The sequence below is a fragment of the Giraffa tippelskirchi genome, chromosome 10, assembly GCF_054371585.1.
Source record: "Giraffa tippelskirchi isolate mGirTip1 chromosome 10, T2T-mGirTip1v1.2.pri, whole genome shotgun sequence".
NCBI classification, from domain to species: Eukaryota; Metazoa; Chordata; class Mammalia; order Artiodactyla; family Giraffidae; genus Giraffa; species Giraffa tippelskirchi.
This window is the reverse complement of record NC_137284.1, coordinates 146,384,285-146,630,704: the sequence shown is the minus strand read 5'-3', so window position 1 is coordinate 146,630,704 and position 246,420 is coordinate 146,384,285. Positions and strand designations below refer to the sequence as shown.

At 46.8% G+C, this 246,420-nt stretch overlaps 1 protein-coding gene and 4 long non-coding RNA genes across 9 annotated transcripts; 2 read left to right on the top strand and 3 right to left on the bottom strand.

Moving 5' to 3' along the window:
- Nucleotides 1–9,433: 9,433 nt before the first annotated feature.
- On the bottom strand, nucleotides 9,434–35,081 carry LOC145523240 (uncharacterized). The gene is made up of 4 exons (XR_014066446.1): nucleotides 35,001–35,081; nucleotides 34,569–34,601; nucleotides 23,114–23,230; nucleotides 9,434–9,731 (listed from the first exon to the last, which is right to left on the bottom strand). It is a non-coding gene; the product is annotated as an uncharacterized LOC145523240 (long non-coding RNA).
- An 8,720-nt stretch (nucleotides 35,082–43,801) lies between these two features.
- Nucleotides 43,802–243,667, top strand: HIPK2 (homeodomain interacting protein kinase 2). Of its 4 annotated transcripts, none has more exons than XM_081533201.1 (15): nucleotides 43,802–44,201; nucleotides 108,087–109,170; nucleotides 184,814–184,937; nucleotides 185,328–185,447; nucleotides 187,511–187,597; nucleotides 189,554–189,738; nucleotides 196,049–196,211; nucleotides 199,806–199,932; nucleotides 201,019–201,140; nucleotides 209,931–210,070; nucleotides 213,211–213,390; nucleotides 217,020–217,301; nucleotides 232,572–232,816; nucleotides 238,434–238,594; nucleotides 239,664–243,667. In XM_081533201.1, the coding sequence occupies exons 1-15, from the start codon at nucleotides 44,183–44,185 to the stop codon at nucleotides 240,132–240,134; spliced, it is 3,510 nt and encodes a 1,169-aa protein (XP_081389327.1). In that variant the 5' UTR covers nucleotides 43,802–44,182; the 3' UTR covers nucleotides 240,135–243,667. The 4 variants fall into 4 exon arrangements, with proteins under 4 accessions (XP_081389327.1, XP_081389326.1, XP_081389325.1 ...); XM_081533200.1 differs by having other exon boundaries at nucleotides 209,928–210,070; XM_081533199.1 differs by having other exon boundaries at nucleotides 199,725–199,932.
- Nucleotides 120,868–127,311, bottom strand: LOC145523235 (uncharacterized). The gene is made up of 2 exons (XR_014066443.1): nucleotides 126,288–127,311; nucleotides 120,868–123,130 (listed from the first exon to the last, which is right to left on the bottom strand). It is a non-coding gene; the product is annotated as an uncharacterized LOC145523235 (long non-coding RNA).
- LOC145523236 (uncharacterized) lies at nucleotides 154,969–162,588 on the top strand. The gene is made up of 2 exons (XR_014066444.1): nucleotides 154,969–155,384; nucleotides 158,643–162,588. It is a non-coding gene; the product is annotated as an uncharacterized LOC145523236 (long non-coding RNA).
- LOC145523234 (uncharacterized) lies at nucleotides 169,046–213,272 on the bottom strand. 2 transcript variants are annotated; one of them, XR_014066442.1, is made up of 6 exons: nucleotides 212,999–213,262; nucleotides 212,081–212,210; nucleotides 210,497–210,688; nucleotides 198,655–198,779; nucleotides 169,414–169,535; nucleotides 169,046–169,310 (listed from the first exon to the last, which is right to left on the bottom strand). It is a non-coding gene; the product is annotated as an uncharacterized LOC145523234 (long non-coding RNA). The 2 variants fall into 2 exon arrangements; XR_014066441.1 differs by lacking the exons at nucleotides 169,046–169,310; nucleotides 169,414–169,535; nucleotides 198,655–198,779 and having other exon boundaries at nucleotides 208,436–210,688; nucleotides 212,999–213,272.
- Nucleotides 243,668–246,420: the final 2,753 nt, after the last annotated feature.

The following is a 246,420-nucleotide window of genomic DNA, read 5'->3' as shown; positions in this document are numbered from 1 at the left end:
AGAACAGGTAGAGTGCTAAGAAGTGGGCCATGGGAAGAACACTCACAAGAGCAACCTTGCAGGGGAAGGAGCAGAGAGGGGCCTGAAAAGAAGAGGGGGAAGGTTGGTACCAGAGGGAGCAATGGAAGTGCCCAAGGGACACTTTCTTCCTAGTGTTTAAAGCATTGCTTTTTGTTTTCAAGTCCTGGATTCAATCAAACCCAACCCCTTCAGCTCTCTAGCTTGGATGTTCTAGGAAGGCTACTTAATCTCTTGATACTCTTTCTCATCTGTAAAGTGGGGATACCCATGCATACTGCCCAGGGCTCTTGTGAGGAAGACGAGGTGCCCGTGGATCATGCTCAGCGGAGCTCTGACATGTGGGAAGCACCTGTACACATGGTCTGCGATCGTTCCCACCAAAGCCTCAGGGGGACAGTTTTAAGAAGCCGGAAAAGGCCAAGGGTGTGAATGTTACCGAAAAACCAGGTGAGGCGGTTCCTGAAGCATCCTTATTTGGATTCAGCAATTTGATCATTGCTGCCACCCCCAGAATGGCTTTGGTGGAATGGTGGGTAGAGAGAGAGAGAGAACAAGAGAAAAGGCAATTTGGAAAGAACTGATTCAGACTTTTCTGTCCATCTCTCTGGCCCTGTGGCTGAGATGTGGGGGAACACACAGGTCTGGATCAGCTAGCGTAGAATTTCCAGGTGCCACTTTTTGAGGAACCCACGTGAAACCAGAATGTCTCCTGTGTTAAGACACGGCCGCCATCTGTGTGTCTTTCCCTCCTGAGATAAGGATAGAACTGTCTCTTCTCCTCCAGGTTGCTATGGAGACAGGAATGAGTTTGTAAACAGTTTAAAGGTCTGTGTCAAATCTTGATTTTGTATTGGTTATGAGGGCAGGGACCATATTTTATATATCATCATACAGCCATGTTGCCTGTCACATTGCAATCTTAAATGCTAGCTTGGCTTTAATTAACACCCACAGGCTGATCACTCTTCAGTCTGTTCTCTCCCCACCAGTTCTCATTCCTGAGTTCAGATTAATGTATCTAGCTGCCCACTGGACCTCTTCTCAGATCCCCTACAGATGTTACAGACTCCAAATGTCTAAAACCTAGACTCATCAGCACAGCCTCCTTCCTCCATTAACCTCTCCCTCATCCCATGTCCCTCACCTCCATGAATCATACCTCCTTCCCCTCAGCTCCCAAGTCAAGAATTTGGGCTCATCCTTGCCTCTTCCTTCTCTCCTAGCCCCCCACCCCTGCACCTCGCTAATAACCAAAACCTATTGCTTCTCCCGACTGAGTCTCTCCCGTTTCTGGCTCCCTTTAGTCATTCATTCTTTCATTCATTCCACTTCATCTCACTTGCTCAGTAAATGTATTGGCCTCTACTCCGTGTTAGCTACTGTTCTAGGCAACGGGAATCCACTGGGGCAGCAAACATGCTAAGTTTCTGATCTCAGAGAGCTTGTATCTAGGGACTTCCCTGGTGGTGTAGTGGTTAAGAATCTGCCTTCCGGTGCAGGGGATGTGGGTTTGATCCCTGGTCAGGGAACTAAGATCCCACACGCATCAGGGCAACTAAACCCGCATGGCACAAAGAAGACCCAGCACAGCCAATATTAAAAAAAGAGAAAGAGAGTGCTTGTATAATATCTAGACTGAGACCCAAATTGCAGCACTACAGTTTCCGTCTCCTAACAGCCTCCCTGTTTCTCATCCATTCATCAACATTTATTTGCTGAGTTTGTGCTTGGTACCTGGGGGGACCTGAAGAACGCAGAGAAGGCCAGTGTGCCTGGGAAACAGTGACCAAGGGAAACATGAGAGTGGATGGTGGAGGAGGAAAAGTGAGGGTCAGAACACCTAAGACCTGGTGTGTGGTGGGTAAAATGTACTCTTTCCTTCCCAGAGGAAAGGGGAACCACTGAAGAAAGCCCTTTAAGCAGGAGAGTGATGTGAGTCTATGTAGGTCAACTGTTTCTTCTCTGGCTTCATTATTAAAATGAGTATGGGGCCCCTCAGATTACAGTCTAACCTCTGCATGTCAACGTTGTGCAAATCCCCAGGCACACAGCGGGGACGCTGAAGCAGTGCCACCGACCAGACCTTGACTGTATCATCACTGGAAGTCGTTGACTACAAGCTGCTCTTTTTTAAAATATGTATTTATTTGGCTAATCGGGATCTTAGCTGTGGCTTGTGGGATCTGGTTCCCCCACCAGGGGTTGAACTGAGTCCCCCTGCATTGGGAGCACAGAGTCTTAGCCACAGGACCACCAGGAAAATCCCAAGCTGCTCTTGATATTACTAATCAGACGTACTGGTTGTTTAGTCACTAAGTCATGTTGAACTTTTGTGACCCCCATGGACTGTCTCCCACCAGGCTCCTCTGTTCATGGGATTTGTCAGGCAAGAATGCTATGGCCCGTCCCATTTCCTTCACATCTCAGCCTGTCAATGTACATCACCCATGATCTCAGCTTGTTAGAGGTTCATACTTTCTAAGTTGTTGTCGAGTCTCTCCTGGCTCTTCTCATGGCGGAGTGTGGTCACGTGTGGACAATCGAGCATCCTTCTGCTTATGAATGGAGGGTCAGCAGACAGCTTGACTGCCTTAAAGCAAGTCTTGGAGCTTTCTAGCAAGTGAATGTCTGGAACAGCCATTTTTCACCTCTTAGCCACAGAAGGTGGGGCAGGCATGGTGGAGACACACCCAGAAAGAATCCAGCATCTACAGAGTTTGATAGCAGATCGCAATGCTATTCCAGGCAACGAGTTGGCACCACCAACTCCCGGCATAGAGGAAAGAGGGCACTATGACATATGCACAGGCCCCCAAATGAGGAGTCCCCCAAACAGAAGATAATTAGAAATTTCAGCAGGAGCTGCCTTCAAGGAAATACGCCCATCAACAGATAGTAGGACCCCTCCCCCCCAGACCCCAGAATAGCAATATAGAAAGAATTGGTTCCTTGAGGGGAGGAATGGATAGAATAAGTGTTGAATAAGGAGATCTCATGGAGAAGGACATGGCAACCCACTCCAGTACTCTTGCCTGGAAAATTCTGTGGACAGAGGAGCCTGGTAGGCTATAGTCCATGGGGGCGCAAAGAGTCAGACGCGACTGAGCGACTTCACTTTCTTTCTATAGTTCCTTTTGGAGAAGAAAATGGCAACCCACTCCTGTGTTCCTGCCTGGAGAATCCCATGGACGGAGGGGCCTGGTGGGCTACAGTCTATGGGGTTGCAAAGAGTAGGACATGACTAAGCAACTAACACATACACACACACACACACACACACACACACACACGGAGATCTCAAGGGCTTGAACTGTAGAAGTCTACTTCTCGCTCACCTTAAGCAATCTGAAAGTGGGCATTTGGTGTCCAACCTTACAGGCAGGGACTCTGGAATGCAGGCTCTTCTGATCTTGTGACCCTACCCCACCCCCACCTACTAACCCTCAGATGCTGGATCATCTACAACCAGCTGACAGATGGGAAAAAGGAAAAAGATGGGAGGAAGGTCTTCATAGGTCAGACTCCAAAGTGGCATTAACACGCCCACCTTTATTTTCTTGGACAGAATTCAGACACGGGCCATACCTGCCTGTGAAAAAGGCTGAGAAATGCAGCAGACCCGGGAGGAGAAAAAAACAAGGCTGGCGAACACATAGTATTCCTGCCACAGATAGATCCCATCCTGGGCCTTTTCTCCATCCAACAACCCCTACATAGGAAACAGGCTGCCAGAACAGGGTGAGAAATGGTAACTGAGGCCCCCCTAAAAGCCAAGGGCCTCCCTGGTGGCTCAGATGGTAAAGAATCTGTTTGGGATGCAGGAGATGTGAGTTCGATCCCTGGGTTGGAAAGATCCCCTGGAGAAGGGGATGGCAACCCACTCCAGTATCCTTGCCTGGAGAATCCCATAGACAGAGGAGCCTGGCGAGCTACAGTATAGTCGATGGGGTCAAAAGAGTCAGACACAACTTAAGAGGCTAACACTTACACTAAAAGTCAAAGCTTGTAGTCAGTTCAGGGATCAGAAAGAAGGTGGGCCTGGCCTCCACAAAGATGGAGTGCTGACGTCTGATCAAGTTTTTGCACCTCTCTCCAGGAGACTGAGCCTACCACCCAAGCCCCAGCTGCTAGCTAGGTTTCTGCTCTAATTCACTGCCAGGAACCTGTCTGCAGCTCCTTGAGTCCACTAGTGCCATCCCCCTACATGTGATGCTCGTCTAGATTCAAATAGACAAGACTAATCTGCCCAACTAGACCCTCCCAGACTCCAGTGCTGCTTGAGTCAAGCCTCAGTTCTCCACGCCCCAGTGGACACTGTGAATCAAAACCATTTGCTCTGCCTGGAGAAGCCAACCTTGTACCTTGAACACTTTGTCAAGTTCCTGCCTTTACTTGTCCCAGCTCCCTCTGGTCTGCACTGGTCTGTGTACTGAAGTCCCAGCCCGCCTTGTACCTGTGCCCACCTGAGTTATGGCAAGCCCTGTGACATCTTGTATTCTCACCCTCCTCTAACAGGCCAGACTCCTTCCTGTGCATTTTAAAGACATTTGGGCTAGACTCCATCTCATCAAGGAAGTCCTCCAGGACCACCCATGATGATGTGTTCTGTGTCCTACCGCAGGTCCCCAAGCTTTCTGCACGGAAGTTGCCTGACTAATTGCATGTCTACCCTCTAGATGTAAATGTTTTGGGAACAAAGACCTTTTCTGATTCAACAGTGTATTCTCAGAGGCCAGGAGAAAGCCTGTCTGTCACTCAACAGGTATTCATGGAATGTTTGTCGAATGAATGAATGCGCTTCTGCCTGTGTTTCAGGTAGCAACCACCAGATGGCAATAGTGCTCTTTGGGTCATGAAGGTAGGCGGTCCTGTTCTTTCTGCAAGAACACTGAAATCAACTGAGATTTGCTCCCATAATCCAAGTACTTGATTAATTTTCTATAAAATATATTGTTTGTTGAAAAACAACCACAAAACCGTTTCTCAAGCTAGACTTTCTAAGAAAGATATAACAAAAGAAAGGAAGAGGTACAGAGAAAGCACCATTGCGTGAGTCCCTTTCCACTCAAGTGAGTACCATTCTCCACTTGATCTAAGTGTGGGATGGTTTATTAAAGAGTATCCATCTGGACTCCTAAGTATTTCAAGTTTCTGCAGCTGTACCACCCAGACACCTTTGTGGCTGCCTGTACCTGTTGCGGGTTCACTGGCTCTAATTTGACTAGCTTATCTTATCAGGGTTTACCAGTAGACCAGTTTGGCTGGATCAGAGGGTTCATGTAGAAGGCTAGGAGATAATGTGGGAGCAGTCAGGAGTGGCTGGCAGGAAGAGGCCTCTGGATACCAGGATGAGCATGAACTTTACCCCACAGGCAAGAGTTACTGGCAGAGATTCCTGTGTTGTGCACACATGTGCCTGCATGTGAGGGTGGGCATGAACATGTGTGTGCATGCGTGAAAGGGCAGTGGAATGGGGAGGGAGGGACATGTATGAGATGGTGTTGAGAAGGATGGTGGTGGTGGGTGGATTCAGGAGACACTCCGTAGGTAGAACCCCTGGAGGATTCGATGACAGACTTGGAAGAAGAGAGAGTGAAGAGAGCCTGGGATGGAACCCTACCATGGGACTAAACCCTGACTTTGTACAACTTAGAAATAAGGCATGCCTTCCCCAGGACACTTTCGCCTGCTGGACAATTTGTCTTGTCTAGCAAGTTCCCGGGTGACCAGCACCCCTCGACTCAGTTATTCCGTGCTGCCCCCCTCCACAGCAGCCTTGTGGGGCACACTCCAAGGTCCCCAGCCTGGATGAGAGACAGGGGTGGTGATTCTAGAGAGATGAGGAAGATAGAGGGAGAGCCATTTTTAAGTGCAGGAGCATCCCCGGGTGTCTATGTCGCTAGCACAGTGATTTTCAAACAAGATGGGACGTCAGATACACATGCGAGGGCTTTTAAAACACAGACTTCTGGGCACCCCTCACCCCTGCTTCAGTTTCTGATTCTGTAGGGCTGGGCCTGAGAACCTGCATGTCTATCAAATTCCCAGGTGACTCTGATGCTGCAGGTCTGGCCTGCCCTTAGAGAACAGAGCTTCCTTCTGGCCCCTGAAAGTGAAAGTCAATCAGTCTTGTCCAACTCTTTGTCACCCCATGGACTGTATGGAATTCTCCAGGCCAGAATACTGAAGGGGGTAGCCTTTCCCTTCTCCAGGAGATCTTCTAACCCAGGGATAGAACCCAGGCCTCCTGCATTGCAGGCTGATTGTTTACCAGCTGAGCCACAAGAGAAGGGAAGCCCTTGTATTATAAGCACTGCAGGAGATTTTTTTTTTTATGCTTAAATCAGAAAAGTGAAACTGAAAGTTTAGTAGCTCAGTTGTGTCTGACTCTTTATGACCCCATGGACTGTAGCCTACCAGGCTCCTCTGTCCACGGGATTTTTCAGGGAAGAGTACTGGAGTGGGTTGCCATTTCCTTCTCCAGGGAATCTTCCCAACCCAGGGATCGAACCTGGGTCTCCCACATTGTAGGCAGACGATTTACCATCTGAGTCACCAGGGAAGTCCTACTCAAACCACCAGAATCTGATCTGGCTGAAAAGACTCTCCCAGAGGGATTTCCTCCACCTACACAGTGGCTTCGAAGACAGCACCTCTGGGTGCTGAAGCTCTGAAGATGCTGCTGGGTTTGAGCGGCAGTGCATCAGCAATTCTTTGATTTCTGTTTATGAGTTTTCCCCTATTTTGTCTCTCACGCCCTTCTCTTTGCCTCGGGAAAGATCTCAGCTCCCCCTCTTTCCCTGACAGTTGTACTCAACTGGCCAGAATTCTCTAGTCCTCCCTAACGATCAATATGAAGTATTTCAAACTAGGTTGTTTCACAATAGGCACTTGTCACTTTGCTTTTCTAGCTCTTGTTCCCAGAAATTCTATTCAGCATTTCCCCTAGGTGGATCCTGCCTGCTCTGGGCAGGCCAGCTCACCTGCTGAGCATGTGTGCCTCCCTACCCCCCCACTCCAGTCACCACTTCCTGCCACAGCCCTGGTTTCACCCCACTCTTTGGATGACATCTGTCTTCTCTCCCAATAGGACTATTTGAGGTTCTGCAGGAGCTGAGACAAGATGTATGTCCTTTCTCTCAATATGGTGGTAGGAAGATGAAGGAACAGAAGGTGTGTGGGGGAGAGAAGTAAATATGGGTCTGAAATTCCACATAATTACATAATAGAGAGGTATTGCCAAGGTAAATTAATAAGAAAACAGTTGGATGATGTTTACCAACAAAATCAGCTGGGGTGTGTCAGTCGCTGCTTTTGCTTTGTTGAGTGAGCACAGATTAGCTGCATACACAGGGAAAGAGGCACCCTCTTCATGGAATTGGCCACATTATTCTGTCTGCTTGGTCAGGCTACCTGGAAGCTAGGAAAATTGCCAGCGGAAGCATGGGAGCTGCAAGGTAATCTCTATGCCCATGGATTGATTCACTGAACATCTTCCCGTCTGTCTATCTGTCTCTTTTTCATGTCTGTCCTCCCATCCATCCTGCTCCCTATGCCACTTCCACAGCCGTAGTACAGCAAGGCCAGGTGCTCATCTCAGACCAGCCAGGCTTAAGGTCTGCCTCAAATTCACATCCCCTTACATAAAACACTTGGATGGCAATGCTGAGATTCAAATCATGCTGTCAGTATTATGCAAGCCCTCCTTCTCCCAACAAGTTTTGTAAACTGACCAAGCCAGTTTGAATTTGAAACAGGACTTGGGCTCCAAGCTGAGGTCAGAGGAGCCAAGCATGGCATCGTCCTTTAGCAAACACTCTGGACCACCTTAGAGGTGAGGGACTCAGGGTCATGGGATGGGAGAGGAAGACGGATGAGAAAGGTCCCAAGGACGGAGCTCGCCATGGGGTGACCCAGGACATCAGACCCCAGTCAAGACCACAGGAGATGGTGTCTACATGAGGACTCCGGATCAGCCCTCTTTCAGTCACAAATCACCATCTTCGGGAAAGTCTGGAAAATCATAATCGTTGGAAAACCAAGCAGAGACTCCAGGCACCTCATCTAGCCTTCCACCTTCAGAGCATTCCTGGAAGCTAGTCTGCGGGGTCTCTGCTTGAATTCCCCCAGTTTTGGGGAGCTCAGTTTGTTAAAGCTGCCTTCTCATGTTATACAGTTTCAGAACCTGCATCTAATTCCCCACCTGTACTCAGACTCCTAAGGCTTCCCTGGTGGCTCAGACAGTAAAGAATTTGCCTGCAATACAGGAGACCAGAGTTCAATCCCTAGATTGGGAAGATCCCCTGGAGAAGGGAATGACTACCCACTCCAGTATTCTTGCCTGGAGAACCCCATAGACCTGGTGGGCTACATACAGTCCATGCGGTCACAAAGAGTCAGACACGACTAAAACAACTGAGCATGCAGTGACAACCACCCTCAGGTTTAGGCAGGGCCAGAGAGTGCCTGCTTGACCAAGCAGTTATGCTCCAGCTCGGTCAGGTTCAGTGAACTTTGACAAAGACAAGACTAGAACTCAGATTGCTCACTCGCTGACCCGACAGCACTTTCATCACGTGCTGCATCGTGCTGAGAGCGGTCAGAGTCCAGCTTCCTGAATCTGACGTGGACCCACCAGCCAACCTCCCCAGTGAGCCTGCGTGACAGTGTGAGGGCTGGGACCCTGGGCTCCAGGATTTCCTGGAAGAAGATTTCCATGAAGACCAAAGATCCCGTGTGCAGAACGTATAAACAAGTATTAAACAAACAAATATTAAAAAGAAAGAATATTAATGATAATAAATATTAAAAAGAGAGAAGCACCAACAGACAGGCAGTGAAGACTTCGCTCCTGGAGAGTAGAGAGAGTGAGCGTAGGACTTGGAAGCTCCCTTTCTACCCTCCCCTCATGCATCCCAGCTACTTTGGAGACAGGGTTCCAAAGGTCATAACTCCAATTTACACCTGCTTTTGGCAGAAAAAAAGAAGTACATTCTATGTCTGTCATCATTGAGCCTAGTATTTGCTAACATTTAGCACAGTTATTCCCTGGGCTGGGAAGATGCCCCTGGAGAAGGAAATGGCAACTCACTCCAGTATTCTTGCCTGGAAAATCCCATGGACAGAGGAGCCTGGTAGGCTACAGTCTATGGGGTCAGAAAAGAGTCGGACATGACTTAGCAACTAAACAACACAGTTATAAAGAAGATCTGGAAAAATCCATAGAGTTTGAGTTCTAGGGTTCCTGACACTGGTAAGATGGCTTTGGCTTCAATTTACATAATTAGAGAGAAATAGTTATGATGGGATCTGGCGACTCAATCCAGGGTCTGGGGACATAGTTCATAAGTCTGTAATGGTGTTATTATTCAAAAGAAGAAGGATGCAAAATAGCTAAACATTTGGACAAACCTAAGGAACGCTGACATTCTTTTATCTCGAACACTTTTCCAGAAGCTATAAACAGCCCAGTGGGTAGTAAGTTTTCCTCAGCCCCTTCACTAGCAGTGTTTTTTCTGGGCAGCCAGTCCTGAGGTGGCATGAAATGACTTACACTAGAGGGGGAAAATAAGATGCCTCCAAGGTGGGCGAAAGGACATCATTGGCCCAATGTTGGGAGATGTCTGAACATCATGTCCTGGCCTTCGAGTTTTCATGGGAAGCTGGTCGAGTGCCGCGTTATTCGTGCAGGAACATTGAAGATCTCCATCCTTTCCTCCAAGAAAGGAAACAGAAATGTGGAGAAATGTTATATTCTACCTCCGCTCCTCCTTTCCTGACCCTCCTACTCATTTTGAAATCCATCTCTAGGAATAGTTCTGTCTTTCTTGAGACCCAATCCACAAAATGCAAGACAGGGCAAAAGACATGTTTTGGCAAAGAGAAAGCAAGGGAAATTTTCTTCCTTACGTTCGTCTGGAGTTCTTAAAAAATCTAGCTGGGATATGTATTACTTTTGTAATGGAAAAGAAAAACTTCAGGGAAAACTTTTGACTTGGGCTGCATAAGTTCATGGGAGAAGGTGTTAGTTCCATCTGAGTCTCTCTGAGAAGTTCACGCCGACCATGTGGGGTCAATATCACCTCCCTGCGCTCATGCATTATTTGCTCAGTAGGAATTCAGCCTTGGCCACAGAGTGTAGAACATTTCAACCTACTTTATCTTTGCTTTGGAAAGAGGTTCCATCTAACCTTTTATGGTGTAATGGAAAAAGAAAGCTCTTTTAACATTTCTATACACAACAGCTTTTCAAGGATGATGATCAGAAATATACATAAGATGCTGAATTTCCACCTGTGTGAGACTGCCCTATGGCAGGAATTCCAGTTGTGCCAAGGCCAGTGTTTGAGAGCCTTGATTTGGGGGGCTAGAAGCCCTTGAGTGCCAGATTTATGACCGTTTCCATGTCTCAACACCTGCTCCAGGCACATTCCTCTTAATTTATGAAACGCAATTGCTCTAAAGGGTACAGGCCTGGGAATGCAGGATTGAAATATTCCACCTGGCCAGACACTGTTGTATGGACTAATTTAAGGCTTTGCTCATTTTAAAGGGGATATTTCTCATCCGCGATAAGGGAACTTTCCATGACTTGTGAAGTATTATAAAGCAGTCAATCCTGCTTGAAATGCTCAGAGAATATCCCTCACCAAAGGTCATTTGCTATTTCCATCTTCAGGGTTAACTACTACTCCTGAGGTTCTTGTCAGAGTGAAAAAGTCCTTTTCCTTTTTTCTTCCTTCCCTTATTTTTTTCTTCTAACAGTTAGTTCTTGAGTCTGCAGACCAAGTCTAGATCTTTCTCCTAGAAGTGAGTGCCATAGCATCCCTTTTTAAGAGCCTCAGTCATGCCAGGGAATCATTTCTAGTCTAGAATCATCTGGATCAGAGAGATTCAATCCTCCAAAGATATCGATCTTTCTAAAGACAAGCAAAACAGCCCACCCATGCCATTCTGTCTGCTTCCAATGAACTCACTTGGCTGCCAGATGAACTGTGGGCACAGCTCTTTTGATACATCCAGCTGGAAGAGGCACCACTGTCACCCACAACACACCTTTGCTCATGAACCTTAGACTCTTGGGAACTATCTGTTCAGCACAGAGGGGACCCATTATCCAAGGTGACAAAGAATGACTGTATGTGCAGAGTATATATAGATTTGTGCCCCTCATAGGTAAGATATAATGTCCCCTATAAAAGGAGATATTGTTGTTCAGTCGCTAAGTTGAGTCCAACTCTTTTTGACCCCATGAACTGCAGCATGCCAGGCTTCCCCATCCTTCACTATCTCCTGGAGTTTGCTCAAATTCATGTCCACGTGAATGCCATTTAACCATCTCATCCTCTGTCACCCCCTTCTCCTCCTGCCCTCAATCTTTCCCTGCCCTCAATCTTTCCCTGCCCTCAATCTTTTCCAACGAGTAGGCTCTTTGAATCAGGTGGCGAAAGTACTGGAGCTTCAGCATCAGTCCTTCCAATGAATATTCAGGGTTGATAAAAGGCGATATCAAGACACATCAATTGTTTGCTGCTGCTGCTGCTGCTAAGTCACTTCAGTCGTGTCCGACTCTGTGTGACCCCATAGACAGCAGCCCACCAGGCTCCCCCGTTCCTGGGATTCTCCAGGCAAGAACACTGGAGTGGGTTGCCATTTCCTTCTCCAATGCATGAAAGTGAAAAGTGAAAGTGAAGTTGCTCAGTCGTGTCCAACTCTTAGCAACCCCATGGACTGCAGCCTACCAGGCTCCTCCATCCATGGGAGTTTCCAGGCAAGAGTACTGGAGTGGGGTGCCATTGCCTTTTCCCATCAATTGTTTAGGCTGAATCAAATCAAAAAAGCAAGTTCTTTCAAATTCTGCTTACTTGAATGAGTTAAAGCAGAGCAACCTCAGTCTTCTGATTTTGCTTTTCAGACATGTATGTGTGCGTGTGTGTGTGTGTGTCTAGATAGAGCCATAAAGACACATAAACTTTTCTTTCAGCTGACAGTGAAATCGACGTAGGTTTCAAAAACACCTAATTCCTAGGAGAAGTGGACCCAGACTAACTGGCGTAGTTTGGGTATGTGTGATAATGTTGGTTGTCACTCTGTTATGATTTGCTTTTAAATATTTATTTGTGAAATATAAATCTTGCTAAGATTGAAATCTGTGAGAGAGAAGTGACTCTTGCTTTTGCTGCTGCTTAATGGAACAGTTGAATCTTCTTGGAAAACAGAAAGATTCCTTGTATAAACACATCATCCTAGTGAAGTATGAAATAACAATTCTAGAAAATGCACTCCTACCCCTTCACATCTACAGATATGTCACTCTAGATCATAGTCTATCTGGTTCACCAGCTACAAAAAATGTGAGTGACTCTGAAAATGCTGAAAAATTAGAGTCTATGTGATTAAAATGACAAGCATTCAGTTGAAGAACTGAAAAAACATCACAGGACATTTCCAGATTCCTTTTCCATTGATCCATCCCCGTGGCTAATACAGTATTTGTTATGCAAAAATGCTCAGTCACTGTTCTGTCTTCCCGGTGGACTGGTCTGATTTCCTTTTTTTTTGAAATTTTATTTATTTATTTTTTGGCTGTGCTGGATCTTCACTGCTGCAAGGGCTTTTCTCTAGCTGCGGCAAGTGGTGGCTACTCTAATTGCAGTGCTTGGGCTTCTCATTGCAGTGGCTTCTCTTATTGCAGAGCACAGGCTCTAGGGTATGTGGGCTTCAGTAGTTGTGGCACATGGGTTCCATAGTTGTGGCTCCCAGGCTCTAGAGCATAGGCTCAAGAGTTGTGGCATATGGGCTTAATTGCTCCACAACTCTGGGATCTTCCCTGATCTGGGATTGAACCCCTGTTTCCTGCATTGGCAGGCAGATTCGTTACTATTGAGCCAGCAGGGGAGCCCTGTGGTCTGTTTTTTTTTTTTTATCAGTCAGAATGATGCTTTAGAATGTCAATTTTCATTCCATAAAAAAGACTAGGTCTGAGCTTCAAAGGCTGCAGGACATTAAATGTGTACAAGTGCTTTGAATGGCCACTTTCCCACGAATGATGAATTTGCATCCTATAGTCATGAGCTGTGATAGGCATGGGAGCCCCATGTCTGGAGACTTGTTAGGAGAGTACATCCTTTCCTACCTCTAATGTATGTGGGTAAACTATTCTCACCTGTAAATGTTCTAGTCTACTTGGTCAGTTAATCCAATCAGCAAGCATTGTTTTCATTGAGAGCCAGAACACTGTACCATCGTGTAGCCAAAGGCCCTTCCTGTAGTGGATGGGAAGGGATATGGATGAGGAAAGGATGGTACCAACAGGGAAGGCATCATCCATTCTTTGAACAACAGTTTACTGAGTGTCCACTTTGTACCAGGCATTGTACTAGGATTACAAAGGCACAGCCTCTGCCTTCAAGAAGCTCGTGGAATAGGAGGAGAGATAGGTGTATAAATAGACTCAACGTGGTAAGAACAATGGTTGAGACAAATTAGACTCAGGTTTCCCTCCCTAAGCAGCACTGACCCCTAAAAGAACACGTATTGACCGGATGTCAGTGGGGAGGAGGGAACTCTGGGGAAGGGGTCAGTGGTGCCCTGGAGCTGGTTCAAATCAGTTCACTAGGAATGATCATTAAATATTTAGGAATCTTGCAAGCTGGTTGTAAAACATGGTCATTATTAACAATTGAATTGTATTCATTTACAATTAGATAATATGAAAAGCAAAGATAACAAATACTGAAAATGTATTACTTCCTAATTACTGCATTACATTTTACTATTATCTATGCCTCGAGGGTTTTTAGGGCTATTGTATTAATATGTGTGTGATGGAAATATTGTCTAATGGTGGCTACTCTTCCCAGTTCCACATTCACTCACATCAGGTTCATCTGAAATTGGCTATGATGGCCATGTTTATACCAGAAAAGACACAAGGGCTACAGATCAGGGATTATTTCCTCCCCAGAAGGTCATTTAACAGTGGGTGAGGACAAGACCACAGAAAATAAAAGTGGGCCTCCAGGCTGTGCGGAGAGCTGGGGAGAGAACCCAGCGGCAGCAAGGCATAGGAGGCCAGACCCCGTGTGAACTTGCAGCCGCCTTGAGGAGCTGGGGCCTGAGACTTCAAGGAGGTTTAGGAGGGGTGATCTTCCTCACAGAAGCGGGGAGCATCACCTGCCTGGAGAGTGGCCGAACTAGAGGTCAGGGACACCTGCCAGGCTAGATGGACTCGCTCACTGTGGGGAAGGCATATTCTGTGAGCCCAGGGCACTGAATTTTTGGTGTTTGGTCCATGAGTACCGGGAGAGACTATCCAGCAGACAACTGGCTGCTTAAAGGAAGCTGCAAAGGCAGCTGGGCTGGGGACCTGGGCTGGACACCATCTGTGTAGGGACAGTAGTGAAAACTTTAGGGCATGTGAGGCTGCCAAGGGGAGTGTCTAGAGTGGAAAGAACAGTGGGCGGAGGAAGGAGCAAAGGGGAGAAGCAAGGTGCTTCTTCAGAGACTCACATTCAGAGACTCTCTTTTGAGAAGGAAGCAAGAGAGAAGGTCAAGAAGAGGGTTTCAAGAGGAAGGAGAGAGAGAGAAAAGGAAGAAGGAGGGAGAGACCTGGCGTGAATGTTAAGTCAAGACAGATCTTTCTTCACTCAGAACAAATGAAGAGGAAAATAAAAAAAACACGTGACCTGTGAAATAATCCTGTATCATGAAGATAAACACAACACTCAAGAAATGTTAAAATTACATATTAAAAGAAAAAAACTACCATAGAAAACAGAAGTAAATTTAAGCTACATTTGTTAGAAGGCAAAATAAAAATTACAGGCTCCATGAAATAAATGGTAAAAAATGAGATGAGTCAACATTGTGATATAAGGAAGTTGTCAGAATTAAGAAAATAATGAAAGAAAGCACTTAATGACAGTGGAATTTTGAAGGAATTTAGCATAAACTATGATTAGAACTGACACAAAATAAAATTCAAGCCATGAAAAGAAAGACTAGCTTGGGGCTTTATTTCACATAGAGAAAAGGACAAACAGGTCAAAATTATCTGAAACCAGGTCTGAAAGTAGAAGATAAACAACAGAAGTCTAGTTTTTTAATAATATTATAAGGATAATATATGATAATATAAGGCTATTAGAAAAGAAAATCTTTTTAAGTTGAAGCAAGACCTACAATCATTGATCAAAGCTCATTATGTGTCAGGCAAAATTAATAAGAAGAGTCCAAGATTAGACATACTCTATTGAAACTGTTGAATATTGACGGGAAATTTAGCAATAATATGAAAGGACCAACACAAAGAAAACATCATTTAATTTAAAAATACATGAATGGAAAAATGTATTGGGTCCTTGATTAGAAGGAATTCCATATTACAGAGATATTAATTCCCCTCAAACTAACAAAGCTAACTAAAGTTAATGTGATCCTAAGTAAAATGCCAGTGGGATTATTTTCAAAATTTTCTAAAAAGTGCTTCTGAAATTAATTTGAAGTAATTAAAAACTGTGGAAAATTCTGAAAGAGATGGGAATACCAGACCACCTGACCTGCCTCTTGAGAAACCTGTATGCAGGTCAGGAAGCAACAGTTAGAACTGGACATGGAACAACAGACTGGTTCCAAATAGGTAAAGGAGTGCGTCACGGCTATATATTGTCACCCTGCTTATTTAACTTATATGCAGAGTACATCATGAGAAACGCTAGGCTGGATGAAGCACAAGCTGGAATCAAGATTGCCGGGAGAAATATCAACAACCTCAGATATGCAGATGACACCACCCTTGTGGCAGAAAGTGAAGAAGAACTAAAGAGCCTCTTGATGAAAGTGAAAGAGGAGAGTGAAAAAGTTGGCTTACAGCTCAACATTCAGAACACTAAGATCATGGCATCCAGTCCCATCATTTCATGGCAAATAGATGGGGAAACAGTGGAAACGGTGGCTGACTTTATTTTTGGGGGCTCCAAAATCACTGCAGATGGTGATTGCAGCCATGAAATTAAAAGACACTTACTCCTTGGAAGGAAAGTTATGACCAACCTAGACAGCATATTAAAAATCAGAGACATTACTTTGTCAACAAAGGTTCGTCTAGTCAAGGCAATGGTTTTTCCAGTAGTCATATATGGATGTGAGAGTTGGACTGTGGACTCCGGGAGTTGGTGATGGACAGGGAGGCCTGGCGTGCTGCAGTTCATGGGGTTGCAAAGAGTCGGACACAACTGAGTGACTGAACTGAACTGAATTAAAAACACTTGATAGGAAGATGCTGAATACAGGGAAGAAATAAATGAGAGTGAGGAAATAGAGTTGGGTATAGACTATTCCTGGGCTTCCCAGGTGGTGCTAGTGATAAAGTACTGGCCTGCTAACACAGGACGCTGAGAGACATGGGTTTGCTCCCTGAGGCAGGAAGATCCCCTGGAGGAGGGCATGGCTACCCACTCCAGTATTCTTGCCTGGAGAATTCCCTGGGCACAGAAGCCTGGCAGGTTATAGTCTATAGGGTTGCAAAGAGCTGGACATGACTGAAGCGACTTAGCATGCATGCATAGTCTATTCCTATTCAGGTTTGTATAAAAAGAAGAAGAAAGGTGTGATTGAGTCATATGAGAGTTTTTTAAGGTGAAACACAAAGTTAAACAGTCGATGGGAAAAGACTGAAAATTTAGGATAGTAAGAATGCCCATGGGAGAATGTACCAGAGGAGACAAGGAGAGGTAGAAAAAGGCACAGACATCTCTAACTAGAAGAGAGGATATTCCATCCACAAAGTCTGGAATTGTGAAGAAACATAAGTAAAAATTTAATAATAAGAATACATAATAATATACAAATTCATAATAACATAAACAGTGAAATAGTATTACAACAGCTAGTGTATTAAATTGATGCAAACCTAATATGTTGAGCATTGTGCTGAAGCTGAGGAAATGATGGTCAACAAGACAGACATGGTCTAGACCCTCTTGGAACTTATAGAGTCCAGAGGGCAGACAGACAACATGCAAATAAACAAAATAACTGCAAATTAGGATGAAACATTTGGAGGAAATGAATAATGGCAATAAGAGTAATGGTGGAAAGGAGGAATGACAGTCCTTAGGGAGGCCCCAAAAGTCTTCCCTGAAGATGTGATATTGAAGCCAAGAGCCCAGAGGGGAGAGGGCACCTGCCGTTCAAGCAGAGAGAGGGGTGGTCCAAATGAGCAGTGGGCGGAGACCCTGGGTGAGGTGGGACAGCGCGGTGAGGCCAGTGTGATCAGGCGACGTGAGGTCTGGGGGAAGGAGGCAGGGAGGCAGTCATGCAGGACCTTGGAGGTGACAGCAGGGTTTTGAATTTTTATCTGAAGTGCAGTGAGAAGGCACGGGTGAGCTAGTACCGCCAGACTGGCACATTTATCTCCAGGCAAGAATACTGGAGTGGGTTACTATTTCCTTCTCCAGGCAACCTTCCCCACCCAGGGAGCAAACCTGCGTCTCCTGCATTGCAGGTGGACTCTTTACTGCTGAGCCACCAGAGAAGCCCACAGAACTTGGTGGTGGATAATCAAAAGAGAGGGAGGAGTACAGGATGATCTGCAAGTTTCTGGTGTGAAAACTTGCTCCCCACTAGAAGAGATGTGGTTGGAGAGTGCCCAGAAATGAACAGATAAGACTTGATAATAAGTCAGGCAGGGCAGGCTAAGGCTGGCTGCCAGGGCAATGCGGAGACCTTCCGGGCTCTGAGATCGGATCCGGATGAAAGCAATGTTGAGAAAGTTGTTCTAGGATGAGCGTGTCATGAATAAAAAGAGTGGCGAGGCAGGCCAGTAAGTAAGGAAAATGAAATCGAAAGTCACTCCATCGTGTCCCACTCTTTGTGACCCCATATCCCCTGGAGAAGGAAATGGCAACCCACTCCAGTATTCTTAGCTGGAGAATCCCATGGACAGAGGAGCCAGGTGGGCTACAGTCCAAGAGTCGGACACAACTGAGTGACTAACACTTTCACTTTCCACTCTATACAGTCCATGGGATTCTCCAGGCCAGAAATACTGGAGTAGGTAGCCTCCCTCCTCCAGGGGATCTTCCCAACCCAGGGATCGAACCCAGGTCTCCCACATTGCAAGCAGATTCTTTACCAGCTGAGCTACCAGGGAAGTCCAAGAATACTGGAGTGGGTAGTCTATCCTTTCTTCAGGGGATCTTCCTGAGCCAGGAGTTGAACCGGAGTCTCCTGCATTGCATGCAGATTCTTTACCAGCTGAGCTACCAGGGAAGCCCACCGGGGCATAATTCAGGGCAGTGAGGATGTTGAGGAGGGACTGAGAAATTTGGAAGAAATAGTTGGCAGCCCTTGGAGATAAAGAAAAGAGAATCAAAGGTGAGATGAAAGATGAATGATGCCAATGTTCCAGAAAAAGACAGGTGGAGAGATGAGGCAATTTCCAATAATGTTTTAAAATGATGACAGGGCTCCCAGACGGAAATGTCCATCAGCCAATAAATACAGTTAACGGCATCAGATGTGATGTCCAAACTGGTTGCCAGATGGACTGCATGCTAGGTAACTGAGGGTGATTTTCTCTCTCACATGTGGATTCACAATCTTCCAAAAATGTGAAAACACCAACATTCACCTAACATTCAATCTGCATTTGCTAGTCAAACCATGCTCAACATAGCTAATCTCTGAAAATTCGGAAGTTTCCTTTAGGTGCTTACCATGCTTCGGGGGCACCATTAAGAACATGAGTTATGGTTGATTTGAAACTTTGAGATAGAACTAACATGGTTTGGGAAAATGTCCTCTTTGAACCTCGATGAAATGTACAAAGACACTGATCTCCCCCTTAGAGGGCTCCTGTCCTCTCCCTTCTCAAAATTTACACATTCTTTTTCAGTATTAGCACAACTGACTAACATTTTATTTTCTGTCTTTGCTTTCCCCACCTATCTCAGAAGCCATATGGCAGGCAGCTAATAATGTGGTTTGCAGAGCAATATACCTGGCTGCCTCTGCTCACAGCACAGCAAACACTTGCTCCACCCACTCAGTCTCCCCTGTCTCCCCTGCTGACAATCCCCTTCTCCCCTCCTAGCTTCCGTGTCTTATCTTCCTTCCCTTAAATGCCTTTTTCTCTTCCTGCTTCAACAACTTCTTTCTTTCCCTCCGGCTCACTTGTCTTCTGTCTCAGTTCGCCTGCTCACCCAACTTCTCCCCTACAGAGCTCAGAGATTCAGAACAACACTTGTCTGAGCAATGACTGCCCTCCCTGACTTCTGTCTGTTAAAAAAAGAAAGAAAGAAAAATCCTTGTCATCCAAGCTTCATGACTGCCTGGATTCCAGATAAATTAAGATTTATTATGTGTATACAATGGCGACCCCCAGGCTCTGCACCTTGAATGCGTATCACGAATCATTGGGGAGAAGAGTCGAAGCAAGCAGTGTCTTTGTTTTATCTGGAAAACATTATTTTTATAATTATTGAAGAAGATAATAAACAGAATCAAATTAATACTTTGCATGGCCAGAACAGTGGTTGAGGTCAAAAGTCACTGAGAGGGCAGCGTGGCTCTCCTTGGGAAGCTTGAATATTGCATCCACTGTGTCCTGTGTGAGTGGACTCGGGACAGCAGAGTGACCCACAGACCATCTGGGAACCTTCATTTGCTGATCCTTTACTTAATGCTTCTCTCTTTTCCTCTCTTCACCCCAAAGCCAAAAAGCAAACAGGAAGGTAAAAGAGTTGGGAGATTTGTTTGGGATAGAAAAGGATGGTTGAGTAGAGGGAAAGCTTTCCTTTTTTCTCGTCTCATAATGGATGGCTTTCCACCCAACCAGCTGAATCACTGCATAATTAGCTTTACTTGTTAAGATGAACCGAATACTAGGACTTTGGAATGGTCACTCCATCAATTCAGGCTTTTAAAAAACAAAACAAGATGATATTATGTAAGCATCAGTGTGGGGCAAATGGCTAATACTGTGGCCAAAATCCTTGGCTGACCTCAGAGTAATCAATTCAGGCATAAATAACCTCGGGGTAGAAGTTTCCTGGGTCAGTCACCTCTAACTATGTTCCTTCAAAGTTGAGAACAAGACTCTGAATTGGCCCTTTACTCACTAAACTGATATTCTGTGGCCCCAAATACTCATTTTATTCCAGAGAGATATGGCTTTTCCTCAAAGCTTCTGTTAGGAATATAGACACAAACCAAAAAGAACTCTTTTAAGTAACTACCATGTCTTGGTACGCCTTCTCTCCGTTTGTGTCTGACTCACTAATTACATGCTAATGGGATTTTTCACGTTGAAATGTGTATTAAATGTTGAATCATTGCACTTCCTTGGCAATCCAGTGGTTAAGATTCTCCACTCCAGTATTTTTGTCTGGCAAATTGCATGGACAGAGCAACCTGGCAGGCTATAGTTCCCGGAGGTCACAAAAGAGCTGGACACAACTTAGTGACTGAAGAACAACTACAAACCTTAGTATAGTACATTTGTACAATTGATAAGCCAATATTGATATGTTATTGCCTAAAGTCCACAGTTCACACTGGAGTTCACTCTTGGTGTTCTATATTCTGTGGGCTTGACAAATGTGCAGTGACATATACCCACCATTACAGGGTCAGAGAGAATAGTTTCATTGTCCCCCAGATCCCCTGTGATTTTCTTTGTTGTTCTGCCTTCCCCGTGGGATCTCTGGAAACCAATGATCTTTTTAACGTCTCCACGGGCTTGCCTACTCAAGAATGTCATAGTCGGTATTACATAGCATGTGGCCTTTTCAGACTGGCTTCTTTCATTTGGCAATACGCATTTAAAGTTCTTGCACATCTTTCTGTGGTTTCATAGCTCATTTGTTTTCATCACTGAATGATATTCCATTGTACGGATGTACCACAGTTTGTTTATTCATTCTTTTTTTCTATTATTATATACCTCCCATGTACTCTATATTCTACTTAATTCTAAGAAGGCTACCAAAAATTCTAAAATTGCTTTATTTTCAGGGTTAGTTCTAATTATGACATTAAAATATATGTTAGACAAAATAATATAGAAGTATATTTGAAAGCATTGAAGTATACAGTTTGCACCAAAGAAATGTGTGCTATGAGAGTGAAGTTCTCAAGGAAACATGAGTCTCTTGAAGTTAGACACATTTTTTTTGCATATATGTGTCCAGGGTCCAAAGCATTCATCAGAGTTTCAAAAGGATATGTTACACCTCCACCTAATAGTAAGAACCATCGCAGAGATGAGGAGGGTGCAAACAATCACTATGACACAAACAGATGGAGAGGAGCTAGTGACAGTGGTAGGGCTTGACCTGAAAACTGAAGGGTGATGGTAGGGTCTGGTTTGGTGGAGCAAGCAGCACATAGCAAGAGTAGAAGGGGGAAAGTCAGGTGGGGCTGTGAAATAGGGAGGAAGAATAGATCTGAACTGGGAAGGGATGAGAAGCAAGGTTGGCTAAGAAAGAGAAGTCCTTCAAGGTCCAGCAGTCACTTAATTTGAAATTATAAGCTGCAAAATGTCTTATTCATCCCAAATACAGTGCCCCATGCCAACTGTTAGTTTGCGTTGTATGAACTACACACACACACACACACACGCACACTCATGAGTGATACCCAGAAGAATATAGCTTCCTGGTTCCCTTTGCCATGTCTGTGGGGAGAAATTCTCCTGTAGAAGAGCTCTAGATTAGCAAGTCCGTGTGAAACCATGAACCCTGACCTGGAAGGAAGGGTGGAGGAGAAAGGAGGGATGGTTCCCTTCTGTTAAGTCAGCTTCATCTCAGCTCTTGGCTCTGAAACACTTTGCTCATTTTCCACTCTATAGCATGGATGAGAAAATGCTCTGCAAACTGGAGAGCACTTTGTAAATGTTCCTGCTATTATGCTGCCCCAACTCACGTGAAATATGTTTCCTTTTCTTCTCTGCTTTTCTAAATCAAATCCATCCCTAAATGTCTGGCTCAAAATTTAAGCTTTTCTTGACTATTTCAGCAGACTGTGATCTTTCCATCCCCTAAAAGTCAATAGAATTTATAATATGCATCTTTCATTTGGCCAGTATCACATACTGCCTGGATATTATTTGTTTGTTCGTTTCTTCTGGGTTTCTCTTCTGCCTAGCACTACAAGATTGTGAGAGGTGTTCACTGATGGATGCCATCTGCTAAAACAATGTCTGGCACATAGTAGACATTCAATAAATACTTTTAAAATGTACCTGTGACAAATGGGATACCTGCAGAGATGTTTTACACTATTTTTCTTCCTCATGAAGTTTTATGCCATTCACCTGATAGATAACCATTCGATTGCATGTGTAGAGCTGGTGATCCTAGTTAGCCATGAATTTGGCAGGCTATAGACAAATAGCCCACATTACTCTTCTTGGTGTAGGTCAGATGATGTCACATCAAACACACATCACTCCTCTCTTCCATTGCCATTTTGCCTTGTTTCCTACTAATGGTCTCTTATCTGAACTTCATGCGTGTGTGCTAAGTCGCTTTAGTCATGTCCGACTCTATGACCCTGTGGACTGTAGCCCGCCAGCCTCCTCTGTCCATGGGATTCTCCGGGCAAGAATACTGGAGTGGGTTGCCTTGCCCTCCTCCAGGGGAGCTACCTGACCCAGGGATTGAAACTGCATCTCTTACATCTCCTGAATTGGCAGGCAGGTTCTTTACCACTAGCACCACCTGGGAAGCCCCTGTCTGAACCTCAAATAATACCAAGTGGTGCTTATAACTTAAAAAGTGCATTTTTCAAGACATCTCTTTTGGAGGAAAGGAGTGAGAGTAATCCTTTCTCTCCTCCCTCATTCATCCTTCACAGCAGACTTGACCTAGTAGACAAAGGCCTGGCTCAGAGCAAGCTCAGCTCCTACGACTGTCTGAGTAGACAAGGTGCCTGACCCTTCTCACTGTTCCACATCCCAGCTAACCAACTTTGCTTCGTGGAATTCCTGAAGCACAACCACCTACATGGCTATGAATGTTTTAATTTGAATACTGGAGTGAGTTGCGATGCCCTCCTCCAGGGGATCTTCCCAATCCAGGGATCAAACCTGTGTCTCTTGAGTCTTTTACATCGGCAGGTGCGTTCTTCACCACTAGTACATCCTGGGAAGCCCAAAGTTTTCTAGCAAATTGACCTAAAAGACAGCATCTTCAACCTCTGGGAACTGCAGAGAGAATAAAGACAAGAGAGTGGGTGATAAAACAGGCCAGAAGACAACCACCAAACAGATCATGAGTCAGGCTGATTGGCTCTTTGCCTCAGAGCGATTGCGTCTCCACCAAATCTTGCAGGGCCGGGGTCCAGATCTCAGCCTTGTGGTTTTGATAAGTCTATTTTTGTTTGTTCTCATTTTACCCAAGAGTCATCAGGATCTGATGAGTTGATTCACTCTAACCAAACCACAGACTGGCTTTGTTTTTTCCCCCAAATCACAGCACCAGTATATGAGAGCGAGGGATCTACAGGCCAAGTATTTGGTCCTATTCCCTTCTGCCCTGGGCTTCCCAGATAGCTCAGTGGGTAAAGAATCCACCTGCAATGAAGGAGACGCCGGTTCTATCCCTGGGTCAGGAAGATACCCTGGAGAAGGGATAGGCTACCCCCTCCAGTATTCTTGGGCTTCCCTCGTGGCTCAGCTGGTAAAGAATCCACCTGCAATGCAGGAGACCTGGGTTCGATCCCTGGGTTGGGAAGATCCCCTGGAGAAGGGAAAGGCCACCCACTCCAGTATTCTGGCCTGGAGAATTCCATGGACTGTGTAGTCCATGGGGTCACAGAGAGTCGGACGTGATTGAGCAGCTTTCATTTTCACTTCTGATAGACACAAAACTGATAAACTGCGTTTCTAAAGGGGAAAGAGCTTGCCAGGCATGGAGGCAGAGTCTCCAGGGCACTTACTGTGGGGAACAGCATAACCTGATACACACACAAGTCCTGCTTTGGAAAGTGCTTTCCCAGGGGATAGAATGTTACAGCGTGGAGACACAGAGACACATTCTTCCTCGTCACTTTTTTCTAGATTTCATGAAAACTACCACCCGTTTACATGTCATCATAAAATGCATCTTTGGGGGCTTCTCTGGTGGTCTAGTGGTTGAGAATTTGCCTGCCAACGCAGGGGACACAGGTTCTATCCTGGGTCCAGAAAGATCCCACATGCCAAGGAGCAACAAAGCCTCCATGCCACAAGTCCTGAGCCCACACTCTAGACCCCAACTGCTGACCCCATGTGCCGCAATGACTGAAACCGTCGAGCCTAGAGCCTATGCTCTGCAATAAGAAAGGCCACTGCAACTAGAAGCCCTGCAACAAAGAGAAGCCTTGGCTCACTGTAACTAGAGAAAGCGCATGTGCAGCAACGAAGACCCAGCGCAGCCAAAAATGAATAAATAAATTTTTTTAGAAAAGAAAAAAAAATGCATCTTTGTTTATGTTTAGTATCTTTATCCCCCCTCACACTTGAAAGGGGCTTCCCTGGTGGCTCAGATGGTAAAAAATTCGCCTGCAATGCAGGAGACCGGGGTTCCATCCCTGGGTCAGGAAGATCCCCTGTAGGAGAGAATGGCAACCCACTCCAGTCTTCTTGTCTGGAGAATTCCAAGGACAGAAGAGCCTGGCAAACCCCAGTCTATGGGCTGGCAAAGAGTCGGACACGTCTGAGCGACTAACACTTTCACTTTTATTTTCCCCTTTAAAATTGGAGTATAGGTGCCTTGCAATGTTGTGTCAGTTTCTGCTGTACAGTGAAGTGAATCAGCTATATGTATACATATATCCCATCTCTCTTGAGCCTCCCTCCCAACCCCAACCTCATCCCACCCATCTAGGTCACCACAGAGCACTGAGCTGAGCTCCCTGCGCTGTACAGCAGGTTGCCACGAGCTATCTATTTTACACACGGTGGTGTATATACGTCAATCGCAGTCTCCCGATTCATCCTTCCCTCCCTTCCCCCACTGTGTCCACATGTCCATTCTCGACTGCTGCATCTCTATTCCTGCCCTGCAAATAGGTTCATCTGTATCATTTTTCTAGTATCTTTAAATCATACTTAAAATTCTTTTAATTCCAAAGTATGCAATCATTGGCTCAGTGGTAAAGAATCTGCCTGCCAATGCAGGAGACACAAGAGACCCAGGTACCATCCCTGGGTTGAGGAAGATCTCCTGGAGGAGGAAATGGCATCCCACTCCAGTGTTCTTGCCTGGAGAATTCCATGGACAGAGGTGGATGGCGGGCTACCTTCCATGGGATCAAAAAGAGTCAGACAAAACCAAGAAACCGAGCATGCACACATGCATGCAATCATTTCGAGAAAAGGAAAAAAGGGAAAAACAAAACAAACTCCAAAGATGTGCAAAGGAAAAGTTAATCTTCTTACATCTCCAGGCCTGACCCTTGTCCTGACAGAAGTAGAATGACTGGGGTAAGCAGCTTTCGGCACCCTTTGCCAGGATCACACAAAGACACACACAGCACAGTCGGGAGTTTTCAAGTTCTTTTTACAAATGTGGGCTGACATGAGGCAACTTACTCTGAAACTTACTTAATTCACCAATGAATATAATTCAAATCCATTATTTTTAGCTACATCATGTCTCCTGCTTTGGGTAGATAATGCCCAGGGTCCTTCTTCAGATCAAAGTCTAGTCTTTGACCATGACAAGAACAATAAAGTATTCAGCAATAAGGTTTCAAACACTCCAGTGCCTATATTGTTACATATTCATATTTTCACCTGTAGAAACTGGATTCCCCAAAGTGAATGCCTTTTTTAAAGAAATGGTAGCTTCTGTTTTTCATAAATTGCAGTGAATTTTGTTGACCATTTCTTAATGACACAAAGATAAGGACCTTATTTTTTATCAGAAAAATCTGTCTCCTCATTACACAAAAAGCTGATAAAACCTATGGGGTGTGAATTCTCATTCACCATGGGACAAAGTCCCTGATTTAAGCATTTTGCCCTTTTCATAGTGTCTGAGGATGTTTGAGCTGGCCTAGCCCAGTGGGCACTTAAATAAATATTCGTTGAGTGTTGAATACATGAAAGTCATCTTGTTCAAGTTTTTCATTTCACACATGGGGAAATTGAAGCTCAGAGGGTTAAGTGAGGCACAGCTAGGGTGAAAGGGAGGAAAAAGTCCAAGCAATCTAAGCTGCAAAGAGATTTAGGAGCTTGGAGTAGGGAGGTGAGGACTTTGGGTTGTGGCCATGAGTACGGGACACACACAAATGTCGAGAGAAGAAGACTTACAGAGTTTGTGCATTAAGAATACGATTCTTTTTTGATGTTTTCTTGAGTGGCAGCAGCCAGGGTTTAAATTTAACTTTTTTATTGTGATTATTTCTTGAAACTGACCTCTATTTCTTTGAACATGACCTGGTGCAGAACCAGACCTTTGGTGGTTCAAGGACTGTGAGGTTTCCTATAATCTGCATTCCTGCTCCTGGACACTCCCACAGACCCATGTTTCCTAGTCCCCATGTGGTTAGAGGAAGCCACAAGACTGAGTTGCATCTCTTGGAGTGAGGACAGAAGAGAGGAACATCACGCCTAGGCCTCACCCATGGAAACCTCCCACTGGGAACCCCCATTCTCTCTTGTTTCTCAGCTGGAAGCCAAGGACCCCAAGGTCCCACACACCAGTGGAGGAAGCCTGAGTCCCTGCATCACTGCTCGGAAGGCCACCCGCTAAACACTGACTCTGGACTGCTATGAGAAGTCAGCTGCCATCGTGTTAGGCTGTTATAGCTTTTGATCTGTTACATCAGCCGTGTTACATAACTGGGGCCATGGCTTCCACTGTATCTGTTAGGGTTTCTTTTTGTTTGTTTGATTTATGAATAAGCAGACATAAAATCTAGAACCTGTATCAATCAACAGTGCCATCATGATTACACCCACTAAGTCATACAAAGTTCATGTGGAGACCTAAACCTCCTACCTTAATTACCATAAGACTGAATACATAGGAGCAAGGGAGAAAATGGTCTGACATTAACATTTTTCCTTACTACCATGTAACTTAATTTAGTTTGATCCCAGTGCAAACTTGATTTCTTTCCTCCAGGAGTTTAAGGAATCATTTCTCTTTTCAAGCATTGTTTTCTTGCCAATTGCTCTTGCCTGATCGCTCATGCGGTATAGGTTTTGTTGTCTTGACAGGAGGGGAGATTTACCAAATAATTGTTTCAGTTTTTCTTGCTTTAAAGGTAGGATAAAAGGTGAATAGAAAACAGTTGTGGAGGAAAAAGAAAAGAGGATGAAAGGAAACTAGCAGGACTTGAGCTGTTCCTGGGCTTCCCAGGTGGCGGTTGTGGTAAAGAAACCACAAGATACAAGAGATGCAGGTTTGATCCCTGGGTCAGGTAGCTCTCCTGGAGGAGGGCATGGCAACCCACTCCAGCATTCTTGCCTGGAGAATCCCATGGACAGAGGAGGCTGGTGGGTTACAGTCCATAGGATCACAAAGAGTTGAACATGACTGAAGCAACTTAGCACGCACACAGGCACAAGCTGTTCCCATTGTCAAAAAATCATACTGTTAAAGGTAGTGGTTGAAATAAGGGACATTTGAATACTCCTTTCAAGCATGAAACCCAAAGGATGCTTTTGGCCCCTGCATTTTAAACTAGAGCTCCACTGGCTCTATAGCTAAGACAAATTATTTAGAAAGCCTGAGATCCTGATGCAGCCTTTTGGGCTAGAATGATTGCCACGTGGCCACAGGTATGTGAGATAAAGGGCCGTTATTGTAGAGAGGTGGGTACATTTGATGATGAGGAAGAGATGATGGAACATATAAACAGATGCTTTGGCATTTTACCCATGGGCCTAACTAACTGTATTGTTCAGATGACAAAGTCAAAGTCGCTCAGTTGCATCTTTGCAACCCCATGGACTATACAGTCCATGGAATTCTTCAGGCCAGAATACTGGAGTGGGTAGCCTATCCCTTCTTCAGTAGATCTTCCCAACCCAGGAATCAAACCAGGGTCAACTGCATTGCAGGCGGATTCTTTACCAACTGAGCTATCAGGGAAGTCCTCAGATGACAAAGCAGCAAGGGGGTTGAAGGAAGAATTGACCTAGAACTAGACCTCAAAATACTCTAGAAGAAAATTCTCTCTCAGGATACAATGATCTGAGACCATTGTAAAAAGATCACGGGGTTGTAAATTTTATTAATAAAGAGATACTAAATGTATAGCTGTAGCCTCCTTGGTGGCTCAGTGGTAAAGAGTCAGCCTGCCAAGCAGGAGACAAGGGTTCAATCCCTGGATCAGGAAGATCCTCTGGAGAAGGAAATGACAACCCACTCCTGTATTCTTGCCTGGGAAATCCCATGAACAGAGGAGCCTGGCAGGCTACAGTCCATGGGGTCACAAAAGTCAGACCTGACTTAGTGACTAAAGAGCAGCAGCAGCAAATGTATAGGCATCTTCTGTAACTTCTCCAATTATTACAAAACAGACCAAAAAGTGAACAGGTATATCTTGGAGTGAGGGTATGTGCTAAACCCGGTTGAAATGATACACCATCACACCAAGGATGTGATTCAGCAAATAGGCGGGTGTCATGCATACAGAGCTGGGAGAGGGATTAAGTCTTCTTTTGGCTATAGTTTACAAAGTGGGATTGATCTGAACTCAAAACCTTATAGCTTTTGTTTCCAACTTCCCTTTCCATTTTTCACTCCCTACCAGCTTGGACTCTTGCTCAAAAATATTCAGGGCTTCTCCCTTGCTGATAAAAATACAGAGTTGAACATCCTTGCTTGGTACTAAAGGCCGTCCGCAGTATAGGTCCAATCTAGCTGTCTACAAGTATTTTGCATTCATTCTCACTGAACCTCTGTCCTCTGTTGAGCTGGGCAGTCTCCATTCAACACGCAACTTTCATCCCTCCATTCCCAGTCCTGAGCCTTTCCTCTCTGCCTCCCCTCGTCCCTCCAGTCAGATCCTGTGATTTTCTGGGCACAGTTCAGCATTCTAATGCCTCCCTGTTGGTCTAGCTCCCCCCTCCCAAGGGCAGGTACACAGGATAGTGTGCTTGACCTGATGCTCTTCTGACAGTCTGGAAATTCTCAATAATTTCTGGACCAGAGGCTCACATTTTCAACATGCACTGGGCTCCATGAATTATGTCACCAGGCCTGTGGGTGGGAACTATTTATGTGGACAACTCCAACACACCGCTTTGTGTTTTTATTTAATTAAAAATAAAGACAAAGTTTTTAACACTCCCAGAGCACTTTCTGTGTACAAAGCAATTTTACACACACCACTGCATCTAAGGGCTTCCCTGGTGGCTCAGCGGCAAAGAATCCCCCTGCCAATGCAGGAGACATGGGTTCAATCCCTGGGTCAGGAAGATCCTCTGGAGAAGGAAATGGCAACCCACTCAAGCATTCTTGCCTAGGGAATCCCATGGACAGAGGAGCCTGGCGGGCTACAGTCCACACAGGGTCGCGAAGAGTCAGATATGACTGAGCAACAACAAACCACATCTAAACCACCAGACAAACCCATGGAGTGAGGAGGCTGAATTTCAGCAGCAGCTGTGGGTCTCCAGGCATTTCTGAATCCATATGAAGCCTTTGAGCATTTCCCTTTTAGTCTGTGTTCACATTTTCCAGCACCTCTTGCTCTGTAATTGTTATAAAATCGAAGTTCAGAGTAGCATATGTTCACCACTCTGGCCTCTAGTATTCATTTCCTTTAGCTGGTATAATCAAGCACCACACACTCCGTGGCTTAAACACCAGAAATGTATTGTCTCACAGTTCTTGAGGCACAAAGTCTGACATCAGTGTCTACAGGCCATGCTCCCTCTGAAACCTGGAGGGAGATCCACCCTCGCCCCTTCCAAGGATGCTCCGGCAGCCCTTGGCACTCCTTGGCTCGTGGGTGCATCCCTCCAACTTGCCATCTTCACAGGGCTTCCTCCCAGTGTCTCTGCCTTCACATGGCTGTCTTCTCATAAGAACATCAGTTCTTTTGGAGTAGCACTCACACTGCTGCACCACCACCTCATCTTGATTTAACTAATTACATCTGTAATGGCCCAGCTTCCAAGTAAGGTCCCATTCTGAGGTGTTGAGGGCTAGGACTTCAACATGTCTGTTTTTGGTGGGAGACACAATTTAACAGGTAATATTCCCTCCACCCCCACCCCATATGCTGCTAGTCATTAAGGTCTATAGATTCCAACTTTGGAATGTCTCTCTCTTTTTCTAAAAAAAAAAAAAAAAGAAATTATTTTGCTGTGCTGGGTCTTAGTTGAGGCTTGTGGGATCTTTAGTTGCAGCCTGTGGAATCTAGCTCCCTGACCAGGGATCAGACCCAGGCCCCTGCATTGGGAGTGCAGAATCTTAGCCACTAGACTACTAGGGAAATCCCTGGAATGTCTCTTGAAGCCAGTCATTTCTGCTGTCACCACCACCATGGCCCAGGTCTCACTCATCCTCTGCCTCCTAATCTTATGGCCTCTGATCTATTCCCACTCTGCAGTCAATAAGGACTTTTAAAAACCCTGATCTTGTCACCCTCTAACTTTCTGTTATCTCTTGATACATCCCAATGCTTTGATGAGGTTTATAAGGCCATGCATGACTTGGCCCACTGCCCCCTCCCATCTCCCTCCATTCCACCTTCCCCATCACCCTTCCTCTTGCCAGCCTCTTATTCATCCTCTATGCTCCAGGCAGAGTGAATTCCCCCAGTTAAGGGCCATGAGCTCTCATTCCCCAGACCCCCACACTACCAGGAACTCTGCCCTGCTCTCTTCATTCTTCAGTATTTGGCTTACATATCACTTCCCTGGGATGTTTGGGCAAAATTAGCCCTAAGGGGGGCATCCACAACCCTCTCTTTTTTGTTATCTATAAAAGAGACTGCAAGGAGATCCAACCAGTCCATCCTAAAGGAAATCAGTCCTGAATATGCATTGGAAGGATTGATGCTGAAGCTGAAATTCCAATACTTTGGCAACCTGATGTGAAGAACCGACTCATTGGAAAAGACCCTGATGCTGAGAAAGATTGAAGGTGGGAGGAGAAGGGGGTGACAGAGGATGAGATGGTTGGATGGCATCACTGATGCAATGGACGTGTAGTAGGCTCCGGGAGTTGGTGATGGACAGGGAGGCCTGGAGTCCACGGAGTCGCAAAGAGCTGAACACAACTGAGTGACTGAACTGAAATGAGCTGAACCAAAGAGAATCCTGAAATTGACAGCCATGTAATTTCTGCCTGGCTTCTTCCTTCAACCCCAAAAGGAAGGCAAAGGTTTAAGTCCATCCACACAACAAAATCCTGAGGTGCTTGGGGGAAGAAAAATCTGAGGGTAAATTAAAAGGAGATTTAATTATTCTTGTCAAGCACTGTGAGTTTGAATCCACCTTAGTGTTGTTCCAGAAATGCAATATATATATATATCTCACTTGGAGTCACTGGTTCATCCTTGACTATGGCTCTAAGACTAAATTTCATGGGCCTCAGAATTTCATGAGTTACTCTCCTACACATGGGCCCTTTGTCCATCAGAGCATTAATCACATTATACTGTTGTGTGTATACTCATCTCTCTCCCCACTAGACAGCAAATACCCAGTACAGGACCAGGTGCATGGTGGGTAAGCCCTCTAATGATTGACTGATGAATGAATAAATGATGGAAAAGAAACAAAGTCACAGACAGATGAAGAGATTTGCCCAAGGTTGGACCACAGGTAGGATGTAGAGGCAGACATTGAACTTGGACTAGCCTAAAAGCCACATCCTTGGGCTTCCCTGATGACTCAGTGGTAAAGAATCTGCCTAAAATTCAGGAGATGCCAGTTCTTTCCCTGGGTTGGGAAGGTCCCCTGGTAGAGGGAATGGCAACCCACTCTAGTATTCTGGCCTGGAGAATCCCATGGACAGAGGAGCCTGGCGGGCTACAGTCCATGATGGGGTCACAGAATCAGACATGACTGAACACACACACACACAAGGCCACATCCTTAGCCAGAAGCGATGAGCTCTAGGAGCCCAATGCCTGGGTCTGCCTTGTCACAGTTGCATTGTCAGTATGGTCATCCTTCCGTTTCCATGGTAGGGGTGGGATTCAGGATCTCCCATGTATACGAAAGTCTGGGGAGCCTCAAGTGATAGATTGATAGTAGAGTCTTCTCCTTAGAAATTACTAACTGAGGTTGGTCAAATCTGAGAATGAAGAACCCTGGATATGGAGGGCGACCGTACATACCTGTTCAATGAGAGAGAAATAAAAAGAGGCTAATAAAAGAGAAAGGAAAGGAGAGAGAGACTGTAAAGATAAAGAAAGAGGATAGAAAATGGAGAAGGAGAGGAGGAAGGGAAGTCAGAGAGAAGTCAAGAGAAGTCCATGCTTCCTACCTAGACTGAGTTAGTATCTCTGGCCTCTCTCACTCCCCTAGTATTTACGGTTCTCTAGGATGTTCCAGACACTGTTCTAGATTTTCACGACACATCAGCAAACAAAAGAGACAAAGACTCCAGACTTTGTGGAGCTTACATTTTAATAAGGGGAATCAGATGATCAAAAATGAACTTAAAAATAAGTAAGTAATATGTTAGGAAATAATAAGTACTATGCAGAAAGATAGTAGAATAGAATAAGGGCAGGGATTCTTATCCTGGAGTTCTGTATCCATGAAGGATTCATGGATAGAATTCAGGAGATCTGTGAACTTACAAGGGAAAAAGAAATGACTTCTTTATTTTCATGAACCTTGAATCTTCAAATCTGACTAAAGGCAGCTAACCACAGGAGTAACTGCAGAACCTGTGATATGTTACCAATGGAAGTCACAGGTATTGTTATATTGTATTGACAGTTGCTATGGGTATCTTGAATTATTTTTCATATTCATTAAATTTTGTAACTATTGGGCCTGCAGTTAGATTTTGTTATTCAATGTCTTTAATCAATAAAGAAACATACATTTGGTAAGTATCTCAATGTGATTAGATTTTTTTGTAACCTTATGTATCTTTCTAAATGCATCTTAAAGCATTTCTCTAAGAAGCCTGTCCCTAGGCTCCACCAGACTGTCCAGGGAGTTCATGGAAGGAAAAAGGTTAAGAATGTGGGGGAAGGGAAACGGGGTGCAGCAGAGGACAACGGGGGTGAGTAGACAGGGTGGGCAGAGTCAGTCTCACGCCTAATGTCCTCTTGAGCCGATGTAGTCCGTGATCTCCTGGGCTGTCCCCAGGCATGGCCTTGGCTTTGCTCAAAGTTCAGACTCAGGTGACTCGTGATGTACCTTGTTATTCACCAATGTGCTTTCCGGAGGAAAGAACTCTGACCTCTCCCTGCCGCCCACCACCTTCCCCTCTCAGTGGTTATTTACAACAGGATATAACACCTGGGCTTTCCAGGTGGCGCTAGTGGTAAAGAACCTGCCTGAGAGGGTGTGGAGAAAAGGGAACCCTCTTACACCGTTGGTGGGAATGCAAACTAGTACAGCCACTATGGAGAACAGTGTGGAGATTCCTTAAAAAACTGGAAATAGAACTGCCATATGACCCAGCAATCCCACTGCTGGGCATACACACCGAGGAAACCAAAATTGAAAGAGACACGTGTACCCCAATGTTCATCGCAGCACTGTTTACAATAGCCAGGACATGGAAGCAACCTAGATGTCCATCAGCAGACGAATGGATAAGAAAGCTGTGGTACATATACACAATGGAATATTACTCAGCCATTAAAAAGAATACATTTGAATCAGTTCTAATGAGGTGGATGAAACTGGAGCCCATCATACAGAGTGAAGTGAGCCAGAAAGAAAAACATCAATACAGTATACTAATGCATATATACGGAATTTGAAAGATGGTAACAATAACCCTATATGCGAGACAGAAAAAGAGACACAGATGCATAGAACGGTCTTTTGGACTCTGTGGGAGAAGGTGAGGGTGGGACGGTCTGAGAGAATAGCACTGAAACATGTATATTATCATATGTGAAACAGAACACCATTCCAGGTTCGATGCATGAGACAACTGCTCAGGGCTGGTGCAATGGGATGACCCAGAGGGATAGGATGGGAAGGGAGGTGGGAGGGGGGTTCAGGATGGGGAACACATGTAAACCCGTGGCTGATTCATATCAATGTATGGCAAAAACCACTACAGTATTGTAAAGTAATTAGCCTCCAACTAAAATAAATAAATTAAAAAAAAAAAAAGAACCTGCCTGCCAATGAAGGAGACATAAGAGATGCAGGTTTGATCTCTGGGTCAAGAAGATCCCCTGGAGGAGGACATGGCAAGCCACTCCAGTATCCTTGCCTAAGAAATCCCATGGACAGAGGAGCCTTGTGGACTAAGGTTACAGTTCATGGGGTGGCAAATAGTCGGCAAGACTGAAGTGACTTAGCACACATAACATTCAGGAGTTTAGAATCAACAAAACAGGGTCGAAAGAACACAAGGAAATTCAAGAATATTAAAAATAAATCTTACTTTTTGTTGTTGTTCTGCCTTCTATTGAAACATCTAAATCAACCAGACAAATTAGTCAGGCAGTATATGTCTCCTCAAGAAAAGATAAGCAAATCGGCAATTTCTGAGTGTTGATGAAGTGTATCATCTATAGCGAATGGGATGTGAGCTGAAGATACTGCCATGTTTCAAAAGGAATTCTTTAAAAATTCAAATTTATCTCACATGTACAGTGAAAGTCCTCAGGCTTTTGTGACAAAAGATCCTTTTTTAAAAACAAAAAATTACACTTTGAGGCTGCTGAAGAGTTTTTAAAAATCTACAAATAGACTAAAAAATAAAACTATCTGGAAATTACAAAATTAAATTCTTCCTTATACAAACGAAGATGCTGTGAGCTATAAGTTGCGGGCTTCCCTGGTGGCTCAGCAGTAAAAAAGAAAAAAACTCCACCTGCAATGTAGGAGATGAGGGTTTGATCTCTGGGTCAGGAAGAATGACAACCCACTCCAGTATTCTCACTCAGAAAATCCCATGGACAGAGGAGTCTGATGGGCTACAGTCCATAGGATCACAAAAGAGTGGGACACAATTGAATGACTCAGCACACACACATGAGCTGTAAGTTATGAGAGCCCCAGCTGAAGGAGGCTTATGACCTCACTCCTCTGACTTAACAAGAAGCTTGGAAATTAGTGATTCATGTCCAAGATGTCAAGGCTCTGGGTTGACACCTAACACAGCCTCTTCTCAGACCAGTGGCTGCCCCAGACCAGTGGCTGTTGAACTTCCCTTCTGTAACTGTGTCCCTTAGTGAGTGAATTTAAGATGCAGATTCCCAGGCACTACCCCAGAGATTATCAGTAGGCTTGAGGTTCCCCCTGAGGAATCTGTATTTTTAGAAAACCCCTCTGGAGTTTTGAAGCAGGTGACCCAAGGAACTCACTTTGAGAAACACCTTGTATCACCTCTCCCTGTGTGATCTCCCCACTCCTAGGGATTAGTCACCCATTTATACTGATGACTCAAAATGCTATCGCCCAGCTCCCTACACCCACTTGGCAACTGAGCATCCCTATCTGAATATTTCATAGGAATCTTAAACTCAACAGTTCAAAATTGAACTCATTTTCTCCCCACACCTGGCATATATAGAATAAAGCCCAAATTCTTTGACTTGGCATCCAAGACCCTGCCTCTGTCTTCAGCCCCATCCCTGACCACTGCCTGGGCCTTTTTCTCCATGTTTAGCAACATTCTGACTTCTTGCAGATCCTGGACACACATGTCTTTCTATATATTGTCCCCTGGGCAGAATTCATGCTGCTGGACTCAGACACCAATCTTCCCCTACCTATAAACATACTCCTTGCTATTTGTCCCTCTGTGCCATCTTTTGACCACGTGCACCCTTTAATTGCTGTACTCACTATACTGTATTATACTCTTTACCTGGCAGTTTTGAACTTGAGCTCCTTGATAGCAGGGAAGGGGGCTCTGTGCCTTATTCTTTTTTTACTCTCACCTCTTACATAGAGTCTAACACATAGTAAGCAATCACCGAACATTTGATGAACTGAATTTCTTGGTGAAAAAGAAAGGAAGGAAGGAAGAGAGAAACAAAGGAAGAGAGAAAGAAATGAAGAGAGAAAGAGAGAGAAAGGAAGAGAGAAGCTTGACCTGGAAAGTTGAAGGGAAATTCTAGAAGTGCTTTGTTATGAAAAGGGAGGGGATTGATTCAAGTAGGATGAAGGGATTAACAGCGTCTAACTAATGTTTGTCTAGAGATCAACCAGGGGAGGGGTTGAAAAGGGGCACTCGATTTGGCACCCAGGAATTCACAGCAGAGTCGGCCCTGCCAGCCCTCGGCCATGGTCAGTCTCCCTCTGGGGGTTGCCACAGAGGGGCAGTCTTACTTTCATGCCGGGGGAGGAGACTTCATGACACAATTTTTGCACAGCACAAAAATGCTCAATCCCACTGATTAATCACGGAGCTAGGTTTAACTTGGCTTAACAGGACCCTTGGCTTTTTAAAAGAGCTCTCCTGTGTCCACTCTCTTTTCTACATCCACTCCTGAGCTAGTGGCTTCTCTCTGTGCCCTGTCTTCTTAGTTTGTCCAAGTTCAGCCTGGACTGCATGTCAGGCAAACCAAGCTATTACCCATCTCCCCTCATCACAAACATTTCCCTGTGGAGCTGGATTGCTTCTTTTTCTCCTCAGATCTGCCCTAACCTACCATGCCTGAAACCCCCAACACAAATACCCTGTCTTCTGTGTGTCTACATCACACCTTCTTTTACATTCATAGGCTGATTATGGTTTGGGGTGTTTTTTGTTTGTTGTTAGTTTTCTTCTCTTTTCTGCTGAATGTTGTTCCCTCTCTCTGCCTTTCCTGAATCCCTGTTCAGGTGTCTGATCATTTTTCTTCTAGGAGCAGAAGTGGAAAATGAATGATGTTTCCCTATTCCTCTGATCTTGTAATTCCTTCAAGGCTGCCATTTCCACAATCAGATTCCCTTCACCCTGCCAAGCCTCACTTTACCCTTTGCCCTTAAAGCCACAGCTCCTGTTTTTCCTGGTTTGAGTGCAGAGTCCAGGCTTTCACATCCTCTGTGGTATATCACCCTGCCTCTGAAGGTTTTGTTTCAGCAAAACATCAGTTCTGTGCAAAATGTCTCATTTAAGACAATCAAACATTTTAAAGCAGAAATATGAAGTAATTTCTTTAAAAAAAATTATTTATATATTTTATTTTTGGCTGTGCTGGGTCTTCGTTGCTGCCTGAGGCTTTTCTCTAATTCCGGTGCTCAGGTTTCTCACTGCAGTGGCTTCTCTTGTGGAGCACAGGCTCCAGGGCTCTGGCTTCAGCAGTTGCAGCATATGGGCTCAGCAGTTGTGACTCCCGGGCTCTAGAGCAGAGACTCAATAGTTGTAGCACAGGGGCTTAGTTGCTCCTTGGCACTGGGATCTCCCCAGATCAGGGATCAGATCCATGGTCTCCTGCATTGGCAGGTGGATTCTTTACCACTGAGTCACCAGGGAAGCCCAGTAATGTCTTAAGAATAACTAAAGCAAATATAGGCTTGTATTGGGACTTGTTAAGGAACATAGTCATAAAAAAGAGGAAAAGAGAGAAGAAATCATGTGTAGAAGAGGTAGAAAGATGCGGAGAAAAAGAAGATGAGACAGATACACCGCCAAAGAGGCAGAGGGAAACACACAAAGAACCAGAGGCCAAAAGAGAGGCGTGATCTGAAAAGAATACGGAAAAGTGAATCGCTTCCCTCCCACGCAGGGGCCACATCCTCAAAGACAAAGCCACAGGCTCCCACCCAGAAATAAGGACCAGGAAGGAAAACGGGAGTAACACAGCAAGTCTGAATGAGGGACAGCCGGCACAAGCATCGGACAGCGAACACCCTGAAAAGAAGAACAGGATGTGCACACCTGAATACACACACCTCAAAGAGAAATGTCTCCATCTTGTGGCCTCGAGGATAGTGTGATGCTGTGCATTTTCACAACTACAGGCACAAACAAAGAAAAGACCTTTTGTCACTGGTTCTGTGAGCAAGATGAACTTGAAATGAGGTCCAAGCTTACTAACCCCTGAGAAAGATCGTGCCATTTTGTAGAAAGGCAAATGAAGAGAGAACTGCTGTAGAGGATTACTATGTCCTTTCCAGTTCTCTTGCCTTTGCTTATGCTTCTCAAGTGTACCGAAGTTAAGTGGTCTTTCGGCAAACTAGAGTTCTCTGTAGTGTAAAATATTGGATTTGTTAAAGGAGCTAATATTTGTTAACTTCTTAGGTGGCTCAAATGGTAAAGAATTTGCCTGCAATGCAGGAGACCTGGGTTCGATCCTTGGGTTAGGAAGATCCCCTGGAGAAGGGAATGGTTATCCACTCCAGTGTGCTTGCCTGGGAAATCCCCGGAGGAGCCTGGTAGGCTACAGCCCATGGAGTCGCAAAGGATCAGACAGGACTGAGTAACTAACACTAGAACACTGTTGAGGGGCTCATGTGTTTATTAAATAAGCAAAATACAATGCCTACTGTCTCTAAACCAATCATGCTAGCTCCTGGCCCTATCTCAGGTCTCACCCCAGAACTTGGGTCTTGCTCTGGGTCTGGAATGCTATCTAGTACCCTCTCCTGGCATCTCCCTGACACTTCTGCCCTCGTCCCGTCTCCACCTATCAAACATTGCACATTCTTTTCAGCTGAATTAAGAACCCTACATTTGCCCCATAATTAGTCTCACGAAAGGCACTCATGTCACTCTTGTTGTTCAGTCCTTTGGACTCCCCCCACCTGCGTCTCGTGTGACCTCCGATTAGCACGGCTGACCTCACCTCCCTTTGCAGTGGTTTCTGCCCTGGGATGTCAAGGGACTGTGCATCAAGGTTGTCCTGCTTCTTCCCTGCTCTCTCCTGCTCTTTCCTCTCTTCGTCTTTCAAATGCTGGTGCCCTGTAGGCCTCCGTCTCATACTCTCTCCCTTCCAGATCTCATGCTGCCCCTCAGTGGCATTTCACTGTGTGGTTTATATCCCACTCTCACCTGATTGCAGTCACTGGAGAGAAGAGAAACAGGTAAGTGGGCTCAACTTGCCAGTTCATGAAAACATACCTGCTGCTGCTGCTAACTCACTTCAGTCGTGTCCGACTCTGTGCGACCCCATAGATGGCAGCCCACCAGGCTCCGCCATCCCTGGGATTCTCCAGGCAAGAATACTGGAGTGGGCTGCCATTTCCTTCTCCAGTGCATGAAAGGGAAAAGTGAAAGTGAAGTCACTCAGTCGTGTCCAACTCTTAGCGACCCCATGGACTGTAGCCTACCAGGCTCCTCCATCCATGGGATTTCCCAGGCAAGAGTACTGGAGTGGGGTGCCATTGCCGTCTCCGAAAACATACCTAAGTCCATTCAAAGAACATCTCCCCACCTACGCGATGCCAAGTATGCTGGCTCAGCTGACCATCTTCTGCTGAAGTTGTGTATCATGTGGTTCAGCTTTGGTCACAGTGACTGAAAAGCAGGTAGGGGTGGGAGCGGGCCTTGTCTATTTGGCTCCATCTTCTTCTCCTTTTATGGAACTCCAGTTCCACCCTCATTTCCTCCCTCCTGTGGGAAGGAAGCTGCCCTCAAGATGTTTCTACTGGGCACAAGTGATCTTTCTTCACTTTAATTCACCTCCTAGGGGGTGTATATTAGCTTGCTTGGACTGCTACACTGCAGGCAGCTTTAACAATGGAAATTAATTTTCTCACAGTTCTGGAGGCTCTGAGATCAAAGCGTTGAACAGGGTTGGTTTCTTCTAAGACCCCTCTTCTTGGCTTGCAGAGGGCCTCCTTTTCCGTGTCTTCAAGTGATCTTTCCTCTATATGTCTCTGTCCTAATTCCCTTTTTAGAAGGACCCCAGTTATACTGGATTAGGGTCCACCCACATGACCTTCCTTTAACTCAGTTACTTCTTTAAAGACCCCTCCATCTCCAAATATAGTCACCATCTGAGGCACTCGGTTGTTAGGATTTTAACATATGAATTTTGGGAGGACAGAGGAGGCATTCCAGAGAGTGAGACTGCCTAGAGTCACTCGTGGCTAGACAGCAGCTGGGACGAAGTTAGAAGCAACTACTAAACATGGATCAGTGCAAGCTCTGAGCCGAGGGACATGCAAACAAGTGTGTCATGGACCTTGCCCCAGGATGCTGCCAATCCAGTTGTGGGGACAGGGTGCTGATACAGAAAAGAAGAGTCAGCCATGTAGACTGGAGTGTGCAGAGCACAACAGAGTGTGTGTAACAGGCAGGAACTGTGCTTCCTGGAAGAAGAAGAGATAAACATCAGCTGGATTGGTCACAGGGAGGTTTTCATGATACTAATAACCACCTTTTATGGAACTCTGCTATCTATCAGCCCTTTGTACACATTTTATCTCTAATCTAATCCCACCCCAGGGGCCTTGGGGAGGACTGTACAAAATAAGTTACACCAAGTTCTTGGCATTGTGCTTGGCATAAGGGAGCATGCAATAAATGACAGCTAATAATTCATCGAACAAATATTTGTGCAGTACCTGCCATGTGTCAGGCAATGTGCTCATTGCTGGGGATAGAACGTCAGCCAAGATGGTCTCTGACCCGTTGAGCTTACGGTTTACGTGCATTATCCAGTATGGTAGCCACTAGCCATATGTTGGCTATTAAAATTAACTAAAATGAAAAATTCAGTTCTTCAGTCACACCAGCCATATTTCATGCACTCCGCAGCCACCAAGGGTTATATTTCCATTCCTGCAGAAAGTTCTATTAGGTAATACTGAAAAGGGATGAGAGATAAAACCTGTATGGTAAAGGTCATGATAGAGACTTATAGGTAGCATGGAGGAACATTATAATTATTACTATTTGTGTTATAATCAAGATGTGGAAACTGAAGCTCCGAGAGGATAAACTATTTGATCAAATTAACACAGCTACTAAGTGGAAAAGCTGGGATTGGAACCCAGGCCTGTCTTAATCTCATGCTCCCCCAGGGTGTTTTGTGGAGGAAATGATTCAGGCACAGGTAGAGTCTGATTAAAGACAGAAGATGGAGAAGCCATCCTTGGTGGGGAAGTAGCAGCTTGGACAAAGGCACAGATGGGCAAGGCTGGCAGAGGACCAGGTGGAAACCAGTCTGGCTGGAGAGGCAGTGACTTGCTGAACTCAACTCATGTGCTTAGAAAAGTAAGTCAGAGCCTGCCTGCCTTGATTAAGAGCCAAGAAGCAAGGAAATTCAGCCCTGAGCAGAGGTTGACTCTTTGAAGGATGTTAGCAGGAGCATGACGTGGTCAGAGCTGTGTATTTTGAAGGCGGAAGTACTTAGGGTAAACTGGGCTGTGACCTATAGATGACAGGGGGATAGAAGGAAGGGATGAATGATGGTATGAAGCAAAAAACCCAAGAGTGGGAACCAAGAGCTTAACCCCAAGACTGATTGATTAATTGATTGATTTTACTTTCTCCCTTTTTTAAAATTTTAATTTTATTGGAGTATAGTTAATTTACAATGTGTTAGTTTCAGGTGTACAGCAAAATAATTCAGTTATATATATATATATATATATATACACACACATATTCATTCTTTTTCAGATTCTTTTCTCATATAGGTTATCACAGATTATTGGGTAGAGTTCCCTGTGTTATACAGTACGTCCTTGTTGGTTATCTTATATATAGTTGTGTGTATATGTCCATTTCAAGCTCCTGACTTATCCCTCCCCTCCACTCCCCCACTACCTTTCCCCTTTGGTAATCATAAGTTTCTTTTCAATATCTGTAAGTCTGTTTCTTTCTTTGTAAATAACTTCATCTATATCATTTAAAAAATTAGATTCCACATGAGTGATATCATGTGATATTTGTCCTTCTCTCTCTGACTTACTTCACTTAGTATGATAATGTCTAGATCCATCCATGTTGCTGCAAATGGCATTATTTCATTCTTTTTTATGGCTGAGTAATATTCCATTGTATATATGTACCACATCTTTATCCATTCTTCCGTTGAGGGACATTTAGGTTGATTCTGCATCTTCGCTATTATGAATAGTGCTGCAATGAACACTGTGGTGCATGTATTTTTTCCAATTATGGTTTTCTCTGGATATACACCCGTGAGTGGGATTGCTGGATCATACGGTAGTTCTATTTTTTAGTTTTTAAAGGAATCTTCATACTGAACCCCAAGATTTAACACTGTATAACACTGGACAATATACTTCATTTCCCTGGGCCTCATTCTTTCAGTTCTAAAGGGGCATGGCTGGCCCAGATGATTTCTGAGAGCCCCTTCAGCAATGGTAGCCTAGGATTCTGCGATCAGAATGACATTAGGCTCAGAGAAGCAGAGCAAAGTGTAGCATTGAATATGGGGGCAAGGAAGACAGCAGAGTCAAAGGTTATCTGTGGCAAAGGGGGAATGATGTGCTACTAACAAAACAAGGTGAGTGTATAAAGGGGCTTGTCTTTGGGGGTTTTTTTGGAGGGGGTTTGTCACAGGGCATGGAGACGGGGAAGGATAAGTAAGAGGTGGTAGGAAAATAATGGTTTGTTCATTATTTTACATCCCCCAAATACAGACTTTAAACATTTTTTTTTTTTTGACCCATGACCCACAGCAGGAAATACAACTTGTATCCTGGTCCAGTACAGTTGTCCAGTATATATAACTGAAACAAAGAGTTTATGAAAAAAATAATTACTCTTTCTAAGGGCAATGGCGTCTAATACTTTCTATTCTAGTACATTTCATTATTTTAAAAAGTTGGTTGCCGTCCATTATGATCAATTACTGTGTCACGACCCACAGTTTTAAAAACACTGCCTAAGAGGAAGATGAAGTCTTCTTAAGTTGGGGGCGACGGCAGGCATCCCATCAAAGACTAGCATCCCAAGACTAGCTGCAGGAGTGAACTGGCGAGCCTCGGGGCTGGGGAGTCTGGAGCGCGTCTGAAGCTCTGTGCGGCATGAGTGTTGAGGAAGGCAGAGGCCTGCGAACCAATCGGTGGCAACCACTCGTCTGGGTGATAGGGGTTAGGGGATAAACCCTCAAGACCTCGTAGACCTGAGGATGGGGACGGAAACCAGATTCCCGCAGGAACCCAGCGACCACCCGAAGGCTGCATTCCTTAAGCGTGCGCGGAATGGCTCCCACATCTCTGACTTCATTTGGGTTTCCAAAGCTCCTCCACTCACTCAAGCGTCCGGGGACGACCGCGTGCGCCCACTCCTCCATTCATTCATTCATTTCAAACCCATCTCGCGGAGCGCCAACCAGGTGGGAGAAAGGGCGAGCCGCCGGCGGCCAAGGCTCCCCTTCCAGTCGGTTCCCCTCCCGCCCAGCTCGCGCGCACACAAAGTTCTAGCTGCCACCCCCGCGGACCAGCTCCCCCTTGCCAATCAGAACCGAAGCGCGTGCACCGCCGCTCGGCGGAGCAGCCCAACCTCCCCGGCTTCCCTGGATCCGCCCCCCCGCCCCCTCCCCGCACCGGCCCGGCCGCTCCTGCCCTGCGCTCGGCCTTCCCCGCCTCGCATCCGTGCCATCGGCGCTCGATTGCGCGCGGACTCCGCGCTCCGGGCTCGCTAGTCGCTCGCGCTCGGCCGCCGCTCCCGCCCCCGCCCCCCGCCCCCCGCCCCTCCCCCGGCTCCTCCCGCCCCTCCCCCGCCTCCCGTGCAACTTTTGCCGGAGCCCCCCCCTCCCCAACACACACAGCCATGCTGAGCTGAGCCCCGGCCGGGGACTGGCCGCGCGCTGCCCGCCCCGGCTCCCGCCCCACCGCGGACCCGCTCGGGGGCCGCGGCCGCTCGGCCCTCGGCCTCGGCCGCTGCGCCTGCCCGGCCGCCCCCCGGAGCCCCCGGGAGCCCCGCGCAGGGCCCGGGCCGCGGCGGCGGCGGCGGCGGCGGCGCCCGGCCCCCTCCCCCGGCGCCGGCCAAGTGAGGCGGTGATGCGGGCGCTGGCGGCCCCGGCTGCGCCGAGAGCGGAGACACAGGCTCAAGATGGCAGATTCCGACTGAGGCTGGGGGGGCCGAGCTCGCGCGCCGCGATCCCTTCTCCGTTGCCATGAATCGCGGACACCCCGGCCCCGATGGCCCCCGTGTACGAAGGTAAGCGGCGCCGGCCCGCCGACTCCTCCGACCCCCGCCCGCCCGGCCGCCCGGCCCCTGGAGCTTTGTTCTGCCCGCGGCCCCGCGCCGGGCAGCAGCCCCCCACCCCCGACCCGCAGCCCCCCGGCGCCCGGCCCCCGCGCCCCACCCCCGGGGCTCGAACCGGTCGCCCGCCCCCCTCCCCGCCACCCCCTCCGTCGCCCGGCGATCGGCCGGGATCCGGAATCAAACAGATCTTATTTCCAGGGTGGAGAAAGAGGCGGGGGGTGGGGTGGGGGGGTGTGCGAGGGTGGGCTACTGGCCGAAGAAAAGAAATTGGGTGGGAGGGGGCGCCAGGAAAAAGACAGACCCGTGACGGTGCTTTTTATTTATTTGTAAGAAATAAAGGTGATGCGGTGTAGCTTTCCATCTCCACCCCCCCCCTAAAGAAAATTACCTTTAGGGTGATCTGTTTCCACTCTCCGTCCTCCCAGCTCCCTTCCCTTTTCCCTCCACTCCTCCCCCCACCCCCCAACACACACACACACACTCCTTTATTCTTCGCCAGCCTCCGATTTTGGGGGGCTGTCGGATCGGAATGTGAGGGGCTAGGTGATAAGAGGGGGGCAGAGAGGAAAAGTCCATTTCGGAGCCAGGCAGAACAATGAAATAGGCGAAAATCTCCCCGCATTAGCGTATGTATGGGAAAATGTAGTTTAGGTTTTCCAGTCGGGGAGGCTGCCAAGACGCTGGTCTCGGTCGGTCGGGGTAAACCTGCGCGGTGCGCCTTCACCTGGCGCTGGGTCCTTTTTCTCGTCTGTCTTTAGGAAGAAAGACAGGAACGGAAGGCAAAAATACTCCGTTTCCCCTGCAGTCCCTCTCTCTTTCGTTTCTCTTCAGTCAGTTCTGTCAGTTTCCAGCCAGAAATCAAGCCGGAATCAACTAAGTTTTTACACTTAGATGTGTTTTTGTGTGTGTGTGTGTGTGTGTGTGCTTGTAGTAGGAGGGATTTTGAACCAAAGGGTGTCTGATTTTTTTTTTTCAGTCATTTTCCTCGTGAAAATGTCTTTCTCATGAAATCATTGAAGTAACAGCCTTTACATACTTTGAGCGTCAGTCCATCTGGCTTTCTTTCGGTTTTGTTCAGATATCCTGTGGATGAAATAGCAAATGAGAAGAGGCAAGGGTTTGTGCGGAATGGAGAGGAGGGGCGAGGTTTTAATCCTCTATAAATCCGGAGAACAGTCATGGCCAGTGAGACAGGGAACGCGTTAATAGTTTTATCTCTGTTATAAAGGCAGATTAAAAAAAAAAAACTTATCTGAAAAGAAAATCTGTTATTAGTTCCAGAGCTCCAAATGAATTAGGTTTCTGGATGGAATAAAGTTACCAGTCAGGCCCTGGGTAACGAGGCTGTAAATAACCTATGGACTGTAAATATTTTTTTTCAGACTCTCTTAGAAACAAAGGGGCCTGTTTAGAAGGCAACAGAGAGATGTTATTCCAGGGGCTTTCCTCTTTGATTCTGAAGAACACAAGGTCCATTTAAACCATTCAACAAAACAAAACAAAATTTCTGATCACTCCACCACACAGAATGGAGCGAGCCCGGTGGCTCTGTGAACATACTAGGAGCACCCAGTCCGGCATTCATTGTTTCTCTGAGTCTCTGGGAGGGGGCTACAGTCAATGCTCCCACTGTCTATGGAGTGTTAAAATGAAACAATTTTCTCTTTATTAAGTACCTCTTTGAGACTCCCTCTGCTGGACACTCCGGGTGAGCATTGGAGAAGGAACTTGGCATTGAATTCAGAACTATAGTAAAACAGGCTGCTTTCCCTTTCTCAAGGGGCTGGGTTATGTGGGTTGGGATGTATTTTGTCAACTTTGTAGAAAGCCACCCTGGGAACTGTGCCGTTCCCCTCCTGTTCTTTTCATTCTAAATCCATACAGAATGTAGGCCATCCCCCTGCAGCGAAGACTTGGCACTCTGGTTCTTCCTACAGTGCTCTTTTAGCACATGACACCAGATAAAGACCTGTGGGTGTGTAAGACGTTGTGGTTTAAGCATAATCTCAGATCTCAAAGGTCTCGCGCGCACGTTTTTTATTTGCAAGCCGGCCTTCTGTGTCCCAGCTGACCTACGTGGTCACTTCTGCCACCCCCGGGCCCCTCAGTCTTGTGTGCGTGCTCTCTTGATCATGCCTGTGCATTGTGCCCTTTGATTCTGCGAGAGTTTCTTCGAATCTTTGTGATTCTTCTCTTCCTCCTCACCCCTTGTGAACCAGTCCAGCATCACCACCCGAGCTCAGGCCTGGGTCTTTTTTGAAAGCAACTGTTGGTCATGCTCTAAAGCAGACAGGTGACCCCTCTAATCAGGCGTTGCATTGTGGAACCCACGTTCACTTCCTGCGATGAGTGCCTCTTAGACTTAAGTGACCTCCTCTTTCCCTCCTTTGGCAACGCCCCCTGGATTTAGCGAATCTGATTTTTACCACATCCCAGTCGGAGCACATGGACTCCTTGTGTGTATCCCAGAGGAGCAGGGCTTTTCCTGTGGAATTCTTCAAGAGCAATTTCTGATAGTTTTCACCCTACTAAAAGATTGAACTCTGGATTCTTTTCAGGAGAAGGATAATGACAGGTGAGGCATTTCAGCCAGAATTCAGGGGTATGCTCATTTATTTAAATAGGTTACAATTGCCCCAGGCTAGGATTTGATGTAAAGGCCTGAGTGCATTAGTGGAGCATGCTGTTCTGAGCTGCCAGGTATTTAGAGAGAAGTGATCTGTTTGAAACAGGGTATGTTTGATAATACAAATTAACGGGTAGGAAAGTGTGATCAGCCTCCCACAACCTGCTTTTAAGGATAGATTTCCAAATAGCATATTAGTTTTCAATGGCTTGGTACTGATCAAGTTAAACTTCTTTAAAAAGGTTTATTTTCTTTAGAAGGTTAAACATTCTCCTTGCAGTTATGTTTACTCCATCAACTTGCTTAGCAAGGCTTTTTCCAACATGTAGTGCAGAGGCCAACCACAAAGGTTTCCAGTGCCACAGGTGCTAAATTAGAGGACCCTAAATTGTGTTCTACTCTCCCTGGGCTGTGCCTTGTCCACTAGTGTTGGCTCATACAGTCAGACTTCCCCAAACTGTAACATCGAAGTCTGTCATCAGATGGGCCTGAAGACACCTACCAAGAAATGGATTCTGAATCATCTTCCATTAAAAGAATTTGATGACACATGTTCAGAAATATCTTTTCCTGTGTTTATGTTTTATATTTTTAAAAATGAGTAAGTATAAATATTGTTTTCATTCTTACCACATTTGAGAAGTGAATCAAGGCTCAATAATTAATTTTAATCCCTGATCCTGGACAGTGTGGTACAATACTCAAATCAGAGAAACCTGGGCTTTGACTCTAGCTGTATGGCTTTGGACATGTTACTTAACTTCTCTGAGCTTTTTTTTTTCTTCTTCTTTTCAAAGCCTTATTTGATTGTTCCAGGGCTCCATTAGAAACAAGTATATGTAAAGCGTCGGGCTGTAGTAGGCTTTTTCTCAGAACATGTTAAATCCCTCTATCTTTTGAGCTGCTTACAGGCATGATGACTCCAGGGAAAGAGTAAGCCACAAATAATTTAGAAAACCAATAATAGCAACATTTCAATTATTAATCTCCTGCCATTCCTTTTCCAGTTTGGGCACCAGCAACAATAAGCCCCCTATGGCCAGGGAAGAAAGAGCCTCTTTTGACCCTCTCTGTGACGTTTCCAGAGTCTTTATTCCCACTGAGCTTCTGCTGGTTTCAGGTAGAGGATTTCTCTTCTCCCATGGCACATTCTCTGCCACTCTAAAAATGAAGCAACAAACCATTCGAACTGAGTTTCAGGGGCTGCAGCTGTGCCTCTGGGAAAATATCCCAAAGTGTGAAAGATAATCTTTGCCCTTTATCAGGATCCATTGGTAACCCAGACGGCCAGCCAGGAAAGGGAGCACCCCGAGGTGGCTTACTTACCAAGGGCCTCCTCAGAGGGGAGACAACCACCCGACCGCAAGCCAGGGACTAGATCCATGCATCTAACGTGATTTGCCTACAGAAAATTTTTTTGGTGCTTTCTGCAAGTTGCAGCTGCTCCTATTCTTCATATTTTATTTTTTGTTTCTTTATTTCTTCCTTCCTTCCGTAGAGACTGATCTTGAAGGAACCACCTTTGAGTGGAACAAAGTAGCGACGCTCAAAAGGGTGTGATACGTGAACATTTTTTATTGTTCTCTGAACATGTCATTTGCCAGTGCTTTCTGGTGGTCTTACGATGACAATTCAAGCTCTTCAGGTTGCTGTCAAAAGCGAGTTTCAGAATAATGCCAGCAGATGTTATATAACATCCAATGAAGCATGAACTTAAAAGGCCCCAAATCATAATAGTTCCATTTCGTGTGGCAGTATTGCATTGGGAGGGGTGAGGATTGGAGGCAGAGAAAGAAAATGGAAAACCTGGAATATAGTAAGGTTTTTATTTTTCCTCTAAAAGAAGCCACGATGCCTGAAGTTCATGGTAATAATTGTGGCTTAGTTTGTGGCATACCCTCTACCTACATTGACCCACTTGTCCTCCTCACAGACCCACAAAGTAGCTACCTTCACCCTCACTTTATAGACAGGGCACATCTTTAGAACATCCATTTCACAGACATTTGTATGGGGTTCCTGTCCTTGAGTTAGGGGGGATGGGAAGTGAAAATCAAAACTAAGCAAGAGCTGAACCGTGGTCTGACTCAAGACAGAATACCTTTATGTGTGTGCCTTCAAGAACTTTAACCGGTTCTTAATTCTTACATGCTCATGTTTCTCAAGGCATAAAAGGAAGACCCCCCCCCATTTCTTTATTTTCTCTTGAAAGATTGTCTTTCTTTGGAATCAAAAAATTATTTCTGAATGCAGAAAATACCTATTACAAATCTCCTTAGAAATTTCCTTGGAAATTACCATCTCTAATTTGCAGAAGATTTCATCTTCCTCTTTCATTGCTTACATTTTATACCTTTGTAAATGCACCACATTTCTGGTTTGCACATGCCGCTTGGAGACTTTCTGTTTCTGGCATTTGGCGTCCCCAGCTCTATTACCAGTGGACCTATTCATCTTATGTGGCTGTCGGAGAATGAATTCCTGACTTTGCTGCCTGGCTGAGATCCTTAATTCCAGGTAGCTTTGTGATACTTATTGGTGGGGATATAGATAGGGTGGTCACTCTGTAGATCTCTCAGGGAAGGAAGTTGTGGAAGAAGAAGACCAACTCCGCCTCGCGGGAACATGGAGCTCAGAACAGGAGAGGACCTCGGGAGAAATGAGTTCACTCTCTTGCATTCAGGAAGGTGAATGGCCGTGACTCGGAATTGTCTGTTCACCCGCAAAATTTTTTTTCCAGGAAAAGGCCACCCTAGGAACTCCCTCAGTGACCAATTCCATTATTCTGTTAATATGATCGTCAAGAAACTCTTGGGTCGGCCTGTGATCGTGCCTTCTGTCATTCAAACCTGTTCTTTTACTCAGTTCCTTTTTCTGAAACCTTTCATGTACTTGCAGGCAATAACTGAGTTACTGTTGCTTTTTGCTCACAGAGCCTGTTTGGGGTCCTCTCCCTCTGAAAGCGCTCATTTCTCCACAAAACCAGAAAAAATGGTGGTGATCAAAGCTGGACACAGTTCTGTAATAAGGGTCCCCTTACTTCAGGGTTTTTGCCTCCTGGAGAGCCCCTGGAGGGCAAGAAGCAGGTCTGAGTCTTCGTTGTATCCCCTGTAGTAGACATGCAGTCACTAAACCTAGTAGGTGCTTCATAAATACTTGTTGAATTGACACTTCCCTTTAATATATCTAAGTAATAACTTACATCACCCCAGCCCTGGACTGGTTAATTAGCTTGCTCTCCCCTCGGTTCTGAGTTTATTTTTCTTGTATGTACTTGTGCCTAAGTATCCCTCACCCCAACAAGGCCATCTTCTGCTTGACCCTTTGAATTTCACCCTTCTGTTTTTAGCTCTCTAGAACCTTACTTAACAGATCCTACATATAGAATGCAACTGACATAAGTCATTAAAAAAAAAAAATAAAGTTGAACTACTCTCGAAATAAGAGGAGAGAGGGCTCAGAAGAATCTTGACAATTTGGTGCAATATTGGTTCATTCAGGTTTAGAAAGGACACTTGTCAGATTCTTTAGAGATTCTGAGTCAGCCAAAGCCATACCTGTTTTTCCAGGTTCTCTACAACAAGTCAGTGAGGTGTTCATGACACTGGCTACAAGTCAGACTTGTAGCCCGTATCCCTCCATCTTTGGTCTAGGGCCAATGGAAAAGACAAAAAATGTGATGGGCAGCGTCATTCAATTTGCGATTTTCTGATGGGTGACTTTACCATTAGAAAGTAAGCTACTGAAATAATTGCCAATTTTTAAAAAAGCAGCAGGCTTTTAAAACTGCAAAATAATAGTGTGGTTTTCCAGCCACTTATTTCTAAACACAGCGTTGAAGAGATTTGTAGTATTTTTGAAAGTGGTCTGTTTTAGCAATTCTTGCCTAACTTCTTTTGCTCTAGTAGGTTCTTATTAATTAAATGCCACTGTGCTTAAGCAGAATTAAGATTGATTGACTCTTGCATGTGCTAATTCTGTAAACTTCATAAAACCTTCATTGTCACAGAAAGAATGTGGTTTAATATGTGAGTGGACAAGGGATTTTCTCCCCAGGTTGTGCTGTCTGTCCTCAGTGAAAGATCGTTTTGGAACCTGCCATAACATTGGGTTATGGCACTTTGGATTTACGTAGTTACAGACTGCATCCTGATGCTGCAGTAAGTTTTTTTCCCCCCTATATTTGTACCATTTTCCTCTATATCAATATTACTCTTTGATTCAACCTATGGAGTTGAATATAAAGGGCTGATTTTCCAAGGACTTACATAATAAAAGTGATCCATCATGTCAGTTCTATAGAGAACTTCTAGTTTCATAGCATCAAAGAAGCAGAGTTTAATGATACGTGTGTCTGGAGTCCTTTCAAAAGTCACATGGTAAAACAATTGGGAAAACTCTGGTTTGTTGGTAGTTGTGGAATTTTGATTTTTTTTTTCCTCTAATGAAGAATTAATAGAGCTCTGACCCAAATAAAGCAGTGTGTAAGTTCTTGAAATTTTGCAGAAATTGTAGAAAGGCAGCAAGTTACACCCTCCAGAGTTCTGTGTCCACTACACACTAGAATCCAGGCTGATAGAAGGAGTTTCTGCAGGAAAGTGAATTTCAAGGAAATTTGTAATGGTAGGTGGGGCTGGTGGGAGCTTACACGGCTGAAACAGGTACATTTTCAGCTCCAGCACACCTGTGATCACCATTACTCATTAATGAGTATGACCTGCACTGTCAGGAAGAGGTTCATCCATGATCGTTATGTTCTGTTAAGTGAGACTGGGAATGTCTCTAATGTGTTACAGAAATGTTTCCATTAGAAAATAGTTATAAAAAAAGAAACTCTTTCATTTAATTGTTCCATGACTTATTCCCGCAAAAGGATTTAAGGCCTCTTAAAGGGTTAAGTTCCTGGAAGAGGGGAAATTAATTCATATAGATCAGTTCTGTGGCTCGACCTTATTTCCAAAGATGTCAGATAAGTGAGGTTGTCCTACCCGGAGTGACAGCGGAAGCCGTCAGATCCCTTGTGCTGGCGTAACCAGGTGAACAAGCAGAGGGCCTAATGGAATTCATTTGCGAAGTCATTTTTGCTTGGCTAGAGTGGTAAGCACAAAATAGACCAGCACACGAGATCGGTAAGTGTTTGGGATCAGTTGTCCAAAGGCTTTTTAAAACGGGTGCTAATTCGAGAGGCACTTTATGGTGCAGAGAAGGGGACTAATATAATCGAAATGATTCTTGAACAAGGTAATTTTTCCTGGCCTGGGTATAAACAGAGGGGGTGAGGCAGCCGGAGGGTGAGCCATGTGGTGCGGGGGAAGGTGTGTGCACGGTGGTGATGGACCTGGGTTGCTGTCGGGGTCACACAGGAGAGCGAGGTAGAGCACCAAGCAGCATGCCTGACCTGAGGCTTCAGTGAATATTTATTCCTTTCCACGTTCCTCCCCAGCCCATATGGTGGTGATCTGGGACCAGGGAAGCTTGCTGGTGTTAGCAGTACCGTGATATTTACAGTCTGCCCACTATATCCACAGCTTGTACATCCATGGAGTCAACCAACCACGGATTGGACATATTTGGGAAAAAAAATTGCGGAAAGTTCCAAAAAGCAAAGCTTGAGTTTGTTGTGCTCCTAGCCACTATCTCCATAACAGTTACGTTGTATTAGATGTTGTAAGTAATCTAGAGCTGACTTATAGCACACAAGCGGATGAATGTAATTTATGTGCAAATGCTACATATTTTTACATAAAGGACTGGCGCGTCCAAGGAGTTTGGTATCCACAGGGCTCCTGGAACCAATATTCCTCAGATGCCATGGGGTGACTTTATTCTGTCTTTCTAAAGAATCTCTTCTTTTTATAGGCTCTCTCACAGTCTACACTGGCATCACAGTATTTCAGAATCTTACTGGGTCACAGTATAACCCCAGGGAAGTCTTCACACACTTGTATCCACTTTAGATACTTGAGGAAACTGAGCAGTGAGAAGAGGCTGCCTCGGCATCGTCTCGGCAGAGCGAGGCGCCCCCTCACCGCGCTCCCCCGGCCGTGGGCACAGGAACTCCAGGATATCGGCCACTGAGTGAGGCTTCGCTGGGCTGCACAGCCCATGGGAGCTCCACGGGGATGGTTCCCACAGGGCTGTCAGAACCACGAACCTTCTCCCCAAATCCAGAGGGGGGGTCCTGGGCTCCAGTCCCCCTGGGTGCCCTGCCCCCCACAGTGCCTCCCTGAGCCCATCCCAGAGGGCTGTTCCCCACTGTCCCAGGAAAGCAAGGCCATGTGCCTTCAGCACCAGTGTGTAAAGTGCCTTCTGTCAGGAAGTCATTCCTTCTGTTTCCCTGAGCAAGTTCTCAGCTTGACACCTCGAGCTACTTATTAACAAAAACACACACACACACAAAATCACAGAAGAGAAACCAATACAATTGTGATAGGTTTCACAGAACCTCAGAGCACTTTTCGGTCATGAAGTGGCTTAAAAAAAAATAAATATTGGGGATTCCCCTGGGGTCCAATGGTTAGGACTCTGGACTTTTGCTGCTGAGGGCCTGGGTCTGATCCCTGCTTAAGGAACTAAGATCCCTCAAGCTGTGCCACATGCAGAATAAAATTTTAAAAATTAATTGATTTTAAAAATTACTGGTTTCCTAAGATAGAGCTTCAAGTCATCCTTTCCCTTTGGCCTGATCAAAACTTGACCCCTGTCCCTGTTGTCAGGCATGCCATTCTCACCCCAGACTGAATCCTGTTGGGGTGGCCTTCTGTCTTGTGCTGCTCCCCACCTCTCTTGGAGCTCTTCCATCCTGACGAGTAACCCTTTGTAGTATTTGAACACAGACTTTCACACAGAGGGTCGGCTTGACTTGACATTGGTGAATCTTGGGGTGATGGTGCAGGGTGGCCTGCAGCCCACCAGTTCCTGGGTTGTGTGTCCAGCCTACGACCACCTCCACCTCCCCTTGGACCTCGGGGTGCTTCCTGGCCACCTGCTTGGTCCCCTGCCTGGGGAAGGGACCTTCCCTGGGAAGGCCTGCAAGTAGGCACGAGGCCTTTTGGGCAGGGGTTACCAGAGACCCAAAGCATGGTCTGGGAGTGCACCCGGGGAACCTGGGGACACCCCTGTCCTTGGGGAGAGGTGTGGCTGAGGCCTGCAGAGTATAGGGTTCAGGGCTTGAGCCCCGGCTGCCCTGTTGTGAGAGCCATGCTTATTGGGCAACAAAGGCGACTCGACAATGTTTCCTGTTTATACAGAGTCCTGGCTGCCAATTATTTCACTGGATGCCCTGCTCCTTTCATTCCCTCCTCCACCTTGATCTTCTACTTAGGATTGCTCCATAAAGCAGGGTTGATGAAACTGCCCATTTCCTGTTCTTGGCTGTGGAAAGTCCGTTCCTACCACAGTGAAACTCACCAGAGAGCCCAGTGCGTCCTGCAGCTCTTATGTCTTGTCCGTCTCTGCCACTGACACACGCAGCCGCTCCTCCTTCTGTCCTCCCCTTTGATGTCATCTCACCCCTTTGCTGCCACCTGCTTATTATTTTCCACTCACCTGCCCACAGCCGGCTGGGCTCCTCCCATCCCTGACTCACCTGCCCTCAGCCAGCTGGGCTCCTTCCCTCCCTGACTCTGTGTATCTTGGCCGAGTGTCCACCTCGTTACACTCCTGCAGGTGTCAGGGTCCAAGAGCAGGACAGTGGGCCTCTCTCTGGGGAGCATTTGTGTCGGGGAGCTGTTTGGGAGAAGTGCTCCTCCAGCTTTGGAACATGTCAGTCACCTGGAGGGCCTGTTAAAACAGATCACGGGGCCCCACCCTCACAGTTTCTGTTTCAGCAGGTCTGGGGTGGGGCTCGGGAATTTGCATTTCTAATTGAGAACCCCAATTTTAGAGGAATGCACTCAGAATGAGAAATCAGTGTGTATTTAAAGTCAGATGGTAGTTGCTTTGATGGAGACTTGGCTTGGGTGGGTGGGAGTCAGAGAGACCTGACAGGGCATTACTGCAGCTCTGATGCCCTTCCTAGCTGAGACAGCCTCCAGCCTCCAGCCTTCCTGCCTCAACTCCAGGAGGGATGAGGCTCCATCTTCTCCAGGACCCGTCTGTACACGCAGGGGCTACTTTCTCTTCTCTCCCCAGAGCTGGCCAATCTGTAGTTCTTCTAGTTTAGTGCTGGGACCCCAGAATTGAATGGGCAGGTATGTCTCCCAGTAACAATATATTATTATTAATCGACATAAACAGCACTATGATTTTTTTCTCCATTTACAGAAGAGGAAATTGAGGCTTAGAGAGACTAACTAACCTGTCCAGGATCTCATAAGCCAGGGCGGGAGCCCTTCTGACACTGGAGTGTGTTCTTGGCTTGACCGGCCAGCCACCCAGTTCCACATGAGGCAGATGGGGGGCTGCAGCATACAGCAGGGAGCTCCACACTTAACCCCCAACAGGAAGGATCTGGGATCCTTCTTGGAGCAGGGACGGCCACGGTGGGGGCTGATGGTGCTAGAGCATTGAAGTCACAAACACTTGTTCCCGACACCCATCCCCTCTCTGCTGTCCCATTCGCCTCCTCTCCATCCATTAGGAGCAAATGTGATGGTGAGTGTCAAGCTCTTAGTCCGGTAGCTGCCGTGGAGGAGGGTATAGTTCGGGGCAGCCAAGCCATGAGCCCATTTGAGCAGCTAAAACAGAGATATAAGGTTAATCTCACTGAGACCTCTAAGAAAAAAAGTTATGGAAAGATGATGACAGCTAATACTTACAGAGCCCTTGGAAGTTCCAGTTCTGTTCGCAGGCTTCAGTTCTATTAAATCGTTGTTTCCTTGTGGTAATGCAGCAGGGTAGGTTTGTCCCCGCTATGTTATATTCCAGAGGTACTGGAAGGTTCAGCCGCTCCCAGGTGGCTGAGCTGAGGTTACCCCCGTCCCCGGCTCCTCCTGCCCCTGCCCACTAGGCTCTAGCTGCAAAGCAGAAAGTCCTTCCAACCCCTTCCTTGATGAGAGAAATTTGTAAATATGTTGGTTCTGCCCCCACATATAAATTTTCTTTGTTTCAATCAGAACCTGAATAAATGTTTTAAAATTGGAAACACTGATTCCTTTTGGTCTTCTTGAAAGAGAGGGTGGCAGGCGTAGAATAGTCAGGTCTGAAAGATAAGAGCAGTGGAAGGACCAGCTCTGCCATGTCTTAGGCCAAACCATAAAGCTTCAGATTTGGCACGAAACTTGACAGGCCCATCAGCGGGCAGAATAGGTGCTCCAGATTTAAGGCCCTGTTGTCCGGGAGCATTTAATAGATGACGAAGGAGTTTCCACTAAGCAGTCGGGAAAAGGAAACCTGATTTAGCGAATGGGGACGGGACCACGTGATAGCAGTTTGAAAAGTCTCAACGGATGTTATCACCTCACATCATTATACCAACATAAATTCTGTGTGATTAAAATGTTAAATTCAACAAAAGTCTGTCAAGCGCATTCAGGAAGCCAGGGATTGCTCTGGGTGTGAGGCATGAAGCAATGAGTGAAACAGATGCGCGCCCCTACCCTGAAGCAACCTGCGTGTTCGTGGAGAAAGGTAAAATTTATCAATGGGTTAAAAAAAAGTACATTTTTAAAGAAAGCTGGGAGGAAACAGAAGTAGTATTTATTAAACCTCCAGAGGGGTTGACATTTCTAAGTTTAGAATCTGTCAAAGAAATCACAGAGGAAAATATTGGTAGTTTTGGTAGTGTAACATTCCCCAGACGTTAAAGCTGTTTCTGGTTCTTCTATCCTGAATCACTTCTCAGTGTCACTCAGGGTAACACTAAGGGGTGTCTAGGTTTTAGGATCGGTTCTTCAAAGAAGCGTTATTAGGTCTTGGGGTATGACCATTTATCTGGTTCTAGATATAGACCACACTTTCCTGGTGGCTCAGTGGTAAAGAATTTGCCTGCAGTGCAGGAGACGCAGGTTCGATTCCTGGGTGAGGAATATCCCCCTGGAGGATGAAATGGCAACCCACTCCAGTATTCTTGCCTGGAAAAGGCCATGGACAGAGGAGCCTGGCAGGCTACAGTCCATGAGGTCACAAAGAGTGGAACACGATTTAGCAGCTAAACAACAACAACAAAGATACAGACCACCAGGTTAACCTAATTTCCTCCCCTAAGTGTTTTTATATTAAACAAATCAAACCACCTTGATAAAGATGTAAGTTCACCTGCCGGCTAATTCAGGAAGGCACAGAGTTCCTCCTGCTCTTGGGGGACATAACCATCCCCAAGGGCTTTCACACACCATCTCTGTGTCTCAGTGACTACCAGAGTTGCATCTTTACCTAGACTTCTTTTTTGAGCTCCAAAGACACAAAGCGAACAATCTACACGACATCTCTATTTGGATGTCTCACAAGCATCTCAGACTTAACGTGTAAAAGAGAAAAATCTTGATCAACCACCCGAAGTGTGTACTTTGCCCAGAAATCTTTATTTCCATAAACAGCATCTCCTTCTACCCAGTAGTTCGGGTCAGAAACCGGAGAGTCATCCTCCACTTTATTTTACTTTATATTTAATCCATCACTGAATTGTATTGATTTTTGCCTCCCCAGTACAGCCATTCTTGTTTTTCACTGTGGTTACATTCTATGCAGTCACTGCAGGTGCCACGTTAGGGGTCAATGAACCACTGCCCCTAGGATTGGCTTCCTGTGAGCCTCTGGTCATATTTTCATCAGCTGATCACTACAGAACCTTGTGTTTTACGTGTGTTTTTGTTTAATGACACCTTCTTTAATACATACTGTTGATTGATTAGCGTTGAACTTGCAGCCTGCAACACTATAATCCATGCTGGAATGAAGCTTACCTAACGCGTGTATTTTTCTGTAAGACACATCTCAGCCTGCTCACACTTAGAAACACTAGACACGCATTCATCATGATGCCTGGGGGTCTTTTAAAAATCCCGAACAAAAAATATCCCCAAATGTGAAAAACATGATACTACATAGACCATGGAAAGTAAACTCGCTTATAGTATTGATGTAAGAGTTGAAACAAGAAGTCAGAGATTGACCTCATTTGACCTCAACTGGGAACAGAGGCATCAGGCATCACGCAGCCCAGATTTTTCCTGGCAATGTGTGTGTGCCTGGGGTGACTGTGAAAGCACCTGCCGAGGATTGATTTTGAAGTTTCAAATAAATATTAGCGAGATTATGGAATCTGCAAATAGTGACCATCAGTTTTATATAGTGAACTTTGTCTTTCTCCACTGCCACCCACTAGTCCATTGGTCAGCAGGCTTTCTCTAAAGGGCCGCATAGCAGATATTTTAGGCCAAATGGCTTCTGTCACAGCTACTCGGCTCTGCCCTGATAATGAAAGCTGTTGTAGACCATACGTAAATGAGCAGGCAGGGTGGTGTTTCAATAAAGCTCTGTTTACACAAACTGGCTTTGAGCTGAATTCTGCCTTCAGGCTATAGTTTGGACCCCTGTAGCCTCATCCAGCTTCCCAGGTGGCTCAGAGTGTAAAGAATCCGCCTGCATCACAGGAGACATGGGTTCCATCCCTGGGTCGGGAACATCCCCTGGAGGAGGGCACAGTGACCCACTTCACTATTCTTGCCTGGAGAATCCCATGGACAGAGGAGCCTGGCGGGCTACAGTCCTTGGCATCACAAAGAGTCAGACACGACTGAAGCGACTGAGCACGTCTAACCCAGCTTCGCATGTTCTCTGCACTGCCTTCCCGACCTGTCCCACACCCTCCACCCCCATTCATTCTTGAGCTTCCAACCAATCTCCACATTGATTTTAAGTGTAATTCAGATGTGACCACTGTCCCATTTGGGATGGCCAGCAGCTTCCCCTGACACTTGGAGTAAAATCCCAAGTCCTGAGTCACATGGCTACCGCACAGCCCTTGTGGATTTCTGCAGCCTCACTTTAAGTCAGTCTTCCCTTTGCCCCTGGGTGACCATCCTTTGCTCCTTCCTGCTTCAGCACCTTTGCTCACAGTCTGGCGTGGAAGGCCCGCCCACCCTCTGCCTGGCCAGCTCCCGCTCACTCTGCAGTCACAACTGAAATGTCCCTTCCTCCTGTAAAGTACATGCCCTCTTTCTGATCTCAGGACACCCTGCTCTTTTTCTTCGTGGCGCTTGGCGGGTTCAGGCATCCGTGTGTTTGGGTGTGTGTGTTTTCCATCTGCCTTCCCCATCGGACCACACACTCGAGGAAGAGAGAGCCTCAGCCGTTGTTTCTGTCTTCTCTGCTTGAGTTGCCTTCCTTTCACACGCGTTGTAGACACTTTCCCAGACTTGTTAAAGCAGCACACAGGACTGTACAGCATACTTTTGTTTGTACAGATCTTTGTATGAGGATCTTTCTTTGTATAGAAACCTGAAAAAGTCACCCTTCTAGAGCCTCTAGTGTATCTTCTCAATCTGAGAGTGATGATTAAAGAAAGTCATTCTGATAGCGAGTCTGTCAGTGGGTATGAAGGTGGGTCTGTCTTGTCAGAGGGTGACTCTGCCATCACGTACACCTAATCCAGGGCTTTCTCTGTGGGACTCGAGTGCTGTGTTCAGTCCTGCTGGTCTCCCTTTTCTCCGAAAGATTTTTTTGAACTTTGCTGGTAACGTTTTCACACGAGGGAAGTGAAAGTGAAGTGTGCTTGACAAGGCATTTGCGGTACCCCTTTTGAACACTGACTTTAATTTCTTCTCTAAAAGCATCACCCTATCCCTCTCAGACCTTACGTGGTATTAGTTTTTTTTCCTACAGCTTTGCTATAGTCTGGGGAAGAAATCTTGGATTTCCCAGAGAATCGTCTAAGCAGCAAAGTTCCAAATTGAGGGGCATCCCAAGAACTCTGCCCGCTCTCGATGGACAGACCACTTAGCATATTTTAGGAAGATCGTACATCGTCTTAGATGGTCTTTCATAGATTAGCAGTGATGAAATTTAAAACCTTATTTAAAGCCTTCAAGAGATGTACTATAGAATCACCACTTATGCATCATAAAAAGTTAGAAAAGAAAAAGGCAAGCAAAGGGCTTCCCTGGTGGTCCAGTGGTTAAGGCTGCACGCTGCCAGTCAGGAGGTGTAGGTTCAAACCCTGCTCAGGGAACTAGGATCCCACGTGCAGTGTAGTGCGGCCAAGAGATTCAAAAAAGTAAAGAAAGGCAAGCAAACACACACCCTCTTTCTCTTTCCTTTCTCCAGAGATTACCGCTGTTATCCTTGTATGTCTTTTTCTGTGCATATATATGTACATATACTCTTTTCTTTTACACCAAAATGATGTAGTGAAAGATCTGCTTTTGTAACTGGCTTTTTTTTTTCAATGAACAGTTTCCAACCTTTATTTCAGCACACTTCTTTCCCTTTAGTTCCTTGTCCATATTCATCTTTCCATTATTGATTCCCAAATGTCCTTTGAAGCCAGTTGGTTGAAATCAGTATCTAATCAAGGACCACGCACTGCATCTGGTTGTAACTTTATTTTCATCTCCCCGCCTGGCACACATTCTCTCTCTCTCTCTCTCTTTCTCTGAAGAAATGGGCCAGTTGCCCATAGAAGCTGTCACCTTCTAGATGAGCAGGGTTTCTTCCTTGGGTGGTGCTGAGTTTGATTCTTCATCTCCTGTATCCTGTATGTAGGGGCTCGATGAATTCAGGTTCATCATTTGGGACTAGAATATCCCAGCGCTGATTCTGGGCACCAGCTTCAGTGTCCAGGGACCCACTCTTAGTAATGCTCATATTAACGTCTGGATGAGGGTTATGACAGCCTGGACCCTCCCCTGTCCAGTCCCATTTTCCCCCAGGAGACCAAAAAGTGATCTGTGAGGTGTAGCTTTGGCATATAGACCATTTACTGAGGGGTTTTAGCACCAAATGATAATTCTTGGCCTCTTGAACTCATACATTTCATTAAGTTTTGTAAAATGATGTTTTCCTAATTCTTTCATATCCTATGTAAAGTGAAGCTTTTCCTCTTGCATTGGGGCCGTCTTATTACCCTGAAATAATAGTTCCCACGGGGAAGAGAGGATCTTTGCTAATATTCACCCTTTCATCAGGCTTCCCAAGTGGTGCTAGTGGTAAAAAAAAAAAAAAAAACCCACCTGCAATGCAGGAGACATACGAGAGGGCCTGGCAACCCATTCCGATATTCCTGCCTGGAGAATCCCATGGACAGAGGAGCCTGGCGGGCTGTGGTCCATACGGTTGCAAAGATTCGGAATCGACTGAAGTGACTGAGCACACACATGCAGGCACCCTTTAATCATTAATTGTTCAAGTAAGGAGTTGCATAAAAGCCATTTAAAATAGTGAGAAATGAGGTTTTTTCCTGCCTTTTTTAATCATGTAGTCACAGATTTTTATTGATTTGGCATGTTTTAATCATGAGTCTTCTTGTTACAGCTCTAGGCAGTGAGACCCCTTCAGCTAGCTCATGTGACCTCTTGACAGGACCTCTGCAGTCTTGAAAAGCTTTCCTGCCAAATGGCACAAATGCCCCAGACTCATCTTGGACTTCGCAGTGGTATTGGACAGTGGTGTTAGACACCACAGTTTGGACGTTAGGAGTGATTATTGCTACCGAGATGACTTTTTTCTAGAGAATTTCAGTGGACAGAACTGAAAAGTACATGTTGTTAAAAATTAAGAGTTTAGATACATATTTAGTTTAGTTTTAATTACCCTGTGCTTTCACTTATTTTCCTCAATTTTATCATTGTAACTTCTTTCTCTTCTCTAAGAAAATCTTTATTCTAGAAAATTTTTATTTCTTCTTCTAAATATAAGAATTAAGTTTCAGAATACTAATATTTATATTATTATAAATGCTAAAACTACGAAAGAAGGTTTAACACATCTTTGTAATTTTTCTCTTTTCTTTAGCATGCATCCAACTATGGATATACAGTTGACCCTTGAACAACACAGGGCTTAGGGACACCAACCCCCACCCCTATCTTCCTCAAAGTCAGAATTTTCTGTATAACTTTTGACTTCCTCAGAACTTACTGCTGATAGCCTGCTGTTGACTGGAAGCCTTATCACCAACATAAACAGTGGATTAACTCACATTTTGTACGTTTACGTGTGTGTGTTAGTCACTCAGTCGTTTCTGACTCTTTACGACCCCATGGACTGTAGCCCGCCAGGCTCCTCTGCCCATGGAATTCTCCAGGCAAGAATACAGGAGTGGGTTGCCATGCCCTCTTCATGTTACATGTATATCTATATGTATTTTATGCATTCATGACATAACCTAACTTTTTCTTGATTTTTTTGATATTTCTAGGGCTACACAGTTCATTTGTAAGTTTTTTCTAATTGTTACAAATCTACAAAAAAAAAAATGTAAATATGTTTACTGAAAAATAGCAGTGTATAAGTGGACCCATGCAGGTCAAACCCATGTTGTTCCAGGGTCAATTGTGTAATTAAAACTGTGTTCTGAAATCTCTAAAAGTAAATTTTTCATCAAGGTGACTGTGTCCCAGTTTAGCATCTAGTTAGGTTCGTAGGTTTCGGCTTTGAAATTTTAATTAAGAAATATTATAATTTAACTTTTTTGAGAGAGGTAATGCGTTTTCATAACCAAAAGGTCAAAAGTATACCAATATTAAATGTAGGTGACAGGTCTGTGGTAATTTAATAAGTTATTCTTTCTACATTTTTTTTGTTTGAAAATTAAAATAATTAAATTTAAACTATATAGAAAGAATGAACTATATATGCACAATGAAGTTTTTACTTTGTTCTCTTGGGATAGCCATTTTTATTAGTGTCTTGCTTGACTCTTTGAGTCTTTTGTTTTGCAAATTCAAATTGTGTGAGAGTGTGTGTGTTTGTGTACACTCTTATTCATTTATACAGAAGGTAACATATATATTATTCTACATCTTAACTTTTCTGTTAAGAATATCTTCTGGAACTCTCTATATTAGTACGTAGAGATTATCCTCAGTCATTTTTATGGCCACAAAGTACCTATTTTGTTGACGTATCAGGTTAATGGAATATTAACATATTCTTGAATTGTATCCAGTCCTCTGCTGTTAGCAAACCATGTGTAGTGTGTCACCTTATAAACATTGTCATTGCGTACTCATGCAGGTGCATCTGTAGGACAGAATCCTGTAAGTGGGATTGTATAGTCAGAGGGTAAGTGCATCTGTAACTTTTAAAAGACATTGACAAATTCCTTCAGTTAGAATTTGTATCTTGTTTCACTAGAACAAGCCATATATGAATGTGCCTGATTCCCTAGAATGTTTTCCGTAGACTCTGTTGTCACACTTTTAGATTTTTGCTGGTGGGTGAGAAATGGTATTTCACTGTAGTTTTAATTTATATTTCTTTTATTATAAGTGAGGTTGAGCATCTTTCCATTTGTTTAAATGCCATTTGGTATTTATTTATATGCAAACTGTTTTCCCACTGTTGGTGATCTTTTTCTCCTTTATTGCTAAGAGTTCTTTACATATTGTTTGTGATATGAGTTGCAAATATTTTTTTTGGTTGGTTATATATGTTTTGATTCACTGATGGTGGTGTCTTTTGCCCTTTAAAAATCTTTTTAATTTTATGTAATCACTTTTACCTTTTTGTTTATAGCCTCTGCATTTTGAGTCAGAGTTAGAAAGACATTACCTATTTCAGGTTTTAAGTTCCCTCTGGTACTTCTGTGATTGTGTTTTTCCATTTATATCTTTGTTCGTTTGGTGTTTATACAGGGTATGCTCTGAGATTTGGTGCCAACCTTATATTTTTCCAATATACAATTGTCCAAACACCATTTATTTAAAAGTTTATATTTTTTCCACAGTATCTTTATGTCTACTTTATTGTATATTTAATTCCTGTAGGCTCAGGGATCTATTTCCAGACTCTGTATTTTTCTTTTGGTCTGTCTGTTGCTAATTATTGAGATATATATTGTCTTTTAATATATGAAAGAACTAGTTTTCTCTCATTGCTCTTTTTCAGAGTTTTCCTGGCTGTTCCCCTTGTTTGTTTTTCCATATGAACTTTGGAATCAACATCTCTTGATTTTAGAAGAAATCTGTTGGTATTTCCATTGGGATCATATTAAGTTTATGAATTGCTCAGAGGGAATTAACATCTTTACAAGACGTTGAGTCTTATCTGAATTCATGTGTTCTTTCCAATGTGTTCTCTTTTTGTGTACTTTAGTAATGTTTAAAGTTTACTTAAGGCTTATGTAGTTTATATCTTAAGTTTATGCTTGTAAATAGTCTTTCATTGTATTCTAATTGGTTGATGTTTGTATGTATGAAGACTGTTGATTTCCATATGTATTTTTAGCAGCTTTACTGAGATGTAATTCACCATTTAAAGCGTACAGTTCAGTGGTTTTTAAGATACACGCAGAATTGTGCAGTCATTACCCCTATCTAATTTTATAATGTTTCCCTCACCCCGAAAGAAACTCTATGACCCTTAGTAGTTATTCCCTGGTCCCATTCTCCCCTTATTCCCTGGAGACCACTAATCTACTTTCTGTTATACAATTTCATATAAATGAAGTCATACAACACATGATCTTTTTTGTACCTGGTTTCTTTCATTTAGTGTAATGTTTTCAAGTTCTTCCATCTTGTAGCTCATGTCTTTTTCTTTTTTTTTAATCATAGCCATCCTTGTGGTTGTGAAGCGGTGTCTCATTGTGGCTTTGATTTGCGAATTGCTGTGTGTATTTAGTTTCTTTTTGTCACCCACTCTGGTGAGACTTCATGAGAACAGGAGTGGGCTTTCAGTTCTAAACCCCCAATGCCTAAATAGTCCCCAGCAGCCTGGCAAATATTTGGTGTTACTAGATGCTTCTTGAATGAATGATTGGATCTATTATATGTCTAGACCACCTCTACTTCTAAAAATTACTGTGTGGTTTAGCACACATAAATTAATTATTTTACCCTAGGCAGAATATAATTCGAGGATGGATTTTTTTTTTTCTCTAGGAAAGAAAGTCATGTGTTATATCCAACAGCCCTGTAAAAACAATTTTGTGTGATATATGGTTTGTGATGGCTAATGCTACCTTCTCTTACATTACCATGAATGACTGAGAGTTGCTGAAACTTATGTCTAGGAGACTCATTATCTTTGCAGGAGGATGATTTATGCCCTAGATTCTATTGTTGAAGACTGCTTCATAAGATACATAAGATAAACATGAGAAATGAGGTAAAGGTGTTCTGGTCCTGGGAAGGGAGTTTTGAATGAGATAGATCAGCTCAGGAATGTTTAAGAAGTTGTAGATTTACTAGGGGCTGTGTTCCAGAATTTCTTTTATAAAGTGGTTGTGTGGACACAGATCACATTTAACAATAGAAAAAAGTGGTACGTTTAAGATCAAGGTCTCAAGCTAGCCTGAAAGAGCATCGGAAAGCACATGGCTGATGAGTGAGTGTGGGTGCGGGGTGCGGTGCATGGGAAACCTCTGTGCCTCCTGCTCAGTTTTGCTGTGAACCTAAAATTGCTGTTAAAAAAAAATCAAAGTATAATAAAAATTTTGAAAAAATAGCATAACTTAAAAATTTATTTTATAGGAAAAGGGAAATAATTTAATGTCAGAAAAATAAGATTGAATACAAATTATTTCTCTTCAATATCAATGTATGAAGAAAGATACTTTATAAAAATAGGTAAGATTGTGTGTGTGTTTACAGGAGACCTTTGATCATTTCCAAGGGTTTTGAGATTGACAATACTGGATTTTTATATTGCCTCAATTTTGTTCAAAAGATGTGACTTTCAACAAGCTTACCCTTATATTATTAGGCATATATGGGCTGAGGGTGGGAGAAAGAGACAGATTGATTAATTCACCAATTCCTTCATTTAGGTAGATTTCCTTAAAGCACCTGAGAAACAGGAACAGTAGGATAGAATATGGTCCTAAAGCATCTGAATCAGCTACAAGAAAACATTCGTCTGAAAGGCGCTAATTGAGAATTGAACGGTGCGAGACGGAAGCAGTATCTGAAGGGCAGGTGGGTCAAAACAGTAGCTGTGGACCCACCTGGAATCAGTGATCTGAGGAGCCACAGGGGGCACATTTAATCAGACCTTCAGGAGGAACATTTTCATGCTGAACTCTGTCTACACGTGGACAGCCCTGGGGATCAGAGACTCCTTTCCTACTGGAGGTGCTGGAAATGAGCACCTTCTGGTGGGACCACTGGAGAAGTTGAGCTTGGTGAACTTCAGAATTCCTTCTGAGAGAGAAGGTACTAAGTCCTGGTGTGTCTGACGAGTGAGGGTCCAGCTCTGCTCGTGACCGCCACTCAGAGGTGCTGATACATCGGTTCTCTTCTCCACCAGCTCAGATGAAACTTCAGCTGGGTGTTTCCTTGACCCCAAACTAGGTGACCGCAGAGAGTAGCCTCCCATTCACGCTCCTTCTGTCATTGTGAGAGACTTGGATAAAGTCACTGAAGCGCTTCACATGGTTCTGAAATGAAAGGACAGGGCGCCCAGTGTGCCATGTCCTCTCCCCAGCCCTGCGGTTCAGGCCTGACCCACAGCTTTCACCCACTTTCTAAGGGTGTAGACCCAGGGATCACCTGGATACAATCCTGGACCGGAGCAGGGAGCCTGGCTCCCAGCGGTTCCCCTCTGCCCTCCACGCCGCTGAAAAGTCAGATTGAGCAGCCCAGCTGCTGCCCTCCTGCTCCTCGGTTATTCAGTGCAACCTTTGGTCTAGGAAAGGTGCCAGTCTTCGCTTCCAAGAATCATATCTCCCTAAATGGGGCAATCTGCTTCAAATGCTTTCTCGCCTGGCGCCTTCCCCGTCCCACGATTGGCACAATTAAAGCAACAGTTTCACCTTTTTAACTGCATGTGTGTATGAGTGTGTGTGTTCTCATACCTGCCCATGCGTGCCTGCCCATAAGCACCAGCACACCACGCTTCCACCATCAGTGGTCATTTTAAGTGTGGAGTCATAGATTAAGATTTATTTTTGTGTTTCTCTTATTGTGCTCAACCTAAAAAATTTTTAAAGCAGTCTGGCTACTATGATGCATGAGGTTTTTTGCATGCGTGCTGGACTGAGAGATACTTGTCTCTCTGCGTGGTCCCAATTTGGGATTTTTGCTCCATCACTCATAACACTGGCTATCTTTCTCCAGTCATTTCTCCCCTTTCTCTTCCTGCACTCAACCATTCTCTATCTGAGAGAGAGAGAGTTGGGGCTGGCCTCAGCAGGACGTGGAGAAGCCTCCCATGTTTGCTCATCCTCTCTGATTTCAGTTCAGCTGATAAGCCAGCCCCTTCATCTGAGCTCCTTTGGGCTCTGGGTTTTCATTACCTGCCACTTGGCTTACACCAGTGGCTTCTCTTCAGGGCGTGCCGGTGACAGCTTGCTGCCCGCTCCTATGATCAGGCAGCCAGTTATTGTAAGCACTTTACTCTCAGCAGCCAACCTTTCAGCAGCAGTTGAGGCCCACTGGGTGTAGAGCCCTGCGTTAAGTGGTTCAGCCAGAAACAGAAGAGAAGACACCTAAAGATACCGAAGAACTTTGGGGCAGACGGCCACCCATGCTCTCCCAGCTTAGATGGACATGGAGTTGGCGTTGACTTCCTGCTCACAAGAACAAACCTGTACTCACTTCTGCCTCGTCTGTCACCTGGCTCCCCTTGTGATTAAATCAGATGTGCAGACGTTCAGCCCTTAGCAGTGGCGTTGGACTGACATTGTAAGTTAAGAAATTTTTGACCTGACACACAAAGCCCCTTACTTTTCAGCGGAGCAGATGCGGCCAGTACCCCAACGTGCTTTGGCAGAGTTTTATCATTGTGTTTCGTTTCTGCTGTGAGGAAGTACCAACTAGTGAGAAGCAGAGTTTGCTTTACAGAAGATGACTTTGGAGAATCATTCCCTCCTAAGCAAAAGCCTAAAGGCATGAGGGGCTATTGGGTATCGTGGTCCTGACCCCAGGGAGTTAGCTTTGGGTGCCTTCAGAAAGATGTTTGGCTTCTCTGTGGTCCGAAAGGGAGATGGCTGTGGCTTAGTGCAGAAGGGAGAGGGTGAGTGAGTGTGGAAGTGAGACGGTCACCAGCAGGCACCAGGGGAGGGCAGGGAGGTCTGGCGGTGGGGTTCCTGGATGGCACAGGAGCCTGACTCCGTTTTGCTGTGCGCAAGGCCATGTGGCAGCGCAAAGAGCTCTGTGATGTGCCATCTCTCAGGCGTCTCCAGGACAACAGTACAGTGTCGTGGGGACCACAAGAGGCGCAAAGACTCAGAGTGGGAGCGACTGACCCCTGAGGTCAGAGGATGGGGGCGGTGGAGAGGAAGGAGACAGCCCCCGCCTGGCCAAAAGGAAGGCAGATCAGCGTGTGGGAAGGGGCGGAGGTGCGGGTGGAGTGGAGTGCATTAAAAATATCATGCTTGTTTCTGAGCATGCATGTCGATGTGGAAAAGATAGAAAAGACAGCGTTGTCAATGACCTGAAGAGCAGTTCATTTAAACCTGGAGGGCAGTCCTACCTGGTCCAGAGAAAGCCCAGAGTGTGCTGCCCGGTGGAGTACAAAGCTCCCCTGGCCTTCCGGATCCTTGTCCTCTGCATTCTGTCGTAGAAGGGCAAGAGCCCTTCATCTGTTAGTGGGCAGCAGGGTAGGGGGGGGATTTGGTGCTTGTGTAGAGTTTCTGAAAGCACTGATCAGACGACCCTGGAGGCCTCCTGAGGTTCCAGGGAGAATCTGGAGGGCCACGTTTGGAGCAGTGTTCTCAGGAGGGGTGCAGTTCTTAGGGTGTCTGCCTCCTCCAGCTCTTCGTCCTTTCTCACTTATCTCTGTGTCTTCTAACGGGTGCGTTTAGTGTCCGGCACTTAATGATGATAAAAATTATTGTGTTGGCCCAGCGGAAAACCACATGTGTTCATCCATCCGCCAGTCCATCCATCCATCTGTGGTTCCATCCATCCAGGTAAACACTCACCAAACAAGGAGCCTTCCTCATGGCCCTCAGCCGTTCCCCTCTGCCTTCTTACAGGTAGACCCGGGTACCCGCCCTGCCCAGATCAGTGACTCCCAGCTCAGGAAGCCGTCAGCTTAGGCTCATCAGGATTGGGTTCTGAGTCCCGAGGGGGAAGGTGGGAGGTGGTGATGGAAGGGAGAGAGGGTGATGTGTGAACCAAATCCAGGCTCTGCCAGAGGAGAAAGTGGAGATGGCTGTGAGGAAGGCAACTTAGAGTGTCTGCTGCAACATGTTAGTTTTCTTAATGTTTTGTTCTGATTGTGTCTTTTTTTTTTTTTTTAAACTAAAGCAGTTTCTAAATTTGGCTCTGTTTACTATGATAATTATTTCATTTGGGTTCTATTCAATTAATTATTTATACCTCATCTTGTTCTACAAATTATGATCGGTTTTATAGTATAAACACATAGACTATAATAACCCATACAATACAAAAAGGAATTTAAGAGCAGAACTGGGAAAAACACAAATCGATATAGAAATTCAAAGCCAGGAGGAAAAAGGAATCTCAGATATGCCAACAGTGAGACCCCTGCGTTGGCTTCAGCTGGGCCTCACATCGTTTCTGAGCTTCACAGGATCAAAGAGCAGTGGTTACTTCAGTAATTCTTGCTGCCAGAGAAGGAAGACGTCCCACATCCTCAAGAGAAGCAAAGAGTTTTTTTTGTTCTTTGAAACTCAATTTTGCGTGTGGACTTTTATCTAGGAAGAACTGAGAGGTATCACGACCTGGGTGTTCAGCATCCCCACGGCAGACGAACAGCTGGGCTCTTATAGCTGTTTCTCACATCAGCCCTCATCGGAAGCGCCAGGCATAACATCAGAACGCAGCTCAGTCAGTGGAATTCTGGCCGCCTGCTGGTGTGGTGTGATGCGATGCCCAAAATACCCAGTGGAAATGCTGGTCTCTGTGTCCATCAGACAGTCTTTACAGCCATCACTTCCTTTAACAAAGATATGTGTGTGTGTGTGTGTGTGTGTGTGAACAGGTATGTGTGTATATGTGCAAAGTGAAGTGAAAGTCGCTCAGTCGTGTCCAACTCTTTGTAACCCCATGGACCATACAGTCCATGGAATTCTCCAGGCCAGGAAACTGGAGTGGGTAGCCGTTCCTTTCTCCGGGGGATCTTCCCAACTCAGGGATCGAACGTGGGTCTTCCACATTGCAGGCGGATTCTTTACCAGCTGAGGCACCAGGGAAGCCCGTATATGTGTGTATACATATATTAATATGAGATGCTGTGTGTGTGTGTATACATACATGTATATATTATAGGGCTTCCCCAGTGGCTCAGCAGTAAAGAATCCACCTGCAGTGCAGGAGCCACAGGAGATGCAGGTTTGAGCCCTGGGTCGGGAAGATCCCCTGGAGGAGGTCATGACAACTCACTCTAGTATTCTTGCCTGGAGAATCCCGTGGACAGAGGAGCCTGGTGGGCTACAGTCCATAGGGTTACAAAGAGTTGGACATGACTGAAGCAACTTAGCACTCATGCACGTGTGTGTGTGTGTGTGTGTGTGTGTGTGTGTGTGTGTGTGTGTGTAGAGAGAGAGAGAGAGAGAGAGGAAGGGAGTTCACACACACACAGAGATATATACATATACAAAGAGATGGTTTGAGGTTATATTCCATTGCCTACCATGTTGTATTCTAGTTCACTGAGACTTTGGAAATCGACCTGGTAAAGTTGACATCTTCTGTAGAAATTAAGGACTCTATTTGAAACACTCACAGAGGAGAGTTCTATTTTTGTAAATAGGATAATTGGGTGGAAAACTGTGCTAATATCTATCTTTATTTAACCACTCCCAAGGACGAAGCCTAACAGTTAAAACCATGAGGTTATAACCAAAAAACCACCATTCACCCAAGGACAGTATCATCTGTATACAGGCTAAATAGTTAAAAAGAGTGGGGACTTCAAAAGCCAGACCATCCAGTCCCATCCCATCATCTCAAGTGTGTGAATGGAGGGTGGGAATGAACAGGAAGACCAGGGTAGGACCTGCGGAGGAGGGATGAGTGGGCAGAGATGCCACCCCTAATTGCCAGGAATGTTCTGCGGCGAGTAAGAGTTTATTGGGGAGGAAGGGTTGAGGAGGGGCTTCCCAGGTGGCCCTAGTGATAAAGAACCCACCTGCCCATGCAGGAGACCTAAGAGATGCGGGTTCAATCCCTGTGTCAGGAAGATCCCATGGAGGAGGGCATGGCAACCCACTCCAATATTCTTACCTGGAGAATCCCATGGACAGAGGAGCCTGGCGGGCTACAGTCCATGGGGTTGCAAAGAGTCAGACACAACTGAAGTGACTTAGCACGCTCTCACAGGGTTTGGGGAAGTGTCAAATGAGGCAGTGATTGTGTCCTGACAGAGGTGATGTTTATTCTACGTGATGTTCGATGACCTTTTCACCCTTGTGCAGATGTGAGCAGTGATGGGTGGCAGCATGGCATGGGTTGTTATACAGTGTGTTCAATACTGCAGAAGAGAGTAGGGGTGGAATACAGAGGGAAAGAGCATTTATAGAGCTCCCACTGTATATCAGGCCTATCACAAAATGGTTAGGGGTGTGGCTTTGCCATCAGAGGAACCTAAGCTCTAAGCCTAAGTGTGTGCATTCAAAAATGGGCATAATGGTGGCACCCTACCCCATGAATACATCATCAGTGCTCAGTAAACATCATTATAAGATTGATGACCATCAGTAGGTGTTTCTCAACATAATGTGAGTTGAGTCTCATTCTCCCCATATTGTTTGTGCTAAGTTGCTTCACTTGTGTCCGATTCTTTGCGACCCTACAGACCATAGCCCACCAAGCTCCTCTGTCCATGGGACTCTCCAGGCAAGAATACTGGAATGGGTTGCCATTGCTCTCCTCCAGGGTATCTTCCCAATCCAGAGATCGAATCTGTGTCTCTTTCATCTCCTGCATTGGCAGGCAGGTTCTTTACCACTAGTGCCACCTGGGAAGCCCGCTCCCCATTTTACAGATAGGTAAACCGAGGCTTGAGAGGGTTAATTACTTTCTCCAAGCTCTTTCATCAGTGTTGAAGCTGGGAGTCAACACAGGTTTTCTAGCACTGAAGCCTATTGTTTTTCTCTGCTCCATGCTGCCCAGATTTGTAGATAACTCTTGCAAAGAGTTGGACATGACTGAGCGACTAAACTGAACTGAACTCCTGTATCTTGCAACTCAGATGTGTAGGCTGTAAACCAAAGCACCTTTCTGGGGCCCTGGGCTGGTGGATGACTTTTTGTCCTTGATGACCACAGTTGATAAGCTTGGGCAGTGACTTGTATGATGACTAGAAAGCAGCACTGTGATAAGGAGTCTGGGTGAGGAGAGCCTTTTTCCCCATCTGTTTGTCATGCTACCTGGAGATCATACCTGTACAGTGAGATGGTTTGATTAGATGAATGTGGAGGAACTTCCCAGCACTGATTTGGGGACCGTGACAACTGTGACAGTTTTCCTTTGGCACTTCTGTTAAAGTCTAGGTTTTGGTTTTTGGTTTTGGACCTTGTTAAATCTAGTATCGGGAGCTTGAATTGCCCTGATGGATAATGGAAACAGCATTATGTGGAATAAGCTTCCGTCTGGGTCACCACCTGCTCCCACAAACCTCAGTAGCTTCTTACGAATCTTCTCATATTAATAGAAGAATGGAAAACAGATGGTGTGCCAAGAGGGGTGCTTTTTCTTGGAGGCTTGAGGGCCCATTATGGGTTGAATTGCGTCCCCCTCCAGATTCCAACAGTGAAGTCTGAGTCCCCAGAACATGATTTCATTTGGATATAGAATTGCAACAGATGTAATTAGTTAAGATGAGTTCATACTGAAATGAGGGGACCCTAATCCTGTATGGCTCCTGGTGGTTGTTTAGTCGCTAGGTCATGTCCAACTCGTTGCAACCCCATGGACTGTAGCCCACCAGACTCCTCTCTCCATGGGAATTCTCCAGGCAATAATACTGGAGTGGGTTGCCATGCCCTCCTCCAGGGGATCTTCCCAGACCAGGGATTGAACCCAGATCTCCTTCATTGGCAAGCAGATTCTTTACCACTAAGCCACTAGGGAAGCCCCTAATATGACTGGTATCCTTGTTGAAAGGGGGAAATGTGGACATAGGCATGTACCTTGATAGAACATATATGAACAGAAAGGCAGACAAAGTCACTGAAAGACTTCAGGTGATGCATTTTCAATCCAGGGAGCACGAAAGGTTTCCAGAAGCCAGCAGAAGCTTGGAGAGGGGCGTGGAACACATCCTTCCTCAAAGCCTCAGAAGAAGCCAGCCCCGCTGACTCCTTGACCTTGAACCTGTCATCTAGATCATCAGTCAGTTTCTGTTGTTGTAAGTCACCCAGTTTCTGGTCCTGGGTCCCGGTAGCTCTGGCAAGCTCAAACAGAGCCTGTGGAGAAACAGCAATGTGAAAACCCAGGAGAGGACCGAGAGTCAGTCATACACTTGGGTTACTTTTTCCAGTGGTGCAGGAGTTGGATGCAGGGCTGAGGGCTCAGGACATAGGAAGAAGAGAAGCACAGACAAGCAGACTGCCTTCTGAAGAACATGAATGCTTGTTGTGTAAGGGCCATTGCTCTGAGGTAGCCTTTTGCCTTGCTGGATTTTTTTTTTTTAAGGAAAGCAATTTGTCCATTAGGGTTGGAAATATATTTTCTTCAGGACATGGTGGTGGTTTAGTCGCTAAGTCGTGTCTGACCCTTGGGACCCCATAGACTGTAGCCTCCCAGGCTCCTCTGTCTGTGGGATTCCCCAGGCAAAAATACTGGAGTGGGTTTCCATTTCCTTCTCCAGGGGATCTTCCCAACCCAGGGATCAAACCCAGGTCTCCTGCATTGCAGGCAGATTCTTTACCCACTGAACTACAAGGGAAGCCCTTGAAGACTTAAGGTGATGGTTTAAAAACAAATTGGCCCCCTCTAAGTTTAAATTTCACCGTGCAGAAATGCTTTGTCCAATAGAACTTTCTTACTGATTAAAATGTTCCAGATCCACGCCCTCCAGCCTGGTAGCCACATGCTGCCTGTGTGGCTGTGTGGTACTTGAAATGTGGCCAGTGTGGCTGAGGAACTAAATTTTTAAAATTTTAGTTTCTACCTGTGGCTAATGGCACCATGTTGGGCATTGTGGATCCAGAACATAAGAGTAACAGTGGGAAAGGACCCAGAGGTGAAGACTGAGGTGTTGGGTCTTTACTGAGGTTCAGCGGAAGGTTGGGTTAACTGGTCACCCTGGGTGGCCTTGTCCTCACCTAATGGGGCTCTGAAAGTGTGAAAGTGTTAGCCTCTCAGTCATGTCCAACTCTTTGCCACCCCGTGGAGTGTAGCTTCTGTCCATGGGATTCTCCAAGCAAGAATACCGGAGGTGGGTTGCCATTCCCTTCTCCAGGGGATCTTCCCAACCCAGAGATCGAACCTGAGTCTCCCGAATTGCAGGCAGATTCTTTACTATCTGAGCCACCAGGGAAGCCAGTGGGGCTCCGGTGGGAGTCAAAGAGAGGTAAATACAAGCAGATGTCTCTAGATGCTTTGCTAAAAAGATGCTTGATACAGGGCTTTTTCTCAGAGTCAGATCACCTTAGATGGTGCCATACTCAGTAGAGAGATGGGGCAGGTGAATGAGCGGGAGTGGAAGGGGTGGGGAAGCTGGGTCTGTGGGTCCAGGTGGACCTCAAAGTCTCTTTCAGGTTGTGTGTACTTGCCCCGACGTGCCCGGAGGGACACACAGACCCAGCGTTGGGAAGTCGATGATGCCCAGGTTAGAACACCTTCTCTGAAGGCAGGAGGATCACGCCTGGAGTGTTCTGTACTGGATTTGCTGTGTGCAGATGCTCAGTAAAAGTTAGAGCTCAGCACCCCTGCACACCCCGCTGCATTGACAGCCGCTGGGTGGAATGTGCGACCGGGGGATGCTAGTTTGGAGAGAGTGCACGTGTGGGGTTTCAGACCCTAAAATGGAACCACAGCCGGGCGCTCTCAGATGCAGTTTCGTATGGAACAAGAACAGGTCCCCGTGACTGTGCGACCAGCTCTGGACAAATGACTGTTGCCATTGTCTCACCACTGGCTTTGGCTCAGGGCCCCATACCATTTAAAAATTGCTCCTTTTTCCAACTCTAACTTAGCTATCATTTTGACTTCACAGAGAAGCAAATCATCAAGTCTTGTGATTTTTCTAAACCCCAAGTCAAAGGAGGGGTGTCACGCGGAGATGCTTTATGTGAGGATACTGCCTGTCTCTGTCCTGCCCCCCCTCTGCTCCAGCAGACTGGACCTAAGTGTGTGGGGGTGGTGTGGGGGGGTTGTCGCAGAAGGAAGGGGCGGATTCTCCTGACCGAGCTGGGAGCTGGTGGATGTTCAGCCAGAATTGTCTAGGTCTTAGAGGGCTGCTGCTGCTGCTGCTAAGTTGCTTCAGTCGTGTCCAACTCTGCGACCCCATAGATGGCAGCCCACCAGGCTCCTCTGTCCCTGGGATTCTCCAGGCAAGAATACTGGAGTGGGTTGCCATTTCCTTCTCCAGTGCATGCATGCATGCTAAGTCACTTCAGTAGTGTTCGACTCTGTGTGACCCCATGGACAGCAGTGCACCAGGCTCCTCTGTCCACAGGATTCTCCAGGCAAGAATACTGGAGTGGGTTGCCATTTCCTTCTGCGGCCTTAGAGGGCAGTTTCATTTGAGAGAGGTTATGGAGAGAAACGGGATTGAAGGAAAACTGCTTGTCAGCACACTCGGTAGCTTGTTCTCATGCCTGGGGGCTTGGAGACCTCAGTAAGTAATGATCCTTCATCATGGCTCACACTCACACAGACAACGTGATGGTGTCTCAGCCCAGCGAAGCACAGGCTCCCTCTTCTCCAAGAACTCATGAGCTCGTTGCAGACAATATTAAACAAACAACACAGAGACCAAGGGATGTGAGGTAAGATATGACGAGCACCGTCAGAGTGACACAAAGAAAAAACTCTGAGGTCCCAAACAGCCGGGGATGTTTGATTTGATCTGGTCTTCGAAGGATGGGCTTGGTTCAGATGGTGTCCAGGGAGCCCGAGGCTCCTCCAGGTGGTGGTCCCCGAGTCTCAGCTGGCAACAGTGAGTGACTAACTTGGTCCGATCAGTGCAAGTTACAGGTCACGGGGTTTTCCATTTGAATGCAACGATTTGACTGTAGTAGCTGTCAGCAGATGGAGAGTTCAGAGGGACTACACTGAAATAATTAGTAATTTGCAGGTGCAGCCGGTGGCCCCAGTGTCTCCGTGTGCCATTCTGTTCCAGCAGAATCCATGCTCACAGCCCCATCTGCTCCAATCTTCCCGGCTCTGTCTTTTATTTAATATTCTCTCTGTGACCTATTCATGTGAGGTCACCCACCTCCTCTTCTCTTTTCCTGTGTCTCGGTAGTCTTGGCCGCCACTTACTGTGAAGGACTTTACTTGTTGTAGGTGGCAGTGACCTTTTGAGTCAGTGAACATGTCTTGAGTCTGGGATGCTCAACATGTATTGAGTCTGGGACGCTGCACGCTTGGGCCCAGTGAAGGGGGGCTTAAGAGTCGTGGAGTATAGGTGCCGCCCCAGGGATGTGTGGAAGGCAAGCCGGAAGATTGGTGATGATGGTATAGTCATGGGAGAAAGGAAAGACAGGAGGAGGAGGCTTGTGGGATGGAGGTTATGAGATTGAGTTGGGACTTTTTGAAAACTTTACTTACTTTTGGCCCTGCTGGGTCTTTGTCGCTGCACAAGCTTTCTCTAGTTGCAACGAGCGGGGTCTACTCTCTGACAGTGTTGTGCAGGTTTCTCATTGCGGTGGCTTCTCTTGCTGTGGAGCACGGGCTCTAGGGCAAGGGCTCAGTAGTTGTGGCACACGGGCTTAGTTGCTCTGAGACATGTAGGATTTTCCCTGACCAGAGATCAAACCCTTGTCCCCTCAATTGGCAAGTGGATTCTTAATCACTGATCTGTGACATTTTAAGTCTGAGACAGGACACCTCCGTGGAGCCAGTGAGCAGGTATTAGAGTATTCAAGACCCCACGCTGTAGCGGGAATGCCTTCGATTTCAGCTCCCTGGTGACACAGGTGGTAAAGAATCTGCCTGTGATGCAGGAGACCTGGGTTCAATTCCTGGGTTGGGAAGATCCCGAGGAGAAGGGAATGGCAACCCACTCCAGTATTCTTGCCTGGAGAATTCCATGGACAGAGAGGAGCCTGGCTGACTACAGTCCATGGGGTCGCAGAAGAGTTGGACACAGTTGAGCGAGTAGCACTTTCACTTTTCCTTCCCTGTCCTTCTCAAGTGGTTCCCCGAAGAGTCAGTTCAGATTACGGGGGATGACGTTCCTTAAGTCCCCCAGGGCTTCATCCTCACACTCAGATGCTAACTCCTGAACTCCCCACTCCCGCTAAGTAGTTCAAAAGCTCCGAGGGATCCTTGGAACAGTCGCACCCTGGTGGGACTTTTCAGAGCCCTCCCAGGGTCGGGAGAGAAATTGCAGGGTAACTGCAAAATAGCATGAGCTCTAACCAGCTTGAGTGATCTCCTGGCTGGATTGCGGGGTCAGCCAGCACGTTTGAAGGTTGCTGAATACCTGTTGACCCACATGCCCCAACTGGGTGAACTCCGTCTGCCTTTTCGTTCCTGACTAATTGCAGCAAACAATACACCCGCTCGTCTTCTGTAAAAGGAGAGGGGTGAGCATTCCCACCAGCCTTGCCGCCTTGGTGGGGCAGGTCAGTTGACTGCCTTGAAGCTCTACTTATTCATCTGGAAAATGAAGGGACTTGGCGAGATGCCCTGCAATGTGACTTCCAACACTAGCATTTTTATGTCGGGCAGTGATCCTTTGTCCGGGGCGTGCTATTTTTTCCATAGGAGCCGTTCTGCTGCTGTTGCCAGGTAGCTTGTCATCTTGGCAAGAAGCAGCACGATGAGGTGGCCAGAATATAACCTTTGGAGTCAGTGACCCGAGTCAAAACCGTCACCCCATCCTACAGCCAGCCGGGCACCTCTCGCCAGTTCAGCTGTTCCCTGCCAGCCCACAAGTCTCCTCACCTGCAAAAAGGGAGTGATGACACACCCAGCAGCTTCATTGGGTGTTAATATGTATTGAGCATCTACCCTTGTGGCTCTTTTTCAGTTTTATTGAGATACAATTCATATACCAGAAGAGTTATCCTTTTGAAGTACAACTTAATTTTTACTACATTCACAGAGTTGTGCATTGATTACTATACATCTGACTCCAGAACATTTTTCTCACCCCCCAAAGAAATCCCACACCTGTTAGCAGTCACTCCCCGTCCTCCCTTCCCCCTCGTCCTTAGAAATTCTCATCTGCTTTCTGTCTCAGTGGGTCTGCCCAGCCTGGACATTTCATATAAATGGAATTCTAGAATGTGGGCTGTTGCGTCTGCCTCTTTTGCTGAGTGTAACGTTTTCACATTTCGTTCACGTTGTAGTGTGTATCAGCACTTCAGTCCATTTCATTGCCAGGCAATGTTCATTGTATGGATGCACCATACATACAACGCCTGGTGGGCGTTGGGCTGTTTCCACTTTCTGGCTGTTATGAGTAATTCTGTGAACACTGATGTACGAGTTTTCATGTGGACCTGTTTTCTCCCCTCTCTTGGTGTCTTGTGATTTTGATTTGCATTTCTCTATTGACTAGTGTTGATGAGCATTGTTCATGAGCTTATTAGCCATTTGTGCATCTCCTTTGGAAAAATGTCTACTCAGATTCTTTGCTCATTAAAAAAATTGGGTTATTTGTCTTTTTTATTGTTGAGTTGTAAGGCTTCTTAATTTATTCTAGATACTGTGCCTGCCTTTAAAATCGGCATACAGTCGATGTTAATTGCTCTTACCAGGTTTCTCAGAAATCTGTAACCTTTTAGGTGACATCTAGAACTAACTGCCCAGACATTGAATGCCCAGTATCCTGAGTCTTTTTTTATATATATATTTATTTATTGGGTCTTAGTTGCATCACACGGGATCTTCATTGTGCATGCAAGACCTTTAGGTTGCAATGTGCGGGTTCAGTTGCTCTGCAGCATGTCAGATCTAGTTCCCTGACCAAGGATCGAACTCATACCCCCTGCATTGGAAGGCAGATTCCTAACCACTGGACCATCCGGGCAGTCCCTGAGGTTTTTTTTCTCTTTTGGTCTCCATTGCTGGGCAAGGCTTTCTCTCATTGCGGTGAGTGGGGATTACTCTTCCTTGCAGTGCACAGTCTTCTCATTGTGGTGGCTTCTCCTGTTGTGGAGCACAGGCTCTGGGCACAGGCTCAGCAGTTTTGTAGCACAGGGGCTTTAGTTGCCCACGGCATGTGAAATCTTCCCAGACCAGGGATCGAACCCATATCCCCTGCATTGGCAGACAGATTCTTATCCACTGTACCACCACAGAAATCCAGTATCCTGAGTCTTAAATCCTATCCTTCTGTCTCTTGTAAAGCTCTTAGCACAGAGCCCTCAGCCTTTTTGATCCTAGAGCCCAAATTTGGAACCTAGAACATCAGGGGTAGTGATTGAGGGTCTAGAAAGGAGCTCTGGTGGGACCTGTGGAGAAGTGGCTATTTCTAAGTCTTGTTTTTTTCCTGGATGGAGAATGTAGCAGGGGGTGATTGTACAGCTTTCTTAGCTGCTGCTGCTCTAGGGTATCCTTCATCCTGTGCCAGGGACACCTGGGTGTTGGGGCTGAAGACCATGTGGAGGTACATCTGAGAAAATCATCTTCTTTCCATAGTGCCACTGCCATGGTGAGTCACATGTTTCCCAAGAGCTATTTGGCAATTTCAAGTCATATATAAAAATATCCCAAGGAAAGTCATGGGTCTGTTTTAAAGAGAAGGGAGTTTTATAGGAAACCCTTGGAGCTACTGAGAGGACCTGGAAATGATTCTATGTCCTGAGACCCATACTCAGCATCTGAGACATGTCCTGTCCCTGCTGCCCCTATGTCTTTGCAGCCATTGTCCTCTTTCTCCGTTCCCCCAGCCTGGCATGGATAACCATAATTCAAATCAGATCACCCCTCAAGGCCCAGCAAGGTCTCCTGCCCCTCCCAGAAGCCTCTTGGGGCCTCTAAAGTTAGGGTTCCCTTCTCTCCACACACCAGGGGAAGGGAGCCTCCCAGAGAAGCAGAGGCCTTTGACTGTCCAGCCTGGACCAACCCCTCGGGAGTGAGCACCACCAGTTTTCGAAACTGTCAAGTCACACATCTGCCCTGGAGACATGGCCTTACCTGGGATGTGGATTTCAAGGGTTTTGGACAGATATCATTGATTCCTCCCCTTAAGTCAGTTAGGACAGTTTCAGACCACTTTAATGCCCTGGAAATTCCCCTTAGAGGACAAAGCCAGTCCAGTGGCATTTGGATGATGGCTCCTTACTTTTAAAGGGTAGGAGGTCCCTCCAGATACGCAAGTCCACTGTCACGCAGCTTGTCTCTGTCTCCTTCCTGCTTCCCTGCACATGTGGACCTGCTGCTACCTGGTTGCCACCTTCTTGATTTCTCGGAAAAGCCTACTCTACCCTCAGAAAGTGTGTCACCTACTTGGAAGGGTGAGATAAATCAGAAAATTGTTCACTGTTGACTTTCCCTTTTCACTTTCATGCATTGGAGAAGGAAATGGCAACCTACTCCAGTGTTCTTGCCTGGAGAATCCCAGGGACGGAGAGCCTGGTGGGCTGCCGTCTATGGGGTCACACCGAGTCGGACACGACTGAAGTGACTTAGCAGCAGCAGCAGCAGAGCCAAAGCATTCCTTGGAGATTATCCAGTCTAATATTTTCCAATCTCCTATGCTGACCGAAAACCACTAAATGCTTTATGTGGAAAAGAAAAGGTTTCCTTTGATAAATAACTCTGGGCTATGGGGCATGTTGTGCGGCCCTCTTGGAGACTCGCAGTGTGCAGTGGTGTGTTGAAGGCTCTGAGAAGTCCTGCAACAAAAACAACAGCTTAATTTGATTTAACCTGGCCTTCCTTAAACCATTTTGATCTCATGTTTTGTTCTTTTTCCATAACAGATACTTATAGCTCCCAGGTCACTAGGCACACTTTGAGACCCGTTACCTCATTCACTGACGAGGAAACCTGTGTTCAGAAATACTAAGTGACTTGCTTAACGTGAACACAAAGCCAGACTTGAAACCAGATTTTCCAACTCCCAATCTATTGTTCTTTTTACAAATAATAACCATATCATGCTTGAAAGAAGGTGTATGGTGTTTGAAACATTGTTGTTCACATTACCTATGAAAACCACACAGGCTTAGAATAATAGTGACCTGTACATGAACCCTGGTCCTGACCTTCAGCAGCTAAGCCTTTTAGTCTCTCTGTGTCTCTTTCTTTTGTAAGGAGAAGGTGACAGTTACAGCCTCACAGGGTTGGTGTGAGGAGGAAGTGAGATGGTACATGTACAGCTTGAGTCTGTGTTCATATCTTTGATTCCTCAGACTTTTCTCCTCAGTCCAGGTGCTGGGCCCCCTTCTCTATGGTTTTAAAAGGCTTACGCATATTACACCGAGAAATCAACAGCGGTGATCATAGTGGATGATGCTGACTTACAGGATGAAGGCACGTGGGATAGCAGCAATTACCTATGGAAATGCAGAGCTGCATTGAGCTGCTAAATATTCATGGAATTAAATTAAGGGGGCGCTGATGGAGGGATGGGCTAGAATGTATGAGGGGCCCGGTGGGCAGCCTCTGTCCAAAGTAGAAGCCATTCAGATCTCAAGCCCCCCGCCTTCCATTTCTCCATCCCCGCAACAGGGAAACGTGGTGGAGGTTCCTTGTAAAACACATAGCAGTTTGCTTTGGGAATACAATTTATTTTAAAACATTTGGCAACAAAGTTTGTCCCATGCGGGAGAAGTAAACCTGCAGGTGACAGGTTGCGGGAGATTGGGGCACTGCAGGGCCCAGGGTTCAGGATGGCAGGAGGGGCTCCCAGGGCTGTGACGGAGCCCAGGTTTCCCCAGGGCGGGAATCATCCTCACCTCCTCAGCCCATCACCCCAACCACAAAACTTGCCCATGTGACTTTTGCACTTTTGCAGAGGAATTCAGTATCTGTGGTTTCCGGTCAAGATGGGAGATTGGAAAAGATTGAATAGTCTCCAAGGAAACTTTTAGCTCTAACAGTGGACAATTTTCTGATTTATCTCACCCTTCCAAGTAGATGACACACTTTCTGAGGGTAGAATGGGCTTTTCTGTGAAGTCAGGAAGGTGGCAGCCGGGTAGCAGCAGGTCTACATGTGCAGAGAAGTGGGAAGGAGACAGAGACAAGCTGCATGACAGTGGACTTGCTCAGACATTTGTCTACCACCAGCTTGGAGGGACCGCAAACGAGCCTGCTGCCGGGTCGCCAGTTGCATTGATGAGGGCGGCTTTCCTGGAATCAGTCCCAGCCCTTGGCCTGGAGTGTATTAGGACTAACAGGCGACAGGCCCTGAAGGCCCTGACTCTTTCACACCCCCTCGCATCCCCACCCCCCGCCACCGTCCGATTGCTCCCTGGATCCCCCGTGGTCCTCACCTCTTTCTCTCTGCCAGTTTCTTGGCAGGCAGTTTTGGGAGCAGTCTGCGGTTGACAGTAAATCACCCTCCCTGGGCTTTGCCGTGGCGACGGGACCAGCGGAGAGGGTGCCGGCTTGCGTCGTGCTGCAGCTGCCCTGGGCACACAGAGCCCTTCACCTGGCACCCGCGTGCGACGTGCCAGCCCCGCCTGCCCTGCCAGGTGCTGGGACGGTGTGAGGCTGGCCCTGCTGCTGGCACCCAGCACATCACAGCTTCCCTAATTTATTTACCTCGAATCAAACAAACCCCGGCTCCCGCTTTGAATGGCGACTGTGCAGTTTCACAGGGTGACTGAGGGGCAGCTGTGTCTACGGAGCTGCCTTCTGTGGGCTTTAGCTGAGACCGCTGTCTGGCATGGCTCTTGGGAACTTCAGAGGCCACTCTGGAAAACAGCGTGGCAGTTCCTCAAAAGGTTAAACCCGGAGTTATCACACGACTCAGCAGGTCCACTCCGGAGTCTCCACCCAAGAGACCTGCAAACGTCTGTCCACACGGACTCCTGTACATGAGTTCTCAGCAGTGTTGTCCAGAAATATAGCCAGAAACTAGAAATGACCCAGATGTCCATCAGCTGACGAATGCGTCAGCGAATGTGCTGTATCCAGTCCCTGGGACATTTGGTAGTAAAAAGGAATGAAATGCTGATACATGCTGCGACATGGATGAACTTTTAAAAATGAGGTTAAGTGGAAGAAACCAGACACAAAAGGCCACATGTTATCTGATGTAATTTATATGAATTGTCCAGAATAGGTAAATCCATGGAGACAGAAAGCAGATTAGCTGTTGCCAGGGGCTGGGGGAAAGGGAACAGGACTGCTAATGGGTGTGGCATTTCTGTTGAGGGGAGTCAGAATGTTTGGAATTATTTAATACATGGTGATGATGATCGCCCAACTCTGAATAGACTAACCAGCCACTGAACTGTGTTTTAAAAGAAGGACTTTTATGGTATGTGATTGTAGGTCAATAAAGCTTTACTTAGAAAATTGCTCTGAACTTGCCGTCGCAGTCCTGTCCTCTGTGGACGTAGACGTATAGGCTAGGAAACAAGTGAAAAGAGGGGAGAAGAGAAGCACCAGGTAGCAGGTTTGGGTGAGACATGCTTTGAGGGGACATCGAGTGTCCTCTGAAATCCACGACGTCTGTTCAAGTTTTGGGGGTACCCTGAACTTCCTAGTTCCAACCCCCATGTGCAAATAAGTTCCAGTTGGACCCAGAGTTCAGTGATTAATAAGTAAGTGTTCACCTCATCTACTGAAAACACATTTTATTTGGAAATAATTTTAAACTCAACAAAAATAAAAATAATGCGAAGAATAGCCCCATTTCTTCACCAGGTTCCCTGGTCATCATTTTGCACCTTTTGCTTTTATCATTTGCATTCACTCACACGCCTCCTCTTTCTCACTTCTACTCTGTTGTCACACGTGTGTGTACATACATATTTATATATATGTAAATGCTACTTGCTCTGAATGATTTGAGGGTGAGTTATAAATATCATGGCTCCTGATTTCTGCACCATCTAATACAGTAGCCACTAGCCACAGAGGGCTATTTAAATTAAAAGTAAGTAAAATGTGGGACTTCCCTGGGGGCTAACTGGTTAAAAATCCAGCTCGCAATGCACGGGACTCGGGTTCAGTCCCTGGTTGGGGAAATAAGTTCCCACATGCCGCAACTAAGACCTGACACAGCCAAATACATAAATATTTTTAAAATATTTTTTAACAAAGTAAGTAAAATGTAAAAAAGTTCCTGGGTCGCACCAGCCACACTATCAAGTGTTCGGTAGCCACGTGTGGTTAGTGGTGACTGTGTGGGTCAGAAGAAGTTTCAGGCAGAGCTCGAGTGGCCGGCCCCGCCTCCCCCACGCTCCTTGTGTATGTTCTGTGTCCTGAGGACAGCGTGCCATGCTGTTCCCAACTCAGGAGTACTTAGCCCTGATTCAGAGCTCCCGTCTCAGCCATGGTTCATACTCCAGTTTTGTCAGTAGACCCAGTGATGTTCTCATTCCTTTCGAAATGAGGTCTGCAGTGTTGTCTGTGGCCCAGATCAGTCTGGTCCGTGTTCAAGGGTAGGGGGTGAGCGTATGAACTACATAGAGACGGTTCAGCTTTGTGTTGGGGGTTCCTTCCCTGTGGCTCTTCTTTTCACATACTTGAATCCTTTCTCTAACTCATGTGCTGGGTCCAGCTTGCATTTCCTTAGCTCAAAAGTGACTTTGCAGGAAACTTCCCTGGCAGTCCAGTGGTTAAGACTTCACCTTCTAATTCAGGGGTTGCTGGTTTGATCCCTCATCAGGATCCCACGTGCCTTGGGGCCAGAAAACCAAAACATAAAACAGAAGCAATATTGTAACAAATTCAGTGAAGACTTTAAAAATGGCCCATATTAAAAATCACTTGATATCTTTGTCACGGGCTGGACAACCCCCTTCCCTGTTCTACACTGATGTTGGGTGTCTGAGCAGGTGAAGAAGCTCTGCTTTTAAAGCAGCAGGAAAGATTTCCTGTGAGAAGAAGACAGCTGGCCTCCCCAGCAACTGCACTCCTTTGCTTTATTCTGATAACTTTCCACATTTCAGCCTGCAGTCAAAGAAAGCCTCATCTTGTTGCACGTTTGTTTTCTGTTTTGTGGCTGAGTCGTGATTCCGGGGCTCTACATCGCTTCGCAGGGTGGCTGGGGCTCCATGGAGCCTCCTGCCTGAACCCATCGTGGAGTAGAGGCCTGGGGGTCCCCGCCTGGGGGTGCCCTGCCCACTTGCCCAGGTGCTTCCAACCTTGGCCCATCTTCAGCCCACTTCACCCCCATCCAGGGAAAAGTAGACTCTGGTGATCTTTCAACCATACTTTGGATGAGATGTGGGGGAAACAAGCAAATTGCAGAGCGGTCTCTACTGGTATTAGCTTACCTTCAAGGGGTCCTGGTGACTTCATGGAATTTTATGGCAGGAGTAAGAATAGAAAACAGATTCCTGGGTTGCTGACTTCACTTGCACAGGGGACCATCCCCATGACTTAGCGTGTGGAGAACATGAAAGCTGGGAAACAAGAAATCTACAGGCTTATTCATTCACCTTTCTTATATTTCCATTTGCCCCTTAGAACATATGCTCAGACCTTCTCCCACCTTGTATTTTGATTCAGCATTTCTTAGAAAAAAGTTCAGCAGAAAAAAGATAAGAGTCACTGAAGAACTCAGTGGGGATCTTATATGAACCATATAGCTTGAGCCAAGAAAGAAAGGAGAAATGGAGTCATGCAGAGAGAGTGGAAACGGAGCTGATAGCTTCATTTTCCAACTGAAAAACGATGCAAAGGGCTTGGCTGGCAGGGTCAAGTCCTTGAGACAGGGCAACAGGCGCAGTGGAATTTCTGCCCTTGTCGCCTTCTGAAAACTGACACAGGAAGGACTTGCAGTACTAGGTCCCCTCCCCATTTGGAGAAGTAAACTGAGTGCATTTGATGCTAGTGAAAGAATCGGAGCACTGGTACTGCCTCCAGCCGTCAGAGGAGAACATAAGTCCGATGCTTTGCATTCATATCTTTTGTATAACAAGCTGTACCCTAAGGACTTCCCTGGTAGTCCAGAGGTTATGACTGTGCATCCAACACAGGGATTGCAGGTTCAGGCCCTGGTCAGAAACGATCCCAGATGCCTGGTGGGGCAGCAAAAATATTTTTAAAAAGAAGTACCTAATTGGCCAAATTGTTCTGATTGATCCGTGTGTTTCGTAATGGTTTCTGTGTGTCTTCCCTCGGGGTTGTAGGTCTTCGAGTTTAAGGACTAAGGTTCCGTGTTCTCTGAGAGCATCCCAGCTTCAGCTGAGGCCAGCGTCACAGGACAGGGACGCATAGGCTCAGGCTGAGCGCTGGTTCGTTTCAGGCCTTGGAGATAACCCACACTGAGTATTGGGCAGGCTAGGGGCTGGGCAGGAGGGCGGGGGTGGGGGGGGTTCCTTTGCCAACGAGTGCCCCCTGCTTTTTGCTGTCTGGGTTTCCTCAGGGAAACACTGCAGCCACCCTGTCCCTGGTGTGTCCGAGCTCTTTCTGGCAGCAGAGTCCCCATTCCCTGGGAGCCCCTGTGTTCCCAGGGCCCACTGCCCAGCCGGCCTGGCCATGCCCACCAGGCCGTGCCTCCCTCGGCCGCGCCAAGAAAGGGACCAGCCTTTCCCTGGGCTGTCACCGTGATGCAACATTATTGTGGACGCCTCTCCTGGCTTCTGCCTTCCCCGCCGGTTGCCAAGGTCTTTAACTGTCCCTTGGTCTCTTGTCTGTGACTTTGCTTTAGTTCCACATGATGCCACGGTTCCTCCAGGATCTTACCTCCCAGATGAACCTCCGAGGTGAGCAGGTTGCCTTCAGGCTTCTGCCGCAAGTCCATTTTCCATCCCACAGCCTTGCTAGTCCTTTCCTCCCCACCTCTCCCCGCAAGCACCTCTGCAACCCCTCAGCCTCTCCCCACAGCACCTCTGCAACCCCTCAGCCTCTCCCGGATACAGGCGAAGTCTGGCGCAAAGGCCCTCCGCATCTAACTCCAGTCTCTCCAGGTTCATTTGCACTCTCCCTGCAGGAGCCCTCCCTGCAGTCAGACCCTTCTTCCTTGTGTTCCCTCTAGGCGGCTTCTGCCCTGCTTTTGTCTTAAGTAATCTTATTTTTACATTGTACCTGCAAACTACCCCAGGTTCTGTGGGCTTATAAAACTTAACACCAGCTCTCATCTTGGTCCCCAAGCCCGATGTGTGTCCCCTGGCCTCTGTGCTCCATTGGCCCCCTTCTTCCTCTTGGGGTGTTCTCCTGCACCTCCACCCTCTGACCCCTCTAGCATTCGGTCAGTAACAGTTATGCCTGCCTTCTGCGGTCAGTTATCTTGTCTCATTATCACTCATCTCGTCGGTCTCTTGAAAAGCAGTAGTGTTGTTTTGCACGCTGCCTGTAGCCTTGCTTCAGCACTCCAGGCGGTGCCTGGATACAGCAGGCGCTTAGTCGCTATTTCTGGATGCCCACCAAGGCCTCTAGAATCCTCAGCTTGGCAGATCTGGAAATCTGACTTCGTAAACTCATCAAGCATTCTGAGGTTCAGCAGGACCGATTCTTGCTAACCAATCTTAGAGAAGACTGATTCATCTGAATCATTTTAAGAGAGACCTACTCCTCAGCGTGCATCTACAGGAGCATTCCCTGAGTCACAAGGTCCTTTCCGGATTCCCAGTTGGAAATCAGAGACTGCTTACTGGGCACAGGATTTGAGGCATTCTGTGCTTTTCCAGATCCCTCTAAATTATGAAAACATTCTCTGTTCCAGGGATATTTCTCTCTCAAGAACCAGTATCTGGCATCTAGATGCAAATGCCTTCTTCCCGCCCCTCTCCCCCAAAACAATGAAAAATCTCAAGCTCTTTTATTTCTGGACTTCATTGGGACAACGTCGCTTATTGTCACATCAGCCCTCTTTATTTTGGGATGTTCTGCACATTATAGTTCCCAGATTTATAGATATTCTGGTTACTTATATTTTAGGCTTATCATTTTTGAGTCACAGATAAGATGACATCTTACCTCCTGGTTTGTAATTGTTGGGGATTCTTTTAGGATCTGCAGATCTCTATTTATGAAATAGTGCAGCGTAACCCACCTATTAGGGGAGTCACAGATGCTGTCGCACAAGTGTAGGCGTCTCAATCCCAAATCCCATATAAGTCAGGAGTCCAGAGTAGTGTTTGTTTGGCCATTAATGAATCAGTGGTACCCTGGACATGTGAGCAGTGCTATTTTTAAACCCATTGCTGACCTCAGTGATAAAGAGGGTACAGACTGTGCCTTGCCAGGCTTGTGAGCTTACCATGAGTAATACCCATGGTTATTATGATGTCAGAACTTGAATATTCTTTACCAAGAACATAACCATTGCATCATGCAGCCGGGGGCAGGGCGTGAAAAGTCAATTTTCCCCGGAGAACGCAATAGCATAAGCTGGTTCTCCCACAAGGGCGGGGAAGCCTGAATTCTGCCAGTGCCAGACTCCTGCTTGGATTTGGAGAACAGCTTCCCATTTTTGTCACCGGGAAGTTATTTGCCTCAAAGTTTCCAAATGAGAGGCATTTGTGATGGGTGATCCTCTACCTCCTGCTTGCTCAGGAAGGTACCAGGTGGGGATGGGTGGGTGCACACCTGAAGTCACTAATCGCTGTGAGGGTCAGAGCTGTCCCATCACTGGACACATTGATCTCAGGAAGCATTTTCTTTCTTTTTTTTAAACTAATTTTTATTTTCACGTGTAAATTCTTGTGGTTTTTTTTTTTAATCGGAGGAAAATTGCTTTACAGTATTGTGTTGGTTTCTGCTGTACAACAATGCAAGTCAGTCGTAATTATACATATATTCCCTCCCTGGGGAGCCTCCCTCTCCTCCCTGCCTCCCACCCCTCTAGGTCATCCCGAGCAGCAGGCGGGGCTGCCTGTGTTATACAGCAGCTTCTCACCGACTGTCTGTTTTACACGTGATAGTGTACACACATCAATGCTACTCTTCTCCATTCGTCCCACTCGCTCCTTCCTCCTCTCAGGACACATTTTCACAAAGCACAGAAGCGATGCCAAACTATGGAAACTAAGGCTTGAACTATTTAGAATTTTTTAAGTCGTCTCTAGACATGTGTGCTCTGATTTTGATGGGTGAGGATGCTGAGCATCCAAATGTGATTACATTCAACCTCATTAGTCCAGACTCATTAGGGAGCACAGCATTAAGGAAAAGCACAGTGGCTAGTTAGGATGGACTAAGTTATACCGCGGCAGCAGACACCTCCCAGCGTCTCAGGGACTTAAAATAACAAAGGTTTGCTCCATCATCTTGCTGCGGGTCCCCCTTGGGTCAGCGGGGGTCTTAGCCCCTTCTCATCCTCATTCACTTCCTACCCCCACCCCGAATCATCACTGGTTACCTTAGCAAGGGATGGAGGGATCAAAATAGGCCAATTGCACACTGGCTGTGAGAAACTTCTGCCCAGAAGTGGCACTTATCACTTGGCCACTCTCTACTGGCCGAGTTTAATCGTATGGCCAAGACGAATTGTAAGTTACTTGGCTTTAGCTACTTGAGGTATAACAGGAATTTTCAGAGTGAAGAGCTCAGGACAGTTTATTGGGATAGAGAAGAAAAGATCAAGGGCTTCCCAGGTGGCGCTGGTGGTAAAGAACCTGCTTGCCAATGCAGGAGACAGAAGAGACACAGATTCGATCCCCGGGTCAGGAGGATCCCTGGGAGGAGGGCATGGGAGCCCCAGTATCCTTGCCTGGAGAATCCCATGGACAGAGGAGCCTGGTGGGCTGCAGTCCATGGGGTCGCAAAGAGTTGGACATGACTGAAGCAACTTAGCACGCACGCACAGAAGAAAACATTAGACTATGTATATTTAATTTCATCCTTTTAAATATTCTGTTTTTGTGTTTTTAATAAACATAATAGTAAAATAGAAATATATAATTCATTAAAAATAAATATCACATGTGTTAGGAGTGTTCAGTTTTTTTTTGTTTTTTTTGTTTTTACTGATTGTCAATCAGAAACACTTAGGTCATAGTTTATATGGTAGATACAAATGTGCAATGAGTATGTTGTACGTAGAAACTGACTTCCATTTATGACCTGGAGCAGTGCTTTTTTAAAAAAAATTTTTTTTCAAATCGAAGTAGAGTTGATTTACAGTGTTTTGGGTGTACAGCAAAGTGATACAGTTATACATATATATTCTTTTTCAAATTCTTTTCCATTATAGGTTATTATAAGATATTGAATATAGTTCCCTGTGCTATACAGTAGGTCCTTGTTGTTTATTTTATATATAGTAGTGTGTACGAATAGTGCCTTTCATTCAAATGTTACATGGAAAAGAAATGCAATACATTTTTAAGGTTAAGTAGGTAAAAATACAGGCTTCCCAGGTGGCGCTAGTGACAAAGAACCCACCTGCCAGTGCAGGAGACGTAAGAGACACAGGTTTGATCCCTGGGTCATGAAGATCCCCTGGAGGAGGGCATGGCAACCCACTCCAGGATTCTTGCCTGGAGAATCCCATGGACAGAGGAGCCTGGCGGGCTACAGCCCATAGGGTCACAGAGTCAGACATGACTGAAGTGACTTAGGATGCATGAGCAGGTAAAAATATAGAGTTTTTATCTGAATCTTCTGAATCCATCCAGGTTTCCTCTGTGTCTTCCTCAGAATCCTTGGAAGTTGCTTTTTTCCTAACCAGCCCTCCCTTTCTGTGGGGAACAGCATTTGAGACAAGTGACAAATGAGCTCTTGTCCCATTTCATCATCTGTTTGCCTTGTCCAGTCATTCAGAAATAGCGTACCGAGTCCTTGTCCAGCCAGGCATGGTGCTGATGGGGCCTCTGGTACCAAGTGAGCTCCGTCCATCACAGCCAGCCGTGCATCAGCCGGGATGCATGTTCCTGGGCCTCAGCGGGCCGGCTGACCTCTCTCTTCTCCTCTGTCACCAACGCAGAGCTCACCCTGGGCCAGACTATGCTGTGAGCACATGACACTGACGCCTCCCCTTCACACCAGGACCCTAAGAGGCACCCATTTCAGAGATGAGAAAACTGAGGCTCAGAGAGGCTGCATCACTTGCTGAGACCTTGCAGCCAGCAAGCAGCAGAGCCTGCATCTGACACAGTGGCCAGGAACTCAGAAACGACCTGAAATTAGCCCTCGGAACACAAACCCTGTTGAGTTAGGACCAGCTATGTCACCAGCTGCCATCCTCTGGGCCCTGGAGCAGGACACATGAGAGCTTTCTGACGTCCTCGCTGTACTCCGGGGGGAATGGAGCAAGACCTGGTATCACCGGAGTGGGCACTTCCCCTCCGGCCGTGTGCCAATGGCCAGCACTGTGGGGTTGCTGGGTCATAACACCAGGACTGGTTTGATGACAGTGACTCACAGCATAAAAATGTCCTTGCAGCAGCCCAAAGAACCCGCTACCATCTACACAGTGTAGAATGGGCTATTGGTTGCCTGGCCAAGGGATCCCTGTACCAGCTGATTTTTACATCTGCATGATCCGTATACAAATATTGTAAATAATATTGTGCAGCATTTTTATTGTGCTTTATAGTTTTACAAAGCACATCTCAGTGTTGCTTTATTATTCCACCTATGCTCACAATACTATTTCACTGCAGTCTGTTTTCTCACTTTTTTTCCCCATCTTTCATTTCTTTTTCCTTTTCCTCTTCCCCAACCTTCCTCCCTTCCAGCATCCCAGCCTGCTTTCCCCGCCATTCCTCTGGTTTTTCTTCCCTTTGCACTGTCAGGTAATGCTTCTTCTATCTTTCCCAAATTGATCGCTAGTTGAGTTTCATCAGATGTCACTTTTAAAGGCAACTGAGAGTAATGAAAAAATTCTCCAAGGAGCAAGGGAGCTGTAACCTAGAGTTACTGCTGTAAACAGCGGTCACCATTTAAATCAAGTAAGAAGGATTATATTAAGGGGCTTTTAAGAGGAGGAAGGAAGGAATTTGGTCTCTGAAGAGAACCCAGGGTAAAGAGTTCTATGCACTTGGCCTTATGGGCATGGCTGGGCCTGGATGTGGTGGTTGATGGTGGTTTAGTCGCTAAGTCATGTCCAACTCTTGGCAGCCCCATGGACTGCCGCCTGCCAGGCTCCTCTGTCCATGGGATTTTCCAAGCAAGAATACTGAAGTGGGTTACCATTTCCTTCACCAGGATCTTCCCGACCCAGGGATCGAACCCTGGTCTCCTGCACTGTAGGTGGATTCTTTACACACTGGACTACCACGGGGTCTGGATGACATCTTCACAAAGTTTTCTTTGCAGGTGGGTGGCAGTCTTATGAGAGAAGTGTTCAAAGAAATCCAGAAATCCGAGTGCAAGAGGCAGCGAGCGACAGGTGTTGCACTGAGCGTGGGATGGCGGCCCTTTGTCCTGGTTGTTCTGAACAACAGCAAGAAGCTGAGGTTTCTTGAGAGGGCAGGTGTGAGGAAGTGCGGCGGGGACTCCTTAACTGTCACTTAGCTGGTGAGGACAGACTGAATTTTTCTCTGCCTTCCGGAGAAGTCATGTGGTTGTGAAGTCACACGTCCGACACAAAGAACAAGTATATTTGTACAAAGAGAGGGGGTGTTTAGCACCACCCCCACCCTAGGACCTCAGTTCCGAAACTGAGATGGGGGTTTAGACTGGGGATGCTTCTACTGTCTTTCAACCGGGAGGCGGCAAAGACAGGCTGTCAGGGCAAACTGCCGTTCGGCCAGCGTGACTCTGCAATTGTTATAAACACTTTATCGCAGCTTGAGCACAAACGTGTTTTCAATGAAATGCATCTTGAATTCTATTCCAGAGGGTATGTGTTTCTGAGGACTGCTGTAACAAAGTGCCACAAACTGGGTGACCTAAACCAACAGACACTTATTCTCTCAGTTCTGGAGCCTGCAGGTTGGAAACCAAAGTGTCAGCAGGGCCAGGCTCCAGCCGAGAATCTAGGCAGAAGCCTTCCTTGCCTCTTCCCAGCTTCCTGTGCACCCCCCAGCCAGCCTCAGCATCCCTTGGCTGGCAGCTGCATCCCTCCAGGCTCTGCCTCTGTCTTTATAGGGCATTCTCTGTGTGTGTGTGTCTTCTCTCCTTTTCGTATAAGGACACCAGTCATATTGGATGAGAACTCACCTTAACACCTTGATTGTACCTGCAAAGAGCCTGTTTCTAGATAAGGTCATGTTCACAGGTAGTGGGGGTTAGGACTCCAACATATCTTTTGAGGGGACACTTACTAATATAATTTACCTAGCGTAACAAAGTAGTATAGAATAATATGTGTGTGTGCACACTCAGTCATATCCGACTCTTTGCGACCCCATGGACTGTAGCCCGCCAGGCTCCTCTGTCCATGGAATTTCCCAAGGCAAGAATACTGGAGTGGGCTGCCATTTTCTTCTCCAAATATAGAGTAACAGATTTACATAATTTGTTGGGTACAAAAGAGTAGGCAGCAGCACTGTAATAAGAACAGCAAAATGAAAAAGAGTAAAGTAGATTTTCAGTTTTGATCCTGAGTGCGCCAACATTTCTGAAGTGGAGGCTAGGTTCACAAGACAAGTTTGTTGTGGGCTGGGTATGGGATGGGTAAGGTTAAGTAAAATGCATAATTGGGTAAGAGGTATTTAAGAATAACTACTATTTTTGGCTTGAAAGAGGGAAAAAAATCAAAAGCCTACCAGATTTTTAGTCTTGATTTGGACTTGCTAAAAACCATTTCTGAAGGACAAACAGATTCAATTGAAGGCTTCCCTGAGCATCACCAGACATAGAGGTGGCCCTGAAGAACAGAAGTGCCTCATCCTCACCTAGCCTGCGACTAATTTATCTCTTGAGTGTACTCAGGTCTCCTTCAGAAATGTTTGCACACCCAGAACCAGAGCTAGAGGGACATCCCTGGTGGTCCAGTGGCTAACACTCCACGCTCCCAGAGCAGTAGGCCCAGGTTCAATCCCTGGTTGGGGAACTACATCCCGCATCACAGCTAAGAGTTCTCATGCAGCAACTAAAGGTCCTGCATGCCACAACGAAAATTGAAGATGCTCTGTGCCAGCTAGCCAAATAAATAAAAATAAATGTTTTTTAAAAAAGAAACGAGAAACTTCGTTTACTCTCCCATTTTGGTGTTTTTAATCTGTGACGTTCAGTTCTCTTTTATACCAGAATGACTGCCATTATTCCTTGATATACATTGCAGAGATATACCTGAATGACTCTTTTTGGAAGCACTGCATAAGTCACCTAAACTTATGCAGAATTTAATTTAATCACTTAGCTTTTGTTTGTATAATATTTAATTAACTGACATCCCCTCCGGGGTCCTTTGAGGCAAGATGTAGGGAAGTCACAGCATGGACGGTCTTGCCTCCAAGGAGGGAGAAACAAAGAGAGTTCTTAGAATATAATGACAATATGTCCTGAGAAAGTTACGCTATAGCAAAATGCTTTTGGTTGCCTTAAACCTACCATTAAGTGTTGAATTGTCTCCCCACCTGAAAAAACTCCTGTGTTTAATACCTAACCCCTGGACCTCAGAAGGTGACTTCAGTTAAGGGAGGGTCTTCACAGAGGCGGTCAAGTTACAGATTGTTGAACCTGGGCCCTCGGCAATGAGAACACCAAGTCCTAAGCACTGGATCTCCAGGGAGTTCCCTTGAAAACAGAGTTTTTGAGTTTTGAGTGTATATGTGTGTGTGTGTGTGTGTGTGTGTGTGTAAAATTTGTTTTCCTCTCATTGATTCTCCAGTTTCCTAAAACAAGCACGCATGTTTTATCATATCTTTCTTTCCTTCACCAGAATTCTCTTGGATTGGCAATTTTCAGATTGCTTATGAACTCTTGGTAACATGGCCTCTAGCTAATCAATTTGTAGCCAGCTTGTACTTACCCACAACAGTGAAAGGCTGGTGCATCCACAGTGACTTATGGCTTAGTCCCAGGCAATGAGGCAGAGACATAGAAAGGGGAATTTGGGAGGCATGAAGCTTTCAGAGGTGAAGTTGGTGACTTTCGGAAAGAGAAAGTCAATCTGAACATGGAGAAGGGCTGATTTGGATGAATAATGAGCCAGTAGGTAGATAGGTATGTGGAGAATTTGCAAATGGTAGGAAGAGGATACTTTCTCAACTGAAGAAACACAGCTTATGGTAGAATTTGCAGATTCAACGAAGATGACATAAAGGATTTTGAAGTCTAAGAGAATCCTATTTCTTGGGAAAACAAAGAGCATAACATGGTGCATTTGGTTCTTTTCCCAGGGGAGCACCCCTTCTTTCTCTCCTCCTGACCCTGTGGGGGAAAAAATGGGCTGGTGGCTTATTCTCAGCCAGGCCTTGTAGCCCTTTTTCTGTTCCCTTAATTGTTTTTTCCCATCGTTTTATCCTTGACGTCTCCGTGTGACTCATAGTGTTTGACAACGTCTGTGCCCCCAAGGATTACTTTATTTGCCATCTGCTCTACTTTCTACACCATTTCTCCTGGGGAGCAGCTTTTCCCACGTGGATTCCTTGTTCATAGAGGTGTTGGGGACAGCCCTCAGGTCAGTGACCCCTTGCCCATTCTCCTCTCCTCATTTTTCTCCTGGTACCTATAGAACGTCTCCGCTCTGTCATTACTAATCCTACAGTGAAATCTCTCCCAAACCAAGCTCTCCCTACTGGACTCTGCTCTCCTCTTTGGCAACACCAGTTCCGGTCATGGAACATGAACCTTTGATTTCAGTCTTTTTCCCTTTCCATATTTTTGTCACTCTGACCTGCTCATCTTTGTTGAGCCATATTTTAGGCTCCACCTCTTTGCCCTTGGGCTTGTGCATGGACTGGTTCAGGGTCACCTTGCCCTCTTCCCCCTCTAATTCATGCTGTACAGGCTGAGCCCATCTTATTGATTTCCATTCTCTTTCCAAATGGTTTATCTTCATTTGAGATTCAGCTCAGCAAATGGGAAGTAGATGCTTGATCGTCAGTGACCAGCAGCTCCTGACACTGTGACTTTGGTAAATTCAGCACTTCCTTGTCTCAGAGTTTCAGTATGAAAGGTTGAATGCTGAATATTTCAACTTGGATCTTCTCCCAGTGTTTATCATTCAACTTGTTTGAAAACCCTTTTCATTATCCCATCCCCTAAGAGAAACAACACTTTCAGACCACCTCCCGTCTTCAGTGTCACCATCCGTGGAAACCCCACTCCTTTCAGCCCCCAGACATTAATATTTGATTGCTCCCTCGCCTTTGCCCTTTTGTCCCTTCCATCAGTGTGTCTTGCCTCTCTTCTCTGCACAGTCTTACATTTCTGCTGCTTTCTTTCTGTTCTTTCAGGCAGTTCTTTAGTTCAGGTCCTCACTGCTGGGAAAGCCCAGGTCAGCTCACCCAAGACCAGTGTTCTGTCTATTATGCCACTATGCATCAGAGAAGTGAAGTTTACCTCTTTCAGGAGGTAAATTTATGTGAGTAGTTTTGAAGGGTTGTATTTCTCCAGTGTCATCCTAACCAGAGGATAGAGAAATGCCAGTGACTTGGGGCCACTGTTGTGGGGTGCATTGATTTCCCAGGGGGTGGGCAGTCAGTCTACTCCCTACTTTAGATCAGTCCCCTCTCACACATCAGCTTTCATTTTTTTCTTGGCTATTATGGTACCTCTCGCTTTAGTTGGTGCTTTGACTCCAAGACCCTAAAGCATGAAGAAGAAGAAAGGGTTAACAGCACAGATTTGTGAGTCAGGCAGACCTCAGTTCAGATCCCAGCCCTGCTGGTAGTGGTAGAGTGAGCTTGGACAAGCTAAATTATCTCCCTAAATTCAACCTGGACTACCATAGTGGCTCAAATGGCAAAGAATCTGCCTGCAATGCAGGGGGCCTGGGTTCAATCCCTGGGTCAGAAAGATCCCCTGGAGAAGGGAATAGTAACCCACTCCAGTATGCTTGCCTGAAGAATCCCCATGGACAGAGGAGCCTAGTGGGCTACATACCATGGGATCACAAAGAATCAGACACAACTGAGCAACTAACATTCACACTCAACTTACCTGTCTTTAAAATGGAAAATGCACCTGACCTTACAGTTGTGGGGTGTGCACACCTGGAGTCTGACACAGAGCAAACCCAGTCACAACAGTTGCTCTACAACATGTTAATTGCATGTTCAGTTCAGTTCAATCGCTCAGTCATGTCTGACTCTTTGCGACCCCATGAATCGCAGCACGCCAGGCCTCCCTGTCCATCACCAACTCCTGGAGTTCACCCAAACCCATGTCCATCGAGTCAGTGATGCCATCCAACCATCTCATCCTCTGTCGTCCCCCTCTCCTGCCCCCAATCCTTCCCAGCATTAGGGTCTTTCCCAATGAGTCAACTCTTCGCATGAGGTGGCCAAAGTATTGGAGTTTCAGCTTCAACATCAGTCCTTCCAATGAACACCCAGGACTGATCTCCTTTAGGATGGAGTGATTGGATCTCCTTGCAGTCCAAGGGGCTCTTAAGAGTCTTCTCCAGCACCACAGTTCAAAAGCATCAATTCTTTGGCACTCAGCTTTCTTCACCGTCCAACTCTCACATCCATACATGACCACTGGAAAAACCATAGCCTTGACTAGATGGACCTTTGTTGACAAAGTAATGTCTCTGCTTTTAAATATGCTATCTAGGTTGGTCATAACCTTCCTTCCAAGGAGTAAGCGTCTTTTAATTTCATGGCTGCAATCACCATCAGCAGTGATTTTGGAGCCCCAAAAAATAAAGTCTGACACTGTTTCCACTGTTTCCCCATCTATTTCCCATGAAGTGATGGGACCAGATGCCATGATCTTAGTTTTCTGAACGTTAAGCTTTAAGCCAACTTTTTCATTCTCCTCTTTCATTTTCATCAAGAGGCTCTTTAGTTCTTCTTCACTTTCTGCCATAAGGGTGGTGTCATCTGCATATCTGAGGTTATTGATATTTCTCCCAGCAATCTTGATTTCAGCTTGTGTTTCTTCCAACCCAGCATTTCTCATGATGTATTCTGCATATAAGTTAAATAAGCAGGGTGACAATATATAGCCTTGACGTACTCCTTTTCCCATTTGGAACCAGTCTGTTGTTCTGTGTCCAGTTCTAACTGTTGCTTCCTGACCTGCATACAGGTTTCTCAAGAGACAGGTCAGATGGTCTGGTATTCCCATCTCTTTCAGAATTTTCCACAGTTTATTGTGATCCACACAGTCAAAGGCTTTGGCATAGTCAATAAAGCAGAAACAGATGTTTTTTCTGGAACTCTCTTGCTTTTTCGATGATCTAGCGGATGTTGGCAATTTGATCTCTGGTTCCTCTGCCTTTTCTAAAACCAGCTTGAACATCTGGAAGTTCACGGTTCATGTATTGCTGAAGCCTGGCTTGGAGAATTTTGAGCATTACTTTACTAGTGTGTGAGATAAGTGCAATTGTGCGGTAGTTTGAGCATTCTCTGGCATTGCCTTTCTTTGGGATTGGAATGAAAACTGACCTTCTCCAGTCCTGTTGCCACTGCTGAGTTTTCCAGATTTGCTGGCATATCGAGTACAGCACTTTCACAGCATCATCTTTGAGGATTTGCATATTAGATGATAGTAAAGTGAGTGTCTAGTGGTAGGGCTTCACACCAGCTTTTTAAGTATTTAAAAATTACTTCTAGAAGGTTGAAGTTATCAGAAGATGACAATTCTGGATAAGTAGACTGTTGGGGCACCAGTGTAGACTAGTAGTTATGTTGGGAACAAGCATTTGTTAATGTATGACTATTAGTAAAAATCCTAAGTTGCTGCTTCCAAGCAAAGCTTCATCTTCCTGAGGGCAGGGGCCATAGTGCTGGCTGCAACCTCCCAATGCCCAGTCAGCAGGAACTGGAACACTGCCCTTCAAAAGACATAACATCTTTCTAACTGCAGCTCAACTCTTACTTTACCTCCCCTGTAAACCCTTGCCTAACTGTAGCCCATGGTGATTCCCGCCTCTGAACTCCTGTTGTGTTTATTTTGGCAAGTTGCTTATGTTGCCCAGAATTGCCAGATGTCCTTTTTACTTTGCATTGACCTTGGCAACCCCATGAGATTTTAAGCTCCTTTAGCACAGAGCCAGTGTCTTAGATATCTTATGCTTCCTTTTGTACCCAATTCCAGCCTTTTTGTAGCGAGAACCCTTAATGGAATCAGTAGTGTTGTGATTGTCCTTATTGACAAAGAATTCCATAGAGCTTGTGGTTGATTCTAAACTGAGTTCTGGTGGAATAGACTATACATTTAACGTTAACAACTAGCAGATAATTAGACTTTAATGGAAAACTATATACAAGTTCCACGGACATTTAGTATACATTGTTTTGGAAATGTATCATTTAGAAATGGGCTAACCTGAAATTATCTTTGTACTTGTGAAATAGAAACTTGACAGGCATGATTACTGTCATTAAAATTTTATGAATATTGTTATATGTCAATGAAGAAGTTTTTTCTGTTACTTTTCAACCCCCAGAGGCATCAAATTGTGGTAATCAAGGATTATACTGATTAACTCTTTTCTAAGCGATTTTAAATGTCCATTCAGATGCAATTTTCTAACATTCATATATTTTTTATATTTTTTGAAATATTCTGTGATTATATTATATCTTATGTGCTTAATGTGATTCGTAAGAGAGATATAGCAGTCAGCTAGGTATGGAAATTAATCCATCCTTTGAGTTCTGGATTCCAAAAAAAAAGAAAAAGTCTGTAGCTTCTATTGAATGCTATTTGGTAGGAGTGTGTGTCCGAAGGACTATAAAAGTGGTGAAGCTGGCACCTTTTAAACTAAGGTGTTCTCTTTTTTTTCCCTAAGTTTTTGTTGTTGTTGTTACACCATGTGGCTTGCAGGATCTTCGTTTCCCTGACCAGGGATCGAACCTCTGCCCTCTGTAACGGAAGTGTGGACTCTCAAGCACTGGACTACCAGCAAATTCCCAGACTAAGATGTTTGTGATTCCATTCTCTTTAATAATGTAACTGGATTCTGGGTGGTGATCTGCAACACCAAAATTAAGCTTTACATCCTGATAAAAATGGTGCCACTGTTTGGCTTGTAATTCCTTCCCTTGAGCTTTGAGAGATTCCAGTGCAATTGAATTCAGTTTAATTTTTTTTAATCATAATTGAACCCTCACTTATCCCTGTAGTTTCACCAGAGTCTGATCTTCCAGTAGATAATTTTGGGGTGGTGAAACGAAAAGGAAATGTACTCAGATGTGAAGCAACTCTTCAGTTCATCTAATTGTGAAATATAAAGTTATGAAGAAACTAAGCAAATAAGCGGGAAAAAATGAACTAAATGAGCCAATCCTTTAACAAATGACTTTTTAAAAATGCTTGTGACTTAAGAGCCCGGAAAGATCATGAAAAAATTTTAAACTATCCTTTTTTTTTAAGGTGTAAAAAAATTATTCTTAACCCTAGAAAAATAAATTTCTCATTGAACTATTAAGATGAAGAAGGCACATAGAATTACCCAGGTTTGAACTTCTGGGGTCAGGGTCTGTTTTTTCCACTTTATTATAGGTGCCTAAACCCATCACTTGACTTCCTAGTTTTCAAACTAGGACCTTTGTAAGAATGAAAGTAGGGCGGGTACCCTCATTAATCTAATTGTTGTAACAGGGGTAATTCCAGATTGTCCCAAAGTCAGACATATGTTTACTCTGTTCATGAAACATCTGGCCCGGAGCCTGGTACACACTAGGTGCTCAAGATTTTAACTTCTGGAGAATCATGAGACTCCTAAGTAATAGGGTTTGAAGTCAAGTGTGATCACATCTATGGACATAAATGGCCTCTAACTTCCCTGGTGGCTCAGGTGGTAAAGATCCGCTTGCAATGCAGGAGACCTGGGTTTGATCCCTGACACAGTGGTAAAGAACCTGCCAGTGCAGGAGACACAAGAGACAGTTTCGATCCCTGGTTCAGGAAGATCCCCTAGAGTAGGAAATGGCAACGCACTCCAGTATCCTTGCCTGGAAAATTCCATGGACAGAGGAACCTGGTTGTCTCTAGTCCATGGGGTTGCAAAGAGTCGGACATGACTGAGTGACTGAGCAGACACATTTAAAAATAGTATTTTGAAGTGCAGACTTATATGCATGCTTTTAAAAATATATATATTTATTTATTTGACTGTGCTGTGTCTTAGTTACAGCGTGTGAAATCTAGTTCCCCAGCCAGGGATCGAACCTGGGCCCCCTGCATTGGAAACAGAGTTTTAGCCACTGGACCACAAGGGAAGTTCCACATGATTTTTTTAAAATGCAAAATGAGGATGTGAATAAAGTGACCAAAAGACAGCCCAGTGCTTTTCTCTGCCTTTAACATACAGGCTGTCAGAAATGCACCCTAAGTATCAGGAACCTGGATTTGTTTGGGATGTGTGAGAGAGAGGTCTTTTGTCTTTGTTGGTAAGAAGAAATACCTTCTTACAAATCATGGGCTTTAATTCTGCTGACTATAGGGTGTATCTTAATGCCCATTTTGTTGGGGCTGTATTTCATTTGCCCTATGCAAGGAAGAATATATTACATACAGTTGTATTAGTTGACTTAAACTTTAATAAATTTAAGTGCCTCTTACTGGTCACTTTTATAGCATCCACATAAACTTGTATCAGTAACATTAAAAAGCACACAAGGCCCTGATGAATATCTAATAGTCAGTGTTGATGCTTTTGACCTGGTTGTGAGACAGATGGTCACAGGGCCGGAGTTCTAAATGATGGTGCCCGGCTGTGCGTTCATTTGAGTGACAGTGCAGCCATCGTGTCAGGAGTTACCTTGGGAGGCTACACAGACTTTCGTGAATTAGTCTGGCTCTCGTGGCCCCTCTAGGGAGCAGGTGTTGAGTTTTGCAGATTTATCCTACAGTGATTTCCCAGGTCCCTCACTCCTCATGAGCTCAGAACCCGCCCTCACACCCCAGTCTCCCACGGAAGGAAGAGAAAAATTCTCTTTCTCTTCCAAGAGCCAAATAGGAAGGGCAGAGATGACTTACAAAGCAATTGAGATTGTGCCGTAAGATCAAACTGAAAATGTCCATTAAACCCCCTGCCTTTTCTGAAAAGAAAATTGACCAATAAGAAAGGTGGCAGGCCTTGGAGAGTACAGAGTTCAACAGAGAGAGAAATGAAACAGGACTTCCCTGGTGGCGCAGTGGGTAAGAATCCTTCCGCCAGCCAGGGGGACACAGATTCGATCCCTGGTCCGGGAAGATCCCACAACTTTGTTGCACTCCTCAGAGCTGCTAATCCCATTCACCACAACTCCTGAAGCCTGCGTGCCCTAGAGCCTGTGCTCCTCAACAAGAGAAGCCTCCGCAGTGAGAAGCCCGAGCCTGAGTAGAGAGTGGACCCTGCTCAGCGCAACTAGAGAAAGCCCGTGCAAAGCAACAAAGACCCAGTGCAGCCAAAAAGAAAGAGATGAGAGGAAATAGCTCTTCCTAGAGTGGGAAGCATCAACATTGTCGCCTTCTTCGCCCCCAGCCTTGGGGATGCGAATAAATTGAATGCAAAAGGTGTGGATTGGGCCCCCCGGGGACTCCATTAATCAGGAGGTTTTGTTCCAGAAAAATACTCTCAAAAAGATGTGTTTGGATAAGTTTGGTTATTCCTGGAGGATTAAGACTAAGCTACGCAGCTTCCAGCAGTCTTTTATCCCTTATAGGTTGGAGATTTAAAAGTAAATTATTGTTGTTATTATTATTGGAAACTTTCTTTCGCTAAATTTTCTTTGAGCAGTTAGCTTCGCAGAGCAAAATGACCTCTGCTAAAGAATAAGGGTAATGCGACTGTATTGGCAAACCTCCAGCTCCAAGATAAGTAAGCTTGGGGATGTAATGTACAATCTGATGACTGTAGTTAACAAGCTGTATTGTATCCTTGAAAGTTCCTAAGAGAGTAAATCTTAAATGTTCTCACCACACACACACACACACAAAAGGTAAGGTGTGAGGTGATGGAGGTGGTAACTTATGATTATCATTTTGCAATATCAACGTGTACCAAATCATCACGTTGTACGCATCAAACTTCCACAATTTCATATGTCTGTTACATCTCATAAAGCTAGGGGGTTGGGAAGTAAGACTGTATCAGGACTTGTGACTGGTTCTTACAACAGTGGCTGCTGATCTTATGAAGGGGCAGCAGTGGCCATACCAGGCCAGGTTGGTGTGGCAAAGGGCGTCTCTAGCCATGCAGATCTCCTGTCTGATCCTGGGACTCTGTCACCAGAGATAGCAAATGACAATTTCCACAATTTTATAACCCTTGGCTGTCATCCCAGTAGCAAACAAGTCATAAGCCATTCTCTTCCCCTTTGTAAAATTCCACTTCTATACCCTGGCCTTTCCACCAAGATTTTTTGAAACAGTGAAAACAGAGAATAGAATTGCATCTCCTTTATGTAACTTCAGCATGTTTCTTCTGCCACTTTTGACCTCTTCACTGCACAGCCCGCCCCCCTCCCCCTGCAATTCCTTGGCCTTAGTCCTCCTGCCTCGAAATACCAAGGATGAAGAAGTTAGGGGCAAGCTTCATACCAAAGAATAAAGGAAATGCTTACTGCTTTGCCTTTTCAGGGATAAAGTTACCAAAAGCCAAGGGATTGGTCATTTATATATTGTGTAAAATATCTGGAACAGTTGTTGTTCATTCGCTCAGTCACGTCTATGTCTGACTCTTTGAGACCCCATGGACTGTGCAGCACGCCAGGTTTCCCTGTCCTTCACCATCTCCCAGAGTTTGCTCAAACTCATGTCCATTGAGTCAGTGATGCCATCCAACATCTCATCCTCTGTTGTCCCCTTCTCCTCCTGCCTTCAGTCTTTCCCAGCATCAGGATCTTTTCCAACGAGTTGGCTCTTTGGATCAGATGGCCAAAGTATTAGAGCTTCGGCTTCAACATGAATCCTTCCAATGAATATTCAGGGTTGATTTCCTTTGGGATTGACTGGTTTGATCTAGAACAGTATGGTTATTTAATACTGATATATATATAGAATAGTCATTTTCTGTGCTATTGTAGAATTGAGGGGAAATTGACTTGAACAAAAAGTACGGTAGGAAGAAACAGGCTAAGTGTGAATTCTGAATAAGCAAGCCAGAATAGTCTTGTCAGGCAGAAGGCTGTCTACAGAAATGTAGTCATGTCACACAAGTAGATACTGGAGTTCAGGAACCAAACAAGACAGGAAACCTCTGTCAGATCTTTGAGGTCAGGGTCAAGGTGGGTTCAGAGCAGGTGTTGGGTGTTGAGCTGAGGTTGGCCCTGGGAAGTCAGAGCACATCCAGGATGAAGTATAGATAGCATGTGGTTGCTGACACCAGAACAGGAGCTACCTAGGCTCTGCCCTGGTTTGGGTGGAAAAGTATAAAAAGGTTTTTCTTTATTCTCCAGAGAGAGGCCAGGTTCCATAGGTACTTGTGACTGGTGATTACTCTATTGGTAGAGAACTAAGCTCTCCTGGAGGCCTGGTTAGATAGAGTGCTTCATTCCATCAACTGAGTGCCTCCTATATATAACAATCGTGGCTTAATGCTGGGGGGAAAAAGAAGTATGAGGTATAAACTGTACTACGTGCCCTCTGAATGTAGCCTGGTTATAGAAACATGACTTAAACATGGGAAAAGTTACATAGCACAAAAGCTAAGTCATTCAACTCAAGACAAGATATTCTGCAAGGTAGAAATGAATTTGTGAGCAAACGGGCGGTGCACGTGGTAAGTGTCTTAGAAACGGAGAATTGGGAATATCATTGTGGGTTGGAGGTGTCCGGGGAGAAGAGGCATCTGAATTGTTTTATCTTTGGATAAGTTGAGAGAAGTGGTGAAGGCATGCCAAACGGGGGTAGGGGGCACTGCATAAGAGCATGGTGGTAGGAAACAAAAGAGACAATCTAGAAACAGTGAGTAGAACAGCTTAATTAGAGCTGAGGGTTCAGGAAGGTTAATAGTTGGAGGAAAAGCCAGCAAAGCAGTTAAAATCAAAATGTGAAGGTGTTGCTGCTGCTGCTGCTAAGTCGCTTTAGTCGTGTCCGACTCTGTGCGACCCCATAGACGGCAGCCCACCAGGCTCCTTCATCCCTGGGATTCTCCAGGCAAGAATACTGGAGTGGGTTGCCATTTCCTTCTCCAGTGCATGAAAGTGAAAAGTGAAAGTGAAGTTGCTCAGTCGTGTCTGACTCTTCTCGACCCCATGGGCTGTAGCCCACCAGGCTCCTCCGTCCATGGGGTTTCCCAGGCAAGAGTACTGGAGTGGGGTGCCATTGCCTTCTCCAGTGAAGGTGTTAAGAGTCCTCAAATTTATCTTCTAGACACTAAGGAATCATTGAAAGTTTTTGGACAGAGGAATGACATGCTTAGAAATGTTCTAGGAAGATAATCTGGTGGCTGAATATGGGTAGATTAGGAGGAAGAGCGAGCACTCAGGTAGGCCAGATGTCTGTGCTTGCTTTGCTCTACTGGCGAGTGATAAATGTTTTCACTCTGGAAGTGGCAGCAAGGACAGAAACAAAGAGATGGTTACGAGAGACATTTTGGAGGATGGAGGAATAAGAGTCTGCACCTTCTTGTCCATGGAGGCAAAGAATCCTCATCAAAGGCAAATCCACAGTTTTGGAACCAAGTGACTAGAAGAATATTTTATGAACAGACATGGGGACGTGATCACGGAGGTGAAATGGCTAGATTTTTAGGAAAAGATAAGGAGTTCATCTTTGGAAGATCATCTATGATATTGTAGCAGGAGGCAGACATAACCTTCCTGGAAGGCACAAGAGAGCATGTGGCCTGTGATGAAGGTGTGGGGGTCGCCTGCATGGAGACTAGAGCTTAACTCCAGAGAGAGCAAAGTCCAAACACTGGCAATGCCCTCATTTTAAAGGAGGAAGAGGAGGCAGCCAGCACGTATGCAATCAGACGTGGGATGGGGAGTTTACAGATTCACAGGCCACGCAGATAAGAGCATCAAGAAGGAAGTCATGGTCAGCAGTATCAGATTGGTCAGCTGCCGAGAGGGCAAAGAGAATACAGGCTGAAAAAAGGCCTTTGGATTGGGCAATTAGGAAATCGTTTACCTTTAAGAGCACACTCCTGTGCAGTGTGTATGTGTGCGTGGGTGGAGAGGGATTAAGGAGTGAGCCTTAAAGACAAGGGAGCATCAACCACTGATTACAGGTGAGAAGAAGGGAAGGATCAAAAGGGAAGGAGACAGCTGGTACTCCTCTTCCCTTCCAAGCTGAGAGTGTCCATGTGTACAATGTGAAGGCAGAAGAAAAAGACTCTTTGATTCTTTTGGCAAAACTGTATTAAGTACCTGCTAAGAACTTGGATGCAGTTTAACACAGAGAAATTGAAAACCGAAAGAGAACAGACCATGGAGGGAGTTCAAAAGGAAATGGGAGAGGCTGAATCCTGAGAATCGGGGGAACTTTTAGTGTCAGAACAGGGAGACCCTTCTTCTCCTGAGACCGGAGAGATGGAAGAGAGGATAGAGGGTGGGGATAAATTCAGGGGTGTTTCAAAATGAAGAGAATAGAAGTGGAAAGCAAGGCTGCTGGCCTCAGGCTTCTGGACAACGTGGAACGTGGGTTGTTGCTGAGAGAAAAGGTAGATGAGGTCAAAGGGAAAATGTTAAATAACCACCCACAGGCAATGCTAGGGGGTCAGAAAGACACACACTAGGATCGCTAAACACCGATGGTGCTCAAGAGAAGCCCCACTTTCTATGTGGTTTTATAGGAAATGTTTCTTAACTACACTTTAGAAGATGGGCAGTGTTTATATCTGCTTTTACCTGTAAGGACTTACCCTTCCTCATCGCCTCGTTACTTTTCCTTAATTCATTGTCTATGAATTTTTGTTTGTGTCCAGCATCACCATAGTTATAAATTGCACAGCTGTTCCGTAGTTATTGTCTTCTAGATGACTGACGTTCCTTAAATTGTGGGTGAGGTTTTGATATAAAATAATAGTACTTTCTAGATAAATTGATTGATACATGACTTTAGCAGGAAAAATGAGTAAATAGAGCCCACGAATTATGCTACCCATTCCCCCTAGCCTTCCCCTCCCCTCCCCCCAGAAAAAGTTGATAAAATGATTCAGACTATCTCAATGAAAACGTCAGACCAACTGCTGGTCGACTCAACCCTACAGAATGATTTAAGGTGACTGAGACACCAGGGGGTAATTATGGTTCATCCGGAAGCTAGCAGATCATGAGTGGCTCCGTGATTGGACCTGTGTGGGAAGCTTTTTCCTCAGATGAGCAAGCCTGACACTTGCAGGGCCTGTGTACGGGCAGGGAGTACCCGACCGTGTGAGACAGCTAAGTATAGGACAGGTAACTAGGCCACCTGAGGCAGCCTTCAGTTTTAACTGGGTTGCCACCCGATGAGAACTGAGGAAGAATTTGTTTTTATCGCAGACAATATTTATTAGAAAAAAACCCCAACATAATGAACTAAGTTCTGGTATTTTAATTCCATCTCTGAGACTTGGCCGTATTCCCACCCTACGAGTCTTCTACCGGAACTCCCTGAGCCCACAGGCTTCTGGATGGAATAGATTCGATCTTCCAACCTTTTTTTTTTTTTAATTAATTTATTTTTTGGCTGCGCTGGGTCTTCATCGCTGCATGCGGGCTTTCTGAAGTTGTGACGAGCGGGGGCTCCTCTCTAGTTGCGGTGCCCGGGCTTCTTGTTGCAGTGGTGTCTCTGGTTGTGGAGCACAGGCTCTAGGGCGTGCAAGCCTCAGTAGTTGTGACGCACGGGGTTAGTCGCCCCGCGGCATGTGGGATCTTCCCCGACCAGGGATCGAACCGGAGTCCCCCTGCGTCGCAAGGCAGATTCTTCACCCCCGGACCACCAGGGAAGCCCCTTCGCCCTTGTTTTGAAGTGAGGAGACAGTATTCTCTAGGACCCATGCTGCCGGTCAGAACCCAGGGGGCTGTGCCACGTTCATTCACGCAAGGGCGACTAACGTATCTCTTTCCTCCCTCCGCAGGTATGGCCTCACATGTGCAAGCTTTCTCCCCTCACACCCTTCAATCAAGTGCCTTCTGTAGCGTGAAGAAACTGAAAGTAGAGCCGAGTTCCAGCTGGGACATGACCGGGTACGGCTCCCACAGCAAAGTGTACGGCCCGAGCAAGAACGCGCCACCGTCCCAGCCAGCCGCCGCGACCGTCAGCGCCTCCCTGCCCATCCCCAACCCCAGCCTCCCGTACGAGCAGACCATCATCTTCCCAGGAAGCACTGGGCACATCGTCGTGACCTCAGCCAGCAGCACTTCCGCCTCCGGGCCCGTCCTCGGCGGGCCACACAACCTCATGCGTCGCAGCACTGTGAGCCTTCTTGACACCTACCAAAAATGTGGACTCAAGCGGAAGAGTGAGGAGATCGAGAACACGAGCAGCGTGCAGATCATCGAAGAGCACCCGCCCATGATTCAGAACAATGCGAGCGGGGCCACTGTAGCCACTGCCACCACCTCGACTGCCACCTCCAAAAACAGCGGCTCCAACAGCGAGGGGGATTACCAGCTGGTCCAGCATGAGGTGCTGTGCTCCATGACCAACACATACGAGGTCTTAGAGTTCCTGGGCCGAGGGACGTTCGGGCAAGTGGTCAAGTGCTGGAAGCGGGGCACCAATGAGATCGTGGCCATCAAGATCCTGAAGAACCACCCGTCGTACGCCCGCCAAGGTCAGATTGAGGTGAGCATCCTGGCCCGCCTGAGCACTGAGAGCGCCGACGACTACAACTTCGTCCGCGCCTACGAGTGCTTCCAGCACAAGAACCACACGTGCTTGGTGTTCGAGATGCTGGAGCAGAATCTCTATGACTTTCTGAAGCAGAACAAGTTCAGCCCCTTGCCCCTCAAGTACATTCGCCCGGTCCTCCAGCAGGTCGCCACCGCCCTGATGAAACTGAAAAGTCTAGGTCTTATCCACGCCGACCTCAAGCCGGAGAACATCATGTTGGTGGATCCATCCAGACAGCCGTACAGGGTCAAGGTCATCGACTTCGGTTCTGCCAGTCACGTGTCCAAGGCCGTGTGCTCCACCTACCTACAGTCTAGATATTACAGGTAAGGCCATGTGCCCTGAGATAAGAGATGCTGAATGCCCAGCGGCACTCGCAAAGCCTGTGCTGTGTTGGTCACTGCTGGAGAGAGAAAATTGCTGCTCTCATTGGTCACGATTTAGTGGGGAAATTAGGACATGTGCACTTGGAAACGATGGTTAGAAGTCTCGTAAAAACAGAGCCAAGTAAGATTCTTGGCGTAGATGTTCAGAGTTGGGGGGGATTCCTGGCAGGGTGGGGCTGAGGCTAAGAGCAAAGGGATGGCAGGGTAGTCAGGTAATCATGGACGGATAGAATCCAGATGCAGGTGAAGGAGAGAGAGGGACACACATTATGAAGTCGCTCCAGCAAAGTGCCCAAAAAGACTCACAGCAGACCAGGAGGACCACCCACCTGGCCAGAACAGAGGATCCATGGTGGGTGGGAGACCTGATCACAAGGATAGGTTGGGACCAGGATGCTAGGGTCTTAGCTACCAGACTAAGGGGTTGCAGTTGCGTCTGTAAACATGGAGTAAGTGCCGAAGCATTTGAGCAACAGAGGGTAATGGGATGAAAGTGATGCTCTGAGAAGGTGGCCCTATGTCCCTGTAGAAGGAGGAGGCCAAGGGAAGGGTCTGTAGCCTGGGGACCAGGCAGCCTGCTCTGGTGATGGGAGAACTCCAGGTCTGGGGTCAGGAGGAGGATTATAACACTCTTGGTGGGAAAATGTGAAACTTCCATTCCTTCGCTCAACAAGGATTTATTTCACTTCTAACATGAGCAAGGCACAGTGCTGGGGACAGGAACACAGCCAGGACAGCAGGGGCAAGGCCCTCACCATCCTGGAGTCTGTAGTATATATACAGCTTCCCACCCTTGGCTCTGTGTCAGAGTCACTGGTGGGTGGACAGAGCTTTAAAAAACAAACAAACCTGATTTAGGTCCCCGTCCCCACAAGCTGAATGGACGTCTCTCGGGGAGGTGTCCTGCACGGGTGATTGTCACGGCTCTCCTGGGGCTCCCAGCATGCAGCCGTGTGGAGCTGTTGGATGATGGAGCCGGAATATGGCTTGGGTGCTCGGCTCTGAGTCCGGCATGTGATGGGCACCCAGGGCTTGGATAGGAACAGGAACAAGTGAGTCTGTTCTGGGAGATGGCAGTGGGCTGCACTTGAGGGAATGTTTGCACGGTCCAAGACACATGGAGGTTGACAAGAAACAAAACTGAAACCCCCACAAGAAGATGGGGGCTGACAACACATTTAGGAGGTTGACACGTGGGCGGTAAAACCTGAATCCCTCGACTTCATTGTGCCCAGGCCCTGTGGGCCCGGCCCCCAAGGGTGCACTCCCGGCCATGGAGGAGGTGAGTGTGTACCAGCCACAAGGGCACAGCCAGCCCATCAACCCATTCCAAGGCCATCTTGGCGCCTCCTCACCTTGTCTTCCCATCTGCCCACCCCTCCATCCGGCCAGATCTGCACAGTTGCCCTCACCCCCATGGTCTCCTGACCCAGCCTGGCCCTCACCCTTGGGTCTCCATCCATGACCTCGCACTCCCTCCCCTGGATGGTCTGTGGCCACGAGACAGGCATCCCCATGGCCTCCCCACCTCCCTTATCTCAGTCCTGACTCAGACAGGTTTGTAGGCCATTCCACCTGTTCCATCCACCACCATCCCCCCATCCCTTCTTGAGCATCCAGGGAAGAGCCTCACGTCTGTGTCCCCTGGGTTTCTGGAGGGGTGGATCTGTATTGCTCACCCGGTTCCTCTGCACTCATCTGCTTCTTAAGCCTCTGTGGTCAGCTGTCGGACCCTCAGCCCTGGAGCCAGGCAAAGAAGGAGGCTGTGAGCCTGGTGCCATGGCCGCCGCAGAAGGGAGCCCGGGCTTGAGGACCCTAGAGGAGGGCATGAAGGAGGTGGTTGGGCAGGGCTGGGATGGCAGGCATTCTCTTGAAAGTGCCCTTCTCTCAACGTGCGCTCTGGGTGGCATCATGTAGGCTCACCTGCCCGTCCGAGGGATATTCAGCACTGTGGGCAGCTCTTGTCCCTCTACACTTGGGGATGCTGGACCAGCATGTCAGAAGCCACTTCTTCCTGGGTCTTGGCCTGAATTTAGGGTGAAGTGCAGCAGAGTCAGGATGCTCAGGCTTTTATTATTTGTTAATTTGATGCCATTTAGTGAAGAATACTGGCTTCATTCATGTTTACTAAAAATCGAGCACAGCAACTTGTAAAAAGACTTTTAAAAACTCTGCTTGAAAGGCAGTACGTACTTAAAGCAGGCATCCCTGGTCACTCAGCTGGTTAAGAATCTGCTTGCAATGCAGGAGACTCCGGTTCGATTCCTGGGTTGGGAAGGTTCTCCTGGAGAAAGGAAGAGCTACCCACTCCAGTATTCTTGGGCTTCCCTGGTGGCTCAGATGGTAAAGAATCCACCTGCAATGCAGGAGACCTGGGTTCAATCCCTGGGTTGGGAAGACCAGCTTAGTTGGTAAAGAATCTGCCTGCAATGCAGGAGACCCCAGTTCGATTCCTGGGTCGGGAAGATCCCCTGGAAAAGGAAATGGCAACCCACTCCAGTATTCTTGCCTGGAGAATCCCATGGACAGAGGAGCCTGGAGGGCTACAGTCCATGGTGTCAAAAGAGTCGGACATGACTTAGCGACTAAACCACCACCACCTGGAGGCGGGCATGGCTACTCACTTCAGTATCCTTGCCTGGAGAATCCCATGGGCGGAGGAGCCTGGCGGGCTACAATCCATGGGGTCACAAAGAGTCGGACGTGACTGAAGCGACTTAGCATGCATGCGTAGTTGCTTTAAGGATCCCACTTTCAAAGGGAAGAAGGTTTACATTTCCTACCCTGTTTTTAATGGACAGTACTAAATGTCTCATCCCACCCTCTTCCCCACCTAGTGATATGGAAACCTTATGATGTAGAGATCTTCCTGTCCTCATGGGAGGGAGGGGAGGTACCTGGAAAAGTAGGTGAGTCTTGGAAAGCAAACAGTTTTCCCCAGCTATTAGGCATGTGCTCGGTCGAGGTCCAACACGTTGCTGTAGGTATTCTGTAAGGCAAGCCTGACAGTGTGTTTCTTAGGAAAGAAAGACCGCTTGTTTTCATTGTCTGATGCATGGATAACCCCTTCCAACCTGACCTTCCAAGTTGAAGGTCTTATTTTGTTAAACCAACCGACCATGCTGGTCCTCAGGCTTTATTGTACATAAGAATCACCTGAAGAGTTTGTTAAGAACCTGCTTCCGCCACAGTCCTGCCCCAGACCCACTGCACCCCAGTTCTCCAGGGGGGGCCCCAGAGATGTCTTCCCCTTGCACATGTCCCAAGACTCACCACGGGGAGTCAAAGGTGAGCTTGTGCAGGTGGTCAGAGGCCCACTCAGGGAGAAAGGAATTTCCTTAGTGGTGTCCCCAAGGAATGGATGTGGAGGCAATCCCGGGCAGGTCTGGGAACACACCTGGGAGGCCCTTGCCATTTCCCTGCAGCGGCCCTGCCTCATCCTCTGGGTTGTGTTCCAAGACCCCCAGTGGGTGCTTGAAACTGAGGATAGTTCCGAACCTATGTATTCCAATCCCAGTGCTTAGTCCTCAGTCGTGTCCAACTCTTTGCAACCCCATGGACTGTAGCCCACCAGACCCCTCGGTCCATGGCGTTTTTCAGGCAAAAATACTAGAATGGATTGCCATTTCCTTCTCCAGGGGATCTTCCTGACCCAGAGGGTTCCCTGGTGGCTCAGTGGTAAAGAATCCACCTGCCAGGGCAGGAGATGCAGGAGAATAGCAGGAGAATCGGGGTTGATCCCTGGGTTGGAACAAGGACAGAGGAGCTCCTCCATGGACAGAGGAGTCTGTCGGACTACATACAGTCCATGGGGTTGCTAAGAGTTAGATATGACTTAGTGACTAAACAACAACATTCTTGACGTAGATCTTAGCAACCTCAGCATACCTTTTTTCTTTCCTTATTAAATGAAGAACTTTCACCTTTTCACTTAAAAGAAGCTCTTTATGGCTTCTCTTTGGTATCTCTGAATTGCCAGCATCACTACTTTTGTGGTTTGGGGCTGTTATTAAGTAAAATAAGGGCTACCTGAACACAAGCACTGCCATACCACAGTCAGTCTGATCGTCCAATTGGCTACCAGGAGACACTGCTGGGGCTCATGGGCAGAACATGCTGAGCGAAGGGAAGATTCCTGTCCTGGCTGGGATAGAATGGAACTTGGTGAGATTTTATCACACTCCTCGAAACAGCAGGCAATTTAAAACTTAAGAATTGTTTGTTTCTGGAATTTTTCACTTAATGTTTTTGGACTGAGGTTGACTATGATTAAGGGGGAGGGACTACTGCATTTGATTCTACATCAGTGCCGGTTATTTTTCTTTTTTTGGAGCAAGCAATAAATTGATGCTGGGATATTTCCACTGTCAGTGTGACCAGCAGACTGAAAACAAGACTAAATATTAAACTCTACCCAGGAAAAACAAAAAGACATGCCATTCAGGCAGGAGATAGTGATTAAAGTGTGTGAATTTTTTGTTTGTTTCTGCTCCAAGCTGTTCAAAATACTCTTGTCTAGATTTCCTCTGAAATACTTAAGACTATTACCAGGACCAAAGCAGTAAGGGGGTGTGTGCATAAAAACTTAGGACATAAAAAATGGCCAGTGATCTTTTCCTTCAGAATAATCCAGCCTTTTTTGCCTGGTTCAAAATGTTTCAGACATTATCTTCAAATTGGGGGTGGAGATATATTTTAATTCAGTTCAATTCATCACATGTTCATTGGGTGCCTGCCGTCTGTCCTGTGGTGGATGTACTAAAGGGTAGGAGAGATAAGACACAAGATTTCCAATCTGGAGGAGTTTATGGTTTCTCTGAGGAGATTAAAAGACACAAGCAGATTGCCTGGAGTGTAATTCTGATACTTTGATATTGCAAATGTTTGATCACTTAGCAGATACTCATTGAGACTCTAGGGAACCCGTGATGAGAAAAACCGGTAAAAGAGATTCAAAGTCAATGAAAGATTTTGCAAGATGGGTTAATAGGGAAGATTTATAGAGCACGAGCTATATATGGAAGGACTGTTGAGGTCCGTCTTAAAGGAAATGTGAGATGGGGGTGGGGGCAGCCTGAGAGGCATGGAGACTGGAATAAATAAGGGAATATGGTGGGGGGTGGGGAAAACGACGTGAGACCTGCAAGTAGTCGGAGGCCTGGGTTGGAAAGGAAGGGTTAGGTGAGGGAGGCGGACGGTGGAGAATTTTGATTGAGGCTTGAGGGGCTTGCATTTAACAAATGAATAATTTAGTGATGTTAAGAATATTAGTGAAGACTTCCCTGGTGGCCCGGACGGTAAAGCGTCTAACGACAATGCGGGAGACCCAGGTTCAATCCCTGGGTTGGGAAGATCCTCTGGAGAAGGAAATGGCAAACCACTCCAGTACTCTTGCCTGGAAAATCCTATGGACAGAGGAGCGTGGTAGGCTACAGTCCATGGGGTCACAAAGAGTCGGACATGACTGAGCGACTTCGCTTCACTTTCACTTTAATCAGTTGAAATGGCAGAAAAATGTTTGGGAGAACCCAGAGGCTAGGAGACAACAGTAGCTATTCATGAATAAAGGGAAGAGGCCATAGATTATAATGGGGATTCCCCCACCCCCGCCAGTATAAATGTGAACACGTTTTTTTTGGCTGCGCTGGGCCTTCTTGCAGTGCAGAGCTTCTTTTGTCCTTGAGCGTGTGGGATCTTAGTTCCTCTTGTTGTTGTTGTTCGTCGCTAAGTCATGTCTGACTCTTTTCGACCCTGTGAACCTGTAGCATAGCAGGCTCCTCTGTCCACTATATGCCGGAGTTTGCTCAATTCATGTCCATTAAGTCGGTGATGCTATCCAACCATTTCATCCTCTGCCGTCCCCTTCTCCTTTTGCCTTCAACCTTTCCCAACATCAGAGTCTTTTCCAGTGAGTCAGCTCTTCACATCAGGTGGCTGAAATATTGGAGCTTCAGCTTCAGCATCAGTCCTTCCAATGAATATTCAGGGTTGAATTCCTTTAGGATTGATTGGTTTGATCTCCTTGCTGTCCAAGGGACTGTCAGGAGTCTTCTCCAACACCACAATTCAAAAGCATCAGTTCTTTGGCATTCAGCCTTCTTTTATGGTCCAACTCTCACATCTGTACATGACTACAGGAAAAACCATAGCTCTGACTGTACAGACCTATGTTGGCAAAGTGGTATCTCTGTTTTCTAATACACTGTCTAGGTTCGTCATAGCTTTGCTTCCAAGGAGCAAACCTCTTTTAATTTCATGGCTACAGTCACCATCCTTTGAAGCCCAAGAAAATAAAGTCTGTCACTACTTCCACTTACAAGGGAACAAACCTGCATCCCCTGCGTTGGAAGGCAGATTCTTAACCACTGGACACCCAGGGAAATTCCTGTGAACATTTTTAATGCTTTTAAATTCTGGTATTGTGATTGCAGAGTTGGCTAGAGGGAATAGGTTTGTTTGTTTGTCTTGCTGTCTTTTGCTCATGGACTCTGCTTTCCCTAAGGCACAGTTGTGAGGCTCTGGCCTCCAGAACCTGGTTTCAAGTCCCACCAATGCTATAAAGTAACAGGCTCTGGGAGGAGAGTTGAGAGATCTCAGCTCCAGTCCTGGCCCTGTGCATCCCCAGCTGACTGTGTTCCCCTGAGTCGGTGTATTGATAGAATATCCACTGTGAGCCATCCCCACTCCCGCATCTGGTTCCCATTATGACCAGGGCCTGTGCTTCGTCCATGGCCAGGGGACAGTTTCCTCTCCTGTGGGCTGACCTTGATCTCGTTAGCTCACACTGGGGACCTGCCATCACCTCCTCCCCATCAACAGGGAACACGGCATCTTCCAAAATGCCTTAAGTCACTTCAGAAAAGGGGCATAACTTAATAAAGCCATGAAAATAGTTTGCAAAACTGCAAAGCTCATGCAGATTAAAAAGCGTAAAAGATTCCTGAGTGGAAGTTAGGTTTGACTGAAAAGAAGAGCTCTGAAAGCAACTGCAGGCATTAGTTTTTTCAGTTAATTTGTCTTTTATTACTAGTAGATACAACAAGAAAGGGTGCTAGTTTACCCTTGAGAATATTGAGTGAAATCTTCAACCCACTGGCAGTCTCATTCACCCAGACGAAGGAGGTGGTTTATAAATATGTGAAAGCTTTTAGAGTTGCAATTTCTTTCCTGAGGAGAAGTAATCAATAAGTTATCTGGGCTGTTAGGTTATCTTTAGTTTTCCCTTGCTTTTCTCTCGGACCTTGAGTTGTGTGGTGAAATAATTGGAAATTGGATTTTGCTTTAGTATGAAGTAAAGTGAGAACCCCTCGGGTTTTTTTTGAGTGTATCTCTACCCCAGTGTTCTAGTCCTTCTTACACACACACACACACACACACGTGCACAGTCACGCAAATAAACCCAGATGACACAATATAAACCCACACATGACTTAGGCACACCTAGGTGTGCTGGTGAGCATCTTGGTGACAGAAGCTAGCTCTCAGCTCTAGTAAAGATGCTGATGTACGTGGATGCCCACTGCATGGAGGGAGACACACAGACACATGCAACAAACATGCATATACACACAAGGACACACATACCCACAACTTCACAGACACTGAAAAACCACATACATTCACAGATCACATGAGCCAACCAGAGTGACCCTGGAGGCCAAGGGCCCAGGTGCAAAAGCAGTGTTGATGCCCCGGAAACTTGACCCAATTTTCTGCCTTGCTGCAGAACTACCATCCACATGTCCCCAAACCTGAGGATGGTAGGGCTGGAGCCACTGTTGAGCTCAGGGTATGAACCAGTCGTTTTCAAAGTGTGATTGAAGGACCCTTCTCCTGCAGTACCAACCAGGTACCTGTTACAAATGAAGACTTGAAGAGTTTGGAGGTAAAACTATTACCGCAGTTGGTACCCTAAACAGATCCATCACCTCCAGGAGTTTCCTCCTGCTTTATTTCTTTATTTACATTTTAAAAATTATTATTTTGTCCTTTGAGAACTGTTGCTCAAGTTGGCTTGGATCCCAGAGTCCATCACCCCACAGAGGGCATTATTACTTGCCCCGTCAAAATGGGAGCAGTGGGGCCACTGTTGACAGCCTGGCATGGAACTGTTGACCTTTCACCTCAGTGGCTGACAGCCCCTCCTCGGGGCCCAGTTGTTAGATTCCTTGTGGTCAGACCCTTTCTGCTTCAATGGTGGTGACAGTGAAGATCCAAAAATAGTTGGTGCATGGGACAGGAGAGGTTTATGTGGGCTGGTAAACTGACAAGTGGGTGGTCAGGAGGGAGGTGTGACGGGGGTGGATGGGCGTGGGGAAGCATTAATGCCTGGCAAAGACATTAATACACATGACTCTTTACATAATCTGCAATCGATGTAGCATTTACAGCTAAGTAGTTACTAACTCTCCCCGTAGCCACAGCTGGGTTTGAAGCCATAATCCTCATTTCTGGATCCAACAAGTAATTTTTTGAATTCCGAAGATGTGCCAGACACTGTGCTTTGTGTTGAGGTTTCAAGAAACAAGTAGGAGTGCCGTCAGCTATGCGGCTCTACCCCCAAGCCTGTTACGGAGTGAGCTGTCCCCCGGGGAGGCAGCAGGGGCGCGTCGGGCTCCACTGTCCTGGTCCGCCCCGGCGCAGATGTCTTGTTAAACCCAGAAGCCTTTGAATGGCTCTGTCCGGTCTCCCTAGGTGCCGCTCGCGTATTCTGAGTCCTGGGTGCCCTCCCCACTGAATGCCACCCCCCTCCCACCTGCCCTTGGCCTTCCCCAGCAGCGGATCTCTGCCTCACAGCTGGGACAGACCCGGCCATCCTCCCGCAGCCCCTCACCAGGCTTCCAGAGGAGGAGGAAACGCCCAGCCTCAGCCTCCCCAGGGCATCTCCAGTCTGGACTTCCCTTCCTCCCTGGGTCCCATCAGCGGCTGGCTCACAGGGCCTTAAAGCCAGATGGAGGAGCTGGGCTCTAGTGTTGAGTGTTGGGCCCTGGCCCTCGTTCCTGGGTAGAGATGGAGATGGTGACATTGCAGAAGCAATTGTCATGGGTTAGATCCGCAAAGCAGAGTCCAAGGCAGGGCTTGGGTGCTGCACGTCTGTGTGGGAGAAGACCTCAAGAAGCTGGGGTGGGGGGTGGTACCGCGGGGAGTTAGGGGCCTGCTACAGGCCTCAGGGATCTTGCCCCAGGCAAGGGGAGGCTTGGGCTCTGGGGCTCCCCACCCCGAGACTGAGGGCCCTCAGGGGCATTGACCGTCCTGTGCCTTTGTGTGGGCCGAGCTTGTTCAAGGTCTGGGTGGGCTTGAGCAGATGCAGAGGAGCCCGTGAGGCAGAACAGACCACATGACTGTGGCCGAGATCAGCGGGAAACGTGGTACGGGCCCCAGGAGCCACCAAAGTGTGAGCTCCAGCCCCATGTCCAGCGATCCACTTTGTTCTCCTCGCCAATTACAAGGGTGGCATTTTTAAATAGAAAGGGAATATAGGCGAAATGCCTTTGTAGACAAATTTAAGTATTAGAGGCTAAGAATTCGGAACTCAACTCGAAATTCTGGTCTTGGAGGAGTTGAAAAATCTGACTTAAAAGCTTAAAAAAAAAAAGAATGCATCTTGCCTCCACCCCGCTGGTTAGACATGCAAGATGGGCCAGGCTCTGAGAGCAAAAATACCTCAGCAGGGGGAGGTGCCTGAAGCATGAGTCTGTCAGAAGCAGTGAGGGGGAGGCGGGTTCTCTCCATTGGTGCTCAGTAGCTATTGTAGGTGCTGGTCCCCAAGACACCTTTGTCAAATGGGCTGGTGACCAGCTGGCCAAACGAATGGATGAAGGAATGAATAGACGGATGGGTGGATGGTTTCAGTGGCCTCGTATGTTTATAGCTCAACTCACACTGTTATACACCAGAAACCCTCCCACATGCCCAGCTTCTTATAGTCTCTTCCTACAAGTCCTTTCACCGTTGCCCTAAACCTTGGGCTCATGGCATCCAGCACCCCCGAAACCTGGATCATACGGGTCCACTTAATCAGCCTTTTGGGGAGCAGACACATCTCACCAAAAATGTTCATTCCGTCTTGCCTTTCCACCTGTGAGAGTTCAATTTGAAACCCGAGGACAGCTGACTTGGCTTTTAACAGATTAGTTCCCTGAAATCAGCCAACATCTGTCATGTCCCATTACACCTTTACAGAAAATTAGAAATGACTTCCGAGCACAAAGAAGGGGCCGAGCCCAGCAAGACCTGGCCAGGGAGCCTTGCGCGTGTGGAGACAGTGCTGTCCTCCAAGCCCCTGACCCCTTCTCTGCTTCCCGTTTTGTGAGATGTTCCGAACATGCTCGTCGCGGGCCCTGTAACTTTGTCTTCTTTCTTAGCAGCTGAGTGTACAGAGCTCTCCCGTAGAGGATAAAGTAAATCGCCCACCGCTCAGTGTGTGCCTGGCATGTGGCAAGCACTCAGCCCTTGCTAGCTGCTCTTACTACTTTTCCTGCTGCTACTGTTAGCATCATTGTCATCATTCTTACCATCCTCACTCTACTGGCAGAGACCTGGGTGTGAATTCCAGATCTGCTGCTTTATAGCTGTGTGACTTCAGATGAGTTCCCAAACCTCTCTGAGGCTCCCTGTTCTTTTTCTTACAAGAGAGATATGACAGCATTTCTTGAGGTTGTTCCAGGGACCCACCAAACCAGATGGCTGGTGTGTGGCTCACCCGTGTGCACCTTGCCTCGACCATTAGTAACCATCACGTTCCCCGCTGGGCCCCCTTGCTGGTTTATGTGCCTGTGGCTTAGCATCTATTTTCTTTGACCTGGTATTATCATTGTTAGCTGTCAACATCCCCAGACTCCTTGGGGTCATGCGTCGTTTCTTTTTCATGTGCACGTGGAGGCCCAGCACCTCCTTCACATGCAGCAGGCGCTAAAGGAGTGTGTTTGGGCTTCCTCTGGTGTCAGGAAGAGACAGTGTCCAGTGCAGCAGTGAAGGGGTCAGTGTTTGAGGAGAAGAGCAACATCTCTTCCTGAGTCAGGAGAGAGACTCGGCGCAGCATTCTCAACTTGAGGACACAGGCCCGGCACCCTCCTGCCACTGCTCGCGTACCTGCTCGCGTTTGCTACTCGCGAACAGCCGCTGCTGTTTGGATCCTCTGCTTGACTGCGGGCACACGAGCCTCAGGGCAGTGGGGAGCCGGGCACACAAGCCTCAGGAAGTTACAAAGCATCCGCCACCTGCCCCGCTTCCTGCATCCACTCTCCGTCTCCACCAACATCAGAAAGGTGTTGACTAGAGTGATGGGCAAAACTCTGCTCAGAGATTCCCTGAAGGAGTGAGTGTGTGTGTGTGTGTGTGTGTGTGTGTGTGAATGTTGTATGTTTATGCTGTGAATGTTTGGATGTGTGAATGTGTGAGGGTATATATATGTAATGTGTGTGTTTTCGATGTGTGAATGTACATTGATGTGTGTTATATGTGTGATGTGTGGTTGGTGTGTTGTATATGTGATATGTGTTGTTATGTGGGAGGTGCGTTGGTGTGTGTGTGTGTTGGCATATGTTGTATATGTCTCTGTGTTGTACATATGAGGTGTGTATTGAGTGTGGCATATGTGTTACTGTGTATTGTATATGTGACGGGTGTTGGTAGGTGGGGATGTGTGAGTGTTGGTGTGTGTATGTGTTGGTATATGTTGTATGTCTGTGTGTGTGTATGTGAGGGGTGTATTGTGTGTGGCATGCATGTTAGTATGTATTATATATGTGGTTAAGTGTTGGTAGGTGGGTGTGTGTGGCTGTGGTTGGCGTGTGTGTGTTAGGTTGTGCAGTTCAGTGGCAGGAAGCAGGCTGGTCTCCATGTTTGCCATCCCTTCAGATCGGGCTTCATGTGGCTGCAGAAGTATCTCCAGTCACCACCTAATGTATGTCATTATTAACCATAAAAATCAGTTTTTTGGCCAGAACATGAGGGAGAGACTATGGGTAGTGTTTATTTACCATCTACTGACCTCCGATGAAGGATTTCCAGTCTTCTTCTCTCTGTAAATTAGAACTTATATTGGCAAACAAAAATGCACTAAGTGTGAACCCCCAGAATAGAAATAGCTCTGGCCCCGAGAGTCCGATGTTGTCATTGTGAAAGGCGAATGTTCACGGCAGGGAGACCTTTGGGAGGTGGCATGGCTCTGTGTCCCGACTGTCAAGGTGGTGACGGGCTAAAACTCATAGAACTTACACAGAAAATTTTTTAAATTCTGAGTGAACATTTAGAACCTATTTACCCCTAAAGATCTCCAAGGAAACTGTTAGTAATATTAAACCCTTAAACTTTATCTTGAGTCGTTTCTCTTCCTGTTTTTGTTGTGTTGTGTTGTGTTTGGGTAAAAGAGATATCTTTGTCCATCCTGTGACAGGATGGCCAGTAGGGCAACAGTCATTACTGGAAACAGCCGGCCCGGGGAACTATGAAAACAACTCTGGGGAATAAACAGCTGCTGATGACAGAAGCGTTTCTGTCGCAAAGTTTCTTTACGTGTTCTGTTCCATGTGTAGTTCATGGACTTGTCCTCTAAAAGTGAAGGACAGTGACCGCTAGAAACAGAGACATGAGGGACTGTTACCTCTGAAATCTCAGAGTCCAGAAAGAAGATGAAGACTTTGTGGAATCTGGTCATCCGACCTTACTGTGCCTGCAGGGCCCTGCCCTTGGCTCTTACCTCATTATGGCCTTGGCCAACAAACCCAGGAGTGAAGCAACATGGTTTTCGATAAAGTAGCTTTCCTAAAAACTAAGCTTTTCCCAACGGCAGGCCTCCCATCTGTGGGGACATTGGCTTATTACCGAGGGGTAGCTGGTTTTGTAGGAAGGGTCTTTTATCCCCTCAAAGAGAGGGCACCTGTGCACCATCTTGGATGCAGTGGGTTTTGCTGGGTGTGTTCTGAGTGACGGGCCTTGGAGAGAGGGCCCTGTCTCCAGCGGTGATCCGGGGCCTGATGAGGCCAGTTCCCAGCAGCATGACCTGGGCCACACACCCCAGTGACTGGGCCATGGCCCAGGGCCACACGCCGGGCCCAGAGCCACGGGCCCTTCTGTTCCCACCTCACTGACAGGAACTTTTCACTCGTTTCCTTGGGAGAAACAGGAGCGTCCACAGCATGTAAATGTCGTTTCACTGCGCCCTCTGCAGCTCTGAGGGGCCGGTTGAAGATGGGTTTTCTGTGCCTTTCCTGCAGCGGGAGGTCCATCCGTTTGCAGATCGGAGCTCATGGCCACCCCTGCCCTGTCTCCCAGGCCTGTCTCTGTCTGTGCCAGTTCCAAGGAGCACCGGGGCATCCTTGCTTGCCCTTCTGTGTGTCCTTTTCCTTCTCAGAAGATGCCCTCCTGTGGCTCCTTCCTCGATCCGTGTCCCTTCCTCTGGTTCCTGCTATACTCCCACGTCCCGGTTCAGAATCCTAAGTCCTGTTCCAAAGCCCCAGCTTCTCCCTTGCCCCCCCCCCCCCCGCCCTCCCCTACACCCAGACCCTGAAACCTAGCCCTGTCCCACTCCTTTTGTGGAAGCCAAGTGCCAAATCCACCACAACCAGAAATAACCTCTTCCTCTGGAAACATTCGGACGCTGATTAACCTGGCATGTTATTCACTCGTCCATTTGACCTCCAAGGAAATTATAAACTTCCTGGAACCAGAGTCTGGCTCTTAGATCCCGTGAAAGAACCGGGGCTGATGTTAACAACCCATGTTCCAGGAAGCTGGCGTGACCAGCCACTGCTGGCACATCTAGGGAGGTGAGATGGAGACAGAGACCCGGGTCTCAGTGTCCCGCCAAGCATATGACTCTTGGTGGGTCTCCTAACCTCCCTGACAGGCCATCTCCTTAGTTGGACCAGGTGACGTAGCACACCTGGGCCGTGGGCACCTGGAAGGTCTATGTGAGTTCGCCCCTCTGTGCTTAGCCTCACGCAGCCCTGCGAGCCTCGGGCATAGTGGAGACCGTCACTGTGTTACTATTTCTAGCCATGCCCGGCCTTTCCTTTCTATCCCTGGCTTTTCCTTTTTTCTTCTTTTCTTCAACCTGTGTTCCCAAGGTACTCCCACACTAATCCAGGTACATCAGCAGCGGTGGGATGTCTCAGGCACTGCCATACGTAGACTCTGGAGACATGATTAAGCGAGACCTCAGCTCTCAGAGTGTTACCAGTTAATTGCTTTGCTGCCCCCACAAGAAATGTACTCATGTTACTTCTCAGTTTGGGGCCATGTGGACCCAAATGAGGTTTCTGCTGGTGCTGACAGAAATAGTAAGATCGAAGATAGATTTTTTTTTTTTTATCTGAAAATGAGCCATTAGCATTTTCCCCAACTTTTCCCAGTTGGTATTCTGTGTCATGGTTTGTATAGAAAGACCCGTATCTTCATCTCATTACTCTACAAGCTCTGCTCAGCACAGGATGTCAAACATCTGTGTGTGTGAGGCTGCAGACCCAGTGCAGACACCCCACCCCCACCCCCAACCCCCACCCCCAGCTTTGGGGGATGAGCCACAGCTTCTCTGGAAAGAGCATCTCTTAGGAACACACCCATTTGGATGGAAATCTCAGGAACATGAAGCCATCAAAGAAATCAGCGGAAGTGCCGAGTCTGCCAGACCGTCTGGGTGGGAGTTAACAGCCTGTATTTACCTGAGTCTTTGGTTATGATGAGGGATTCCCTGGTGGCTCAGACGGTAAAGTGTCTGCCCGAAATGCGGGAGACCTGGGTTCGATCCCTGGGTTGGGAAGATCCCCTGGAGAAGTAAATGGCAACCCGCTCCAGTACTCTTGCCTAGAAAATTTCACGGACGGAGGAGCCTGGTGGGCTACAGTCCATGGATTCGCAAAGAGTTGGACACGACTGAGCGACTTCACTTTCACTTTGGTTATGATGAGGGCTTGCATTTTCTGCACCCCAGGGACATGCTTTATGTGACCATAACACCGAGGGTAGCTCTGGCAGCGTTGTCGCCATCTCACTGTGTGGTCAGTGTCTTGTTGGGGGTCACCCACGTGTTGGTGACTAGCCCCACGGGTGCAGCCTGCACGTCCCACTCTGTCCAGGCAATTCCTGCCCTGGTCGAGGCACAGACCCGGTCTGCACGCAGGCCCAGGAATGTGTTTGATGTGAGCAGCCTCCTGTCCTGGCTTCTGTCCTCCCCACTCTCCTCTGGAGGGACCGAGGAGCCACGATTGGTTTTCCCGCCACCTTCGGAGGCGCCTGCTTAGTTCCGCACCGGACACTCAGATTTGCATACTACTTGCTTTTGTTTATTGTTCCCTCCCTGTTCTGGTGTTAGCGCCACGTGGCATCCTTGACGCACAGGACAGGAAGACATCCGCGCCGGATTGGAAATGAATGAGTCTGGGTGGGAGAGTGCGCAGTGCAGGCGCACAGTTGCAGTGCATGTGCGTGTCCTTTGGGGGCGTGCCACACGCCCGCGCCCCGCCCTTTCCGTGCCTTCGGGGACAGGTCAGCCTTGCCCCCCCCCCCCCAGCTTGCACTGAAAAGTGTAAACAGGATGGATGCAGCCCACGGCAGTGTCAGGTGTAGAACGGTTGATTTCCTCAGCTCGCTGAGGGTCAAGCACGGCGGGGCTTGTGCGCCAGGGAGGACCGCCTGGGGCGTGAGGCACAGGGACCCGCACCCCCACACCCCAGACCCTGCCCTCCCCTCCTGCCGCGGGGTGCACCTGAGTGTCACGCTGGCCTGAGCTGTGGTGACGGGTCCCTCCACACAAAAATCTAACTTCTGGCTGTGGAAGGAAGGCACGCGCAGCCTAAGCAGGGAGGGACCTTGTACACATTCATGGGATCCTTCCTTCCATCTAGCCATCGAGACTCACCACACTTAAATACTTGCATTTTGCCTGCACAGCATGAGAATTGCTGGGTTTGTTTTGCCACAGAAATTGAACATTTCTAACGAAACATGACAACCTCGCCTTTCTTGGCAGGTGCGGAGTGGGGGCTCTTCTGCAGGGGATTTGTTCCCTGCTGCCCTTGGGAAATGAGATCGTGCCAGGTGCTGGCCAGGGTTGAGGAGCCCAGCTTTTTGTCTGGGTCTCAGGGTGCTTGCTTCCCAAGCTGCCCTGCAGTAACAGAGCAGAGCACCCCTGCACCCTTACCCCACCCTTAAGGTGGCCACTGGATGGAAGCCAGGGCTTATTGTGTTTCTTATTTATTGTGCCCCCGTTCTTCAAGGTCTTAGACTTCATTTCTCTATTCATCTGTCTTTAGCCACTTTACTCTCCGGTGCATCTCTCCCTTGTCTGCTGTAAATTCTTGTTGCATGTAAAAATCTGTATTTTATGCCTCCTTGCATTTGATGGGACTTTTGGACTTACGTTTGTTTTGTAATTGTGTCCTAGGTATTAGTCCTGGGCAACTAGCTGGATTGTTAATGTCCTGAGGGTTCTGGTGATTAACATATTCTTCCATACTTATGGGAGGGGGTTGAGGATTAGAGATTTCGCAAGAACTGTTAAAGGAAAGTTGTTACATAAATTCCCTAAGCCTTTCATAGCCGCAAAGGTCAGCATTAATAATCGTTTCAGGGCTTTTTTTTTTTTTTCCATAAATTAGATATGTTTAAAAGAACTATTTCAGGAGGCTTCATACATTGGTGGTGGTCAAATAAAATGGCACAGCCACTATAGAAAGATTTGGCAGTTCCTCAAAATTGTAAACGTAGAATTATTCCAGAGGAACTGAAAGCAGATACTCAGACAAATACTTATATGTTCATAGCAGCATTATTCACAATAGCCTGCAGGTGGAAACAGCCCCAATGTCCAGTAGGGGATGAATGTTTAAACAGATTGTGGTGTGTGCCCACAACAGAATATTATTAATAGTCAGCTATAAAGAGGAAAGAGGTACTGACACACACACTGCAGCATGGGTGTACATCCAAAACACTGTGCTGAGTGAAACAAGCCAGACATAAACAGTCGAGTATTGTGTGATTCTCTTTATATGAACAGAGTGTGCTAAGTTGCTTCAGTCATGTCTGACTCTGTAACCCCATGAACTGTAGCCCACCAGGCTCCTCTGTCCATGGGATTCTCCAGGCAAGAATCCTGGAGTGGGTTGCCATGCCGTCCTCCAGGGGAATCTTCCTGACCCAGAGATTGGACTCACGTCTCCTGCATTGGCAGGCAGGTTCTTTACCACTAATGCCACCTGGGGAGCCCAGCAACAGGGCAGATAAACCCATAAAGACAGAATGCAGATTAATGGTTGATGGCGTAGGGAGTGGGGAGGAATGGGTGAAACTGCTGAATGGGGAAGAGGTTTTTCTTGGAAGTGATGGAAATGTTTTGCAACTGGGTAGGGGTAGTGACCAAACAACACTGTGAATATACTAAATAACACAGAATGGTGAATTTTATATTATGTGTATTTCACCTTGATAAATTACTTTTTAAAAAGAAAGGAACTTTTTCAGGCTAAAAAGTTGGAGTGGGATGAGATTTTACTGGGACCCAGAATTGTTAAAAAATGCCAGCTTGAATCTGAGTAGCTTTGAGAACTGTATTTGTGTGGTAACTTTGGGAGTTGATTTTAAAATCCTTACAAAAGCAGATTTTTTAGGTTCATTTATACTTTTCTGGTGCTGGGCTGAAACACTGAAGTATATTTTTTTTTCCTTGACTTGGCAAGAGAAGGAACAGCTTTTTTTTTTTTTTTAATTATTTATTTAGCTGAGCCGTGACTTAATTGCTGCATGCAGGATCTTTAGTTGTGATATGTGGGATCTAGTTCCCTGACCAGGAATCGAACCTGGGCCCCCTACACTGGAAGTCTGGAGTCTTAGCCACTGAACCACCAGGGAAGTCCCAGGAACAGCTTTATCTTTACTCTCTTTGAGGGCGCCGGACACCCAGGGTATAAAAGTGGAAGTCGGTGCTGCTCTGAGGAAACTGATCTCACCTGCAGAGCAGGTGCAGCATGAGCAGTGAGCTGGGGGTCCTAGAGCTGGGGTACCTGCCTTCCTTGCTGTCTCTCTCTTGCTTGCTCTATCTTATGAGGGAGACTAATCTTGGTCTTAAAAAAAAAAAAAAAAGACCTTTGTTATGACACTTTTAGTATTCCTGAAGTGTATGGTATTGCTGGTTTTTAGAGCTGGCAAACCTGAAATAAAATTCTAGTTCTGCAGCTTCCGGACTGTGTCCTTGGGCAGGTTATTTAACCTTCTTAATCCCTACGTCAGGGACTACAACACTGTCTTAGAAAAGTGTAAGGATTAAATGAATCCACGCACGCAGGGCCTGGCCCGTGGAAATGCACAGAAACGTCAACTTCTCTGAAGAGGAAACTGCTGAGAGTGTGTCCCCTGAGAAGTGAGTGCCCCAGGGAGACACAGATCCCTTCCTTTCGTGCTTGCCTCCCATCTGGCCCTTTCCGCCCCTTCCTTACATCTCTGCCTCTTCTGTGTCACACCCTTTCTTGGCCCTGCCCTTCAGAGGAACTGCAGAGTACCTGGGTTTTATTTTTCACGTCAGCTGTCTTCCCTAGTAAAAACTTGGTGTTTCACCCTCCCCCACCCCGAATTGCCACGTGGATAGTTAAATTTTATTCTCACTAGCCTTTAGATGACAGACAAATCTGCATCTAACCACATGTATATTTAACATGTGTTAAATATATACGTATTTTTAATATGTAAATGTTAAATATAAACATACATATGTTAACATGTGTAGGTAACAAATCCTTTGAACCTAAGACCAAAGTGAAAACTTTCAGCAAAACATTAATTGGCACTGTGAGCAGGATTTATGAGACAAAATGCCACTCTTTAAGAAAAAAAGAGATTAAGGTTGATGAAGTTTTTATTCCCAGATGGGAAGATTCACCTTATTGCTCATTAGCAAGTGAATGGGACATACCCTCTGGATTATGTGAGAATTGGAACCTTAAATTAAAGCGGGCCAAACCTTTAGAAGGCTTCCCTGGTAGCTCAGCTGGTAAAGAATCCACCTGCAATGCAGGAGATCCCCCTGTTCAATTCCTGGGTCAGGAAGATCCGCTGGAGAAGGTAACCCACTCCAGTATTCTTGGGCTTCCCTGTGGCTCAGCTGGTAAGGAATCCACCTGCAATGCGGGGAACCTGGGTTCGATGCCTGGGTTGGGAAGATTCCCTGGAGAAGGGAAAGGCTGCCCACTCCAGTATTCTGGCCTGGAGAATTCCATGGACTATATAGTCCATGGGGTCGCAAAGAGTTGGACACAACTGAGCAACTTTCACTTTCATGTGTATATTTACGTATTTGCTTTTTCCACCCCTACCATCTACAAAACGAACCTAAGTTCCACAAACATTTTCTTATACCAAGACTCCTTGCCTTGGTGTCTGCTGCCCTGCAATACTCTCTTCCTCCTGGCCAGTTCTCCGACATTTATAATAGGTCTGCTCTTCTCTAAGTCTACAGCTTTTCTTTCCCCCTTCATTCAGGAAACAGTTATTGGATACCTGTCATAAGCCAGGCAGTGTGCCATGATGAACCTAGAAGTAGAGCCCTCTCTCAGGAAGAATCCAGTAAGGAAAATTAGAAATCACTATGATCAAAGTTAAGCTGTCTTAAATGGGAGAAGATTTCACTAAACTGTTTTTATAGCTGTTTTACTCCCCTGTCATGCTGCCCCATCATTTGGGGTAATTTGTCCAAGCCATCTTTTTCGGGGGATATTAGTGACTAGTTTTGTAAATCTTCCTTCCCTAGAGTTTTCTTCTCCTTTTTTTTTTTTTTTTAATGTGGCCCATTTTTAAAGTCTTGATTAAATTTGTTACAATATTACTTCTGCTTTATGTTTTGGCTTTTTGGCAGTGAGGCACATACAGGATCTTAGCTCCCTGATCAGGGATCCCGGGGATTGAACCCGCACCCCCTATGTTGGAAGGTGAAGTCTTAACCCCCAGACCACCGGGGAAGTCGCAGCAGTTTTCTCACGAGCGTACACTCTTTCTCCTCTCAGAAGTTTGTATTGGTTGTACCAAATCGTCTGTCCCGTAAGTCATTCAGTACAACAGCTCTGGTTTGCTCCGGTTCTGTGCTCTTCTCCGGCCCCTCAGAAAACTTTCTAACATCCTCAAGCTCAGATAGGTCCATTTCTGCGTTGTGAGTTCAGAGGTTTTCCTCCCGGTAGCAGTGACATCAGGTAACTGGACTGACATTATCAGCTCTGTTTCATGGTTGGGGTGGCCCCAGGAGGTGGTGTGGGGTGCCCCCCCACCAAGGCCACCCAGCTGGCCAGTGATGAAAGGTGGCTGTGGACCTCTTGATGGCCGTTCAGTTATGTTTAGGCCTCCCCCTTGGCTCTGGAACCACCGCTGTGATGGGTATTCTGATGACAAGGGACCGCTGTTCCCAGAGAACCAGCTGCCAGCAGCCTCCCCCTCTAATGCTGGGCCAGTGGGAGGCAGTGTGAATATTAATAAACCATACGTCACTTTTATTACTTTTTCATTAGGTTTTCGTGGAGACGGTGTTGGCAAGTGAAGCCCAGGCACTGGGCTGAAGACAGGCATTTTGTTTTCATGACAAAATGGCGAAGATGCAGCCAGAGGGGGCATGTTTGGGAGCAGCTAGCCAGGAGAAGCTGGCTTCTCACATGGGGGTGACCCTGGGGATTTTGATGTTGTGACTGTCATCCGAGGCAAGGCAGATAAATACCGTCGTTCGGCAGTGTTTCAGGCAATTTCTGATGTGGCTGTGGCAGCATCTCGCCCCACACGCGATGCCCCGTCGCTCGCCCACGGTTGACTTGGGAACCTCGCCCTGATCCCCACTCACTGTGCACCCCCAGCCCTCATCCCTCACCCTCTTGTGCTCCTCAGCGGCATCCTTCCACCACCCCAAAGCAGACACTGCCTCTCCCACGCTCGCATTTCACTATCTGTCTCCATCCTTGTGTGACCACGGACAGCACTGAAGTGTACACAGGTGATCGGGCCAGCAGGTGACTGCCGGCTTGCCCCGACCCCTGAACCCTCGCCTGGGGCCCTTTGAGACCCAGGTAGACCAGAGCAGAGTTCCCATGTGTCTCCAGAGACAGGAGGTGGTCCTACCTGGAAGAACGTGCCTTTGGTCCTGCCCAGGGAGCTCTGAGCCAAGTGTGGCTGGGGCGTCACGGTCAGTGCACATCCTGTCTGTGGTGGACATGAGCCTGTGCCTCACTGGGCCGGGGGACAGAACCTCACTCTTGCTCGTCTCTGCTGCTTGGTGGCACCCTACGGCGCAGGTGTCTGGGCAGGACCGACCGTGTGAGAGCTGTGGCGGCACGAATTTTACTGAATACATCTCTCTTGTGAGTCAGGAAAATGAAATGAATTTCTGCTAAGCCGAAATTAAAGCGTCTTATTTCAGCAAGGTCAAAAGAGAAGCTTGAGAAACCCAAAGTGCTGAGGAATACAGGACACCTAGACTTAACCATTCTTGATTACTTATTGAATAGGAAAAAAAAAGTATGTTCCTGCTTTTTCAATTCCAGATTTTTCCCCTCAATTTAGAATGAATTATTTTAAGGAAAGCTTGCACTTTTTATGCACATGAAAGTAGCTTGTTTTTAGGTTGGATTATTTCAGTTGGGTTATCACTCCTTTCATGTATTTGATTTGCAGCAAGTATTCATTAAGTGCTTACTGCATGCTCCATACTGTATTTTTGTGCTCCAATGAATGTGGAGTTTTTTTAAGAAATGCTCATGTGAGTTGCACAATATTGGAGACTAAAGAGTATCACATGTGTGTAAGTTTTTCCAGGTGACTAAAACTTACCAATTTCAGTGCCATACTTGAAAATGTTTTCATTTTTCTGGACAGAAATCTAACAAGAAGACATCAAAGCACCCACTGCCTTCTTATATGGAGTAGAAGACAAAGGGGGAATGGCTCTGACGTTTAATAAGCACCCGCTAAAGGCCAGGGACTACCGTCATTATCCCCATTTACTAGATGAGAAAACAGTTTCAGGGAACCGATCGCCATATGTCACAAGGCTCGTAACTAGTGCTACTGGAATTGGGTCCAGAGTGTCAGACTCCCAGACATAGGTTCCTCCTACCAAAGGGTGTTCTCTCCCCAGCTGAGCCTTTCCTTAATCCCTCAGGGTTATCATTATGATGTGATGAAATGTGCTCAACTACAGACATGCACTTATGTATTCTATGTAGATGTTTCATTCTCTCTGCTCCAGAGTTAAAAGGCTCCCCTTATCTATATTCATTGAGTTCTTAAAATAATAACTAGAGCTGCCATTTTTTAAATGCCTGTTATGTGCTGGGAACTTTACATACATTATCTCTTTTCTCCATAGCTCTTGCACCTGAGTATTATCCCCGTTTCATAGATGAGGAAATGGGCTCAGAGAGGTTAAGAACCCCCCCACCCCGGGATTGTACAACCACTCAGTGATAGAGCTGGGTCCTTCTGCCTCCAGAGCATCCATGTTTTCTCACGGTGACCGTCCCTGGTCCTTCTAGGGTTCAGCCATCTCTGCTCACTGCTGTCACTATGCTGACCCCTCCCACCTGCCACAGTGACGTTCTAATCTGTTCGTGACCGCAGAGTCAAGCAACCAAACTTGTTAAAGGTAATACAAAAATACTGGCACAGGAGCCAAAGGACCTGGATTCTGGCCTCAAGGCCAAATGTTTGACCTTGAGCAAGTCATTAACCTCCTGAAGTCTCAGAGCTGGACGCTCCTAGTTTCTGCCTTGCAGCTGAGCCTTGATCACACGTGTTGGTAAACTCTGTGTGTGTAGACTAAGTTATGTTTGGTACAGATGCATGCAACTTTTTTTTTCTGATGCACATTGACATTCTTGTGATTCGTATATTGAAAAACATTACTTGGCTACCATAGCTTTTTGGCGTTTGGTATTTTCCCAGTTGGAAGATAATAGAAGTATAGTTACTATCATCTGGCTCTTACTGCCCCACCTCCGTTTTACAGAAGAGGACAGAGCTTTCCTCAATGTCCGGAACATTCCCCCTGATGCTGTGGCCAGTGCCCACTAAACACAGACAGGGGTCCCTTAGTTGATGTGGTCCCTGGGTCTTTAACCCACCAACGTCTGCTTTGCGGTGCTCCGCACCCGCTGAGTGCAGCTCCCCGCCCAAGCACGTGCCCTGCTGTCCCTTTGAAATCTGTCATCTCTGCTGCTCCCTGTCCTCGGCTCCCTGCCATCAGGCCCATGTGCCCCGGGCCACTTCTGTCTCTGACCCCATCAGGGAAGCTCTGTGTCTCTCAGGATTTCTGGCTCATTTCTCCCGATCCTTTCCTGCTCTTTTTCTGATTTCGAGTTAGGTATCTGTCGACCCCAATTAGTCTCTCGCAACACTCAAGCCATAATGTGAGAGTTCTGAGCCAAGTAGGTAGTTGAGTGGAGATCAGGCGTCACCCTCCGGCCAGCGGGAAGTGGGGGACTCGCAGGGATGTGCAACTGTGCATGGGGACAGCTCCGGTCTGGGCTCATTAGAAGAAAGAAAGTGAAAGAGTTAGTCGCTCAGTTGTGTCCAATTCTTTGCGACCCCCTGGACTGTCACTTGCCAGGCTCTTCCATCCATGGGATTTTCCAGACAAGAATTACTGGAGTGGGTTGCCATTTCCTTCTCCAGGGGATCTTCCCCACTCAGGGATCGAACCCAGGTTTCCTGCATTGCAGGCAGACTAGCAGAAAGAATCCTGGACAACTTCAACAGTCTAGTGAATACGTATAAATGATATTGTATGAAAATAACTTGGGGCTGTTTCATAGGAAATATTTATTTTCATTCTAAATGAGATAGCAAGATGATTCTTATAGGAAAAGATGTGACATAAGTAACTCCAAGGTCATGGTGCTTGTACTGGCTAAATCTTAATCATGAGAACTTCAGGGGTCTGTTTTGTGGGTGAACTTCATTGTAGTGATTGGATTAGGCAGCCTCCTTAACACCAGCAGAGTGGGGCCACCTCTCTCTGCCTGTGCCCGACTTGGTCGATGTTCCCCTGTAGTGAGCAGGCCTCCCTGACAAAAGTGCACCATTTCCCCAGTTCTTGGGAGAAGACCACAGGATCCAAGGCTGCTTTTACCCTCCTCCCCTGGCAAACTTGGCATTCAACAGGCACCTCCTGGCTATCACAGGGTTGTTGTTGTTCAGTCACTATGTCTGACTCGTGTGACCCCATGGGCTGCAGCACGCCAGGCTCCTCTGTCCTCCACTGTCTCCCGGAGTTTGCTCAAATTCATGTCCATTGAGTCGGTGATGCCATCCAACCATCTCATCCTCTGTCTTCCCCTTCTCCTCCTGCCTTCAATCTCTCCCAGCATCAGGGTCTATTCCAATGAGTCAGCTCTTTGCATCAGTCCTTGCGATGAGTATTCAGGGTTGATTTCTTTTAGGATTGACTGGTTGGATCTCCTTGCAGTCCAAGGGACTCTCAAGAGGCTTCTCCAGCACCACAATTCAAAAGCATCAATTGTTTGGCACTCAGCCTTCTTTATGGGCCAAGGGGTAACAGGATTATTCTTTAGCTATTGTATTGGGTCACCAACTGGCAACTATGTTTTCAAGTTGAGAATTTCTCTTCATATGCCTTATGAATATTGGGGTTTGACTTGCAGTGATGTCTGAAGACATGAACTCTTAAGCTAGAAGTACGCTTAGGGAGTAGGGGTGGGAAAGATTAAAAAGAAGAATAAATAAAACTAGAAATATAAGTATATTTTAATACACAAAAGCTCCAGAAAGTACCCCAGAGTCTTGTAGGTTAATGGACCTTTTCACCAACTTTTTTTTTTCAGGTTCTATCCTGGTAACATTAAATATACACATAAGCAGAACGCCCCTTGTAGTAAAGAGTAATATTTTTAAGTTAGTTGTCCAGGTGTGGGTCAGGTGGGAGGTGGGAAGAGGGGTAGTGATTGCACATGGGCGTTCATTTCTGATGTGAAAAAAATAGTGATCATCGGAGACATACAGGTGATAGACAAATACCTCATACCACATTATTCAGGGAAGTATTTGATGCTAAAATTGTAGGTTGGAGTTGAAAATAAGTTAGAAAGCCCACCCTCTGAGATATATACCTTACCACTGAGCTGTCGGAGAAGCCCTCTCTTACCCTCTGAGATATATACCTGTAGCTGGGAGCAGACCCCCAAGCACAGCCCCGGGGAGAGACCCAGACGGCAGGCAGCCGACAGTTCCCACCTCCTGGTCCTTGACATCTGACCCAGACGCTAGAGGTGGGAGACAAAGAAGCCAGTTCTCCCAGACCTTCCTGGCTTTTCCAGATTCAGGCTGCCCTCAACTGCTCTGGCATGAAGAGGTCAGGTTATCGCTGGTGGCTCAGATGGTCAAGAGTCTGCCTACAATGCAGAAGACCCGGGTTGGGAAGATCCCCTGGAGGAACGCATGGCAATCCACTCCAGTATCCTTGCCTGGAGAATTCCATGGACAGGGAAGCCTGGTGGGCTACAGTCCATGGGGTTGCAAAGAGTCAGACATGACTGAGCTACTATACAACAACAACCCAGTGAGCAGCATCGGCCACAGGGCAGCTAGAGAGGATGAATGTGGAGAAGTTCGAGGAACCTGCAGAGCCAGGAAAGAACCTGGTGAATGAGAGTCCTCCATGCCAGACCCCCACGGTCAAGGAGGAACAGGACCTCAGCAGGCCGGGGCAGTGAGCAGGACAAAGCGTGTGTGCCTGGCTGTGAGTATGAGTGTGTACACGCGGTGGCCACTGGACTTGTCCTTCCAGACCCAGTGGGACATCTGTGTTTGTCAGCCTTGGCAGCACCTTACAGCGGGCTGGGATGACAGGAACCCGTGTTGCTGGAGAACAAGGGCAGACTCACCCCCGGATGTGCTCAAACTCAGCTCTGCAGCGTGTGGCTAAGAAGGGCCCCACATCAGATTCTTCTCAGAGACTTTTGCCCTCTCTGTGGGAAATTTTGTTTCATCTCATATCTAGATTGTTCTTTCAGCCAACCAGCCATCCACCAACCCCCAAACTGCCTCACAACATTATCGAACACAAACCTGGGCTGTCTTGGCCAGAATTTCATTTATGTTGGAGCAGGAGGGGCTGGTCATTAGACCCGCTCTGAGCTGCTTCATGTTTGCAAGTTGAGGAATCCAGGGAACTAATATTCCCTCCCCAGTGCTGGCCTGCAGGTCCCGGCAAGGGCTCCTGGTGGTGGACTGGACAACACGGATGGGGGGATTGAGACAAAGATTGGGGGCATAGCACCCATGATACCCTTTGTTCAAGTCAAAACCGAAATTCTTAAATAACATCACGTGTTCTGTGTTCAGCACATTTGTCCATTTTCTTTACCAATGTGCTCCGTATCCCAAGCCCCTAACAATGCTTGGCACATTATAAGAATTCAGTGAATATGTTACTGAATGTTACAGATAAACTTTTTTAAGTGGTAGGCATTTAGAGTTTTGAAGAATATATAAAATTCCATCACTAATCACTTATTTTTAACAGCTTAGTTAAAGCCTGGATGCGTGCATATGTCTCTATAAACACCCACTCCGGCTTCTGTGGAATGGCCCCAGGGCTCTGGATGGTCTGGCTTCAGAAACTCTCTCAGGCAGCGTCCCTTTCTCCCCTCATCTGCACGGAGCCCTGTTTCACCTTGTGATGAGTAGCCATGGCCTAGTAAAGGAATCATTTCATAGACCAAATGGCTGGAGTTTGCCCTCCTGCTGGAGAGAAGGGAAAAATTTTTATCTTTATATATTTATTGATTTTTATTTTTATTTTAAACTTCCCACCCCAGCTATTTAGAATTATTAGCTGAATTTTATAAAAGCCAAAGTCTGGTTATAATTATTTCCTTTGCAGAGGCTCTAACTCAGAGTCTGTTGTAAACTTGTCTCAATGGAGTTGTTTTTTTGGATGCTGGAAGAACACATATATTTTACTATCAAACATTATTTTTTAAAGTGTTAACCAAAATGTCACATTTTTGAACAGAGTTAAACTTGAGTTTCTTTACAGTTATTCATGATACTCACCAGGTTGCCATGCCCCAACTTGGCCAGGTAAACAGCCCAGCTCCCAAGGGTCCAGAGAAGATCTACCCTTATGCCATAAAGTTTCCCAACCACTAACCTTGGCATTAATTCAGAAACAAGAATATTTCCTACTAAGGTCTTGAAATGATATTTTATTAGTGACATGAATTGTTGAAAATATTTTAGACATGTTTAAAATGTTTACATATTTAACATGTTTAAAAGTAATCATTGTACATCCATGTTAGTAACAGCATAATTCAGAATAGTCAAAAGGTGAAAGGGACACAAGTGTACATAAATGGATGAAGAGACCAACAAAATGTGTGTGTATATAGGACAAAATATTATTCACCCTTAAATAGGAAAGAAATTTTGACACATGCTGCAACATGAATGAATCTTGAAGACATCAAGTGTAATAAGCCAGTCACAAAAGGACAAATATTGTATGATTCCTCTCATATGAGATACTAAGGGCAGTCAAATTCAGAGACAGAAAGAGTGGTTGTTGCCAGGGGGAAGAAAGAGGGGAGATGCAGTGTTGTTATTTAATGGGTACAGACTTTCAGTTTTACAAGATGAAAAGAATGCTAGAAATGGATGGTGTTGGTGATCACACAACAATGTGAATGTACTTAATGTCACTTACCCACACACTAAAAAAAAACACATACGTATATGTTTGTGTTTATAGGTATATGTGTGTGGATAGACAAACAGATAAATATCCTTTCTCCAGTTCTGAGCCTGTTAGATTTTCACAGCCATTCTCTAAAGTATCTGCACCCTTCAAAATCATAGGCGGGAAAAAAAAAAATCTGTGTGTATATTGTGAGCAGCCCAATGGAAGCCCACATAGAAGGAAACTGAGGCCCCCAGCCAACAGCCAGAAAGTAACAGAGGCTTCCTGCCAATAGTCATGTAGGTGAGCTTAGAAGCAGATCATGTTAATTGCAGCCTCACGAGAGACTCTGAACCAAACCACACAGCTAAGCCGCTACTGTATCTCCCACCTACAAAAACAATGAGATAATGACGGTTATTTTAAGCCACTGAGTTTCGTGGTAATTTGTCAGCCTTGCAACAGATAGCTAATATGATGTCTTACAGTATTTTTATCTCAGTACATGTAGCCCATGTGTGTGTATGAAACACACAAGCGTGATGTGGTCATAGTGGTCATAGTCCAGACTCTTGAGTTTGAAAGCCAATCCCCACAATGGGTAATATTCGGTATCACACGAAGAGCAAGGTTTTGTTCAGTAATTAGTAAGTGGCCTTACGGGATGGCGTGTCAGTGGTGAACGTGCCTCTTCTCTAAGAGGGGAGGCATGTCCACCGTCCACCACCAGAAAGTCTCATTCTGCTGCTGTGTCGCTCCCCTGAGTCCTGGACCTCTCCTCCCACCTGCTCCCCATCTGGGGCCTCTGCTGTCCTGCAGATACAGTTGGGGGACAAAGGCTGGAGGAGTCTGAGGAGGGTCTTTGCAAAGCACACAGCTCAGAGTGGAGAACTGGCGCCGGCCATCAGACTCCTGATTGGAGCCATCTGGCACACTTCTGCCCCTTCCATCAGGAGGAACAGGTTCCTAGTGACTACTTCAGGAAGGATTGCTGTTGACCCTGCTCAAAAGTTTTACCGTTAGCTACATTCGAATCAGCAGTAGACATGCATGGAGCACCCGCCGTGTACAAGCCAGGGTGCCTGTTGCGTGGAGAGCACAGAGGAGCAGAGCCTTGTTCCCGCTCTCGAGGGGTGTTCATGCCTCTGGGAGCCCAGGTTGAGTACATTCATTACTGCCCTGCCCCGCAAAAGGACCCGGAGGAGGTTGAGTGATGAGGGGGAGCTTCCCATCGGAGGTGGTATCCAAGCTGGGCCCCAAGAAACGGAGATCTGCATTCTCTTTGCTTGGTTCTCAGGACCCTTTGTCCTGATCCTTTACTGCACGTCTGTGCTGATAGATCTGGCTACCACTACTCAAGTCTGAGCTTCTTGAGGAAGCTCATCCAGAGATGGGTGTTATTTATTGTCTCTATGTGTGTCTATCACAATGCTTGACTCACTGGAGGCCTCGGAGGATCTTTATGAATGAATGAACAGATGAAAAAGTGAGTTAATATACATAGTGGTGATTGATGAGACTGGCAAGGTAACCGGGGCTGAGTCATAAGGGCCTGGGATGCCATGAATATTGAGCTAATAATCGGCACCCTGGGGTGTTTTCCTTCTCACGTGGAAGCAGCGTGGCCTGCAGTCAGTGGCACCAAGGAGAGGTGGAAGCTGGGGGCCACAACGGTGCATTGCTGTGAGCCCCGGCATCACCCAGGGTCTGTCCCCAAAGAGGCACAAGCTGTGTGCCAGCAGTAGAGGCAGCATATTAAGAGAAGGAACCAGAGCTGAGGGATGCAGTTGTGATTCCTGGGCTAGGAAAATCAGAGCCCACTGCGGCCAAGCTGTTGTGGGCTGGGGCAACTCGCAGTCGAGGGGGAGGCACTCCTGCACGAGGGTGGCTCCACAGAGATGTATGGCGAGATTCCGGCACGGAGAACTGGAGGCCCTCTGCTCCCAGGATCCACGGATGCTGCAGTGGACTGGGCTTGGCCCGTGCAGGGTCCAGGCTGCATTCTGGACTTTCCTTAAAGAGAACCTCTCGTCCCTGGAGTAACAGAACATGTCACGTGAGAATCTTTAAATGTGCCTCCGGGTGGTAGCTGAGGCAACCTTAACTTCCGTGAAGTGAACAGAGCTTAATTTGGATTCACAGAAAATGTGACTTTTCCTGCATGGCATTTAGTGATCATTGGAGAGCATTTTTCACAGTCACCTCTTGATTGTCTAGGTTGATGGAAGGAGGAGATGGGAAGGTGGGTGGAGCTTTGGGGTTCAGTGTGTAAAACAGCGGGTAGTCCGGAAATTGGCTCTGGAAGTAGATTCGTGCTTCTGTTTATATGGCGAGGTGCCTGGTGTTCTAAAAACTCACCACAGGAGTTTGAAATCGGCTTTTAAGAAAGACAACACGGAGGACCCTAAAAGCAGGATTTCTTCCCCTCTACTCACTCCACCATCCTCATGTGGCGTGGCAGTGGGCTTCCATTATCAAGATGAGCCAAGAACGAGAGGAATTAAAAGCCAACACGAGAGAAAAGTTCGTGTTGGTTTAGTGATGGGGCAGGGAAGAAATTGACCCAATTAAGACTTCAGAGGGTTGCCTTTAATGGTCTCTCCTGTACATTTATATCAGGAGAGGCGTGTTACCAGCTCTCCTGAAGTGCAAAGTCTACCCGAAATAGAGATTGAAGAGTGGCTTTGTCATATAATGAGTCAACATCAGCCGGGAGGAAGGATGAATATAGTCATGATATTCTCCACGGGCAGGCACCGCGGCCCGGGGGGTGCTGTGGTCTAAGCAGAGGCCCCGTGGTCTGTCAGGGGTCCTCATGACAGACCGGAGACACAGTCCATGGAAACGGCCTTCAGAGGACATGCAGCACCACCCTCAGCTGCCCTCCGAGCTTTATCAGGCGCGGTGTCCCGAACCAGGAGGACTGTTCCCTTCTGTCCTAGTTGGAAAGTTCTGGAAGCGCATTTTAACACACACATGCCCACAGGCGTGAGCAAGAGTCTGTCTTCTAAAAACTCTTGAGCCATCTGAACATCAAGTTAAAAAATGACCTGCTGCTTTGGAGACATTCTTCAAGCCAGTTTTGGATACCATCCTGGTAATTCTGCTTCTGGGGACATTCAGTACCGTGTCTGTCATGGTCTGTACTTTTCAAAAACATCCCTTGCCCCCCCACAAAGCCTTCATAAAGCAGCATACCCCAGACACCCAAGGCACCTCCCCCTGGTGCAGGATTTTAAGTCAGCAACATAAACTTACCATTGGGTGAAAGTAAGTTGCTCAGTCATGTCTGACTCTCTGTGACCCCATGGACTGTAGCGGCCAGGCTCCTCCATCCATGGGATTTTCCAGGCAAGAATATTGGAGTGGGTTGCCATTCCTGTCTCCAAGGGGATCGTCCCGACCCAGGTATCAAACCCAGGTCCCCCACATTGCAGGCCAATTCTTTACCATCTGACCCAGCAGGGAAGCACTTACTCTTGGGTTCCTGAGCCTGAGGCTGCCCCCTCCAAGTGCCCCAGGGCAGGACTCTAGTTCCAAAGCCACATGCCCGCTGGAACTGTCAGAGCACCAGTTAAACTGGGGTGATAATCAGGTTCCTGGTGGGGAGGAGGCTTTGTAGAGCCAGGTCCTTGAGGGAAGCAGGTTGGATCCAACGCAACCAGTCCTGGGGCAGAGGGGTCCTTCCCTGGGACCCTCATCCCAGCTTGGTTTGAAAACCACTTAGACTTGGGCTAAATTCTCCTTGAAGAGTCTTGGGTGGGGGGAGGGGCGTTTTTCAGAGATCAATTTGCTTTAGCAAATTCTGTGTTGGCCCTTGCTTGCCACCCTTCCTAGACCCCATCCACACTTCCCCTCAGCTTTATCTGTAGAAAGCTTTGCACCCCAGGGTTCTGGCTTTGGGTACTGAAAGAGACTAATGTCCGTGTCAAAGTGATTCCTGATAGAAGGCATCCTAGGTGTTAAATATTTATTTTAAGCGGGATGTTCTACTTCTGAGAGGTTAAAGAACAAATGTAATTTCATGCAGAGGCTTTTACTAGTCAGGGTGTGAGTGTTTTTCGGCTTTTTTTATTTGGCTGTGCAGCAGCCAACTAACAAAATGCGTTCCTGAGATGAGCTGACAAGGGTGCAGAAATGAAGAAATAAACAAAAAGCCATGTTAATTTCAAGCTTCAGTAGGAATACAAAAAGAAATATTAACATTTGCTGAATGACAAATAATGAAACGGCTAGGAATTTTTAATGCTTCTAGCAAGGTTTTTGTAAGCTTTCATGGAATTTTCTCCCAGTCGAGTGTAGCACATTTATAACTGGCAGCGCCCCATGAAGGTGTCTTGATAGGTTTAATTTCTGGATGGTCCCTCCAAGCATATGGGGTTCCTAATACGATTCCATAGCCGCATTTCTACTGCTCTCATCTGTTTGGAGTGGCCACATCTCCTTAGTGTAATCTTCACAAGTGCTTGTTCACAGCGTAAGAGTCACTTTGCCTGGCTAGAAGGATGGTCACAGAGCTGTTGTGTTGTTATTATTGTTGTCTGGGATATGTGTAAAAAAATGCGTATGTTAGCCTCCAGCTCCTACTTAATACCGGGTCTCTTTTATGGTCATGTTCTTTAGAAGTCAGTCCTCTCACCTTAACATCGAATTTATTGAGAAATTTTAAAGTTCTAAACACTTTTATAATTTTAAAAATTTACTTTATTAAAATTCTTTCCAGCTTTATTGAGATACAGTTGGCATATAACATTGCATACGTGTTAAGCTGTACAATGGGTTCAATACACTTTTTTTTAGTTTTTGTTGGAGTGTAATTGATATACAGTGTTATATTCATTTCAGGTGTATGTACAGCAAAGTGAGTCAGTTATATGTATACATATAGCCACTCCTTTTGAAACTGTTCCCATGTAGGTCATTACAGAGTATCGAGTAGAGTTCCCTATGTCATACAGTAGGTTCTTATTTAAAGTTCTAAAATTTGTATACATGTGTCAGGTAGACATAAGGCATTATTAACTTAAATTCTCTTTTAATTCCCTTTAGTCACAGTTTTTTTTTTTTTTTTTTTTAATATTTATTTATTTGGCTGTGCCAGGTCTTAGTTGTGGTATGCAGGATCGAACCCAGGCCCCCTGTATTGAGAGCACAGAATCTTAGCCCCTGTACCAGCAGGGAAGTCCCCATTCTCTGTTTTCTGAGCACCCACCGTGTGCAAGGGACTGGGTGAGTGGTCTTCTCCCGAGGGGCCGCTCCTGCCAGGTGTAGATACAGAAGCATGAGGTGTTTGGTTGTAGAGACAAGGTGCCCAGGCAGGTCAGAGGCAGGGGAGCCTCATCCAGCTCCTCCGGGCTGTCGAAATCATCCTCACCTGTCACCCGTACACGTACCCACAAGTGTCTGCTGAAGTGAGCTGTTCGGGGGGAGCAGATGCGTGTGATGGTGGAGGGGCCTGTGAGGTGGGCAGAAGAGAGTGTGGGACGCTGACAGTCCAGCAGTGAGTGTGAGAGACCCCAGGTGAGGAGGCCGGCCTCTTGGCTGGAAGGCCTGAGGGGGACGGTCAGGGGCTCTGCATGGCGGGGCCCAGCCTCGGGATGTCTGCTGAAGGGTCAGCAAGCCATGGCCCCTCGTCACCAGGAGACTGTGGCTGAGCCTGTGCCTGCCGGGCCGAGGTGAGGAACAACATGGCCTGAGAACTGAAATCGGTTTTTACATGTCCCTTCGCTGGTGGTTCAGATGGTAAAGCATCTGCCTGCAATGCTGGAGACCCAGGTTCAATCCCTGGGTCGGAAGATCCTCTGGAGAAAGGAATGGCAACCCACTCTAGTACTCTTGCCTGGAAAATCCCATGGATGGAGGAGCATGGTGGGTTACAGTCCATGGGGTCGCAAAGATTCGGGCACGACTGAGCGACTTCACTTCACTCACTCACAGAAGGAGGGTGCCGGCCTCTCCTCAGACGAACAAGGATGAGTACAGTCAGGGACCTTCGGACCATGTTGTAGAGGGGCAGCCTGCACGTGGTCCTCCTGCGCAGGGGACTGCCCTGACGGGAGGTGTGGTTGAAGACTGTTGCTGTGGCAGTGATTCACACCAGGGAAGGAACTGAGTGTAGGAAAACCACCAAGAACCGCAGTCAGTCACCTGCTGAGGCATTGTGGAGGGAAGTGTGTGGTTTTGAGTCTCAAACAAGAGTTGGCTTGGCACACTTTGTCCCTGGACTAGAAACCCTTGCCGTCTCGTAGTCCTTACCACTAGCTGGGGGTCCACCTCAAAGCTCCTTCCAAAAAAACTCAAGTCAGTCCCACCCAGCTGACCGTGCCCTGACTTGGGGTGCTGTTTGTTGGGACACGCGTGTCCTGTCTCTAAGCCTGTGCATATAGCCTGAGGCCAGGGGCTTCAGCCTGCCACACCTCTCTCAGAGGTTAGCTGGTATTTTTAACATCACTAGTCACTTCGAAATGTTTGGTGAGGAGATAGTCACCGACAATGTTTGGTGAGGAGATAGTCACCGAGCAGTACGTGTTGTTAGAGAAAACATACCCTATCTCGTTCCATATTTTAGTCAGAAAACATCAGGCTAATAATTGTAAAAGCAAGCATCTGTCTGTCTGACGAAGCAACGTCCATCAGAGCGGTTAAACCCATGTCAGTCATTTTGGTACAATAAAACTAAAATTAGACACAGCACAGACACAGAAAAGATGAGAGCGTTTATCCCAATGTTAGTTTTAAGGCTGACAGAGGCACATGCTAAGGTGTCTGGACTCCTCGGATGGTTCAGTTCGATGGTTCTTACAGAGAAGAGCCTGGGTGAATAGAGGGAAGGTGATGGCTGGGGCTGGAGCCCCAAGGTCACATCCAGCACCCCTTTCTCGTCTTGAGGGTATGAGAAGCAAAAATGTCAGAAGCATGAATCCAGTTTTAGTTGGTAATATTCATTAGTGACCTAAATCAACCAAGAACCTTCTACTTAATGGAGTAATTAATTCGCTCCGGTAATTGACGTTGGAAACAGAAGATGAATTGATTAGCATGATTACCGTGTTTCTTTTTCTTCCTTTTGTGGAAAGGAGCCACTGTCGGGTCCATGCCAGGTTTGACATCAGGGGCCAGGCTGGATCAATCGGCCTGAGATTCGTTTTTGCTCTTCTCCTCACAGCTTGTCTGGTGCCCCGCTCTGTGCCCCTGTTCCTAATTCATCCGCAAGCCAAGGCCCTGTCTCCCCACCTTTCCCTCCACCACCTTACCTGCTCAGGCTCCGCCCACAGCTCGGCCCCCACCCCCCCAATGGATTCAGGCTGTCTTGGTCCTTGTGGATCCCTGCTTTCTTTAAGTCACCATTTTACCTAATCAATACCAAGCAGTTTTTTGTGTAATGTAAGATAAGGGGAAAGGATTAAAAGATTAAAGACAGCCGTCTCCGCCTCACTTTGCATAGTGTGAAATCGTACCTCTCTGCTCTGATAAGCTGTCTTCAGCACATCTCAAAGGGACAGAGGTGAGGGTGTCAGGAAAGGCACCTTATGCACTGTGAAGGCCACACAAATTGTAGTTACTGGCACCATAATTATTTTGGCGTATGTGTAGTTTCTCTACTGCACCACAATTATTTTGGGGTATGTATAGCTTCTCTACTGCGTTTATACTGAAGATCCCCAAACTGAAAGTCAACAGGTTTTTGAACACCACTCTTTGTAAACGGGCTTTACCCTCGCCAGACAACGTGCTGCAAATAGACGGTTTTAAAAGCAGACTTCCTCCAAGTACCTACTGCCCTTGCAGGTCGAAGGACAGCAAAGACCCACTGGAAACAGTGAGAGGGAACTCAAATGCAGACACCTGGGCCCCGCCCTGCCTGAATCTCCCCACCCTGCCCAGAGTCGTATACAGATGGCCCCACAGACCTCAGTCCCCAGGGGCTCCCCCAATCTCATCTTCCTTCATTTAGTCTTACAAAAAGAAGCAGGTGAAGCTGGACTGCCTGCCGCTCAGAGAGGGGGAATTTGGCAGTGTGCTCAGAAGCACTGGTGACTGGCCGACTCTTCCTCTGTGAGGGGAGAGCAGAGCTGACAGAATATGAATGAGCACCAGAGTACATCACTGTCAAGGTCAGGCGCCCGCCACCGCCCTCTTCATTCGCTGCCAGCCAACATGCTCCTGCTGCTGCTTCCCAGCTGACACCCTTTCAGGCTCCGCGTTCTCAGCCCATCCCTGGGCCCCACAGTAGGTGGGGTGACTCTGTAGGTCTCTAATATCAGTTACAGGCCACCTTCTCCCCCCACACCTCCCCTTCCCCCTTTTTTTTCATTAAAATGTTCCAACCACTGCTTTTCTAATCACCACTGTTCTAACCGCTGGGACTTTCTGTTCTAGACAGATTTATGGTTGTTAAAATATTTGTCTTAATTGTTGCAGGTGGTAATTTTGCCTTCTTGGCTTTGTTCCAACTTGCATTATTTTTTGTTTTTTTTTTGCAAGAAGGATACTGAATGGATTATAAAGTATTAAATCATACCATGACTGAGAATAGTAAAATTTAAATTCTTTAAATATAGTAGGAGTTAAAGATGGGATAGTCATGTAGAGGACAACCCACCGTGACTAAATAAATCATGATTCTGGTTTAATGACCTTAATTGACCCCAGAATTAATAAAAATGTTACTTTTAATTATTTTTTTAAAGTTCTTATGCTCTGGAGACAGGACTTGAACTGACCTTTCTACAGTCAGTTTATGATTAGTTGATATGACATAGTTAAAACTGTCCCAATTTTTCTTATAAATTTGACTAGTCTTCCATATCAAAGATATTGTATAATCTCACACCAACTTAAATGTAACATATTTTCAAATCACTAAGTCAATAGCTGATCAATTCTATTAGCATTCCAAGTATTATACAAGGTAGAATGTAAATTCCATGAGGGCAGCAATGTTTGCAGGGCGTGTTTATTTTATTCACTGTACTATCTCTATGATCTAAAACAATGCTGATCATGTGTTGTGGTCACTAGATAAATATTGAATGAATGAATGAATAAGTGAGCTATAGACAAACTATAAGAATTAATAAAAATCTTTTTTACAAAAATGCAGAACAATATATCATAATGTTAAATATCAAATGTGTCATTTTCAACTAAGACTATAAATACCAACATACCGTGATTGATTGTACTTCACAGATAGTGTGGTTTTTACAAATTGAAAGTTTGTGACAACCCTGCCTTGTCAGATGATGGTTAGTATTTTTCAGCAATAACAACATACTTTTTAATTGACGTATGTGCCCCTTTTTAGACACTTAATAGACCACAGTATAATGTAAAAATAACTTTTATATACACTGGGAAACCAAAAACTCATGTGACTCACTTTATTTTGGTGTTCTAGAACCAAACCTCTGAGGTCTGCCTGTAGTGAACAAATGGGAGGAATTAAAACAGTCTGCATTGCCCATCTGTACTGTAGCACTCAACGCCCAGACTCTGGTAATGCCCGTTTCTAACAGATGCACTGTAGTCACTGCATTAGAACTTTACTCAGAATTGAAAGCACTGTAAGGGAGTCCAGTCTGTTTGGGCGCACAGATCATAGAAATAGTACTTAATCGACTTTGATTTTCTGATCTGTATTCAGCAGTCTTTATAGAAACTGGCATAAAGCTGGGTGCAGAGCAATCACAATATTAGAGAAAATGTCACGTTCGCAGTTCTTTTGAAGTCTATAAATACAAAGTTAACCAGTGTGGTTTTCTATAAGCCTGTCTTTGATATAATTACTATTTCTTTTAATTATTCTACCTCTACTCTTGTAATCTTCTGTTGTGTTTGACATGCCAGTTTCACTTCATAAATTCCAGTTGTAATACTGTGTTTTCAAGTATTATAAAAATATCTTAATGTTCTTTCTGTTGCAAATTACTCCTTTGGGTTCACTATTTCAAATTGTGGGTTTTAAGAGTGTTACTTTTCAAGTTATAGTTAAAACTAGAAGATGTAAAAAAAAAAAAAACCAAGAAACTAAGATGTTTAAACTTGGTTGAAGACAGTCCAGTTTGAGTATCAGGATAAGAGGCGTAACCCCACCCCCCACGGCACTCCCTTCACTGCTGATTATGGGAATGATCAGTAATTATGTCATGTCACTCCTGCCATGTAAGAGTCTAGAATCTTAATGACGGTGTAGGCCCTGGGGGGACCCTTTGACTCTGTCACCCCTCCACCAGTTGTGCAGGGAGAGGTGTCCACTGAAGGAAGAACAGCTTCTTGTATGACTTCTGAGTCTTCTCAGGCTGGACTCTCCAACCTGTAGTGAGAGATGAAAATATTTAGCCTTTACTGTAAGTTCTCACTTGCCCAGTGTGAAAGCAATTTGAGAATAATTCAAACCAAATCTTTCAGCAGAGCTAGTAAAGAACTAGGGCTTCCCGGGTGGTGCAGTGGTAAAGAATCTGCCTTCCAATGCTGAAGACACAGGAGCCATGAGTTTTAGATCTGAGTCAAGATCCCCTGGAGAAGGAGATGGCAACCCACTCCAGTATCCTTGCCTGGAAAATTCCGTAAACAGAGGAACCTAGTGGGCTACAGTCAATGGGGTCGCAAACAGGTTGCAAAGAGACACGACTGAGTGACTGAACACAAAGCCCAGCAAAGAACTACGTTTAACTTGTTAATAGTGCCACATTTTTCTCTGTCTTAGAACCTCCATAAATATAAGATTAAAATGATGGACGTGACAGGAATTATCCTAGTTTAAAATTCAGCCATGGGTATGCCTGTGCCTGGCTGTTGTGTTGACCTCATTGCCATATGACTGCCATCAATAGCTCTTTATATTTAATCCATTTCCTCTAAAAGCCACACTAACACATTTATGTGTGTAGAATATTTTTTCCCATCATAGTTGATGTGGTCGAACAATCATTATTGAAGTCTTTTGTGAGATCTAGTCTTTTTGATTATCCTAGGATTTTCTGCTTCATTGCTTAAGTTTTTTGGTGACTGTGGTAGTACTGTTGCTCACGGAACAATTTGGTGAGACCCAGGAATTTCCCACTGTGTTTATGTGGTTTCAGGGTCATCTCTCCATTTGCCAGATGGAATCTCTGTAAGAACAGTACTCATCAGATAATTTTTAAGAACCTTTTACAGCTGTGTTTTCTCATTCACAAGTGAGTCTTGAAAAACTGGATTTAAGAAGAAGTTTTTAAGATCTTTCTCTCAGTCTGCAGAAGAAAAACTGGGTGTATTAATGTTGCGTGCGTGCTAAGTCGCTTCAGTCGAGTCTGACCCTGTGCCACCCTATGAACTACAACCCACCAGGCTCCTCTGTCCATGGGATTCTCCAGGCAAGAATACTGGAATAGGTTGCCATGCCCTCCTCCAGGGGATTGTCCCACCCCAGGGATTGAACCTGCGTCTCTTAATGTCTCCTGTGTCAGCAGGCAGGTTCTTTACCACTAGCACCACCTGGGAAGCCCTTATTCATGTGACCTCTGTTTTTATTCATGTAAAGTCAGTGTAGCTCAGAGAAGGCAATGGCAACCCACTCCAGTACTCTTGCCTGGAAAATCCCATGAACGGAGGAGCCTGGTGAGCTGCAGTCCATGGGGTTGCGAAGAGTTGGACACGACTGAGTGACTTCCCTTTCACTTTTCACTTTCATGCATTGGAGAAGGAAATGGCAACCCACTCCTGTGTTCTTGCCTGGAGAATCCCAGGGATGGCAGAGCCTGGTGGGCTGCCATCTATGGGGTCGCACAGAGTCGGACACGACTGAAGCAACTTAGCAGCAGCAGCAGCAGTAGTGTAGCTATCTCCCCTGCCAGATCACCAGCTCCTCAAAGTGAGAGATCACCGTTGCTGTTTATGGTTCATCCTTTTAAATGACTTAAGAGCAAGCTGAGTACACAGTGACCCACTGGCCTAAGGGATAGACTGTGAGCTCCTAAGTAGGAGGAGAGATTCTTCAAGAAAGGTCACTCCCTACCCAGAATAATAAACTCTCCACTTTTGAAAGTAATTGTTATCTAAAGGGATTAATTAACCCCAAGGAAGGAATGTTAAGGCCGAGTTCTTGGTCTTGTTTTTGATAAGAAAATTGAATTGAACCTTCTGTAAATTCTACATCTCACATTAGAAAGCAAAGGTTAAATTGATCCTGCCACTTAAATCCTTCTGTGGTTGATTATTTGCAAAATATCTTGAAAGTTAAAAGGCATATAGACAAAAATCAATCAGTGTAAATAGTTACATTTAGAGGAATAAAAGACAGTCATCAGTCGTTTTTTACTTCTCCATTAACCACTTGAATTCAGAGCTGGATTCTGTCTCAGCTAAATAGAACAGCTAATATCCAATCAAATTGTGCAATTTTAGCATTAGCCAGACAATCCCAGAAAATCTGAATAACATTTGTAATTTTAGTCACAAAAATAATGGCATTAAATTCTAATAGAATTGATTTCATTTGTTAATTTCTTCTAAGTCAATCTAGAAGAAATCAACTTGACAAAGCAGGTGAGTGATGTCTCACCAGACACCCAGTTAAAAGTAAATCATGTCTGGTTTCCACAACAGGTAGCATTAATCAGGCTTATTTGGTTAATAGTAAGTCATCTGACTATTGTTACATAAGATATTGTTGATTTTAATTGACTCAAATTTGATATAATTTTAATTTATTTAATCATAAATGCTCTCTTCTCTCTTACCTAAAAGATAACCTGGGTGAAATAGAATGTATTCACCACTTCAGTTCAGTCGCTCAGTCATGTCCGACTCTTTGCAACCCCCTGGACCGTAGCCTACCAGGCTTCTCCATCCATGGAATTTTTCAGGCAAGAATACCGGAGTGGGTTGCCATTTCCTTCTCCAGGGATCTTCCTGACCCAGGGATCGAACCTTGGTCTCCCACATTGCAGGCAGAAGCTTTAACCCTCTGAGCCACCAGCATCTATGTAATTATCCAACTATTGTTGGACAGTTGGATATTAGAATTGAATGTTGGAGACAACAGAATCAACAAATGAGCAATGAAGGATAAAAGCTTGAAAATGGAGTATTAATAGTCAGGTGGAGTCTGTATTATAAGTATAAAGATCAAAAGTATACAAGAGGGGTTACAGACAAAAGAATGCAAAATTGTATATAGACTGTGATTAAAATGATATGAAAAATTTTAAGTGAATAACTTTTGTGTTAGATTAGTAATATAGATTTCTTTAATGTTAATTTTTAAAAATGTTGTTACAAAGTTGTTGAATACATTGCTTAGCATATTTTTGTTCCATAGCACTTCAAAGAGGAATTGAAAGGATCAGCCAAAATGACTGCAGGTCACACCATCAACAATAAGGTGTCTCTTGGTGCCATTTAGCAAATGACTGCATCCATTTGTGGCATCCTTAAAGAATGTCTGCACTTTCTAACCATCCTCACCAACTCCCAGAGAGTCATTTACATGGTGGAACAATTTCTTCTGGGAGTGTCTTATCTGCCTAGTTAAAACCTCGAGGAGGAAGATGATATTTGCCAGTCCATAAAATGACATTTGGCCACCTGACCTTTGACTTTTAAGAAGTGCCAGAGGGTCTTTAATGGTTCGAGTGAGCCTTGAATTTCTGTGTTATCGTCGTGACATAGTGACAGCCTCTCTCACAAAAGCACGCCTTGGCCAGCCCCTTCTCGAGTCTCAGAAGGCTGAACTCATGGTCACTGGGTTGCAGGTTAAAGATAGCTGGGCATTCCCAACTCTTTAAAACTCTGATTAACCTAACACACATATTGACCTTTTTAATGAAAAGAAGGAAGGCCCAAAGAGTGAAATACTTGCTCTTCACCTATACCAATAAATTATTTTGAAAAATTGCAGTTTCCAGAAACATACTTACCATGTCATCTCTGTCTTTTTCTAAGTGTATTTTTTCCATATTCTTTTTTAAAATTTTATTGGAGTATAGTTCCTTTACAATGTTATATTAGTTTCTGTTTTACAGCAGAGTGAATCAGCTGTAAGTATACACATATTCCCTCTTTTTTTGGATTTCCTTCCCATTTAGGTCACCACAGAGCATTGAATAGAGTTCCCCGTGCTATACAATAGGTTCTCCTTAGTTACCTATTTTATACAGAGTGTCAGTAGTATATATATATCCATCCCAATCTCCCAATTCATCTCACACGCACCTTTCCCCGTTGATATCCTTATGTTTGTTACTACGTCTGTGTCTCTGTCTCTGCTTTTCAGACAGGTTCATACTTTTGCTTGTGCAATGTTGCTGGCCCTCGTAGAAACTGACTTCTGGCTACTAATGGTCACTGCCCATCAACACAGTATATTAAGTAACTGCCATATTGAAACCACCATCTAAGCGTCACCATGTTTTTGTTTTAAAAAGTTCTGCTTCCTGACTTAACTGATTTTCAAGAACTCACCGTCTAGTTGGAAACAGAACAACTGAAGAACATTCCCAAAGTTCAAGATGAACTGGTCACGCCATGAGTATTTGCACTGAATCCCCAGTTCTGGGTGATCCTCAAGTGAGTAGCAGGCGTAGATTAGCTGAGGCCTGAGTGTCCCAGCTGGAATGACTATGCATGTAAGGGAAAGTCAAGTACCAGGTACCAATTTTAAAAAGGGATGAATTTGGTAAGGTAGTGAGAATAAAGAGCAGTTGTCAATTTCTGGAAAGCGAGTAATGGAATAAAAATTATGGCTAGGGGACAGATTCACTGATGAATGTGGCCAAGGGGGTGAAGACAGGAGTCCACCCAGGAGAGCTGAGTCAGTGCCTGCATCGCTGGGGCATCTGCTGAGAAAATGGAGAAGACAAAAGTCAGATCTTTTACAGAAAAGGAATCTGCTGGGTTTCATAAAGTACTGAATGCGAGATAAGAAGGAAGGATAACCAAGGGAAAGGAATTCTAAGCATTTGGAAACTGTTGTTGTGCGGGTGTTGATGACAGGCTGGGGACAGAGTACCTATAATAAGACGGAAGAGGGATTCCAAGCTGCTTGTTTGGTGTGCTGTCACAATCCGGTATCAGTAGGATGTTTATCTGGACAATTAAGGTATAGAATTTGGGAGCAATTAGGACCAGAGATTAGACTTGTCGTGTTCTTCAGATGCGTGCACATGCAGAAGGAGGACCCAGTTGAAAGTCAAGGGGAGGGGCTTCCCTGGTGGCTCAGTGGTGAAGAATCCACCTACCGATGCAGGAGACACGGGTTCGATCCCTGGTCCGGGAAGATCCCACATGCTGTGAGGTCACCCAGCCCGTGTGCCACAACTGCTGAAGCCCATGCTCTGCGAAAGAAGTCACCACACAATTGAGAAAGGCTGCGTGTAGCAACAAAGACCCAGGACAACCAAAAATAAATAAATAAAATTATTTAAAAAAGGAAAGTCAAGGGGAGGATTAAGTCAGTGGTGGAGAGGGGAAAAGAGCCAGCAGAGAAATAGGGCCTCAGTGTGGTCTGAGACCCAGCTCACTGGCGCCGCAGAGGCCATCTGAGGGGGCGCTCTGTGTCCTCCACAGGGAATGTTCTAACACAGAGGTGCGGACAGAAGCCATGTTGTGAGGTGAGGGAGAGGGTTTTCAGGGGGACAAGCTTATTGGAGTAGTTGAGAAAGGAGGATGAGAACAAAGCAGATGACAAGAGGAAAGGGAAGATGAACGCAGAGTGACCCCGGTGAAGGCTTTTTCAGTCAGAAGCCTGGGTGTGGAGGCGTGAAGGGTGGAGGGTGGTGGCAGTGAAGCGAGTGACCAGGTGTGAGGACAGAAGGTCCCCGTAGGAGCTGCCGCTCTGTGGGACGCCCAGGCACCCCTTCAGCCTATTGGTGACAGTTGCTGGACTACACGCTCTCAGAACACAGGTGAGCTTGAAGGAACGCTGGAGACAGAGTTGAGGAGGTCTCTGGGCTAGTTGCTTCTTATCAGTTACTGTCTCTAGTTTCCAGGTTGGAATGTGGAAAGTGCTGGTCTGTCAAGGTCAAACTGTACCCCATAGTCTAACTGAATTTAGCTTTCACATCTTTTCTGTTTGTCTGTTTGTTTTTTTCAAGTGTCTCAAGAACCCAGTTTTACCTGAAGCTATTATTTAAAGTTCGTTTGGTCCCTAATGCATATAAACAGCATTGTCCGTGCTAAGTCGTTTCAGTCGGGTCCGACTCTTTGTGACCTGTGGACTGTAGCCGGCCAGGCTCCTCTGTCCATGGGATTCTCCAGGCAAGAATACTGGAGTGGGTTGCCACGCCCTCCTCCAGGGGATCTTCCCAACCCAGGGATCAAACCTGAGTCTCTTATGTCTCCTGCACTGGCTGCTGCTGCTAAGTCACTTCAGTCGTGTCTGACTCTGTGTGACTCCATAGACAGCAGCCCACAAGGCTCCCCCGTCCCTGGGATTCTCCAGGCAAGAATACTGGAGTGGGTTCCCATGCCCTCCTCCAGGGGATCTTCCCAACCCAGGGATCAAACCTGAGTCTCTTATGTCTCCTGCATTGGCAGTGGGTTCTTTTCCACTGGCGCCTCCTGGGAAGCCCATAAACATCATTATTTAAAAGCTAAATGAAGTCCCTCTCCACCCACAGTTAACTCTTAAGGTTTTCACCCTCTAGCTGAGGGGTACTAGTCACAACATGGGCAGCCAAAGCCCATGTGGCTCTTCCTAGAGAACTTTCACTGTCATCTCACATCTGAGCCTCAGACAGTCGAGGAGCCCGTGGGCTGTGTCCGCCAGCTCTTGAGTGGCAGAGCTGTCACTCAGGCCCAGACCTTGAGGCCGTCCAGCCATGTGGGCTGCTGCCTCTGTGGGTGCAAACTCCCTTCCAAGCTAAAGGAGAGAGCTCGGCCCCAGGATCTCCAGTCTGGTCTTCTGGGTCATAGAGGCCATTATCCTATGACTCCACTGCTGTCAACATTCAAATGAATATTGTATAAAGAAGGCAAAGGTCAGTAGGGACCAGAATCGAGAGGAAAAGCTTCCTGGAGAAGGGGGCCTGAGGGGCCCCTTGAAGATTAGGTAGGAGTGAGCAGGGCAGAAAGCAGGGAGAGTTTATGGGCTGAAGGCGGTAGAAGCAGGACTCAGTGTGGCCAGCAGTGGACACACAGCAGGTGCCAGAAATAGAGCCGAAGACGGCCTAGTGGGGTGGAGACGCCAGGAACATCTTGAACACAGGACAACATAAAGAAAGTGGCATTTTAGGAAACTTGCTTTGGCAGTTACACACAGGAGAGCAAGTTAGAGACTTGTAGGATCCCAGGTGAGAACTTGGGTGGTAAACATGTTGTTGATTCCTAAGAAGACTGTGAAAGGGATTAGTTGGCAAGTGGTCTGTATACAACTATGGACTCATCATAAGGTCCCAGTTATTTTCTTGGTCACATTTTTGGAAGGATAGGTCTGCAGTGTGGAGGGGTGGATAATAAGCAAATCCTTACCTTTCTATAGTGATTTTCTGCTAAAAGTCCATTCTAAATTTCAGCTCAGTACTTGACAGGTGTTTGAAACTCTAGGAGCAAGATGGAGAAATACAGACCAAACGGTGGTAGATTTTAGCTGGTGGGAGGAACGTACCCAAAGATTGTGGGTTAAAGAATTGTTCCATGTAGAAGGTCTCTCATAGCCGCTCCAGGACTCTGTCTAAGTGAGGGAACTGATTGAAGACATAAAAGGCTTGTTTATCAAGTTTCTAGGTGACACAAACTTTGGAAGAATAGCATGTTCCTGGATGGTAGACTCAAAATTGGAAAAGATTTCAATAGGACCGAAGCCTGAGCCAAGCTCACCGTGCAAGATTTAGTAAGAGTAACATTGTCTTAGTATGGTATTGTTAACAAATCAGTTAACGGAAGAAACCTGAATTAGTTGTGGAATATGGTAAAAAGACTTTGGGATGTAGGTGGGGGTGAGGGTTTTGGGGAAGAGAGTTATGTAAGGCTGAGTGGTCGGTATAGGAGAGCTGTTGAAAGACTTAATGCAGAGACTTCCCTGGTGGTCCAGGGGCTTGGACTCCACGCTCCCAGTACGGGGGGCCTGGGGTTGATCCCTGGTCAGGGAACTAGATCCCACAGGACACAACCAAGAGTTTACATACCACAGCTAAAAGGGATCCTGAATGCCGCAGCTGGGACCCAGTACAGCCAAATAAATAAATATAATTTTTTTAAAAAGAGTTCATTCAATTTTTAGACACCATGCAAGATGTGTAGATTCATCCTGCACCCCTCCAGTGGGCACATTTAGGGAATTTCTAGGGTTAAGCAGATTCAGACCCAGTGAGCAGCTCATCAATGGAGGATTAAACAGCTTTGATGAACAGTTGTCAGGGAGTCTGTAGAAAGACTCTGGTATTGGGTATAGGGTTATACTCCGTGGTTTCGCATGCGTTTTCCAGTGATGTGCTGGGGACTTGTACCAGCTTGCAAGGGCTGATGGTTAAATAATCAGGAATATTGAAAGCCAGGAATTCAACTGTTGGTAGCTTGAAATCAGCCATGGGGGCTTTCTTTATACCATGTGTGTGCATGCTATGTCACTTCAGTCGTGTTCGACTCTTTGCAACCCCATGGACTATAGCCTGCCAGGTTCCTGTGTCCATGGGATTCTCCAGGCAAGATTACTGGAGTGGGTTGCCATGCCCTCCTCCAGAGGATCTTCCTGGCCCAGGGATCAAACCCACGTCTCTTAAGTCTCTGCATTGGCAGGCAGGTTCTTTACCACTAGCGCCCCCTGGGAAGCCCTCTTTATACCACAGAAGCTTGCAAATATTACAGATGACCCGCTCCACCCCCACCCAGCATCAGCGGGCCAGCACACCACCAGGATTGTCCAGAATAAAGAGTGTCTGTTGGAAACTGTGAGCTTCTGGAATGTGAGACAGCAGATCGGAGAAGGGAACATCCATGTTTACGTTCTTTGGACTTTTCAGATTTTCTTTCTCTCCATTATGTGCAGCTCCCATTGTTGGTGCTCAAAGCGCTTCCTATCTCCTGCCAAGATCTGAGGCCTGGGAGTTTCTCTGTCACCGGATCTGCCAGGGAAACTCAGATACCTTCTGTTTCTTGGAATAATTCTTTCCTTGTTCAGTATCTCGACTGGCTGGCCCTGAGCAAGAGGCAGCCCCACTCCGTTCTCAGCACCAGCCGAAAGAACTGTGAGTCACTGATGAGTTCAGCCATCAAAACAGGATTTGGAAACACGCAGGCTGCGGAGAACACGTGGTCACAGGTACAAGAGCGAAGCCCTCCCTGCAGGCCATATGGCCCACAGCAGCTCTCAGATCAGCCTCCGTGCCCGTGGTTCGTGGGCAGAGAGTAAACAATGGTTTTCATCCTATTGTTTCTCTCTCTCACTTCTTTTTACAGAGATGATTTGAAGAAAGCCTGAGTCAGGTATAAAGAAAAAGCAAATATCCTGTGGTAGACAAGATAGCAGTCAACTGTGGTCACGCAAATACTATTTCAGTTTGTTCTGAAGTTCTTAGGCAAGAAATTGATTGTTTTTACTTTTCTCATATGTCTACGATATCCCACTTGAAACCCCAAAGGCTTTTCTGTTTTCCCCAGTGCTGCTTTCTTCCCATTCCCTCCCACTATTGGTTCCCCGAGAGAGAGAGACAGTAGTGCCCAGGAATAGGTAGGCTGTACCTAGGGGAATAGTCTGTCTAGTCAAAGCTATGGTTTTTCCAGCAGTCATATGTGGATGTGAGAGCTGGACTATAAAGAAAGCTGAACTCCAAAGAATTGATGCTTTTGAGTTGTGGTGTTGGAGAAGACTCTTGAGAGTCCCTTGGACTGCAAGGAGATCCAACCAGTCCATCCTAAAGGAGATCAACCTTGAATATTCATTGGAAGGACTGATGCTAAAGCTGAAACTCCAATACTTTGGCAACCTGATGTGAAGAACTGACTCATTGGAAAACACCCTGATGCTGGGAAAGATTGAAGGCAGGAGGAGAAGGGGACAGTAGGGGATGAGACGGTTGGATGGCATCATCGACTCAATGGACATGAGTTTGATTAAGCTCCAGGAGTTGGTGATAGACAGGGATGGCTGGCGTGCTGCAGTCCATGGGGTCGCAAAGAGTCAGACTCAACTGAGTGACTGAACTGAACTGAACTGACCTGAGGGAATGGCTCTTCCAGAAAAGTTCATATTGCCAGCCAGTGGAAAGTCTGTATTTGATAAAAAGTTTTCTTGCCAAATAAACCTATCCAAAGGTGATTTTTGAGCCGTAGAGTAAGCTAGTCTGAACCTCAATATCCAGTTGTTTTTAACATGCAGTAATGTGTTGTGAAGCTGTAAAGAGATCTGTTTTAGAAGTAACTCCAATACTTTGGCCACCTCATGCGAAGAGTTGACTCATTGGAAAAGACCCTAATGCTGGGTAGGATTGGGGGCAGGAGGAGAAGGGGACGACAGAGGATGAGATGGTTGGATGGCATCACTGACTCGATGGACATGGGTTTGGGTAGAATCCGGGAGTTGGTGATGGACAGAGAGGCCTGGTGTGCTGCGATTCATGGGGTCGCAAAGAGTCGGACACGACTGAGCGACTGAACTGAACTGAAACCTAGCAGCACTAGTGGGAAAGAACCCGCCTACCAATGCAGGAGATTTAAGGGATGTGAGTTTGATCCCTGGGTTGGGAAGATCCCCTGGAGAAGGGCGTGGCAACCCACTCCAGTATTCTTGTCTGGAGAATCCCATGGACAGAGGAGTCTGGCGGGCTGTGGTCCATGGGGTCACAAAGAGTCGGACATGACTGAAGCAACTTAGCAGGAAACCCAGTGAAGATGAGCTTTGTCCTCGTATGGAGATTAGAGTGTGAAGAAGGATCAGAGAGACCTGAATAAAGGCATAAAGGTGAGGCAGGAAGAAAGGGCAGGAAAGAGAATGCAACTGTAGCACCACCAGGTCCCAGGCTAGGGACACATCCTTAGAAATGTGTAGACCAAGGGCAGAGAGCAAAGAGGAAATGGGTCCTACTGCAGAAGCTGTAGGATGACAAGAGGTGGTGACTTGACGATCATATTGACCACAGGCCCATCCCAGGACCCCAGGAGGCCAGGAAGCAACCTCAATCTAGCCTTACCAAAGCCCCAGCCTGGGGTTGGAGCTTTGCGGAGCCCGCAGGCTGGGGCTTCTGTAAGCCCCTTGCCCCTTCTGGCAGCAGAAAAATAGGGGCCCTGTTGGTTTTGGTTGGCCTCATGCTGTCTGACTGAGAAATGTATCTGCTGGTCAGCATCTCGCCTTCTGCAGTCAGAGCTTCAGGGAAATGAAGCCTTCCTGCCCTAGACTGTATGTAAAGAGCCAGCTCCATATATATGAAATCTAGAAAAATGGTACTAATGAGCCTATTTGCAGGGCAGGAATAGAGACACAGTTATAGATAAATGGATATACAGAATGGACTTGTAGATGCAGGGGGAAGGGGAGGGGAGTATGAATTGAGAGTGTAGCATTGACAGATATACACTACCATGTGTAAAATAGGTGGCTAGAGGGAAGCTGCTGGGAGCTCAGCTCGGTGCTCTGTTGATGACCTAGAGGGGTGGGATTGCGGGAGATATACGTATTAGGGCTTTCCTGGTGGCTCAGCTGGTAAAGAATCCGCCTGCAATGTGAGAGACCTGGGTTCGATCCCTAGGTTGGGAAGATCCCCTGGAGGAAGGCATGGCAACCCACTCTAGTATTCTTGCCTGGAGAATCCCCATGGACAGAGGAGCCTGGCAGGCTACAGCCTATGGGGTCGCCAAAGGTTGGACACGACTGAGCAACTAAGCACAGCACAGCACACATGGCTGATTCACGGTGTTCTGCAGCAGGGACCAGCACAACATTGTAAAGCATTATACTCCAATTTGAAAAAAACCAGAAAAAAGACCATCTGGGAAAAAAAGTCAGCTTCTCCCCTGAATATCTGGGGTGCTGCCCAGAAAGATGACAGTGACTCAGGTCATTTTCTGAATCCTGTGGTTCAGGAGGAGAACCCTCCTTAAGAAAGACTGGCAGTGCCTGACCTTCTGATACAAAATCATCAAGTATTTTAGCAACTTGCCAAGGTTCTGCCTGAGGAGGACTACAGTAGCAGCTGGACTAGGGGGCACTTGGGATTGGGGATATACAGACCAAGTTGTTAGCTGCCTTTGAAGCATCTCCCAACTTTGAGGTACCCATCAGAACTTCAATTGCCCCCTCTCTTTACCCAAGATGAAGTCTTATTAATAAACCAAATCTATGTCCCATGGACGGAGGAGCCTGGTAGACTGCAGTCCATGGGGTCGCTAAGAGTCGGACACGACTGAGCAACTTCACTTTCACTTTTCACTTTCATGCATTAGAGAAGGAAATGGCAACCCACTCCAGTGTTCTTGCCTGGAGATTCCCAGGGACGGGGGAGCCTGGTAGGCTGCCGTCTATGGGGTTGTACAGAGTCGGACACGACTGAAGCGACTTAGCAGCAGCAGCAGCATGCTTCCAAAGGCTCTCCCCCATCAAAACTTATAGTATTTGGTTCCAGTAGTGTTAGCATTGAGATAGTTTCTATGAAAAAAATTTTGGTTTTGCCTCCCCATTTCTCATGGAAATTATTCCATGAAAATAACTCAGTGGGGTTGAAAATTCTTGGCTCATCATCCCTTAATAGCTTGGTCATATCTATAGCATACATTGAATAATTGAGTGAGAGAATTAAGCTTTGACTAATAGTCTTTCACATGTATTGACACTCCGTTGATCTTTATCCCAATATATAAGGTGACCAGGTAGGAATTATTCTTACCATCTTAGAGTTGAGAAAACTTAGACTCATAACAATTAAGAGACTTAACCAGGAACAGGTGTAGAACCCAGGTCTCCTGATCCCTGATCCAGAACTTATTTTAAAGGGAATCTAGAAGAATGGTGGCCAGGTGCATGGTGTGAGGCAAAATAAGACAAGTTGTGTTTCAGAAGCACCTAATATATGGCTAGGAGCAGAGGCATGGGTGTCCAGGAAAAGAAGATGTCATGGTTTTTCATCAAGAAGCTTACAGCTTAACTGGAAGGATCAAACTGCTACACCTAGAAACAATTAGCCTTAATGAAGGTGAGTGAAGGGAAAGGAGAGAGTTCTGGAATGCACCAACAAAGTCTCTGGGGGAAGAACTAGAACTGAATGTTGGGCAGAGATAGGACTGAATAACCGAGACCGAGGGACTGGGAGCAGAAATGGAGAGTTAGTGTTTAATGGGGACAGAGTTTCAGTTTAGGAAGGTGAAAAATTCAGGAGACAGATGATAGTGAGACTTGCACAACAGTGTGAACATACTTAGCACTACTGAACTGTACAGTTAAAATAGTACCTTTTACATTTTGTGACTTTACCACAATAAAAAAAAAAGAGCTAGCAAGCAGGGCCTTCTGGCCAGGGGTCATTTGGGTGCAGGCAGAATGTGCAGGAACTGTCCAATCTAGAGATGAGGAGTTAGAGGTGAGGTCCACAAGCTCCACATAGGTCAGGCCAAAGAGTTTGGACTAGTAAAGTGAAGAACCGAGTAGATGAGGTCTGAAGGGACACTGGGGTCATCCCGAGTCTGTAAACAGCAGGATCGTGACCTGCAAAGGCAAAGCAAACGGTATCTAACAGAGAAGTCTCCAGGCTGGTGTGATGCCTCCTGTGAGAGGCAATGAGCAGGTGGGGACGGAGAGCAGTCTGGGGCTCCTGGTGGGGAAGAGCCTGGGTGAGGCTAATAAGGATCGTCGAGCTGGATTCTGAGGATGTTTACGATTTGACTAGGAGATGGAGAAGGCGCTTCAGGTGAAGGTAACACACAGAAAAGAAAGGAGTAAGTAGGGAAGATACTGGCTTGAAAGGAGTTATTAAAAAGAAACAGGACGGGATAAAAAGATGGGAACGGCTGCTCAGGGGCTGGGAGGCAATTAGAACTTGGATTGCATGGGGTAGCAATTGGAGGAAGGAATTTGGTATGATGAAAGCCGTTCTGGGAAAACAAGCCTGGCAGCGTCTTAGACAAGGTTGGAAGGGAGAAAGATTAGAGGCAGAGAAACCAGCCAGGAGACTGTCAGAAATCTGGGTAAAGCCCCTGGGAGTCGTGGCACCGAGAGGGAAGAGGAAAAGGTAACTGCGAAACAAAGAAAGCAGAAATTTGGGATTTCAGGGAAGGTGCCATGGGCAGGTATGACTTGAGGGCCTTAATTTTGAAGATGAAAAAATAATGGTTCTACTGGGATAAGATGGGGTGATATGGAAAGGAACCCTGTTTTGAAAGGGGAAGGCGATAGTTCCATTTGGGGCACCCAAGGATCTCAAAGATACTCCTCTCTTTGAGAATATGGGCCTAGAGGTGGAGGGGTTGGGACCGATGTCTGATGGCCGACGCTGGACAGTGAAGCAGTGAACAGGTGCCACTGAAGGGATGGGGGTCCAGAGTAAGGAAGAGGGGGCAGAAAGGAAAGACAAGAATGACAGGAGAAACCAGTGGAGAGCCAGAGAAACACGTTTACACTCTGAATGGATTTTGAAAGTGGTCCAGTGGTTAAGAATCTCCCTTCCAGTTTGCGAGACGTGGGTTCGATTCCTGGTTGGGGAACTAAGATCCCACGTGCCTCGGGGCAAAATAAGCTGCAGCTACTGAATCTGCTCGCTAAGTCCGAGCACCACAATGAGGACGCAGTGCAGCGCCCCCCAAAAAAGTGAGTTGAAGATTATCTGCTATCAAAGAGAGGGGAGGATCTTCCCTTGTGGCGCAGTGGATAAGAATCCTCCTGCCAATGCAGGGGACACAGGTTCAATCCCTGGTCCGGGAAGATCCCACATGCTGCAGAGCAGCTAAGCCCATGTTCCACGATTACAGAGCCCGCACTCTAGAGCCCGCAAAGAGCAACTACTGAGTCCGTGTGCTGCAACTACTAAAGCCCCTAGAGCCTGTGCTCCACACCAAGAGAAGCCCCCACAATGGGAAGCCCACACACCACAACGAAGAGTAGCCCCCTGCTCACCACAACTAGAGAAACAGCCCTCGAAAAGCAGCAAAGACCCACTGTAGCCAAAAACTAAATGAATACAATTTTAGAGAGAAAGAGAGGAGAGGCTAAGGATGAGAACTGAGAAGGCCAGTGGGTCTGCACAGAAGGAGGCTGTGTTGCTACAAGAGCAGTTTTCCTAGTGGGGAGGGTGGGGCTCCCCACCCACCTGAAGTGATGTGCTGGGCTCTGGAGTCCCTGCCCCTGGCCTTCTCAGCTCTGACTTGTTCTCCGGGGGCCTGGCAGGAGAGTGCTCTTTCTTTAAAATCTTAGTCATAAGTAATTACTAGTTACATTTCTAAACTACAGATCTAATCACACATCTTAAGTTGGACGAGTGAGTTATGTGGGCAGTGGCAGAAGGTCTGAGGAGAAGGGGAGCCCACCGATCAGAGGGTGCATAGGGCGGCCAACACTGCTTTAAAAGGAAGAAGGAGAGACTTCCTTGTTGGCCCAGTGGTAAAGAATCTGCCTTCCAATGTAGGAGATGGGTGTTCGATCCCTGGTTGGGGAACTAGGATCCCACACGCCATGCGGCAGTTGAACCTGTGCACAGCAAGAGAAGCCCGCGGGCCGCAAGAAAAGATCCTGCATGCAGCAAAGGAGACCCAGCACAGCCAGAAATAAAAATTAAAAAAAAAAAGAGGATGAAGAAGAGAAGGGAAAGGAGAAAAGAAAGAGGAAGTGAGCACGTCTGAACCCGAAGCAAAGGCCTTGCAGCTGAGGATGAGCAGCGGCTACAGAGGAAGGCAGACGGCACTGCCGGCCCCTCCTTCCTGCATCTCCAGGAACCCAGGACCGGTCACTGCAGCTAACGGCTTAACTCATGATACACCTTCCCTTTGTTCGGGGAGATCGATGTCAGCTTATCTATCACCACTTGCTTCATCTGCTCTTGCTTTGTTTGCCTTTTCAGTACTTCTGCCCACTGTTTCCCTGGTCTGCGTTTATTGCGACAGTGCTCCCTTGACTACGCATGGTTACTGACAACTGATGTTGTACTCTGCACCTTGTGGGCACCTGGAATTCAGCCACTGGCTCACAGACCACAGCTCCAGGCTGAGGACCGTCATCCCCAGGGATGCTTTCTGATCCTCATTAATTCCTCCATGGTCATAACAGCCCTTCGTGCTAATGCATGGTCTTCCATTGCTTTGCGTCCCCTCTGCCTGTGTAACTGCATGTGATCAGAAGGAAGGCGGAATTGAATCCTAGAGTCATGGTGTTGGCGAGGACTTGAGAAATCACCCCATCCAGCCTCCCACTCACAAGGAATCCCTGCAACAGCTTTTGTTTAACTTATTAAATAAATGGCTTTTCTCTCAATTTAAGCTGTTCCCAAAATAAATATTGGGTGGGCGATCCAAGGAGAGGTTTGAGAGTTGATATTACCAAGAATATCAAGACAAGCTCACTTTTTGAAAAATCAGAACTTGGCTGGATTTGTTAAGAATCCTCATCGTGCTTGGCCACCACGCCCTCTGTGGAGACTGCACTGATGCTATCATGGGGAGACCCAGGGGATCAGATGACAGGTCAGTGAAGCCCAGTCCACAACAGGGCCACTCCTTCCTAAATGTGCGAGGCAGCTCCTAAGATGTGTTTCGAACGACGTTTACCTTGAAGAGCCACACTCAAGCAGCAGCCACTTCTCTGTGCGTCCCATACGGTTAAGCCCACTTGAACATGGCTGTGTCAGGTCTCGGCACCATTAGGACGCTGTTTTGCTTCTCTGTCATCCAGCACGCTAGGCTGCACATACACAAAACTGTTTCATGTCACTAAGGACCACGTCTTTGGGGCCAGAGGAATGCGGTTTGCTTCCCCCACACACACACACACACAACCTCTCGGAAGGAGGAAACATTGAACGGGTGGAAAAGCTTTGCCAACATAACGGAAAACTTGGCATCATCTATCATGTCCTGGGCTGTGCCCCCTGAGGCTGTGTGGCTCACTTCCTTTCTCACTTCTCACCTCTCAGTGGCATCGCCAACAGGACGTGAAGGCCTCCTTCCAAGGTCCGTGTATCAGGCCTTTATAGTATACGGCCCTGGTGTTGTTTGGTTGCTCAGTCGTGTCCGACTCTTTGTGACCCCATGGACTGCAGCACAGCAGGCTTCCCTGTCCTTCACTCTCTCCCAGAGTTTGCTCAAACTCATATCCGTTGAGTCGGTGATGCCATCCAACCATCTCATCCTCTGTCACTCTTCTCCTCTTGCCCTCGATCTTTCCAGCATCAAAGTCTTTTGCAGTGGGTCAGTTCTTTGCATCAGGTGGCCAAAGTAGTGGAGCTGCAGCTGCAGCGTCAGTCCTTCCAGTGAATATTCAGGGTTGATTTCCTTTAGGATTGACTGGTTTGATCTCCTTAATGTCTAAGGGACTCTCCAGCACCACAGTTTGAAAGCATCAATTCTTCAGCGCTCAGCCTTCTTTACGGCAGTGGTGTGGGAGGTGTGGTTTGTCCCATGAAGTCTCTAACCCCACCATCTACTTTATGACATTTAATAATCCCCAGTGCCATCTTCTCCAGTTACTCATGGTTGAAGACAAACACCCTTGTGTCTGTACTTTCTGAGTAAAGGAATCAAAGAATAGCTTATTATCTGACCTCAGGACCAGGGCACCGGAAATGCAGGGTTAGTGTTTGCTGCCCTGGTGTCATAGCCCCTGGTGTCTCTTCCTTGTTCCCCTGAACACTCCTTGTGTTCTCCTGCCTCTGCGCCTTCACTTACAGTTTTCCCGTCTGCAGGCCCTCTCCCCTCTTGGGACCCTCTAAAGTCAGCTGAAAGTCTACCACCTGTAGTGTGTCAGTCACTCACTCGTGTCTTGATTCTTGGTGACCCCATGGACTGCAGCCCACCAGGCTCCTCTGCCCGTGGAATTCTCCAGGCAAGAATACTGGAGTGGGTAGCCATTACCACCCCTAGTGGTCACAGTAAATCCTACCTCCAGCCTGGATCAAGTCACTGAGGTCCACTAGAGTGTAAGCCCCAGGGGGCAGAGACCCCCATTTTTGTTCATTGCCAAACACTGGGCACCAGGACAGAGTAGATGCTTGATAAGTATTGTTGAATGAAAGACAGTGATTACTGTCTGAAAACTTAGCGGCCATCTGAGGTATATCTCTTTTCTGTCCGTGTTCATCCTTCTGTCCGTGTCCACCAGCTACTAAGCTCTTGAGAATAGAAACCATGACTTTGTAGCACCCTCTAGCAGAGTCTGGAACACACGAGGAGCTCCATAAATACTGGTAATCACGTTTACGACATGGTCACTCAGTAATGTTCCCTGAGCGTGGGGTGGGTTGGGGGGTGGGGAGGCAGGCAGAGTGTCTTTCTCTTGCTCTTATAAAAACCACCTTGAGCAGCTTTTTAAGGAAGCCCAAGGGCCCCTGTCCTCCCACTCAGCACTTGACTGTTTAGAAAGGATAGTCTTAAGAGCGTGACGTTGTTAATACTACATTCCTCTCCTATAAATTTTCTAAGGACTGTATAGAATTGTTCAGGAATCAAGTTATCCAGGGATTGGTTGGTTAATTCCTGAGTAAGCCACTCTGAAAACTGATTTTAATCCTATTTCAAATGGAGAGTTGGGAGAGGGCCAAAAAAGGGTATATTATTGTACCTTGTAGGAGAGATGAATCCAGTGGATATTCACTGAGTTATGGCGCCAGAGCCTTCCTTTCCTCTGTTGTTGTGAATTATTGTGCTCGTCGAAAGCCAGGTCAGCAAAGTGAGACTCCGGCATCCCACTTCCTCTCAGCTGAGGTCTTCTGTAATGGAGACCTTCATAAACAAACACCACATACACTTCACGAGGGATCCTTCTAAAGTTCATGCTGTTTAATGTAAAGTGTAATCATTGTTGTACATTCCTTCTAAGTTCTAAAGTGTCCCTGGCTTCTGGGGTAGCTGTTGACGAAACGTTTTTTGTTTAATAAAAGATAACTAGCTTTATAGCACTCAAAACAGTCTTCAGTATATAAGCTAAAAACAGTCATTTTGCTTAGCTACTCCATTCGTCCTTCCTCTTGCCTCTTTCCTGTGGGTGGCAAGCTCACATGCCTGTAGGGCCAGGCGGGTAAAGTCATCAGGCTGTGAGGACACAGCAGGAGACACACCTGTATGCCACGTAAGGGGGCAGGGCTCCCCAGCCCAGGCTAATTGCTGCCAAGCACAGACCGGTAGCCCTGAGTTGCCAGAGCCTCGGAATTTCAAGAGAAGCCAGAAATCCAGATTTTTAAGAAATACCACTTGATTTCTAAATGTTAACAACTAATTCAAAAAGAATTTTTAACTCTTTGCAGGCCAAACCATTTATGTGTCTGTGTCACACGCTTCCTATGGGATAGCAGTTTGCAACCTTTGTTCTGTCTTTCAGGCATTCCTGCCTCTGGGCACTTGAAAGTCCTCCTTGGACAGCGGTTTTATTGTGCCACCTACTTTTTTAAGAGGGTGATCACTGACATCCAGAGTGTGTATGCCCGCAGAGAAGGGACCAGGAGGAGCGTCTAGTACAGCGATGGGCACCAGGCAGATGCTCAGCTAAGGCTTGTCTCAAGAACAAGTCTCAAGCTTCTTTTGCATGATCCCTCCTCTCTTAGAAGTCTGGTCACACGTGGGTTTTAGTTACCCATCATTGCATAACGTATGACCTCAAAATTCATTGACTTAAAACAATAATATACATGTATTATCTCACAGTGTCTATGGGCCAGGAATTGGAGAGCAACCTGGCTGGACAGTTCTGCTCCAGTTTTCTCATAGGGTTGCAGTCAAGTTCTCAAGGCGGGGCCGCAGTCGTCCGAGGACTTGGCCTGGGCTAGAGGATCTTCCTCGGTAGCTCTTTGTCCTGGCTGGTGTCAAGCTGGTGCGGGCAGTTGGCAGGAGGCCTCAGTTCCTTGCTGTGTGGGCCTCTCCATAGAACTTCTTGAGCATCCTCACAACATGGCCACCGGCTTCTCACAGAGTGAGTGATCCAAGAGAGAGCAGGGTGGCAGCTGCAACGTCTTTTATAATCTAGTCTCAGCAGTCACATTATTTCTGCAGTATCCTGTTGGATTCAGTGTAGGAGGGGATTCACTATTGAATATGAGGAGGTGAGCATGTAGGAGCCATCTTGGAGGCTCCGAGATGCTGTGTGTCACAGCTGTGCTCACAGTAGTCACTAAATCCTTTTAGTTTATTTTGATTGCACTGGGTCTCCATTGCTGCTCGCTGGCTTTCTCTAAATGTAGTAAATGGGGGCTACTCTTTGTTGTCTCATTGCAGTGACTTCTCTTGTGAAGCCTGGGCTCCAGTAGTTGCAGCATGTGGGCTTAGCTTTTCCACAGCATGTGAAATCTTCCCAAATCAGAGGTTGAACTGGTGTCCCCTGGATTAGCAGGCAGATTCTTACCCAATGTACCATTAGGGAAGTTCAATAGTCACTAAATCCTGTTTAAACAGATGATCACTGAGAATAGTTTAAAAAAAAAAAAAGGAATAACATTTATGCCCTAGTGATTTATCCCTAATATTCATCTCATTTACTATTGTGTTCTTGAGATGAACCTCAGGAATTAAATACCCTGTTTTCATATCCTGTCTTAAACCTGTCATCCCTGAATGTGTCAAAAATCACTTTTCAAAAGTAGATTTAAAAATTCTACTTGTATCACCTCTCACAGTGATAGACTCAGGTGTACTGTTTCCTTTTCAGGGAAGGGCTTTCAGTTACTGCTTCCCTCTGTCTGCTTTGCGGGGTTTCCCTGTTCTCATATTCTCTGGATTGTCTGGGATGACACTTCTCTAGTGAGCCTAATGTTTTTTAAAGATTTGAAAGGAAAATCCCCCAAAAGTGGTGTTCTGAACCAAGGATGGTACCCGCTTTGGTATATTAATATCATTTGTGAAGACAAGTAGCCCCCAGAGACTTCCGGAGGCCCTCTGGATTGGTGGTAGAGGGGTGCCAGTTTTCAGAGGGTCAGAAGTTCATGCCACTGTATCTATTCCAGGTACCCCTTGTGCCATTCCCCAGCCCAGCTCCAGCACAGACACACCACATACATCCCTCAGGCTGCACCTCGCAGACATACAGACACGACACAACACACACACACACACACACACACACCCCCTCAGGCTGCACCCTGCCTTTGCCTCCTTTAAGACCACCCTAAATACTCATTTTAACATCCCTCAGGCTGCACCTCGCAGACATACAGACACGACAGACACGACACAACACACACACACACACACACACACACACACACACCACCCTAAATACTCATTTTAACATCCCTCAGGCTGCACCTCGCAGACATACAGACACGACAGACACGACACAACACAACACACACACACACACACACACACACACACACACACACACACACACCCTCAGGCTGCACCCTGCCTTTGCCTCCTTTAAGACCACCCTAAATACTCATTTTAACTACATTTTGCCTCAATAAAAATGTTCAGGGGAAGGAAACGTGCCCCACCGTGATTTCGCCTGGTAGCTAGTGCTTATTTGTTCAATAAACAAAACCTTAGTCTGGGAATTGAAGGTCAACACCAGGCAAATCCACACGAGTGTGCCTTGCGCGGTGCTCTGGGGCCAGCGCCTCTGCGTGCGGGGGAGGGGGGTGGGGTGGGGAGGCGGGGCCCGCCTCGTCCCGCCCACTCCGTCTTAGCCCTGGTCACTGAGAAGGGTATAGGTAGATGGAAATGAAATGCATAATTCATAAGGCCCGTAGTGGCGTGCGATCTGTGGAAGGGGAGTGGTAATTACAGAACTGAGACAGGAGGCTGCAGGCGTGTAAGTAACCTTTCTAGGTTAGAGGCTGCTGTGATAGATGGCCCGCATTGTTCTCTTCCTGACCTTTTTCTGAACTTCCCTTTAGAAGAACAGAGGAAATACACTTCTGCCTTTTCCCATATTGTTTGTGAATAATACCTTCAGATGCCGGCTTTGAGCGTGTTTGTGTTCTTGCGTTTGGGGGGTTTTGCTGTCCTTGTCCCCTCCCCCACTCGGGCCCCAGGCTTTGCTGCTTCCCATAGTAAAATCTAGTCCCTAATTACTTCATCCCAGTATTAATGGTAAATACAGAGGCTACACAAATATTTGTCCATATTAAACACAGTTAGCACTGGGAAAGAAAAATACCCACGTAGCATTGTTTTCCCACCTCTGCCCCCTTCCTTCCCCTCCCAAAGCTGGCTCCCCCAGGCAAGCAGGACAGGCCTGAGAACGGTCCTAAGGATAATACAGATGGGCCGATGACAAAGGTGTGGGATGTGGCCTCTCAGTAGGGATGATGGAACCGATGACAGACCTTCAGCCCCACCTTGCAAAATGGAGTCATTTTCACCAGATGTGAAGGTGCACCTAGGAATGAAACTCACATTTAAACTGCTGATGCAATTGCAGAGAAAATAAAAAACATAACCAAGCTAGGGAACATGTGCCGTATTTCTTTTATCAGCCTTACCTCTACGCAACCCCAAGTCCTTGGTGGTGTACATGCCACACTTCCTCCAGTGGTATTGATTTCCTGGTCTGAACTGTGAGTCCCCGGTGATGGCCCTGTGATCATCTGAAGCCTGTCAGCCTCTGTAAAGTCAGGGGACCCCAGAAGAGAGAGGAAGGAAGACATCTGTTTGATTTTTCACACACGTTAGCATCGTTAAAGAGTCAGGCAGAAATGTTCCACTTAGCCACCAAGTTGAATCTAGAGTTGAATCTTTGGGGGTATTTGGGGTTGTTTTATTTCTTGAAAACCAAACCCTTTTTGAGCCTAAATGAAAAGGAACTAGACAATTGTGTCAGAGGCTTTCAATGAGGGGTCGGAATTTGGTTGGTTAATGCTGATTGAACACCTGTTGTGTGCAGGCACCACCAGGCTGCTCTCTGGTGACTTAGCACTTCCTTAGGAAGCAAACATAGGCTCTGTCTTCTCAGGGAACTTTTGATCTCATGGGGAAAGCCAGGACAAGTCTAAATGTACACATACAAAGACCTGCTTACATAACTGACACTCTACAGAAGCAAAGGTGACAGGCTCGGTTACTTTAAATGATTTTTCAAAACTTCATACCAATAATTCCTACCATTCTTTCAAACATTCATTTAATTGCTTGTTGTTTCTTTTTTTTAGTTGTATCTTTTAAAATCTCCCTAGCTGCCTCCTCTCTTCCCATCTCCATTTGTTATTTCTTTCCTCAATTCCATATAAATAGTTTCTTCTCTTCATCTACCACTCCTCCATATCTTTTAAAGATACAGACTTCCTAGGTCAAGCCTCTCCCATTAAAAATAAAGGATTTCTCCATGGAAATCCCCATTATCAGAGAAGTACTAGACAGGGCTCACTTTTTCTCTATCCCTTCTCTTGCCTGACACATAAACACATGCGTGTGCATGCTCAATCATGTCTAACTGTTTGCGACCCTATGGACTGTAACCCGCCAGGCTCCTCTGTCCATGGTATTCTCCAGGCAAGTGTACAGGAGTGGGTTGCCATTTCCTCCTCCAGGAGATCTTCCTGACCCAGCGATCAAACCCGCATCTCCTGCATTGCAGGCAGATTCTTTGCTGCCTGAGCCATCAGGGAAGCCACACATACATCTATGATACATAAACAACAAATGGTAAGAAGTCCCTGTGTTTACTTCTTCCTCAGAAAATGACTTTCGTCAGCAAGCACCTGTGTGTTGAACACTGACTACATCCCGCAGGGTTTGTGGTAGGAAAAGGAGACTGAGACCTCTGCCTCTCCCAACCCATGAGTGTGAAGCGTGACCATCCATATATGTGGAGGACTCACCCCCACAGCACTTGTGCCAGGTGTACAGAGATGAATAACAGACGTCCACTGCCTCAAGATGCTTTCGGTCCAGCTGAGAAGCCGCTGATAGATTTTTCTCATTTTAAGAAACAATTATCAGGGCAGGGATGAATGAAAGACTGGGACTGGCAGATGTGTTGTGGGGACACAGACTCAGAGAGAGCCTTGGTCAGGACAGAATTCTAGAGGAGGCAGGATTCGAGTTGGAAGCCTTGATGGCCAGAGGAGAGCTTTCCATAGAGGCAAACTGGGGGTGCGGGTGGGGGTGGGCGGTAAGGGGGGTTGGAAGGGATGCTGGGGGTGCTGCTGGGGCCTCGTCCTGACCACCCTGACGAGTCTGGATGGTTCTGCCCTGTTGCCTCTTGTGCTCCCACCAGGTAGTTCCCCGCTTCCCTCTCAAGTCCATCTTCCTTTCCTTTTCTGTCACCTCTTGAGCCCCAGCCGACTGACATCCAATGCCCTATTTCTACACTCGGGTTAGTCCACTCAGCTGGAGTGGGGTTCGGTGCTCCAAGGAACAAGATGAACATTTTAATCTCTTTTGCTGAAGGCTGCTCCATTCCAAAGGCAAGATCCGAGAATCCCAGCTCTTAGGTTACAAAGAGGCCCCATTGTTCGGATGAGAAAAACAAATTTCTGGACAGATGAGCAGTGGTGTCTTCATCTGGGGGGACAGCCTGCTCCCCTTCCACCAGCAGAAACGTCTTCCAGGCTCTCGTCTGCAGTGTGCTGTGGGTCTGTCACGGTGACGTCCCTGGCTGTCCCCGGTGGCCTATCCCTCTGTCCTGCAGCAGTCAAAGGATCGGGGGCCTTCCAGAGCGTGCATCATCCCCTGAACTCTGGAAGCCCCTCATGTCAGCTGCAAAAAGCCAGCTTCATTTTTCCTCCATGACCCAACCAAGCACAAGAAAGCAAACTGGAGTTTTGTTTTATTTCTGGTTCCTCGAGGGAAAGTTGAATATTAGGTTTTCCCTAAGTCAGCTGCCTTTGGCTGGAGACCTGGGATTTATGCCCACTCTCTCGTCCTAACTCCCGACGGAACAACCAACCAGCCACCATGGGGGCCGCATCTTTGCCCTGACCAGGGCAAGTCCAAACACACCATGGTTTAAGTCCCTTCTGCAGCATGTCCTGCGGTAGAATTGAGTGAAGAATGGTACCTTCATTCTCCTCCACCCGTCTGGTCTCCTGGCAGAGCCAGCCTCACCCACCTGGCTCTTCTTCCCCCACACGCCTGTCCACATGCAGACAGGACACTTCCTACACTCTGTGGACCAGAACCTGCTCTGTCGCCCGGGATGGCCACTGGCTTTAGTTGAAAACTTGCTTAGGTAGTGTATCAGCTGGCTTTGGCCCTTCTTTCTCTGTAATTCTCTACCGACAGTGCAGTAGCAGGAGGGAGGCCTTGTCTGAGGATGGCAATATCCCTGTGGCTACAGGGAAAGTCACCCTCCAGCATATGTTCAGCATCTTTACTCAGCCGGCTCCTCTTCATATCTCAGGTGTCAGCCCCGGCTCTCTCGATTGGTATGTCTCCAGTCGGTGACACCGAATGCATCTCCCTTTCAAAGAATGAGCAGGTTTATCTCCAGGCCCTGTCTTCCTTGCCCCCATCCATCAGCCATAAAGACCGCCTCCTGATTTAGCCCTGCAAGCCACAGAGTCAGCTGGTGCCATAAGAAGGGAAATAACCCGAGGATGAGCCTTGACTTTGGTACCCTTCACTTGCCAAGAGCTGGGCATCAGGGGGCCCCGGGCAGGACAGCATACTGGCTCTCCAGCCTCATGCTGGTTCAGCTCAGCCCTGAGAAACATTTCTGAGAACTCACTATGGGCCAGTGGAAGCTAAATGTTAACCAATGGAAAGTTTTCCCCTGAAATCAATAATTTGCATATAAGTAAGTAATAGTAACTTCTTAGTGTGCTTTCATTTAGGATAGAGGCTGTTGTTCTGTCACTAAGTCACGTCGGAGTCTTTGCGACCCCATGGACCGCAGCACGCCAGACTCCCCTGTCCTTCACTACCAAAGTTTGCTCAAATTCATGTCCATTGAGTCGGTGAGGCTATCTAACCATCTCATCTTCTTCTGCCCCTTCTCATTTTGCCTTCAATCTTTCCCAGCATCAGGGTCTTTTCCAATGAATCAGTCTTCACATCAGGTGGCCAAAGTATTGGAGCTTCAGCATCAGTCCTTCCAATGAATATTCAGGGTTGATTTCCTTTAGGATTGACTGGCTTGATCTCCTTGCTGTCCAGAGGACTCTCAAAAGTCTTCTCCAGCACCCCAGTTTGAAGGCATCAATGACTGAGCCTTGAGTTAACTCACTCAAAGGTGTGAAGGAGACCCCTCCTTTCTTCCCAGCCTGACATCCCACTTCCACCCCACTGGGGGTGACACATAACCACTCTGAATAAAGTGGAGGGGCTGCGTCTGCCACGGGTTCACAGAAACTGAAATTCCAAATTCCCTCCCAGCACAGAGAAAAGAGTAGTGGCCGACAGTGCCACATGGGTGAGGCCTTCCTGGTATCAGCAGACTTCCCAGGGAAGCTCGAAATACAGTTTCAACCCTCAGTTTCAGTCAGCAGACTAGCAACAAAGCAGAAGAAACAGTCAACCAGCAGAACTAAAAAGAACATCCGAGGTTTTGTCTTCTTTCTCCCCTGCAGCCAGCTGCCCCAGGCTTTGTGCTGCATGCCTGTCATTGTGAGCTGGGACTCTGGTCTGGTCCTCCTGTTAAGGACCCTGATCCCTGGAGGCATGGGGGCCACACTATAAGATGCACATACTCCTGTACAAGCCACGTGTCACCACCACATGCAGAGAGGGGACAGTGTGCGGGAGGGGCTTGGTGATGCCCACCACATTCTCTCCACCCAGCTGTGAATGACACTGGGCATTGCTTTCTGATAAGTCGCAGAGCCTTTATGTTTTTGCTCTATGCACTTCTTTTTACATGTACTGCCATTCACAATCAATCAAAGATTTTTTAACTTTATAAAAGAACCTGGAGCCGTACATGTGTAAAAAGAATCTCTAGGTGTAGTTCAGTTCAGTTCAGTCACTCAGTCGTGTCTGACTCTGCGACCCCATGGACTGCAGCATGCCAGGCTTCCCTGTCCATCACCAACTCCTGGAATTTCCTCAAACTCCCATTGAGTCGGTGATGCCATCCAACCATCTCATCCTCTGTCACCTCCTTCTCCTCTTGACCTCAATCTTTCCCAGCATCAGGGTCTTTTCCAGTGAGTCAGTTCTTCACAGCAGGTGGCCAAAGTATTGGAGCTTCAGCATCAGTCCTTTCAATGAATACTCAGGACTGATTCCTTTACGATTGACTGGTTTTGATTTCCTTGCAGTCCAAGGGACTCTAAGAGTCTTCTGTAACACCACAGTTCAAAAGCATCCATTCTTTGGTGCTCAGCCTTCTTTATGGTCCAACTCTCACATCCATACACGACTACTGGAAAAACCATAGCTTTGACTAGACGGACCTTTGTCGGCAAAGTGGAGTCTCTGCTTTTTAATATGCTGTCTAGGTTTGTCATAGCTTTTCTTCCAAGGAGCATGCATCTTTTAATTTCATGGCTGCATTCACCATCTGCAGTGATTTTGGAGCCCAAGAAAATAGTCTGTCGTTGTTTCCATTGTTTCCCCATCTATTTGCCATGAAGTGATGGGGCCAGATGTAGACACGCACCAAAATCTGAGATTCCATTTCCCTGGCCAACAGGTGCTTCTACAGACATTTACTGAGCATGTACTTTCTCCAAAAGTATGAGCATAAAATCTGGTAATATTATAGTCCCATGTTGGAAGGCAAGAGCAGGCTTTCTCCAGCATCCCCTAACTTCATGATAACAAGTCCCAGAGACCTGGGAGATACAAGATCACTGGGTTTGGGGTGGGCTGAGTAGACACAGTGCAGCGGTACAAGTCAAGAGGATAAGGAATTCCAGGACAGGGTCCATGTTTTCAAAATGACCTATTATGGGGTCCAAGTTGTTCTTCCCAGGAACATTTCTTAAAGTGATTTACAAAGAATTAGAGGCTAACATCAGAATATCCTCTAGATATCTGGGAACTGGTTTCCGAATTATACCAATACTGTTAGAAGCCTTTGGAGATTATAGTCGTTGAGTTCCAGATCCAACCTTTTCTTCTGGTACATAAGCAAGAAGGTTAGATTTTAGCACTGAACTTTGCAGAGTTGAAGCAGAGCTGGGAACCAAGGGTCAGCACAGGGGTGGGGAATGGGAGGGTGGAGATATGTATGTGTGTGTGTCTGTGTGTGTGCGTGCACGCACATATATTTAGTGTACACCAGGCAAGTCTTACTCAGAGCCAAAATGTTCATTGCCAGTACAAATCCAAAAAAACTTCCGCTCTGATTCTAACACTGTCCTGAAATGGTTGGTTGACTCAAGGAAACGCACTTCCTTCGGGAGACTGTCCAAGTATGGCGTGAGAATGACGTCACCAGCACAGCCAAACCCTGATTGTATATAATCAACTTTCCAGGTGGGTGTGATGCTTTGTTCTGATGTCTTGAGCGTTTCTGTTCATGAGAACTGGAGATGCTCAATTACAGCAGCGTCACTAGTGAGGATCTTGAATCCTCATAGCACATACACTGTTTCATGGCTGTCAGCAGTGGCCCTGAGAAAGAACTTCTAGAACCCCTCTGAAACAATTTCATTGCATATGTAACATCAAGCTGGGACCACCACAGGCACCAGTTGGGTGTGTTTCCTGGCTTCCCTTCTGGAGTCAGAGCCTTGTCACTATCAGATAACAGCATCCCCCTCGTCATACTACAAGCCAGATTTTCTTATGGAAGAAAATCTCTTCTGTGGAGGGTGTGTGGAGCTCTTAGGATGCACAGTGTTTGGTTAGACCCATCTCCTTATCACCTTGGCTGAGGGCAGGCTCACACAATGAGCAGGCTCCTGGTCAACCTCACCCTGTGATTTGTTCCTGGAGCTCCATCTCTGAGTCACTTTGTCTTTCACCCATTTGTCAAGCACCTCAAAGACAGAGCTGCTTCTTTAGTATCTCCTGTTTTCCAGGGAAGCTGTATCTTTTTCAAAATTGAACCCCAGGTTGACCTTGGATTAGCCAGGCCTTGGTTGCTATCTCCACTTGGACCTTTCTGGGTGCCCCTGACATGGCACGAACCCATCTTCTAGGAATACTGCCCCATGGTGGAGGAATACTCTCCACCATTCACTTTTCAGGTTGTCTTCTATGAAAATCCTTTGGGCTTTGGGGTCCAATTTCCCTAAAACAGCCTCCTCTGCGTCCTCAGATTTCTGCCACTCCTAGGGTCCTGTGTTGCCTTGATGTAATCCTTTGCCTCCCAGTCCAGGTCACCAGCTCAAATAGTGCCTCTGAGCAGGTGTCAGCCTTTCCAAGTCTCCTTATTTTTGCGGCAGAAACATAAGATTTAACAACCCATCTGAAATACAATTTTACATTTTGATTGCTTCTGCCCCAGCCATACTGAGGTTACTTTCAATCTACATATATTTGTGGGAACAGGCTTTTTCACTGCAGTTCAATTCAAGTACACCTTATAATATCAGTGATTATAAAATACCATGGACTAACAGAGTGTCTTGCTTCCAGAGAGTTCAAACTGCTTTATAATTCTACCAAACGTAATTTATCTTTATAAGCTGCTGCAGAGACAAGGAAAAAAGCAAGATTAATAATCACATTTTATAGATGGTGAAATAAAAACCCAGAGAAATTGAGTAACATTTTTCCAGAAATGCACAGTCCTTCCTGTGCTCTCTGATTAGTGTTGCAGATTTATTGCCCAAGTTGGGAGTGGCCGTGAACCTTGCACTTGTGTTATTAGTGTGGATGATGGAGACATGAACTTGGCCAGGGAGGTTGGCTGAGGAAGGGCTTGTACTGTGAAAGGTGATGCAGGGTTAGGGTCATGCTCTCCAGTAGGAGGAAGTGGGGGGTTGCGGATGGGCGGTTTTCTTTCTAAAGCTAAATGACAGGGACTTCGTTGTTGGTTATATTAATCTTTGTACCTTTTTCGTATAGATAAATGAAAAAACTCTTTAATGGTTATGCTTTAATATATTTAAATAGTTTTCCTTAATGTTTCAATTTATAAGGAAGAAAATGGACCTTTAAAATGAAGAAAGGGGGCCTTCCCTGGTGGTCCATTGGTTAAGAATCCGCCTGCCAATGCAGAGGACATGTGTTTGATCCCTGGTCTGGGAGGATTCCACATGCCATGGGGCAACTGAGCCCTCGTGCCACAACTCCTGAGCCCATGCTCTAGAGCCTGCGAGCCACAACTGTTGAAGCCCATGTGCCTAGAGCCTGTGCTCTGCAACAGGGGAAGCCACTGCAATAAGAAGCCCTCACACCACAGCTAGAGAGTAGCCCCTGCTTGCTGCAACTAGAGAAAAGCCCATGCAGCAATGAAGACCAAGGGCAACCAAAAAGTAAATAACATAAATAAAACTTTTTTAAATGAGGAAAAGGGATGCTCTTTATCTACTTGCCGTCACATGGACTTAGACACATTGTACATAATACATAAGTGATGTACTATCTGTTGACTCCTTTCTCCGGGCCAGGCCCTGTGCTAGGTGCTCCTATGATGCTGTTTCATTTTATCCTCCTACCAACGTCAGGAAATCAGTATACAGCCACGACCTGATGGCACTGTGAACTTGGGATCCTGAGTGTTTCCACTCAACTCAGGTGGTGTCCACACCTCTGTTGGGGGTCATTCCCCCATAGGGTCACAACATCTGCATGTGATCTGGGAATGCCTCACCAGCTACATGTACTGTCAGGAGAGCCACTGGAGTGAAATATCAAAGCTTAATCACTGGTGTGTCGAAAATGACAGTTGTCCGTTCTCTTTCTATAGAAAGATAGAATTTTCCATGTCTTGCTATGGAAATGTTGGAAAGGAACAATCTCTCTTTCTTAGGTGCAAATTTTGTCTGACACTTCATGTGTGTTTCAAGTATTTTTGATGTCCCAAAATAGCAGTGAGGAGCCTCTGTAAGAGGATTCCATGGGCTGGTAAGTGAAGGGTGAGTCCCTGACACAACCTGGGCGGTTCTGAGCCCAGAGGGGAAAGGCCATGTCCCAAGCTGGCAGTCCTACCCGCTGTGGATGCAAACCGAGACCAGAAACAGCCCCCATGCAAGAAACCGGGATGTGATTTTTTTTCTTTTTTTTTTAAAGCATGTAAACTTTGAAATAGAAAGGCCAAGTAGTCTGCCTCTTGTCATAGGCAGTGTTGTCAAGGAGATGGCACCAGCTTCAGGGAAAACTGGTGCCTGCTGAGGGTGTGGGGTTGAAACAGAAAGGTTTATTCCTTCTCCAGAGGTGTGGTGAGCATCTGGGTGCTCCAGGCACTGTGCTAGACGCCAGAGGGGCAGCGAGAGGCCAGGGATGGACATGTACTCACCCTGCTCTGTGCCTGGAGGCCACCTCGCCCATTCACTTCTCCTAAGAAGCCCCCCGGGCTTTGCCTTGCCTGCGTGTGCTGGGTGCACGTTGTGTGTCAGCCGCAGGCCCATTGTTGCCTCCAGCTAGACAGTGAACTCCTGGAGGAACTGCAGGGTCTGGTTTCTGCTCGTCAGCACCCAGCACAGTGCCTGGCACATAGAAGATGCTTAGGAAAATGGCAGTTGAATTATTCCACTAAGTGACTAAATGAGGGGCGCTAAACTCTGTCTTAGGATAACCCCTGCTAATAATGGTTTCTTCACTGAAGAATAAATACACCTTAGCAACCATCGAATGGGCTTCAGGTGCACTGAACAAAAAGAAACCGATTTTAGACTTGACTTTGAATATCCAGGAGCGTGGAGCCTTACAGACCAGGGGAACAAGGACCAGGCATCTCCCTGATCATAGCAGAGGGGTCTTTGGTTCCCCAGGGATTACTGAGGGGCCAGACAGAGAAGTGCCTTCCTGACCTGAGGGCTCGTGGCCTCAGGGTGTTGAGCAGATTTTTATGGAGCATCTGCTGTGTACCAGACTGAGGCTCAAAACACAGGAACACAGGCCCTGCCCTTGGGATCGTGGAGGGCAAACACTCAGATGTGTATATATATAACAGTTGTTCAGTCGCTCAGTCGTGTCGGACTCTTTGCAACCCCATGGACTGCAGCACGCCAGGCTTCCCTGTCCTTCACTATCTCTCGGAGTTTGCTCAAACTCATGTCCATTGAGTAGGTGATGCCATCCAACCATCTCATCCTCTGTTGTCCCCTTCTCCTGTCTTCAGTCTTTCCCAGCATCAGGATCTTTTCCAATGAGTCAGTTCTTTGCATCAGGCTGGTCAGAGGATTGGAGCTTCAGCTTCAGCATCAGTCCTTCAGGTGGTCACTTCATATTTATTGGACCGATCTGGTGGTTCGTGTCTATATGTTCATCACGCAGTCCACCAGCACCGAGAGCAAGGTGTGTTTGAGTGAGGAAAGACAGGGGGAGGACAGGCTATCTCAGAAATGTGACCAACGTGTCATGTGTGCAGACAAGAGGACACAGCCTTTGAATGGGGGAGAGTTTCAGAGTAAATTGGAAAAGGTTGAAACCAAAGGCAGGAGACCAGTAGGGGTCTATAAGAGAGGACTGGACCACAGAGGGCTCCAGCAAGCCCACAGTGTGGAGATGAGTGGATGATGGCTTCTAGAGGAAGTGGAAAGAGATGGGCCTTATCAGCCCTGAGGTCCTGACCTTGCGTTATCCCAGGGCCACCTCTGCCTTCACTGGCTTTTTTTTTTTGCTGTAATTCTTTTATGAGCTGCCTACAGGTAGGTGTCCATCCTTCGGTGTTTTCTGGGCCTCCAGTCCTGCCCGTTCATGTGCACGGAGGCTGCTCTTCCCCGGGCGAAAGGCTCGCACCTGGGCTCCCGTTTCTTCATGAAGATTCACCCCTTCCACCCTCTTTTGTTTGCGAGCCTTAGAACTTTCCATCTGAATCACATATTTTAGCACTTTTCATATATTTAATAAAGGTTTATTCAATCTACAAATCCTTATTGATTGGCTCCTAAATGCCAGACCCTGTGCTGCCCTCGTGGACATAGCAGAGAAGACAGACGGTGAGGAGGTTATTGGGCAAGTGCTGTAAAGTGACATTTACGGCACCAGAGATGGAGACTAACTGGTGTCAAGGGACGCCTGTCTGGTGGCGGTGACAATTAAGCAGAGGTTTGAAGGATGAGAGAGAAGGAAGCCGCCACCTGAGAACCAGCGGAGAAAGCATTTGATGCTGAAGCAACAACTCCACGGGAAGGCTCAGGAAACTGGTTAGGCTGGGGCTTACTGAACTGGGAGAGTGGACTGGATGACAGTGCTGGGCTGGGCAGGGCCCAGCCGGGGGAGGAGACTGAGATTTCATTCTCAGCATGGCAGGGAGCCTGGGAAGGACTTCATGCTAAGGGCCTGTGACCTGTTGAGCTGGTAGAGGGTGGATTGGAGGAAGCAGTGATGAAGTGGAAAGATAGGAAGGCCCAGGTGAGGTGGTCAGGGCCAGAGCGGTGGCAGCAGAAGTGGAGAATCTGGGGCCAACTGAGCTACTTCGGAGCTGCCATTATTGAGTGGCAAGGATGTAGAGGGAAAAGGAGGAATCAGAGATCAATCCCAGGTTCACAGCATGAGTAATGGGACAGGGTTGGGGGCGGCGGGGGGGAACAGTAATTCAATTTAGTGAAACAGAGGAATTATTTGGGGTGGGAGGGTGCAGAGGAGAAGAGTTCTCTTTTAAACACAAGTTGAGGTGATTGAGAGAGATTCCAACGGAAGTGTCAGGCCATCAGAAACATAAAGCTGGAGCCGAGAAAAGTCCAAGATGGAGACAGACTTTTGGAAATACACAAAGTGGGATTTAAACCGCTAGAATGGACATGATGACCATCGCAGTTTCCTAGTGTGCAGAGACGAGTATCACAAAATACATGACTCAGAATAACAGAGACTTGTTCTCTCACAGTTCTGGAAGCTAGACGTCCAAAATCACGGTGTCAACAGGGCCATGCTCCCTCTGAAGCCTCCAGGGAGGGGCCTTCTTGCCTCTTCTAGCTTCTGCTGGCTCCTTGGCTTGTGACAGCATCACTCCAGTCTCTGCCTCCGTCTTCACATGGCCATCTTCCCTCTGCGTCTGTGTCCAGATCTCCCCCTTCTTCCGAGGACACCGGTCATACTGGATGAAGGATGCACCCTGCTCCAGGACGACGTCTTCGTAACTGAGGACAACTGTAGTCACCCCATTCCCAAAGAAGGGCACACGTTGAGCTACCGAAGATTAGGACTTCAGCGTGACTTTGTGACACAGTTCAACCCCATAAGAATTACCTAGAAAAAACAATGAAAAGAGAGAAGAGAAAGGGTCCTGGGGCTTTGCCATCGGCAGCACTTGGATAGAGGAGGACAAGCCGTGAGCAACAGAGCAGAACGAATACAGGAGCACGTAGTGTTGTGCGAACCAAGACTGCCTGTTTCAAGACCGGACGGAACAATCCACTGTGTGGAAGAAACACGACTCTCAGGCTCCAGAGCTGAGAAACTGACCAGCGGACGCGACGTGGTCCCTGCTGGCCTCAGCGAGCTCCGCGCTTGAGTGGAGCGGAGGGGCAAGTCCAGTGAGAGGAGGGAGGGAAGGTGCGAGAGGCAGAGCCGTGGAAGCTGCCGGAGATGACTCTTCAGAGATTTGGCTTTGGAAGGAGAACAGAGAACTAGGGCAACAGCTGCAGGGAGCTGAAGGGATTAGGAGAGGTTTGGTTTTGGTGTGTTTTGTTCTTGCGTTCTGTTTTATTGTTTTTAGATGGGAGACGCTGGAGCGAGAGTGTGCGCTTGGATTAGGTCTGTTTTTGTATGTGTGTGTGTGTGTGTATTGTGCATGTTTTTGTGCTCGACTTCAGTTGTCACCTGTGCTTTGGTGTTGCCTCCCCAGCGACCCGTGGGGGACAGGGCTGCACCTTCTGTTTCTTTTGTCTCCCAGCTGCCTTGCCTGATGCCCACGCATTTGCTCACTAGGATCACAGCAAAGGAAATCCTCTGCTGTATGTGTCACGACGCCAGGACTTGCTGTCATTCCGTTTTCTGATAGACTAAACAATTTTTTTTAATATTTATTTACTATTTATCTGGCTGTGTTGGGTCTTAGTTGAGGCGTGAGAACTCTTAGTTGTAGCATGTGGGATATTACTTCTTCAGCCAAGGATCGAACCTGAGCCCCCTGTATTAGGACCTCAGCGTCTTAACCACTGGACCACCAGGGAAGTCCCCAGCTAAATGATTTTCACAGGTCCCGTTCTTGTAATGTGAGTCTGCTGTTTCTTGCCCAAGAACATCACTAGCATGCCCTTTGCATGACAGTCTTACCTGTTGGATTCTGCTGGGCAGATCATCAGCGAACAGAATCTGGGAAATGGATTTCCGGGGGTTCCCAGTGGTGTGCTTAGGGGCATGAAAGAGTGAAAGTGAAAATCGCACTGGTGTGTCCAACTCTTTGCGATCCCATGGACTGTAGCCCGCCAGGCTCCTCTGTCCTTGGAATTCTCCAGGCAAGAGTACTGGGGCTTGAGGGCCAGTTAATTAACCTGATAGGAAGGGCAGCCTCATGGTCAAGTCCAGAGATGGCCCCATGGAACCAGACCAGCCTGTTCCTAAGACCCGACCTGGAAACTGGAGTGTCCAGGCTACAACGGGCAAAGGGACAGGTCACAAGAATGGGGGACAGAGGTGCCGAGATGCCTGATCCCAAGCCAGCAGCAGCTGCCACAGGAGGGGCTTCTTAGGACCAGAGCAAGTACCTCCCCGAGGAGAGGCCCAAGTCTGCACGTGAGAGGAGGCAGGTGGACACGTCTGACTCTCGAACAGAGAGCAGAAAGCAAAGCAGGTTCTGCCACATGTGTAATAAGAGCATGTTGTTTTCACTATCATGTTCTTTTGAGATACTCCCTTCTTTTTGAAAAAGTGTGTTTGTTTGTTTGTTTTAATAAACCGAAACCATCGATGAAGAGATGGCATTGCTGGAAGCAACCTGTGGTAGTCTCATCAGTTCCACACGATGACCTGTGGCTCTGGAAGCCCTGGTGTGTGGGGGCACCGCTGGACACAGTGACCTAGGCCAGGTCGAAGGTCCCATGACCCGGGACAGTCCAACACTGATGCCTCCCCAGCCTTCCCAGGGCATCCGTGCTGGAGGGCAAGAGCCGTCCCCCACATCAACACGAACTGTCAGCACCTAGGCTGGGAGGAGACAAAGACCAAAGACAGGGCGAAGTGCCAGGCACAACACTGGAGCTGAAAACACCCAGCAGCGAGGGGATGGGGACAGAGGAGACCCCTTAAGTAGCAGCTCGCTCCCCGGCCCTCCACAGCAGTCTCCTCCTTCCAAGCCCACGGAGACCCAACCTTGGCCTCGCTGCCCAGACCATGATCTTGGCACTCTAGAAGCACCAACAGTGCTGCCTCTCCAGCTCCAAGGAAGGGAAGAGACTCCTTTTTACAGCTGAAAAATCAAAAGACTTGATAGCAAGACCTTTTGGTTCTTATTTGTTTTTTCAGTACCATTATGTAGAGAAAAAAAAAAAGCAATGAGAGCCAGTTTGAAGGAGCAGGCAGGGAGATGCTTTGTGGGCAGGGAAAATTCAGCTCAAGTGGAGGTGCTCTTGGCACCCACTCCCTCCCTCCTCTCCTGCTGGCCAGGCAAAGATAACCCGGATAGAGAAAAGTCTCCCAGCTCCTGGGCTCCCTCTCCAAGCTGCTGAAAAGGTGGAGAGTTGCATCTTCCTGGATCGCTTCATCAAGGGGACCGTTTATAGAGAAGACAGAAGTTGGGTCAGTGCATCAGCAGAATGCCTTGCTGCTGCAGCTGCTGCTAAGACACTTCAGTCATGTTCGACTCTTCACGACCCCATGGGCTGCAGCCTACCAGGCTCCTCCGTCCATGGGATTTTCCAGGCAAGAGTACTGGAATGGGTTGCCATTGCCTTCTCCCAGAATGCCTTGAGTCACATTAAAAAAAAAAACCCATAAACTGAGTTCATATCTCATGCTCTGAACGTGGTTTTCTCCAAAACGTACCCCTAGCAATCATGACCAATTCTTAGAAAACCAGAGCCACTCTGTGGTCTTTTACCAACTACATGTGAAATTTTCTCTCTGAGTTTAGGTGATTTCCTTCAGAAGTTCCAGCAGCTAACCTGGTTTATCATGTGAAGGAACGTAGTTTCTAAAGTTAGGAAAGGGTTTATAATGGAATTCTGATTAACACCCAATCTACAGATCATGAACTAGGTACTATAATTGTTATAGTAGAGAATTATTTAGAAGGTAATGAAAAAAAAAATAGTGTTTCCTTGGAAAAGTGTAATACAAACTCCTAAAAAGGGATTGTTGGCGTAAATAGATACTGGATTTAATCCCATTCTGGGTGGAGGCAACTTGTTTTATATATGACTGAAAATAGAATACCTGTACTTCAGAATTCCTTTGTAAAAACTGGGCATTCTTGGGACTTCCCTGGTGACCCAGTGGTTAAGACTTGCAGCTTCCCCTGAATGTTCAGGTTGCAGGTTTGATCCCTGGTCGGGGAACTAAGATCCTGCATGCCACTCAGCAAAAAAAAAATTTTTTTAAATACCTGGGCATTCTCTAAAGGTTGGTTTCCTGGGTTTTCAGCTACAAAAGATAATTCCTGAGTATCTCAAAAGCGTTGATTAGCTCGTCTGGCTGGAGCATGCTGGTAATGAAGCAGTAGCTGTGGTTCCCTCTGGGTCTGCTCTACAACCTCAGACCTACCGTGCGTCTCAGCCAGTCATCCAGCCAGGCTCCCTGCTGATGGGAGGACCAAGTCAAAGGATGTAGGGATCACTTCAGCCCCGCTCAAGAACAACAGGACCTTGAAGGGGTCAGTAGTGGTAGCTTGGGTTTGAAAGACTGGATTTTTTTTTTTTTTTTTTTAGAATTCATATAGAAATAGCTTCCTGCATTTCCAAATTGCTAATGACTTTTTTTTTTTTTTCCATTCTCCCTTTTCAGGGCCCCTGAGATCATCCTGGGTTTACCATTTTGTGAGGCAATTGATATGTGGTCTTTGGGCTGCGTCATCGCAGAGCTGTTCCTGGGCTGGCCGCTGTATCCAGGAGCTTCAGAGTATGATCAGGTGGGTCCAGACAGCACAGGTGTTCTCAGCCAGCTCTCTTCCTTTGTCTGGATGGGCACCCCATTCATAACCTGACATAAGGGTGGGGCTCTGAGGTGTGATACTGTCTCCCAAACCTTGCTTCCTTTCGATCGCTTTTTTTTTTTAATTTAGCCACGACCTTTATTGAAGCATCTTATCTGTGTTATCTCCTTAAGTACCAGTATCCAAATTTACAATTGAAGATCGCCTGGCTTTTCTTTCTTTGTTCTTCTTCCTTTTCCCTTTTCCTTTGATTACTTCTTTCTCTCCCTATAAAATTGTCGTTTTTCTCCAAGACGCTAGAGCCGTTAGTATACCACATGTATGGTGACAGAAAAAGCCCTGACCTCATTCCCATCTTCCTTGCAGATCCGGTATATTTCACAAACACAGGGTTTGCCAGCAGAATATTTATTAAGCGCGGGGACAAAGACAACTAGGTTTTTCAACCGGGACACGGACTCGCCGTATCCTCTGTGGAGGCTGAAGGTAGGAAGAGCACCCCGCTCGTTCCTCACCAACACCCAGCTTTCAGGGAAGAAGGTCCCATTCGCGGGGAGCCTTTGACTGAGGCATGTGGGTCCTGGCTCTGACTCTGATTCGCCCACCGGGGAGGCGCGACTGTGGTTGATACATGGTGGATGGATTTTTGAATGTTCAGAAAGCACCACTTTGCTTGACCTACTGCCTTTGCACCTCAAGCTCTGATTGCTAAACTCCCTCGATTTCATCCAGTAAACCTGGACGACCTGCCTGGTTGGCTACTGGATAGAGAAATGAAAGAAGTGAACAGCCCCCCGCCCTTAAGGAGCTCCCAGTGCAGAGGGAAACTGAACCTGTGTGGCAAGCCCTGCCCCCTCCCTGTGACCAGCACCCTGTTTCAGGCAGGAACAGAATGTGGGAGCCTGGAGGAGGGAGCCTTGATTCCTGCTATGGCAGAGGGTCGAGGAGGAGCATTTGAGCCAGGCCCTGAAGGATGCAGAGAGCCTTGCAGGCAGCAACACGGTATCTGAAGGCTCTGGGAGGGGTCTGCTGGCCCCACCGGCAGGTGGTGTAGCGCCTCACTGCACACCGTAAACTAGGGCGGTTTGACTTTAACGGAAACATATTTTGCTTTCACTTTGATCTGTGCCTAGTAATTAAAATTAATGTTTTTTTTTTTCCTGGGAAGGAGAAAATAATACACGTCTTAAGTGTGTTTTGTGTTCATTTTAGGTGTTCCTTTTTTTTTTTTTTGCAAGAGTGTGGGTGGGTACTTTTTTAACAGAAACCACAGCCAAACTGTAATACATTTAGAGATAATGCGTGGTCAGTGATGGTAAAAGATTTAGAAAAGAGATCTGGCAGCTGAGCAAGCCTCTGAGGCTCTTGATGGGAGGCTGGCTTTTGGCAGCTGTTGAGGGTAAGCGGCTCAAGGTCAGGTCCAGTGAAAAAGAGTCCTGGTGGGAGGAGGCTGAGGCCGGCCAGGGGTGGGGTTCGTTTCCGCATCTTAGGAGCCTCAGGCCTTCTTGGCCAGCTGTTCCCGCATCCGAGCAGCTCCAGGTGTGCTGTCCTTGAGTGAGTCTTGGAGGATCAATTACCTGTGATCCACGAATGAGTCCAAATCCCCATAGTCATTGGAAATAGCGGCTTCCTAGACTGAGGCCAGTTCAGGAACCGGATGTGTGTCCCCTGGACCCAGGCAGAGGGGACTGCCGAACAGACTCCGGAGCCAGCGGTCACGTGACCTTGGCAAGCTCCTGAAGCTCTCTGCTCCCGTTTGTCCCTCTGGAAGATGGGCTGGTAATCGGCCTCCCTAAGTTGGTTGTGAAGGGCATTATGTGAGTTCACGTGCTTTGGAACAGTACCTGGGGACTTCCCTGGCAGTCCAATGGTTGACAATCCACCTGCCAATGCCGAGGACTCAGGTTCAACCCCTGTTCCGGGAAGGCTGCACATGCAGAGGGGTAACTAAGCCTGTGCGCCCCAACTGCTGAAGCCCACGTTCCCTAGAGCCCATGCTCCACAGTAAGAAAAGCCACCACAATGAGAAGCCCCCTGTGGCCACAATTGGACAAAGTCTGCACGCAGCAATGAGGACCCAACACAGCCAAAAATATATACATAATTAAATAGATAAATAATTTAAAAAAAAATAATGCCTGACACATAGGGAGAGCTCTATGTCTATGAGTTTGATAAATTAAAATTTTAAAATGTGTGGACAAAAGGCTTCTGGTTTTCCACATATGAAACCTAACTGCATCCCTTAAACTTAGGGGAAAAGGTGGTTCTCTTGGGGTTGTGGCATATACTGCCTTCTGGGGATCCCCCAGACCTGACTCAGAGCTGGCCCCCCAACAGTGTTCATGGGAAGGGAGGAAGGAGGAGGAGTGACCTCAGTGTGGAGCAGGAAGAGAAGAAGGAATTCTGGGCAGGTCGCTTTAAGAATCCTGTCTACTCTGAAAGGTGGGAAAAGATCCTCAGGGGGAGAAGCAGAGGTTGGCAGGTTTGAGTCACAGTGACTAGGAAATAATTCATATTACCAATGGGCTGTTGCCTGTCTTGACCAGACACCAGATGACCATGAAGCAGAGACGGGGATTAAGTCAAAAGAAGCAAGGAAGTACATTTTCAACTGTTTAGATGACATGGCCCAGGTAAGCTCCGTGGGTGAGTATACAACGTTAGAGCCAAGCACAGCAACACATCTACAGAAGTAATTAACAGAGGGTGGAGGGTAGAAATCCACCTGACTCCAATGTGGTGGCTGACCTTGACCTTAAACAATGCTATGTCGGCCTTAGGAAGTATACCATTGGGTTTGTGGAACATTTTTAAGACCTTACACCAGCTCTTTAAAACTAGCTTCAGTTTACTGGCTCTCAATTGTAAAATAGCGCTGGCCAATCTTACTGATGTCTTCATGAGAATTCAAGCCCATTAGTTCATTTGAGTACCATGATGAGTTCTCTAGTGCCACCTTAACAAGGGGCCATAAACTGATGACTTAAGACAACAGTGTTTATTCTCTTGTAATGCTGGAGGCTGGAAGTTTGAGATCACAGTACCAGCAGGCCATGTTCCCTCTACCAGCCCTAGGAAGAAACTGGCCCAGGCTGTTCTAGTTTCTGGTGGCCCCCAGTAACCCTCGGTTTCCTTTGACTTGTATCTGCATCTCCTTCATGTGGCCTTCATCCCTGTGTTCCCTCTTTTCTCTGGGTCCAAATCTCCCTTCTTTCTCTTACAAAGACACCAGTCGTTGGCTGTACGGCCCACCCTATTTCACTGTGACTTTCACTTGGGTACATCTGCTGAGACTCTGTTTCCAAATTAGGTCCCATTCCTGGGTACCAGGGACCAGGACACCCATCTTTTGTGAGAACACAACCCACTGCAGTCAGTCTCTCTCAGGTCACCTTTGTATCCAGAGAGAATTCTAGAACGTCAGCTATTTTTAGAGTAAAACCTAGTCTAAAACCAGGGCAACCCAAAGTGAGTTTTTCTTCAAAGCAATGAGAAACACAGCTCCAGACCAATAAACACTTAGCACACTTCTTACTGAAGATAAGCATAACCAAAACTCATGACTCCAAGTAAAGTATACTTGTCAGTTGATTAGAAGCTTTGATTTTCTGAGAAAACTGAAATTGCTTTCCAGTGCATGTTTTGGGGGTTAAAAAAGAAAGCACCACAAAACAAGGCTTTTAAAGGTCATCCTCGTATAGGTTTCCCAGGCAGTACAGTGGTAAAGAATCTGCCTGCTGATGCAGGAGACACAAGTTCGATTCCTGGGTCAGGAAGAGCCCCTGGAGAAGGAAATGGAAACCTGCTCCAGTATTCTTGCTGGGAAATCCCATGGACAGAGGAGCCTGGTGGGCTACAGTCCACGGGGTCACAAAGAGTCGGACACGACTGAACGACTGAGCACACGCACACACAGTATAGACTTGCTCTTGGAAGAAAAATCTTGGGTTCAGATATCCTGCCTGCCTTCACCAGAGGCGGTCCCAGTGAACCCAGGGATTTGAATAACTCAGACCCCGGCTCAGGAGCTGCAAGAAGACTGACACGCTGTAGGTGTGGGAAGCAGGCCCCAGGACCTCTCTTGGAAGGTTAAAGAAATAAACCTTTTTGCATCTTATTTTTTTACTCCTTGGTTGTAATTATTGTTTTTTAACCATGGGAAAATATGTGTAGCCTAAAATGGGACAACTCTAAGCATACCATTCAGTACATTCACAGTGTCGTAAGCTCAGTCTCCAGAATTCTTTTCATCTTATGGTTCTTTTCAACGAGGTGTGATGCAAGTGCATTTCAGCCTAACTAGTGAAAGCAGGAGCCGGGTGTGCCCGCACATTCCTATGTGTGCAGGTACCCACAGGGGCCTCTCTCTTTCCTGAGCAGCCTCCCCTGGCCTCTCCTGCAGAGAGAACAGCCATGACCTGCGGGCAGTGATGACCTGTGGCAGCACCCCCCACGGGGCAGACACAGCCTTCTGGGGGCTGGGAAGGGGTGACCAAGAGATTAGGATGGAGCCACAGAACACAGAATAAGAGGGATGGGGCGAGGGAGGCCCAGCGGGGTCTTGGTAACTTGTCTCCACTTGCTTGCAGGTGAACATGACGACAGATTTGGAAGGGAGTGACATGTTGGTGGAGAAGGCGGACCGGCGGGAGTTCATCGACCTGCTGAAGAAGATGCTGACCATAGACGCTGATAAGAGAATCACTCCAATCGAGACCCTGAACCACCCCTTCGTCACCATGACACACTTACTCGACTTTCCCCACAGTACACAGTAGGTGTCCCGGTCGGTGCTTTATCCCAGGGGTCGGCAGACTTTTTCTTTAAAGCCCCGGATAGTGCATACTTCAGGCTTTGTAGGGACTTCCCTGGTGGGTCCAGTGTTCAAGACTCTGAGCTCCTTTCAATGCAAGGAGCTCAGGTTTGATCCCTGGTCGGGGAACCAAGATCCCACATGCCTTGAGGGCCCCCCCCAAAAAAAAAAATTCAGGCTTTGTAGCCGTATGGTCTCTGTCACAACAACTCAGCTCTGCCATTAGAGTTGAAAGCAGCTGTAGACATTACAGAAACCGACAAGGGAGGCTGTGTTCCACTAAAACAGTATTTATAAGAATAGTCGGCAGCCACATTGGGACCCTGGGCTGAAGTTTTCTTAACACCAAAAAGAGGGAACAGTGGGGCATGAGAGGGCATGATGCCAGGTGGACCAGACCCGGGGTGTCTGCATGAAGGGAGGTGCTCAGAATGCAGCATCTGTGATGCAAGGCCATGTGTAAGCCAGAGGGCACGCATGGACTTGGTCCCATGTGGATTGGGATCTATTGGTTCATTCATTCATTCATTCATTCATTCATTCACTGGGCTGGGCAAGGGCTGGAGGCAGTGGGGAGCAGAGCAGATGGGCACCCTGCCCACTGGAGTTTAGAGTCTATAGGAGAGAAAGTGAAACTTGCTTAGTTGTGTCTGACTCTGCGACTCCATGGACTATTACAAGTCCATGGAATTCTCCAGGCCAGAATACTAGAGTGGGTAGCCATTCCCTTCTCCAGGGGACCTTCCCAATCCAGGGATCAAACCCAAGTCTGCCGCATTGCAGGTGGATTCTTTACCATCTGAGCCACTAGGGAAGCCCAAGCATACTGGAGTGGGTAGCCTATCCCTTCTCCAGGGGATCTTCCCAACCCAGGAATTCAAACTGGGGTCTCCCGCATTGCCCGCGGATTTTTTACCAGCTGAGCCACCAGGGAAGACCCTATAGGAGAGAGGAAGGCACTAAACCAGCGATCCCCAAATAACCAGGCTGTTCTCAGGGGATTCAAAGGGCGAGCAGAGCATGTAACAAGGGGACCTTGCTGGAGGCAGGCTGGGGACGACCCACAGATGTGACCGCCCAAGGAGAGGGAGGTGCTTGGTGGAAAGGCCGGCAAGAGCAGAACGGGCCTTGCCAGGTGGAGACCCTGGCATGGACAAGATCAAGCACAAGAGCCGAGGGACAGGGAGAGATGAAGCCTCAGGATAAGCCAGCGGCAGGGCTTCCGTGTTATGGATTTCGCTCTTTCTCCTAAGAGTAATGGGAAGTCATTAAAGGATTGATGGCCAGGGAATGGCTGATTGGAGTTGTGTTAAACAAAGATCGGTCTGCTGTCGCTCGATCAAGTCAAATAAGCTTGGAAAAAATGCCCATCAGGTTTGGCAACTTGGAGGTTGCTTGTAACTTATGAAGAGCTGTTTCTGTGGATGGCAGAAGCAGAAACCAGTTTAGCAGGTTGAAAGATTGAGTGAGAGGTGAAGAAATAGATGGTACCCTTTCAGGAAGGAAGGCTGTGAAACGGGAGGGAAGAAATAGAGAGGTGACTTGGGAAGGCCCAAGGAGGGGTTTTCTTTTCATATAGAAGAGACTTAAGCACCTTAAGAGGCTGATGGGGAAGTGCTTGGTAGTAAGTAAGAGATTAAAGATAAAGGATGCTCAGAAGATGTTTCTCAAGGTAGTGGGAAGGACCAGGATTCAGAGGGCAGGTGGAGGAATAGGCAACATCACAGAGGGTGGGCAGAGGAGAGCGCATGGCTGTTGCAAGTGCCTGGTGCGGTGGAGGAGAGTTGAGGGGCTTTTTCCACCAGCTTTTGTCTCCCCTTGTTGAAAACAGGGTGTTGATGGTTAAAGGAGAATAGGAAAACTTAGGTAGCAGAAGGTAGCAGAGACAATTGAACAGAGAAACAGAGCAGAATCACTGAGTGTGGGGGTTGGATGTGAAAAGCACGGGGTGTAAATGAACACCCCAGGTGAAGGCATGGAATCAACAGGGCCCTTCCAGGTTGGAGTTTGGCTATGCTGCTAAGAGAAAAAGATTGACACAGATTTATGATGTTAGCAGTGAAGAGACTGTAATCCAAAGTCCTGGCTATGCGAGGCTTAGCTAAAAGAGAAAGGAAGTGAAGCTGGGAAGGGTCCAAAGAGACTGAGTGGTCTGATCAGCTCAGAGAATGCTTAGTATAGTAATAGTTGAACTAGCCAGATGGGTGGAAAGTGTGCCCAGGAGGTGGGATGCTTGAATTTGTGGTTGTGGAAATGACGTGGTTTCAGGCTTGACAGTCCAAGGAATGGAGTGGCTGGAATTGACAACAGGTCCCTGGAGATGAGAAGGAACTAAGGAGCCAGGGAGGTGACCTCCGAAGGGCTTCCCTGGTGGCTCAGACAGTAAAGAACCTGCCTGCAATGCAGGCAACTAGGGTTCGATCCCTGGGTCGAGAAGATCCCCTGGAGAAGGGAATGGCAACCCGCTCCCAGTATTCTTGCCTGGAGAATTCTGTGGACAGAGAAGCCTGGAGGTCTACAGTCCATGGGGTCACAAAGAGACAGACATAACCGAGCAACTAACACTTCCACTTTTTCACATTTCAAAGTCTCCCAGGTGGGCAGGACTGAGCTAGCGGCCCAGCCTCGGTGACTGAGGGGGAGAGAAGAGAAGGGAGGATTAGTTTGAGGAGGCGCCATCACAAAGTACTGAGTGTCATAAACAGCAGACACTCATTTTCTTACTCTGGAAGCCCACGATCTAGATGTCCGGTAGAGTTGGCTTTTTCTGTGGCCTCTCCCCTCGGCTTACACATGGCTGCCTTCTGCCCATGTCTTCCCAGGGTCTTCCTCTTACGCTGTCTGTGTCCTGATTTCCTCCTCCTTCTAAGGAATTGGATCAGGGACCGCCCTAATGACCTCATTTCACCTCTTTAAAGATCCTATCTCCAAATTCAGTCCCATTCTTAAGTCCTGGGGGGATAGAACTTTAACATGTGAATCTGAGGGGCACGGTTCAGCCTATAAACAGAGAGTCAGGAGAGAGATCACTTCAACCTCTGAGGCACTTGGGACATGAAAGAATAAACAGCCCCCTCCCTGGGTGTCTGCAGGGAGAAGCAGGGTGCTCACGAGAGCAGCAGGTTTCAGGTGGGGTCAGTAGCGAGAGGGGTACACGGAAAGAGCCTGCAGCTGAGACAGTGCGGGTCACCATGGCCCAACCACGGCCAGAATTAGATTGGGTCAAGTCTCAAGGCTGGATCTGACCCTCAGCAGCATACGAGAAATGAGGGTGTGGCACCCATCACCAATGGTGCTTCCTCTATTTTTGGTCTGTTCCTTACTAGCTGTTGTTGAGCAAGTCAGATTGTATTGCAACAACTAGATAATGCCTCTACTTTAGAAGCATGCTTGAAACAACCAGACTTGAGTACAGAAAAGGAACTGGGACCCATCCCTTGCAAACTCTCATTACGGGATTTGTCCTGTTTCTGGGTATGGGAGGGGTAAGTCAAGGGGTGTCAGTCTGAACCACAGAAGAAAGGCAGACTTGGTGATTTACTGCATAGGGCCCCCGAAAGATCAGTCTTTGTGTCATAAGGAGTGAAGTGGGATGGCTGAGAGACAGCTGTGGATGGGAGATGGAGGGGTGCTGGTGAGAGGGTTCCTGGTGGCCACGTGCACTGTCAGTGAGATGTTAGTGCATGCCCAGCCGTGTCCAGCTTTTTTGCAACCCAATGGACTGCTACCTGCCAGGCTCCTCTGTCCAAGAAGTTTCCCAGGCAAGAATACTGGAGTGGGCTGCCATTTCCTTCTGCAGGGGATCTTCCTGACCCAGGGATCGAACCCACGTCTCCTGCATCTCCTGCATCAGCAGGTGGATTCTTTACCATTGAGCCACCTGGGAAGCCACCCGCACTCTCAGTAAGATAGTCACATGCATAAAGTTTGAGGCTTGGCTGGATGACCTCAGCCTGCTGTCTCTTGATTCTGCATGGAAGCAAATACAGGGCGCTTCACTGTGTGTGGTGAAGACCCAGCACAGAAACCATGGGCATCAGCTCCTAACTCAGGACCTGGTGTGGAACCAGGGGAAGCACTGACAACTTAGATTTCAGAAAATAGGCCTCCGAAGGAAAGAAGGGTCTTTGAGCACAAAGTAGGCCTGATCCCCAAGTAACCCTAGAATTTGCTGGGCAGACCATGAAGAAGTCTGGGGCCAGAAGAAATGTCCAGCCCACCCCTGAGGCTGGGCCAGGGCTGCCCCAACATCTAGATTATCAGATGAAAGAGACTCCGCTCGTTTCTCCATGCCAAGATTCTAGTACGCGAATTCCTTAAAAACCATTCTCAACATTAACCCAGTGTGAAAGTACTTTCCTCTGAAACTAAAACTCAGATCGTTTCAGTTAGAGAATTCTGATTCTGAAAGCTTTGTGTTAAATTGTCAAAAAACCATTGATGCATTAAATACAGTCCAAAAGAACACAAAATCCATTGTTTTATTCTTTCAGCCTCCACGTGAAAGCACTTAGCAGTAGGTTTGGTCCTGCTCAAAACGTGTTGGTATTGCTAGCAATAGTGTTTTTAGCTCTTGGTCACCGGAGAATACGTTTTCTTTCTCTCTAGGGTCATCAGTCAGTCATTGTTTACTTAGTGTGCATTGTGTGGCCAGTGTAAGTCATCATTATCTCACAAAGAATGTCTAAGTCAGTTCAGAAAACCTTTCATGGAGAGGATGTTTTGGGATAGCCCGCAAGCACCTGCTTGGCCCAGAATCTGGCTTACCTGTAGCACAGTATGCAGTTGCCATCTTAAAATGGTAGAATTTTATTTACTACACTACTTATAATTAAAATAAGTATTTTAAATGGAAATTTAAATGGGATCTTGCTATCCTAAATGTTAGCATTTGAGGAAAAAGTAAGTTTAATTAGAAGAAGACCCAGAAGTGAATGAGACTTGGCGTGGCATATGTGCTCAGTTGTGTCTGACTCTTTCAGACCCCATGGACTGTAGTCCACCAGGCTCCTCTGTCCATGGAATGTTCCAGGCAAGAGTACTAGAGCGGGTTGCCATTTCCTACTCCCAGCTATCTTCCCGCCCCAGGGATCAAACCCGCTTTGCTGGCATTGGAAGGCAGATTCTTTACCTCTGCACCACCTGGGAGGCTCAGAAGTGAACAAGAAACAATGTACAAACAATTGAAAATCCTCTGATGGGTTTTCAAGAACTTGGTCAAGGCCACTTGTGGCTTTCTTTGTCCTTGATGCTGGTGTCCGCAACACTTTTATACTTGAATTTCATAATTAAGAGTTTTGTTTTGATTCACAAATGCAATGGAAGAAGAAAAAGAGGGAGAGAATTTTTATTTTATATAACTGGGTAAGAATCAGAAAAAAGAAAGGAAGAATGAAGGAAGGTAAAGAGAATGTACATGTCTACGTGAAGACTGCCATTAACCAGCTCTTGATCTTGGCAAATTACCTATCCCTTCTCTGCTTTATCCTTTCTCGTAAAATAGGGGCAACAGTTGTCTGTCTTCCCCTCGTGGTTGTTGTAGGACTGAGTGAAAGAGTGTTTGCGAACAGCCGCCACGCTGTCAGTAAACTTCACTGCTCTTAGTAGTTGTTAAAATCATTATTCTCTATCCTTGCACAATCCAGCCATCTATGAGGTCGCACAGAGTCAGACACGACTGAGGTGACTTAGCAGCAGCAGCAGCACAATCCAGGGAGGAGCAAGAGTGCCAAGAGGTCCTGATACGGGGTTGGCTATTCTTTGGCTGACCCCTAGATGGCGCAGGTGCCCTAGATTAGTTGGAAAGGGTGTGGGCAAGGAAGATGGAGGCAGGTCATCAATTGCTGCCACGTCCCAATCAGAGAATTTACATGTTTATTTATGGGCCAGAAACCACTTTGAAAGCCAAGAATGAACTGTGGAAATTGGGAGGCAGATCAGCAGCAGGAGGAAATGCAGTGAGAGCCAAGAGGTCTGTTGTGTTGGTGGAGAAATGTTACCCACCCAGGATGGGGAGGAGGTAGTGAGAAGGTGTGGGGTGGGAGAGGGTAGCGGGGGGGGTGCTGGAATTCCTGTAAATACCACCAACTCTTGCAAATGCAGTCACTGCCTGAGAAATCCAGGAACCTGAGACCCAAAGTGAAGTGTCTCGGTTGTTTTGTTTATTAGATTAACTCTCCTCCCTTTTTCTCTCTCCATTTTCTCCCCTGTAATTCCATGTTACTCTCTTCTCTTTCCCTGACACCTCTGTCTCTGCCTTTTGCATGAACAGCGTCAAATCATGTTTCCAGAATATGGAGATTTGCAAGCGTCGGGTGAACATGTATGACACAGTGAACCAGAGCAAAACCCCTTTCATCACGCACGTGGCCCCCAGCACATCCACCAACCTGACCATGACCTTCAACAACCAGCTGAACACTGTCCACAACCAGGTGAGTGGGGAGCAGAGGGGAAGGCAGACGGGGGGCTGACAGAGCGAAGGTCAGGGGTTATATTTTCCCACCAAGCTGAGTCAGGAGACAAAACTCCAATATCATATACAACAGACAAAACCCCTCTACTGTCACGTTCAACTCTGCAAGAAGGTGTTTGTCCCCATCCTTACTTCCTTTGCGATCCTCAGGCATTCTTTGTATTGACTCCTAACCCCTTGAAAGGTCCCAGAAATGACTCACTAAGAGAGTTGTTTCTGAGATGGTACCTCCTACTGCTTTCCTGTCCTGCTGTGAGAATAAGGTAAAGGAGATGCTGGGATCCTCTCATGTCTGACATCTGCCTGATGGAGAATTCTAGAACTGGAAGGGATGGATGCTAGCGGTTATCCAGCTCAGGCTCCCGCTCCTCATGTCCACACTGCCGGGTCCACATGATCTCAACATAGACAGAACCTGTCCAAGTCTTGTCACCAGAATCCCAGCAGTGAGAACTAAAAGGGGACCCACAGCTTTCAAACCTCTTGCAGAAAATTTGCAGACTCTAGCACCTAATATACTGCTGGAACTATGGATGACACCCAGGAAATATGTACTATATGAAGAATCTCCAAGCCCTCGCTCAGGCAGCCCCTGGTATCTAAGAGACTTTAACTTTTATTCCTACCTATCAGCATTACCAGTTCCCCCAAAGAAAGTGTCCCTAGATTTTCTTCAGTCTTAGTATCTGTCTTTAATGATAACAACACACCTGTGTATGCATGTGTGTGTGTGTGTTTATACACGCGTACCACACCCCTCGATAGCAGAAGATCATATATGTTCCAGTGTGAATACTCTGCCTGGCCATCCATTCTCTTTTGACAGGTCCCCTGCTCCCATGAAGGGTCACTGACCCTGCTTCCCAAGCCATTCCTGGCACGTTTGGTTGCTAAGGCCCAGCTTTCCTTCCCAGCCTGTTCCTCTCACCCTCTGCCTAGCCTCTAGGAGAGGCCACCTAGAATCTGCTGTCCCCTGGAGGCCACTGGTGTCCTTACCGTTCTCCTCAGCCAGAAGAGTTCATTTCTCTCAGGCCTGGAGTCCCGTATGATAAATATTCCCACCCAGAGCCTAGCTCAGTCCTCATGCTAAGGCAGCCACCGCCAGTCAGGTGAACTCCTTGGCAGAATAACCACTGTGATTCTGCTCTTCGTCACCAGAGTCCCAGCACGGTGAGCGGGCCGTCTGGCTGGTGCCCTGAGCAGGGAGAGTAGGAGATACACTGAGACGGGAAGTTGGGCCTAACTGTGAGGAAGGAGGGCCAGCCTAAGACGCGTATACACTGTCATTAGGCAGCAACCGGAGACTTGTGAGCAGAGGTGGTATCACACACAAGGTAGTCATTTGGAAAGAATGTTCTAGCCTCTGTGCCCAAGAAGAATTAGAAGAGAAGAAGTGGAGGCCAGAACATCACTAGTCAAGGCCTTACAGGTCCCAGGCAGCAGGACAGAAGGCCTTAAGAGTCAGACACGACTGAGGTGACTTAGCGAAGGAAGTAGTGATTAAAAAGAGGGAGAGGGTTCCGGGAACACTTGGAAGGAAGAACAGCAGGACCAGCAGCTGGCCAGAAGGGGGAGCCACTGAGCACCTGTGTGGGAACCTGGAGGAGACGGCTGCTAAGTGCCCCAGGGAGGGAAGCCAGGAGGCAGGAAGGTGAGGGGAGAGTGTGGACTCCGGGGTGTAGAGGGCAAGCGGCTAGCGGGAGGTGTGTCTGAGGGGAGCCTCCAGGAGAGGTGAGGCTGCAGAGAGAACAGAGAGGAAACACAAGTCATGCCGTTGGTAACAACACAAAATGCTGGCCCCATGCAAATGACTATGTATAAAATAGATGGACAACAAGGACCTACCATGCAGCACAGGGAACTGTATTTAGTACCTCTTAGTAACCTATGATGGAAAGGAATAGGAAAATCATATACATTTATTCCTTTCACTAGAGTTTCCTTTTGTTAGAATACATATACATAACACAACATTGTGGATCAACTACACTTCAATAAAAAATAGTGATAAGAGATGCTGGCCCACATGTGCCACACGTGTATTCCCCCAGTCACACTACCTGGAGGCTGACTATATGATGCTGCACAGACATTTGTTGTTACAATAATATCTTAAAGTCTAAACGTGGGCAGTACCTAATTTGGTGATTACTTTCAAACAAATTCTATGCTTCGCACTGAAATTCAGCATAAAATATAAGTATAAAAGACTTGTAAAATGAGACTTTATCCTTTTCATCAAAGTTGACACATATGCATACCTTTCCTAAGGTCCTAATTTTGTGTGTTTCCCGATACGCTTGTGGCTCTTTCCCTTTTTACTTTTTTAGTCCTTGTAGCCTCTAGTAGCAAAATATCTCATAAACAAGGTTGAAATTGAAGCCATGGGTTACTCCACCTACCTTACTAAACAATCAGCATGAAGAAGACTATGATGGGGTGAACCTGGAGAACTCCCAATGTAGCATTCCTTTTCCTTCCATGGCTTTGCTTCACTTAGAAGTTCAACCTCAAATGCTATCTCTTTCTGAAAGAGAAAGGAGAGAGAACATAACTTCAGTGTCTGTCTAACCCATCTCCATTTAACTTAACCCGTCTCAAGTTCTCTTGACCCCCTGGCATATTCTCCTTGCCCTTTAGCTTTATTGCTGAATGCCAGCATGAGAGTGCACCGAATTCCAACAAGTAACCCCAGCATCAGCATGTCCCTCTCTGTCTCTATTTCTGTAGTGTTATTTCTTCATAGTAACTGTGCTCTGTGAACATCTAAGGGCCTCTGTTAAAGTGCTATCCTTAGACCTGAGCAGAAGGGCTTGCTGCCCAGGCCCTCCCCAAGCGTGTGTGCTTCCGTTTCAAGCTCTGGGAATCGGAGGCCCGGGGCCTGGAGGAGCCACTTCCTAGTTTCATCCTCCCCAGTAGAGACCAAGTCCAAATACCTGCACCCAAAGGCTCTCAGGTTGTGAGACGGAGCTGGTGGGGCCTGGAGAGAAGGCAGGCAGGCACTCAGCTCCATATTCCAGGGCCCAAGCCAAGGAATCCAGATTCAGACTCAAACCAGAGCCTTCCAGGTGATCATGAACGTGTTTATGTCCGAGTGGAAGGACAGATCATAATTCTTTCTAGCCAGTCCTTAACTTTGCAGTATTTAGACTTGACATGCAGGCATCCCGTGTGCACTTGCAGGCCCTGCAAGTATTAGGAATAGGCCCTGAAAATACTAAGAACAGGCCCGTATCTAAGCGTCAAAGGTGATTCTGTGTCCTGGGCTGCGGGTGCCTGCTTTCCCCTGAGACTTTCCAACTGTATTTCCACTCCCCTGTTTTTGCTTTTTTTTTTTTGGCTCGTGGTTTTCATTCATTCATTTACTCTTCTTTGAGTTCATTTATTTGATTTAGATCCGTGTCTCCCAGCGTGCCATCTCCCTCATGTTTTATTTGTGTTTATTTTTGTCTAATCCCCACCATTCCTTTAGGCTCCCACCTCCACCAGTGCCACTCTTTCCCTAGCCAATCCCGAGGTCTCCATACTAAACTACCAATCTGCACTCTGCCAGCCCTCAGCGGCATCCATGGCCGCTGTGGCCCAGCGGAGCATGCCCCTGCAGACAGGAGCCGCCCAGATCTGCGCCCGGCCCGACCCCTTCCAGCAAGCGCTCATCGTGTGTCCACCCGGCTTCCAAGGTAAGGCGGGGTGAACACAGCCTCCCACCTGCTTCCACCAGGACTGCCTCTGCAGTGCTGGCCCCATGCTTTTCTGTCCTGCTAAAGCCCTCTTTGTTTCTTTCCGTGAGAGCCCTGGCATCACTGAACTTGAGGGCCCCCATCCTGCGGCAGCCAACCTAGAAACAATGGACTTAGGCTTCTGCATCAAGTCCATTGCTTGTTATTCACACCACCTGCCAGGGGTTTTGTCCTGGCTCAGCCACCATCTGTAAATCAGCACATTGTGTGCACTCCCATTGTTATGCTGATGTCAGCTCTTGCGGTGCCTCCCGTGGAATAAGCTCTGTGTGGATTATCTATAGCACACTGCCAGCCTCTGACAGCACACTAGTCCTCATTCTTGTGAAGGATACAAACCTCTCTGAAAAGTACTTCCTGGCCAGTACCCCCTACCTCTGGCCAGGCACCCTGGCACTCTTCTCCTAAAAATTCTAAGCGAGAGTTGACTGGGTACCTGGTGATAGTTTACACAGAAAACTCGAGAATTTGGTTCTGAAACCCCCCTGGGGTAACTCTGTGTGGTTCAGTTTGAGTCAGTGCTGTTCCAGCAGCCTTACCCTCTCTCCCCGGCTTTGACCCAGTCAGATGTATCTTCATGACAAAAGCAGCTGTTTTCCTGCTGTAATTTGTCAGCATAACTGTTCCACTTTTGGCTTTAAAGACTCCTTAATTTGACTGAGTCTTCGAAAATATTCAAAAAGGTCGATTTTGGGTTTTGGGTTTTTTTTAGTTTTAAGTTAGAGAGAATTCCCTGGTGGTCCAATGGGTAGGACTCCACGCCTCCACTGATAAAGGCCTGGGTTCTATCCCTGGACAGCAAACTAAGATCCCAACAAGCCATGTAGCATGGCCTAAAAAAAAACACACAAACTTTTTTTTAAGTTAAAAACTGAGGCAGGGGAGACTTCCAAAGGGCCAGGCAGTGTCTGGTGGGGACTAGTGCAAAGGAAAGCTGAGGGCAGACAGAGCGGGCTAGGAAGGTCTCCTCATCCAGCTCTTTCCAGTTACTCAGCCCTTCTCCCCCTCACCCCTTGTCTGCACTAGGATTGCAGGCCTCTCCCTCTAAACATGCTGGCTACTCTGTGCGAATGGAAAATGCCGTTCCCATCGTCACTCAAGCCCCAGGAGCTCAGCCTCTTCAAATCCAACCAGGTCTGCTTGCCCAGGTAATTCTCTCTTTATTATCACTGGTATTACCACGATCCATGTTAATGTTGTTCACAAAAGAGATATATCTCCGATAATTCCCTCCCTGGCAGTGAGTTAGATGCCTCCAGTCATTAGAATATATCAGTAATATTCTGAATGATCCCCAGGTGAATTACCTTCCTAAGTATCTAGCTTACAGTTCCAAGAAGAAATTTAGACACAGGGGGAGTCTGGGGAAATTTATTATTATTATTGTCTCTTTGTAATGCAGATTAATATGAGAGACCTAGGTTTTAATCCTAACTCTACTAATAACTCTCTGTGACCCAAGGCAAGTCAGTTAGCATTTCCTTATTATAAATTGAAACTATTTTTTGAAAGCGGAAAAAGAGCCTTGGAGATTATCTCTTTGTTTCCTAGTTGAAAACCAGGATCACAGAGGCTTTGGCTGGAACCTTCCTTATCTGTTCGCATAGGTACTCTGGTAGATTCCTCGAATGAGATCACAGAGGTGAAACTGGTTGAAAATTTGTGACGTGTTACGAAAATTTTAGGTAACAAAGTGGTGTAATGATAATAAGTAATCAATCCTTAATGTCACTTGAACATTAATAACAAATACTTCTTCGTTGTGCTGAGCACTTTATAGTTGTTATTGATTTAATCCCCGCAATATGGTAAGGTATTTGTCTCCTTTTGACAAACGAGGCACAAGCACTGGCTCAAAGCCCCACAGCAATTAGGTGACAGAACCAGAACACAAACCCAAGAAGTCTGTCAGCAGCACGTGTGTTTTAACCCACCATGCTGTACTGTTGCTTTATCATGGTTTCTGTTGTTGGGAGTCAAGGACAGCTTGACTGAAATGTTGTTAGTTTAAAGCACCTTGGTTTTTTAAATGAAGTTGGTTCCCAAAGACACTTTATCTATTGTGTCTTTTGTTGAACAGAAGTTTGGGGGTTAATTTTAATGTAGTCAAATTGCATAGGTCTATTTTAGACTCGTGGGGTTCCCTGGTGACCCAGTGGTACGGAATCCACTTGCAATGCAGGAGACACAGGTTTGATCCCTGGGTCAGGAAGATCCCCTGAAGAAGGAAATGTCAACCCACTCCAGTGTTCTTGCTTGGGAAATCCCATGGACAGAGGGGCCTGGCAGGCTACAGTCCATGTAGTCACAAAAGAGTCAGACACAACTGAGCAACTAAACAACAATTTTGGACTCACTCTGTTCTAGTCAATTGGCCTCTCTAATATCCTATTGTCTTTACTATTGATTTTATAACTTTAATGTATGTCTTGATATCTGGTGGGAAAAGCCCTGATCCTATCGCGTTCTTCAAAATTTCCCTGTCTGTTCTTGTCCCTTTGCTTTTCTATGTGAATTTTATCCTCACCTTTACATAAGAATTTTAGTTCCAAAACAAACAAGACAAAAACCCAGAACCCTGATTTGTGTTTATTGGACCTGCATTGGATTTATATTCACTTTTAGGAAAATTGACATCTTTGTAATATTGTCATTTCATCCTTGAACATGGTATATACCTGTATATAAGTTACCTTTTATTCCTTTCACTAGAGTTTTCTTTTGTTAGAATCATTCCTAAATATTTTACAGTTCTGTTATTAATAACTTTATTAACTGTATTTTCTTATTATTTGTCTTTGGTTAATAGGAATATAACTGGTTTTGCTCCATTGAGTTTGTTATCCAGCAGTCCTTCCAAACTCTGATTAGTTCTGATTGTTTCTGTGAATTCCCTTGGATTTTCTCTGTAGACTATTTTTTTCATTTAAAAGTGATACAATTTTGTTTCTTCCTTTCCAGTCTTTATAACTTTTATTTATTGTTCTCATGACACTGTGCCAACAGTACCTCCAAAACAATGTTTAATAAGAGTGTTGATATTGAGCATCCTTAACTTGAACTTAACTTTAAAGGAGATTCTTCTTGCTGTTTGCCACTAGAGATTTTGTTTAAAGAGCTGTTAGGGAGAAGGCAATGGCACCCCACTCCAGTACTCTTGCCTGGAAAATCCCATGGATGGAGGAGCCTGGTAGGGTGCAGTCCATGGGGTCGCTAGGAGTCAGACACGACTGAGCGACTTCCCTTTCACTTTTCACTTTCATGCATTGGAGAAGGAAATGGCAACCCACTGCAGTGTTCTTGCCTGGAGAATCCCAGGGACGGCGGAGCCTGGTGGGCTGTCATCTATGGGGTCGCACAGAGTCGGACACGACTGAGCAACTTAGCAGCAGCAGCAGCAGGGACACTTTATCAAGTTGCTAATTTTCATAATGAATTAATGTTCAACTGCATCAAATGTCCTTTCTCCACCTATTGAAATACTCCTGTGTTTTTGTTCCTTCAATTGTTAATGTAGCAAGTTACTTAATAGATTTTGTAATGTTAAATCATCTTTGTATCAATATTTTCAAGGTGAACTTTATTTGAGGATATGGTACTTGATGTGTTTGTGTGCTTTTCAATTCTGGATTGTTTGTGAATACTGCAGTTAGTATTTTTGCATCTAGGTTCGTACGTGAGGAAGTGGCATGGATTTCTTTTTCTTATAGAATCTTTATCTGCTTTGGGCATGGAGACTACACCCAGGCTCATAAGATACATTGGATATTATTACTTCTTCTGTTTTCAGGAACAGCTTGTTTGAGATTGACACTAGCCATTCTTCATCTCTTTGTTCTTATGCCCAGATTGAGACTGCAGATGCCCACCCTCACCAGTTTCTGGTGGCGCACAAAATTCTGTTTTGCTGAAAGTTTAAATAGAGAACCTTCGATATATAAAGCACACCTGTACTCCTTCCTCTCTCTCTCTGGTCCTTATAGCTCCCTTTTGTTTGCACAGTTTGGTAGCATGGAGTTCAGAAAAGGCCCTGGTAGATCAGGAGAACTACCACTCACTCCAGGGGCACGGCAGCCTGTTCACACTTCATCTGACTGGGAGCCGAAATTCAGGCCCGTCTCTCAGTGCTGCTCCTCTGTGAGCCAAAACCTGCAGAATTCACATGTACTCTTAAAGGGTACTTATAGATCCTTTTTTGTGTTTGCATACTTAACCCTAGGAAGCCAGGAACCATCTCTGAAAGAAATAATACATAGCATCGCTTACTAGCTAAAGTAGATATTCCTCATTGTTCAGTTCGGTGGAAACCAATAGGCCCAATATTTCCGAATTTGTCTCAGTCCTTTAATCATAGCAGGGAAGGGCTGTACCAACTGCCTACTTGAAAAGGAGTCCTTGGAGCACTATAAATCTCCAAGTGGATTTAACCTACAGCTCTAAGTGGGGAAGTGAACCAAAATTACATGTACAAGGATTTTAATTGCTACAGTGTTTATAACAGGGAACTGCTGGAAGCAGTTTGAATGTTCTTCAGGAGGAAATTTGTTTAAATTGATAAGAGCATAAAATGGAACACCATATAGCCATTAAAAAGGACATGGTAGACCAAAGTGTCTTGACATACAGAGTTGTCTAAGAGATATTAACTTTAAAAAAAAAAACAAAAAATGAGAACTGTCCTGTTCTATCCACTGTCACTGTGTGTCTTTTTGTTTATTGATTGCTTTTGATTGCTTTTGATTTTTCTTGTTTATCACCCAATCCATGCCAGTATGTTAGCCTATTAAGGTGGAGCTTTCTCCTAGGTATTTTTTAATGATCCCTTCAAAGAAAAAAAAAATAAGCAACTTGCAAAACGAGGCAGATTCTTTACCATTTGAGCCACCAGGGGAGCCCTTAAAAACTAGTATGGCAGCTATTTTTTTAAAAGCATCAATAAAACATTGACACTGATGCCTTCGTTTTTCTTGGGATTAGATTAGGTATCAGGCAGAGGCACTCCAAATATTATTACTTTAAATATATCCCCAAATTTCAGTATATTTCTTTTTATCTAGATATTTAAATCTTTTCAAGGAGTTAGTGCATGTTTAGAAATAGTCTTTTGAATCCATCCTTCGTGTTAGCTTTGTTTGCTCTGCCATTTTCCAACCCCTCCCTCCCCCCCCCGCCCCCCGCTGTAGCATCACATGTCCCTAAAAAGGGAAACAGTCTCTCTGGTGCACCCCAAAGATGTGTCTCTGGAAATTAATCACACCCTGTCATTTCAATAACACAAGGCTGATCATATGGATTGCCTTACCAGTAATGCTTTTTTGGTACCGCCTAAAAGGAGCTTTCATCTCTGTCCGCCCAGCCCCCAGCCCAGAGTTGACATCTTGACCACCATCAGAAATTGTGAATGAGGGACTTCCCTGCTGGTCCAGTGGCTGAGACGCCACGCTCCCAATGCAGGGGGCTCAAGTTCAATCCCTAGTCAGGGAACTAGACCCCACATGCCACAACTAAGTTCACACTCCACAGCTAAAGATGCTGCCTGCCACAACAGAGGTTGAAGATCCCACGTGCTGCAGCTAACACCCAGCTCAGCCAAATAAACAAATAAAATAAATTTTTAAAATTTTTAAAAAGAAAGAAATTGTGCATGAGCCAGTAAAGGTAGAGAGATGGGAAGTACACGTCTTGATTGAGAGGATATTGAATTTATCTCACTTTTCAAATGGCAGGATCCCAAACCCCCTTGGACCATCCAGAGCCTCAGGATATGGAGATTTCTGTTTGCCAGATCCTTGTAGACTCCGCCCTGCCGTGAAGAAGTTTTGTGCATTCTTATAGCCAATTAACTCATATCACCTGAACCCCTTTAAATGTTTCCCTAAGGATAAACCATTGTCTTGGATTCTTTAAACTTTCCAAAATACAAAACTTCAACGCTTCTCAAAACCTTCTCTGGTCATTTTCAGCAACCGGTCTTTCCAACCATTCTGTCTTGCTGTCTGTGCCAGTCTTGCTGGGTGCCTGATATTGCTAATAAATAAGGAAGACTTTTTCATACGACTCTTAGGCACCTGATCCTGAATTGGGCCATCATTTTTGTGTATCACCTCTATAAAAAGAGTGGTATATTGGCTGAGAGCATGGGCTCTGGAATTCCACTGCCCATGTTCAGATAGCATCCCCACCACTCACTGGCTGTCTGACTTCAGAGAAGTTATTTTTGAATTTAAATTTAATTCTTTTTCAAAGTAATACATGTGTCTAATTGTTACAATTAAATGCCACTGCAAACTTCTAAGAAAATAGCAGTCCCTGCTCTATCCCGTCCCCAATTTCCGTTCCCCCAAAACAATCATTTTTTAAATTAATTAATTAATTTTAAATGGAGGCTGATTACAGTATTGTGGTGGGTTTTGCCATACACCAACATGAACCAGCCATGGGTGTACATGTGTGCCCCCGTCCCGAACCCCCCTCCCACCCCCTCCCCACCCCATCCCTCTGGGCTGTCCCAGGGCACCGGCTCTGGGTGCCCTGTTTCATGCATCGAACTTGGACTGGGCATCTGTGTTTTTAACTGTTTCATTTAGTTATTTAAATCCATGTTTCTAAATTGCATTCTTTAACTGCTTCTTACTGATTTTTCCACTTTAGGTATCAATCAACAATGGAAGAATGCTTAGCCCTCTAACCCTCCGTCCCCGGAACATAAAGCCCACTCATAGGCACACTCTCTTCCTCTCTCTCTCACTTTTCCTTTCTCCCTTTTCCTCCCTTGTAAGTTTTTATTCAACCACTTTATATTATCTACATAATTATTATCATCAATATTGTATTGTATTATTCTCAGCTGAGCCTCATAACATACTACGATTCTGCTTCCTTTCCTATACAAGTTGTTTCTCCTGGAATTAGTATTGTCTCATCTTTTCATTGGGTCAGTTTCCTCCGTATGTGTTATTATGCAGCCCCAAAGTCTTCCAGAGCTCTAAAAGGCTTGTGTGTTTGATGTACTGGTGTCTTTGAGCATATTGAGAAGTTCAGTGGCTGTTGTTTTTCCTCCTTCTGAAAGCTTTTTAAGACTTTCCTTGTCCATGGTGGACATGAGATTCACGGCTACATGCTTTCTCATGAGTCTTTTAGAATACACTGTCCGGTACATCCTATTGCCCTTTTTATCTGGAGAATTTTCTTTTATTTTTGCCTTTGTTAACTTCTTCCCCTCCATTTTCTCTGTTCCTTTTTTGTGAAATTCCTGTTAATTGAGCACTGGTACTTCTGAACTGATCTAATGATTTTCATATCTCCCACCCTCACCCCCATCCACCTTTCCTCTGTATATATTCTATCTATGCTACTTTCTAAAATTTTCCCATCTGTATGGAACTGTTCATTTCTATTGTCATTGTTCTCATTTCCAAGAGTTTTCTTGTTCTCAGAATATGGATATATATCCTTTATATATCTTGTTTCATGGATATATATACATGTTCAGCCTCTTTGGGGACACTAATTACATATTTTTTTATATTTTCTTCCGATTCCTATACTGTTGTTGTTCCTCAGAGTTTCATTTTTTGTTTTAGTCTCTTTCATGATAGAAACTTCCTTTAAAGTCTGGTGATCCTTGGCTGTTCATTCATATCTAAGACTGAAGGACTAAAAACTAACTGGAAAGCTTCAGGGGCAGGGGGTGGACTTCTCTATTGGATAAGGAGTGAGCTCAGCATTTTCATTGGCAGGTCCCCTCTCATCGAATGTATCTGTAGTTTTTTTCTCTTGGAATAGTCAGTTTCCCAGGAGAGACTCCACCAGGTTCCTGCTTTAAGATTGGGGGCGAGGGGTGGGGTAATAATCCTTCATACCAGGAATCTGAGGGTGACAGAATCCCAGGGTTTAATATTCAGACTTGACCTTACGTACCTTCAGTCTGCTAACTTAGTAATCACTCTTCTGTTTTCCAGCTTCTGAAATTCTGTTAACTGTTATTGTCCCTCCCTGTTCTCTGTGTCCTTACAGATCTATATGTATTTTTTCATTCCTTCACTGTCATTTTAGTTGGGCTTAAAAGAGGGAGAGCTGTAAATGTATGGTTAATTTACTATGTGTCCAGGCAAGCTACTTAACTTCTCTGTGTTTCAGTTTGTTCATCTGAGAAATGGGAGGGGAGAATAGTCCCTACCTCACAGGATTGGTGTTAAGATAAAGTCAGAGAATCCATTTATGGTCTTAGCTTTATGCTTGGCACACAATGTGCATCCAGAAATATTGGCTCTAATCTTACAGATTATAAAGTAGTAATAAATTATAGAAATAGCTGATGCAAAGTGTTGTCTCAAATGAGTTGAACATATCCATCAGTTATAGAGGTCCAGAAATATCTTTTTACCCCATCTCTTTGAGGTAAAATGCTAAGATTCATTTTAGGGAAACAGGGAAGAAATAATGTCCTTAACTTGATATCAAGATTTATTATTTCAAAATGACATTAGTCAAAACACAGGCTTTTCATGGAATCTGAAATAAGTTCCAAACAAAATCAGTAGAATTCTTATTGCCAATGAGACTATTATTCATTTAAGCTTTTGAGCTCATAATTATTTTAATCAATTAAATTATTTTTCTGCTTACTGTGTTTGAATTCCGTGAACCTGAAATACAGTTAAGTATAGTTAATTGCCTTGGTAGAATTGCTTCTTTCATTTTATCAACAAACATTTCTTAAGCACTTATTGTATAATCTGTGGTCCCTGAGCTTTTTGACTATATTTTAAAAGATCAGTAAGCAAACAGGCAATATCTAAAAGGCATAAGAGATCTCACTGAGTCTCATGTACAACAGTGATAACAGGATAGACCAGGTGAACTATGCACTCAAATCTAAGAGGAACCCATATCATTTTAGTACATGTCACTGTTTATGAAGTTTTGACTCAAATTTATAATCCATTTCCAGAAGTGCTTGTTTGTTCATATGAGCCAAAACACATATATTGAACATATGCACAATCTCCAGCCTGATGGAAAGAGAGAGAGAGCTAAGACCCCAAGTCTTTAAATCCTTGACCTGCCCAAGAGGTATTTTACCTTAGCAGCGTTCCTTCAAGAGTCCAACTTTGGACAACTGTGTTCAGAGTGAATCATTTAATAACCAAAGGCAAGCAGAATAGTGATTGAAGATACAGAGGGCTCAAAACACAACACACACACACACACGTGTATGCACACACACCTGTAAGTTCATTCAAGGAGGAATCGAGAAAGTTCATTTTCGACTTCTTAAGAAATAGCTTGGTGTTTATAAAAAATCGAACTGTGACTTCCTTACTGTTTCATTTTTGCCATGAAGAGTGAAGGTAATTCTCAGTTAAGCTAAAGATCCCAGCTAAGAATTTTACTTCCCACTTGTTTGCCCTCGGATGTAGGGAGATGTCAATACTTGGTGATCTCAGAATTATGTTAACTTAGATTCAGAAGATAACACAAGTTGCACCTCTACATTCTAACTGCTAAACAAAGGGTAAAATATTAAATAAAGGATACTAGGCAGAAAACTTCTTGAGGGCAAGGAGTTACCCTTGTATGACCCAATTCAACTCCCCCAATCTCTTACACACAATTGTGTCACAAAACAAATCAGTAAGTGAACTTTTGGGAATTTTAAGCATTGTTCATTAGAGCAGATTTATAAATAAATCATTCTTCAGTGTGAATGAATCACTTCCATATAGTTCTTTGCCCATATTCCTACCTATTATCTTATATTGACTTCACATGTGTTCATGTGTGCCCTGGTGTTTGAGGTCACAGAGCAGGTCTCCACTGTCACACCTATCAAGGGGTCTAGCACAACCTTGAGCACAGAATAAGCTCTTGACTCATGCCAGCTGATTTATGATTGTCAGACATAGTGATAGCAGGTGTCCTCTGCCCTACAGCAGGCCTGGCCAAGTGGGACCCAGCAGATCCTGCTTCCCCCGGCGTGGCAACAGCTGACCGGCGTGGCCACGCACACTTCGGTGCAGCACGCAACTGTGATTCCGGAGACCATGGCCGGCACCCAGCAGCTGGCCGACTGGAGGTGAGCATGGCACGGGCAGGACTGGGATGGGAGGCACGTCCACCGCTGACCCAGAGGGCAGCCAGGCTGGCTGGTACCAGAGTCCCCCGCTTTGTAGAGGGCTTTTTAAATTAAAAAGAGTAGCTTGTGGCCTACCTGGGTTCGATCCCTGGTTTGGGAAGATCCCCTGGAGGAGGGCATGGCAACCCATTCCAGTATTCTTGCCTGGAGAATCCCATGGACAGAGGAACTTGGCAGGCTACAGTTCATGGGGTCTCAAAGAGTCAGACACAACTGAGCAACTAGGCACACAAGCACACCATGTGGCCTGAGACTGCAGTGTAATGAGAGGTTATTTTTAAATAAATGCATACCAGGACACCAGAAAACCAGCTTGGTTACTTTATGATCTGTTGTCATTTTGAACTCCAAATTCAGTTCCATTACCTGATCACCAGTGTGATTCAGCAGACTTGGCTTGGGATGATTTTTGGTTGTTTCTCCGAATTCAATTCCACTCCCACAAAGATCTGTTACCAGTGAAAGGATGCAGAAGAGATCCAGGAGCTCCTAAGCAATCCTAGGAAGTGTTCTCGAGGTGTTTTCAGACGCGAGCATGCTGGAGTCACATCAGACCTCCTGGGGGAAGGCATGACAGAAAGGGGTTTATCTGGAATGGTAAACTCTGCTGTGTTTGCTGAGTGTGTCTTTTCAGTTGATGCTCATATCTTTGAGATCAAAGTACACTTTCCACAGAGCCCAGAGACATCCAGCTGACAGCTACAAGCACACCACAACCTCTGCATCTGTTTCCAGAACCTTCCACCCCATCCTACTCACCAACTTCATCACTAACATGTGGCTTTGTTGTTTTTATGGCCACTTTCCACTTTTCCTTATACCTGCCACCTTTGCCATCCCAACACCACCCTCAATGCCCACCTTCACAAGTGCAGAGCCAAATGGCAGTCTCCCAAGTTGGCCCCAACTTCCCATGGCCCTCTGGGCTGTCTCTCTTTCAGCTGAAGCATCAGGGTAGGTCACACCCTTCACCCTCTGACAGTCCCCAAACCAGCCATGGGACCTCCCGACAGTTCTTTTTCTGTCCTGTAAGGCTGCTATGAGTGAAGAGCTCTGATGAAAAGCAGAGAGACAGGCCCCCAGTCCAGCCTCAACTGCAGTGTCCTCTGTCCTGCATTTAGTTTTCTAATTACTAATTTACTAATTCTAATTTAGTAGAAAGAAGAGAGGAACGTAGGCTGTTTATCAGTCCCGTTCACTTTCCACTGACAACACCCACGTCCACCCCCTCTCACTGGAAGCACTTTCAGGCCAGGTAAACTGGGTTCATTTCTGGCCCTGCATGTCCTGGGAAAAGTTACTTAACCTGTATGAGCCTCAGTTCTTCAGTAAAGTAGGGACAGTAATGCCTATTCATCAGATTGTTGGGAAGTTTAAATTTAAGATAAAAGACGAAGCACTTGACTGGATTTAACATGTACCATACCAGCACCAGGCTTCCCTGGTGGCTCAGTGGGTAAAGGATCCGCCTGCAATGTGGGAGACCTGGGTTTGATCTGTGATTCGAGAAGATCCCTTGGAGGAAGGAATGGCTACCCCCTCCAGTATTCTTGCCTAGAGAATCCCACAGACAGAGGAGCCTGGCAGATTACAGTCCACAGGGTCGCAAAGAGTCGGACACGACTGAGTGACTAACATTTCACTTCATACCAGCGCCTGATCCATGACAGGCAGCAACAAATCTGTGATCTGCCCTTCCCCCGTTCACAGCATGAACGCTCAGCAAGACCACCTTCCCTCTCCAGCTCATTAGCAGCAGCAACCAAGTGGAAAGCTGTTTGACCAGTTGTTTTTTCCCTTACCCCTTTTTCTCCCAGGAGACCACATGTATGCTGTACTTCCATTTTCCTTTGTCTTTCAGCATTTACAGCTTATTTAATTTCAGAGATACTGACATTCTTAACTCATTCATGCACATCTTCTTATCTCTCATCCCTCCTCATCTCTTACCTGGTTACCACAGTAGAGACCTAAAGCCAACACAGTTTCTTTTCAGTTTCTTCTCCATTTCATATGTAGCCCAAAGAACATCTGCAATCATAGCTATGCTAGACCTGTGTCAAAGGGGAAAATGCCATGTCTGTAGAAGAAATAGCAACAAAGTAAAGGAGCTATAACATCAGTTTTTAAAGTTCACTTAAATGTCCAAAAAACTATCAGAATCTCTACAAAAGTATCTCCCTACTTCTTTTCTTTGTGTTCAATTTTTTTCTTAAATTTCATAATATTTTAAAAATTCATATGAACTCTCCTATAGCTCTTTATTTTACCATGTATTAAATGAGTTTTTATGGGCAACTCTCTAAATTCATCATCATTCTTAATATTTCTGTGGGAATAAGCCTAACAGCACCATACAACCCAGATCTCACATAACCCATTTTCAGGATTATAGCTGCCAATATTTCTATCAACATGTGTCTGTTAGTAACTAATTTTCACTTAGTACCAAACTCTGTACATGTCTAGTCAACCTTCAGTTAATCTAGTTGTTCATTCAGAAAGCATGTAACTCACTGATCAGCTGCTACATTCCTGAGCATTGTGCTAACTGCTGAGAGAATTCTAAAGAATGTTAACACTTCCTAATGCCAGAAAGACATGCCTCCCAGTCTTCAAAGTTTGTTTTTCACATAAACTGCAATATTCTCACTTACAAAACGGTATTACTAAGATATCCTCCCTACCTCACAGAGTGGAACAACCCATTGAAGGCGCTTTGTAAATTATAAAATGAAATACACAGCCCAGTTAGCTGTTTAGGGTCTTGAAGAGCAGAAGGGAATATTTATTTCCTCTTCCCAGAACTTAAGCTGAGTCTGCCTACTGGGCATTCTCCCCACTTGAAATGTGCCCTTTCTCACTCACCAACAAATTGTGTCCATGCCACTTAAACATTCCTACACCAGAGACACCCAGTGAAGTCACCTGGGTTGTCTCTTCAACAGCTCTCCCCTCGGTGTGAGAACTACCTTTTGATTTTAATTTGACTTTTAATGGGGGGGAGGGAACTTTATCTTCTAAAGGAGCTCTGTTTCTATTAAACCATCAAAGAATCTGTTTTCCCATCGTCCTTTCAGGAACACGCATGCTCATGGCAGCCATTACAATCCCATCATGCAGCAGCCTGCGTTGTTGACTGGTCATGTGACCCTTCCAGCAGCTCAACCCTTAAATGTGGGCGTGGCCCACGTGATGCGGCAGCAACCTACCAGCACCACCTCCTCCCGGAAGAATAAGCAACACCAGTCTTCTGCGAGGTAGGTGTGTAAGAAATGTCAGAGAAAGAAAACTTCAAGGAGATTAGAAGTTAAAGATCTGTATCCCTGGAATGGGATTTTGAAGGAGGCACTCATCCTGAGGTCTATGTGAGTGCTGGCCCTACCAGCACCCTAAGGGTGGGGCCCTCAGACCACAGTGTTCAGTGTCCACGTCTTTAGTGATTTTGTCCCCTTCCACTTATCTAGAAAACACTCAGACTACCCTCTGAAGATGCATTTTTGAAACCATAACTTTTTTTTAGAAGTAGTAGAGAAATGTGTTTTATTTGAAGTCTCATGTCAGAAATTTAACTCATTCAGCTATTTGGTAAAATATAAGCAATAACTTTGGTTAATGATCTTTCCCATTTCCTCTAAATCCAGTTTCATCTCCATGAACTCTTAAAAAAAATTAAGATTGACCAAAGGCCATGTGCTGTTTGATTCATCTTGTATGATATTTTGGAAAAGGTAAAACTATAGAGTGTGTAGATTGAAGATTGCTGGGAAAGATTGAAGGTAGGAGGAGAAAAGGACAGAAGATGAGATGGTTGGGTGACATCACCAACTCGATGGACATGAATTTGAGCAAGCCCTGGGAGAGAGTGAAGGACAGGGAAGCCTGATGTGCTGCAGTCCATGGGTCACAAAGAGTCAGACACAACTGAGCAACTGAACAGCAACAAAACTATAGAGACATAGATCAGGACCTGCTAAGGACTAGAGGGAACTTTTCAAGGTGATGACAGATTTCTGTATCTGCATTGTAATGGGAATTACATGACTGTACATTTGTCAGAACTCATCAAACAATTCACAGGGATGTCTTTCACTGTATGTAAATGATACCTCAATATACCTTACTTAAAAAAATAGAGATTTCCTAACAAACAAAAAAAATCGAGATCAAAATTGTATGGCTGTAAAATTGTTCCTACATCTCTCTGCAGTGGCTTGGAGGTCCCTAATTGCTTATTTGGAATAGGTTAATCAAGAGAAGTCAAGTAATACATGAAATGTCTAGTGAATTTTGGTTTTATACTTCCTTGTATAGCAAGATGCCAGAAATTAGATCTGCCTCTTTTCATTCTTTTTCATTTGAAAACTAATCCAAGAGCTGACTTCCTGAAGTTGTCATCCTTCCTGAACAAGATTCTTATTTGGTTGTTTCTGACAACTTAGGGAAATTCATGTCAGATCAGTGGCAGGCTTCCAGAATGCTTTTGTTTGACAGCCCTGTGACAAAACACCCATGTCTGTGTTAGATTGGGTGGCACCAGAGGCCCCTGTTGCAATCCTCACGTGCTGTCATGCTCAGTCTGGTGGGTAGTCGCCAGAACCCTGGTCTGGCTTGAGCTTAGCCTCTGTGTTCTCACCTTGGCCAGGTAGGGGCAAGAAGAACCCTTAGCCTCTGACCTGTTGGGAAGTCCCTCTTTGTTGCCTTCTTACCACCCAGCTGGCTTTAGAAGGCTCACTGCCAGTGCATTTCAAGATCAGTGGGACTATAGTGAAAATTATGGGTTTGCCTATTTTTAAAACCAGTGCCTTAGGGAAAACAATTGGGAAAACCAGAAGGCTCTCCCCTTTGGCAGGCAGTACGATCAGGCATACTTTTCTTTAAAAATGCCAAGTAGACACATTTTAACTGCTGGAGTAGTGAAAACTTAATCTCAAAATTGTACCGTGTTAGTAATAACAAATACAAAGTTCTCTGGTAAGTACAAATAATAGAACAATCTTATCAGTGAAACTTCTTATTAGGAGTCCCCCAAAAGGAACAACCAACATATCTGATACCGACTAAATAGAAAATTAAATAGACCCACCTTTATGGAGTTATTTTCATCTAATTATCTTCCCTTTAGCTAGAAGGTGCTAGAATCTCTAAGGACATATCACAATCTTAAGTTTCATTATAGGCTGGCTTTGGTCTCATTGTATAGATACAACCAAGGTCAGCAATAGTTGATGGGGAGGGGAAAAGTAAGGTCTTTTTTTCTCCAAAGTTACCAGAAACTACATTGGCTTTTTTGATAAGTAATTTCTAGTTGATCAAAATCAAGAGTTACAGGTCCCTTAAGGATACATTTTCCTTTTGCATTTTTCCTGGTTTTTCATTGTGATTGAAACAGACTGGTAAGCTTCCTGTGAGACTCATGTGTCAAAATCCAGGACTTGTTTGGGGGTTTTTTTTGGTTGCACTGCGAGGCATGTGGAGTCTTAGTTCCCCAACCATGGATTGAACCCATGTCCCCTGCATTAGAAGGCAGAGTCTTAACCACTAGACCGCCTATTAAGTCCCCAGAAAAATAAATTTTTGAAAAATTATACCCCCACAGATACTTTTATGGTTGTGTCCATTTCCCAGAGGAGGAAGGAGACAAAGCTACACTTTAACCTTAGATCTTTTAGCTCCAGAAAGTCTTAGGAAATGAGTATTGTCATTGAATCGGTGGTAAACCAGCCATGAGCAAGGAAACGAAAGCTTTATGTGCAAATATCTTTTCTTCCACCTCCCTCCAAAACAAGACCTCACTCAATACCCTGGGGAGGATAACAACATTGAACTTAGGAAGTTAGGCCTTGACCCTGAAGTCAGGGGGCTGCGTTGGGGCAGACACCCCTGAAATCCGCCCCCCTCCAAGATCGGCCCAGTGCTTGGGCACGGTCCTCTGTCCTCTCCTGAGAGCCCTGGCTACCCACTTTGTCCCACAGCGGGCAGAGCCCAGAGAAGCCAGGATGCTGCCCTGTCTGTGCAGCAATTGAAAGAGTCCCACAGGCCACCGCCTCTGCAGTCTGGTTAAGCCCGAGTGCACTGGTCCTCTATCTGATTTATAGAGATTTTGATAGCTTACGATGAATGGTGTCGGATTCCTGATCTCCGAAAAAGATTTAACTTCGGGACCAGGAACCAGCCTTGATCACTCAAGAGCTTTTGTGTAGCAGAGTTTTATAAAAGTATAAAAAAGGAACAGAGAAAGCTTCTGACATAGATATCAGAAGGGGGACTGAGCATGCCCTCCCCAACCCCCCGCTAGTTTTAGCAAGCTATTTATGTCTGTTAGAAAGCTATTAATCAGATAAGAGAGATACCTCAAGGCTGATGGAGTTTCACCAGGCCCCTCTCCCACAATATGCATTTTTGAGATAGGATGGCAAGAGGTGTGTCATCCCCCAGCCATAAAACAATTGATATGAATACTGGTTTGTTGAGCTATTATCAGCCAAAAGTTAGTCTTAAGTGGAACCATTTTGAAGAAAGCCAAATTCCAAAGCAAATACATAGTTTCATTAACATAGCTTAAGGAAAACATTTCCATAAGAAAAACTCATTGCTTAGCTCAAGGTTTGAGAAAAGTTAAGTTTAGGTGGAACTAGGTGTTGTGATGGCAGCACAGAATTTTAAGAGAAAAAATTCTGACACTTGTAGTTTGTTTCCTCCTGCCGCTTAAGGAAGAGAGAAAAAAATGTCTGACTTGCAGCCTATTTCCTCCGTTTGGAGGCCCCTGGCCTTCCTGCCTGTTACCCTGTCAACTTGGCCATGCTGGTGTTTCTAGACATTTGGGCTTCTTGCAAGGACCTGGCGGCCCTGACCTTCTCCATGAGTGTGTGTGGCTTTGTCATTCCAGAAACGTCTCCACCTGTGAGGTGTCCTCCTCTCAGGCTGTCAGCTCCCCACAGCGGTCCAAGCGCGTCAAGGAGAACACGCCGCCGCGCTGCGCCCTGGTGCACAGCAGCCCCGCCTGCAGCTCGTCGGTCACATGCGGCTGGGGCGACGGGGCCTCCAGCACCACCAGGGAGCGGCAGCGGCAGACGATCGTCATCCCCGACACCCCCAGCCCCACGGTCAGCGTCATCACCATCAGCAGCGACACGGACGAGGAGGAGGAGCAGAAGCACGCCCCCACCAGGTGAGGCCGTGCCGCCTTCAGACACCAGGAAGGAGTGGAGTGGGGGTGCGCGGTGCGTGGCCGGCTCACCCAGAGACAGTCGTTGGTGGGCCTGGACCACTTCCCCGTCATCCAAAGTGATGATCCATCCTTCTCTCCTGATCCCTGAATCCTGGCCTTGCCATGTCCTGGAGCCCTAAAGTGATTTCAGGGGATGGTCCAACAGATTTGGGCTTCTCTGGTGGCTCAGACAGTAAAGAATCTGCCTGCAATGCAGCAGACCTCCGTTCGATTCCTGGGTGGGGAAGATCCCTTTGAAAAGGGAATGGCAACCCACTCCAGTATTCTTGCCTGGAGAATCCCCATGGACAGAGGAGCCTAGTGGGCTACAGTCCATGGGGTCACAACTGAATGACTAACACTTCACTTTCTACTTTTCAAACAGATTTCTATAATTATTGAAAGCCAAAAATAATTTTGACTCAATCTGGTCTTAAAAAATAGTTATAGGCCCTCTACATTTGGGGGACGTGAGACCATAAAAGTCAGGCACACAGTGCCATTATATTTCAACCCTCGTAAGCTAAAAAATCTCTGCCTCGGGCTATTGAATGTATTCCCAGGTGGTCAGGCTGTTTCTCAAACATTGCCTAGGCTCTCTCGGAATTTGAGGTAATTGTCCCACTAATCAGAAATTTCCCTGTGTCTGATTAACCCAGTCTTTCAAACTGCCAGGTGGCCTTTTACCCAGAGAACATTACTGTTTATTCCAAAGTAGTAAGAAGTCATTTCACTCTCTGTATGCTTCTGGGGGAGAGGAAAGAAATATTGTATTTGCGAGACTGTTAACCCTGGTGCCAGAGCCTCTTTCCTACCCTTGTCAGCCAGACTGAAACAGAGTTTGGTGTGAGTTTGGGCTGTCTGATGGTCCCCTGAAACTTCCCCCTCTAAACAGCTGGTCCCCTGGTCTTGAGCATTCCTGGGCCTCGGAGCCTTGTAGATCTGAAATCTCACAACCCCAACCTGCTGGCTCTTCCCACTGGGACCCAGGACCTGGGAAGGGAGGCCTGCCAGTCAGAGCACATCCTGTGACCCAATGTGAAGATAACATTCACATTTAGGCCCAAATTATTAATTCCTAACTGGAAACAATGTCACTGATTATAATCACAAATCCTTTTGATTAGATGATAAATTCTTACCTTTGAAATCATTACATGATGTGCTGATAGACTGATTAAAACATTATCACTACAGCTATTCCTTCCTGCATGGGGCATTCCCTTCCCACCTCTATAATGAGCTCAGCGTCTTGTCTTTTCATGAGAGGGCTTGTGTAGCGCTCATTCCAGTGTCCTCTTTAATGGCCCAGCCCGGTCTTCAGTGTGTCTCAGAGAAGCATATGATGGAGCATTTCTGTCCTAGCATTGGGTCAGGTATCAGAGAGGCCAAGGAGCTGAGGGCTGGGGCGTAGTGCTTCACTCCCAGCCTGCCTGTTCCAGAACTGGCCTCGGTTTCCTTTGGAGACCCAGTTTCCTTTGTTTCCTTAGGAGAACAGTCCCAAGCTGAGGCCATGCCCCGTGCCTCCCAGTCCCTTCCCAAAGGGAAAGGCTCCTCCCAACCCCAGCCCGGGCCCTGACCTGGAGCAGCGTGTCCACACATCTGTGGCATCAGACATAAGAAGGACAAGCAACCTCACAGGGCCCTTTGCCACAACTGGAAAAAGGCAATTTTAAAATCTGACAGTTGACTAGATTGGAATATCATTTTAACAGTTGAATTGACACTGAATCTCAACATATGTGCTCAGGAGAGAACCGAATAGTGGATCTGAGGGGAAGGAGGATGAGAAAGCCATCTCTCCACCCATCAGGCCGCTGCCGGGGCTGAGGGCACAGAGCAAGCTGGAAGTACAGACTGCCTCTGCAGCAGCCCCAGGGTTCGGAAGGAACAGAGCTGAAGCATGTGGCAGTATGGGAGGACCTTGATGTCAATGAGTCACGACTTAGGGGAGGGCAGGGAAGGGGCCGATGGGCGATGGGCGAGGTGCATGTGTGAGTGACAACCAGAGATAGTGAGTGACAGTAGCCTGCTGACTACTGGAGCTTCATAATGCAGAAGATGCAGGGGCCGGCCTGCCTGCCTGCCCAGGGTAACAAGATGCACCAGAGACACTCCGTCAAACATGGGAGGCTGCAACCTCAGGCCAGAGCGAAACCAAGAAAGGTGTCAGCTGTCCACAGGTGTGATGGGAAGCTCACAGAATGAGAAAATAGTGTTTTCCAGAGAGATCAAATGACTGTTGCCTTGAAGAAATGTTTGAGGACCCAGGAAGGCAGGAGAGGGTATTGGAGCCTGAGGAGGATAAAACAGAAACCAGTAGCTATTTTATTTATAGAGAAACCATCATGTAATGTGACCACATTAATGTGACTACATTTTATAATGAGGAAAAAGATAGGGGGAAATACGAGTACCCATTCTTAGAAATTAGACTATCATAAAATTTAACAGGGTAAATATTTATTGGCCCCACTGGTAAGATATTATGCTCGGAACCACAGGTGCTGCATAAATAAGGTAGACAGTCTCTGTCCTCAGGAGGTTTGCAGGGTAATAAGCAAGATAAGACACATACAAATCTTCATAACACAAAACAGGTTACCAAGCCCCTAAAAACTAGCAGAGGACTGTAGGGATTCAAAGGGGGAATAGCTTGAGGAAATAAGGGAGAGGGGGCTTTTCAAGGTCAGTGGCCCTGATATGCTTAGACAATGGGTAGAGGAGATGAGACTGCAAATTCCAGTGAGATAAGTGGTGGGCGGAGCCTCAAAGGTGGGCGGAGCCTTAGCTGGGCAGAGGGGGGTCAAGAACAGGTGGGGTTCGCTGATAAGAGAGAAAGCGGGAGGTCAGGACGAAAGGGATTTCAGAATGGAAAGGGGGGTTTGGGGGGAATCTCCCCTTAGGTGGGCGTGGCCAGCTTTCCAAGAAGATGCTAAGGAGCTCCCAGGAAAGCATCAGTTCTGGGAAAATAAGGACGGGACATGTCCCCAGTGCAGGCCACTGGGGAGCTGCCTGGTCGTCCTCAGACTGGAAGCTTCTCTACCCGTCAGGGCTCCAGTGTGAACTGTGGGCGCGTCCCTCCTTGACCCTGACCGTCCTCATTCCCAAACCTAATTTCCCCCAGCTGTGAGCAACTTGATTCTGCCCTTCTGTGTTCTGACCTCATTTCCTATTTGCGGCTCAGCCCCAGTATTAGCCCTGTAACCCTGCCTGAAATGCCAGCGGCTTCCCCTCACCTGACTCAGCCTCAACACACCCTCTGGAGAGTTGAGGGATGGGGGTTGGGGGTTCCTGTGATGCTCACGGGGATGGTAAGCATGGCATCACGTGGCACCGTCTTTTAGAGCCAACCTAAGACAAGTAATCCTTGGTGGCTCAGTGGTAAAGAATCCACCTGCCAATGCAGGAGATGAGGGAGATGCCGGTTCGATCCGTGGGTCGGGAACATCCCCTAGAGGAGGAAATGGCAACCCACTCCAGTGTTCTTGCCTGCGAAATGACATGGACAGATGAGCCTGGTGGGCTGCAGTCCATGGGGTCGCAAAGAGTCAGACACAAGTTAGCCACTGAGTACATAAGCACAAGCATGTCAGTAATCTCCAGGACCAGGTGACATTGTCTAGAATTTTCAGATGAATGTCAAGGCAAAATTATCGTTCCTGACCCCCAGCATGTGGCACTGTTAGCTGCCAGAGCAGGTGGACACTCAACAGCTCCTGCTTATAAGAAGGACTCCAGAGTGTGAGGGGCACGAGTGAACCGGACAGGAAGGGGGTTGTAACAGACATTCCCCAGGGGTTTTCACCTGCACTGTCTCTGCATCACTTGATGAAATAACACAAGGCTGGGAGTTGTAGTCCAATTTGATAGATGAGGAAATGGAGGCCTGAGAAAGCTAAGTGACCCAGACTGGCAAAGGTTCCAAGTAGCAGAATTGGGATTCAGGTTCCGTGACCGTGAGGAAGTGGCAATCTTAATTACTGGCAAAAATAATTGATTTCTCTTTAGTCATTAATTCAACACATTATAAATTATGTCCTTGGCCTCCTCTGACCATCACCGTGCCCACACCCATGGTCTCACCTGCTGTGTGCAGGGCACCAGGCCAGGGCAGTGGGGAGGCCAGGGCATGTTCCCTGAACCCTGACTGGGGCCAGGCATTGGTTGAGTGCAGCTGCTGTAGCAGCAGGCCGGGCAGAATTCAGCTGTTTTCATTTCTTCGAGAAGGTTTGAAAAAGCGAGAAGGCCAGGAAAGACCTAGTAGCCTCCTCTTTTTCCATGTTGGATGAGGGGGCTCTGTGGTCATGGCTAGAGTTGTTTGCGTAAAGATAGAAAACAGATATATTTTTTGGATTCCCCAGGATTAGGTAGTAGAACCAGTCTTAACTTTAAACACACATAAATGATTTTGATGAGAGGAGCAGTTGACTCTCTGCATGTGCTGAATAAGCCATCTTTTCTCCCTTGAAATTTCCTTGGAGAAAGTTTATAGATGCCTGTCTTATTATTCAGACCTTTCTGCCAACCTTGCCTTGTGCTGAAACTGTCTTTTAGGGGCCATGAGGCTACATCATACAGGCTTCCAGAGTGTGTGACCAGAGTGACTCATTTCAGCTGATCCATTAGAAATAATTTTGCCCGATCTCCATTATTCATTCATTTATCTGCTCATTCAATTATCTATTTCTGGTAGACAGGGTTCATTTACCGAGGTCATCAGGGCACCGCTATATCCTGCATCACTTTGCAAGTGATGCTCAGAGTGTTACAGCTAATCTGACCAAAATGTGAACTTCCCTAGGAGATTGATTCATCAGTATCCCTAAGGATTTTATTTTATATATATTTTTAATTTCATATTTATTTATTTGGTTACGCTGGGCCTTAGTTGTGGCATGTGGGATCTAGTTTCCTGACCAGGGATCGAACCCAGGGCCCCTGCATTGAGACCACAGAGTCCTTAGCCACTGGACTACCAGGGAAATCCCCCTGAGGATTTTAGACAAGGATCATTCTGAAACTGTTTATCTCCCAAAAGTGTGACATCCCCCCCGCAATGTTCTTTTTGACACTAAATTGAAAATCCAGAGAAATTACTATAGAAAAGTCACGGTCAGGAAGCTGATGTGCTGCTGCCCAAAAGACAGCCTGAAGAATTAACATCCACTTAACGGGGGAAAGCACACACACCCACTCAGGCCAATCTCATGCTGTGCTGGTGGCATCAGAGCCAGGCCTGAGGAAAGAAGCAGAGGAACCCAGCACGCAATGTCACTTGGAGGGCTTGTTATTTTGCGGCGTTAAGTAAAATCTGATGAACCAATTTCCAGCACCTGACTCTCCCCAGGAGCTGTGAGGCTGTTTTGTGGAGAGTACTCCATGGCTTCCTCTTTCCTGGGCTTCATTCAGAATATCCCAGTGGTTAAGGGCTGCACTTCATGAAGAGACTGCATTTTGAAGAGGAGATACTGCACCCAACAGTCCCCAGCCGCCTGTCCTACACTTCCCCATGTTACAAAGCCGTTACTGACATGTAGCGACGACCTGTTGTCCTCCCTGCCTTCCGCAGGGCAGAAGGAGGAGGGCAGGAGCGGTTTGGAAAGCACAGGGCAGAGCCGTGCCCAGGCGATGGACCCAGCGTGATCAGGAGAGACTTGCAGGAGTATAGAGGGCAGGGGGCAGAATGAACACCGGCTACTGTGCATGATACCTGAGGACCAGGGCCACCCATGGCTCCTTCTAGACCCCGTTTTAGATTTCTCCAGAAGGTAGTCCAGTTAAAAGTGATCATAACAGTGACATGTGTATATGTGTGCATATCTTGGGGCTTCCCAGGTGGCGCTAGTGGTAAAGAACCTGCCTGTCGGTGCAGGAGACATAAGAGATGTGGGTTTTGATCCCTGGGTCGGAAAGATCCCCTGGAGAAGGACACGGCAACCCACTCCAATATTCTTGCCTGGAGAATCCCATGGACAGAGGAGCCTGGTGAGGTACAGTCCATATTGAGAGACATACATATATATATGGATAATGTAACTCGAATGGAATGTACGCACCAAATTTAAAATGTAGAGGTTTTTCTTTTTTTTGGTCCTCAATCAGTTCAGTGGCTCAGTCATGTCTGACTCTTTGCGACCCCATGGACTGCAGAACACCAGGCTTCCCTATCCATCACCAGCTCCCGGAGCTTACTCAAACTTATGTCCATCAAGTCGGTGATGCCATCCAACCATCTCATCCTCTGTCATCCCCTTCTCCTCGCGCCTTCAATCTTTCCCAGCATCAGGGTCTTTTCCAATGAGTCAGTTCTTCGCATCAGGTGGCCAAACTTTTGGAGTTTCAGCTTCAGCATCAGGTGGCCAAACTTTTGGAGTTTCAGCTTCAGCATCAGTCCTTCCAATGAATATTCAGGACTGATCTCCTTTAGGATGGACTGGTTGGATCTCCTTGCAGTCCAAGGGACTCTCAAGAGTCTTCTCCAACACCACAGTTCAAAAGCATCAATTCTTCAGTGCTCAGCTTTCTTTAAATTGGAGGCCACGTCATATATCGGAAGGAGCACGCTGGCCTGGTGGCATTGGCACCCCAGCCCCTCCACTCACGTGAAGGGCTAGTTAAAGGCTGTCAGCCATTTATTTCTGGTTGGGTGGAAAGGGAGTGGGAACAGCACAGTGAGCAGTTCACACCCCCATGCAGGTGGCCAGGCCAGCAGCTGTCATCTCCATCAGCTGGGGCAGCTGTCCCTGCGAACAATCCCATGTCCCATGCCACTGTCGCCAACTTGGCCCCTGGTGGAACCCAAAGGAGGACTCTCAGTTGCCTTACATTCTCAGTGCTCATGGGTAGGAGGAGCTGTGTAGCTGGTGATGAAGAGGGAGTGCAGGCTCTGGACAACCCAACAGCAAAAAAAACAAAAAACAAAACAGCAACCGAATTTAAAAGTGGGCTAAGAATTTGGACAGAGTTTACTTAAAAGAAGATGTACCAGCAGCCATATGAAAAGTGCTCAGCCTCACTCATAATCAGGAAAATGCAAAGCAAAACCATGGTGTGATATCACCTCACACGTGGCAGGATGGCTGTTACCAAAAAGACAAAAGCTGATAAGTGTTGATGGAGGAAATGGAGACATTGGAACTCTTGTACACTGCTGGTGGGAATATAAGTTGGTGCAGCTCCTATGAAAAACAGTACAGAGATTCCTCAGAAAAATTAAAAATAGAGACTTCCCGGGGAGTCCAGTGGTTAAGGCTCCATGCGTCCAATGCAGGAGGTGCAGGCTCGATCCTCGGTCAGAGAACTAAGATCCCACATTCTGTGGGGCACAACCAAAAAGTGAAAAATAGAACTGCCATGTGATCTAGCAGTCCCGCTTCCGGTGTTTATCCAAAAGAATTAAAATTAGAACCTCAAAGAGATACCTACCCTCCCATGTTGACTGCAGCACAGTCACAATAGCCAAGATGTAGAAGCAACCTAAGTGTCCATCAGATGAATGGATAAAGAAAATGTGACCTGTGCATACAGTGGGATGCTGTTCAGCCTTAAAAAGAAGGAAAATGTGCAGCATGCAAAAAACAAAAACAAAAACAAAAACCTCATACATGAGCTATCTAAAATAGTCTAATTAACAGAATCAAAGAATTAAATCTTGGTTGCCAGGGGCTGTGGGTAGGGGGACATGGGCAGTTGCTAATCAACAGGCATAAATCTCAGTTACGATGAATAAGCTTCAGAGATCTGCTATACAGCGTCACTGATACTGTATTGTATACTTAAAATTTTAAGAAGGTAGATCTCATATTGCATATTCTTACCACAATCAAATAAAAAGTTTTAAATAAACTAAGACCACACTCAGTCACAAGAAGAAAAAGCAGCAGCAGAAGAATGCTAGCTCTTGGTCCCAGCCCAACTCTGTCCCTAACCAGCTATGTGACCTTGAACATCCAAGTGACCTAAAGCTCCCAAGTTCCTGTTCTCAAAATGAAAGTTATAATTTTCTCCACCTCATAGTCCGGCTGTGAGGATTCGAGGGGATAAAACATGTAAAGGACTTTGAACAGTAGTTGTGCATTCAGTAAACATAGTCTGTATTCAGTAATCAATGTCGTAATAATAAAGAGCAGTTTTCACATATAGTGTTGATTATGGCATGAAAAGTTCATTGGTGGAGATGAGTTTTGACTCTGGTCTTACAAGGTGGAATTGACCGGCAAATAGAAATCAGAAGCATATTCCACGTAGGGTCTTACAGAGAAGGAGTCACAGAATTGTGTCTAGTTCTCCAGCCATGTTTTCTCCATTGGGGCTGATTTCTTGGCTTCTTAGCTCCTTATTTCATCACTTGAAAATGATGAAAATCATCTATTGCCATGACAACACAATGCAGTCATGAACTCCGGCAGCTTTGTTCTTTATTCAGAAGTGATGTTCTGTCGAAGCCATTTAAGCAAGGATTTCTCATTCTGCTTTTGTCACTGTCTCTCTCATTTCCATTAACCAATTCATAATGGGATTGATAAGCTATCAATAATAATTAGACACTGTCGTGGGATGAATCCCAGTAGAATCGACATGTAGGAGCTAAAAGAATCCGTAGTCATCGTGTCAAATGCGTGCTCATTTTTAAACTGACTCATTTAACAGCTTCCCATTTGTTCTTTAATCTGCATAGTACATCAAGTAGAGCACAGAGGTTCTAACAATAGAAGAGATTAGAAGCAGAGCTATCAAATTAATTCACCTCTTTCAAACCTGTCACATGTAAACCCAGAAAGGTAGGTATCTCAGCATCTGACTGTGTTGAACCTGTCTGCTCATCAGGCATGGGGACTTCCAGCTCAGATAAAAGGGGGGAAACCCCTGAAGAGCTCAGAGAGGTTTTATCCCACACTCCTGATAGATATCAAGAAAATGACACACAGAATTCCTCAACCCATTTGGTGGAAAGACTCACTACCTGTTAGGTTTCCATCGGAAGACGGCTTTCAGTTCTGAGGGGTCATCTAGATCAGCTGTCAGCTTTATAGGACTCTTGCCAGAAAGCTATCCTCCGGTGACAGGAAGCTCACTGGTTCATGAATTGGCCCACTGTATGTTCAGATAATTCTAGTTGTCAGAAAATTCTTACTTGTATTGAGCTGAAGCTTCTCCGCAATTTCTAAACTTGAGTAAAACATTCCAAGTATGTCCACCTTGAATTCGGTTGCAGCTTGGCCAAAATTAGTGGGGGGTGTGTGTGTATGTGTTTAATTTGCCCATTTTCTATTTGTGCGTTAGTCCCTCAGTTGTGTATGACTCTTTGTGACCCTATGGACTGTAGCCTTCCAGGCTCCTCTGTCTGTGAGATTCTCCAGGCAAGAATACTGGAATGGGTAGCCATTTCCTTCTCCAGTGGATCTTCCTGACCCAGGGATCAAACCCGCGTCTCCTGCATTGCAGGTAGATGCTTTACTGTCTGAGCCACCGGGGAAGCCCTATTTAATAAACTACTCAGAACCTAAGGAGGATATATAGTCAGCAGGGGTTGTCTGGGTCTGGGTCTCCATGAAAAATACACTTACTAAAAGGATTTATTTTCTCTCCAAATTAGGAGTAAAGCAAATCCTCTTTTAAATGTCTTTAATAATAAATATTTAGGGGACCACAAATGGCTCCTTTAATGCCACTCTCCCTAACAATTTCATAGCAGGTTAGAGCTGGAGGGACATCCAGGGTCACCCCAGTGTATCCAGGCCACTGCCCAAGGTCACACCAATAACATGGACAGCAGTGCCAGGACTAGAGTGCCAGCTCCGAGGACACATTTGGCAACAGCCAGCCTCTGTCCTTCGCGTGGGGTCCGCCACCCGCAGACTGGGCACCTGCAGCAGAACGTTTCTGCATTTAGCGAGGTGACCAGATGAGTCACTGTGTGTGTGACATTTAATCAGGCGGAACTGGCTGTGACCGAAGCTGAGAGTGAAGGGCGGGCCAGGCTAGCCTCACGCTCACAGTCTCCCGGCGCTGACCCTGGTCCTGGGAGCATTTTGTGATGGTGCCAGGAGTGGGGAGGTTAGAGCTGGGGGCGTTTCCTCTAATAACATCTTACTACACAACAGACTGCTCACAGGCCCACCCCACCCCCCACAGAGAGCAGCTGTGGCTTCTTCCGCCAGTTCTTTTTTTTTTTTTTAAAGGCAGCTCTCCTTCCTCCCAGTGTGTTGTGGGTTAGTCACTCAGTTGTGTCCAACTCTTTGCTACCCCCTGGACTGTAGCCTGTCAGGCTCTTCTGTCCATGGATTTTCCAGGCAAGAATACTGGAGTGTGTTGCCATTGCCTCCTCCAGGGGATCTTTCCAGCCCAGGGATCGAACCCAAGTCTCCTGTTTCTCCTGCGGGCGGATTCTTTACTGCTGAGCCATCAGGAAAGCCCCAGTGCTCCTTCCCATCTCCACAGCTTTCCAGAGCTCTTGCTGCTCTCAGATTCCATGTCCCTACTTTGGAGGCTTAGGGACCTTTCGCCAGTGCCCCACTTTCTAGTTCTTCTGCCACATCTGAGTCGTTCGTCCCCACCTACCCTGTGACTCCCATTTGCTTTCTTGTCCCTGAATAAGCATATGGACTTTAAAACTTGAGATATAATTTGCGTACCATATAGTTCACCCATTTAAAGTATACAGTTAAGTGGTCTGGGGCCTATTACATTAATTTCTTTTCAGTTGTGGCACTCAGTCTCAGTTCAGTCCCTCAGTCCTGTCCGACTCTTTGCGACCCCATGAACCGCAGCACGCCAGGCCTCCTTGTCCATCGCCAACTCCCAGAGTCCACACAAACCCATGTCCATTGAGTCGGTGATGCCAACCAACCATCTCATCCTCTGTCATCCCCTTCTCCTCCTGCCCTCAATGTTTCTCAGCATCAGGATCTTTTCAAATGAGTCAGCTCTTCGCATCAGGTGGCCAAAGGATTGGAGTTTCAGCTTCAACATCAGTCCTTCCAATGAACACCCAGGACTGATCTCCTTTAGGATGGACTGGTTGGATCTCCTTGCAGCCCAAGGGACTCTCAAGAGTTTTCTCCAACACCACAGTTCAAAAGCATCAATTCTTCTGCGCTCAGCTTTCTTTATAGTCCAACTCTCACATCCACACATGACTAGTGGAAAAACCATAGCCTTGACTGGACGGACCTTTGTTGATAAAGTAATGTCTCTGCTTTTTAATATGCTGTCTAGGTTGGTCATAACTTTCCTTCCAAGGAGTAAGCGTCTTTTAATTTCATGGCTGCAATCACCATCTGCAGTGATTTTGGAGCCCAAAAAAATAAAGTCTGACACTGTTTCCCCATCTGTTTGCCATGAAGTGATGGGACCGGATGCCATGATCTTAGTTTTCTGAATGTTGAGCTTTAAGCCAACTTTTTCACTCTCATCTTTCATTTTCATCAAGAGGCTCTTTAGTTCTTCTTCACTTTCTGCCATAAGGGTGGTGTTACCTGCATATTTGAGGTTATTGATATTTCTCTTGGCAGTCTTGATTCCAGCTTGTGCTTCTTCCAAGCCCAGCATTTCTCATGATGTACTCTGCATGTAAGTAAATAAGCAAGGTGACAATATACAGCCTTGATGTACTCCTTTTCCTATTTGGAACCAGTCTGTTGTTTCATGTCCAGTTCTAACTGTTGCTTCCTGACCTGCATACAGGTTTCTCAAGAGGCAGGTCAGGTGGTCTGGTATTCCCATCTCTATATATATGTAATAAAGCTTGCCACTTTAACTATTTTTAAGTGTACAGTTCAGTGACACTAAATACATTCACAGTGTGTGCAGCCATTACCACTATTTCCAAAACTTTTCCATCACCTCAAACAGAAACTTTGTACCGTTAAGCAGCAACTCCCCAAACTCCTCTCCCCACCCCCCAGCCCCTGGTAACCAACCTCTAATTTACATTCTGTCTCTACAAATTTGCCTATTCTAGGAATCTCGTATAAGTGGAATCACACAATATCTGTCCTTTTGTGTCTGGCTTATTTCACTTAGCATAACATTTTCAAGATTCATCCATATTGTAGTATGTATCAAACCTTTATTCATTTTTATGACTGAATGCTATTCTGTTGATAAGCTGATGGGCACTGAGGTTATTTCCACCTTCTGGCTATGGTGAATACCACAGCAGTGACCGTTAGCATACAAGTGTCTGTTTTGGCTTTCAATTCCGTTTTGTACTTACCTACACCAGAATCACTGGGTCATACAGTAACTGTTTACCTCAAACTGTGTTTGAGGAACAAGCATGTGGGCCTTTTGCATTTCAGCTGTTATAAGTAGGAAGTGTAGTTCTTTATCCCCTGCAGGAGGAAATGGCAACCCACTCCAGTATTCTTGACAGGAAAATCCCATGGACAGAGGAGCCTGGTGGGTTATAGTCCACTGGGGTCAAAGAGTCGGACGTAACTGAGCAACTGAGCACACATGCGCATAGTTGTTCTTAATTAAGATATATCCATTTTATCAAAGTTAGAATGAAGAACTGTAAGTATATGCAATCAGTTCATTCCTTGCCTTCTTCTGAGTTCTTAATTATCATCTGCACAGCTCACTTGACAGTTCATCATGGAAGCCTTTATGACATCCTTTCTCTTTAACTGATTATTTTAAAACTTTTAGTGTATAACTTGTCATGTTTTTATACAACCCTTCACTGAGATTTTAATCGTCTCCTAGGGCGGAGACACATATTATATTTCTTTATAGAGAAATTCCCTGTAGCACCTAGCATAGATCTCCAAGGTATCTAACTGATGAGTTTTAACTTCTTTCCTATCAGTCTTCTGGTTTATTCCTAGACTAGAAACTTTTCCAGCAAGTCTGTACCTTCATAGAACTCATTTTGCCTAGAGATATTTTTTTTCTTGCAAACCCGTTTTCACATGTTAAATGAGGTAACGCTAATAATAGAAGCTAGTTTTTATAGAATACTTACTCTGTGTTGTGTACCATTCAAAATACTTCCTGTGTGTTTTCTCATTTGAGTCTCAAAACAAGCCTGTGATGTAGGTACTGTTATTATTATCTACGCCTTACCGATAAGGAGATTGAATCGCTTGGAGGCTGAACGGTCACCCAAGGCCAGCAGCACTTGCTGAAGTTAGACATCTGTCTGCCGGGCCTGTGTCCTTACCCACAGACACAGAGAGGGACCCTTCCACCCTAATCCGGGGGGGACAGAAGGTACAGCCCCAAGAGGAATTATCCAGCCCAGATGTCAGCAGTGCAGGCTTCAGGGAGCAAAGCATCAGGCCTCCTGTGGACTCACTCCCAGCCCCTCAGCCTTTTGTAGACCAGCAGCCCTGGGGCTCCAGTTCCTCATTTCTCCATTGCCCTCAGGTGGGGCAGAGATCAATCTTCGAATCTGGCCTGTCACTGGCTGTGCGACCTTGGGCAAGGCACCTGGGTTGGGAGGTGGCAGTGTTGTGGCTCCATTAGGCGCTCTATAAATACCGGCTTCTTAGCCAAGTGGTTGGACACTGACCATCTTACTTGGGCAATCGATATTTCTTAAAAATAGATGATCAATATACAAAAATAGATGTGATCTATTTTTACACCTTTCACAATAAGCAACCAATTCCGTATGTGTCATCCCACCAGCCTCTCACTGAGCTGGGAGGCAGACAGAATTGGTTCCCAAAGTGACAAACATAAATATCTCAGGAAAAAAGAAATGTGCTGGCCCACAGCCAGGCAAGGCCTGTTACTCCCCATCAGTGTATGAAGTCTTGGTTCTAAAACGAAGACCAGGGGTTCAGAGCAGCGCCGTCACAGGAGTCTTTTACCCCCACCCCATCCTCAGCCCAGCAGTGGAGAAGCTGCAGGAGGGTTGGGACTTCCCTAAGATGGGGGACTTGTGGGTCTTGGGGGGCCTGCATGGCAAAGCCATCGCCCCTCCTGTCCCCAGAGCAGAGAGGTAGCTGAGGCTGTGGGGTCCAGCTCCGATTCCTCAGCTGCGGGTGGGATTAGCGTGGTCAGCACCTCACTCTCCCATCCCTCTCACTGCATCCCAGCCCCTCTTGGATGTCTTATCCTCTCTTGCCTAAATTGGCAGGTTCTCCCAGGCCCCTAATAAAGCCTATGGTCTTCCTTCCCAGGGGTGTTTTTCTTCCACACCACAGCCTCGGGTTGCCGGGGTCTGGCTGGGGGCTCTGTGTGCTTTTACGTCCCTCCCTGATGGCTCAGAGGGCGCTGTGTGAAATGGAATAACTCCTGCCTTATCAGTAAACAAGAATGTCACAGCCGTCAGCTATTTCGCGCCTCCAAATGTAATGTCAAATGGAGTATTTCCTGCCATAGTAAACAGGGATGTCACAACCTAGCTATTTTTCCTTAATTGACAATAACCTTTTAATGTTCAGACTACTTGCCCCTTGCTACAAACTTCTCTATAACCTGATTCCTCCCCCTACCTCCTTGGAACAGTTCCCTCAGGATCACTTGAGATGCTGTCTCTCTGACTCCAAGTCCTAGGTGGTTGTTGTACAGTCACTCATTCGTGTCCCACTCCTTGCAACCCCATGGACTGCAGCCTGCCAGGCTTCCCTGTCCTTCACTATCTCCCAGAGTTTGCTCAAACTCATGTCCATTGAGTCAGTGATACCATCCAACCATCTCATCCTCTGCCATCCCCTTCTCCCACCTTAAATCTTTCCCAGCATCAGGGTCTTTTCCAGTGAGTCGGCTCTTCGCATCAGGTGGCCAAAGGATTGGAGCTTCAGCTTCAGCATCAGTCCTTCCAATGAATATTTAGGGTTGATTTCCTTTAGGATTGACTGGTTTGACCTCCAAGCGGTCCAAAGGACTACGAATTCCCACCAAACAAAAGATAACTCTCAATTTCTAGGTTGTGACTGTTGCCAGTGCTTCCCCCGCAGGTCCACTGAGCCCTGCTGCATGGGGGAGAACCCAGGCCTGCCCAGAAGGTTCTCTCACCCCATTTCCAGAAGCTTCTGTGGGCCCCACTCCAGCCCCTTCTCTTGTCCTCACATCATCCCCACCCCCACCCCCGCCGGTGAGACTGGTGACGCCTGGGTTTCCCCATCAGGGTTCTTGAAAGCAGAAGTCACATTCCTACCCTCTCTCCTGCTCTGCCTGCCCCTGCCTGCAGCAAATATGGCTCTGCCCGGCCAGTCAGGTGTCTCACCTCACAGCCTCTCACAGTCCTGGTTTCTCCCTTTGCATTTCCAGCACTGTCTCCAAGCAGAGAAAAAACGTCATCAGCTGTGTCACAGTCCATGACTCTCCCTACTCCGACTCCTCCAGCAACACCAGCCCCTACTCCGTGCAGCACCGCACTGGGCACAACGCCACCACCTTCGACACCAAGGGGAGCCTGGAGTCGCACTGCACGGGGAACCCCCGGACCATCATCGTGCCCCCCCTGAAAACCCAGGCCAGCGAGGTGCTGGTGGAGTGTGACAGCCTGGGGCCAGGTAATTCGGGGCGGGGCTGCCAGGAGCATCTCTCTGGAGGCTGGTTTTCCGCTTCCTGCTGCTCGCAATCTTGTTACAGGAGCACTTAATAAGCCCTGGGGTGGGGGGAGTGGGTGGTTCATAGATCTTCACCAAGGATCCTGTTTGAGAAGATTCCTTGTTGTCAGCCCAGGCGGCCAAAGATAACCTCATATCTGTCACAAAAAGTCCTCCCTGTGATGACGGCCACTTCATTTCTAAACTATATCTCATGGTGGATGGATGGATGGATGGGTGGGGAGTCTGCAAAGAGTTTGTCGCCTGAGTGGGAACAAGCCTAGTCAGCCTTCAGTGTTTTCTACTGAGGGTGGCTTTCTTTGCTCTTGAGGGACCGTCCTCAGGAGCCATATGTTCTGGAGTTTTTCCATTTGGGCACCCCTTAGGTTTCTCACACCTGGAGGCAGTGCAAACATTCAGGAAAGTGAGAAGGGAGCCTTTATTTTTTAAGATGGGAGGGGTGAAATCGAGAGAGATGGTGAGTAAGGGAACCAGTGGGTCCTGTGGCCAGTGCACCCATTTAGGAAAAGACACACCTGAAAGTTGAGAATCTGGGCATTGACCCCTCAAACCTCTACATGCCTCGCACCCTTGAGTCCTCAGGTCACCTGCATGTAACCCAGTTATAAAGATTGCAGCCTTAAAGGCACACATCTTGGTGTGAGGGGCTCGCCTGCTTAATTAACAGTGAAGGTGTCAAGACGGTGTTGAAAACCTTAAGACCAGCCTTTTACTGAGCAAGAAAAGAAGGTCATATCCCTTTTCATCTGTAATCCAAAATCCAAAAAGCTCTGAAAGCCAGATTTTAAGTTCACGGCAAACTCAGCTGGTAAAACCTGACCTGAACTAACCAGAGGCTGTTTGTAAGTCCCTTTGTCATATTCCTATTTGTGTCATAGTCATATTTGTGCCACTTGGTGAAATGTCCCAGTATTTTGTAACAGAAATATTCACTTCTTTTTATTATGTGGTTAGTGCCCAAGGCTCCTTTGAGGGTAGCCTAAAATGTTGGATATGTATCAAATTCCCTTCTAAAATCTGCAAGTCTTGATTTCAAAAGTGTCTGACCCCAGGGCTTTCCGATCATAGATTGTCGATCTACAAAACGAGATGATGAGTGTTGTAAATTGAGGATGCCCGTGTTCCAGGACCTCTCAGAGGAACTCCGTAGCAGAAACAGCCCCTTTACAGTTCGGGACAGTGGTCTGTAAGAATCGGCTCAGAACAGACCTTACCCAGGTCCTCTGGGAATTCATAAAGGCAGGAGTAGGGAGTGAGTAACTGATGCTGAAATTCCCTTGGCCTTTTAAACACAGTGGAGGATTCATGAGAGAGTGGCCACATCATCGCAGGTTAGGCGTCTTCCAACTCAGAGCTTTGTCGGTCTTGGGGCTGGCAAAATTGGGAGTTACTGAAACTTTAAGATGAGGTGGTCCAACCCCTAGTTGAGACCAAGCTGGCCTTTGGTTTCCTCACCAAAGGAAATCAAAGGCCAGCTTTGCCCCGCCTGACGGAGCAGTTTTCTGTCAGGACCCAGAACAACAGCGAGGTGGACGGAGGCGGCTTTGTGGAGCCCGCAAGTCACCCCTTTCACATTCCGATGCCCGTTTCCACCATCAGCCATCGCGCTGTGGGCCGCCCATGGCGGTTTTGAGGACTCACCCCACTACATTTCCACAAAGACTGTTAGAGCTGAAGGGATGAGAATCTCTCAGGGATACTTTGGACCAAAAAAAAAAAAAGTAAGTTATTCTCAGAAAGGCTGCTGTTTCTAAAGCACCTCGTGCTGCTGTCTCTGGGGAAGCCCGTGGTGTGATTTCCTGATGTAAAGAGACATGTATGTTCCCCTATGAGGACCTGCCTTCCTAGTGACAGCAGTAGGCAGGAAGGAGCTTCATTCTGGTCCCTGTCGACCCACCAGCCTGTGGTGTCTCTCAACATTGACACCCACCATTAGCGGCACAACCCTCCTAGCTCAGCTCAGAAGAATCAGGAGAGCAGCCTCCCTCGGCCTCCTGGGGCCCATTCAGCCCCTTTATGGCCAAAGTGTGAACCGGCCACCTTTGCGGGGATCCCAGGGTTCCCTGAGCCCTCTCAGGTCAAGACAGAGGCTGTGCAGTCCATTTTCTTTCTTTTTTTGGTTCATTTTCTCTCAGTGCTCATCCCCTCTGTGGGTCCCAGTTCAGAAAGGATCCCTGAGAATGTCTCACATAGCCTCCTCAGGTCTCCTGGGGTAGTTAAGGTTCTTCTGGAAGGCAACAGAACGAACTCTGCACTGTGATAAGGAAAATGCAGGACTGAGGGAAAGGTCAACCACTAAGTCCCGGATGGGACAGAACTCCTTGATCTGAGCCACTGGAGGCCCAACGCCTGCTTTCTGGGCACTGCCTCACCCTGACCCAGTGACCCCCAGGCTCCCACTTTCCCTGGCCCAGGAGACAGGACTTGATGGTCCCAAGTTGGGGCAGACATCTGTTCCTTGAGCATCAGCCTTAGCCAAGGAACAAGACTCAATAATAAAGACATCAACCATAACTAACACCGTTAAGAGCTTAACACGTGCCAGATACTAAGCATTCTACGTCCTTTAACTCAGGTAATCCTCACAACGACCCTAATGTAGTTTCCATTACTTTCGCAGTTTTCCACATAGAAAAATAGATGCACAGAAAGGTTAACTCCACTACGGCCATGCGGCTGGCCCTCCAGGGCTCACCCGGGATCTGAAGCACTCTGCCACCCGCCTTGTATAGACAGGGCCACCGGGTGCCACCCGTGAACCCAGGCCTGTTCCCAAGCAGCGGATCTTTGAGAGCAGCTAGGAAAGATGGAGGGCAATAGGAGAAGGGGACGACAGAGAATGAGATGGTTGGATGGCATCTCTGACTCAATGGACATGAGTTTGAACAAACTCCAGGAGATGGTGAAGGACAGGGAAGCCTGGCGGGCTGCAGCCCACAGGGTCACAAAGAGTTGGACACGACTTAGGGACTGAACAAGGCTCGGGTAGAGAGCTCTGTACATCCTTCCAGCTCCAAAATATGCCCCAAGAACTTGACCTTCAGCACTTGCCTTCTCCACTCCAAGGTCACTTCATTTCTCTCTGCAGGAGGAAATTCCTATTTTAGTCTCTTGGTCCCTTTCAAGACCCCCTTCCCTGATTCTGGAGTCCCCTGCTTGGGTGACTTGACAAGCTCTGACCCAGCCCCCCACCCCTGTCCCTGCGATGATGGTGGCCTGGCTCTGTCACATCCATTTCATCTGAAGTTCTCTAACCTCTTCACTTGCAGGCTCAAGCTATGGGTCCCTTGCACTTAATAGTTTCTCTCTCAAGTATAATTACCACAAAGTGCTCAGAGCATTGACACAGAAGCAGAGAGGTGCCGTCCACAGCTGGGCCCAGGCAGCCTGCACATCCGGTGATCAGGGTAGGGAGGAGCTGAACACCAGCACAGTAGCTCCATGGCTGAGTGATAGAGACTGAAGTTGTCCTGATAGCCAACATCTACAGCTTGCCGTCTTCACCCTCCAACCCCACCCCCAGGTTTTGGGGGGCCTTTGAGAGTCTAACCAATTTTGGCCTGAGCACAGACCCTGATTCCACGACGCAGGTCAGCTGTGACCACCAGGGCCAGGCTGGCTCCTGCTCTCCTGGAAGCTTGTGAAGAATATAAATTCCTGGGCATCTTGCGCGTCAGTGGGTAGGATGGGAGGGCCACTGGGCACCGATGCACAGCTGAATTTGGGGTCTCTGCTAGGACCCGCCCCTTCCCAGAGAGGCAGCTCTCCTTTTCCTGGGGCGGGGTGGGGATGGCTGTTGCCTCCAGGGAAGAGGCGCCTCTCACCCTGTGTGCTCCCCAGTCTCCTGCTCCCAGGTTCCCGATTTGCCTTCCCTCTCCAGCTTTGTCTCCATCAACAGTTCATCAGCATTCTCTCTTGCCGGCCCCAGGCTCAGGCATCTCCTCATCACGACTTTGATCTCATCATCCTGGGATTTGTAATAGAATTGATTCAACCTAGTTATGTCACGTGTGCTTCATTAATTGTTAGCATCCCTACCCCCTAGAACAGCCAGAGGGTGCGGAGTATGCTCAGTCACTCAGTTGTATCTGATTCTTTGCGACCCTGTGGACTGCAGCAAGCCAGGCTTCTCTGTCCATGGGACTCTCCAGGCCGTGCCCTCCTCCAGGGAATCTTCCAGATCCAGACCCGCATCTTTTGCATCTCCTGCATTCACGTGCGGATTCTTTACCACTAGCGCCACCTGGGAATGACCAGATGTGCTCTTTTTACACTCACAGTCCTGGGGCGCCTGATTGAGACCATATCAGACTTTTGTGTTTCCCAAAGATGCTCATCCCCAATAAATCTTCCGAATTCTCACAACTCACAGCACAAGAAATAGCCCTGCCTTCTGAGGTCCTGGGTTCGTCTTGCCGCATCTCCTCTTACTGAGGTCTTCTCTTTAAGTCCCTACTCTGGGAGACTCCCTCATATGTGGATGGTTTTAGAGTCGGGGAGTCTGCAGAGGACACTGCAGATTTTGGCAAGTGTCTGGACTCCCTGTGCTAAAGGCCTCTTGGCATGCACTGTGGATCACTTCCTCTTTATCTAGACAAAGCTTCAGGACAGGAATACCTGATGTCAGGAGAGACGCTGAGAGATAGGTGAGCCGTCACACTCAATTCCGTATGTCCCGTGCCCGTGCGTGCATTCCTCTGACTTTGCCCCGGAGACACAAGTCCCACACTGCTGAGAATTGCTATTCACAGGTCACTCGGCACCAACAATGACTGAAATGGTTTCTTTAATATAAACTGCCTCCCCCTCTTCATTTTATTCTGGTTGTTCCCCCCACCCCTGGATATATTGTTGTTGTTCAGTTGCTAAGTCACGTCCAATGCTTCACGACCCCAAGGACTGCAGCACTGCAGGCTTCCTTGTCTTTCACTATCTCCTGGAGTTCACTCAAACTCATGCCCATTGAGTCAGTGATGCCATCCAACCATCTCATCCTCTATTGCCCCCTTCTTTTGCCCTCAATCCTTCCCGCATCAGGGTCTTTTCCAGTGAAAAGACTTTGGTCACATAAGGTGACCAAAGTATTGGAGCTTCAGCATCAGTCCTTCCAATGAATATTTAGGGTTGATTTCCTTTAAGATTGACTGGCTTGCTCTCCTTGCTGTGTGAGAGACCACAGTCCTTTTTTTGAGACTCAGTTTTCTGTACCCTGCTACATCTGTCACTGCGTCTCTGCATCTTAGCAGGTGCCCCCCCACTGCACCCCTGGCTGGAACACAAGGAACCTCAGAGGGCTCTCCTTCTGCCTCTTAAGACGACCCTTGGGGTTTTCAGTGTCACCAGGTAGTAATTCTAAAGTCCTTCAGGGTTTGCTCCCAGCCAGTGGAACAAGCTGCAGCCCAGGTGTCAGTTCAGAGTCAACATCATCACTGGGTGATGGGGGATCGTCCAGTCTCGGGACTGTGTCCTCGAAAGACTACTGTTGTCCCCCTAGGGCAGGGTCTTCTGAGCAGCCAAGGACCTGTGACTGACCTGTGCCCTTTTCCTCCTCACAACATAGTCAACACCAGTCACCACTCGTCCTCCTTCAAGTCCAAGTCCTCCAGCAATGTGACCTCCACCAGCGGTCACTCTTCAGGGAGCTCAACTGGAGCGATTGCCTACCGGCAGCAGCGGCCAGGACCACACTTCCAGCAGCAGCAGCCTCTCAATCTCAGCCAGGTAAGCGTGCATGCCCCCCCTCCCACCTCCCCCCTCCTCCCACCAGCTCACCAGGTACCCTGGGGTAGCAGGAAGTGCCCCGGTGAGCTCTGGTGTTCTCCTTCTGCTGGGGGTCACCTTGGGGAAGGTGGATCCTCAATTCACGGAGAGCCAGTCCAACACGAAATGACTTGTCTTATGTTCAGAAGCACTTAGTGACGCAGTGCCCGCTTAAAAATAGTCTGGCCCACATGTTGCCCTTTCAGCCCAGCAAAGGGTAAAACACTGCGTCCCAGCCCACTAGGGCCAGAACCCCAGAGACAGACCTGCAGTCCAACCAGGCCAGGCCTCCTGAGACATTACAGTGAAGGGGGCCTCACACAGGGACCCCAAACCCAGGAAAAGAGCCAGCAGACTTGGGAGACAGTGGGTGATGCTCAGGGGAGTATCAACCAGGCAGTGTCTCCATGGGCAGCACTCGGCCTGTGTGTCTAGGATCACTCTGGTCTGAATTGCAAAGTGGACTCCAGCCCTGCTTCCTTAGCAGCTGGGAGGTAAGATAAGGCCACGTGTGTGTTGTGACTCAGCGTCTCCGGCTGAGAGAGGGTGGCTTCATTTGTATGTGACTTCAGAAAACGGCGACGTTACTGAGAGCCTGCTGTTTGGGGAGCAGGACTTCACAGTGAGGCAGAAAAGTGGTCCGCACTCAGAGACGGGCCCGTGTGACAATTCACAGCTGCAGGATGTCCTCGGAAGACACGCTGTCTCCTGCTGCCTCTGCAGCTGGCTCTGTCAGTGTGTCACCCGGCCCAGGAAACAGCGGGGCACCGCCTTGCTTCTCGGACAGGTTGACTGATATTTTTCCCAGCACGTGAAGGAGGAGTCTTCTGTGATCCCTGCCGTGTTGGCCTCCCCACCCTCCTCCTGACTCTCCTCCCCAGTCCTCACTTCTGCCTCCTCCCCACTCTCTCCGCCTCCTCCTCCCTCTCTGCCTGCTCCCCCATGCTCTTTTGCGCATGCATATGTCCAGTCCCCCAGTTCCCCGCCCCCCGCCCCCAACGTGGCCCTCCTGGTCCTTCTCCTCCTCCAGGCTCAACAGCACATCGCCGCAGACCGCACCGGGAGCCACCGACGGCAGCAGGCCTACATCACTCCCACGATGGCCCAGGCTCCATACTCCTTCCCGCACAACAGCCCCAGCCACGGCACTGTGCACCCCCACCTGGCCGCCGCCGCCGCCGCCGCCCACCTCCCCGCCCAGCCCCACCTCTACACCTACACGGCGCCCGCGGCCCTGGGCTCCACGGGCACCGTGGCCCACCTGGTGGCCTCCCAAGGCTCGGCGCGTCACACCGTGCAGCACACTGCCTACCCAGCCAGCATCGTCCACCAGGTCCCCGTGAGCATGGGCCCCCGGGTCCTGCCCTCGCCCACCATCCACCCGAGTCAGTATCCAGCCCAGTTTGCCCACCAGACCTACATCAGCGCGTCTCCAGCCTCCACAGTCTACACTGGATACCCACTGAGCCCGGCCAAGGTCAACCAGTACCCCTACATATAAACACTGGAAGGGGAGGGGACGGGAGGGAGGATGGCCAGAGGGAGAGGAGGAGGGACAGAGGGGGGAGCTGGGGCTTTTGTACTGAAGATGCCGCACAGAAACAATGCAAACGGGCAGGGGTGGGGGGCAGGGGGCAGGGACGGGACACAGGTAAAACTTGAACTAGGAAGTAGGAGGACTGAGAGCGGAGCAGAGAACATTTTGAAAAGGAAGGGATTTAAGGAGGGAGGAAAATCTATTCTTTTTATTTTAAAAAAGAAAAAGGAAAAAAAATAAAAATAAAACGTCAGTAACCAAACAAAAAAACCACAGCTCACAAACCCGTTCTGCACCAAACTGGAAAGAAGGAAAAGAAGAAGAGCCACGGAAGATTCCGGAAGTAGGGGGAGGGGGGCCTCCGTTTTTGATGAACTTTATGAACTTTTCAAAGATTATTTTCATATGGCAGCAAGTGACGTTTAAGAATTTGCTGTCAGGGACACCTGATATGGAAATCCAATAGATTTTTAATGATTGAACGTAAGGATTAGGGATTTTTCCAGAACTCTAAAGGGTCAGCAGCCCTCTAGAAAGCTCAGGCTGTGTCCTGAAGAGGCTGGTGTCTGGGGGTTGGGCCGGGCTTGGCGGCGCCTGGTTCTGGCCCACTTGCTGGGACGGATGGGGAGGGTGGGTGCGCGGCTGGGCTGAAGGAGGACCCTGAGAGACGGTGTGTTTTCTCTTTCTGAGCACTCTGGATAAATCCCTAAGCAATGATATTCCTCAAATGTCATTAATGATGTATGTTGCAAACTCTCGCTTTTTTGGGGGGGGTCTTTTCTGAAGACATCTTTTCTCTCTGAGTGCATCCCATGTCTCGTAGCATAGGGCTCGCGGCGTGGCCAGCACCCTGGTAAATGTAGCAGTGTGCACCTGTCTGTGCTGCTTTGTGTTCACCCCATTGATACCAATAGACTATTCCTCACTGTAATTGCACAAGAAAGGCGATCTCACGCAGGCACGTCCCCCGCGCAGTGGTCCAGGTGCACCCTCCTGTCCCCGGCACCGCCTCCGGCTCTCGCAGACTTGGTTTTTACATCCTTCCCTTCTAGTGCCTTAGCGACCGGGGACTCGGTTGAGGGTTTACTTCCACGGTACTCCAAGAAGCCGGCTGAGGCGAGTCTCAATCTCTCAGCCCTTCTTCTGTGCTGTTGCAACATTTTACTCTGGTCTTTTCCTTTTTTTTTTTTTTTCCTAAATTTTTGTTTTATTTTAATAACCTGTTGTCTTTCCCAGGCTGTTTGCTAGCAGAGGGGTGTCAGGGAACTGGCAGGGGCTAGGAGAGCCGGTGGGTCTGCAGAGGGCTGCGGAGGTGGATGGTGGTAGGTGAGGCAGACGCTGAAGATGGCTTGGCGTGGCTTTTTCCTGGTGGACAAAGCAAGAGAGACTGACTCCCCACCCTGCACCCTCGCCCATTTCTGCCCCTAGCGGGCTAGCTTGGCTGTCTGTGGGACCACAGGTCCCATCTCAGTTTCAGGAATGTTGGCCTTGCACCTCACGCAAGGAGCAAAGGAGAGGAGCAGCCTGCAGCCTCCAGGCCAGGCACTGGCTTCGGGTCAGTTGCCTGCCCACCTTCTGCAGGGCAGAGAGCAGGCCTGGTGGCCCACCCTGTGTTCTCAGACCCACTCCACACTCCACTCCGCCAGCCCTGCCCATCTGGCCTCTGCTTCCACCCTGCTACCCCACCAGGCTGTGTTTTGCTCTCAACCATTTTCCCAGATCCCTTTCTCTGTAGACAGCAGGCAACTGTCATTTGCTGCTAAATCTTTCCTCACGTTACCCAGGCCTACCCCAGGCATGCCTTCGTTTCTGGTCTTTGAGGGTTCTGGTGGGCAGAAGGCTGGAGGGACGTTCACGAGGGTGAGCCGGTGATCATGGACCGCCCTTGGGAAAACACGCCCAAGGGCGGTCAAGCTTCCAAGGAAGTTTGCCATTTGCCCTCTGTGCACCCTTGATACGTTCTGGAAATTTCCTCAGGCTTTGAACAATGGTGGGGGTGAGGGTGGAGAGGTCTCTCTATCCATAGCAAATTACTCTTACATACGAAAATGTTGGGAGGTGCTGTCTGGTCCCAGATGGGATTTTTAACTGTGGTCCTCATTGTTTGATGCTTGATGTGGAGCCCCTGACCGCAAAGCCAAGTTGCCAAGGTGCAGAGGGATCGCTCCCGGTTTTGGACAGCAGTCCGCACCCATTGTCCCTCACTTTCCTTCCCCATCCTGCGGTCTCCCTTAATGATCTACTGTGAAAGGTGTTCTTAATCTTGATATCCGACCTAATTCAGTAACGAAGCCCAGCCCTTACCTTAGCTCTTAGCTGTGAAATGTGAAATAACTCTGGAAAATATCCCCTCTCCATGCATCAATTCTACTTATCCTACAAAGAAATCGGTCCCCAGGTTGGAACCAGCTTAGTCCCAGCCTCAGCCCGGAAGGAAGGAAGGACCCCGTGTCCACCGGGGAGCCGCCTGCGGCAGGACACGATGGTGTGTGTCCTCCTGGCGCCACAATCAATGCGTCTTTATCCGGACGTGGGGAAGTGCCACCATTCTGAGACAACAGGAAAGTGGTCCATGGGGTTGGGGGCGGGGAATGTCTCCGGAGGACACGTGAGCCCGAGCACTGACAGAGCCACGCCAGCCTGCAGACGGATCTCTGTTCTGGACTCGCGGCATCCAGAGGGCAGCAGTGCCCCATCCGAACCTCCCCGTGCCCAGTCGCACAAGTCATGGCTGCAAAGGAGCCAGCGTTTTTGCCTTATTGGGTAGCATACTGGACCCCTGGTACTGTTCACTTCCAGCGCTTTCTAGATCTGATCTTTTAACAGGAAAAGACAACGTAGCCTTCCACTTTAATGAAAATTATTTTGTCTACTTAAGTTGGAAGTTACTCTTTCACCTGACATTTTCTTTCCTTTCCTTCCTGATCAGGAAATGAAAGTTTCATGCTGCTCATAAAGATAATATTATTGTACTAATTATTTTGGTTATTAACCTTTGTAATTATTATCCTAATCATCATTTTGATATTTTAGTTGGGGTTTTAAAGTGCACATTTATTCCAAGTATCTTTGTGTTTTCTCTTTAATATTTAAATTTATTTTATTATATCTGTGAGTATCTGAGTAGACAGGAGGGACATCCAGATGTCCAGTTTTGTCAGACCAAAAAGAAAAGAAAAGAAGGAAGGATTCAGGAATCAGGCAAAAGCTGTCAAGAATGATCCACCAGAGAACAAAAGTCTGAAGAAGAATCAAAGCCTTTATCTCTCTGTAAGCCAACTTGGGCTCTGGACAGCATGGTCCATGGTCACCATCAAGACTGGATTTTTCTAGATTCTAGACTCAGTGGCCTGGGAGGAGATCTGAGGAGGCATCTCGGAGGCTGAACCCTCAGTATGGTCCTCTCCGACCTTCCCTGCACTTCTGAAATCTGCTAAATAGACCCTGGGCCTGCCTTGCATCTGATACTGACCTGTCAAGCAAAAAAAAAAGAAAAAGCCCCTCTGCCCAGAGCTCACCCAGCCCCCTCCCTAAAAGTCCCCCGTTTTCCCATCAGCCCACCAGAAGTGTGGCTTATACCCTTCAGTGTATAGATAATGTTGCCTCCTAGAAGCCACTGAAGGTAATGAGCTGGTAGAAGGTGCTTAGGCAGGTGGTACCTTCCCCTGGGAGATGGCAGCCTCCCTGCCCCTTACAAACCACACTGCCCGCTTCTTCAGTCCCTGCCCCTACCCAGTACATTTCAGCACACAATTCTAGGGACAAACTGTGGAGCCAAAAAAATAATAATAAATAAAAGAGGGATAGTAGGAGGCCAGAGGAGCACTGACCGTGTCCGGCAGGTCCTCAGACAGTGCGGGCTGCTGCCCCTCTGAACCCGTTGGCCAGTGGAGGGGCACAGTGGGACCTCACAGCCATGCCCACTGGGCTCTGACTGTGCCCTTCAGGTCACTGTGCTGGGTGCCATGGGCTTTTTAAATCAGCTTGAGGTGCCCACATGCCGCCCACCGAACCCAGAAACTACCAGGCCCCAGGTGGGTGAAGGAAGGCCTGGAATGATAGGCTTCACTGAAGCTATGAAAGGAGATGCCAGGCCATGCTCATCCCCCCACCACTCAGCGAACATGAGTATCCTCCCTGCATCCCCACCTGCCTTTTTCTTCCAACCCAAGCACAAAGCTGTGGGTCTGAAGCCCTCGGAGAAGACCCTAGTGGGAGAGGCGAGCCCCTCCATGGGTTCCTTAGCAGCTGCTTGAGCTCCCACCCCACCCTCCAACCCTGAGTTGCCCTGGCAGATAGTCTGAATAAAGGCTGCCCATCCCCAGGACCCAGCTCTCAAGTGGAGAGATGCCAACCTAGTCTTCATGTAGACCACAAATAACCTAGAACATCATCTGCTCTAGAATTGGCTCCATCCTTCTTTACTGAAGCAACGTGGTTATGGCTCAGAGGGGCAGACTAAAAAAGACAGGTCAAGGGGAACCTCGTAACTGGAGCCCTGGGAACCACAGGTTGATTTGCTTCTGCTCGGTGGGGTCTTGCGGACCCCTCTGGGTGTTTTCACCGCCATCTCTGTGTTTAGTGCCTCCTTTCATGATGTTTTGGCTGTTTCCAAGGGAAGGGTGAGCAGGCTGATGGGTGGGAGAGTCTGAGGCTTGGTGCCAATTAATACTGTGAAGTGGAGCATGTGGTTGGTCGAATTCAGAGGGAAAGGAAGGGTTGGTTGTCTCCTGGACTGTCTTTGCATTCTGGCCTTACTGGTGGGGAGTGGCTGGCGGGCTGCAGGAGCCGGAAGACTCAACTCGCCCAGACACCAGATTGTGGGATGTAAGGAAGGCAAGGAAAGATCAGCCCAGCTGCTAACAGGCGGATTTCCCTCAATCAGATCTCTGGAATTGCAGACACTCATTTTTGAACAAGCTCGTGGTGGAGGATTTGGGTTGTGTGAGTGTGTGTGAGTGAGTGGAGCAGACTTTCTTGGAAACTGGAGGAAGGAGATGAGGAGGCTTAAGGAACTATTGCTGATGGGCTGTGGTTGATGAAACGTGGTGGGTTGACGAGCCGGCCCCAGCTTTCATCCTGGGTTCTCTGGTGCTGGGGGTGGGGTGGGATGTGGGGCTCTCGGTGGCCTGTTAAGTAGCTATGGGGACAAAGAAGAGAAAAATGAGTTGCCCTCCAGCAGCAGAGAGGCCAGGGCTCCTTCCACGGATTGCAGACCTCGCCTGGCACTGCTCAACACCAGCCCAAGCGATTCTGCCATGAAATATTCCAGCCCCAGGGACCCCACTTGCTTCTCTCCCCTTCTCTGTTTTCTTTCTGGTTTGTCTTAGAGATTTCAGATGGGGAATCCTCAAGAGTTGAGCAAGCCAGAGCTGTCCTAACCAAATTGAAAAGGAAGGTTGAAAGTGTTCCTTTCTTTAGCCAAAGACCCTCTCCTCAAAGACACCCTCAGATGTGGACAGAATGGTGTTCCTCTCTCCTTCCTCTCCCAGCAATAATGACTCTGTCAGTGATGCGATCCCGTTTATGTCCTTCTCTTGCCTTCTCTTGCCTGACTTGTTTTGGGGTTTTTGGTTTTTGCCTTTATTTTAAAGCTGTGCTCATCTTGTAAGTGGAGTGGAGGTTTGTAACCCCCAAATGCTGCTGCTGTCGGGAAACGGGAGGTACTGCATGGATCTGTGGGTGGAACTCACCTCGAGTTACCTCGGGTGTCAGCTGGAGCAGACAGGCCAGGAGGTGCGGCTCTGTCCAGGTCAGACGCCAGGGCCGGGCTCAGGGGGTCAGTATTTTTCCCCTTCGATGCCTTAGGACTCTCACTTCTGAGTTCCACAGACGGGACTCAATGGAGAGTTGGAGATGGCGAACTGATATTTAAAGGCAGTAGAAACCCCTTGAAGGCTTTTGGCACCCTCACTCACTTGAGCGACCCAACCTAGGAGAGGTTTTTCCCATCCTTCTGGCAGCTCCCAGAAGTCCAAGAGAGCCAGCTCTGAGCCAGTTCTTCATTTGAGACTCAGTGAGAAACTACACAGAAGCGCCCCTTCTGCAGGGCATGCTTGCTCAGGGTACCTCTGCCAGAAGGGAGCTTCCTGACGCCCCAGCTAGAGCCCCAGGAGCCTCTGTGGGGCCCCTAATTGCACTCTCATTGCATTAGAATTTCACGTTGACTGTCTCTTTATTAAAACTTGCCATGTCCCTGAAGTAGGAGCCAACATTTATTGAATGCTTTCAATACACCAGGCTCATCCCA

Coding starts and splice junctions, on each gene's coding strand:
- HIPK2 (XM_081533197.1), top strand. Junction 210,071..213,210: donor CAGCAGCTGGCCGACTGGAG/GTGAGCATGGCA, acceptor TCGTCCTTTCAG/GAACACGCATGCTCATGGCA. Junction 232,817..238,433: donor GTGTGACAGCCTGGGGCCAG/GTAATTCGGGGC, acceptor CTCACAACATAG/TCAACACCAGTCACCACTCG.